Source organism: Epinephelus lanceolatus, chromosome 16, assembly GCF_041903045.1.
Source record: "Epinephelus lanceolatus isolate andai-2023 chromosome 16, ASM4190304v1, whole genome shotgun sequence".
NCBI classification, from domain to species: Eukaryota; Metazoa; Chordata; class Actinopteri; order Perciformes; family Serranidae; genus Epinephelus; species Epinephelus lanceolatus.
Genome location: NC_135749.1, coordinates 24,493,507 through 24,737,299, shown reverse-complemented (window position 1 = coordinate 24,737,299; position 243,793 = coordinate 24,493,507). Strand labels below are relative to the sequence as shown.

Genomic DNA, 243,793 nt, shown 5'->3' with positions numbered 1-243,793 from the left:
CCCCTGACAGTGCCAGATGGAAACATTAGCTGTAACGTGTGCTGGCTCAGTGGAGCTAGGTGAGCTTGCAGTAGATGCATGCTTCCTTGTAGAGATGCTCGGATACCACTTTTTCCTTCCCGATACCAATTCCAATACCTGAACTTGCGTGCTAGTTGATACCACTGTGTAAAAAATAAAACAAAAAACAGCTGTATACTACAGTTTGTCTGTTCTTCTTTGCTTTGGGGAACTTGTCTTAATGCATCTTCATCTTCAGCAAAATTTGCTATGCAGACAACTGTTTAAGGCTGAATCCAAATGACTTTGCGGGCGCGTTCCCTCTGTGAGTCTGTCACTGCTGAAGACTGTCCAAATCCACATCTCATCCAGTCCACAAGGGGCCTCAACATCATGACTGTGTAAAACTATTACTGTATTATAACATAACACGAAACAAATAGGCCAAAAATAATATTAAACCACAATTTGACACAGAAATATGTAGAAGTCTAGGCTATAAAGGTAATCAAAATGCATTTCATTACTGCAGCCTCCCCTGTAAAAGCTGTGCAGTGTTATGCCAGAAACAAGTCTGAAACAGACTTGAGGCCCGTCTGTCAGTGGCGCACAGTCTCTGCCCTCGCAGCCTTTACGTGATGACAGTGAACACATCACAGTACATTCCACTGAAGTCCGTGGGGGCTCAGTCTGCAAGTCCAGAGGGTGGACATTTGGATTCAGCCTTACAACAGCAAAAAAGAAGTAGAGTTGCTCTGATACCTGATCAAGCTTTTTAGGAAGGATCGGAGTCATGTGTGATACTGGTATTGGAACAGAGCACCCTCTTCCTTCTGAGCGGTGACACAGCTGGCAGGTGTAGCTCAGTAGAAAGTAAATAGTTCCTACATACTTGTCACAACAAAGCCTATGGATTATCTTAAGTAACTAGGTCATGCTTTCTTCAATCAGACATTGCTGTTTAGTTTTTCAAATTCATTTTTTGTCGTTCTGAGCACCACAAGCTGAGTGCCATCTAGTTCCATTATATTGGAGAGAAGGCAGACGTCTGTACGGCTGATATCTCCAACACTCTGCAACTCACGTCATAACAATCTACAATGATAAACAGCAGCATAGGTAAGAGGATAAACATGTAGTTTTGATTTTGGGGTGAACTGTCCCTTTAATTTTACAGTGTGCTATGCAGTGTGGAATTAGGACACAGCTCTAATAAAGAACCATAAAGATGATCGTTAGTCCACCGTAGTCTCAGACAGCGATGGAGGTTTCGACCTTTCCTGACCTCAGTCGTCTCTTGTCTCAGTTTCAGTGCCTGTGTACTAACTTCCCCCCTTCACAGTTCACCCGTCTATTTCCAGACATCTCAAACATTTCCAGTTTCCAATGCCTCAGTCTGGTCGAAGCACCCAACCCGCTGTCGCATTGATACGTGATGAGCTGAAAGAAAAACGCTAACGGAGTAGACAGTCACAAATTTATCGAGGCGATGGTGACCAGCGATGAGGCACTAGGCTTTGCACGCTAAACTAGAGAGCTCCCTCTGCAGGAAGGGAGGCCTAATTTATTATCACTACTTTTTACACAGTCGCCCGCTCTCCGTCTTTAAAACCCTAGCAGCAGAAATGTACAATCTATGCAATTTATGAAAAAAAGGGGGAGGTGTGGAGGGGGGGGTGGCCATTGTAAAAATTCACATTCATTCTCCCAACAAAATCTCAAGCCCCTCTGTACAAGAATTATTGCATTCACTGTTCTATTTGCTGTCATACAAAAGAAAATTAACAAAACAATCACATAAAGAAATGAAAAGAAAAACTGACAACTGCATATTTAAAAATCACCACAATAATCCAATATATTATCATCCTTTTAGACTTATTCTTTACATATCATATTTACATATTAGGCCAATTTTTTTTTCTCTAAAGAATTTGTTGAAAAAGAAGGTCAGGGAGCCAGGCAGACATAAAGGAGAGGATGATGATAAAAAGGTTAATATTACAGATGGGCTGTGCCGAGACGGTGACGTTCCTCCATACCGCATACTGTCCTCTGTACACGTGTCAGGAACAAGTCCTCAAGCGTTCACTCCTGCGCGTCCTCTCCTCACTCTCAGTAATGAGTTCACATGTGCCATGGAGCAAGGTCGATGGGTCTTTGGTGCAAAATGTTCCTCTCGTTTCTCCCCCTTTCACCTCCTCACACCCCCGATCCCCGCACTGAGAAGCAGTTAATTAAACGTACCGCAAAAAATATTAAATCGACGCCGAAACAAGTAGAGCAGCCCTATGCCTCGCCGCACATTCAAGTACAAAAAACAAACAGGAAAAAAAAAAAAAAAACAGGAGAAAATAAGCAAGACAAAGGTCCTCAGGATAAAACGGACAACAGTTCTGGAGCTAGCCAGATATGAGACTTCTTCAACTTCCTCACCACACGGGGGCGCTCTTAATGAGACGCGCTTGAGACCAAGTGCCAGATAAACGGCCCCTGTGTTCTTCTTCATTGGTTGTTAGAGGTTTCTTCGCAGTTGTTTGTTTGCTTGTTTTCCTAGAAGAGTTCATCGTCACCATTTATTTTTTTTGTAGTTTCTTGCCTTTCCTCAGGGCAAGCTTGTTCTTGATGTGTCCTCGCTTCCTCTTGGCAGTCTGGACAGAGGGACAGACAAAAAAAAGATGAAGAAACCAACTATTCTCAAACTAAAAACATTTTCATCTCAAATTTACCGGATATAACTGAATGTAACCTCTTCCACTCCACAGGGTTTTAAATCCCACATGTCATACTAGACTGTCAGGGAGGGTGTTTAATAACGCTCTAAAGTTAAGCTAAACTTTGTTGAGTGAAAAACTGGCACGGCCATTTTCACAGGGGTTCCTCGACCTCTCACCTCAAGATACCTGAATGAAAATAGGTTCTACTGGTACCCATGAGTCTCTTCTTTACAGACATGCCCACTTTAAACTAGCCTCGTGCAGTTTTGGCCGTAAAAATGCACTTTTTCCCTCGTGTAGTACAAATGTGTTATTTTTGCCTGTTGTATTTGAATATTTCTGCATGCTGGAGTCCTTAAACAGTCTTGGAATAGCAGATATTGGATATGATTGGGAAGCTGAGACTCTTATAGACTCGATGAGCCCAGCTGTATTAATATGTGATGTTAGCCCCCACAGAAGCCATTTCATTGTAGTGAGACCATTTATCTGAAAAGGGACCTCACCGTATAAAATGAATTATTGTGACCTCTAGGATGATCAGCCACTAACTAGACACCTCAGGTATTCAGGGGACATATGGCTTTCATGGGTATACTGACAATGAGGGGATTTCGTGCTATCCAGTCACTAAAAAATGAAATATTTACAGAAATCACCAATTACCAGATCACAGCATGGATTTTTCTGTGGTGTTTATCAAGGTCTTGGTGTCTTAATGTGGTATTCTGGAGGGATTTTTGGATATTTTTATTTATTCTCAAGTGGAAAATGCTTTGAATTGGCACCAAATCTGTGTAACAAATGTAATCAAGCTACAAATTGCTGCAACAACTAATGAGACATAACTGAGCATGAGACTGGCCATCATATACCTCCATCATAAGGTTCTGAGCCCCTTTACGCTCTAAACATTAGAGGTTGGATAGGTGTCTGAACACAATGTTTCTTTCATATTTATGACTAATAAAACTTGACACACAGTGGAGGCCCCGGCCTGGGGGGTGGAACAGATTAAATGACTTATTTATCACTTTTGGCATCAAACAGAATCTACTGATATGATCTAACGACTGTGATGACTGAAAATAATGAATTTAGTGCCACAGAAATTGTTGACTCTGAGAGCTACTCTTCTTCAGTATTCTGTATATATAAACATGTATAAATTATGTACAATACTGATCTAACAAACTTATATTGGAGCATATATTCTGTTTCATTTGTAATATATTGAGCTGTTTATTACCATGCATTTTTATTTAAGTCTCCTCCTACCTTTTTAGAGGTGTACTTTTGTTTGGGCACTACACTGCGCAGCTTGTGGTCCAGCGGCTCCCTGTTGTCCAGGTTCTTGACCTTGTAGATCCGGACCAGCCAGTGCTCCGAGGTGAACGCCTCCTCCAGGTGCTTGAACTTGATGTCCTTGTTGCCGATCTCGGCATTGCGCGTTCGGTCGAAGCCAGGAGGCGTCCGGAAGTCCAGCTGGAGGATGGATAAAGTATTTGCTATCAGCTAACTGTGCATGTTGGGTAAAATGTCACTTAGAAAACGGCTTTTGGTTTAAGGAAATAGTTGGATTTGGGATATAAAGGAAAAATAAATAGAGTTAGATGAGAGGATGAATCCCACTTTCATGTCTGTATGTTGAATATGAAGCTACAGCCAGCAGCCATTAGCTTAGCTTAGCACAAAGACCGCAAACAAAGCGGTAAGAGCGAGCCTGGCTCTGTCTTAAACTGGCACATTTTTCATTTTTGCACAGTTTTAATACGAATTAATGAAACAAGATACAGAGAGACAAAGTTTCTCCCCTTTTGGTGGACCACCATGTGACCTTATTTTTAAAAAGTATGTGCAGTCATTACTGGCAAGAGACAAGTAATTTAGAATTACACATATGATGTCAATGTAAAGGATAATTTTGCAAGATAAGAAAGTCACAGTTTGTCACTTTCTTGACTTGACAGATCAGAGGATAGATCTTCCTTTCACTTCTCGGCTGATAAAAACACCAGGAGTCGCTGGATTAAACACATCAGGTAAGATAACGTTACATTTGTGCCTGGAACAAGTTAGATCAGTCTGTGATACCAATTTTTTACTTTGATTTTCAGTGTGAATTTGAATCCAGCCCTCAGCGGGTTGATGATTTTGGCTTCCACTGACTGTTGTTACGTCATTTTGTTTTTTAACATATTAAAGAAAGTACATCAGTAAAGATTTTCAACTTGAATAATTCGTTCATCAAGATCTGATGTGTGATTTAAGTGTTCCCTTCATGTTTCTGAGCAGTGTATTTGAGTGCTATCATTATATTTTCATCCCAGCCAACCGCAGTTTTATTAATTCAAAGAGATGCACACAAGGACAAACACAATTATAAAAGAAAACAAAAACATTTGATAGCCTTTTGATTACAGCACATCTGCCCTCTGTCAGCTTCCACAGTACACTTTGTATGAACCACTCACAACCTCTTGTTCCTATTATTCTACCCAAAGAGCTCTTACTGTGTCCTTCGCACATTTGCTTTGCCCTTGTCACCTCTATTCTCAAAGCTGCAGTCTCTACCTTTCCTCTGTTGTATTTTATCTCCTTTCTTTTCCATTCTCACTCTCCCTTTGTGTACTGTCTACAGAACAGCATCTCATTTATACCTTCGGGCTGCCTCAGAGGACACGGAGTGTGAAATATTAAATTATTATTAGTCACAATGGTTTATCTCTGGATTTGTATTTACTAGCACTGCTCAACCCGTCATTTAAATGTCAAGAGATAAATGAGTTTGTTTTTGGGGAGATATGAAGTCCACGGTACACACTTTCTATTCTGTACTGTATTATCCACTGTCAGTGTGATCCTTTAATCTCTACTCGCTGCTACAAACTGCATCCTCAACTATCTAGTTATCGTCTTTTTCCTGATGTCCTCTAAGCCTCTGCTTCCCCTTGTCACATCCTGTTTTTGTAAACCTAATCTACCCTCTCTACTCTATCTTTCTTTCTTCCCTCGCCGGGCTCACTCCCTCCTGTCCTCCATTTCCTTCTGTGCCATCTCTTTACCCTGAAACAGCGCTGTGAGCCACGCAGAGCTTTGGCCGTCTGTCTACGGATGGCGGCTGCACTGACTCTCCCATCTCCACTCAGTTGTTGGCCGAGCTGCATCTACAGCCGAGATGTAAGCACCTGGCATGAGGGATCCCTCTCATCTCTCCTCTGCTACCTGCCAGAAGTAGCGGTGGCACATTCGAAAGCCTCTGCCAATCCTTCATATTCCTCCTCCATCCTTTCCCCCCCAAACACCCCCCTCTCCGAACCTCAGGAGCTCCTCAAGGCGTCTCCTTGAATCCTCTCCTGCCTGTCTGTCAGCCAGCACCGCTTTTAAGATACAGTAGCAAGAAGTTTTACACCTTTGGTGGTGGCAGCTGCTTGTTATTCTCTCGTAAAGCTGCATAAAATATAGTACCCAGAGTTTTTAAATCTCTGGCAATGGCAGCTGCTTGTTACTTTCTGATCTTTGCACAAAGCTGGAACTCATTATTTATACCTACGAAGTGGATCATAACCCCCCGAAAATCTCTTTAAAATCAGAGTTTCTTGCTGGCCTGACCTGACCTGACCTGGAGATGAAAAAATGATGAAAGACCTGCAGAGCTGTTGAGATTTTTGGTGATGTTATTCTGCTAGACAGTGAAAGTGTCTCTCCTTGCCTGCATTTCACCAAATCGGTAATAGGACATCTTGTACATGAGGCAGTTGAGCAAAGTTGGTGAACCGGCCTTGTCCACTCTGAACTCTCCCTGAGGGGTGAAGTAGTCGCTCTCCTAAAGAAGACAAATATGAGAGGAAAGTCCAGAGAATGAGTTAGTGAAGTAACTAATTAGCACTCAATGACTAGAGGTGATGATAAAGGTAGATATGAATATGCTAACTGATGAGGCCCAAACTGGGCATGGTGGATGAAGATAAATGAATGTTATCACTAGTATCAATAAAAAAATACTGTGTCCACTTAAAAGAAGGCAGATTCGAAACAATACAACACAAGCTACAGTAAGAATTTGTTCCTTATTTTGCAGCACATTTATATCTGCTAGCTTAGAAGTGCCCTTTGCGTCTCCAGAGAAAGATAGTTGATTGCCGAGTCTCCCGGTTTGTCAAATCGCGACACCTTGAGTCGGTGGTTCGGACCAACTACCAACCCGAGGTGTCGGCATTTGACGACCTGGAGATGAGACTCAAAAATCAACTCTCTAGAGTGACATAGGGCAACTTTAATATCTGATATCAACCGAGTTCGTATCAGTTGTTGCCAGGTCTCGTGAGAGTGTAGCTGAGACAGAGACAGGTCTCGAACAAAGGTAATATTCTCCTGATTTGTCCGCCAGAAAAAATGCTATGTTCGTGTCAGAATGTTGGAACGAATTTACCCAGGATGTCGCCGCGTCCTGGGCTTAGTGCCGCCCAAGACGATTGTGATTGGTTTACAGAAATACAGACAATCCAGGTTATATTTTCCCTTAGTGCAGAATTATGATGGGTTCAGGCAGACCTCTCTCCAGTCCTGGTGCAGTGTGAGATTGGTCTGGCTATGTGAGGCTAGTTTAAAAATGACTTATTCATAACATAGAATGTGAAACAACAGCATGTGAATCTCTGATAAATACAAAAACAGAAACAAATGCAGTCTCAAAGGAATGGTTACACATTTTAAATACACTGTTTTCTGTTTTTGTATGTGTTAAAGGAGATGTACAATGTGTAATTTTTCATCTTTAGAAGAGCTTGCAGGTAGATTTTGAATTTTTTGAATTTGTACTAGTTGTTTCCAGTTTTTTTAGCCTCATATTTGCAGTCATGTCAAGTTTATTTATGATAACAAGCGTTATCTTGGGACATTATCATATAGAGCAGGTTTGGCATCATACTCTTTAATTTCCCCTATGAGCAAGCGCTTGCCGATGGCAGCTAAGAAAAACTTCCCTTTTGACAGGCAGAAACCTCGAACACAACCAGGCTCTTGGTGGGCGGCCATCTGCCGTGCAGATATGAGAGCGGTATCAAAATGTTCAGCTATTACTTTAAGTAACCAGGTTACAGGCGACTTGCTCCAGTAAGCTGATTTCTTAAACTTCATGTGATCACCAAACCTGGTTCTGTTATCCGAGTGGGGGATTAGAGACACATGGTTTCCTCAGATAGATTTCTCCTGGAGAAGACAGATTTCTTGGCCATGTGCACAGGTAGCAGGGTTTCTAACCTGCTTTTTACTTGTACTATCTCCCCACATGCACATACTTTCGTACTTTATACTTCATACTGTGAACTTCTGCACATCTCTGGTAAATATCTTGCACAAATTTTCTTATATTATTTCATATTTTCTACTGTAAACTCTATTTTATATTTTGTCTCTTGACTTTCTCACTGTATTTTGTTGTTAAAACTATTCATTTCAAGATAATGACTTCATACAAAAATACAGATGATATCAACAGGATTCACAGTCAAGAGAAAAAACACAAAAGGAAAAGAAAAGGCAGCCATAAGGAAGCACCCTGGCACCTCGATAAATCTTGGATATACACGTGCATACATATTCATATACAACACATATGCATATTCATATTCACATATAATACATTACAATACATACATACATACACATCCTGTCCCCTCGTACCCTTCCCCCCCTCGAGAATGTTGCACCTCTTATGTGAACCAGAAAAATTTGCCATATTTGGCTTGTTTAGCTTGGAACATTATTCACCCTGGCATCATATTTTCAAAGGCAGCAGTCTCTGTCATGAGTTTAAGCCACTCTGTAAACTCCGGCTTATGTGGGCTCTTCCAGTTGCGTAAAATAAGCCTGGCCGCGACAATAAAACCTGTTACTGTCTCATTACACCCTACTGCTGCTGTTGGCTATATTGTATGTCATTTTCAGTAAATATAAAATGTTACAAATAAAATTTCTGTTTAAAAATACAAACATAGGACGACAGCAAGTAGGGCTACTCACCAATCTTTTAAGTGGTTACATCTTAAGTTTAATGTCGAGTGCACAGCTGATAGGTCCCGCGGGTTGTTAACATGACGTAACAGAAGTGCATATTTAATGGATTCAGTGTGGACAGAGATGCACTTGCTTGCTTGCTGTTAGGACTCAGTGTTCTGCCTACATATTCTCAGAGAGACATATTTTTACCGGACTTAATGAGCGGAGAGATTTAAATATGTCAGACTTACACTGATTCTCCTGGTCAAATACCGGATAATGGAAACCCTGAGTGGAGCAGTGCTGATGATAAAGCTGCTTACTGTGTGTGTTTGAGAGAGACGGGGAGATGAAGAGAGTGGAGGAGAAGGTGGAAGATGGACTGTGGCTTAATGTTTCTGTAAGTTATTAATAACTTACTCAGAATGCTAGTTTGTCACTTAATTACCTACACACCCACAACACACCATATTTTCTAACAAGCTTACCCAAACTGCCCGCAGGAGCTTCGGGATGTGGTTTGACCCACACATCACAAAACAGTAGCCTATGAATGTCTACATTTCTACGCAGGTTTACAGTAACCAGGATGTAAATGTAAATGCATATTCTAGTGTCCCTGAATAATCTGGTTTTCTGAGTGCATGTGAACCTACTGAGTGTGTTTGTGTGGCTATACGCTGACTATTCAAGCCAGACAATAAAAGAATAAGTAAAATGGGGATGAATGTAAAAATCTGAATGTGACATTTTTCTGCATTGACAGTAGGTTACTATTCAGGCTGTGCCTCCAGTCCCGGATAACATGCCATGAACGCACCACAGTGGGCTAAACAGAGTCTGTCCTTGAGCATCATTATAAAGAGAGAGGGTGTGAGAGTGAAGAGGAAACATTGATTTCACTGCTGTGTGTAAGTGCTTGCTACAAGATTTCCTGGAGAACAGCTGCAGTGACGAGCAGGTCTCACACTCACCCTGATGTCCTTGGGGTGCTCTCCCTCCGCTATCCTCACCATCCACAGGAACTTGTTTATATCATCTCCTGAATAACCGATCACACCTCCGAATATGATCAGCACGTAGTCCACATCCAGTGACCTCATGATTTTGTACGCCGCGCTCTCGTTGGACGACATGGCTTTGCCCACCTAAAAACAACAGGGGAGAGTGACGAGCTGTGCTTTAATTAGAGTTTCCTGTTTCACAAGACGCCATGCTTCGACACAGCAGTGGGAAAAAACAGGAATTATTAAACAGACATCCATCTTGTACTCTCTGTAATTACATTTCCTGCGGACAGATGCTGAAGAGACAACAGGCAGCAGGTAGAAAGCAAGAGAGAAGAAAGCTAGAGGGCTTTATCAGACTTAACTAAAAGACAAAACATTCTTCTACATTTGGCAGCAGAGAGAGCAAAAAACATAAATCAAACCCACAGCATCTGACAGCAATTAACTGCAATCCCCCTACAGTGTAAATTCAATGGGAAAAGTTTAAGCAAATAAGATTATCTGGCTTGTTGGAAGGAGCGGTTTTATACTACTGTATGTGGCAATTACATAAGAAATTCACTGAAGACTGGAGGAAATCTTTTGTTTTCTGTATGAGCATGAATCAAAACAGGAAGAGATGCAGAAGAGAGACATGAGAGAAACAGACAGAAGGCTCACCAGCGCTATGTGACTGTTGTTCCATGTGTTATTATCTACTAGCGTGGTCCTGTTGGCCATGCCGGCTATCTGGTACCCGTAGTCCCACCACGACATGACACGTGCATGCTCGTCCGTGTTCTGCCTCAGCCAGTAGTAGGCCTCCCTGAAGTCATCCAGGATGTTACGCGTCCTAACGGGGAAAATAAGGTTGACAGGTAACAGCGTTGACAGGCATATGGCTGCGGAGGCTATTAATATTTCAGCTAAGACTTTGAATCAGAAGGGCAATGACAGCTGAAAATAGACCATCCATGCATAATAAACCGAGGGTTAAAAAACACCTCATACTTTGAACGCTCGTGTCCTAAATTTACCTCAAGGAGCAGCAGCAGACATAAAGCCAAGGAACCAATTAACTGTAGGTATGCTAATCATGTTATATCTGTGAGAGTGTGTGCATTTATGCGTGAGTGTGTGGGTGTATATATGCGAGAGAAAAAGGAGCAGAGTGACAGCCACGCTGCTCCCAGTAGCACAGCTAAAACCATTGTCTGAGAGCTGCTGTGGCTCCATTAATATATGTATGAGGACTTGCGTCTACCATTTAGTCTTAGCCTTCAATATTTCCTCCCTAATGCTTAAAGAGAATAATTATGCCTGTAAAGAATCTCAGAGAGAATAATATATCAGCTTTTTGTAAATTCTGAGATGGTTCGCAGATGTTTTCATTGACCTAGAAACACAAAGTTAAGCAATCATATTAAAGCTTATAGGTACACATATCAATATTTCCACAAACCTCTTATGAAATATACATGTGCTCCCTCCGTCCTGCCGCTCTGTGTGCTCCTCCATACTCACACACATGCGCTCATTTGCATGCAAGGTTGTGCAATCCATTCTCCTGCATTATGAACTATTACTTGAGACTTTGCCTGGCTCCTTGCGGTTATTTAACATCTATTAACCAGGGTTTCTACAGCACGAAGCATGCTGGATTTAAGACTTTTTAATACTTTTTTAAATGCCACTCGTAATGTAATTTAAAACCAATTTTACAATGATTGAAAGGAAAGGAAAAAAAGACATGAACCGACATCAATTACTTAGGGTGAGGGGCAATTTTGGCCAAATGTTTATTGTAATATAAAATGTGACCTTTTTTTGTCTCGAGTCAGGGACAAGTGTAGAGTAAAACCAGCAAATATGTGACTTTGCAGGCAAGTTTTCTTGGTGATTTTGCAGGCCATTTCCAAACCACCCCCTGCTTCCACTGTTTCCACATTAATGCAAAGGGTCCACCACATTGAGTGTCATCCCAAACCAACTTATGAGGAGGGGAAGTGTGTTATTAAATCCTCCAACAGCACAACTGCATCAATGCTGACCTCCTGACCATGTGCAAGGCCCTATTGTGTTCGCCATGGAAGATGCTCTGTACAAATTAAGTTCAATTTGACTGCCCTTACCAAGGTAAACTACTTAAAGTAAAGCCCTTTTTATACAGGAATTGTGTAAATTTGCAGGAAAGCCCAAACATTGTTTTTTCAGCATTGGCAGTATAAAAACAAATCGGGGAGTGTAGCAAAATGCCGCCTACCTACTTTTGTTCATACAGAATGTGCCTTTTTTGGGGCAATGGGGGGCGTGAGCAAGTAACAAAACGTGTAGCTCAGTGTGTGACGTAAACAGTGACGTGAGAGGGAAGCCGCGGCTGGTCAGTCCTTCGGCGATTCTCTCATAAGTTGGCCTGTCCTTCACTGTTCCCGTCACTTGACGGTTAATGGCCTCTTCATTTGCGAGGACAAGGAGGGCACACAATTCCTTGTCTTCTCAGCTGCTCATCTTTACAGTGTCTGTCAGGTTTGCGTTTCCCTCTTGCTACTAGCTGCTCGCTAATTCCTGCTATCAGCTGTTTCCTGTTTATCCACCACCAGTGGCTCGCACGTGTGATGTCATCAACAGCTCCTCCCACAAGTCATCAACAGCCCCTCCCATGGCGGAAGGGCATCTCGTTCTTTTTAAACCAAAAAGGTTCCGTCTATGAGGCGGAAAATTAGGCACCTCAGATCACCTCGCCAATCCGGCTCTGTGTGTCCAAACACTCGCAGCCTGCCGGCAAAACGGCCCAACATTCGCCGAAAATCTGGCAGTGTAAAAGAGGCTTAAGATATGCATTTAATATTGTCATACAGACATTAACAACTTTAAGGTTACACTGTATTTAGGATAAAACATACCCTTCTCTAGTCTCCTGAAAACAGTTGTATGCATTTGGTTTAAAGTGTTATGAAATCATTTTGTATATTCACAGGAACTATTCATTTATTCATTGTTATTTATTTATTCATCAAGTTATTTATTTCTTTTAATAACAAATGGATATAATGCAAAAATTCAGGTAAACAACAGCAGCACATACATATCAAGTAAAAGTACTACAAATACATAAGGAGAACGTAAAATGGGAATAAGCTTTCATTTTCTTCATGGTTATGAATTGGTATGACAGTTCCTCTTTCCGCCACAGAGAGAGACGTTTGTCCAAAAGCTCGCAGCTGTACTTAAACCCTACACCCCGATGAAGGGTGCTTCATTCAGCTGTGAAGGTGACTACAAATGGAGTTACACTCAGCGAAGGAGTGGGAGTGGATAGGGTCTGGTTTTGGAAAAGCCCTGTGTTTCTCACTCTGCATGTGGGATTCTGCTGCCTTGATTCCCATCATGCCGGGTTTGAAGGACTTTTTGCATAAAATACATCAAGCCTCGTATGATAAAATCCTACTTTTCCCATGTCTTAGCATTTTTTAAGACTTTTTAAAAGATACCACTTAAGGCCTTATTTTTAGATGAATGAATTCAGTGCTTGTAACACTTCAGCTGTAATGTTATTAACACCTTGCAGCCAAAGTGTGTGTGCACTTACCCATCATGGTTGTACGAGGCAAGCACCACGCTGGGACTGGAGTAGGCGTTGCTGGTGACCCAGGTGCAGTGCACGGCGAACATCATCAGCAGCATCAACATGAGCATGGTGACGATGGACTTGATGTTCGGACCCAGACCTTCCTCTGCCTTCTCCTGCTCTGACACATGTTTGCGCACCTTGCCGGCCTGCAGGGGGAGACAAATGCTATTATGATGGATGGCAGAGTCTGTGGCATTCCAGGGAGATGAATTATTTAGTGGAATAAATTATTGAATGGACTAATTGAGCAAAGTATCTTACAGCATCCTCAAGTTTTCTGTAGTGTGTGATGCATCACTGAGGACTGTGAGATGAACCCTGTGATGAGTTAATATCGCTTCACACTTGCAGCAGAGAATTGTTAAGGCTATAAAAACTCTGTAGAGGAGGAAATCTGCATAATGTGAATATTTTTCTTTACCAGCATCTCCAATTACTGGCTCTGACACCTCAAATGTGTCTGGAAGTGAGTGAGGATAGCTGTTTTAAAGCTGCGTACAATGCACCTTACTACTGGAATGAACTGCAAAACAAACTGTTACTGACTCCAATTTCACAGAGGGACTGCAAACCTGTACTCGCTGATATTGTTAATAATATCTGTGACTGTTTTAATTAGAGTGTATATTTGTGTGTGTGTGTGTGTGTGTGTGTACCATCTTGTTGTCATGTGATCTGTATATATACACTTTCTTTCAACGTCTGTCTTGTAAAGTCATCTTAATCTTGAAGAGACTTCCTGAGTAAGTAAAGGTTCACAAACTATAACTAACATAGGGGACAAAAATGGTTAGCAAACATCGCCTTTAACACTTAACTGCTCCATGAACATGATAGGCTGATGAGTTGCTGACAGTGGAAATGACTGTCTGTCTTACATGGACCCCTGTAGAATTTTGCCTGTAAATATCATATAATATAAGGCTGCCCCCTGAAAGTCAAACATCTGAATCATCAGTCGGAGACACCTCAGCTGACTCGACTTGAGATTCTTCTTTTAAATGTCAATCAGTGTGCCGTGTACCTCTGGGCATGTTTTGGTCCCCTGAATTAGCTGCAGAGTGAGCACTCCTCGCTTTCACTCAGCTCTATGGTACAGACAGCTGCAGACACAAACCCCGGGTGAGTCTGAGTGAGATAGCTTTGCCCCGGTCAGCCTTCAGGTCAGTTATGTTCTGCCTTTTCTTTAGAAGTGCTGAATTTACAGCTCACAACAACTGAATACAATACAGCTCTGGCTTTGTTTGATATATAATGTAGGCAAAAAATGTTGCACATTTCAATCTGCGTTAGCGTCGTTAAAACTTATTAGCTCAGAGGGCTAACTTGGCTCGTTTACTGTATTATGTGGATGTTACAGTGACCCTGAACTTCCCGTTGAACCCCTAATAATTAAGTATTCATAATGAACAGCCAAATCTGATCCACGGACATAATTCTGAGTCTGGTACGGCCTGGATATAATGTTGATATCTAATAATTATAAAAAATAAAAATAAATCCTATGTACGAAAACATGCAACAGTCTGCCAACACATATTAGAGACTGTGACACATATCATTCATTTAAAACTAACTTAAAATCATAGCTAAAAGATAATCAAGTGTGTGACGATACTCTGACTGACTGAAAACCTGTAGCGTGCTTTGTTTATATTCTTTATGTGTTGCTGTCCTTGTTTTAAAATATTTATGTGTTCTTGTGAAATATGCTCTATGGTTTTGCAGGTCCTGTTTTAATGTATTTATTATATATATATATAATATAATGTATATATTTATTATAACTGCCCTGCCTTTCACTCCCCCTCTAACTTTAAACTGTATAAACACATAAACCTTTGCAGGATCTTCTTTTTTCAAAACCTGCATTGTTAATATCTGCTTGCAGACTTCTACCCCTCTATTACTGGTACACTGCTACTCTTTACAACATGTTTTTACCGACACCTATCAACAGAAATGTGCGTCACAATTTTTATCAGATTGTGTGAGATGTTTATGCAGCCTGTGTTAATGGCGCAGCTTTTAAGCACAGTCAAAATGTCCATCTCTCCATTTTTTTTCCCCCACCAGTGCAGGGCAGCGAGTATATGTAATGAGACCTGTCACCATACACAGACTTTCAACGTCGCTGTCTTGATGTTCAAAAACTGAAATGAAATGTGTCATTTTTGAAGCATTTGTCAACTTCACAAAATTGTTACACCGGCTAAAATGTTACTTCTGCAAAAGTTTCAAACGGATGGCTATTTGTGGGTAGCATATTAAATACTGTGATTATTACAAGGTGGCCTGGAATAGACAAAGCCACAGTTGAGAGCAGTCAGATCAACAAAGTGAGACAGCTAAAATTATGGCAACAGCATCAAACAGTTGCAGCTGAATCACAGTTGAATCACAGTCAACCCAAACTGGCGAGCTGAACTTGTGGGGAAGCTGATGAATAATAAATCCAAACTGTAAAGGTGTGTTAAATCAACAAGGAACTATCTCTGTGACTTTTCTCGTTTGATGTGTGTTTCCACAATCATTCTGTCCTGGCGTGACCTTGTCATAAAGATTCCCAGAATTCCTCTTGTCGTCCTCGTCGCTGCTGTCTTCCGCAGGGGGTTTCTCCCTCTTTGTGTCATCTCCCATGTAATGCTCAAAGACGCTGGAGAAAGCCACGGCAGACAGCATGCACACCACCGGAGTCAGTGTCAGCATCAGACGCACCATCACGCCGGCGAAATAGACAGCACTGATGGCATACAGGGCCACTGGAAGGAAAGAGAAAAAGAAGGAGGTGGGTGGGAGGAGGAGGAGGAGGTGGGGAGAGAGGGAGAACAAAGCAGACAAAGGTCAGACAAGGAGAAAGACGGTGTGAATGTAAAGGACAGACAGGAAATGGGGCGGTGTGTGTGAGAAGGCGATAAAGACATGAAAAAGAGAAATTGAGTTGTAACGCAGCATAATCAGTCTACGTTGGCTCTGCAGAGCTCAAACTCTGAATTGGAGAGAGTGCTGGCTGCCTCCTGTCCTTGAAAAGTGCCGACCTGGCTCAACAGGTGCATGGCTAATCAATAGCTGTAATTGGCTGATTAAGTCTGAGGGAGAAACGGGCTGCTGAAGGACTGTTTGCAGCGCTCAAAGGTCCTCTGTCCTTGATCTTGGCTGTCTTACTCTGTAAACATAAAAGTTTTGTTTGAGCTGTTTTTCCGAGTCGCCCTCAATGTTTTTCTTTCAGGCAGACGGAGAGCTGAGAGTGCATCACAATACTGGAGACAGAGGAGATACTGTACTGACGAGGATGTTTCCTAAAGCAGGAGGCATTCGATCTGATCCTGGAATGAGACTCCTGATCACTGCGCTGCCTGTTTTCAGTTTTATTTGACTTATAATATACTATTTATAATTTATGCACTGTAACCACTGTTCATAGTTAAAGCTGGGAGAAAATCGAATATCGATATATTTAAATGCTTCAATGTCAATATTCTGACAGTTTTGCGGGGTTGACTATTGGTGCTTTAAGGGAAGTGATGAGGGAGGATCAGTGGGAGGCGGCGCTGAAATTCATACACACCTCTTCCCCCTGCGCTAGGCATAGCTTGATTCAGCTTAAAATCCGTCTAAGAGTACACTGGACCAGGGCCAAACTGGCCGAGACTTTTCCTGATATTGACCCCTCTTGTCCCTGTTGTAAAAGTCAACCAGCTGATCATATGCACATGTTCTGGTCCTGCCCACACCTTAGAACATTTTGGGCAGACATTTTTCGGGCTTACTCCACAATATGTGGTGTTAGCATCCCTCCAAACCCAATATGTGCCATTTTTGGCTTTACGGATGTAACTCGATCTCTTAAAGGCAAATCCCATATTATCATTGCTTTCACCTCTCTGCTTGCTAGACGTCAGATACTTCTCTTGTGGAAGGAACAAAGACCCCCCACATTCAACAGATGGATTAGAAACACCATGTCATTTCTGAAACTGGAAAAAATCAGATACACTCTGAAAGGTTTGAGAGAACCTGGACCCCCTTTCCTGATGTACTACAAGAGCATACAAAGCTCACTACAAGAAAAAGACTAGATGGCAACCCTCCCACCCTATGCAAGATTGTCAGTTATTGTTTGTAAGCATGCTCACCAGCAAAAGTGAACATAAAAGCCAACCCCAGATTCACTCTTGCTTGGCATTTCACCTTGCTATATTTGTGGGGTTTTTTTGGGGCGCTGTGGTCTGGCCCCTGGTCGCTATCGTTTTATAAAACCCTGACCTCACCTGAGTGATGTGAGGGTACATGCCCATAAACGTCCTGAACACAGAAAATAAGAGGGAAAAAAAAGAAAATACAGGCAGAGGGCAGAGAGAGGGATTACTACTGTATGAGTCTATACATTGTTTTTTTAAGAAAAATCCTGCATAGTATATCTTTAATAACAGAATAGAATAAATCATGATGATCAACTATAAATGTTGGTAAAACAAAAAGAGCTAAATAAAAAATAATAGTTATGATGATATTAGAATAAGTATAAATCTAAAATAAAACCACAGCTAAATTAAATAGATGGGTTTTTAGTTTCAAAGTTCAAATATCTTCAGCTCCTCTCAGATCCTCCTGAAGGCTGTTCCAGCAGCTTGGAGCGTGATGGCTGAAAGCAGCATCGCCAAATGTTTTTGTTCTGCTTTGTGGAACAGCTAAAAGAGAAGAACCGCAGGATCTGAGGGACCGTGCTGGTTCATAAACCAAAAGCATTTCTGAGAGGTATTCTGGTTAACGGCCATATGAGGCCGCATAAACTAATAAAAGAATTTCAAAATCAATACAGAACCTAACAGGTAATCAGTTGTGTGCTCTCCTTTTGGTATTAAGCTCTTGTGCAGCAGAATTTTGAATTAATTTTAGCTGATTTATTGTATTCCTCAGTAGATCAGAAAGGAGAATGTTATAATAGTCTAGTTTCCTTCTTATAAAAGCAGCGTCAGTCTGTCTGTGCTGCTGTATTAGCTGAGTAAGAAATGACACGTATTGTGCAGCTATTTCAGGAAGCACAGTGTCTGTGCTTTGAACTAAATGCTGAACATGAGCAGGCAACATGGCAACAATGATAACGCTATCATGCAGTTTTAATTAAAGGTTTAATGTCTATCATGTTCAACATCTAGGGTCAGCTAATCAGCCTCAAAGCGTCATCCCTACAAAATTTGGACAATGTGTAATTTTGACCTGATGATGGAGCTAGCGAAAAAGTCAGAGGATCACCAAAGTTGCTTCCTGAGGGTATCATGAATGTCAGTACTAAATTTAATGGCCATTTTATTCAATATATGTTGAGACATTTCAGTCTGGACACAAGTGGAAGGATGGACGACTGACACTGCCTTCCCTTAAACCAAAAAATGACTTCCTTGAAACAAAGCTGAACATAAACTTCTTGCGCTGGTACTTCATGAGGAGGGTCCTGTATTTATATGTTGAGTAACATTGACGATGTCATTAAAGCAACTTCTCCCCCTCTAGCTTTTCCAAGTGGTATTATTGTTGGTGCCACTGTTGCCAAGTCAACCAGATCACTTCCTATTTTCCTCAGAGGATAGAAACAACCAAAAACACAGGACACATAATAACTGCAAAGAACTTACATTAAAACTCTTTGGTAATTGGAGATAGCTGCCGATAGCTTCCAAGAAAAACCAAAGCGCTATCCTCTTCCTGTTTTGGTTGTGCAATAATAACGCACTTCCTTTGTGGCACAAATCGAGCCTTAATTTTGCTGGGAGATCTCACCCAGTGGCAGACAGAATTGCACAGTGAAAGCAAGGTTTATGGAGGATCTAATCTCACCTCTGTTGGGGTCATTATTCTGTAGCCACAAATTTGTGTCATCAACATTTATTTCATAATGATAAGTCAAAGCAAAAAAATTGTCTATTTCTACTTTCAAAGAAAAAAATGAGACAGAAATTCACAGTGGGGTAAAACACTTATGTATTTTGTCACTCCACTACAGCAGAAACAAAGGTTTCGGAGCATAATTTTAAAAACTGTCGAGCTGTGATTTAAATAAAATGCTCCTACCAAACACTCGTTCATCATTGATGTTCTTGATACAGAACCAGAGGCCTGCTGGGAACGTGCACACCAGGATGTGGAGGTCGAAGAAGAAGGAGACCCACGTCGTCGGCTGGTGCTCCGACACCGACGCTATGATGGGGATGTGAATCTTAGCGTAGCTGAGGATAGAGAGAGGGGGAGGGGGAGACAGACAGGATGTAATTCATGTTGGGTTGCGCGCGTTGGGAGCACTGAGACAAATTATACAATAGATCCTCCTGATTAACTCCAGAATTATGAGGAAAAAAAGATAAATTTACCTCCCCGGCATGCTCATGGTAAAATATGAACAAATTCAGCAGTGGAGATGAGTAATGCTCTTTTTTGGCTGTTAGTTTTTGTGATCTGTGTGCTCCCTCTTTATTCAATATTACAGCACTTTCTATACGATTTTAAATATTTCTCTCTAAAGTGTTTTGTGATTACAGCTGGGTAAGAGAAAACACACAGCACATTAAGGAATTAGTATCAGCCTCCAGAGGAAGGGAAAAAACTATCCCATACTGCTTCAGTCAGCAAACAGGAGGGTGGGGAGGAGGGGATTGATAGGGTGTGCTGGAATATCAAACACGTTGCAGTGCATTTGGAGAACACAGGGTGCCTGATGCTGTTTGGAAGTAAGACAATAGTTCAACATAGTGTCTGCGCTGTACTGTTTTTCCCTCTGGGATGGTGCACGGGGGTTTACAGCCGTCTCAGGAAACACACTCGATTGAACAAGTGTTGCATCGACAGTGAGAGTGTGAAGGTCAGCAGAGCTTACCCAGTGTCCCAGAGAGAGTAGAAACGACCACTCCATGGAGCAATGTATCCTGGGGAAAGAAAAGACAATCAATACAGAAATATAAAGCGTTTGTATTTTCATGTTTACCATGTGAGCCCTGGAATACAACAACCGCTGGTGGGCGTGGAGGAAGTTTGTTGAATTATGTTTATGTAAAGTGAGATAAGTTAGTTATTAAAACAACTTTTAAATACTTTCATTAGATTATCCTTTGTTAGAACCAAAAGATTAAAGTATTTAGTTATTATAAAATACTTGAGTACTATATTAAGGCTTCCATTAGCCTTCTTAACCATTAATACAAAGTTACCACAAGATAAATCGGCAAACTTTCTATTGCTGCTGTTACATAAGTTAGACGCAGCGATGAAGCACCATCTTTGCTCTCCTTCTGATCAGTTCAACATTTGCCTGGTTAACTCAGCTAACAGCAGCAGTGGCAGCTAATGCTAGCCGAGTGATGCCGACAGTCAGCCCTGTCACTGTGTATGAGTATGCGAGTGGACTCTCACCAACTGTTCCTGAAATGGAGCTCACACCCCTGCAACGATAGTTTCAGAGTGTCTCATGATACACAAAATGAGAGCAACGGTGGGGCAAGGAGGTATCGAGCAGCAGCTCTACAGAGGAATAAGATTTTACCCATTTTATGTAGTGAAAAAATTTCAAACTTTATGTTTAAATGTGGGATGTTTTGCCGCAATTACTATTTACATCGAATGAATACTAACATCCAAATCTAGCACTCAGGTCCTCGTCTACTCATGCCCATCTCTACATCACACTTGGCGGGTATATTCCTGAGGATCCAAGGATGCAAAGTGTTGAGTGCGAGCTCTTGTGATCAAGCTCCCAGGAACAGTTTTGGGCTTTGAGGCCAATTACAACTTCACGGTCCATCACATGACGCCATTGGGCCCAAAAAGCGATGTAACTTTCGGTATGAATGCTTTCTTTCTTGGAAATAACCAGGCTTTGTTTGTGTGTGTTGCGTATTGTGTTTTGTGTGAGATTTTGCACCCAAATGACACGTATACTCTAGCACTGCTAGGGGACGCAACTATGTCATTGGCAGGTGTATTGCTCAGGACCAAACGAAGCTCAGTGTTTAGTGTGAAGCTGTTTGGATAACCAGTTCTCACAATCACAATCAGTTTTATTGGCCAAGTATGTATGCACATACAAGGAATTTGACTCCGGTCATTTGTTGCTCTCAATATACATACAAAAAATAGACATCCAGCTAAAAACTTGAAAAAGCTGCCAGCAGCAATACCAGAGGCAAAGCAATCGGACTGTTCTGAACACTTCAAACTGGCACTGCACTGGTTATTTATAAAGCAAACTCAACTCAACTCTGCAGCTTTGAATAAATAAAACGGCAAACACTATCTGACCCAAGGGCCTAGAAAAAAAAAAAAAAATGTGCACAAGTAGCAAAGGTTGCCTGAGGGAAAAAAAAGGATGTCTACAGTATAGTTTTAATATTCATTGTGTGAAACAAAACTGAAATATATCATGTATCATGTGGAAAAGAGCATCAACTTATTTGAAGCCCTTGAAAACTTGGTTTCTGATCTTATGTATTTCTGTATCACAATAAATATTTATGACGAAATAAGCAACAATCAAAATAAAGTTCACAAAGAAAATCCTTGGGCCCTAATTAGATCGAGTACAACCAAGCAGCCAGGGGGGGCTCTTCGTAATCATTTTCAATGAGAGTGAAGTGTTTTGCTCGCTGCTTTGCATTTTTGAGCGGCTCATGTTTTTCCACTCACATGCAGGAGCACCCTGAACACCTCGAGCTGAAAAACCTTAACTCAGATTGGAAAAGCGCCCAGTGTCATTGGCCTTTTTTCTCTTTGTCCAATCGGATAAATTGAGAGGGGGGCCTTCTGTGCTGGTGGTGATGACAACAAGTGGTAGTGTACAGTGTTAAGCTGACGTTAGCTCACTTTGATAGCTTTAACTACTTTCTTACATTTAATAGCAGGTTGCCAAACTGTCCCCGACTCATACTAAAATAAACCTTGACCAGGTGAAGCTCCTGGACCAGCTAGTGGTACTCCCTGTGGTTTTTTCCTTTTTCGGAGGGTTTCATATACAGATGGAGCCACCTAGAATTTTCCCTCCCAATGGAAGGCCTTTCGACTCCCAGTCAGTTCCCAGTCTACTCCCAGCCACTGGTTTCCTGACAAAGCATGTCTAGATTCTACTGTAAACAGGCTCAATCTCATTCCAGTCAAGGACCTGGCAAGGTCCCAGCGGGGATCTGCTACGGATCCTCCAGGGTCCCATCACGAAGGTATGGGAAATTCTAGGTGACTACATCTGTACCTACACAGACCTCTGTTTCCCTGTGACCAAGGTACTATTTGGAAACTGCCTCTCATCCTCAACTGGAGCCAGAGAGCCCTCCGTCTATCTTATTTTTCTTTTGCACAGCAACATTAAAAAAAGATGCAGCAACTTGCAAAAGTCGCTCTGTCTGATTGGAGCTTTTCTTTTTATTGATGTAATAGTTTAAAGACACTGTGGACTTTCTGATCACCAGGAGGGAAGAGTAGTAATGTTTTGGTCTTCATGTTGTTTGTTTGTATGCACATGCAAGACAACGCACGTACTCATCATGCTGTTGGATTTGTGCTATTCTGATGTAAACGAAACGCAATGCATTGAGCTCGTTAGACCTCAAGGATACACTCAATGTGTTTTGATGAAAAACTGTATGTAAACATAACTTTTGTTTGTCTACCAGAAAATTCCACAGGGCACCTTTAACATTCAAAAACTCAGATATCTGATCCGTTTCATCAGGACTGTGTGGTTTTGACAATGCTGGCACCACAGGCTAACAACACTTTTTTGATTCAAATGCTGCTGAGCGCTGTTTGGGCCACCTACTTTAAACCAGTGAGTGAGCACAGAGAACAACAAAAACAAAACTGAACATCATACTTTAGTCAGATGTTCATTGAGAGAATATCAGGGCCTTAAATAACATTCATATGTATCCCAGCAACTTAACTGTGTAAAGCAGGATTTTCTGCCAACTGTGGTTCCAAACCAAAAAAAAAAAAAAAAAAAAAAAAAAAAAAAAAACACAACCCAGAAGAGAACGTGTCAATGCTGAAAATGTATTCTATTGATGGTACTTAATTACTGGAATTGACTTGTTTATAAATGTAACTGAAACCATTTAAGCTGCAAATTAGACCGCACAGGGCATTTTATGCGCGCATACAAATGTCTTATTTTGGTTAGGCTTTGATGTGGAATACATTTCAGCTCTGAACTGTTGCTTGGGGGCTCTCACAACCACTCACACACACTCACATATGTGCGCCGACAACACAAACAAAAGCTTTAGCCCCATATTTCAAATTCTGTGACATGTTTGCACCAACATGCGGCTGTACCCTGTCCTTTGATGGTCTTTAAAAAGATTGTGGATAATGCATTTAATAACCGCCATTATCAAAAAATAGGAGCACTTTTTAAATAAGATGCTGCAAGGCGCTGAACCATAGCAGGCAAGAAAAAGCAGTAAAAGAGAGATGAAGCAGATATTTTGAGAGCTGATCTAAAGGATGACACTGATTTAACCAATCAATACTTGGCTCCGTGTTCAAGATACTGAGAAAACCCACCCAGCTTATGAGATGAAAAAGTCTGACAGACCAGAGAACATGCGCAGTTTCCCTGCAAAACTGGCATATCACCAAACAGTCACTGACTCCCACTGCTCTATTCAGATGGCTGACACATCACAACGTTCACCAGACGTCCAGTTGAAGCCAGGGTCCTCAGGACACTTCTGCATCCACATGAGTGGCCAGTCAGTTCAAAAACAGGCAGGCAACCAATCCAAGGATGCCAATATCACTGTGGATGTGAGGTGCCACCACCTTTTTGCACTGGGCACAAGGCCTGGCTGCAGTGTTTTCTTTGTAAGACCTTAAAAATATTGAATTTTGTTCAAAAAGTATTGAATTTTGTTTACAAAGGCTTTAAATTGTTTTCTTGTCCTTTCGCAGGATTATATATATATTGTAACATCATTAATAACTGTCAAACGTATAAAATGTTTTGTGTGTAATGTTAGAATAATCTCTCTTTGGTGTTACTTATGGATGTATAAAGAGGTGTGACTCACATGACTTTAGGATTCACATTACATTGATTAATTTGTGGCAGCCTGCCATGATATTAGCATTTCCTGACATACTGATCTCCTATTTTTGGACATTAGGAACGCTATTGGATAATATACCGTTCAGTTATTCAGCGCACCACACTCTGAGCAGACTGTACTCTAAGTACAGACGGCAGCAGCAGAATGCCTAGTGCAGTGAAAGTGAAACTTAACCATTCATTATTTCATATAGATATAAAATGCTCTATTTCTTACAGCGCCCTTGTTTTAGTGTTGTTCATAGTTTTTCCACGCTACTTTAGAAGAAACTGCTGGGTCTAGTGGAAACCGTGGACCCCAAAGTCAAGCGCTAGCTTTAAAAGTTTACTTTCACTTCCATCTGCAGCAGCTGCTCCTCTAACCCAATTTATCAATCTGCTCAGTTCACCACCCCACGACTCAAACTCAACAAAGAGCTGCTGAGGAAAAAACATTTAAAGTCACATTTGCGTTGCATTAATGGATTAGCAAAAACCTCAGAATTAAGGGAGAGAACATGGAATGATCACAAAGGGACATACACACACAAAAGCGCGAGCTATGTCAGTGAGATGAGAAAACAAAACGTCTCACACTTTGCACTAACAAGCTAACGTTAGCTCGTTGCATCGTCTGTAGCGCAGGGTGTGAACCCGCAAGCTTTTTGTGGCTTTACGCCAACTCTTTGAGCAGAGGTGGTTTGGAAACTGGGGACTGCAGACCACCTTTTTTGGGGGAGTTTTTCCTTATCCACTGTGAGGGTCCAAAGGACAGAGGGATGTCGTATGCTGTAAAGCCCTCTGAGGCAAATTGTGATTTGTGATATTGGGCTTTATAAATAAAACTGAATGGAATATACTTGGAATGACAAAATTAGTGCAATATTCGAAACCATGAATCCCAACTCTGCGATCATGACTATTTCCTTACGTGGAAGCAACAAGTACATCACCAAATCTTGTCTGGCTCCATTCATCACCAAACAGCTGACTGACCAAGTCAGTGAGGTCATCAACTTTGTTGTTATGTTTGATGAAAGCCTCAACAAAAGAAACAATCACCAAATGGCTGAATATGAATGTGAGTGCCCTATTATAGTAAAAGGTTTTATTAAATTCAGATACTTAGCAGTGATGGAATGTAACTACGTACATTTACTCAAGTGGTGTACTTACGTACAATTTTAAGGCAGTTGTACTTTACGGGAGTACTTTCACAGTATGCTACTTTATACTTCTTCTCCACTACATTTTGGAGACAAATAGAGCACTTCACTAAATTTATTGGATGACTTTAGTTACTTTGGAGATTCAGATTACTAATACTACAATTAACTACTAGATAAATGATGATGCATTGTTACAGATTAAACTACTCAGATATAAACATAGTAATTAAAATGAGCTTCACTTGTATCAGCAGTGACATTTAAAGTGATTAACACATTAATGCAGGGGTGTCCAAACATTTTTTGAATGGGGCGGATTAGATAATATGAAAACAGCTGAGGGCCAGTTGCTTCTCGCATTACATGGGTTATTAAAAAAAAAAAGAGAAAATAATAAAAAACTCACATACAAATTAAACAAATGCAACTGTTTCATCTGTCACTGAAAAAATAGTCAACTTTCCACTTCTCCTGAAAGCAGCTGCCCTCGCAGACGACATCACGCTTTTTTGCTAAGACCATGTCTATTTTGAAAGACAAGCTGTGGGCGGTTTACGATTGGCCCCTGGGCTGGACTTTGGACATGCTTGCATTAATGTGTCATTAATTATAAATTGTTAATATAATATATATGAATCTCAAAGTGTTTTTTTTACTTGAGTACATTTTTCCATGCAGGACTTTTACTTGCAGCAGAGTATTTTTGTCACCCACCACTGGTTGGGGCCTACTTACTAAATAATTATTTTCTAAGGCTTAAAATCCATACTGATTTTCCATTCTATATCTTCCATAGCTTTTGCCAGTATGGCTTTGAAGTTGGCATTAAATTTCATTCAGTATTAAAAAGGCCTTAAAAAGTCTTAAATCTCACTTGGAGAACCCTGGGGGTACTTCATATAAAGGCTCATAACACACTGCAGAATAGGTGTGCATACACAACCTCAGGGGACAAGCGATCTCTCTTCTCACACAGTAAACTATACAAGCTTTATAAGACCAGTCTGAGGTAATGAAGCACTAGATAAGGAAAACAAAACCAGTGTCAAAAAGATGGTAGGCTATGTCATCCTAAATATGAACTCTTTATCAGGAGACAAATAAAATCAATAAATAGCAAGCAGGCAACATTTGAAAGGTCTGAAACCTTGTGGCCAAATCGCAGGCAGAGCTGAAAATAATGGAGAAAAACATTAACAAGGACAAAGTTCGACCAGCCAGCTGTGCATATCAGGGTTCAATCAGGCCAGTCAAAAACAACACTCATATAATCCCACAAAAAGGCCCTCGATAGAGCACAGTCCACCAACGCTCAACAGTTCTTCAACTTGCAAAGCTGCAGCGTCCATATCAGTTTATATTTGTTTATCATTTGCCTTCTGGGTTTAATTTTCTGACAAACCAAATGCTGATTAGCAGCCCACTGGGAGGCCTGGAGGTCAGACCACCAGGGGGGATAGTGTATGAGCATACTGTAACTTCTGGCTAAATAAAGAAAACAAAATCTGAAATGGCTGAAATCCCAGATCTGGATCACCATCAAAAATATCAAGCCAACTGATCTTTGCACAAAAGGCTATTTTCCCACCAAACCTCAGCCAAATTCAGGGTAATTTTTTTTATATATTGTGCTAATAAACAGACAAACAGATGGGGGTGAAAACATTACCACGTTCTATTATGTTACAAACTAGATGCAGTTTTTTGTTGGCAGTAGCACCAACACATCCTAATTGGAGGATGATCTGCCACAGTAACACTGGACCGCTCATTTTTACGAAGTTTACTACATAACAACGCCTCGTGTATGAGCCACTTTTGTTGTGTCAGACTTCCATGTGCGACTGGACAACATGAACAAAGTTTAATTTAACTTGTTGACATTCACAAGAATATTCTGACTGCATTATAGAGACTCAAATGTTATATTTCCTAGACTGGGCAGGCCTATTACTGTTGTTGATATATTGATATACCAGGTAGGCTTTCCTTTAAGAGCATACAGCCGGGTATAGTTCATTTTGTCAGCTATTTTTATTAAGTCCTACTGCTGTGTCAAATGTCCCTGTTATTTTTATCATATTTAGTCAACCTCATCCTGTTACTGTTTTAGTCAAGTAATTGTTTTAGTTTACCAAAAGTCTGGGTGTTTTAGTCTTATCTTAGAGCTTGGACCTACTTTGTGCATTGAACGTCTGTGGACAGCCCCTGTCACGTGGATGCCCACACAACTCTATTCAAAATACAACACAACTGAGGGTCCACGTCACCCCTAGCAGTTAACAGGAGGGCTAGAAGGCAGGCTTACCGTCCTACTGTGGCATCGGGTAAAAGTGAAACTAAGAAGATGCTGCTGGATCTGGAGTGAATGTCTGTCGAATATCTAACTTAAAACTAACTTCACAATGGTGCCGCCAATGCAGCTGGCTTGATTGCAGTATTTAGATGGGATGGGACTGGGACTGGCCTTTGGAACAAGAGATTGAAGACACGCGATCACAGACACTATGACTTGGTCCTTAGTCAAAGAAAAACAGAGCTTTTTTAGTTAAGTTCTAGTCAATGAAAACTGTTGACATCTAATTTAACATTTTAGTCAAAAATTACTTCACAGACTGTCTCTGGTCATTATCAAATTAAGAACACGGGTTGAATGATTAGCTATTTTGCAGAGAGTGTCTAGTGGTCTGATGAGATCTATTTAAAGAATTCATCCAGACATGAAACTACTGGTTTACATATTTATTTTATAGGGGAGTTATGTTTATAGAGACATTTTTGTGTCTAGCCTCTCCTGCACAACGTCTTAACATTTTAAACTCTGTCTTTTATGAACACATGTATGTTAAATAAACTAAATTTTGAACCAAGACGATTCAATAACTTGCCTGAGGCCCATATAAAACAATGACAGTTGTACAAACCCAAGCCCTGTTGTTGTCATTGTTAAATTTAACTTTAGTTTCTCCAGGACCTACTATGCTCATTGTGTGTTACCAGTCGAGTCCTGATGGAAAAAACAGACCAGACGCTGAAACTATTGCTGCAAATCGTGAGCCGGCTGCAGAGCTCAGTGCTGCACTGCATCCTGTCTAAACAGCCAGTGAACATGGGCTCCGAAAGGATGCAGGCAGTGTTTCCCGGTGCTTCATGGCAGTTTGCAATGGTGCCATCTCATCATCATCTAGTCTTAGTCATAGAAAAAGGTCATTGGCTGTCATAGTTTTCATTAATTAAATTAAGACTGCAGCCAGGTGAACTATGATGAGATCTGTAACAGCCTCTCAGCATTTATCAATTTGATCCTTGTTTGATTAGCCGTTTTGTTTATGTTTAGTAATATGTTTACTGATTAATAACAAGTCTGCTCATTTGCCGAGCCGTGTTGGTTGTAACTGATGATAATTGCTTATAAGGAGGCCTACAAGTAATTATCTGTTTTATAAATAAATGTATTGATTTCTGTTAAATTAATTTAGACATAATTTCCCAGAGCCCAAGGTGATGTTTTCAATTTGCTTGACTATCAGTCAAACTTTGAAGACATTCAATTCTAGAAAAGAAAAGTAGCAAATACTCAAAACTGTGAAGCTGAAACCTTAATTAATTGACTTCACTGACTATTATTCACGGACTAAAATTCTGTCAACTATCAGCTCTACTTACAAGAACAGTTAACACAATAAATGAGATGGTTTACGATTATTCGAAACCATGTGAGCAGACGTACAGACCTGTGTATGTGAGATAGATCACAGTGAGGAAGACCACGCCAGCAGCGAGAGAGACTCCAAGGAAGAAAAGTGTCTGGAACTCCTGTCTGGTCAGCCTGTCCTTCAGGTATTGCAGGAAGGCATAGGCTTGGAGAAGTGCAAACACACCTGAGAAAGAAGCCACAGACACAAACATAAGAACGAGCAAACATACAAAAGAAACTCGCACTGAGTGTTTGAGGAGGCCCTGATTCATGTTCCCTCCTGCAGGGTACAAAGCAGGTTTACGTGGTTACGAAGCGCCGTTGTCAGTTCGGCAGAATCCTCGACAAAGCAGTTTGCGATAGCCCCTTTGGCTGTTCATGCAGATGTAAAAGACAAATACTGCGGGACAACATATTTCAAATGCATGAGACAGATCTGTGTGAATAAGCCCTTCTCTTTCCCTCGCCTTGCCTTTCTTTTTTCGCAGCCCCTTCGGTCACACTTCTCTCCCCCGTTCCTTTGCTCTGTCACTTTCTCAGCGCCTGTTTCTCCAGTGCGTCTTCTTTGTTTATCTGGTGAATTCAATATAAAAAATGTAAAAGAGTCCTGGTTTCCCTCCCTTTCGTCACCTCCCATCCTTTGACAAATCTTGTGTGAAATCGCCTCTACTCCTGCGCTAGCACCACCACCGCCCACAGCAGGTCTCACCCATTTCCAAGGTTAAGCCTGTCTCCTGGAGAGCCGCCATGGTGCTAACACGCTTGTCAGTCTATGCCACCCCGCCTGCCTGCCTCAGGGGCTGACATCTCAACGGTACCGACAGGTCCGCGGCTCTGTCACTCTCTTCCTGTCTCCCACTGTGCTCCCTGAATGCTACCACCAGATGTTCTGAGCAGCTGCTACCCCAGCGACATAAAAACACACTCAGAGAGAGCGGGGAGCCAAAAACAGAGAGAGGCAGAGATGATTTTTGGTGGTGCATTTTTTTCAAAGCCTCTCATAATACTGTTTGTGTTGTTGACACACAGGAAAACAGGGACACTTCAACGTAAGCCTGCTGCAGTGTTAAGAGAATTCTCAAAAGAAAAAAGAAAAAAAAAAGGTGCTGCTCGGCTTCCTGAAGCTGCCAACGACAGTCCTCTCCCAATCTGGATGTAAATGAACACAAAAATCATGAACATACATAAGCACCCATCCGTGCTGTCAGGCAGCAGATGGGCCCACTCTTGAGTGGAGAAACTGAACAAGCTTTAATAAACTACCCACAAGCCAAAAATGAAAAGTACTTAAAGAGCTAAACCCATATGGGTGGCTCATGAAGTTGCTTACTTTTTTCTATTTTGTAAATATATTCTGAGAAGGTCACGTGTTCCTCTACACACAGAGCATGACTAACACTGTCAGCACGGGGAGGGGGGGATTCAATTCCCAATGCAGCCAAACTATCTTAAACTGTGTGCATCCTCGGTACTGTAAGGTGCTTTGGATAACAAGCAGGTGGCTTATGTAAAGTCACACCTTTAATACATGAACTGCAGCAGTCAACCTGAACCCTTCCCTTGTGTTGCAGCATACATTTGTTGGCAGGGTCAGGGCAGCTGCCGTTTATCAATGCGTCCTTGTATAGAACCCAGACCGTCTGTGCAATATAACTTTAAATAGGAAATAATTTCAGTGTAACTCGAGGTGTACATTATAACACGGATTTTAGCAAAGATAAATGTAGCATTAAAGGGACAGTTCACCCCTTATGAAAAATACACATTTTTATTCTTACTTGTAGTGATGTTTATCAGTCTAGATTGTTTTGGCGAGAGTTGCGGAGTGCATGAGATACTGGCCATAGAGATGTCTGCCTTCTCTCCAATATAATGGAACTAGATGGCACTCAGGTTGTGGTGCTCACAGAGCCAAAAAAATACATTTGAAAAACTCAACAGCAATGTGTCTTTCCAGAAACCATGTTTCATGTTGGAACGCTTTTCTTTCTACTCAACTACAACCACCAACCTTATCACCACGCGTAAGATAGTATACTGGTGGTTTCTACTGCTAGCTAACTTAGAACCACTGAGCTAGCTAACGTCACAGCTCATCCAAAGAGGACGCCATTAAGTGTACAACTCTTACAAGCCCGAGCCTGTAGTCCATGAGTAGATGCACACTTCCTTCTGTGCAGTGATACAATTGGTGGGTGCAGTTCGGTAAAAAGAAAATAGTTCCTACATGAAACTGCTCATAACAAAATCTGTGGATTATCTTGAATAACTGGGTCATGATTTTCTAAAAGAGACATTGCTTTTGAGTTTTTTAGATGTATTTTTGGGCCCTTTGAGCACCACAAGCTGAGTGTCATCTAGTTCCATTATATTAGAGAGAGGGCAGACATTGCTACGGCCGATCTCTCCAACACTCTGCAGCTCATCCCAAAACAATCTAGATTGATTAACAGCACTACAGGTAAGAGGTAAAATATGAATTACTGATTTGGGGTCGAATCGTCTCTTTAAACCTGTATTAAATTATTTTTTTGGCCATTGCACAGTTGTGTTTGTAGCCACCTGATGAGTATAATTCCAATATTCACACTTCAACTTCCACTTGCAGAATCAGGCAGATACATTCCCCAGGAAATGCTGACTTCATCACTGCACTCTAAATGGCAATTTTCTTGAAGGGAACACTAGAGGAATGCAGGATCAGCCACCCTGGAGGTAGAGAGGATGGGACTTACCGGCAGCAGCCATGTGCTCGCTGGTCCTGATCGGCTGGAAGCCAACAAAAGGGATCTGCATCGACAGTACCAGACCCACAATGTAGAAAGTGCTATAAGCTGTAATAGAGAAGAGACAAAACAGGAGACAGAGAGTGGATCAGATAAGAAATAAAAACATGAAAATAAACTATAGCACAACTAAAATCCCCTCTATTCGGATCCACTACTGCAGTTTGGGCCCTACTATAGGAAATCAACCTCAATAGAGGTATTTAAAGTCTATTGATTTTCACTGTCGCACCTCAGAGGGAGTAAATACAAAATACCTAATCTAATGTCATTTACTGAGAAAATGGGAGCTGGCTCGGTGCAGTGTGGCGGGGAGGCCTGAAGTGAGACGATGGTGCTGAGAACAGTGCAACTCCCACCTTTGTAGCTGGGGGGAACCGATTCGCAGGCGCACCAGCTTAATTAAGATTTCATACTCTTCCTGAAGAGTGTGCCTCGTTTTTGAAGTAGTTGTGACTGCCCTCAGCTATCTCTTTCTCACACATCTGCTATTGACTCAAGACAGAGAGAGATGAATTGTGAGGGAACATAGACTGCGAGGCATTTTATTAAACCGGGAGTTTCTTTCTTTTTTTCTTTTTGTATGTTCCTGTGTAGTGGCTGAGAGACACCTGGCTCTGGAAAGAGGAGCTGTAAGATGTTAAGAGGAGGGAAGGTGAGAACTACAGGACGTGCCTGAAGTCCTAATGTCTCTTCTGTCAACAGAATATGCCTACTAGGGCTGACACCCTCTGGTCAGTTGGTCGATATGTCCTTGTCCGACCATATTCTCATTGGTTGGACAATCACTGGTGTTATTTTCATAAGGCTGTGTTTCCACCAAGATGTTTTTTCCCCAACCTAAAACAATAGTTGTTGTTCAGCACTTGTACATGTATGTGCGGGCTGGTCATTGTCCCGCCCCTTGTCCAGCGAGACTGGACAACTGGGTAAAGAGTTACAGTGATAAGCGCAGCGTTTTGCCTAGAAGTTGAAAGTTTTTTAACTTTAATTTTTCAAACATGGAAAAAAAAATTTATTTTACGAAGTCTCTGAAAAGATACCACAGTTTAAGGTTGGATTACAAAACTTCTGAACAGGAAACGCTTGCAACCAAGCCCTTGTTGGAATGGCACAAGGGCTGACATTAGCCTCTAGGCAAAAAAAAGGTAGGTTTCTCTATATGACATTGTTGACCACAGAGTCAACTTCTACGGCGTCCAGTATAGCCTTGTTTCCACCAGGCAGTCTGGCTCAGTTTAGTTCAGTTCAGTTCATCCCACATTGGAATGGTTATCTTTGTGTTTCCATTGTGAGAAGTTGTGGATGGTACCGATAGAACCACTCTGTACCATCCCCTTTTTTTGTCACCCCTATGTTGAGGTAGCGAGTCTTGTGACCCAATACTAAAAACACTTTAGTCTAATGATTGGTCAATACAAAATCAGTATAGGTTGGAGCTGGGAGTAGCTTCACACCCGACTTGATTGCGTTCCAGTACAAGTCAGAAAACAAAGATGTTGTTGGCAATACCAGCAACTGCAGAAATGTAGCTGCTTGTAAACTGCATGAAAATGCTGGCGCCAATGGAAAAGTTGCGTAAAACAGTTGTGCAAGCTGTGGAGATATTGATGGACTCAGACTCTGACACTTCCTGTTGTGATCAACATTCTGAATGACATTTGGATGAGGAAGCAAACGAGTTTGGTGGGACGAAACAGGATCTCCGTGACGGTGACAGTGACACACGGACAAGACGATCACAGTGGAGAGGCAGACACTGTAGTATTTGCAGTACTGACACTGAGCGTGCCGACGTGTTCAACTATACCTCAAAGAGAATATCATTTTCATTATTAGTATTATTTTCACTTCTACAATTCAAACTGACGTTAACAAAAAAAAAAAAAAAATGTAAATGTGAAACTGATTTTTTACTTGAAAATGACATTCTTTGACAAAAATAAATTTTCCAAAGCTTTTTGTCCAAAATGAAAAAGAGAGTCTCTGTGAATAACGGAGCAGCCATATTGGATTCTGAGTTTGGGGTTGATGAGGTTCCTTTGACTTTCCACAGTTGGACATCTGACTCCAGGGGGCATTCCAGTTGAAGTTTTCAAATGGGAACTCGGAAATTCTGACTACCCAATACAAATGGAACACACTAAATAATAGAGGACGTTCTGCGTTGATGGCTCTGTCGGCTTGTCAGTGAGTATTCATTTCGAAAGATCAATGGCCAGTGAGAAAACACCCACATCATGAGTAACTTCATCACTCACTCACTTTATTTTTTATAGGGCTGGCCTTGCCTCTGCGGTCCAGCCAAAAAAGTGGCAGAACTTTGTTTCAGTGTGCTCTGGCAATACTACACCCTGGTGTCCAACAAGGACTCAATGCACTAATTTGCTTTTATTAAATATCCCATTGAGAGAAACTCCAGCCTGTTCTTTTTCTTCTGAAAATGTCGGCATGCAAATCCATTCCATGGACAATAAATGGGGTGCAGGCGTTCCTCTGCATCACCACTGAAGAGAAAACACAGTAAGAGCTGGACTGAGCAGTGAGTACTGTCTGCAGTGGAAAGGCTAACTAGATCTAGGGTTTAGGTACATGTTGGTTAACTTAATCTGGAGATACGATGCAGTTTTTCCCCCCTCATCACAGGTTCATCTGGTTAAAGAGAAAGTAAATTTCAGTCAACCATGAATCGCCTTGGTTTCTCATTTGCTACTAAAAGGTACATGAGGTTGCTGGGTGATACTCTGGCTGCAGACATCCTTGAGGGACAATGAAGGTGGAAAGGTATTTTCCACTTCATCTAACAGCTCTGCAACGTCAAGTAGAATTTCATTGTTGGAGAACCGTTTGGAGATAGAGCAGAGGTAGGTCAAAGCCCTCTCACTGTGAAGAGGCCATAATTTATTTTCAGAGCTCTCAAAGACTATGCTTTGCGGTTACAGTGAGTGCAACATATAATCATGTGTAAAGAATACTTGTCATGGTATCATTTTTCTTGACCACAATAGAAGTGCCTGCCGCTCAGCTCGAGCTGACGACAGATGTGTGGAGGGTCTGAGGGATTGAGCTCGAGTTCTCTGAGCCGACAGATAATGTGCTGAAGCTGACACGTGCTCTATGAAACTGGGATGCTCAGTGGAATAACAAGCCTATCCTCTTTACCGGCGCTCTGCCTCTGGTATTTACAATAAATAAATAAATAAATAAATAAATAAATAAATAAAGAGGATCAGGTAGCAGGTGGCTGCATTTACTGTTAAGTGGTGTGTGGGTGTGTGGATGTCTGCACTGCCGATGATGGAATGTGCACGGTTGTGAGAGATGAGCACAGGCATGACTGGGCATTTGAGCTTGTTTCAGGGTCAAATGCTTGGACGACAACATTCGGAGACGCATATGAGGAAGTGGCGGTTTGTCTGTTCATTGCATACATCTCTATTCTAATAAAAGATGATCTGATAAACACTGTCAGTTCCCTTTTCAGCGACTGTATGAGGGGGAGGTTTAAACATCAAGTCACATGCTAAAAGTTATTGTGTGGTGTGTGTGTGTGTGTGTGTGTGTGTGTGTGTGTTTGTGTAGCTTACCGATGTAGACTCTTCTGCTGTAGCGCTGCATCAGCATCAGCACAAAAACATGCAGAGGAATCAGGTTGATAATAAACACATAACCTCCCCATGCTGACACCTAGAACACACACATACACATAGACATGTCAGTCAGCTTGCTGGGACATAATCCTTTCTCTAAAACAGTCGTTTGGAAAGAACTGGCCCGTATGATCAATTATTCTTCTTTTTGTTTTTCTGTTTCAAACGAGGTAACCCTGCTGAGTGGAGACTTTTCTGTTAAAGTGCTACAAATCAGCTCTGCAGGAGAGATGTCAGGTTTCCCTCAGTGACGGGAGCTAATCGAAACCCAAAGTCCTGTTGAGGCACAAAGGGTTTCCCATACTGTCGTTGTATGCTACCTCTTAAAAGCAAGAAGGAATAAATAAAGACAACAAAAACCTTAAAGCATGAGAGTTTGCTGCCCGAACAAGTGACATATTGTAGCTGCTCTGAGATGACTACATCTCCAGCAGTTTTCAGTTTCGTGACGTGCATTTTCCCAATAATCCAACCGGTTTTTAAATGTTTCTGTAGCTTAAAACATCTATATGGAAATGTAAATCAATTTGCAGATTGGTCTGCCACAATGGTGCAATTATGTGTGACTGAAAGTTATTGTAGTTTTTAAATTCAGTGCTGTCTGTTGCCATTTGTTCCCACAGCATCTACCATCACAATCAATTTTTAACTTCCAGCAACATTGAAAATATTAACTGAATTCCAGCTGTTATAGTTTCCAATTTAACCACTTAACTTCAAATGCTGCCACCACCTCCAAAAAATAGAATTCATGCACAATAGGGTTGCAACTACCAATTATTTTCATTGTCAATTACTCTTTTGATTACTTTACAATTTCTCAGAGCCGAAGGTAATATCTTTAAATGTCTTGTCTGATCAACAGCCCAAAACCGAGAGATAACAGATGGTAACAATAAAATAAAACAGAAAGAAAAGCAGCATTTACTAATATCTGAGATGACTGAAGCATCAAATATCTGGCATACTTACTTTAAGAGCGACTATTATTATGTCGGATGTTCATATTAGACACGGCCAAAGGTTTTAAATAATTAGTTAAACAAATGTAAAAGTAATTCCCGTGAGTAAAAACCTCAGGCTTTAGATCGTTTCTAATTTCCAGACAAGATGACGTCAGTTTGTGACGGATGTCTTTATATAGTCATCTGCTACAGGCAGACTACTGCAAGAGTTCGCATTACTTAGCCTACACTGCTACATGTAGCTACATGCGATCTACAAGGAAACGTAATCTTGGTTGCTGATGTTGTTAATTTCTACTCCCGTTTTTTAATCACTTTTAGAAAGTTCTATTATTCTCTGTTACAGTCATGCCCTGGCTGCAACAACTGTGCAGTAACACCAAGAGCGTAGATCATGGATGTATAAAGAGAACTTGATACAGCATTCATTCCTATGAAAGTTGCTCAGTGGTGCATGAAGCAAAAAAAAAAAAATTTAATTTCCGTGTGTACAATTCCACAAATCTTCTGCTCTGTCTCTGTATCATTGGGCATATATAACGTACTAGAGACTTCCTGTAGTGGCGTGGCTAACTTCCTGTTCAGCCCTGCACCAACTTGAAAGGGGTTAATCGTGTGGCTCTTCCAAGATTTTCGAAATGTTACCGAATCAAAAGGAGCCAATCCAGATGATGAAACCAGCCATTTCGCAGGGGTTGTGATGTTAAAATAAAAATCTATCCACTGATTTGCAGACGTCTCTTTCAAAATGCAAGTCTTTGGCTTCAAAGTCTGGTGCAGTTCTTGGCAGCTTGGCGCAGGTACAGAAGACCTGGAAATGCTGACCAATCAGAGCAGACTGGGTTTTTTCAGGAGGGGAGCTTTAAGAGACAGGCGCTAAAACGGAGTGTCTTGGACAGAGCGTGAGCACAGGCGTTCCAGCACGGGCAGTATGAGGAAAATGAACTGTGAACATTGAAGCATGTGAACCAATAGAAACCCAAAACACAACTATGAACTTGAAAATGAGCTGAATAGATACCCTTAAAATAGAAATAAAGAGTATTTGTCAATCCACTAGTTAACTAATTGTTCCAGCTCCAATATACAAGTAAAAGCAAAAACTGAATATGTGCGGATTGATTTTTAACATTTCAAATAACATAAAAAGATAATCAATCCATATATACGAGCAGCCCTTCTTATATATATGCAGCTCTGCACAAAAGTCACCTCACAAATCTTGCACAGACTCAGTCACGAACGGATGTAAAACCATCCTACTCTTATCGCCTCTTCACTATTAGACACAAGCACACAGCTATAAAAACCTGACGTATATAGGATCTATAAAAACTAGGCAATCATACTTTACATGTTAGGTGTAAAATGTGAGCTGCACCAATAACTTTAAAAGCTTCACTAAAATTATACCTCACCTATTTTTGAGGTCCGCTAAATATCACAGCGCTGGATGTGGGGGCTATAAAACAACTACAAAAACATCACTGACAAGTTCTCAATTGCCTACACTTGACTACAGCAAAGGGCAGATGGAAACAGTGAGAGCACTAGACAGACGGAGAGAGCAGGGAGACGGAGTGTTGAGAGAGAGAAAGCGAGACAGAGGAAGCGAGAAAGAAGAGTAGTAAAGTGCTAGAAAGTGAAACAGAGAAAGAGGGAGAGTGAATTAAACAGGAAAAGGGAACGCATGTACGCAAATTGTTTGATCCTTTATTCGCAGCAGCTTGTCGGAAAGCAGCCCATTGCACCTGCTCAGTACGATGAAAAGAGCATTCATCACGCTTCTGCAATCACAGGAAAAACAAGCACATCATGTCTAATTGATAAAAGCATTAATATGCTACATTAAGGCGGAGAGGAAAAAAACTCCTAAATAAGTTCCTCGCTGAATGGTTAGGTGCAATTATCTTTTGGCAGTAGTTTGCATCTGTTCTCTCAGATGGTGACAGCCAATTAGTAGTATGTGAACCGTAACTTGAATGAATACCAGAAACGACTTCAATTTAAGACTCATTTTAAGTGTTGACACAGGGGCGGCTGATCGACTCACTGTTGCTGACTGGCTGAGATCTGACTAAAAATATAACACTCGAAACAGAGCGTGCAGTGCTGCTGGCTCCATGGCTGCAATACTGTAACATTTTTCAATGTCTAGTAACAGAAAGAGAAAATGGGCAATAATTCAAATCACCCTCTGCATGTGGCCAAAACTAAATGTAATCTACTGCAGGAACCAAACATGCTGTATCTGCAATAGGAGGATGTAAAATCCAGCTCAGTCTAAAAGATACTGTATGTTAGCAGACATGTCTACAAAGGCAAGTCACCCCGCCACTTGACTGTGAAGGTCTGTAAATCACTAAGTATATTTGTGAAATCATAGCGTGCTTTAATTCACAAAAACCATGCCAGCCACACCAGTGTTTTCCAGGGTAAACCTAATAAAAAAACCTTTTTAAAATATCGATCCCTCTGAGTTAGACTCCCTGGCATCACTGAGGTGCATTACTGACTCAGAGAGTCAAAGTCAACATTATTTTTTAGGTTTGTTTTCCCTTTGGGTACTTAACTGGGCAAAAGCGTAGGAGGCTGCATGCCACGTCAGAGAAAAGGGAAGATAGTGACTGAAAAAATTCCCATAGTCACTGTTTGTAAGCATTCAGGGTAACTCAGAATGGAGATGAGCAGCAGCTGGTGTGATTTACATATTAAATTAATAGTTAACTAACGCTGTGCTGCAGTTATATAATTTGCCATGTGGGTTTAAAAATAGAGTTCACTTATCAAAATGGCATTAAAGCCAGGTTTAGCAACACTAAGTGAATAATGTGCTTCAGCTGGCATGAGGCAGCCATGTTTGTTTGGCATGAATTGTCATTAAGCACAAAGCTGAATATTTTTATGAATCTGTAGCCATGCTCATTGCTCTCCGAGGCTGTAATTAGGCAGGGCTGTGCTACACTCTAATATCAACATGGTAACATTGTCTGGAATACCAATTTTTGGGCATCAAAGCTTCAGTGAGTAATATCTGTAATTAATCAAAGCCTTGAGGATGACAGATGAGGACATACGTCTGACTTTTATTGCACCTAAAACACCCTAACCCTAACAACATTAACCACTTAGTTGCAGGTCGCATTAACATTAGCCATAATAGCTGGGGAAAAAAAAAAACTTTGCAAGACAGCTAAGCCGTTACAGTTGTCAGGTGATTTGTCAAGCTTGTTGTAGATTAGTGCTATGCCAGCTTTCTTCAGCATATCTCACACTTGACTTTTTGAGGGTCTTCTTCACAAATTTTAAACGACTCCACATGCTTGACATTTTCAAGATCTTGCTAGCATATCTGTGAGCCTGTTACGTGTGGTCATGCTGTTCTAGTTTCAGTAGTGCTGGACTGCTGGTGGAGCGAGTTGGAGTCACAAAAATATCACCTAAGTTTAAATATCTTTGGCTGAGATTCGATTACTGATTTGGACGTCAATTACCATAGTAACGATCGAAGCTTTTAATGGCCAAAGCATTTAGGTCAGTAAATACAGTAGCTTCCATATGACATGATGATCTCAGCGTCTGTTATTCAGCAAACTCTACAGTGTAACCTGATTGCAGATTTACCTCTTGAATCAACTGAAGGAGAAAAGAACAGGAGAAACCAGCCAGCTGGTCACATTAGAGCACCATGCTAAGATGAATGACCAATACAAAAACCAAAGCTGTGTATGTGTATGTGTGTGTGTGTGTCTGTGTACGCACGAACAAGATCTATTTGAAATTATGGTTCTAACAGCCAGCCCTTTGCCCGAGCCACAGGCTAACAGCGGAGGGCAGGAATCCGAAAATGTTTGGAGCAAAGTCTTTTAGCTGTTATCGCTCTGTGCATTTCATACTGGGCTTATCTGGTGACCACAGGGCCACACTGAAGAGGATATAGAGAACACAGCATGCAACAGGGAGGAAGGTTTAACTGTGTGTGTGTCTGTGTGCATCTATATGTGTGCACAAGTGTTTGCAGCCTGCCTATGCACGCCTTTTTGGCGTTGTTCGGTTCATTTATGAAAATAAATATGATTTCTGTTCTCTTTGTGTGTCCATATTCACTGACTGCTCCCTCTCCTCTCTCCAAGCAGCAGTGATGGTTCATTAAGAAGACTTTAAAATGACATTAAAAACAAGGACTCTTAATGAGCGAGGGTCGACAGAAAGGTTTCAGTTGCAACACAGGCTGCTCTTTGAATTCACATTAGATTCCACTGTTAGGCAGCACCTCTGTATGTGTGTATGTCTGCATACGACTCAGACGGTGATCACTCCAAGGCAACAACGCCTTGGCATGGGCTGTTTATTAACCTAATCTTTGCCTGAACCCCGAGATTAAACTTACAGATGATGTCATTCCTAACTGCAACTTCAGAGATGTTTTTTTCATAAACTCAAAAAGCTGCACTTAGATTTTTTGCTCCTTATACTGCTGACACATTGCTACTGCCAGACTTTGACTCCAAATGACCTCACCTGCGCAAGACAGCAGCGGCCGTATCCGGGATTTTTTAGCCTTATTTATGTACAGTGGGAGGAGGCGGAGACATGTTGTACATCTTTATATAAAGTCGCTGGGCTGTACTTGTGTTTAATGCTAACATTAGCATGCTAACATGGTCACACTGACAATGCTATCGTGCTGATATTCAGCAGGTATAATATTTACCATGTCCAGCATCTAAGTTTATCAATGTTAGCATGCTAATATGTATTAATTAGCACAAAAAACAAAATACAGCTAAGGCTGATGGGAATGTCTTTGCAAGTATTTGGTTGCAAAGTCAAAACTTTGATTTATGGAAATTCATTGGAAATCTGCTGACATTTTACTTACAACCAAAAATGTCAATATGTTGCCGCGAGAGGTAAAGTCAGCTAATCGCCAAAGTCATTAGGCACATCTTTACTGAAACATGAATGTGCCAATCCATCAAGTAGACGTTGGCATTATGACAGGTGAACACTTTGACTAGCTGATGGCATTAGAAGGCCTCACACTCTGGGGAACATGAACGTCTGTACATACTTTCAGAGCAATCCATCCAGCTGTTGAGACATTTCAGTCTGGAGCAAAGCAGAGGACAGACCGACCATTGACATCCCTAGAGCCACACTGCTAGCATGGCTAAAATGTTAAACAAAGTGACATCTATTTAACAATCACCTGAGGAGCCTTGTGTTCAGGGCATTTAATCAATAGTTGATTAAGCAGAACAGCTTTTGGTGTGCCCTGACGTTACTGCTTGTGCTGATAGAGGGGATTCTGGAGGGTTTAGAGAGAAAAGTAAGCCAAAGCTTTGGGAATAAGAAGTGCTGTGCATCTGCTTTTGCTCTGTCCTCTGTTCTCCCCTCGCTGCACCCCTACCCACTCTACCCTCACCCCTGGAGGGATGAAAGGAGGATGTTGCGCAGCTACCCAGAATGGCTCCTGTGGCTCCTGTCCATCAGTAGGGTCCTGCTGCTCTGATCCTCTTCTTAATCTTGTCCTTCTCCGTCCTCTCCCTCCTGATTATGCCAATATCCAGGCAGGGGATCTGTCCCTCTCTGTCTCCATATCTGCTTTACGAGTGTCACATTCGATTAAGCCCCACAGGAAAATGTAGCCTCGGCTATATCCTGATTAAAGTGACAGCATAAGGTGATAAAAAAAAAAAAAGGTATGGGTGGGTCAACGAGTGGATACGGCACTTTGTGTGCTGGACCAGAAGGAGACAGGGGGGGCGTTTGAGAGGTTGGTGGTGCTGATGGAGACATACAAGCCTAGTTGGCTGCTCACTGCTGGAGGACTCATCTGCAACAGTGGGTGGGCTGCGGTTGCAGTACAGAGGAACATCACATCGCTGACGGGGGGGTGTAAAGGAGAGAAAGTGGTAATAAGGAGAACGAAGCATGGAGACTCTATGTTCCCGATCCTTCTGACGAGGACAGTGAGGAAGTTACACATCACAACATATTCTCTCGCCTGTCTTATCGTTCTGCATTTCTCTCCGTCTCTGTCCAGTCTATCCTGTTCTCCCCTTATCTTTCCACACCTCTCTCCCTTTGTCTCTGCCTGTCTCCATTCTCTGTTTGGTCTCCTATTCTATTCATCTTTCCATCAGTCCCCTATCTCCCCAATCCTCTCTACGCCCCCTCGGACGCTGTGGCCCAGTGTGATCGATGAAGCTGGATCTCGGTAATCTGTTTCATTTGATATCTGTCTCACTGCCAGCCACAGAGATTTAGCCAGGAATGAGCAAGAAGCTGGAGATTTTCATAGGCGCTCACGCTCCCTCACACACACATGCAAACAATCTGTCGCTGAGGCAGTGAGCCCGGATCGTCTTTTTATCTCATCTCTCTCATCAATCCCCTGATGGGCTTGTGCCTGACTTCATAAATAATGCAGACAACACTGGCGAGACTGCTCCTCCTTTTTTGCCATGCCTTGGCCATGTCCATGCTGGACACAGGACAATCGCTCCCATCACTACCATCTCAGGAGTTAATTACCAAGAAGCAGATATGTATTTGAAACCAGCTCCAAATACATATAAAGTGGGATTTGTTGAGAGAACTCCGAAAGGCAAAGTGTTTAAAAAATGGCAGACCAGAGCAAGAGCTACGTTACAAAAGACAGTTGCAAAACATGGCAATATCTTCATAGTTGAGAAGAAGTCTGACTAAAATGACAAAGCGTTTCCTGCAGCAGTGTATGAGAGCACAGCGTTTTTGATGTCCACTCTTGTCATCATAGTGCCGCAAAATCAGTTAGTGCCAGCGTGTTCAAATCGAGTAAGGACAAAGTACAAACCAGTGAAAGTTCTTTGTGAATGCCAAAATACAGAGTCTTTCTTCTTACATTTCAACTGAGAAGAATTACAAAATCCCTTGTTGCTTGTGTGGAATGATTGTTTGTGGCAGAGTTTTGCTTTGTATAAACAGTACTTTGGTGTCCTCTCTTACCCAAATAATAGGACAAGAAATGGTCAGAGAGAAACTGGAACCAGAATTGATCAACATCTACATTATACCCAACCGTAACTCTGTGGTCTGTTGTTTTCACAAAAGGGCAGTTGGTTGTAAAGCAGTGAAACAGAAACACAAACAATATATAAGTCAAATAAAAAATAAGAAGACCCTATAAAAGCAGAGTACAGTGTAGTTCAATTATACATGAAAAAATAAAGATGAGAATAACAAGTCATAATCTAATCTTGATTTATAATTCCCACTGAGCTAAAAAAAACAAAAAAAAAAACATGTGTTTGTGTCAGTGTTAGTGTGTGTGCTATTCTCACCATGTAGAAATAGGAGAGACAACAACCAATGGTCCAAAATACTGAGCCTGTCTTCACTGATTTCACCTGCAAGAGAGAGGGAGAGTCACAGCAGTGTGTTATAAATAAATATCCATATATGCATCAACATCAAATTAGACATGCAGACCCACAGTTTGTGTATTAGGGACAGTAGAAACTAAAGCACCCTGGGATGCATATTCTCTGTCAAAGATGACCTGATGGCATCTGGACTGAGTGCAGGCGGGTTCACTTTAGTAGTTGTTGAAACATCATAGTCTTATTGAAAGTTTTGTTCATACTGTGATTCACCACATTTAAGACTAAAGCGTGATTTATTGTTGTGCGTCACCTCAATGCAGAGCCTACGACGTGGCCTATGCACGTGGCCTTCACTGTTGTGAGCATTTATACTTGTGCGGAGCTGTGTCTGTGTCACTCTGCAGTTACACCTCTAAAACACAAACATGGCTTAATTGCAACAGTTTCAAACACAAGTCCACAAATCAGCTTCACTATAACTCGCAGCATTCACAGACAAAGCACTTGTCTTTTTCTGGGAACATTTTCCTCACAAATACAACATGCTAATGATTTTAGCACAAGCCTATGGCATTTTACATTGTATAAATTAGCCTAGCAACTAGCAAACTTTTCCTCCTCTCATATGAAGCCAGGGAAAACAGCAACATTTAACAAAGGTAACGGCACATAATTTGGCTCCATTACAACTCACAAGATTCACCGACAAAACACTGTCATATTAAACACATTTTCCAAACAAATATACGTACGGTACGGTGACGATTCGACGTAGAAGTATAAATTCATTTTTAAGACAAATGTAACATAAAAATGTGTATTATAAACTTGTAATAACGCATAAAAAAATCATATTTTGTGCATCGAGTCAGAAATCCTTCCCATTCATCACCTACGTCCCACTAGAAGTATGTGGTGGTGTACAAGAGACTGCCCTCTGCCTATATTTTCGTTTTCTTCTTAATTTCATATGCTCAGGACGTTCCTGGGCACAATGCGCAAGGAAAGTCCAGACTTTATTAAAGGTAGTGACCAGGTGGAAGACCGTAAGCCACACAAATCTCAGAGAAGGCTTTGAAAATCGAGGACACAGCACTGACAAATTCAAATACAGCAAGGCAGAATGCCAAGCAGACAAAGCTGGTGTTGGCTTTCACTTTCACTAGTAATACTGTTTACAAACAGTAGCCAACAATTCCTGCATAGCATGCCTTTAAAAAGCAGTTTAATGATCATAGCAGATGTAGAACAGACAGCTGTGGTGAGAGAGCGGATGAGGGGAGAGCAGTTCAGACTAGACCAATGAAAACATCTTGTAAACAAGCTCTCCTTCCCCTGCCACAGGCCGATAAAGCAGACAAGTGTACACATTAACATTCAAAAACACACTGAGATAATGACAAAGATGCAAGTAAACACACACACAGATGCACTTAACAGTGTGCTTTCAAAAGTGTCAAACTCAGGGAGAGTACCAGTGACAAAGGGGGGGAGAGGAGCTTGGTAAGAAGCTTGATCGCATCCAATAATGCCTGAGATTTGCTGATGAGGGAGAATCAATGATCGCTGGACCAAGGTGGTCCCGCCTCGCCTGAATACCCAGCAGAGCTTCACAGACAGACTCCTGGATTAATTAACTCACAGATAGACTCACAGACACCGCTTTATACTGTGAGTGCATGTAGAAACTCAAAAATAAACTGTCCTTAAGCAGTGCTTTCCCTCTGTGCTGAGGTGGGCCACAGTAAGTAGGTCTGTGGTGACCTGATTATCTGTCTCCTATAGGAAGGTGAAACTTTTGCTGTTCCAGAGCCTTGCTGCTCTGCATGGTTTAAGGTGTTGTTATGGATCCCATAACTTTTCTTGCCAGGTCCCTTCCTACTGTGCTGTGATTGACTAGCACTGGCCATAACCATGATCTCTTTGCCCTAACTCTACCTGCCTCTGACCTTGAAGTGTCGACATGACATGTACTAGCCAACACAACTAAGGTTGGATACCAAACCTTTAAGGTTAAGACTGAATTACATCAGCACTACCGAGTACTAATTCATGTTAAATCAATAGGTGTCAAATCTGACAGATCTATTTGTCATTTTAACCCAAATCACAATTTTTTCCTAACTTTAACCAAGACAGACAGTGAAGCTGGCAAAGGAGATCCACAGAGCTGCCGGGTTCAGACGGGAGGCGTAAACAATGTAACATGTCCCAAAACTGGTAAGCTCCACTGGCCAGCGACAGCTTCGCCAGCTTTGTAGTGAGCCGACACTATTGCTGTAGCGCTGATCTGCAGCGACAGTTTCAACACATACTTATTTCACATACACAAACACACTAGGGCTGGACGATATACCGACTATGTACGATATATCGATATATTTTCAAGCAAGATATAGATTGAGACAATACCATTTATATCAATATAGGGTCAAGCTGTGTTACATAAGCATACCAGTGTCCAGCTCTCCTCTGTCACACTCTCTGCACAGCTCCATCAACACTCAGAGACACATAGCTACTCCTGTGTTTAATCTGTCTGTTAGTTAGTATACAGTGCCACATCGGTCTACATGCTGAACAAGCTACGCTAAATCAGTCTGTGAGATGAATCAAATTATGGCAGCAGCACACGTGCAGTCCAGCGCTGCTACTTTGTGTGTGAGGTGGATCTTAGCACATCGCTGTTCTTCTTGGTAGTTGTAGTCTGTTTTGTGACATTGAGACAGTGCCTGGATGCAGGCGACAGAAGTGTTTTTAAAAAAATGCAGCGACAACACAGACATTTCATATACAACATACACAGACATATATAACAAAGACAAAGTGTCTCTCACTCCTTCCCTTCCTCGGTCTCTCTGTTGATGCTATGTGCCTAAATACAATTAGTAGCTTAAATAATTAAAAATATTGAAATAATTTTCCAGCACTAGATTTATTTGAAAGGCCATGGAAAATAACTTTTAAGTCCACCCACAAAGACTTTTTAATGGTTCTAAACCAAAATGGATTTAGGCCTACTTGATACCTTTATACTCATGTTATAGTTTTGTGTCCTGTGCTGCAAGCCTTTAAACCTCTGTAGCTCCAGTGTTGTGTGCAAACAGTTAACGTACAGCCCTGCTACTTATTCTATATCATTTTTACATTTTGTGCTGCATATATTCAAACAGGGGAAAAAACCTGTCTTTGCATGTTATTTTGATCACAGTCTGTCTTTATAAAAGTGCCTGTGACGTCTCAAATGTGGCTTTCACTTGTAAATGAACATGTCGCCCGTTTCGTAGTGTCGCCATTCAGCCTGAAAATACAGAGATATGAATTTCCATATCGCACAGCCCAACACACACACACACACACACACACACACACAAGCAGCACTACATGACATTAGAAAAGAGCAGAGAAACATAATTGCTAACCCTAACCCTAAGAAAAATACAGAGACAGAAGAAGAAGAAGAATACAGAGACAGAGCAAAACACTTCTGCAACAGAGGGAGTAAAGTACTGGAGAAGATACCGGTACTGAAGTCCAGGTAATTGTATCAGCTGAAATGCAAACAGCGCTCAAACCTAACCACAGCACAGACCCACTGCTTTTCCAAGAAACGCTGACCCAAGCCCCATTAGAAGAGATGCATTTCTCTGGGGGAGATGGGGTAATTTTAATATTACCTGCACTGGTCAATGACACTGATCCCATCCACAGCACATGTCTGATCTTTCACCCCATATCTCAGCAACAATTAAAGCCCCTATACTGTTTTTCAGCTATCTCGCTGGTACCTGTAAATTCAGTGTAAAGAGACAGTTTTTTTTAAAAAGTGTATCTAAGTTTTAACACATAGAGGTACGTATATTTATTGTTTCATGCAGTCTAGCACAAAAGTTCTGCAATAAATCATAGAGGAATGAAGATGGGATTTATTGCAGGGCTGCTGTATTAGACTACATTACTTTCAGCTAGGTGTGAACTGGCAGCGGAGCGTACATTGCCAAAGGCACAACTTCCAAAACACTTTCCCTATAAATGGCTCCATGTTGAGACTTTGCTTCTTTTGTTTAAGAGTGAAAACAAGCGTGATGACAGATTAGGATGACAACAGTCACTGTGCAAGCTGCTGTGTTCTCCACAGACAATATTCCCACTCAAGCCGAGCCAAAGCTAGCGTGCAGCCTTGCGTTGTCCATTCAGGGGCATGTGGCCACTGGTGCCTCAACCCCCACTCCCAACTGCCCTCCCAGCCTCCGATCTCTTTGTCGAGACACAGAAGTCACACAGTGTGATACCAGTCCAGCTAATTAAATGTGAGCCGAGAGAAAGAGTGGAATTACTGTTACAACAATGTAGGCATGGTGCACGGGGTTGGAGCAAGGGAGGGAGGCAGTGCAACTCTGTGTGTGTGTATTCATGTTACGGAGAGCTGTGGTGTTAAAAAGAGCAGCTCTCCTGGGTGTGAGAGGATTCAATTATAGATTATGGGAGTGTGTGTGTGTGTTGGGAAGGGTGGAAGGGGTAAACACAGAGATTAAGCGAGTGGAGTTGAATGGGTTATTAGCGGATAAAATGAAGGAGTCGGATAATGAAGATTGGGCTGAGACTTGAGAGAGCGTTTTTGCCACGTGGAGGAGATGACGGGGGTAAAGAGACACGGAGGAAAGGGACGAGCAATAATGAGATACAGGAAGGGAGAGCAAGGTGGGAAGATCAAGTAGGGAAGAATACAAAACACAGCTCGAGCAAAAACAATGGCAGAGACAAAAGAAGACAAAGACAATTAAAGGTAGAAGAGATAGAAGAAAGGCGGAGGGGAGGAAAAGAAAACGCAAAGACATATGTGGGTAAATGAGACTGATAATGGGAAGCAGTGGAGCATGGCCGGGATGATTGTTTTTCAGGGCCCCTGCCAAACAGAATGGAGGACGTGAGAGGTAGTAGGTGAGCGGAAAGGGATTTTTCGATGGCACTGCTTCGCTGATGACACATCACCTTAAGAGAAAGTGGCTGCTGCGAGGAACACCTGCCTCACTTGGAGATGTATTGTCCATACGCACAAGATGACAAGAGGCCATTATAATAGCGCAGAGACAAACAGATGTCCCTAACACACCCTAATACACATTTCCTGGTGTGAGACAAATGGTTATGGTGACAGGATTTTTTTTTGGGATGAGTCCTGAAAAGTTAAGTGGTGAATTTTGGAGACTCCTGCAGAGTTAAAAATGATTTCATATGGACATAGGAGGAACACACCTCGGATGTATTGGGAGAAAAAAACGCAGTTGATGGGAAAGGATGAAGGCTCTGTTGTTAATGTTTAAAGGTGCCAAATGTTCCTTAAAAGGTTTTGTAATACCTGCTGTGAAAATAAGAAATGTACCTACTAGAGATCAGTTAACTTTACCTTCAGCTGCCCCACACCCATTAACCTTTGACTAACTGGTTCATTTTTAAAGAGACAAAAATGCAAAATGACATTAAATACAAGAGGCCTCTCCTTTTAGTCCTCCACTCCACTGACTTAGTGAGCTTTAGCACTCCATTCCAAAGTGCTAACCATACAGAGGTGGTAAACTTTAAATGTTTTATGATAAATATGAATAATTTATTGTCTTTTGTTTCATTTTCTGGTGTCTCTGCTGACTTTTTTAACATGAGGAAACCTAATGTCCACTGCCCACCCTCCAGTATAAGCTGGTTAGCTGACATTAACCTTGACCACTCTGCGTTGCACATCTCTGGGCTTGGGTGGGAGCTAGCTCGCACCACCACTTATTCACATTTAGAGCTAGTACTGCTACCAGGACAGAACTGCTTTAGAAACATGGTGGTGATGCATCCACACTGGTGCTATTTGGTCCGTTTTAAATGAACCCTGGTCCGCTTCCACGGATGGTTCGGTTCGTTTGAAGTGGTGTCAACGCTCATTCGAACTCTGGTGCGGACTAAACGAGCGAACCCTGGTCCGCTTGAAAACTGAGGGTCTCGGTTCACTTGCAAGTGAACCCTGGTGCGGTTCGCTTACAGTGGGAAATGCAAAACGGACGATCTAGCGAACCAAAGAGAGGAAGTGACATAGAGCGCAGTGCATTTTGGTGTTTTTGTGGTGACCAAGCTGGCCGAAGGTGATAGATTTCTGTTTTCAGTCCTGGTCAATCGATGAGCTGGGTTTTCTTCTTCCTCGTGCTTTTTTTCTTCCTAGTCAGTGGTCGTTTCGGGAAATGCCTCCCCCAAACGAGCAGCTGTTGTAACTGCGTGATGTTGTCCAGGCGGTTTGGTCAGCTTTAAAAAGTGCAGTGTGAAAGTGAACCAAACCAAATGAAGGTGTGAAGTTTTTCCCCACCCAATCAAACAGAGTCCCCGGGACTATCCTGGTGTGAATGCACCCTAAGAGCAATAACATAAGCCTAGTTGACGATGCTTAAGGGGATATGCGGCTCAAAACTGGGCCCCTTGCTCACCATTTCCACAGCAACACTGTTGGGTCGTGATGGCGTTACTAGCGGCGATTACTGAATGAGCACAACACTACCTCTCACAAGACCTTGCTGGTGCGCAGTGTAGTAAACAGAGGTAGCAAAATGAACCTATAGACCAACATGCATACACAGTCAAAAGGATTCACAGCCGTTAACCAATTATGTTTAAATGTTGACATCTCTAGTCTCGCTACCCATCTACACAAAGAGACTGATGTGACAAATTATGATTTGGGCGTCTGCCATGATTTACTCATTATTCTTATTAATATCATTTTAAACACCATTTGGGAGAGTCAACATCACGTGTGAGTAAGAGTAATCTTTATCTGAAAGAAAAAAAAGAGTAGAGAGTACTTCTTCAAAATGCAATTCAGTATTATTTCATAATGCCGTTCATCCGGATTTCAATGCAGAGACAGTTCACCTGCAGTTCACCCTTTGCACAGTTCACTTGTCTGCAGCTCTGCAGAGTTTGCAGTCCTCATTGCCCACCTGTCTTAATATGCCTCACATCAACTAAAATTCCTGACATCCTTTTGTTCCTTTGCTCTCTCAGCAAAAATTCCAATACACAGTAAATTAGCAAGGCAAAGTGTCCTGATGGGTGTCCGTATTTGTTTTGGTATAGTCACACATGAGTTTTCTATTGTCACCATCTGATCATAAATTAAATGTTCAATGTGTTCAATGTTGATGGATGTTGGTGGAAATGGTCACGTAGGTGGAGTCACGCCAGGTTTTTTACCTGCTACACAAACCTAATCTTTATAGCATGTGGCTGTGTGTCAAGTTTACTGTGCGCATATTGAGATTTGCCAAGTGATAATGCAGCTGCATATGCAAGGTTTGGAAGAGTAACTATATTTACTGGAACTGAATTAATTAACTGGATCATTTTAACTACAGGAGGCTTTGATGTGATTGATTTATTTTAATGTGAAATGTAAAAACATCGACAGGGTTGCTCTGCTGCGTTGCATTGCCTCTGGTTATCATTTTAATCATTGGAGGGCTGTGGAGCCACACCTAGAAATAAAGTGCCTGCATGGCATCTGTGGTCAGTGTAGCAGCTTCAGCTGATTATGATCAACACGCTCTGCTGCGGGCATGCTGCAGCAGATGTGTCACACCATATCCATGCCCTTTGTATTTCAGCCATTGGTCTTGTTGGCCTCAACAGTTTCAGTGTCTCTTCCTAGTAGGGGTGATGCGATATACTGGGATTGACATAATGATGACAACCACAATATTTAAAAAATGAAATATTACCATACACATATGACGATATCATGAAAATAATCCAGCGCCTCTTTCTTTCCATTCTTGCTTTGTCCCCCTCTCCTGTATCATGTGGTTGCCTTTTCACTATCCATTGAGTGCAATTGCTCTTTTTGTACATTCTTTTTACAGCTATGGTTAGAGACTCTCTCTCCACCTCCCCACACTTGTGTTTTGAGTGTAATTTATTTGCCAAAAAAGAGACAAAATGCACAACAAACAAAGTTAAGGATGAATCATCAGATGACAAAGTGCATCATGCAGCAATGATATCATGATAGTATTTTTTTTTTTTCATTATTACTATCATGAACACTTTTGGCCAAAATTGTGTACGGAAAATCTGACATCATGTCAGCACTAGTTTCTAGTTTAAATTACAGAGTAAACAGATGAAAAATGTTTTCTAAAACTCTCTGAACTGCCAGTGACTTCAAATTCTATGTGGTTTGTATTTTCTATAAATGCATTTACAATAAAAGCCTGTATACACGAGTACATAATATACATTTCCTCAGTGTGTTTGGCTGCCATATGTGCACTGTATGTGTAAGGATGTAAACTCCCCCATTGACACTATCAGCTGTTTGGTTTCACTCTGCTGAGCTGGCAAACAGACACAGAGCCAGGTGTGTTGTATTGGTACTTAAACTGTAGACACAACAGCCGCGCTCAGCCAGCCACCTGGACACCAAACTGTAGGTCACTGCCAGATCAGGGATAGTGAACGCGAGTACAAAAATGAACCATAGAGTTGCCCGCAAGCTCTAGCCTAGTGACTAATACTACCATGAAACCACATGTGGACATGCATCCATGCACGATTTGACAAAGTGACATAAGCGGGGATGGCTGAATCCTCGGACAGATAAAAGCTCCTTTCCAACCCCGCGGCGACTGTACGTCCAAGCTTGTTAGGCTGTGGCAAACAGCAGTGAGGCAGGGCATGACGAAACACCTGCATCACTGCTTTTACCTGGATGAAAGCTTCCACCATGCAGCGTGTTTTTATGCTCAAGCATAAAGAGAAATCGACACCTTGAAGGTAAAATGAAAATTGGACAAATAGCCTACGAGCTACTGTTATCGCTCGCTGCCTGTGGCAAGCATAATGCAACTCTTTCCTGTTCACTTACTGAAACTCCTCGGATGAGGACAGTTAGACTGTTAGTAACAGTTTTCCTGCTCACCAGCCTGTCTAACGTAAGTTGCTATTGCCTTTCAATAAATGTGTGTCTGTGAAGGTTTTTATCATTGAGAAGTGACATGACAGTTTAATTATATATCAACTGAACCTGGAGACAGAAAACTTTTCATTTTAGTGTTCAAATTAAAACAAATTCAAATTAAAAATGGAAACCAAAAGAACTAAGTGAAGATAAAAAGCACAAAATTTTGATGCTGCTTCTCACTTTTAACCGCCATTTTCATTTGTTAATTGGCGAGCAGTAGATCAAGAGTTTTGCAGCGTCCATGACAACAGCTATGCGTTTCATTTAAAGTCACTTATTAAGAGACATCTTTATGCACACACAGGCAATGTGAATAACATCAAGGGACAACCTCGATATCCGTGTTTACTAATTAAACATCCGTGGCGATCAGGAATACATGCCATTGCATTTGTTGTGTGGATGGTTAATGCTTAACTGTAGCCTGAATCTGTTCCTGTGTGCTGTGCAGTGACTCTCAGCTAAGACACAACGTTTATACTGAATGCTGATGAGCAACATCATATGGCCTCCGAATACATGTCTGCATAAATGTGGGACTCCTGCGGGTCTTGCTCTGTTTCTGGCTGTGAGGGTACTCTTTAACAGCTGCAGGCGGTCATGTTTGAACGCCGCGGGTATAATGAAAAAATTATCAATGTAGTTTTAATAAAACTGGGTCTTTATTTGCCCGTCTTATCTCGGTAACTCTGCTACACTTGATGTGCACGAGACATGAATGATGCATCTCCCTACAACTATGCAGCTACAGTTGGTCATCAGATTTCATTGGCTTATTTGCATGAGTCTCCTCTGGTTCCAAAAGGCTTGTGGCGTCCTATCATGTAATAATCTTTTCTAGTAAAACCCAAAGCTTCCACACTAAGAAAAAATAAAAGTCACGCTCCAATGTAAGCTGAGCAGCAGGAGCAATACAAAGAAGAAGACAGAAGGAGGTAGGGAGAGGAATAAAACAATTATAAAGAATAAAAAAAAATCTTGTAATTTCTGTTCTTAATATTTGTCTGATGTATCGTTTAAAGCCAAAGATAAAGATAGCTAATGACAGTGCTGACTACATAGCATCAAAACTGGAGGAGAGTCAAAAACTAATGTTTACAGCCAAGTATCAAGATCTCAGTTTTGGTTAATTTTGCTTTAGACAGTCCAACACCCACTAGCTGCTTAAAAACTGCTTGATTTTTAAGGGGGAAAAATGCAAAATGACATGAAACACAAGAAGCCTTTCCTTTAAGTCTGATGTTCCACTGACTCACTGAGCTTTAGCACTGCATTTTAAAGTGCTATCCATTTAGAGGTGGTGAACTTTGAATGTTACGTGTTGTTAATGTCTTGCCTTTTGTTTTATTTTCTGTTGGCAAGGCTGTGAATACATGGTAGCTACCCTTCGGTCTACCCCCAGGTAGTCCTGGTGAATAAACAGCTTCATTTTGCCCTCTTTAGTTAGTTATGTTAGCACCACTGGCTGTGCTGACACTGCTAACTGTGCTAACTGAGCTAACAATTAACCTGGGGGTAGATAGGATGGTGGGCACAATTTTTCCACAGCCACACTGTTGGGTTGGGATGCCGTAACGAGCAGAAATCACTGAATGGCCAGTGCTGCTAGCTACATTTAGCTTCCACCAGACCTGGGTGGTGTGCAATGCAGTAAACTGAAGGGAGGCAAAATTAGCCTATAGCTCAACATGCATAACTGGTCAAAAATATTCCAGACAGGCAACTGATCAACAGTAACCACTGACATCCCCCGTGCCAATTATATTATATATTAGAGTCATTCTTTCACTGCTGTCTGCATGTTTGGGAGAAGGCCTTAAGCTGAAGGCAGCTGGCTCCTTTCAGGTTCAGTTTTAAAAATAAGGCCTGTGCAAGTCGCTAATTGCAAAATCATTTCCTTTCAATCAATTCAGTCTTTTATTTGATTTCTTTGAAATCGCTAGAATTAACAATATTAAATTTGAACTCCCTTTAAATGTCCATATTCATTTGACACCTGCTCCTTCAGAGGTTAACTGTGCAGGTGTGAAATTCTTTCACAGTGATGACTGTAATTGTTTCCCTGTAACCTCTTACCCTTCGCTGCAGTCTACAGGAACATGAGGCAATTTTGTTAACAGAAATCATTTTATAGACTCCTTGAGATGACGGGGTATTGTATAAATAAGAAATATGCCCACAGCGCTGTAATGATAGGCAGTGATATTCACACATTTAGTGTATCTGCAGTTCTTCTCCCAGTATGTACAAATGTTAGAAATCCATGTCTGTGAAGTCCAGAACTGCCAGCATGGATGGTAAAATTGTCTCCTAATGGTCCAAAATGCAGCAGCCTGTCTGGCCTTTAACCAGCCAGAAACAGCTCGTGTCACTCAGCTTTTTCCCCAAAGTTACCAACCTTGGTTCAGAATCTCTCTCGATCTTCAAAAACTGCACTTAAGCTATTTAATGCACCGACGAGCCTTATGGCACTTGAGTCAGGTGAAATGTGGAACTGAGGCACTTTCTCTCAAAGGCTTCTCCTTGATCTACTGTATCTTAAATGCACATTGCTTTGCAATTCATATGAGTATTGCGCTTCTCTTAATCTGCTGATTTTGACCTCTTTAATGTCAGAAGAAACCTGGTTTAACAGAAGGAGCTGATTACTTCAATTTCAACTGGTAAGCTCGAAATATTCTCTATCACAAGTTTCCTTTTCACATTTTCATTATTTTTGGCCAGGTGGAAGCCTGGAATGTGTGTATGTCTGTCTGGCCGCAGCTGAATTCTAGTTTTCTCATGAATTCTGTTCTGGCATTATCGCTCTTATTCTGAGTTTTAAAGTAAAAAATGAAGCATGTATAACTGAATGGGTACAGCTCAATACAGAATGAAAAACTCCTCAATACTTGTCAAGGTCAACTCCAATAACAAGAAGGAAGAGGGATGATGAAAAAACTGTTGGCAAAGCCAAGCTCTTCAATTTCACACAAAGACAAGCAAGCACACTCACGCGCACACATACACACACACACACACACACACACACACACACACACACACACACACACACACACACAAGGTTTTCATAGTAAGATAGCTGTGGGGCTGTAAGGCAGCTGCTGATGCAACTGAAAGCAGTGGACACACTGAGGTACAGTGAAAAGTCTGTTTCATACATCCTGCAGCCTGAAAAGCTCTTTCCTTCCGCGGACTTTGGAAGACCATTGCAAAAAGTGCACTGTGGTCCCTGCAAACATCTCTCTCCTCGTCTGTGGAATGTATTGGTTCTGTTAAGGTCTTCCTGCATAACCTTGACAAATTATGTTTTAAATCACTGAAGGAAAAATACTTTTGTTATATACAAAATAAATCTGACCTTGCTGACAACCATGAGCAAATTCAACAAGGTCAGACGCTCTGTGGCTACCTGCTGTATTTACTTTGTGCATTTTTTTAAAAAAGGATGGTAAATTGGGAGGGGGTCCATTCACCCTTTAACCTGAGATCTTTTCAATTCTACCTTTAAAGGTCATCTTATTGTGAAGGTTTTACAGTGCAGCATGCTATTTCCTGGGCTCCACATGGTCCGCAAAGATGCCCAGTGTGCCTTTCAAGCCTCTGGATAAATAATTCAACGTTTGAGGCCAAGTAAGATTGAAAATAGGGCTACACAAAGCCTGTCCCCTAAAACTGAACAGACTGAGTGCTCACAATTGGGGTAAAAATACAGAGCGAGCACATGTTCAGATTTATTCTAATTCTTAACAAAGCAGAATTTCAAACTGACCATAAAACAAAATATCAGAGGTATATACCCACATCAAAATGAAATGTTTATCTAATATCACACTGTGCCGAGCGTGCATACCCAGAGGTAGTAGGTGAATTGCAAGGCAAAAATGGCAATGCCTTCATTGTCAAAAGAGCCTGCGACGGAGCGAGAGATATAGCCAGGGACGATGGCGATGAAGCAGGCCGCCAGCAGCCCTGCGCCCTGGTTCCACAGCTCCCGCGTCAGCAGGAAGGTGGAGATGGCCGTCAGACCACTGAACACCGGTGCCAGGAAGACGCACACGTCACGGATGTGGACGGTGATGTGGAGCAGGTTGAGCACGTAGTGGATGAGGCCAGCTGTCACCATTAACCCCGGGTATACCTGAGTGAGGGGGGAAAGAGAAGGAGAGGTTGAGCAAAATATAGCATGGGAGGGATGTCAAACGACAGAACATTAATCAGCAGTTATTTTGATCATCTTTAAAGGTCAAGTGTGTGGTTTCATTAGTTTATAAACACTTGAAAATAATCGTTGTGTTTTTGTTACCCTTTTCCTCATCTTACAGTTACTGTAAAAATGAATATCTTTAGGTTTTGGACTATTTGAGAAAATAAATTTGATGACCTTTATACATTTTTAATGTTTTCTTGTGTTTTGTGAACCAACCAACTAATCAAATCAAGAAATTAACTGGCAGATTAATAAAATATAATGTTTTGATGCATGCCTACAAATGGTGATGGTAAGAGTGAAAACAACGTGCAAGATGAGAGAAAAAAACATGAAAGGTGCCACAAGGGAGAAACTATTTTCGACGGACACAACAGTTCTGAGCATTACAAACAGAAGAAAGATAACAAGCTGCATTATTATCAGTACTATTGATTGAGACACAGACTTTTACCTTTACCAACACACTTCTTTAGAGCCAATAGCTTACATCTAAGAAAAACAAGACAAGACAAATGATCCACACCTCATCCAGTCATCAATGTATATGCTGAAATTCAGGTCAACTAGAGATCTGCAGCAAAGGGGAGCAGAACCTAAATCAAAAATCCCAATACGTTCAAATAGCCTGTCTGAAACTTGAGATGTCATCAAGTATAAAGTCTGGAGCTGCACTACTGACAATGAATGGGAGCACCCTGTCGTGGACCCACATAATGTTTTCTTTTTTTATACCCAAATGAGCTTTATTGTATTGTATTGTATTGTTTTTTATTTCTGAAACAGAAAATATGGTGTCATCGACAACCCCAATTCATTGTCTGTGGAGCAGCTTCGCACTTTATCCACAATGACATCACAAATTTGAGTTTTAGTGCTCCAGTTTGGGAGAGAGTTCTTCATGTTTACAAATACTTTTGGATTTTCTTAGCCCATAAGAGCAACATGTATGAATTTTAAAAAATGGGCGTAGTTCCCCTTTAAGACATATTTGTACAGCCAACTGATTTGTTTTTTCCATTTGGCTTGTTAAATGTCCAAAAATAAATAAAAATGCCCATCACAATTTCTCTGAGCCAAAGGTGGACTCTTTGAAATGCGTGTTTTGTCTGACCAGTGGTTCAACAATGGATGATACTGAGCTTACAATTATGTTTAACAGTGAAACACAGCAGCACCTTACATGTGAGAATCTGGAACCAGCAACTGTTTGACACTTTTTGCTTAATAAAAGACTTGTTCGCATGTAGAGTAGAGTGTTCCTCAATGAAAAGTTATTATTATTACCCTCCACTCAGCTAAAGCTGGGGCCTGAGCAGACGAGGCCTCGTGGCCCTGTCTTGTCTATACACGAGAGCAGATCCAATTAGGGCCCTGTGCAGTGCACTGGCTGACTGAAGTAAAAAACGAGGCTATGTTAAACGTGTGAGTGATGTCCCTGATGTGTGCTCACTGCAGCCGCAGTCCATGCTCTTTGCCTCGCCGCTAATAAACTCAGGTCTTCGCGTCTCTAATTAGCCGGTGCCTGGGAGACTTAAGCTTCATCAACCAATCTACTTCAATGAAAATCAACCATGTCCTGCCTCTCGGCTCCGAGGAGTGGACTCTGTCTAATGGAGCAGTATCCTGCCATTTACAAAACTACTCTTGTAATTATTAGCCATTTTGAACTCTGTGGTAGAGCCTAGGTCCCCAAAACATTACAGAGACAACTGAGATCAAAGCCTGCATTGAGTTTTGGCTTGATGGCGAAAAATGTTTATGCATAATTTATCAGCACTTTCCTCTAAATTGGCATTCAAGAATGCATTACATAGCTGTTCATTATGAAAATATCATTAACTAAAACTGTCAAAAGCTGTTAACAAAAAATGCACTTAAGTCACTGTCCTTATGGCAACAAAGACTGGTTTATTGTCTTGACAGCCCGCTGTTGTTATGGACTGTCACATTAGAGAAGCCTGCCTTCCTTATCTACAGCTCAGGAGAAAGAGCAACTGACACTCGTCCTCTGGGGATTCTGGGGAGGGTGGATGGGAGTGAAAGGGGGAATAAAAAGGGAGAGTGCAGCTGGACTGGTCTAAGCAGAAAGGCTCTAAACTGTCACATTAACCGATATGCGCTCGTCCGTCTTCCAAACGGTGTGACCCATCTGAGTGCTTAGAGACTTAACGCTATCATACACAATTAATGAGGACTGTCAGGATCATCTGTCTAATTTTGAATAAAAAAAAGAGAGGGGGACGGGGTAAGGATAAGGGTAGGATCAGAGAATGGAGGCATGGCGGAGCTGAGAAAAGACAGCCAGACATTAGAGAAATGCAGAGGCAGACAGCAGAGGAGCGATGATGAAAGATAAAGAGGCAGAGAGATTGGAGCGACTGAGGAGGAAAAGTGAACTATAGTGGATAAAAGGAGAGAAAGGGTATGTTAAACAGAGTGCAGGCGGGTAAAAGGTTCAATGCAACAGAACAGAGTCGCGGCATTGCTCTCGGGTGGAGCAAAGGTGGTTTTATGAATTTCACCTGGAGCCAGAAGGGTCACAGACCACCTCCCCGCATGAGAAAGGAGACTGACATTGTTGCAATGTCAAGACAAGCTCCTGAAAACGAGGAGGGACTGTAACTTTGTAATTCATCAAGTTTTTCAAACAAAAGCTGCTGATAGTGTCTGCATTATGGGCTATGAAACACACTGCACCAGTCTGAGGTGAACCCAGCCCTTGTCCACACCCCTGCATGGTCTAAAAGCATAGGCTTGATGCAAATAAGAGCTCTCACACATTCATTTTATCATACCGAATGCAGTGTGGGAGTAAACTAAATGCCCTTCTTCACTGAAGCCTGTCTATGTTCAGAAAATTATCTACCTCAGTCATGCAAACAAGTGGGATTTTGACAATTAGCCTACACAGTAAATGAGTAGCTTTCTGTTACTCCAGCAACTACCATCGCGGTGCCCTTGAACAAGGCACCAAATTATTCTGGCAACCAATCCCGCCTTAGCCTCTTATATAAAAAGATACAGCAGGTAAAGTCTGAAATGGACGTAAATCTATCACTGAGCCAGCTGGCTGAACCTCTGCGGCAGCTCTATCAGATCTCCTCAGTTCATCAGTTCTGAGATCTTGCTCCATTTTACATAGATTTGCATGTTGGAGGGAGACATTTGCATTTAGTATGGCCAACAGAATGACCCATCCACCTGCTTTTGAAATTCCTGTGAACCCTATGCGGCAGACTGTGACTGTGTGAATGTGACCGACTGACCATCTGGCACTAAACTTCTTCCAAGTCAAACGTGGGCTGTTAGTGGACCTAGCCAGTTAAATAGAGCAAGGCTGGGAAACTTCTATATTTTCAGATGCCATGAAAAGAGCAAAGCTAACACTGTATTAGTTTGTTCCTCAATACTTTCTTATTTCCCTCCTATGTTTGTGGTTCTCAGTCTCAAACCCAGTGTTCATACGGAGGGTGCAAATCTTAAAAAAAAAATAGATACCAAATATACAGAAAGCTGGGCACTGTAGTTTCTTGATACAGAGGTTGAACAGTAGACTAACTATACGGCTACAAAGACTAACTAAGACGGTTTTGGGGAGTTTTATTTTGTTTCTCTTGAATTTGAATGAAGTATGCTTTATGATGAGTTTAAACGCAGTTAAGCTAAAGTTAGTCTTTGTTAGGTGAAAGAGAGAAACTTGTATTGGTGTAAAAAATGTGTAAGAATACAGGCCAAAATGGTGTTCTCAAACTAGTGAGTGTGACACAGTTTGCAGCCCCAATGATGAATGTATTGTCACCATAATAACAATCACCATTTTCAACAGTAAACAGCAACATGTCCTTTTTACGCATTTTATTTCCATGCCGAAAACTCACTCGGAAATGTTTAGTGATGTAATAAATCAAGAGAGAAGTAGTATCAGTTTGTCATAGACTTGTATACTAGCCTGTAGGGGTGGGGGAAATTTCCGATTCTTAGATGCATCGCTATTCGGACGTGGACGAATCTGAATCGATTCACAAAAGTCCAAATTTCGATTATTTAAATCTGTTAATTAGAGTAATACAGAAGGTTCTAAATAATGCGGAACTAAGAAGCGTGGTACGCGTCATCTCTGGGACACTTTGGGATGCGTACCTGGAGCGAACACGCCGACACGCGCACAGAACTGGACAAGAGCCACGTTATATGTAAGCTGTGTCGTGCTAAAATAAAATACTTTGGCAACACAACAAACATGAGAAGCCATGTAACTCGATTCCACCCGACGGAGGAGTCAGGGAGACGGCAGGCTGTTGTTGCTGCGGCTACTAGTGGTGCTACCGACCAGAGAACAATTGAGGAAGCAATTAGAAAGCTGCCACCCTCATCGGAAAAGGCGAAGCGAATTACGGGGCATCGGGGCATTTATTGCCAAGGATTTGTGTCCTTATTCCATCGTGGAAAATCAGAGATTTCGAGCACTGCTGCATACATTGGAGTCCAGATACACCATCCCATCCTGACGCTATTTCACCGACACTCTACAACCAAACCAAAACAGAAGTCATAGCCTCGCTGTTGAAGGCAGGTAGGATCGCAGTTACATGTGATGCGTGGACGTCTGTCGCCACCAAATCATTTGTTACTCTAACTGCACATTTTATCTTGTGATTTAAGATACCTGTTGTTACCTTTGGTTCTGTACAACGAAGTTGTAACTTTCCAGTTTGCACACATTTCCATTTATATGTTTAATAAAATATAATGGAAATGAATTCAACTGTTTCTTATTACAAATGCACTGTTTTTAAAAATTGCAAGTGTTGAATGCTTATTCAATGAGACAAAAAGAAATGTGTGTTGTGAAAAAGTGCATCAATATACATGAAATAAAGATGCATCAATAATCATTTTATAATCGAATCGTAGCCCCTGAATCGTAATCATTATCGAATTGTGAGGTGCCCAAAGATTCCCACCCCTACTAGCCTAGAAATCCAGACTCAAATCTAGAAAGATTTTGAGTCTGGCCCTCACTGATACACCGTTCCTACCCAAACTGCAGTGAACTAACTGAGGCATATTAAATGCCGCTGCACGCAATTGGATAGCACGATAGCCAATCAGAGCAAAAAACAAGGTGACGTATTTATTGCAGTAAGCCCCATTGGTTTGCCAACCAGTGGGGCTTACTGATATATTATGCTTTTGTCTTATCCCATCGGCAAAACGGCAAAAACATCCTTCTTGGAAGCGAAGGCTTCTAGGGCAGTCTTCTGTTCCTCTCTCAAGGAAAAAGATACGTGTAGTTGGCTTAGCGTTTCTTTCAAAGCTAAACTGAATGGACACGGTCCTTCGGCAGCTGCCATCTTGGCTGTTTACTTTTCGACTCCTACGGCACAGCGCTGTCTTCATCATGTTATGCCCGAGCCCACCTCTGTCAGATAGACTGATCTGATTGGTCCGATGGCGATTCACCGGGCTCTGCTTGTCGGGGCCAGATTCCTGTACAGAGCAAATTCGAATTTGCTGCTCCTGCTGGCCGTTAGCAAGAATGCAGGTCAAGGCTTTTGGGCACTGGCTTCACTCTTCAGACCTGGGAAATATTCACAATTGGCGAATATGGGATCAACTCAAAATAAACTATAAAGCTCATGTTCATGGTAATGACAGAGTGTGTCACCCAGTGCAACACTGTGGTTCATTTTTTGGACAACAATGGTGCTCTATGGCACAGAGAAATAGTCTATAACAAGCGTTGGCTGCAAACCCAATGCTTACTTAGTCAGATCAGTTCATTGTTCATGTTGACATTAACAAAAACATAAATGTCACCAGACTTCAACATCATTTAGCAACATTTTCCTGCTCTGAAGCCACAACCACTCTGCTGTGGTGCATCTTTCTCCAGGACAGTCTAATTACTTTAATTAGGTTGGCAAAGTGACATGTAAAGCAACCCACTGGTTCCAGTACAGCACATTAGTTGATTCCAATATTAACGATATTGTCCCCCTTAGTGGCGCTGCTGTGGACGCAATCATCCGCTGACCCTGTCCAAGATAATGGTGCATGACGCAAGGACAACATGACTTAAATAATTGCTTGGTAAATGCAGTGCAAGTCATATCCTGGCCAGACAATCACTCCTCAAATTATACCCACTGAAATCGCTCTGCTAACACTTTTTGTAACTGCTCAGTTTAACACTTTCAAGAGAAGAAAACAAATATTGTATAAACTAGGTCTCATACCTACTTTTACTTTTAACCTGCTTTTGTTTTACAGGCATTTTAGTTATAGTTTTTGTTTTATGGTATTGAACTGTTTACTTATTTCTTGTGTTATACAGCCGAATAAAGCAAAATTTCAGTCTTGACTGAGTTTTATCTGAAATGAAAATGTAAGCCCTTCTGGCAGAAAATGGACGTTGAGGGGACAGAGTTAATATTCATAAAGAGAAACGATCTACAGATAGAGGCCAGTTCTGCTAGAGACGAAGTAATACATTACACTGATGTACTGCTCATCACAGCGCCTATTGTCCTCCCACCTCGTACAAAACCCAAGCTCTGATAAGGTGTAAGCTCTCGTATGTCCTCTATTTGCAGATTGATCTAGCTTGAGGGTAGTCTGCCGAGCAAATTAAAATATTTAAAGTAATGTTCAACCGGAAAATGAAATGACTTTAAAGTGAAACCAAATTTGAGCAGAGAAGAGATGAGCACAACTCGCTATAATCTTCTTCAAATGAACCATGTGTGAATTCCCCTGCAGTTTTCGGTTGGTTTTTTACTCATACATTCATGAAGTGCCAATACAAGTGTAGAGCGGAAAGATGTGAGCTTTGTTTGCTTTGTCGGCTTATTTGTATGCAGAAGACAATGCATTTTGCAGCCCAGGGATCTTGTAAATGTCATGAAAATTAACTTAAAACTATATGCCTTCCAATTCCGATTACCAGTCTAATCATGAGTTTCAGCCTCCACCCGATGGGTACAAGGCCTAAACCAAGTATCCATGTACTGTAACAGAACAGGCTCATCCATTATAACAAGCTAAGCCTGTCATATGCAATTACCAGTAGCTGATGGTAATTGCCTATGACAGATGAATGCTGATGGATAGGTTTTGGATTCCAGTTCCTTGCTTCTCTTGTGCAGTAGTGAATACTATATTCAAACATCAGCATGTAGCGTGGCTACTGCTTCTGCCATGCACCATCTGCTTGGTGCTGTAATGATAACGGCATCTGATAGCAATGCACAACATTAACATGCCTCTCTGTCTCAACTGTGCAGAGTAACTCTCCAATCAGCCGACAAAGAGACAATAAGAAACAAAGATTGAGAAAAGAAAAGAGTCACGCGACAGGCACCGAGGGCCAGGCTCTCTCCCAGCCTCTCAGCTGAACCCAATAATGGAAACACGTTTGGAGACATTTCCACATTTATTTGGCACTGAGGGGCTGGATTATGTAGTCCTGATGCATCATTAGCTAGTGCAATTACAGCTCAGAGTGCAAACCTGGCGGTTCATGAAGCTTGGTCAAAAGAACGAAGGCAGGTGGGGTTGTTAGAGAGGGAGATGGATAGGCCAAAGGTTTTTACTCACACAGGCCTCACAGTTCACAGGATGCAGGGCTGAGAAGATGAGGTCGGGAGAATAAATGCACAGAGGAATGGGGGGGCGGGGGAATGGGAGATAAATTATGAGGAATCGGCACGTTGTATTTTTCACTGAAAAGGGTCAATGTTTCACAACAATCGTTGCTGCTGGTAAACAGGGAGGCCATGGCAGCCGAGGGGAATCTGTCAAGTTAACAGCTCACTGTTGCTACTGGATTGTGACTTAAATCCATGCTGCCCGGTGGAGGCTTATAGGGCTCTATGGTATCCCTGCACTGCCTTGGCTAACCCCAGATAACCCCATGCTACAACCACCCAAACACACACACTCAGCAGTGAGGATACCCATGACAACAGACTGAAGAGCTGCTTCCCATTTATTTTGCATTAACCACTAATGACGGCATAAACACTGACAACATATCAATATCAATGAGTAATCCTGATGTGCTCATGAATATTAAGAGCGGTACATCCTCTTTATCCATCTGGTAAGAGATGTTGACTGTCTACATGTCCATATTTATTGTTAGTTTGTTTTCTGGGTCTGGTGAAGCATAGGTACCGCAATATGATTAAGTATGATTTAAAGCATAATTTGATGCCTGACTGTACCCACTGATGGTGGTGACTGCAGCCAGTTTGGTGCTGTGATTATCCTTTAATTTAAAAAGGATTGAGACTGCAGATTTCGCAAATTCCCTACAAATTCCTGCCATGGCTAATATAAAACTTCTTCCACCCATCCATCCTTTTTTTTGCCACTTAAGTAGGTCAAATTCACAATGGCAGTATGCTAAGCCAAGTAGCCCTGATTTCTTTTTTTCCCCAGTCAGCATCTCTTGGGGGATCCCAAAGCATTTCCAAGCCATGTGGGATGTGTAATCCCTCTAGCATGTTCTGGGTCTGCCTGGGATTTTTTTCCCAGGTGGACAATCCTGGACTATCTCCATAGGGAGGCGCATAGGACCCTTCCTGATCCAAACCGCCTCAAAAGGCTCTTTTTAAACATGAAAGAGTCACCCTATCCCAAAGAATGAGCCCAGAAACGTTCTGTGGAAAAACTAATTAAAGCAGCTTGAATCTGTGATCTCATACTCTCAGTCACTACCCAGAGCTCATGACCACAGGTCAGAGATCAACTAGTAAATCCAGAGCTTTGCCTTCAGGCTGAGCTCCCTCCATAGTTGAGTATAACACCCACATTATGGGAATTCTGTACAAATTTGCCTATCGATCTCCATCTGACCCTCACTCATTAACAAGACCCCACCTGAGCCAGCAACTTGGTCCCAAGCTGAAGGGGGCAATCTAGAAGAGCAGTACGGCCTCAGACTTTGAGTTGCCGACTCTCGTTCACACCGTTTTATAGCCTGATGCAATGCAAGTTAGTTCACACTAGAGGTCACAGTCTGTTTAAAGGGATATATCATCAATTTTCAACTAGCTTACCATCTTTCCAGCACCCAGATCTCCCTGCTCATCTCTGGTTCTAGAGCTACTGCTCAAACTACAAATTGAACTGGATTTTTTTTATGCCTGCCACCACTGACACAAAGAGTATAGAAGCAGATCAAGAGAGAAAGTCCCCCTTTATCTGAACTAAAATGTTTTATGAAACATATTTTAGCATTTTCTAAAACTGTAATTTGAGATCATTTGTTACCAGCCGGCTGCCATATTGTTTCCTGTGCCAAAACGGACAGGCATGCATTACATTACCTTCCAGGAACATCTATTGGTCAGGTGCTAGGTTAGGTTTTCTACCTCTTGAGCAAAAGCAAATGCCATGGCCCTATACTCCTCAATTTACTGGTTATGCAGCAAGTATTTGTGTCTTTCTACTGCATAGACGGCCCAGTTTATGAAAAGACCATCATCACTTACAATATTCTACTCATTATTTTCATTGACGGCCAAAGAGTACAAATCTACTGACAATAGGATGGGGTGAATGTCATGTTATTCCATTGTGCATGGACTCTGGGATCAGCGCTGTTATGTACACAGCAACACAGCCTCTATTATGACTGCACTGGGGCACTCGTTGGAAAGCTACCATGGTGACAAAGCAGAGGCAATTAAAACAAAGTTTCTAGAGTGTAGCGTTCTGGAGAGTTGCCAAAGTTTATTAATAAATTACGTGGTATAAGATCAGTGCATAGACAGCCTCTCGTGCATTTCAGGCAGTCCCGGAGGCATTTCCAACATTGGTATCGGTATCGCCTGGAAAACTCTCTGCCTCAGCTGTGCCTTTATATTCTACTTAGAAAATCATCAGGGCAAACCCTTGGCAATGTCATTGAAAACATCTTCGACTTGTTGCTGTAGATGCAAACACAGCTCTCATTTTGGAGACCAATGATTGCATCCCTGGCACCTTGTATTCGTGAAGTCCTCCCTTACAAGACACCCTGTGGGTCATACGCCATTTCCAAGTACACAAAAACACAAATCAGTGGAAAGCTCCTTGACTCCTCCAGCAGTTTTCCAAGATTAAAGAGATTAAAGAGGTTCTGCGACCAGGATGGAAGCTGCACTGCTCCTCCTCAATCTGAGGTTCATCAATCGCCTGGAGCTTCCTCTCCAGTACCCTTACATAAGACCTCCTGAAGAGGCTGAGCAGTGTGATACACCAAAGAGCAGCAGTACACCTTTCCCCTCTTTTTCAGAGGTGCAAGCTGCCCCACACTGTCTCATCTCATTTCAATCATTTATTTTCCTTAACTTCACAAGAAGATTGTCTGCAAGTAAATCTGTACTCCTCTAAAGACACCCTAGAATTGCTGAACGATGAAACAAGTGAGGAAATGTTTAAAAACATGGAGCTTGACTGCATCAATTTGAGGAGAAACTTACTGTGCCACCAACAATCCTGCCCAAGGGGTACCAGGCCCTTTCATCAAACCAGTTGAGGAATTCATAGAAGCCATTCGTGGTGAGATGGTGCGTTGATCTGTAATTGAACCTGAAGCAACAGAGGAAAAGAGAAGAGGGCTGGCTGAGTATGAGGCAAAATAACAACCACACACAGAGAACAGACATCCATTTCCATTTATAGACCATATTTTGCCAAAATGTTATTGCTACTGACAGACCAGAAAACACTTAACTCTAGTAAAGAAAAGGTTATTTCATTTCCAGATTTTCTGAAGGCGGGCTGAATGGGTAAGCTGCAGAGACTTCGTCTTGTTAGAATAAGGAAGATAAAGCCTCCATTCACTATGTGCATCTTTGTGCTGATGCCAACAACTCTCAGGTCAGCCCTCGGTTAAAAAATGGAAAGATGAAGGGCACTCGCACATACTGTGGCATTTTTCAGAACAAAACCTGCTTATTGCACAGATAACTCTGACTGCAACCACTGGCATGTGCTGAGGTGACAAAGGCGAAAAGTGGGTCTGGTGTTGGAACAGAGAAATAATGACAGAAAAAAAAACAAACAAAAAGAAAACCCTGAGAATAAATATGAGGAATATCACAGCAAACAGGCCTTGATTCACACTGTAGCTGTGGTAAGCCGAGGGGGTTGGAACACTGTCAAGCAGCAGAACTAAAGAGCTGACACTGTTGAGAAGATTGCTGCCAAGGAGAACGAGGCAAGTGTTCAGTAAATTTTCAGAGGCACCTTCTTTGCTGCACAGCTCATTAATGTGGGCTGCTTTATGGTATGTTCAGAAGCCCATAGACCTCATGTAACACATCATGCGTAGAGACCCTATAGCAAGGCAGAGCAGTTTGCTAAAGGACAATTACTTGTTATGGTGGTCTCTAATAGAGACATATACCTGAGAGGACAGGCTTTCATGTGCTCCTTTACACACTAGAGAGACTCTTTGATTCTGACTGCATCGAGTATAATAAAATCGTCAGCCTAAAATGCTACAAAATAATGCAAAGTCATGTTTATACGTGATTTAGTTTTTACAGCCTCATTTCTTTTGTTTATCTTCACTCCAGCTGCATGTGTGGCTCTAGTGCAGCAGTAAGAGAAAGTGGAGGAGCCTAAAAATGCTGTTTTTACCTTGCCTTTATACTTCTTCAAATCATGCATATGCCATCCCAAATCTGTAGGAGTGTATTAGCAAAGGCACTATTGAGAGGCTAATGCTGCCTCTAACATGGACACATCACATTTAAAGGGCCAGCTCACCCTTAAAATAGAATTACATATTTTTCCTCTTACCTGTAGTGCCATTTATTATTTTGAAATGTATTTATTTTTGATGCTGTGAGCACCACAAAGCCAAGTGCCATCTAGTTCTATTACATTCAAGAGAAGCCAGACATCTCTATGGTCATTATATCCAACGCTCAACTCACAGCAAAACAATCCAGATCGATAAATAGCACTACAGGTAAAAGGAAAAATATGATCTTTTTTAATGTGGGGGAGTTCAAGTTCGCTATTTCAATTACGCAAAATAGGTAGATATTTTTACATTGATCTAAACTGGAATGTGCATCAAAGTGCAGGATAAAACAAATAAACACGCAAGTACCAGATTTGTATCTATGAACGTGCAGTGGTAGTTAATGACAACTTTTAGGCCTTTGACCTAACAGTCATCTAATTTTCACTGAAATATCTTAGTTTGTTATGAGACATCCTACAACCAACACAGACACCAACAAATAAATGGGACCTTCTTGGTCAAGGTAACTTTGAACAAATACATTCAAGTGACACTGTAATAATTAAGGCTATGTTAACTGTGAACAGGTAAGAAATGTCAACACAAACACAAGCAAAAACAGTATGGCCTCATAAAAGCACGAGGAACAGAGATGCAGTTTAGATTCTGGAGGCACTTATACAGTTTATGATTGTGTGCGTGTGAAAGCAAGTGAGGAGGAGAGGCAGCAGCAGAGTTGTCACGAAGCTGTTGGAGTGTGTGCCGCTTAAACTCGTGATAAGGCCAGTGCGTTTAAAATTGCTGGCATGAGGTGCAGCTCATTAATCATCACAAGGTGCCTGGTTTTCTACCGCCTCCGCATCGCACCTGAAGCCGGAGCTCTCCTCCCTCATGCGGGGTCTCCCATCCTGGCTCTTGTTTCCGGAGAGCACATGGTGGCCAGACATTAGTCATTTCAAACCCAATGCTGAGAACTGGTCTCATTTCTAAAAGATCCAACTTTTCCAAAAACTGATTTCACTGAAAACAGTTCCCTCTTGTCCGTGTAAAGACAAGACAAATTTGTTTATGTAATATTTGTGTCTTCTATACTGATAATACAGCAGTCAAGTTCAACACATTTAACAAAGTGCACCAAAAAACAAAAACATTTCCATGTAGTGATTATCCGGTAACAGAAACAGGGGCGTAGCACCAAATTCTGGGGGGACTAAGTAGATAAAGAGAACAGCTAGAAAGGGTCTCATAAGGTCAGGAAATGACATAACTGTACTTTAATGCAGCCTTTAAAACCAGGAAGACACATCACTTAGAATATAATGATATCCAGCATCTAAGATGATGTCTAGTCTCATATCACGATTCTGATATTGATATATTGCCCAGCCCTAAATGGAAAGCAATCATCTATAATTGACTTTTCAAAGTCCCCATGCGACAACAGTTACCCATCACATTTATGACTCAATGGGAGCGAAGCGATCGGGAATTTGATATATTCTCTATCCCTTGGATGAAAACACCAAAAAAACAGAAAAGCATAACATAACAAGCATTGTGCCTCTTAAAGCGATCTTGAAAAGCTATTGAGGAGCTGACATGAGTGTTTATCCTTGTGGCTCCTTGGGCAATCATATCACTCAACAACCTGAGGCCGAGTGGCCTGAATCTGGGCACAGTACAGCCAATGACAAACAAACCATCCAGCTGGAACGAAAGAGTCACACAGAAATGAAAACACTTCTGTTGTACTTTCATCTCAGTTTTCTTTTTGGCTGGAAAAAAAAAATCACCTCAATTTTTACCATTGAAAAATCAGTCTTGCCAATCCTTCAAGCTCAATTTGCAATAACCAACCAAACTGCTCTTTAAAAAAATCTGATGGTGGTCCAGACAATAGCTTGTTCGCAACCATGTAACAATTGGGACGTATGAAATTTAGATGGGGGCAAGAAGTGATAATCAATTTACTGGGTGAACTGGATACAGAAGAATGTGACAACACTATAGGGTCTGATGAACCTACAGGTATCGTCAGAAAATAGAAACTCAGGTTGGATGTGATCCATACACAACAAAGAGAAGTACTTTTTCCCCACAACCATTACTACCTCGTCCTCTAGACCTCCAACGTTACTAACGTTACTCGCATGCCAATGAAAGTGTACAACAGTCTAGTGGATTATTACTATTTTGTGTGTGGTTGGGTCCACAACTCAAATGGCTGCTGTCTTGTTTTTGGCCAGGTAAATGTGCTTGAGGATAACTGTCTTTTATATTTCAACTGGTTACATGGATGCACAGCTGTCAGGCTAATGTTACTAGTTAACGTTAGCTAACTTTAACCACTATTTTCCAGCTACTATGTCAATTGAGATCTGGTGAAACGCCATTAAGAATCTGGGTTGTGGCAAAAAACATGAAGGAGTTGTTGCAGGACACATGAGTCATATCTGCTGGTGTTTCCAAGTGAGTTTTTGGCCCTTTTAACACAGAGATCGCACTATAGGGACGCTACGAAGTCCCTTATTTAAGCAGTCTTTGCATTTTCACACAGAATCAAACAATCATCATGCCACTCCAGTGTGTGATTTTAGACAGCATGCCAGCATCTCGGACGCAAAAGAGCCACGACTGGCGTGACATCTAACAAAACAGCATCAGCCTCTAGTGTGATATATAACATATGCATCGGCAGTGCTTTATACACAATATCAATGGCCTGAACATGGCTGTAACAATCATTTACCATCTCTGTTATGGAAGCTGATCTTATCCTCTGCTCAGAGAGTAAGGAGCTGCCAAATCTCATTGTTTTCCCAATTTGGAGAATTTTTTGGCCACTGTTCATCTTCTTTGAGTTAGCTGCTAATTGCTACCAGATTCTTTTTAAATCTCCCATGGTGGGTCGCACGTCAAACAACTCGGCAAAACATCACACCTGTGTCGCCCATGATGCCGGCTACCCTGTTTATACTAATGTCATTTCGGTGCTGTTATTGCTTCTTATGCCGGTTTAAAGGCGAGACAACTCTGTCCAACCATTCAGCAATTGTACTTTTTATACAGAACAGCGAGGCGACATAACGGCGTAAAATTCCTGCCTTTAAGAGGCAGTGTAAGAAGAGCTTTTGTTTTTACTTCTCCCTTTTATGTCCTCCTTTCAGGACTTACAGTAGCCCTTGTTTTTTTTCCCAATCTAATCGACTGAAACAGCCGTGAACAGCACAAATCACAGGCATTTGTGCAGTGTTGATAGTCTTTGCCTCCAGTTGCTCTCGATCTGGACAGCACACTGATGTATGACATCTTATGCAAAGGAGCTACACTTTTGTTCTTCCATTCTCTGAGTCTACTTCCTTAAACACTGAGGTGTGCAAAGAACCATAATGTTACAAAGTGCAAAGCCACTGAGGCAGCCAGGTGTGACAGAGTTCTACCACAGTGGGACTGTCATTGCAGGTGGAACCGTCCAGCCACTTTCGCCTTATTGTTCTGCAGCTGTCAAATCTGTGAGGCAGAAACAAAGCGAATTCAAAGAAAGCATTCTAAAAGACAACTCTGCACGCTGCCAAGCCATATCCACAAAACCCATTTTCCAATGATCTCATGGACAGCCGAGCGGAGTGCTTTATCCCTGCCCTTGTCACGTTGATGGGGCGGATAATGTAGCTCTGCCAGGCACATTAGCAATTTAATGCATAGCTGCCAATATGGTCTCAGGCCACAGAGCACATGATGACTAGTGATGCCACTGCAGCACCTCCAACCACCAGCAAGTGAGCAGCACACTGTTAATACCATAAAAAAAATGAATTGGACAGATTACTCGGAGGATGAAGGGAAAACGGCCCCTATATCAACCCCTCAGATAATATCTCAAAGCCAAAATGAAAATTAGGAGTGGCATATTGTGCACTTTAGATCACACGGGGCCCCCTGCAGGCATCATAATTCATTTTAATCAAGGTCCGTTTCACTGATTACCAGTTTCCTGTTGAGACAGATCCGTCATCATCATCAGCATGACTAAGTGGGCTCCATTGCTGTTTACAAGCCAGTAATGCCTCATTCAGTATCGACCACATAATCAGATGCATCACTGCCTTTTCCCTACTGGTCCGCGATATGGTGAATGTCTAAACAGACTTTTGGTTCCAGGGGTGTAATCGCCACCTTGACTAATTAGCCACCTCTGTCAAACTCTGAATGAATATCATGTAAATGAACCTGCTTGGGGACCCAGAAGGCAAGTGAGTGCATACAACAGAAGCCTCACAAAGCAAGACACCATTCAGATGGGCAGGTTTGAGCATTGCCAAGGTGTTGTTTTGTTATTGTTTTTTGTATGTGTCTTTTTTTAAAGGCAGCAGTACTGAAAGACTCAAATGAAAGGCACTGAACATATGACTAGTGTTTCACAGTGAATTGATACCAGAAAGGTATTGCAATACCATGTCGTTAATGACGATACAATATCCTGTCTTATTAGTATCTGTACTTTAAGAATGATAGTATATAATAAAACACCAAAAACCCATCTGTAAGAGATGTTTTAAACCTGCGCAGAGTAAGCAAAGCATCTCACTGGCAGACATGCCGACCTGTTCAACAGTTAGTGAATGTGATAGATAACATTAATGGTGCCTCAGATATAAGTCCAACAAGTGTGATTTACTTTGTGACGAGCGTACTTCATTCACAATCAGAGTCTGATGAGGCAATTAAGGGCAATACCAGGCTAATTCTTTGGCTAATCTGTGTTCACAACTATGCAGCTCAACAACACCAGCTATAAATGATCAATTTATACTCAATCAGCACTGGTGATAATGGCAGTAGAGTGCAGACCTCTGCCAAAGAAGGGTACTGAGTCTTACTTAATGCTGTTTAACAAGCGATATCTGATTGCAAATATAAAGTAAACTATCAAAGAAATCACATAAACTAAAGTATAGGAGGCATCAGATTAGTGCATACCATGTAAAAGCTTTAATAACACTATGACCTGAATCTGATTATTTACAATCATCCAATTACTCGTTGTCAAAAGCACACCTACATGTATGAAACACAAACTAACAAGGAAACACTTAACAGCACATAAACTACAATTTCAATGACCGTAAAAAAACAGGTTTTTGCTGTAATATTGTTTCAGTATCCGTATCAAGATATTAAGGCAAGTATTGTATCAAAGTCATAATTTTCTTGTTGTCACAACACTACAAGACACCTTATCAAAGGGTTTGCCATGAAAGACGGGGTCCCCATAGATAAAAACGGGGAAAATTGGTGGCCTGCCCTGCACCATAGCAGGCAATCACATGTCAAAGATATGGTCATTAATACCACAATATGAGGTAAAAGACAGTTAAGGTAAGACAGATGCAATGGTAAGTTAAAAGGCTAAAAACAAATTCAACAGAAAGACACAAAGAAACACAGTGAAAGGAACAGAGCTTCAACTGAGCCTTATTGCTGAGTACCTCAGTGCCACTGCCACCACCTCTGGTCGCTGTTTATAAGGCAGCGGAGATCCAGCCTATAGACACTTAGGCAGGACAGATCAGAGCAAATCCCCACTGGGATGGCGCATCACCAGCATGCTCCTGTTAAAGAACAGTCTTGGTCCTGATCAGACAGACTGCAAAACACAATTAGCACTGCACTGCCTTTTCGGTTAGAGCCTGCCCTGATCGAACGGAAGGTCTGCCTTTCAATTCATCTGACTGGACTGTGGGAAAAATTGCAAATGACGTTGGGGCACTCTCTGCTCTGAGTTAAAGTTTTTTCAACTCCAGGCGTTCAGAGCCAAAGCAAGTCGCATGGAGGAGGAAAATGCAAGGCACTCAGCAATGCAAAGCAGCAAACAAAACCCTTTACTCTGATTGAAAACAATTATTAAAAGCTGCCCCAGGCTGCTTAAACACGCTGTCTGTTTGGGGCCTTATGAACCACTACACGTACCTGCAACCCCCAGCTGTATTCGGTCCTCTCTGATTAGGCTCCTAGAGAAGCCCTTTACTTAGTGTTTTACAATAACTTGAATAGGATTACAACTCTGCAGCCTACAGAATTTAGCTTTTAACAGTCCCCCCAATAGGATTTTCTGGTTGGATTACCTGAGAAGTGCAAGATAGTTAGTTTTCAGTCACACTGCACACTTTCCCATCCTGCCCCAAAACTAATACCTCCATGCTAGTGGAAAAGGTCACACTAACCGGCTCACTGGACAGCTGCCAAATCGCTTTAATAGTGCTGAGTGTCCTGCATGCCTGCTATCATCTGACAAGATGAGGCATCCTGGCATATCATCTAGCGGCTGTATCACTTCAATCGAAGGGTGGTGGTGGTTTGTGTGTGTGTCTGTGTGAGTTCCTGCTGGTTCAATGACCCAGTAAGGTAATTGCATTCTGTGGATGTGTGATGGCAATATTGTACACATGGTACAAGACATCACTTAGTAAATCTGAAATTAAATATTGTCTGTAATTACTAGCCTGACAGCTTATCCAGGAGGTTCAATGAGGCACTGTCTCCGCTGATGTAGGGTTGTTTATAGAAACCGGAGCAGCAAAAACACATGAACAGTATCACTGGGAGATAAACACAAAACATGCAGTTAATTATTCCACCAGGTCGACCATCTCCAAAAATCCTAAACAGGCAAGATTATCATAAAATTATTCTGATTTCAATGTGTGAACACTTGCTGACACTGCAGGGAGCATTCTTCAAATTGAATCTTGAGAGCTCATCTTTTGAGATAAAGAGGTCCAGGAAGAGCCATTTAATCCTGATGCTATTGGAAATACCAACCAAAAGATTTTTCAATATTAAGCACTCTCCTGCCTGCTTGAAACATAGCTGTAAAAATATTCCAGCTATGTTCTTCAGTGGCTGTTTGTCTTCACGGTTAAATATTTCGGTAAGAGTAACCCCTGAGGCAACAAGTTTTTCATCGTCCAAGGAACCTTCCAAGGCCGACAAGTAGTGTTCACAGAGGCAAAGACTACACTGGACAAAAACAGGCAAAACTGACAATAAAAGGAGGCACTCTGTAGGACATGTTGAGAAACCTTGCGAGAAAATCCCACAAATCTATCAACACTGGAATTTTAATTAAAATACTGGACTGATTAAATATGTATTTGGATCAGTGCTTAGCGTTGGATTGATACAAAAAAAAAGTGCTCCTCTAATCTAAGCTTTTCTCAATGAACCAGCTGGCAATGGTAACACAAGCAGATGGTTTCTGTTTTTGTGCCTTGGTGGGGTGTAAGATCATCATGTCAATATGCAAAGAGCCAAACTGCTGCCTGTTGGAACTAATGAATGAAAATTGAAAAATGACATTGCACCTCGAGGTAAAGAGACGTAATGGCATAAATATTGACTTGCCGAGGGGAATAATTTCAGTACACATTACTGTGCTCCAGCTTTAACTCGGTATACCCAACAGACAAAGAGCAGCTATAAACCAGCATTGTTTATTTGCTCCGGCACCACATTTTGACAGTCGAGATAAAGATTCCCACATAAAACAGTTTGGGTTGTAAAAAAAAAAAAAAAAAGGCTGTTGGGAGCAGAGTTATTCAATTCTGAAATGGGGCACAGCCTGATAAAGACTTGTCTTTGCCTAGGTGCTATTCTGTGAACATGCCAATGCTGTGTCTCTTGCTCTAATAGCGAATGCATAAAGAAGCTTGTGGTTTCAAATCTGTTTGGTTTCAGAACGTGCTGCTTTATGAGTAAAATACTCAGGGGTTATTTGAAGGCAATTAGCCAATGAGCTCTACATTTTCCTGACATCAGATTTACAGAGAGCAGAGTCTCTGCTATTGACATCCTAATTATCTTTTCACAGACGCACAGGCTCTTATTCACACCTGTGTGAGAATAGCTTGGCAATACCCATCACAATGACACAGACTTATAATGCCTTGCAGGTCTAATAGAACAATCGATCTTGAATTAGGCTATTTTCTTAGCCAAGCCGGACAAGATGCTTACACAAGCTATAAGCAGACAAGGAGAGGCTCTGAATAATAAATTATCCAAACAAGGATGAGAATGCACAGTGATCATGCATGCAGTAGTAGTAGTAGCAGCTCCAAAACTCTGAGGCAAGAATGCAAAACATCTGAGGATGCTGAGCACACATGGCTGCACAAGACTGGTGGAGTTGCTAACATTGCTGATTAGGTCATTCGGTAGGTAAAATACAAAACATTTGTTTGCTTTAATTTGTTTTGCACCATTGCAAAATTAAATCTATGGTCCCTTTTGGCTGTTAACTTATGATAGACCTGAAGTGACAAGGTGTGGAGCAAACAAAATATAGTTGGAGCTCTTTAATAAGATGCAGCAACTAACATTTTGACATAAAGTTGGTCTTCAAAGTGAGAAACTTGTGTGGCCCCCCCGGCAGCTCACCAGGTAGAGTGAGTGCCATTAAAGCTGAGTCCTCAGCATAGCGGCCCTGGCTGAGTTTGCCCGGGGCTGCGTATCCCTGCATACCCCCTCTCTCTTTCCTGCCTTTCCTGTCTCTCTCACACCATCAAAAAAAGCAGAAATGCCAAAGATAATTAATAATAATCTAAGAAAAAAAAAAACGAGTAGAAATTGTAATAATCACCTGTCTGATTTTTGATAAATTGAAACAAAAATAACATGTTAATGAAAATCATTAGCTTGGGGTCTATTTAAAAAAACACTGGCAATGACATGACATGACAGCCAGCAATTAAGCCACCATTACAACATATTTAGGTGTCCGATTAGTACCATTTATTCATTACATAATTTTCTAAAAATAATGTATCACCTTGGATAATTCAAATTATTCATGCTATATAAATTTAATTGGTTGCGTGTACACAGAACACAGCTCCAATTTTTTATTTTTTTTTTAAACATTAAGGAAAGTTTAAATACTGACTAGACTAGAAAAAAACACCTTTCTTGGTGGTTGTACAGCAGCAAAACTTTAAAACAAATGTGTACAAAACTTTGAAGAGGAAGAAAAGTATGGTGAGTATTTAATCTTCTTGCATTGGGTGGAGGCCTGCTGCTGCCAGTGGAGGGCACAGGGCAGTGCAAGTCTATTACCAAACAGGTACAAGGTACACAGGATCGTTTTCACGCTCCACGGCTTCCTGCATCTTGAACTAAACAAACAGATTAGACCCCTTTACACCCTGCATTAAAATGTGTTGTGGGTGAACGGATTGCAATCGGATGGAAGTATAGGTGTAAATGCTCCCAAAATGCATTGAGGACGAACAGCCGAACCACCTCCGGAGATGTACAGGGATGCCCTGTGACCAAATTAGACACGTGTACATGCAATTGTGTTTTTTCAGTCCATGTACACCTACACCTACACCTACATGGGCGGAAATATGTAATCGCACATGACTGTTCCTAACTAGCGAGGCAGCACTGCTCTCCCTGACCGGTCACTGAAGCTGCAGGGCGCAAGATGGTATCTCTCTTATTGGAAGCTAACACTACTGCAATATCCACCCAGTCTGTAATGCATTCTACCTGTTGTTCGCTGTCTTTACAATCAGGTAGGCCTGTTTTATCCTCGTTGACCTCGCTGTTGCCGTCTGCCAGTATTGTCTCTGAAAATGCAGATAATCCCATGATGTGGGGGCAGGGCCTGTTTGAACTGTGTCCTGTTGTTTGAGCTGGACAGAGCGGTCGGATTTCAGTCTGATCTCAATGTGGACACTGTAGACGCATATTAATACTAGGTAAAAATGCAGGTTAAATCCTATCTAGATACAATCTGGATATTAAAAGGGGGTCTTATTGATCTAAACAAAGCAAGAGTTTGTGATCTAACTGCTCTCCATGATAGGATGGTGATGAAGAACATGCCTGGTTAACTGAGTCCAATGATGCCAGCTGAGATGGTCCTACAACGAGAGCATTTCTGCATCGTATATAGGAATGACATCCACGTAGGATTTGAGAAATAGCCTTGTTTTACTGTGCAGTGTGTACCCTTGCCTGGAGGTAACACACCGCACAGTCTCTACCCACTGCAGACACACCAAATTTATGATTAACGCCACAGTGAAGACACAAAAGTAATACACAACAGCAGAATGTAGGATGGATCAAATTTAGTGTTGTGTAGTGGGAGATGTGAATTCAGATAGGAAAGAAACAACCACAGCCTGTGGGACAAGACTAGCTTTTCTATGTATAAGTTTTCCCCCAGTGTACAATACAAAATGAAACTTTTTGAGGCCGAGGCTGTATTTCCTGTCCCTTGCTTATATGTAAATGGAGGTGGACAAAACATAATACATTATGCCATAAACTCACTGCTGAGAATTTGCCACCTCCTTTCTGTCTCTACAAAAATCCAACATGACAGCCACTGGAGTTTCACAAAGGTGATTTTCATTCGTTGTACAGGGAGGGAATCTTTTTTTTGGTTGTTCAGTATGTAAATGAGAATAGAGAGAGAACGTGTGGGTATTAGTTTTAAAAAGCACCCTAAAAATAGGCTGTAATAACAAAGGGAACAGACTGAGACTGGGAGGTCAGCCATAATAGGCGAGGGTCGAGATTATCAGCACTTGCAAAACTGTAGGCTGATGTGCAGGGAATCCATCAATGACAAAACCATTAGGCCACTGTGCTTTTTGTGTTCAATAACACTACTCAGAGGTGGCCATGTGGCAAACAATTAACCAACGGGAGCTAGGTTAGTATTGATTAGTAATTACAGAAGATAAATGAGAAATCTGAACCCAAACAAGTATTGGTTTAACACCACAGCGATTACAATGCAGAATGCATTCTCAGGTAACATGAGGCCATCAGAGCAACTAGTATTCCTTACACCCAGATAAAAGGAATACTTTGCTGATTTTCAACCAGCTTTGTATGATAATACTGTGGGTGTGAATGAACTACGGTAAACGTCCCTCCATCTTAACAGCGGCCAGATCTCCCTGCTCATCTGTCAATTCAAATTTTCCTGGCTCTAGGACCACTGTTTGAACTACAACTTGTACTTTCGGACACAAAGAACAAAGAAGCCGCCACTCACTTATTCTCTCTCTTGCAAACCTTTAAACCTCTACACAATTAATCTTTTTTGAGATGTTATATTTTTTTGTTAACTTTAAGTGAGTTGTCAGATAATGTGCAGGGTTTACATTTATACCGCATGGCGCAAAATTTATAATTTAGATGTTTTATTAACTTTAAAGTGAATTGCTATCATTCCTAATGGATAATCTGCAAGGTTCATTGTGCCCCACATTTCAGAGGCAATTTATTCATTTTAGATGTTATTTTAGTGGTTAACTTTTGAGTGAGTTGCCGTGTCTCGTACGCATTTAAAATCCGACATGTGATTAAAGGTTTTCCTTTTTAGACTAGTCTGAATTAAAATTTGCATTCAGTCGACGGGGAAATCAGTTGCCAGGAACATCCCTGACTTGCAAATGAACATGCAGTCCATTTCATGGAAAATACCAAGATATACATCATAAATCGCCAGTCAGCCTGAAAATATAGAGATGTAAATTTCTGTCCATATCGCCCAGCCCTTATTCATTTATATTAGGTGGCCCGCCACAATCAAAATATCTGCTGCCACAAATATATTTATTTTGGAGTTCAACCATTCGTTAGGAGCACTGCTGAAATATGTACAGTACAGGCCAAAAGTTTGGACACACCTTCTCATTCAATGCGTTTTCTTTATTTTCATGACTATTTACATTGTAGATTCTCACTGAAGGCATCAAAACTATGAATGAACACATGTGGAGTTATGTACTTAACAAAAAAAGGTGAAATAACTGAAAACATGTTTTATATTCTAGTTTCTTCAAAATAGCCACCCTTTGCTCTGATTACTGCTTTGCACACTCTTGGCATTCTCTCCATGAGCTTCAAGAGGTAGTCACCTGAAATGGTTTCCACTTCACAGGTGTGCCTTATCAGGGTTAATTAGTGGAATTTCTTGCTTTATCAATGGGACTGGGACCATCAGTTGTGTTGTGCAGAAGTCAGGTTAATACACAGCCGACAGCCCTATTAGACAACTGTTAAAATTCATATTATGGCAAGAACCAATCAGCTAACTAAAGAAAAACCAGTGGCCATCATTACTTTAAGAAATGAAGGTCAGTCAGTCCGGAAAATTGCAAAAACTTTAAATGTGTCCCCAAGTGGACATCAAGCGCTACAATGAAACTGGCACACATGAGGACCGACCCAGGAAAGGAAGACCAAGAGTCACCTCTGCTTCTGAGGATAAGTTCATCCGAGTCACCAGCCTCAGAAATCGCAAGTTAACAGCAGCTCAGATCAGAGACCAGATGAATGCCACACAGAGTTCTAGCAGCAGACCCATCTCTAGAACAACTGTTAAGAGGAGACTGCGCGATTCAGGCCTTCATGGTCAAATAGCTGCTAGGAAACCACTGCTAAGGAGAGGCAACAAGCAGAAGAGATTTGTTTGGGCCAAGAAACACAAGGAATGGACATTAGACCAGTGGAAATCTGTGCTTTGGTCTGATGAGTCCAAATTTGAGATCTTTGGTTCCAACCGCCGTGTCTTTGTGAGACGCAGAAAAGGTGAACGGATGGATTCCACATGCCTGGTTCCCACTGTGAAGCATGGAGGAGGAGGTGTGATGGTGTGGGGGTGTTTTGCTGGTGACACTGTTGGGGATTTATTCAAAATTGAAGGCACACTGAACCAGCATGGCTACCACAGCATCCTGCAGCAACATGCCATCCCATCCGGTTTGCGTTTAGTTGGACGATCATTTATTTTTCAACAGGACAATGACCCCAAACACACCTCCAGGCTGTGTAAGGGCTATTTGACCAAGAAGGAGAGTGATGGAGTGCTGCGGCAGATGACCTGGCCTCCACAGTCACTGGACCTGAACCCAATCGAGATGGTTTGGGGTGAGCTGGACCGCAGAGTGAAGGCAAAGGGGCCAACAAGTGCTAAACACCTCTGGGAACTCCTTCAAGACTGTTGGAAAACCATTTCAGGTGACTACCTCTTGAAGCTCATGGAGAGAATGCCAAGAGTGTGCAAAGCAGTAATCAGATCAAAGGGTGGCTATTTTGAAGAAACTAGAATATAAAACATGTTTTCAGTTATTTCACCTTTTTTTGTTAAGTACATAACTCCACATGTGTTCATTCATAGTTTTGATGCCTTCAGTGAGAATCTACAATGTAAATAGTCATGAAAATAAAGAAAACGCATTGAATGAGAAGGTGTGTCCAAACTTTTGGCCTGTACTGTATATACATTTGGTTATTTAAAGCACCACACTGTACAGTACAGAGTGCACTCTTGGCACAGGCGGAGCAGCAGAACGTCAGGCCCATTGAAAATGAATCAACAGTTCATTCTACTGGGTCTAAACTGGGTCTACCTCGCCTCTGCAGCAGCTGCTCCTCTCCATCGATCTAATGTGATCAGCTCTAAACGGATCAACAGGTGAATTATCAACCCCACGACTCACAGGGTGCTGCTGAGGGAAAAAAAAAAAACTGATGGAGAGCTCCGCCTGTGCTGCGTTCACAGCCCCACAGAAATGTTGGAATTAGAAGAGGGACACTCACGCATTAAAAAAAATAAAAAATTTTTACCAAATGCCACAATCCTTTTTGTTTTCTCTGATCATTCTCTGATCACAGACAGCCCAATTTTATGAAAAGACCATCTTCCAGCGGTGAAATACTTTTTTAAGTAGATAATGTGCAAAAAGTGAAGTACAACCTCACTTAACGAGAAGGTTTGACTCGTGTTACCTTGATCAGTCTTTAAGTAGCTCTTATCATACACTTAATATTCCACTGCACGATTGCAGAAATGCAGCTGAATTGGAGTTCAAAGTATACTGATCGTCTTTTTAAAAGATTAAGCTCGTCTTAGTGTGGGCTGTAATGCTATGAATTCCCCACAATGCTTAGCTTCCCATCTCCCAAAAATGTCCCTGACGGACTTAGATAGGACATGAAATTTGGACAAAGCATCGGGGACACATAACACAAACGAATCCCCTCAGTGGATGGTCAAGAATAAATTATAAAACTTACCTACAGCAATGAATTCTCCTGCTAATTTGCTAAACGTATTTGGGTCATCTTTGTATTCCCCTCAGTAAAAGGCAAGAATCAGCAGAAGGATGCTGTATTTGCAAAGAGCAACTGAAATATCACTCCAAGATAACTAATATTGTAACCCAACCTGCATAGAGACTGAGCTTTCAGCATGGAAACAAGCACACATTACAGCATTTCAGATCCAAAAAACAAAATGTCAGCTGTTTACTTAATGATATAACTGATGAGCTGTTGCATTTCATTTGCAGCCTATCAACATTTCACAGGGTCTAACATTTCTGGGGTGAATCCATGGTCTAGAGCCAAAATACTACAGTATCAACAACCGCAAGTGACTCCTCCAAAGGAAAGCTCTAAAAAATCCTGTCTGATGAATATATTGGGCTGACAACTGATGAGTGGATTTCAATTGCAACAGATGTTTCTGTGACAGTCTCTGCACACTACATGGACGCCAGATGGAAAATTAGAAACATGGTTCTTAGCACTGGAGATTAGGAACAAGCACAGAGATGAGTGTCACTAATTGCAATGTGGACACACTGGGTGGCTACAACATTATGAGATCAATGTAATATAGATTCCACCACAAAAAAATGGCAATGTAGAAAAAACACACCTGAGGGGTATGCACTGTAAATGCCATTAAACCCATATTTGCTTGGCCTGAGAAAGGACTGATGGTGTAAGGCAGTGAAACACTGTAACTCCACAGCAGTTCATTTTACTGAGTCAACAGTAGATGCCTACCACTGAGAGAGCAAACAGGAGCAGCTCAGTGTTAAACCTTAAAATTTCACATTGTTCCACACATGCGAGATTTTCATTAATACATTTTTACGTGCGCCTGAGCCCTTTCAAAGTTGGTACCTGATGGTTTTCACTGTTGAATTAGTTTATGGTTTAAGCCTGGGCTGTAACTGTTCCTGTATTTGTGTCGAACTGTCACGGTATGGGGATCACGGTCTGGTGCACACAGCTAATACACTGTTTGTAGATTGATGCACGTATGATGTGGCACCAAAGTTCACAAGTGCGTGGTCAATCTGGTAACTTCTAGGTGTACGCCAATAGCAACAGATTCTAAAGTCGGCACAACAAGCTGACTGGGGAGCAAGTAGCATACATACTATGACGAGCTCAAGTGAGACGCTGGAGCTGAAAGACCTGCCTCTACATTTCTAGCTAGCTACAACAGCACCAGAGAGTTACGTATGAGACTAGGACGGTGTGTTGGCATCGCTCCACCACTGCAGTGTGTGTGAATTAAAACACATCCAGCATATTAAACACATTCAACAGCATCACCCAGGTGTGCTGATCACTGGGACAATACAGTAAATGTTTGGGTGACTTGAATGTCACAATCATAGAAATAGAATAAGAGTAGAATGGGCATTGTTGTGTTTGCTGTGGATTGCTGATTTAAACTGTTGGCCATTACTGCAAAACCTCACCTCACAGTTTGCAATTTACCACAGGCCAGTTCGCTGATATGGAACTTTATATGGAAGTTAGCATGCTACAATGGTTTCAGTGGCAACAGTACAAATAACAATGACTTGCTCTGACCATCCTGCTACGTTGATTTGAAAGGGAATATTCATTCTCATTTTATTTCTTCTTAAATTTAACCAAGGTGAAACACTCCTCCTACTGCACAAGTTTTATCTTTCATCTTTCTATTTATCTTGTATTTTCAATTTCACAGCATAAGAAATGCTTTTCAGTGTTGTGACCTGTTGGAAGGTGTGACCTAGTGGGAAGGTGTTTGTTCAATGTTCATGCAGTGTAATACAAGTGTTTGAAATGTGCCTTACTCTTATAATATTTTGAATAATTTAATCGAAGATGCCAGAGGGCACGATGCTACCACAGTCCACAGCAAAGGGATTTTGTCTGTCTTTGACACTTGCTCTACTGTCTGTTCAAAATAAATGAAAGAAATATATCCTAATGCATTTGGGTTTTTTCCCCTGCTGTACCAAAATCATATCAAACCATGACTCCAAAACAATGAACGGAACAGTGCCTTGTGTGTAGTGTTACACTCCTAGTTTAAACTTATTATGAAAAATGAATACAATTAATTTCTGCAGGCATAAGCGTTATCCAGATCTCTCAAGATGGAAAACAACCATTAGCTGATACCCAACACTATCAAACATGCTCAACAGCATGCTTTGCTAAATTTAAACACCGAACACAGGCGACCCAAAGGCAATACAAGATATTAAGTCAACTATGATTGCTGCCGCTGAACTTGAAACGCTCGATCTGTATGTCAGGAAACCATGACACTCAAAGTGCCAATAATGATTTTATAACGATGTATCAAATGACAATGTGAAAGAAACAGGACACTGTAAAAGGGGTCACTGATCGTGATGAACCTACGCAGAATTATCATCCAATTGTACAGCTCCCTTTGGCTTTACAGAGCTTCATAACATGTTTCAGCTCATTGTTTGCTCTGTGTTATGTTCACAGCTTGTTTCCACTGCCAGAAGATATCACAAGTTAAAATACATCTAGCTATCTTACACGAGTGTTTGACAAAGGATTAGAAAGAGGCATGCAGAAAACATTTTGATGGGATTAGAGCAAATATGAATATTAGTGTTGGCTGTTTGATGATAACGGATATGTATTAGTGCATGAAAGACCAGCAGACATAGTACATTTTTATTTTGTTTAAGGGCATCCACTGTGTTAAGGGAACCTTTATTTATTTCATTCACCATATTTTCCAAGCCTGTCCTTCGGGTCACAAACTCTCCTTCCCAAACTCTGCTGCAGAGCCAATAAGCCAAGCTACACACAGGGCTGGATTTAGAATTGTGTTCAACGTCTTCGAAACAAGAGCAATTCAAAAGCAACTAAAGATTCGCACTTTGAGTCCATTAAAAAAGGTAAGAAGGGGGATAAGAAATGTGACGTTCCCCAAAAGCACAGAGTCACTGAATTTCAAACTGCGGCGTGCGAATCAAAGGAAATGGATGAAAGGCATGCCAATTCCACATTTAGCCAAGGAGTCCACTGGGGCAGAGGCTTCTCTTTTATCAAAACCCACTGTTACCATCGACCAAAAATAGGCAAGGCACTGGGAGAGCCAGGCAGAAACAGCAGGCAGCAGTGAATCCCAGAGATAGGGAGTAATTACTGGCACACAAAGAGCTTTGCTGTCATAACAGGCGGCTAATCAATTGGATATCACAAACACAAACACTGAGGACAAACAGCAGCAATAATTACAGGCCTAATCATCACAGGTTGAGCTCTCTATTGAAGGCATTCTCATAAGAACGCACTTCTGAATGCTTTATGGTTTGAAAAAATGAGCAGCACAGGTTTACTCTAAAGTCACTGGTCTAACTAGAGGTGTAATGAGGACAGCAGTTAATATACAACTCCTGATGATGTACTTGTATTACAAAATATCCTTGCTACGGATATGAAGGAACACAACTCAAAGACTGTAATGCTTAGAAAGACCAGTACATTTCTGAGCTACACACAAACATATACTAAATTCCCCCAATGTCAGGCTCTAGGCTGAAAATCCCGCAGTGAGGGTAAACTAAGGGCAGCTGCCCACTGCCATCTACAGCTTCAAAATGATCTTCTCTTCATCCAAACATCCGACTGCTGTGGGGAAGCTGGAAACAGGGAGAAAAAGCTCTATTAAGATGCCACAATGGCCAAAAATGAAACCGTAAAACTGGATGTTAAAAATGCAGCTGTGGACAATTATGCAGTCTACATACAACTGATTTCCTCAGACCAAAAAGTTGTTATTGCTCTGCCTTTGAGTATAATGGTTTTGCTGTGAGCTGTACAGTCACTAAGAGACAGTAGAGAAAGCCAGTAAGACATTTACGCCTCATTGGTTTAAACATCAGTGCAAGGCAGGTGCTCAATAACACTCCAGTCAAAAAGATACTGAGCACTTTACACCACCTCTCTCTGCAAACTCGACAATCATTAATACAGTGCGCCTACATCATAACACAAGTTATTGCTGCCCCAAAGCTGCCATATCTGCATGAATGGGCTTGCCACAGTGGTTCCCAAATCCTGAGGGGTCAAAATTTACTGCCAGGGCTGAGTAATTATACACTGTCTTCTGTACCACTGTGGTCCCTTCATCATTATTTCCTAACACATGGCTGCCTCTGCTGTTTCATATTCTATGGCTATGAGATAATGGAGGAGAACAGAAGGGAGTGCTTCTCTCCCGCTTCCCTTTCTCTCCCTTTCCCTACAGTGGTGACAAAGCAATGTTTCATTTTTCCACAGGGGAGTCTTTGAGGAGGTATAAACTCCCAAATGTTACAGCCTCTTCAGCGCACGGAGCACAGACACATGAAGTCTGGGCTTCCTGCTGTAGCTATCAAACTAACTAGCTAGCCTGGGGTATGAGCTCCCCTTTTACTTGCATGAGAATGAAGAGATAGTGTTAACAGCAGCAAGTGGCTGGTTAATTCAGATTTAACTTTCCAGGGAAAGGAAAAAAGGACTCTTGCTCTTTGAATAGCAAAAAGATGTCAGCCCTCTGAGACTTGAATGCACCTTACTGATGTGCAGGGCTCAGAGTTGTCCCGCTGTAGAATCAACAGGTTAGCTCTTTATGCACACAATGAAGCCTTTGATTATCTTGATTTTTGAATTAAATAACCTCCTTTTGTGACAGCATTTAGGTCTACTCTTGACGTTCAATGCCCTGTTTCTTCTTGTTACTCTGTGGCCACCAAATATTGTCTGTATGTGACCCTGTGTGCCACCTAGTTTTATCAGGTCTCTCGAGATACCTGTCTGAGTAAAGGTTAAAAAAAAAAAAATCCCCATACTATGAGTGCTGCCAATGCTACGTTACAGTTCCACAAACATCCTGATTCTTTTGTGTCACACTAATACAGCAAACAGTATTCATCACTGGTGTTTCCGTTTTAGGCATGACCGCTTTAACTGATGACTCTTAAGCCTAATTCACATTACACGATTTTCACCCTGATTATGTGTCGCGGAGACTATCATAATCTTTTGAGTGTTCATACCTGGCGACGTGTGTTTCTGTCATTGGGAGTCTCGCCAACTGCGTTATGACCTGTGTGTGCACACTGCAAGATTTCTCCACCGAGCCCTCGCCGACAGAGCCCCAGATAACGCGGTGACGTCACCAAAATACATTTTTTAACTTGGAGACGACACATAGTAAAGGCATGGATATTCTTCCCAGTGTTGAATCAGATCTGCCTCCAGGGCCTGGGTCCAACACAACGCGCTCCCCGTGATCCTGTGGATGCCGCTATTGTTGTTGTTGCTTGCCAGCTTGTCAGTGTTGCCAGATCTTGGGAGAGAAACAAGCAACCAGGGCTATGGAAACAAGCCCAAAAGAAGCGGCAGATATATGCAGAGAAAGGCAACGTTTAGAGAGCAAGCCCAAATAAGCAACTCCACTTTAGAAACAAGCCCCCCCCCCCCCCCCCCAAAAAAAAAAAAAACACGTAACCCGCGACTACCAATATTTGTAAGCGACTTTACAAAAAACAAGCCCAAAGTCGTGGCTAATAAGCGGACCTGGCAACCCTGCAGCTTGCACTCCTCACATTTCTTCGTCCTCCTGTGTGCTGACGTGGGACGTATCCCGCCTCTCATTGACTGATGCTTTTGTCAGTCGTGTCAGACTTCTCCAGTTTTCTAGCATGCCAGATATCCAGTCCGAGTCACAGATGAGGGGGCAACTTGCTCGTAGGCTTGTTCACACATGAGGACTCGTCGTGGCAGACTATCTGCCGACTCACCTCCAACCCAAGGTGGCTCTCAAGATCTTCTGCGACATCAACATCGCGGTGAAAATCGTGTAATGTGAACTAGGCTTTAGCGTAACGCGTCATGGTTGCTTTTAGTGATGGCAGCTGCCACAATATGTAGGTGTCTTCACACGTCTTCAATTTTAGTTTAATTAATGTATGTTTATTATCTATGCCAACCATTCATGTAAGTTACTGTGAGCAAACACAAATGCATCTGGCTGAAAGTCACCGCTTACACGGTCACTAATTAAACCGACACAGTGGCTACCTACCTATTAGTTGGGGCTAATAAAGTATGTTTTTTTTGCTGTTGGTTTTTTTCTAATAAGCCTACTCAAACAACTAATGCGATCATACCAAAACTATGGAGCCAGTGCTGTGACACCAGTGCTTAAAAATACAATCAGCAACAAAAAGGTAGAGCTAGCATTTCATCTACGCATACACCAATCAGCATGCTATTATTTTCCGTCTGTGTGTGGAGAGCCTCTGTTTACTGTATAGACGATCAAAACATTTTATAGTGAATGGCCTTTCCATAAAGTAATAACCGGAGATCCTTTTTCATCTGTGTGACAGTGACATTGACTGATAGCCAGACAGCCGCCCACCTCAAACACAGAGAGGCCATAGACTGTGTCTGAAAATATTAGCTTTCTAGCCATAATGTCTTGGTCTCTTACTGCCTTATAATAATGACCACATGTGTTGCACCTTGGCTCACTGAACAAGTTAGGAAACAAACAACCAAAGTAAAAAAAAAGACTCTCTACTCTTCGGTATCTTTGGGTAAGACAAACAGCTTAGTCATCTGTTGCACATTAAGCAGCTTCAAAACTTAACTGCAAATGTAGAGCTCTTATTTCAGACACTAAATGCATGGTCCATTTTTGTAATAGACCCTGCTAAGAAACACTGACCCCATGCATGTATGAATGCAGTGTTAAATTGTGTTTGGAGAACAGGAAGAGGTGTTGAGACAAAACCATTCTGTTAACAGACTGCACAAACGCTCGCTGCATACTAAGCCATTTGCCCAAATTAACTTCCATTTAAATTTTATTTAACCTGAGTAAACTAGTGTGACAGAGTCCATTCCTCACGCTTACCAAAGATGCCGCCAAAAGATCTTCGGTAATTCGGTGAGTGAGTCAGTGTAAACAGTGATTTCAGCAATTAAAAACTTTTTACTTGGCTGGACTGATAAACAGCTGTAGGCACTGTTCTGCATTTCAAGCATTAAAAACAAATCACATAAACAAATCACTTTCAGAAGCAATATTAATTGCTCATATACACCAATGTAGATGGAATAAATAAATAAATACAACGCTGCCTCAAAGATCCATCATCAGATCAGGTCTCCTTTGTTTTCTACAAAGGAGAAGAGAACAGACAACACAGGCAACATGAGCTCAGTGCATGCAACCCAAAGAGCGCCTGTTTGATGTAGCAGCCCTTAATGATCCACGCAATCTAATGAGCAGCCATGCCGAATACAGATATCACCATGGGGGTCTTCCCGACTTTGTAAAACACAGAAAAAGCTACTTCGTCATAACTGTGACTCTACATGCATAATTGCACTGGAGGAAGAGGACATTGATTTGTTTGGCGGGGGGCAAAATTGCTGCGGTAATTTCCAGTCGAGGAGAGACAATGAGCCTTTTGTTATTCCTCAAATTAAATGTCACCCCAGACATGGTGAAGCTTCCACGCTTTAGGGCTTCAGTGCCAAGGATGAACAATTGCTTGTGGCTAAATAGAGAATACTGTAGCTGTACGCACTGCTGCTCATCACTCAGGCCAAGGCATCACAAATGCATCTCAGCACGGGGATGAGTTTTGTTCAGTGTCTGTGACAGTGCAGCGAGAGCTTTTTAAGGTCCAAACTGAGGAACTGTAGCACGAGTTAACACAATTGTATACACCTCTCGACATGTGGCCTGCTAAAACAGCTGGGTGACCTATTTCAGTCTCACGGCATGAGAAAAACTGTGACTATGACAAACCAGTTCTAGATCCTCCTGCATGAATGACAAAGTAAAGAAAATCCCTTTGCAAGTTGCTGTAATATGTATACATGTTCATTTCTCAAACGTGTTCCCATCAGTAGTTTCGGTTACATGGAAAATATTTCTTCAATCCAACTGAAATCGTTCTGATTATAAATTTCAACTTGACTGTTTACATGGACGCTAAATAAAGTGATCCTACAGGGTGTGTGTTAACATTCAACAAAGCGTGTAATCGGAATATAATTTTTTTTGACTGCAAGGTGGTTCCACAGGCTGTGAAGAATCTCATCTACTCAACTTTATCTACAAAATTCATTCAAGTAGAAGGAAAAGAATTGCTTCCTGCTGCAAGTACAATTTAGTAATAAGTAACCTTAGTGTAACCCTGGTTATTTTCTGTACCTATAGATTACAGATGTCCCCTTAACACCTCACATGCCGACTACTGGCAGATGCTACAATTTACCAATTTTCCCTAAACGTCTCATATGCAGGCTACTGCTTCTGGTAATGATAGATAATTGTTATGTCCAATGCTTCTACAATTTAGCCTGTAGCAACAGTGTTACATAAGGCTACTGATTATCCATCCATCCATCCATCCATTTTCATCTGCTTATCTGTGGCCAGGTCGCAGGGGCATCAGGCTGAGCAAAGTACTCAAGCCAACACGCACCGCAGCAATGCTTTCCAGCTCCTCCTGGGGCATCCTGAGGCGTTCCCAGGCCAGATGAGATATATAATCTCTCCAGCATGTTCTGGGTCTACCCCAGGGCCTCCAACGAGTTGGACATACCCAGAAACTCTGATTGTAGAGGTGCCCAGAGGGGATCCTGAACTCTGCCCAGAAGGTGCCTAACATCCTCTTACTATCTCTAAGGTTGAGCCCAGCTACCCGATGAAAAACCCATTCTGGCCACTTGTATCTTTGATCTTATTCTTTTGGGCACTACCCAGAGCTCATGACCATAGGTGAGGGTTGGAACATAGATGGACCAGTAAATCAAAAGCTTTACCATCTAGCTCAACTCCTTCACCACAGCAGTTCCACACAGTGCCCACAAACTGCCTATCCACCCCTCATGAACAAAACAGATACTTGAATTCTTTCACTGGGGCAGTAACCCTCTCCCAACCCAGATAGGACAATTCACCATTTTTCGGCAGAGAACCATGGCCTTAGACTCGGAGGCGCTGACTCTCATCCCAACTGTGTCACCCTCAGCTGAAAACCGCCCCAGTGCATGTTGGAGGTCATGGTGTGATAAAGCCAAGAGAACCACATTATTTGCAAAAAGAAAAGATGCAATTCTGAGGTCCCCACACTGGACCCCTTTCTTCCCCCGGCTGCGCATCGAGATCCTGTCCATGAAAGAATACATTCATAAATCAGAGCGCTCACATAACAATGTGACACTAGCAGAGCACAAAATATTTTTTGAATTTATGAATGATTCTCTGTCAGATCTTGTAGAAACAGCTATTGTGGCATGTCGAGTGCAGCACATGCATCAACCACATCCACTAATGTTACTCCCACCTGGGGCAAACATGCGCAGAGAAAGAGGGAATGTATTATAACCACAGAGACATATTTAGATCCAAGTGTTTGCATGGTTATTAAGCAGCAATATTTTCCAATTAAACAGATTATCAAAAGTTTACACCACCCCTCTCCACCTGATTGAAGATTCCTTCTAATCAGACCAGTCTTTTCTGATTGAGGTGGTTACTTAAGGCATTTTTATTCAGACTGCCCCTTTCCCATTGTACAAAAACCCACTAACATCTGGGTTTTTAATGCAAAAGGAAAGGTTTTAATTTTCATCAGGTATTCATCGCCTCCGGCTCTGATCAGCATTGATGGGAACACAACATCCCCATAAACTCGCTAAATTTAACTTCTTACTGGCAAGATGTAATGATGCACCAACACAAAATACCTTCCATCTCTGCCCAAGCAGCCCTCAAACATTGATCCAAACTAGTCTGCACCAAGTTTCAAATAAAGACTTAATAAGTTAAAGATGCATAAATTAAAGTAACCAACGTAACATTTTCACTGGCCACTGTGCTCCTCTCGACTGTTTACTGACCTGGCCTATCCATGACATTGAACGTGACACACTACCAAAAAAAAAAAAAAACCCACACACACAGAAAGGCATACTCGTCTGCTACAGAGCTGTGTACACAGTGCTGATCCACTGGCAATGGGAAAGGAGTCTATTGCCTATTTTTAGCAGGTTTACCCATGTTTAAAAAAAAAAACTGCGTACATGCGCTTATTTCAGTGGAAAAAAGGGTATTATTCTCATTATTAGTGTTATAACAGTCTATGTAAATGCACCCTGTGTACCACTACAGTTCCCTTTCTGTTTCTGTCAAGCTGCCCTACTTTTATCACTAAAACAAACAAGTATGGTCAACAATAACACAACTTACTTGGGAAGCACATCAAAGCTACACTAAGCAAGCGGTCAGCACTGCTATGATATGAACATGGTGTCTCCAACCTCCAGAAAAAGAACTCTATCACTCACTCCACACTAAAAAACACACAGATGCCTTAATCCGACTTTGAAACTTCAGCAATGATAAAAATCAAGCTGCGCAAGCACTCACAGATAATGTATCTGTGTGAAATACACAGTGATAGCATCTTAGTAGAAAACGGGGCTCCGGGCAAAGAGAATACATAAAAGGCAACAATGAGCTCATCCTGGATAAAAACTCCACACTGGATAGATTCGGAGTGGTGAATGAGAGCAAAGGCTTCCTCTCGCTCGCTTGTCTGGGTAGCAAATCTCCAAATCCCAGCCAGAGGGGGAAACAGATCCAGCACCCTATTACAGGGAGCCTGAGAGATGGGACTGTGGTTCATTTGCAGCCAAATTCAGCTTTTGTCTAGCGGGCCCCATCAAATAAGGCCCAACCTTCACTGGGAGTGCCATAATGACATTATGCCAGCTCTAGCTGCAGCAACTGCAGGTAGCGTGTGTGTGTGTGTGTGTGTGTGTGTGTGTGTGTGTGTGTGTGTGTACGTTCGATGAAGAGAGGCTGATGGAGAAGGAGAAAGAGAAAGAGACAGATGACTCTCTCAGCCTGACTCCTGATTGAACTGCAGCCCAGAAATGCAGAGGGGGGAATCGTCCCTCTGATTTCTCTCTGCAAGTGAATGATGCTGATGCGAACAGCAAGACTAATGTCAAGCTGTAAAGCCAGCACCTCTAAAAAAGACATGCTTTGTGCCAGTTTAAAAGCACCCCCTATCAAGTCAAGGAGATAGACATCTTTGTTAAAAGATTAGAGCATTATCCATCTCTATTTTAGCTTGTTTTAACTTTCCACTCTCTTTGCATTGACTCTTAAATTGTATTTAAATGTTCCTTTATAATTGGCTTCTTTTGCACTTTATCTCCATTTCTTGAGGTGTTATTTAGGGCAATCTGAATTGGACTGCTGCTGCTAAGATTTGCTATGTAAATAAACTTGACCAATATTCCTAACATATGCACACATGGTAAAGAGGTAAAGTGGCAAAATCACAGTTACACACTGTACCTTCAGCAACAGCTCTGGAGATGAGGTTCATTTACTCTTATTCGGAATTAAATGAACTTATCAACACTCGTCTGGACTACAGAGATGCCTGACTTGCTCAAGCCTGAATGAAATGTTAATCGGGTTGAACCAACCATTCCAAAACATCCCCTCTGTGGAATTCACTCGCTGGCAGAACATCTGGCTAATGGCTAACTACTGGCCCCAAACTATGACCTCACCGTAATGCACCCTTGTGCACCAGTGCTAAATTCAGTTGTTTGTATTATATAGTCAAAAGGACTATACGCCTGAAAAAAAATCTGTTAAAAGCATTCAAATAATCAAAAAAATAAATACACACAGTTTCATGTACTTGAAATGAAGAAATGCTATTCTGCCCCTTCTTTGGATCTCATGTATTTTGCCTGCAACGGCTTACCATAAAAGGTTTAAAAAAATTGTAGGCCTGCAACTAGAGTTATTTTTGTTCTGTCTGAAAAATGTAAAACATGCCCATCACACTTTTCTAGAGTTCAAGGTGATGCTTGTATAATTGTCTGGCAAGCAGCCCAATTGTATTCTACTTCATTACAATGCATTGTATTATATGTATTCATTTTACTGTCACATTAAACAAAGAAAAGCAGCAAATCTTCACAACTGAAAGGCTGGAAAATGCAAAAATTTGTCATTTGTGCTTGAAAACAAACAATAAAGCAATTAGCAAATAGCTGACCTCTAATTTTCTGCCTTTCTATTAATCATGACAGCTCTAGATAAAGGTGAAAAATAGATTTTAAAAATAAAATAGAGCACTCACTAAAATAGCTCAAAACAAAATACATCATTTATCCTCAATACAAACTCAAAATGCCAAAGGTTTTTAAAAACACTCCTATTTGCTGTTTTCAAAGCTAAAAGTGTAAAACACCTAATAAAGAGGAAAATGGATGAGTTATGGCAGTCAAATCCCGCTGAAATTCACATAATTTGAAGTGCCAGATGGCAACAGTGAGAGCATTATCAAAAAATAATATTCCTTAACAACCTCACTGGCACACTGACTGACTGTGGGGGGTCAGCATACAATCAAAGACAGGAAGAAATACACTAAAACCTGAAGTGACTGCACTTGTTGAAATACACAAGAGGTTTAATACAGTTTCATTTATCACTGATGCAGGGGACCAGGTTTATGTGACTTTTCAAGCAACTGGGATGACAGGTGACAGAGCTGTCCAGAGCCTCTACAAGTTCATCTTGCTTTGAAATGAAACTCCAGGTAGCTGGGAGGACCAGATGGGAGTTAGATCACAGTTTGAGAACAAGACTTGCTTGCTAAATTACAAAGGCACGCTCATGGGAAGAGAACAGAGGACACATAAAAGAAACCGAGGAAACTAGCGAATAAGAAACTGACAACAACAGAGAGAAGAGTACCTCTGTCAGTTTGCCACTTGGACTGAAAAGTATGTTTCAAGGTCAAGATAAGCAGTCATGGTAAATGAAATCCTAATGACTGCGGTAATTGCCAAATTGCTGGAGCTATATTGAAAGGGAAATGTCAAAGTCTGAGGTCACTTATCTCTCCTGAGTGAAATCATATCAAGTGCCTAATGATCTCCTTCATATATACCAGTGGAGCTTTTGGAGGCATTTTTAATGGAGAGGTGCCATCATCAGAGCCGGATTCATTCCTTAAGTGTCGGAAACATCCTCCTTCATCTCACTAACTAGGGTTCATCTGCTCAAAAAGGAAACACGCTTTGAAGGTCACAGGTTGAGATGAAAAACTCTGGGAGAGAAGAAGACACCATCACAGGCCCACATCAACTTCACAGTCTTTGATTTTAGTGTCACATGCAAAGGACCAGGGAGGGGCAAGCAGGGAGGCAGTACTTAAAGAACACCAACAAGATGATAAAAGTAAAATACCACCTTAAATAATACACTTATTGAAGATCTAACTAAAACATTTACATGGACGTGAGAATTCTTTATATACCAAAGTAGTGAGTTAGTTAAAGGTCGAGACCAATCCTAGGGATGCACAATAACTTTTCTTTTAAACCGATAACTTTCAGCTCCTAAAGGCCGATACCGATACTGATAACTGATAACCGATAACACACACACATATACATTATATATATATACAGTACAGGCCAAAAGTTTGGACACACCTTCTCATTCAATGCGTTTTCTTTATTTTCATGACTATTTACATTGTAGATTCTCACTGAAGGCATCAAAACTATGAATGAACACATGTGGAGTTATGTACTTAACAAAAAAAGGTGAAATAACTGAAAACATGTTTTATATTCTAGTTTCTTCAAAATAGCCACCCTTTGCTCTGATTACTGCTTTGCACACTCTTGGCATTCTCTCGATGAGCTTCAAGAGGTAGTCACCTGAAATGGTTTTCCACTTCACAGGTGTGCCTTATCAGGGTTAATTAGTGGAATTTCTTGCTTTATCAATGGGGTTGGGACCATCAGTTGTGTTGTGCAGAAGTCAGGTTAATACACAGCCGACAGCCCTATTGGACAACTGTTAAAATTCATATTATGGCAAGAACCAATCAGCTAACTAAAGAAAAACCAGTGGCCATCATTACTTTAAGAAATGAAGGTCAGTCAGTCCGGAAAATTGCAAAAACTTTAAATGTGTCCCCAAGTGGAGTCGCAAAAACCATCAAGCGCTACAATGAAACTGGCACACATGAGGACCGACCCAGGAAAGGAAGACCAAGAGTCACCTCTGCTTCTGAGGATAAGTTCATCCGAGTCACCAGCCTCAGAAATCGCAAGTTAACAGCAGCTCAGATCAGAGACCAGATGAATGCCGCACAGAGTTCTAGCAGCAGACCCATCTCTAGAACAACTGTTAAGAGGAGACTGCGCCAATCAGGCCTTCATGGTCAAATAGCTGCTAGGAAACCACTGCTAAGGAGAGGCAACAAGCAGAAGAGATTTGTTTGGGCCAAGAAACACAAGGAATGGACATTAGACCAGTGGAAATCTGTGCTTTGGTCTGATGAGTCCAAATTTGAGATCTTTGGTTCCAACCGCCGTGTCTTTGTGAGACGCAGAAAAGGTGAACGGATGGATTCCACATGCCTGGTTCCCACTGTGAAGCATGGAGGAGGAGGTGTGATGGTGTGGGGGTGTTTTGCTGGTGACACTGTTGGGAATTTATTCAAAATTGAAGGCACACTGAACCAGCATGGCTACCACAGCATCCTGCAGCGACATGCCATCCCATCCGGTTTGCGTTTAGTTGGACCATCATTTATTTTTCAACAGGACAATGACCCCAAACACACCTCCAGGCTGTGTAAGGGCTATTTGACCAAGAAGGAGAGTGATGGAGTGCTGCGGCAGATGACCTGGCCTCCACAGTCACCGGACCTGAACCCAATCCAGATGGTTTGGGGTGAGCTGGACCGCAGAGTGAAGGCAAAGGGGCCAACAAGTGCTAAACACCTCTGGGAACTCCTTCAAGACTGTTGGAAAACCATTTCAGGTGACTACCTCTTGAAGCTCATCGAGAGAATGCCAAGAGTGTGCAAAGCAGTAATCAGAGCAAAGGGTGGCTATTTTGAAGAAACTAGAATATAAAACATGTTTTCAGTTATTTCACCTTTTTTTGTTAAGTACATAACTCCACATGTGTTCATTCATAGTTTTGATGCCTTCAGTGAGAATCTACAATGTAAATAGTCATGAAAATAAAGAAAACGCATTGAATGAGAAGGTGTGTCCAAACTTTTGGCCTGTACTGTATATATACACCTAAGATCATGACATCAATACTTTGAACAAAACCAAAACAGTTTTGACTCTTTAAATGATTGCACTGAACAAGTTAAACTTGTCTATGTAAACAAACTGAAAAAGTGCATTCCATAGTAACAAAAAAAATAAGTTTAAAGAATTTTGGCTTATGGTTCCATTCAAATGAATACCTTTTCACTAAGGTAAATGAGGTTCAGTTGTTCTTTTATCTCATATTAGGAGAGAGAGAGAGACAGAGACACAGAGTCTGTGTGTGTTTGAGATAGTGTTGTCACGGTACCAAAATTGGGACCCATGGTACGATACCAGTGACAGTATCACAGTTCTGAGTAGTATCACTATACCACAGCAAAAATGAGGCAGATGTGCCTTTTGTCATTTATAAAAAGATAAATCACTTTTCTATAATACATCAATGATATTTCAATGGAACAAATTACTTATTGACTTATTCATACTTCAAAAACAGCATCAATAAGTGATTAACATAGGGGGGATCAAAATAAAATAAATAAATGAAATAAAAATCAACCAGCCACCCTCCTCCCCTGACAAGTCCCTTCATAAGTAACGAACAGTCCCTAAAGTTTCTCCTCTGATACGCCACATGCCGCCATGGCTCAGCTGTTCAGGTACTTTTGGGCAGTCATGACAACAAGTTATTCACCTGGAGCCGGACTTCTCCGTTGCTGGTAAGCCATTATAATGCGCCGCCGTATTCGACAGGAATACGTATTCCTGTCCGTGTCTGTGACCCTCGTTCAACCCACAACCGGCGGGATTCGCCGTTACTGTTTATCGTCACACTGCCGACATTTTACTCTGTCCATCACCGCACGCTGTTTGATTGCGTTATCAAAACACGCCGCTATTATTCAGCCTTGCTTTTCACTTATTCCACCGAATACCGAATGTGTGTGCGTCACTTGAACGCAGCATTCACTGCAGGCCATTCAGGTCTCATAGTGGGAGCGGGGCACTGCCGTGCTGACAAAATTATATATGTTATCGGGGCTATTCGTCATGATATCGGACTTATCGGAATGACGAAATTCCTGTTATCGCCCGATAATTATCGGCCCGATAGTTATTGTGCACCCCTAACCAATCCAGATAATTACCTACAGCTATATTTTTAATGGACACAGGCATTTCCAAGAAGCCAGAAGATACTTTACAAGGTATGCATTTTCAGAGTACCCTCAAAAAAGCATCCACCATCTCATATTGTATGCTACAGGAGTCCTACAACAAAGTAGTAGCTATTGTTTTTTTACTGAGGTACAACCAAAGTAGAATCAGATAGCAGCAAGGAGACACTAAAATGCTGCACCCAACTCGACCAAAAAGCTTTTTGTGAATGTGATTCTTAGGAGGCAGAGCAGCCCTTAAGATTATTGATACATTCCGTCTGTGAAGAAGGCAGCGGCAGGGGTGGCTTAGCATCCGTGGTAGTTAACCAAGGCCAGGCGATTGTTTCTCTATCCTGATCCAGCTCACACATCAGCTCAATGCTGGGAAGAGACAGGCCTCTTTACCATTCCTGACGCAGCAGGAAAGTAACCCTCATCTTGATTCCTCTCACTGTTTCCGTGGACCTCTTGCATCTCACTGAACAAATCTTTCCAACAAGGGATGGAAACTTTTTCAACATGGACCCTATTTGCTCGTTTTTGCATCTATGTGACTAATGGAGACAACATTTTTTGAAAGAGGTCCAGAATTGTGAGAAAGCGCTACAGCTGTCAGTGGCGAAACAGGCTGCAATGTACCCACTCAGGGTATCTGACACTGTCAATTTACATCCACTGAAAGTGCTTGTTTTAGGCTCAGATTGTTTTTATAACTGTCTGATTTGGAAACTACCCTACGGAAAAATAAAATGTTTTTCTTAACCTTTGACTTGATACTGTCTGTTAATGTGTGTAACCAAGTCTTGCTCAAGGAGAAGTCTCGTTATGAAATCTCACAAGGTTGTTGTAGGCACATAATGGTGGAAATATTAGTGAGCGCTGGAAAGAGGACAGGAAGAGTGTGTTGTGTTGGAGAACAGAAAGCGTGGCTTTGTGTTACCTAAAAGATTTTCAATGTCATTACTGATTACGACTTATAAAAAGTCTGTATCATTTCAGAACGAGACTTAGTTACACACATTAACAAAAAGACCGGATAAAGTGAAAGGTAAGAAAGTGTTTTTATTTCTCTGTAGGGTTTTTACCCTAATGTTGTCAGACCCTCATAACAATATGAGCCTATCAGTGGCAAAAAAAGGACTTTTTAGCAGACATGAATTGATGGTGTGCTATTGCCCTAATGGAAATGGGGCTGGATTGGGCACACCTTGAGGAAACCTCCCTCCAACACGACCAGACAGTCCTTATCCTGGAACCCACATGGAAAAAGAAAGCCGGGAAGACCAAAGAACACCTGGAGAAGGTCTGTCGAGGCAGAACTCAAGGAATCAGAAGCAGAGAGGGTCGCCCAACACCGAACCAGCTGGAGAAAGTTCTTGAAAGACCTATGCTCCCCAAGGAGCAAAAGGGTTTAAGTCAAGTAAGTCATTGCCCTAATGGTTTCACTGCAGCCTGTTTTGCAGCTGCTGGGTGCAGTGCTCTCCCTCAATAATGAACCAATTTAAAATTGTTGTCTCCCTTAGTTACTTAACACCAAAAACAGGGCAAAATATGATCCAGGTTGAAAAATACTGAAGTTTTCCTTGAAGGTCAGTTTTAAGCAGGATGGACAGCATGAGCTTTTTACAACAGACTTCCATTTCTAGTTGGTCTCTTTAGAGGTCAGCCAAATTTGTGCTGACCAACGGTCATAAAAACAGTTGAAACTGACCACTAGGGAACGAGATCATAATCTCTGTTGTGCTCTCATGCAAAGTAATGTCCTTATTATACTTACTGCATCCGCATGATGTTATGTTGTCATTTTAAAAAACACGCATTTATGCTGACACCAAATACAGCCGAGCCAAACCATGTGCATGTCCGCTATCCATGTCCTTTATGGAGTATAAACAACCTACAAAGAGGCTGCATCCTAACCATGTTTTCTCCTGACAGAACAAGAGATGATGCGAGGGATATGTTGGCATCACCATGACATCCATATGGTGGCTGACTCAGAGGAAAGTATTGAATTGGACTGCCAAGATGCTGCTGTGACTCAATAACAACAGACTCGAAGAATGGTTTCCTTACATCTCCCCCACCGTGCAGAAACAGCTTGATAAAACTGTGAACAATAAAAAGGAGAGCTTCTAAGGATGAGAGCAACTTTCCAGGGTATTAGTGGTAGGCAAAAGACTAAGGCTCCGAATCAAGTGGGTCAGTCCATCCTGTGGTTGGGAGATGTAGAAGGACCACGGCTGACAAGAGGGAGTGTGGCACGCGGGGCAATGATTAGCATTTGGAAAGAAACGCTCTTCTATTCCTTTGGTGCTACATGTCTCAAGGACACATTAAATTGAAGAGTTGGCTGGAGGGGGGAGGGGATCATTTTATTTATTAATTTCAGCAAATCTGTTCTGAAGACTTGGCTGGATCAGGAGGAGGCATCATAAAAGGCAAAGTGAGTAGGCAGAGTTGTGTCTCTACAGACTGAATTGCTGCAAGATGAGACTGCAAGTGGAATGAGAAAACATTTTATACTGACCTCATCTTGTTGCATCTAAAAGATTTTCGACCCTGACTATGCAAAATACAGCTTGAGATGTTTAAATTTAGTCATTTTCACACTTAACAGAATACAGAAAGCTGGGTCGCATGGTGCAACAATACTGACACACAAGTGTTTCCTCTATTGTTAATTCAGTGTAAAAAGAGGCCAAAACACATTCAATAATTTATGTATGCATTTAGTTCACCCAAAAGTGCACACTTTTTCTCTTACATGTAGTGTTAATAATCAATCTTGATTGATTTGGCTTATGCAGAGACTGTATAAATAACGGACAAAGCTACCGTGACATGACCCATTGGTTTGCGGACTCCCGTTTTGAAGCCTCAAGTTCGGCATTTTATATAAATCAAGATTCTGTTACTGCATTGCCTACTTCTCGCCTCAAATGTTTTCAGAAACATTTCAGTGTACCGTATACATGTAAAAGAAAAAAAAAGAAAGAAAGGTTGTGACCCAGCCACCATGTCGGATACAGTTAAACAGTACCAAACACCGCCCACCAGCGGGACCACCTTTCTCATTTTACAGCTATCAGTACACTAAAATGTGTTTCTGAAAACATCTGAGGTGAGAATTAGACAACGCAGTTACATAATCTTGACATATATTTGATCAGCACTGTCTAGTTTGACCTTAGTCCTAAAAGCAGCTGACCTGACTGACAGCTGAGTTAGAGACCCCTCGGCTCTGATTGGCTGTTGCCAAGCCAAGTTATATACAATTCTTTTAGGAGCGGTAACCCCTTCAAATGGATTATGAAGCAAAAACGATAGGGTTAAGGGGTCAGGATGCTTCAAACAAAGTGCCTGACAATACAGCGTCTGAAGCCCCCTGCCCACGACACACTTTAGAAGCAGGACTTGGCAGGGCTGTATCTGAAATTTTTCTTCGCACAGTGACTGCTCAGGTTTGCGTACAGGAGAAAGTAGGCAGGATTTTATCTCCTCTGTCGAGCCGTCTTGGTTTATTCTTCACTCAACTACTACAATCACTGTCCATAAATACAAACAACTGGAAGACCATGAAAGCCTGCAAGAATGGATTGTTCAAAAGTGTGGGATGTTATCTGCTTCTGATCGATTATCTTGTTTCACCCTTCTCTATGATGGCAGGCTGTTCATTCTGCTTTCCAGTAAGACAGCCCGGAACGGCTACAAATTTTTTTGTTTAGACGTTTAGGGCGAAAAATTTGTTGTATAACTTACTTTAAGAGCTTTGACTATAACGCAGGTGTGGCCATTGATATAAGAGAAGGAAGAATTCTCAGACATCTGTTTGCAGCTCTGTAAACGATACCCTGACTCAGATTAAGAGGTCGCTTATGTCTTTTTTTTTATTTTACACAACCATTTATGAAAGAGCTGTTACATTATCTATCTGTCAAACAGGGTTATGGAAGCAATCTGTGATAAGCCTATAATCTTTCACTAGGATTTGAAAGAGCTGCTTTTTTCCCCCGAAGATGTCTTAAGGCCGAAACAAACTGTTTATCTAATGGCCTGCAAGTGCACTGATGCCTGCTGTGGGTTGCCTGGAGCCACAGTGAGTCATGCTATTCTCAAAGCACTCCTTAGACTTTTTATAGCAGCAGGTTAGCTGCATGCCAACAATGCCCGCCGTTTCCATGAGGGAAACCTGTTCTCAGCGAGCACTCACATTACATTGTGCCTTCTGTCACTCTGACTGGTATGGAGACGATAGTGGAAGGCAGGTGTTTAAATAATGACACTGACTGACCTGAAGAATTCAGCTGAAATAAAAGCAGCCCCCCTATCCCAGGGTTTTCTCTGTGGTCTTTCCTCATGAATAAATATATAAGCAAATCCATGTCAAAATATTCCACATTATTGGCTATGACACTGCAGTTCACAATAAAACTATGTCCAAAAATGTTTATTCTGCAAGATCTGGCTGAACTTCTACTACTACAGCAAACATCCCTACAGGTCGATCCTTGCAGGGGTTAAACCTCTCACATTGAATATTAAACACTTGTAATGGATTTTTAGGGGCTTTAAACTTTCTCGACTAATTTGTTGCAGATGATTAACTTTAATCTCGATTTTCCTCCCTCTTCCCCTTCAGCAGAAACTTCACCCTTGCCATGCAGACATCCAAGTGTCATCTGTTTTTTAGAGGTCGGCAGAAATGAGGCACACAACAGAGAGAGAAAAGCTTCATGTTAGCCGGGTCCAGAACCTCAATTCCGTGGCTGCTCTCCGGCTAAGTTGTTTTGATGATTCATTTGACTTCTGTGGACCTTTTATAAAAAATTTAGGCCCTAAGTCTCTACCAAAAATCCTGTGATGATTTTTTTTTTTTTTTTTTTTTTTGTTGCCAGGGGGCTAAATCCACCTCCCATACCTGCTGTTGTCATACGCTACCATCCATGGCAGCATGGCGTGCAGAGAGCTGACATACTCACATACTCATCCCAGTGGCAGATATGAACTGCGTGCACATTCTGCATGAATGCTTCATTATTCAACAACTCGAGTTACAGCTATTGTGCTTACTCTGAAGTAATATTACTTCTCTTGTCATACATTCATCAATTATTTTAGTCCAAGAATCTTACAGAGGTATTCTGTGGTCGACTTTAATGAATATGTGTCTTCACTCATGATTATAGGTGCTCCACTTCAAAAGTTAATTTTTCAAGTAGAGCTCCAACACATTTTATGGACCAAATTTCCAAACTTTGCAATACCTTTTCGTGATAACATTTCCATGACAACTCACAACATATATTAAGAACAGAACTTTATAGTATACTTAACTCAAAAATGTTAATTATATTATTATAGGTGGCTGACAGTTTGTTTGACCTTTTGGTTAATTAAAAAAAACAGAGAGAATACTCTGTACCTTCAAACTACCACGCTCTACTTTCAGAGCAGTTTAAACAAAACCAAAGTGCCATTGGAGCTCAAAGTAAAAACCCTAGGCTGCACAAAATATAGTACAATTATAAAGTAGCGGGGCTTGGGTATGGAAACTTTGGGATTCGTGATCCTTAAATCTCACTGTCACAATGTTATTTTTCTTGTCAAACTTGTCCAGCATTATTCAAACAATTCAGATTCAAACTCTATTCAAACATAATTACAGCTAGCTGGCCTACATGAAAGGAGAGATGGAACACGGAGAGAAAATAAAATGTACATGATGGCAAAGAAAACATCACGCATTGATGCAAACTGAAGCTAGTTAGGTCAACAGCTACAAAAAATACATTTGGCATTATGACTTTTCCAAAGCTTTCAAGGAGTTTACTACCTCAATGAATTTTCCAGGATTGGAAAACAACACTGTGGCCTATTTTTCTACATAAAAGGTCCATAGAAGTTAAATCAATCATCAAAATATCTCAACCAGAGAACAGTTACGGAATTGAGGTCCTGGACCCAACTATGTAGAGAGTTAATGTCTGTATACTTTGACAATGGAATGGAGAGTTTTGCCATATGCATGGGTAGTTCAGCTACAATAACTTTAACGTTCAAATGCTGTATTTGTATTTATGTATTTATCTGTAATAAAACAATGGATTTTAATTGGTACCTCCCCATTAGAGGCTACATGCCCTAAAAAGTAACTTAAGTCACCAAATAAAGTGGAAGAAGGAAGTCTAGATTACTGTCCACTGTGGTCTTGGTATCAGGACCATTTCATCCTTTCATTGGGTCAAACCTATACTCTTTGCTGCACCTTGTTTCATAGCTGCTCACTCAGACTACCTGCCAGCTGCTCCACTTGATAACCACTGTGATATGACAGCTGCCTGACAGGCCCGTCTTTCTCGGCCAGTCACAGATTGACAGCCTATTCCAGCTGTCATTCTGTCCTGCTTGACACCACTTCATTCGTCCAACTTTCATTGCTTTTCCTCTGCCCTAAGGCCTCTTCCGCCCACTCCTTCCTTTCCCCTGCAACACAAGACAGCAACCCTGGGCAGTTGTGTCCTTGCCTGGAACTCAGCCATTCTGGCAACCTAAAACAAAGCCGTGGCCTCAGACCATAATGCTCCATAATGTCACACCAGGTGGACTTGCCAGTGGCTAGGCTGCGACAATAAAGTCATCCCCTCTCAATGGACCGATGAGAATGAACATAAACACAACAGCTGAACAATGGCCACATCTGCACCAGAAAAACAAGAGACCGGGTGTTGCCAAAATGAGAGAGAGATGCCCTTTGGCAGACGTACAATGGGAAGAGTAAGGTTAAACTTAGGAATCATTTTCACAACAAAACCAAAAAAAAACTCATCAAATCAAGGGAATAATCCCGATTTGTTCCAACAATCACGTAGAAAACATAAAACTACAAAAATCTGGGCAAAAAATATTAACATATAAACACAAACATATTAGCAGCTCTTTCAAGTTTTCATTCCATTTTCATCTTCACTTTCTTTTATTGTAGGCAAATTAGTCTCTTCCACAAGAGAACTTAGTTCACTGTAAACTGCATTGAACACTGCCCTCTTGTTGCAGCTAGGCCTGTCACAATAATTACTTACTTGTCATACAACATATGGACATGACCTCGATCATTTTGCCAATCTCAAATATGCCCTTTGGTTTACATGCATTTATTTCCATAATGTCACCAACATTTTAGACAAAATAAACAGCGGGATTTTTCAACCATTACTTAGGGGGCAGCAATTCCTCCTTTTTTTCTCTCTACCCCTGCAAACTCTAAGTCCAAAGAAAAAGGTACTATAATGTGACGCATACTTATTTCTATATACTTGTTTTAAAATATGTTGAATGTTTTTTTTATATTCCAATCCCTGTGTTTGAATATTTCTAGAATTAAAAGTTCAGTGTTCTTTGAAAGGATGTAATGCTATTTTACCATTATAACAGTGGCATAAAAAGGTCTCAAAATGACAACAATATCGTTTATTGCAATCATGTCTTGGACAATATATCCTCCCACAAAAGCAGCATCGTGACAGGCTTAGTTGTTGACTGTTAAAATATTAGTTATGTGTGATTTCTTGTGAAAATGTGAATATTTGCTGTGTTTCTTAGTCTTATATAAGGGTAAACTGAATGTTTTTGGCTTTTAGACTGTTGGTCAGACAAAATTAAGCACCAACAACTCCACCTGGGTTCTAGGAAATTGTGACGCACATCTTTTACCATTGTCTGATATTTTATAGACCTACAATTAATAATAAATAACAGGCAGATTAATCAATAAAGGAAATGTTCATTTGGGCTAAAACTGGAGATACCTTGTGTCAAAAAAAACAGAAAAGAATTATTTTCAACGTACAACTCTAGACGCACGTTGGCGCTCCTGGATGCACCGCCCCACGCCACTTCACACCACTGTCCTATTTCCAGCCTCACCACCCCTGGGATTAAATGCATTTTTCCCCCACTCACTTCCTGCTTGTAGATAAAAGCTTCCATAGAAGCTCTTTTGCTCTGCTCCTATGGCAGGCCAACTCCTCTCCTCACCATTGATGTGTGAAGAGAACTCTGTAGCTGTTGCTGTCTCGTGACTCGTTGTTAAGGTTGAGAAATATCCCCAGCTAAATGACCCACAATCCCGTCATTACAAAGGCAATGGCCAAAAAGATATTGCCTGGCGAGTCACAGCTCTGAAGCTCAGCTCTTCAGGTACGAAATTAGGAGCTGTCCACACATGATTTTAAACTATGCATGGGTGGCAGAAGTACAGATCTTTCAGTAAAAGTAATAATGACTTTGCCTGGTCATCTGTTGACAAGCTGCAGCATGACGAATCCAGTGTGTGCTAGGGGACTTAGCGCGTGTCATGTGATGCGCCGCACCATGGCAGCACCATAGTGTTTTCAGCTTTGGTTGCAGCTCCAAATCATATCTACTCCTCTTCGGAAAGAGAGAGTCCCGGTTACAGGACCCCCATTACAAAATCAGCCTCTGCAACTGATACGTCCTAATTTTTTAAAAGCTTTGGGAAGCATTGGCCCTCAGGAAGCAGGCCAGTGCCTTTGTCAAGGGCAACATCAGGAGTATCTTTAATTTCCAACACTACTCTCTTGGTGTAGGAGGGAACCAAAGCACCCAGAACAAACACATGTAATCTCAGGGGACAGCATGTACACATAAAACTGAAGGGACGGCAGTTCCAGCAGAGCATATAAATATTCTAACACGGGAAGATACAGTATTGTGGAAGATTTACTGCAGCATCTACAAAACAGAGTGGTGGGAGAAGAGGCAGAAGCCACGTCATCCCTTCTAGGAAATGCAATAACATCATATCTGAGATTAGCTTTAGTTATGGGTTTAAAGTATTTGCATAGCGATAAAAGACTGAAACAGACTGTGCTGAATTGCAATAATTTCATACAACAATTTGTAAACTAAATAACTGATTCATGTGAATAAAATACAAAAATATATAAGAGGCTTACAGAAATCTTACCTTGAAAAAGGGAAAAGGAATAAAAGACTACCAATGGAGACAGCAGAATCTAAATGACAACAGAACACAAGGCATTTAAGAGGTGCCAAACTGATTGCTAGCCAATCATCTAACCAGGGAATCAGCCAGTTGGCATATCGACACACACAGAATTAAGCAGGCAAATCTCAATGTGAAACATGCAGTGGAAACTTCATATAACAGATAACCAGCTCACTGAGCCGAGAACCCAAACGACTAAATTGTTACACAATGCACCACAGCGGTGCTGCAACTACCTGACTTTCACAATAACCTCTGCTTTGGGATTTATTTGATTAAGCCAGCTCTTAGCAATCTACCTGGGTTTGCTGCTGATGCTAAACAGCAAATTCCTAGGGAGTTTCTGCAAAGTGTTGGAGGGATTAAATTGAAAGGAGAAAAATTACTCAAGAATAAGCTGAGTTGAGCTATTTTAACTATTCAGTAATGCTTTAGAGATGCTTTGAGCAGCTGATCTTATTAAATGGGCTCCGCTGTAAGTAGTCTGTCAGCTACAGAAGACATTCAATTTAACCTGAGGCCAAGGCACACAAAATAGCAAATCAACCCTATCCTCCCTGCATAAAAACATAAAGCACAAACATTACACATGAACACGCACACACAAACAAACTGATGAGGCAGTTTTTGGAACAATGAAATCTCTCTGGCTGCAACACCAAAACCTCCCTCAGATTGGATGCCTGGCAGGCATTAATTTCTTCTCTCCCTCTCCACCTCCTACCATCCTACCACTGTTTCTCTCACTCCTCCTTTTTTCTCCTCTCTGTATGCAGGTGTGCTCGCCCACAGAGCCGCATGCTGACTCCTGTCAGTAAGAGGACATGGATGTATGATAAGCACATATCCTCTCTGTTCCCTCTGCCCCACTTCCACCCCACACCATCCAGAGGACATCAAGGACCACTTCAAAGCCAACATGAAGGGGAAATGGAAAACAGCGAGGCTGAGCCAATATTCAAGAATTGTCTGACCAACAATGATCTTCAGTAACTGCAGACAAAGTCACAAGACTGTCATAACAAGCAGATTTTGGGGTTTCTTGGGTAAGTATAACTTTAGTTTCCCCTCAGGATAAGCCCTAGTTTGGGGTTGACTCCGCAGATGCATCATCTACACCTGTTGGTCTTTCATTGTTTAGTCCTTTACAGAGGTTCTCTGCAAAGTCTAACTTTGCAGGCCCTCTCCTAAAGTCTAACACTAAAGCCCCTTTTACGGCGCCTGCTCAAGCCAAAAAGTTGTCCTGTCATTTCATCTCGCTGTTTGGTATAAAAGGTATGTACACAGAATGTGGGGACATTATTGTTCAACATTACGGCTGGCAGCAAGGTTGTAACTGAATTGACGCCTGTGTAAGAAGTGTGAGCCAGCAGGACAGGACAGGTGTGACCTTTTGACATGTCATGTATGCTACCTACCACCCTTGCCTGGTTGGCGCTAACATTAGCTAGCTCATTTGGCAATTACCGCCTGTATAGCGATTCCGACCCAACAGCGTTACTATGGAAACACTGTGCCTACTCTGTGGTCTCCCCTCAGGTTGCTTTGGTCAGTAACCGCCTTAATTTCAAGCTGCAAACCCCTTTAGCATTGTTAACTACTGTTAGCTTTGTAAGTTCAATTAGCAGTGACATAATTAGTGCTAATGGGGTTTTGTGGATCAAGAGGCCGCTGGCTCATCAGGGCTACCTGGGGGGAGACCAGAGGGTGGCCACCAAGTTTCCATAGCAACTTTTTTTGGTGGTAATTGTCCAATGAGCAGCACTACTAGCTAGCCCCCACCTGACCTGGGTGGTGCACAGTGTAGAGTGAAGGCTAACTAAGAGTGGGCATTATGTTTTCGCACATTCACGCAGCTACCTGTCTGTCTGTCATGAAAGCCAACGGAAAATAAAATAAATGGCAAGAAATTTACATCACAAAACATTCAAATTTCACCTTCTCTAAATAGATAGCACTTTGAATCTCAGTGCTAATGTTCACTGAGTCAGTGGAGCGCTGGACTAAAATGGAGCTCTGTGTAGGAAGTGTTTAAGGCTGCACCCTGTAAAGTTATATGTCCAACATGTTTCAGTTCACTGAGATGGAAGAGTGAAGGGATGTCTGTTGTGGTGCTGGGGAAGCTTGAAGCATGAAGACTAACTGCTGACCAGTGGCACACTTCTACTGATGTACAGAACAATGCTATAGGAAAAGACACAGGAGAGCACATTCACAAAAGGCATCCAAAAGGAGTGCCGTCAATTACAGCTCTGCATTTGTTAAGCAGACACGTCGCTCCTTCTGTTTTCTCTAGTCGGATGGGCTCTGCAGGCTGGGTGGTCATGGTACAACAATCACATCAAAGCGCCCATGACAACACAGTACAAACAGCTTGACAAAAGCTGCATCAACCACGCATCTCCAGTCTGTGTGACACACGCTGATGTGTGAGTGTGTGCATGAAGTTTGTCCAGTGTCTCCTGTAGCGCTTTCTGTAGATGAGAACACAGGGGATAAATTTAGTTCTGCTACCCAGGTTTGTTTCTGGGCCCAATCCAAGATCAGTTCCAGTTGAGGAGCCAGTATTAGACACGATGCTCTTTGGACATTTATATCAAGACACATTAGGTCTTCACAGTACAAGGATAAGAGTACAGCAATACGGCCTGGCATATCACAATATCCATATCTACTTTCAAGAGCACACTTTGAGATCCAAAGTTAAAGCAACTATATCGACATAAAATAACTTCCATAATCTCTTTATTTCAGCAAGTCTTGTTTTTCCGCAACATCTTTCATCAGTATCATTCCAACCTTTGAAGTATCATCAAGGCTGACCACTAACACTTGCTGTGTGAACAACAATCCAGTGTCAATGCAGCAGTTTAGTTTTGTGCAAACAACAACGTTGTTAGGCCCCGATCAGACAGAGCAGGAGCCTGTTTTATTAAAGCCTGCCCCGATGAGACACGGCACCTTTTTTTTTGCTGCTAGGTAACTACCTGTCCTTAGCTTTAGCATCATTTTGTTGTGAAGTAAACTCATAGATCTGTGATGGAGGATTGGACAAAGAGAAGCTGAGATGCTTGTAGGAACATCAGACCATCAGGAAGAGAAGAAATCACAGGAAGTGCCACCAGCTGGATGATGACGATTGCCTGGATGATGGTCAGTTCAAGGCTTATTTTAGGATGAGTCATGGACAGTTTGGCAATGTGCTGTGAATTCTTTGCCCTAATTACAGTTGGTTAAATATTAGAAAGTAGTTGAGGCCACAACATATTCAGATATGTCTTGCAGCATGCCTAGGGCAACAATGTAAATGAGCTAACATTAGCTTAACATCAACCATGTATGCTACCACTTATTGTTGACGCCATCACAGAAGTCCTGCCTGCCAATTCATCCGATTGGACAATGGGAAAAGTGCCAATGACACTGAGCACGTTCCTGATCTGAGTTTAAGTTGTTTTCAACTCCAGGCGTTCAGGGTGCTCCCACAACAATGACAAACACAAGCCACTCAGCAACGCAAAAGCAGTGCACAAAACACTTCACTGTCATTGAAAACAACTGAAAAAGGGGGCACCTGTAAGCTCACCTGGTAGAGCGGGCACCTATCAAATAAAGGCAAAAAGCCCCAGAAAATATCTTTTAAAAAAGCCTCCTCAGGCCAAAACACGTTCTGTCAGCTGTGAGGAAAACTAGTCAAAGTGTTTCAATTACCAGAGCAAACTGTCCTTCAAACAAATACCAGAGCAGAATACATGGAGCTTAAAAAGTAATTGTAGGAAACCTGCTTTATCTCCTGTATCTTAAACATTGCCACACAGTAAATGTACCAGTCTGCTTCTTTTTTTTTTTTATCCTTACATTTTCATCCACATCAGTACACTTCTCAGTGTATTGGTCATCTGTTGGCAGATCATTTTAATTATTTGTGGATGGGTTGAACAGAAAGTCAAGCTACTGAAGCTCCAAATTGCTCTAACTGAGAAGGAATTTTTATTTTATTTATTTTTTCCACTGTGGGCACATTGTGCGAAATAAGGTAAATTAAACAGCAACTGAATTAAACTGTGAAGCCTTGCCTGTGAGGGAACGCACAGAATAGGAAACACTGCCATCTACATCCTAAATGCAGAGATGTGAGCACCAGGCTTGGGTGTAAGCAGTTGCTGGTGTTGCACTGCTGCCATGTTTCAAAGTTATAGGGAGTACAAGATCGCACTCTTTAGCCTTCAATAAAGAGCAAAGAGTTGGAACACAATGCTCGACGCTGTCAGAGGACAATGCTCTTAAAATCTCATTAGCAAGCAGCTGCCAAACTAGCAAAAAGCCTGTGGATGAGAAAGGTGGGGCAGAGGAGCAGCTCAAGGTAATTTGAAATGAATAACAGTCATGGCTACATTGTACTGCAGCTTATGCAAACAGCGAGTAATGCTGAACCTGTTCCACCCCCATGTAATTAAATGTAAAATTACACTTAACACTTTCACTGGCTCCAAACGCCCTGTGAAGCTTTTAATGTGCCGTTGAACACACAAACACAAATATTGCTCTGAATGCGCAGCAGAGGCAATTCATCACGCTAACAAATTGGGCTACCTCTCAGTGCCATTATCCTCCATCAAGGCATCTGTGACTCGTGTGGCCTCCGGGCTGCTGACAAGCACCTCTTGTTAGGTAGCAATCTTGCCAGCACTTTCACAATGGGCCCCAACCAAATTGGCTGACAGGCAAATTGGGGGATAAAAACTAGGGCATCAGCAACCTCAATTCAGTGGGAATGAGTCGACCAGTGCCTTTCACCTTTAAACTATATATTGCTCTTTGTAATTGTCCTGAACAGCATCCTAGAATAGCTTGCAGAAAGCTGAATGCACAAACCTCTGCACATTATTCACATCCGAGACAATAACCTCAATATAGAGGGTATGAAGAGAGGATGAGGAGATTCAACTAACCAGCCATTTGAATTCGCACACGTTAAGTACGATTAATAATCTGCCTATAGTCAAATTACATATTCACCTAGTCCCCTGTAGAACAAATAAACTACTCAGTCTCATATTGTTGGTAGGGCTGGGCATTATGGAGAAAATCAAATGATGTGACCAAATACCTCAATGTCAATATTGCTACGACAGTGTTTCCTCAAGGATTTTTCTCCAGCAGCAATGCTGAAGCGTGTTTTGTTTTGCACCCCTAGAAGATACTTAGCACGTCAGCTGCCACAAGAAGGACTTTAGACACACACTTGTAGACATCAAATTACATTTCATAAAAAGCTTCCCACACCTCATATGCTGTTACATCTGCTCCTGCACTTGGGGCAGATTTTAAACATGACAACTGATGTTTCAACCAATGCTGCGACTCTTACATCGCTTGTAAAAACAACTGTAGAACACACACACACAACACAAGTTACCTACATAAAAACTGTATCCAAATACTTAGAGCGGGTTTTTGCATGACATCAAAATTAAAAATTGTTGCAACTGCCCCCGGCTTCCCCTCATCATCCCTGCATTTTCAGTGACAGACAAAATTACTCAAACCCTGGAGCAATTCTGATGAGAAAGAGCTGGTATACATTAAGATGTCATGTTGGTTGTATGGGCACAATAAAGGCCCCAAAAAAGCTGAATGTAAGTGTGTATCCAAGCCTCTACAGACGCAGCGTTGCTAACCATTTACATCGGAAAACACTGGACTATTGTAAGGTTGACTATTGGTGCTCTCACAAAAGATTTACATAATGAGATCTTTGATAATCATCAGTAATTTGGAAACAATGACTAAGGGCAACGGCAAATAATAGAACAGCTACAACAGTCTGGTAACTAAAGAAACTAGCATCACTTTATTGTAAACATAATTTTCTGAAAAGACATATGTTGTCTTATATCACGATATCAATATAATATCAGTATATCGCCCAACCCTAGCTGTTTGTATGCCTTCCATTGTGCTAGCCGGAGGTGTCCCTGTGCCTGCTGCTCCCTTCCTTCCCATCTCAGCTCATCTAAACATGCCCCAGGTGCCCTGAAAAAGATCTGTCGCTCTCTGCCTTACACACACTGTGCAGCACACCTTGGATTCACACACTCCCCTGCTATGCCTGACACTAGTCCGCTGGGAGGCTCAGGCCTGGGAAATAGCACTTAATCATCAGGGGCTTGACATCAAGTCTCCTGACTGAGGAGAAAGCAGCAAATAAAAAAAAGTTCTGCAAGGCAGAGTTAAAAAAGAAAAAACTAAGTGTGCTAGCTTTCTGGTGTCCTGTAAGTGTTGTGATATGATATGCCTGCGAGGAGGCCTGGCCTGTGAGGCTGGAGTACTGACAAAAGAGCAGCAGCCAGAATAGTCATTACCTTTGGCACTGCTGTGAAATGGCTAATAAGTTGCCGTGGTAACTATTAAACTATTAAACAAAGAATAATGTAATCTTAGGAAACCAGACTGTAATAACCAAGGGTAGGCTCTCACTAAAAGTTTTTCCTGCTGCAGGTAACTGGACACCGTCTGAACGCTGAATATTTCATACGCTGTTGGACAGTCAGTTGGGGGTTTAGGCAGAGATCACAGCTCCAGCCAAGTGTCTGGTAGGAAGATCAATCACGACTTATTCTCCATTTTCCCACACTACTGCACTCGCTACGTGTTGCTGTGCCGGCAGCTGCTGCTGGTATGGCCTGATCTACTTTGAGGCGAACGTCATGTTTTTTTGTGTGTGAAAAAGACAGAAGCAGGGAGAAAAGGGGGGGGGGGGGAGCACACACAATAGCTGCTACTCCCACTAATTCTGCTGGCTTTTCAAAAACAGCTGAGGTGGTAACATCACATGTGGGGAGATTTCATTATCAGAGCACTTAACAACTTCCAGCTGCAAAGACTGTATTATAAAAAGGGGTCAGAAACACCGAAGCATCTTTTCTGAGGTGTTAACTGATATCAAAGTGTTGTTTGAGATAGTGGAGGATTGTACAAGGCATTCTGCGAGACTGCTGACATTTCAGGTGTTAAAATCACACATCTCTTGTTTTGGGATTGACAATCAAAAGCCGGCAAATATTACTGGATGTTTTCTTTGTGTCCTACATGAAGTTATGTCACTGCCTCCGAAAAAGGTCTGAGATTCTGTATCGTGTCCCATTTGTGGTGGTGTTAGAGCTGCCACTTTTGCAGGTTTCCCACCCAGATGATCAGGATATTCACAAAGCCAATGAAAGTGTTGTTTCAATTCGTAGATTTGTGTTTTCCTAGGAAAAATTCAGATTATGCTGCACCCAAATTTTGCAGAGTATAAGAGGAGAGGCAGGTGGGAGAGAGCATGCGGGCAAATGGTGGGATCAGCTGAAAGAAAGAGCAGGAATAAGGTAATGTGTTCTGATAGTTTTAGAGCACATTAGGCAGTTTTCCAATGGCTCTTGGGCTGAATCTTCTATTAACCTGGTGAAGCTGCTGGAGTGAGTGTGCACACTGCAGATGGCACACAAATGCTACAGGAGCAGATGGCACAAATACTACAATCCCAACTGTCTCTTACCTTAAACTGAACATAACCTTTTCAACTTACCTAAACAACTGCAAGACTATCTATTTTTAATCTTGCAACAAACCCAGGTTTCTAATTTGACAGTTGTGTCCATAAGAAATTTTGCACTGCAACCATTTAAGTGCTTTATTTTAGCCATCATATATAGCATTGTGGGTATCACATGTGAGGCAACCAATCCACATGATGACACTATCAGTTACATTCATTTCGTCATGTTGGGTCACCAACTTAGTAGTTAGAGGTCGACTGATTGTGTATTTTTGAAGGCCGATATAATAATGATAGTATGGATACAGATAAAGCCAATTAATCAGCCTGGGCTGGACCAGTTCATAGCAGAAGGGACCTGCTTTCTCCGGAGCTGTACACACTGATCAAGATCCTTTTTGCTCCATTTACCACAACCCACCCATCTTCCACTCTGGTCAGTGATGTGCATCCCCCATGACAGGTGGCGGTTGAGCCATTGGCCACACTTAGAGGCAATTTCCGCCAATAACGATAGTTTGTAAAATGTCCAATTGGCGCTAATTACTCAGCCAAACTGATAAATCGATTGACCTCTAGTTGATAGTGCTGCAGACAATCCCAGGCTTTACGTTACTTTACATTAAAGGGTTTATAAATGTGTTCATGCATTTAAGTATACAGACTTTACATTTGGAAAGCAACACTGGTATTTGATCAGAGCTTTCCACCAGAAGATGTCTAAAACAACTGTTTGTCAAACTGACTTATTGAGTCATTATTGAAGGACCACACATGCCCAAACACACACCGCTTTAGTGGACGTCGCTACTCAACGCCAACATCCTGTATGACACAATGTGAGCATCCATCAAGACCTTGAACAAAGCTCCAGTCATGCGAGGCAGCAGCAGTTCTGATGCCGACAGGTCGAAGAGAGAGTAGGGATGTAAGTGTATGTGTGTGTGTGTGAGAGAGTGTAGGTCTGTGCTGCTATACCCACGTATCCAGCTCATTATTTGCTTGACAGCGACGCTTCTTCTCCCCTCACTCTACTGTCAGAACGGACTCTATTGCCTGCCATAACCATGTGGAAAAAATTGACTGCTTCCAAGGAAAGCTGCCCCCCCCTTACACAGATGTATGTGCCTCTGTGTATAGCTTTCAGTCTAGTTACATTTTCCTTCCACTAACTCAATAAACTGGACAGAGAATTTGTATAAAAGTCAACTCAGGGGGGCAGGAACAAATCTTTCTCTTTCTGATTTCTTTCTGAGGTGCAACAGCAGCAGCTTGGCACATACAGGTAGTTAAAAAAAGGGATATATTTCTACCAGCAGGGTCAAGAAATTACAGCTCCACAAGGTAAAGTCTAGTAGTCACAACATATTCTCAGCAGAAACCATCTACAGACTCATTGCTTTAAGAAAAGAAGTAATTCGGAGTTGGTTAAAAAAGTGAAATGCATTTCTGAGTCAGGACACAACTTCAGGAATTAATTACTTTCATGAACATAGCAGACAAACAAAATCTTCCTTGAATGCCAACTAATGCCTGTCTGCTCTTAAAATCATCAACAAATATTAGGAAACCAAAATGAGCACAGACAGATAACGGGCAAGTCATATCAGGGACTCGCCTACAAAATTGTGTTTGCATATTGCAGAATAAGCTTGACATTTTGGTGCTTGTAAATCCAATCAAATTGCCGGCTTATTTAACATAATGGTTAGCTGCGGATAATTTGAAGCTGTGCGCGGAGGAAAATCAATATCAGCATCCAGACGGCCACTTCCAATCAGCATCCCCTCTCTGTGCCTGCAGTTGTAAAAATACATGTTTTCTTTTGACGGTGTCAAAAAGGGTGAAGACATTATAATACGCAATGCAACATCATCAGAAAAACCTGCCTTTTTCTTAGAGCAACACAGACTGATCTTGCCTCTGAGAGTCAACAGAAGATACCAGAATAAATCTTTGAATAATGTCCCAATTAGTATTCCTGGCAAAAACAGTACTCATTGGGGTCAGGTTTATGTGTTAATCTATACAAAAACTCTAGAGCTACAGCTGCCATGCACGTTGAAGAATTCCCGAGAGTGTTAATGATTGTAGAAATGTAGGGCAATGGTTCTCAGGAAGCTGATCAGGATTACACATGGGGTCAAAAGATGACTAGAGGGGGATGAATGTTGCAAAATTCATGAATAGTCAACTACAGCTATATTTCTGTTGTGAATCTCCATGTTGATAAACACACTTTCCATATAAATACACGATTATTTAGCGTTTCATCAAACATTTAAGTAAAGCATCCTAAAAATATATATTTAAAAAAGACATTACTTTGTGGCTGAAATCACCATTTTGCACATTTAAGCCCGCAACAGAAGGTTCCATCCAAGCATTGCTTTATTTTCAGGGTCCCAGAGAAATTCTTTTGAGAACAACAGATGTAGACTACTCATAGCTGCAAGGGCTTTTAAACTCTTGAATATCAAAGTGCGCCTTTGCTTTCTTTTCTGTGACATGTTTCCAAAGAACTGCGCAGACTCAACTGTAGGAACTGATGGCACTTCATAGCCCCAAACTGAGGCAAAGCAGCTCCTATTAAGTGCAGGAAAATAATACCATAGGTGATGTTGGTTAATCCGATTCATGACGGCTGTAAAAAAATAATTCAGTGCTACGATCGGTGCAAATTCCAGTCTCAAAGCAGGATCAAGCTCTTCTGAACCATGTGGACCCTCTGGTAGCCCTAAGCCTTGGTCCCATGGCTATAAAATGCAATCAAGTTGTCAACATAATTGAAGAGGCAAGTGTCACCCTGAACAAGATGGAGCACCTGTCCTTGAAAATTAATAAATGAATGCATCAGTCGTGCTGCCTGCTTGAATGCCACAGAGTATACCACCACCACCACAGCAGCAGCAGCAGTGAGGGGATGCTTCGCAGCCAGGCGGACACTTGTGAGCCCATGTGACACCGTTACAAAGCGGAATAATCCTGCATTGTGATGACAGACACACCACACCGGATCAGTTGGCTTCCGGGTTACAAAAGGTCTGCTGTCATGATGAGCACCGGCTGTAATTTTTGCGCGCAAATCTCATCAGTCCGGTGTGCATATCCTCTGCTCAGCAAGTTGTGTTAAACTCTCAGGGAGAATCTATCCCAGCAGTAAAATCAATCAATCACATCGACCACCGCTGGGGAGATAACCATTTCAACTTCGCACGCTCAACACTGAATTGCCAATGAATTAAAGCAGTGCAGAGAAATCACGCATGTCTCCCACAAAGTTGTACCTGCAGCTGCAGCCTCCTCGCGCGGCTCTCTGCAGCTGCTGTGTTCACGTTATTGTTGGGTGAATGCTAAACAACACGAGAGTGGTCAAACCGGACCAGCTAGCTGACTGTCACTGGGTTCATCCCGTTTAATGTCAAGGTCCTGTAGACGGGCTGCACATGAGGCCACTGACCTCATAGGCAAAGTGTGAAGTGAAAAACCCTGCTGCTGGTCATTACAGGAAAACAATCTTGAATGTGAGGAGCTAAAAGCAACACAGCATCTAAGTAGTTGAAACTCTCACTGTGCTGACTTGTAAAGAGTGAAATAACGCAGTGAAAATACCAGACGCTATGTTTAATTTTTAAAAATGACCCCCTGGAGCGTTACGGGCATCAATCTGCCTCTCATTGCCACTACAAGCAACTGTTACCCAGCTGACAAATGTTAGCTAGCTTACCATGGATCAAACTCGTGGATGATGCTTTCGAACCGGATCACGGCGAAAAGTCTGGAGCTGAATCCGGCCAGGCAGGCCAGGAAGAGAATGCTAAAGGAGAGTAAAGACTGCCACCCTGCCGGCTGTGTCAGTCCACCAGACAGGCCTCCTTTGCCCCCTCCTCCACCCGCGGCGCCGGGTCGGCTGTTCCCGTGCACCGAGCCCCCGGCATTGGTGGACGCTTTGTGCTTGCCGTCGCTGGCTGCGTGGTGCTCCGCCATTTCTGCGCGCGGTGTCGGTAGGATTTGCTCGAGCGTCCCTCCTGCCACGCTCCCGTGTCTCCCTCCACTCCGTGCGGTCGTAAACTCCCTTAGTTTGTGCCCGCTCTCCGTCGGTATTCTGGCTCCTGAGTCCCTCGGGTGTATATGTATTTTTAATTCAGTATCGCTACTCCGAGGGGCAGCCCTTACATCCCGAAACGCATACTCATGCGCCACATACCGAGCCTGCAACAGTCAATTCGCTTCACGATTGAACGCCGGTGGAAAGGGGTGGGAGGGATGCGGTGGGCGGGGCGCCAGGAAGCTCTCGCGGCCTCTCACAGCTCGACAGGTACCAGAGGGCGGGGCTTTACATCTCTAAGCCAATCAGAGAGCAGCACTGATATGATAGACAAATAAATCCACCAATGGAAGCACAGTAAATTATGGCTGCGTCTGATTGAAACAAGGATTATCCCCTGTTATAGATGAATATTGAGTCATTCTGGTGCTCGCTATAAATACAACGCTTATTACTCAGCTTAAAGTTGGCTTTATGGAGCTGAATTAGTCACTTTAACAGAGAATAACAAAGACAAGATAATGTGCACACAGTCCAAAATCTTGAAGGGAATTTGTCTCCTTGCAGCTAAAAGCTATAGGCAGGTGTGTGAAGATAAATGTTCTCTGTGAGTGCAATATTTCTGTTGCCCTTGGATGTTCTGGACTGGGTGGTGGAGAGGTAATAAAGATTGATGTGTCTCATCATTATTATGTCCCCCAGCAAAGACAAGAACACAGCATTCATCATTCTCTTAAACTCAGGATGTACTTTCACAACTTCCCCTGAAGCCTTGAGAGCCTATATTGGAATGAGACACCTTTTTTCTTTTTTTAACATTTCAAATAAATGCTCAAGTTTTTGATTGATAGTATACATTCATTTTGTGCTTGCACTGTTTCATATAACAATGAGACAGAGGCAGGAAGTGTTATTGATTTATCTGAGATGTGATTCAGTCCCAAAGGAAGCAAAACAATAGTCCAGCAGTCCTCTTCTGTGTAATATTATAGATAGAAACAACTTTGTTCTGGAGTCAGAGTGGACAAAAAAATCTTTTCTCATCTCCCCTAACATTTGTTGCATATAAAGCTGCTTTGTATGAGCCGATCCTGCTGCACAGTGTTTCATCTTATCCTGAGGTTACCCTTGGAGCATTGTATAATCAAAAAAAGCCTGTTTCTAAACAAGCAGCAATGTAATTTAATCACTGACCTCCAAAACATTATCCATTAATTCAAAGTGTGAATTTATTGTGTTTATGTATTGCACCTGATTTCAATAACCATTGCTTTGGGTAAGTTATGTTTGAATATTTAAACAGACGCTGCACACTGAGGCAATAACTACTTATCAGAGAGTCTGGGTTTTAAAGGGAATGCATGTTTTTCTGTTAACAATGTAAAATAAGTTGTTAATTATGTCCACTTTTAGTACCTTTGATTTGAGAATGGCCCATTTGCTGGTTTGAAAACTTTGCTAATTGCCCTAAATCCCCATCCTTACTTTGCATCAGCAGTGTTTACAGCTCTCCTGTCACCCATAAGATCATGATTTTAAAAAATGCAAATGAAATATTCATGTAGAAGAACTGGACTGAAGTTTGAGCCGGCTTAGCACAGCTGTGCATTGAGGCTATCTTCTGGAGAGACGGGGAGGAGATAAGAGGGAGATGAAAATACAGCGTCGGAGAGACGGGGAAGATGGAAGGCCGATAATAAAGGGGAGTAAAAGGACGATTATGGAAATTGATGGGGGTCATCATGGAGAGTAGATGGAGTGGCAGAAGTGGCGACGAGTTTTGAGTTCATGAAGAGCTCACATAGACCAAAGCCTGGTATCACAGACACTATTATAGGCATATGCTGCAGCTGAAAGCCAGTGCCAAGCAGAATTCACCCACACACAACATACACACAGGCAACCGAGTGTGTAAAGATACAATGCATGCAAACACATGTAATCCCACACACATATGAGCATGCATACCGATGAATACATCTTTATGTAGCGTGCACACACACATATGCACACAGCTCCTCGATCATTCATCAAGGCCTGCTTATGCCGTGATGAGCGCCCTACCCCTTCACCCTTTCCCCTCTACCTCCACATTCTGAATGAATGACCTTTGAGACAAATAGAAATGCAGGCTGTGAAGATTGCTTCAATCGCATCTATTGTCAAAAGGCCAGGCCTAGATGAAAGCCAGCCAAAATGAGTGCTGTTGCCAGGCAGGGCAGCTTTGCTTTCCTACGTCTCCAGAGGCAGACTTGAATGTTTGTGTTTGCTTTGTCTTTCTTCTCTGGGTTTTTTTTTCCTCCCTAGAACTTTACAGACTCGCCGAGTTTATGCTTGGCATTCTTAGGTGTCTACACTTCTTTACTTTGCCAAAGGCCAATCGTGCAAAAAAGCTTAAGATGCCTGGCATGAAACACTCTTTGCACCTCTGTCATCTCGCTCTGTTTTGACTGCATGTGTGAGAGAGCTAGAAAGCGCAAGGGAGAGAGAGAAAGAGGTGTCACAACTGGTCAAGAAGATTAGAATCACTGTGCCCATTTCTCACACTTTCTGCCGAAACTGATGTCATACAACATGGTGCAACCGGTGACTCCTGGAAGCTACAAACAGCCATCATCTAGGTGCAGTGTTGGCTGGCTTTAGTCATTTGTCTCAGTGTTTAATAATCTCAAATCTTTCAGTCACTTGTGTATGGTGTTATGTAAGCACAAGGGACAAAGCAAAGGATCCTCCTTGAATATGCTGCCTCTGATGTCTGATGAAAGCAGACTTGCTGTATACTTTTAAAGAGAGCCTCCCATATAATGCAGGTGGTACGTGCACAGCGGGACAAAATCTGATGTTGTAATTTGTTTATAAGGCACACACTGCAGTGTGAGGTATGTCTGAGGAGCGGGCACATCATGTTCCCGGATCCTGACATCCTTGCAACATACTGTACCTCAGTGGAGGGAGGAAAAAAAAACAAATTAGAATTGTAGATCTATGTTTTATCGATACCCACTTTTTCCTATTGAGGGTTATTAACGGGGGGTTGCATGATATGGGTGGAAGGCAGGAAAACACTGCATTGATTGCCAATCTATCCAGGGATAACACACAGATACAAACACATTCACACACTTACAAATGCAGCCACTTAGAATTTCCCATCCCAACAGAAGGCCTTTCTGCTGCCAGCCAGTTCCGAGTCAACTCCCAGCTACTGGTTTCCTGACAGGGCATGCCAAGGACCAGCCAAGGACCAGGCAAAGTCTCAGCAGGGATCTGCCACGGATCTGCTTGGGCCCCATGATGGAGGAACCGCAAATCTTTAGGTGGATGCATCTGTATGTAAAGTCTTAAATCCACCAGCTTCCTGTCTTCCAAACCAGTTTTCTTTTTCGATCTCAACTTCTTATTGTCTTTCACTTTAATTTCCATTGCTCCCCTCTAATTACCTTGTGCATCATTTACATGTGGAACCCAACAGAGGGGGGATCCATTCTGTATATTCAAAAAGCATGGATGCTCATTGTGAACACAGCAAGCTTTAAAGACTCCATAGAGTCCGCCTGTGTGATCCAGTTTAACAGAATGATTAGCCGGCGCCTGGGGATCGCCACTGCGCACACCGATCTGCACCACAATCATTAACAGAAATGAGAGCACTTAGATAAAACCGCTTAGCATCCCAATGAGGTGTGGTGTCCAACTGTTATGAACTATTTATTTACCTGTAGCCAACAGACAGTCTGCTGGAATAGCTGTACAGCATCATCATAATTATCAAGGTCAAGTTCCACGTGTCCTGAAAACAATTCCTTATTTAATTTAGAAAACTATGCATTAGAGGTTTCTATGACAACAGAGTGTAATGACATCTTGATGAGTCAGAGAATGAAATCAGAACATGAGGCATGACCTGAGTTAACTTCTAGTTGATGATGAGGGGTCTTTCACCGGGTGCACAGGGTTACCTGTGTGGTCTCATCAGTGACACACCATTTCACACTGAGCATGCCTCATTTCTCCAGCAGTCAATGGGGCACGGAGCGGCAGTTAATGTGAACATGACCCACTCAGACCCAGGCAACACATGTGGATGATACTCTGCAACTGCACAACATGTTAGTGTTGAATTTGATGGAAGGTGTGCTGGCATGGGATCAGCTGTGGGTTTCACCTTCTATGACAGGGCTGTTAATCTTGATAATGTCATGGGTGATCCACTGATTATCTATAGCCCTGCACTACTTAGCTATTCATATGCACCATGCACATTCAAGCTCAGACTGTGTCTTTAAAGAAAATTGCTTGTTGTGATAGACTATGAAGCAGCATGATAAGTTTCTATATTTTGAAAGAGAATATGGCGTGATCTATCATCCCGGAGATCAGAGAGCTTTTGCTCAATTTATAAGGCTGCATCTGCCTCAGGATTGCATTCATTGCATTCATCTGTCATTTTCCAAAGCACATGAAAAGTTATTTCTCCCTAAGAGACCGTGAGCTGCAGAGACAATGACAGTTTCGATTGAAAATTTCTTTTCATTTCTCATTTGATTACAAAAATACTTTCATCTTCCATGTCTCCGAGAAGGGAACAAAGCAATCAATGTGATAATGTTGTCAATGGAAGCTTTAACTTTTGCCAGTTTAAATAAGGAATGAATGAGAGTGTATCATTGTTTCTGAAAGAAAAAGTCAGATCCTTGCATCTTTACCTTCCCCTGAAATCATAATTTCAAGTAATAACACAGTCACAGAATCTATCGTTCAGATTTTTAATCAGGCTTTTAATCACAATAATTATGGCATGAAATTATACAATAATTATGCAATTATGGGATATAAAAAAAGAATCATCTTGCATCTGAGCGCATAAAGCCGGCCATAAATAAAGATAGAAAACTTTTGTCTGAAAACAACTCTCAAAAACATATCAGCATAGAAAATTGGCTGTAAACATCCACAGTTCACCACATTCATCAAGATTGATTCTGACCTGTCGACACAGCTGAAAGTGCCGGCAGTGATGCTTCAAATCCTATTGGCATGCTGCATAAAAAGTTTGTAAGAAAGTTTCAATTGATGGAGCGAGAGAGGTTGGGGGGGGGGGGGGCTGAAATAAGGAGGAGGGTGGTACTAACCTGAGCTCAACAGAGATATCAACTGTCTGCAGGCAGAATGTCAGATTCTGAAAAGTTGGCATGCATTTCTACCTCTTCAGAATAACAGCCGCCTTATCAACATTTCCCCGGCTTTGGTATGGTTCGAACAGCCTCTGCGTGATGTCTTTGGAGGGAGCTTGCCATTCAGATATGAGAAATGTAGTGCGTAGAAAACAGTTGAACTTGGTCTGACATTATCCCCGCAGGAGAGGCAAAATATGACTCACGTGTTGAAAATTGAAGTACGCCTCCCAATTTCCCAGCTGCCTCAGCTTGACAAATGACCCCTCTTTCACTTTTCTGAGTAGCCAACACGGGCTGTCTCAATTCAGAAGACAACAGATTTATGTGATATTGCTACAATGACAGCCTTGAAGCCTCTGAGGCAAAATTACGGCGGTAGCATCCAAAAAAAAAAAAAAAAAGAAAATCCTTGAAAGTTCATGCAGAGATCGTGCATTTATAAGGATGACTGTGTTGTTTCTCACAAATTGTGGATATTTGGACTGAATTCCAAAACAGCTTCCAACTGCACACGCCTCACTCTCATCTTGAATTCATCACCACAGACTTTAGGAATCTGTGAAGCTTTTGCTCCACATACAGACCAAATTGAGACTTGTCCTTTTTTGTTTGTTTTAATGCCCTTTTCTATAATGTGCAAACAAATACATTAAATTAAAGGCCAACTCTGGTTTATTTTCTAACCAGAGAGCACTCTGTAAAGGTGGTTCAATATCAAGTGGCCCCTTGGTCAGGACTATGCATCTCTGTGCTCAGCCCCGTGTCCAATCGATTCTCCTCCTGGTTGCCCTCGATCGGTCATCTGACAGAACACAATTCACGCCTCCAAAATAAAGTTAAACTTAGCAGGGATCGCCAATGAATATGGGGGAGATGGAATGAGGTGGAGGAGGGAGGGAGGGGAAGGATGCAAGATGGGAAAAAAGGGAGACAGGGAGGGAGGGACAGAGACTGCCAGCCCTGTGTCAGCTGCTTAGTGCTGGTGATGTCATCGATGATCGTGCCTCCGCCAGAAGGACACAGTGCACACATGTAAAAATCTTAAACACACCAACCTTTGCTTTTTCTTTTTTAATGATTGTATCATGAGACAATGTTGTTAGTCAACACATACAGGTTAGTGTGGTAAAGCAGAGGTTTGACTGGTATTTGTTGTACTGTATCTTGGTTGCACCTGCATCATGGGGCATGGTTGCACCTGCTACCGTGGCCCTGCTAAATGCCCACTGCCACTGTTATTTTTATTTGACATATTCTATTATTATTATTATATTTACTATTTACATACTACTATTACAGGCTGTTCTTTGCACTGTTCATACGCATATCTATGAAAAGTAATGCACTAGTATTTGTATATAACCAACATAATCATGAGCCAATAATTCGTGTAAATCCAACGTAATTGGGAAGACAGCAATTTCTCAACCAGTACTCTGAAGTATGTAAAGAAGGAAATGGTATAAAAAGCAAAAATCTTGTAACGAGGCAGGTTGGGGCGGTGGAGGGGTCAAACAACACAGGACTTTCCCCCAGGAGGCCGGTGTTCTGAACCATGTGAGACCCTGAAGATGCCATGTTCCTTCTTTTAACCCCGACCAAAGTAAGTTTACTTGCCTAAACCTAACCTACATAACTTTATGTTGAGTATGTAACATCATTCCTGGGGCACTAATTTGTTAGATATTTGATAAACCACTGTAGGGGGATTTGTTGGGTCTCTGTACATTCAATTAAAGGTATAGTGCCAGAGGCGGCACGGTGGTTAGCAGGGGTTAGCACGGTCACCTCACACGAAGAGATCTCCCCAGGTAGGGTGCTTTGACCTGCGCAGGAGCCCGCTGCTTAGGTCACTCTTAGCAAGAGAGTAAATTAGCATATTTCCCAAAATATTAATCTGTCCCTTTAAGGAACAAGATTCAAAGCTAGAAAATCACAGGTGTAAATCATAACAATAAGGATGGTTTTATCCCACTAAGTGTGCTGGGAAGGCTACTTTGAAAGCAAGCTACCAATTACATCACAGGTGAAGTTGAACTACAACAAAGCTACCCTATAAGGAGAAATCTAGCTTGGATAACTGAAGGTAATTAGAAAAAGAAGTTCAATGATCTCGTAAAAAAAAATAATCAAATTGACAGCATGTGGTATGATAATACAAATAAGTCACATGCCAACAGAAAATTTGTTTATTGCAACACGTGCCAACTTGTTCACAGGTCATACATTAACCAAAAAAATAAAATACACCTCTTTACATGGGAAAGTGCAGGAATGTCAGTTTCAGTTTTGGATACAAAGTCCATCCTGTATCGAACATTACAACGTGGCTAATTTAAACTTCTCTAAGCTGGCTAGCGCTCGCCTTTATGAGTTTTCAGATTTGTGATTGTGATCTTTGCAGGAGAGAGTGTATTTACTCTTGGCTTGCTTAGCTCACATGTTTTGTCAGTGGAAGTAGTCAGCGTCATGTATTTGCTTAAGTGAGCACACTGTGATTCTTTTTCAGGCTGCAGGCTGAGATTCGAGACGTTCATCCATGATGAAGCTGTGGCTATGTGAGCACTGAGCAACACCAGCCCTTCTGCAAATACACTGCACAAAGGTGAAAGATCAAGTGTGTGGTGGTGGCTGCCTGACGAATGCATTGCTTGGGCACGCCTGCAAGCTGTCAGGAGGGTGTGGGGCTGGAGAGGCAATGGCAATATGTAAATATAAAGTCAAGTCCTTTCCTTTTATGGTCAAAAATTATCTGTACTTGCAATAGTTAACTACACAAAAAAGCAGTTTAACTACTTGAATCAATATGCTGATATGAATGTAGATGAACTACACGCAAGCTACTGCAAAATGTAGTTCACTACAAGTCAGTGAAGCCATGCACATTACCAAAGCCCTGGATCTGGCTCATGTACATTATCATTGTCACTATTTTGTCATTTTCACATTATGATTAATCCCACATGTAACATTTGGTGCTGAAAATGGGTGAAATGCATTTTTATTGTACGTCTTACATCAACTTTGGTTGACCTTTGAGGAAAACATTCTGTACATTAGTTAATAATGAGCTGTCTATAAAGTCTAAAGAGGTTTTAGCGTAACAATGCTGCAGTAGTAAAGATTAACATCATCACATCAGGCTCGCCGCAGTCTCTCATGAACATTAACTGGAACAGGACAGCCATCAGTAAATTATTTTTAAATAGACAAATTAATATGGAACACAGATTAAAGGATATACTGCGCCAAATTAGTCCCAAATCATCATCACACCCTGCGTGCAACGAGGCGATGATTGATGTGGGGAATTAAGTGGAATGGCATTGCCCTTGTTGGCTCAAATGATCAAATCATTCCCGCTTGTTGTTGGAAGGGGGAAACCGTAATAAAACTGCCAAGCGCTGGTCTTGCTAAATGTAAGCAAACAACTCTCTGAATGTATCCTCCCAAGACAAACACCTTCACATCAAACATGCTGCCATTTGTGACACAGCTGTGTTTGTCCTTGATAGTTTTTTTTTGTAGTGGCTCACAAGCTGAGAATATAATGATACAATGGCTCACTCAGGCATAAGGAAAATAAAGTAATATCGGAACCATCGAGTCCACTGCAATCGGACAAAAATGTCTAAGAGGACAGCAGGGGTAATGGCTCCTAATTCACCAGCAGTCTCATCTCTCCGTCTCTAGGCCTGGGCTGCCTGCTGCTCTTATCTTAACAGGCGCATCATCCCCCGGACAATTGCTGCATGCAATTGTGGCTTGGGGCCTTAAAAGTTTCTTGGAGAACGTGACTCCTGCTGCTGAGACTATTGCTGCCAATAGCAAAGCTGCACACCCAGAGTGCTGCTTTGTAATATGTCAAATGGACATCCAAATCATACGAGTAGGGGAGGCTGGGGTTGACTATTCTTTTACGTATTTCTCTGGCATAATTTATGATAGAATATTCTAACCAGCAGCAAATTAAAACTTAAGGTCTCACATATAAATAAATGTCTTAATGTACACAAATGTTTTCTAAAATTAGATGATTCATGATGACAATAGCTTCTGCTACGTCACAAAGATGGCGACTGAGGGTGAGAAGTGTCCATCATTCCACACTTCACTTCTGGGCCATTTTAAGTGCGCCAGTAGTACACTGTATTTTCCATACAATGCACTCACTTAGCGCACTTGTGCACTCAAAATATTATGTTAAGTACAGAAGTATGCGATTTGAGACACACTGTATTACGCCCGCCAAGACTGACACAAACAGCGAATCGAGAGAGAGACTACGCCACCTCTCAAACTCAGTCCAAACTCGGATCAAATGGTAAAACTAGGCCGTGCTGATTAAATATAAACAAAGTTTCTGTTACGGTGTTGCCTATTTCTCACAGAAAATATCTTAAGAAGCATAATTTAGTGTACTGTTTAGCTGTAATATGAGAATTTATAATCAGGAAGTAGGTGCCATACTGTTTCCTGTATTGGAAAAACAAAAGCTGACAAAAAAGTGAGACCAAACAGTAAAACTAAGCAGCGCTGATCAAATATAAACCAAGATTCTGTTACTGTGTGCCTATTTCTCCCCTCAGATGTTTTCAGAAACATATATCATGCTACCGTTTAGCTGTAATTTGAGATTGTTTGTTACTAGCTGGCCGCCATATTGTTTCCTGGGCAGAAATCCAAGCTAGCATTACTTCACCCATAGACATATATATACATAGACGCCACATTGACTGCCGCTGCCTATTGAAGCTGACGTCCTCGCCAGCCGCCATCTTGGATGGGTCTCGTTTCGCCTCCACAGTGCATTCACTTCTATTGAGGAAGGAGCTGTATGCACAAGTAAAATAGAATAACTCACTGAATTTTCAATTGATTTTCACGCGGTTTGGTTTGTTACAAATGGCACACATGTAGTTATGATACAGGATGTTTTCGTACATTAAAAATACGGGATTTCATGCTTTAATACTGCAGATAGCAACAGCATGCTATTTAGGTCACAACACAGTTATTTTATTCACCTCAACCCCAGAGTGGGATGGATATATATATATATATATATATATATATATATATATATACATATGTATGTATGTATGTATGTATACATCCATCCATCCCACTCTGGGGTTGAGGTGAATAAAATAACTGTGTTGTGACCTAAATAACATGCTGTTGCTATCTGCAGAAAGTATTAAAGCATGAAATCCCACATTTTTAATGTACAAAAGCATACTGTATCATAACTACATGTGTGCCGTTTGTAACAAACCAAACCGCGTGAAAATCAGTTGAAAATTCAGTGAGTTATTCTATTTTACTTGTGCATACAGCTCCTTTCTCAGTAGAAGTGAATGCACTGTGGAGGTGAAGCGAGACCCATCCAAGATGGCGGCCGGCGAGGACGCGCTCAGGCAGTCGATGCGGTGTCTATGTATATATGTCTATGACTTCACCCACCAGCTGGGCCATTTACTGGTCAATTTCGGTGCAGTGCATTCTGGTAGTTGTAGGTTTTCTACCTCTTGAGCAAATGCCACAGCCCTATCCTCTGTTACCTCTGATCGTGAAGCACCAATTTCAAAAATATTTGTGCCCTGAAGCTGTGGCATGCAAAATTGACTTGAAAAGATGTAATTTACTCCACTTTTATAGCATCATTTCTCACTGTGGTCAGTGTTTACATGGCAACTCGGGCGAGACTAGCTCATGGCTAGTGGTGGTGCTAGTTCACGAGTCTCGCGCAAGTTGCCAGCTGTTATTCCGGCTAGCTGTTATCCTCCGATACTCCGAACAAGTTTTGTGGATTAAAAAACTACACTGGACTTCTTGTCGGCATGAAGGTCAGTAAGTACTGTCTGTATTTTCATTCTAAAGTGGCCATTTCCTTTAAGCGATTTATCAGTAGGCATGTCTAATTATTTTTGCCACTGACCATTCAAAAATATTATCAGCTAACAATATTAATGTTGTTTTTAAAATTTCAAAATAGTTTTAAGCTCTCAAGTTACAACTCCGGAGTTTACAATAGGTTGGACCATGTGCCAACCAACTCTGCTCACACTTGACCCAACTTTGTGATGAAATTATGTAAGCCAGCTGCCATCACTCATCACAGACTTTCAAAACTTATATCATAATGTAGCCAATTCCTTTGTCTATCACCTTTTCCAATATCCCTATATGAAACAGTATCGTAACACAGTCAGTCAACAGACAACTTTATAACTTTCGATACTATAGAGCTGAGATGTTACCCTCACTAAAAAAGTGTTGCTTATGTACTACTTTTTTTTTTATCTCTGTGATCTGTCTAAAGGACCACAAAATAGCTGTGTGCCACCCAACTCCAGTCTCTCCTGTTTGGAATACAACACACATCTGTAAGCGACTGGGACAGTGAGGGAAATGACCTCTGACACTGACCGGACGTGGAGCTGAGACAGGAGGTGATATCGGAGCGATTAGTCTTCCTTGTCATCTCCTTACTGGAAGCTCAGAAATATTGTTTATAGCTCTCTCCAACCAACGCACTCCTCAGCAACTTTGATTGATGTATGAGGTGTTGCCATGGCAACCGGCATGTGGGAATGATAAGTGAGTTTGGCAGGAGAGTATCTCCTTCTGGATTATTAAGACCACCTCAGGGTTGTGTGAGCGTTTGCCTCTTTGTATACGTGTAAGTAACGACGAGCTGTTCTTGGCCAAACACCCCTGCCTGGCTGTCGCCTCCCACTCAACGGGTTAATCGGGTTAAGAAGTATAATGATTGAGCTGCTGACAAGAACACATATGATGCCGTATGTATGGGGGGGGTTCAACCAGTGCTCATGGAGGACTGCACACTGGAGTCTTGAGCTTATACCCTGTGATGCATTGTGACAGGCGAGTGATGGAAAGTGCTGTGAGAAATGAAGAGAGAGGCAGACTCAACAGAGTGAGGCAATCACATGGAGAAAAATTTGTGAAGTTATGCCCGCCAACAGCACTGGTTTAAATGTAATTAGGTCCCACCAAGATACAAAATGACTCCAGTGTTTGGTGACTGGTTAGCGCCTCTGAGTATGACTCTTAGTAATGGAAAGACCTGTCACATCTTGAAGCTCAGCCTCTTCATTTTCACAGTGCACTGCTTCCATTTTTTGCCCTCAAAGCACAAACGTTAGCTCACCGGATCCTGCACTCCAGCACCCAGTTGGCTCTGGGAGGCACAAATGATGTCTTTGTATGCAGCATCCAGTAGAACCACTACGCCCTCTACTGGGTAAAAAACAAAATGCAGACACTCTCAGAGAAAACTCCGCTGTGGTGTTGCAGGCGATGGAGTAAATAAGTGTGCACAAGCTCCCATGATGCCTTAATTAAAACACAAACTGGGATGGTTTCACAGACAGGAGAGGATTTGCACCAACTGACTGAGGATATTAACTTTAAAAAAGCAAACATACAATGCAATTTATTTGTTCTCCTTATTATGACCTCAATTGCTCAATCTGAAATTGGGTGAATTCCTTTGCAAGGTACGGCAATAAAAAAAAAACGGCATAACAGGATTAAACATAACAGGATTATTGTTGACTGACTCTATGTGCTGCATGATTCCTGTTTAATTGCTTTACACTTGTCCCACACTGTTAACCAAACTGCACCTGACTGTGTAGACCTTTTCCAGGGGATGTGTGCTCTGTGGTTTCTGCAATGGAAAGGTAAACGCTCATTTAAAGGAGCACTAAGGAAGATTTAGGGGGATTTAGTGGCATCTAGTACTGAGTATTGCAGACTGCAACCAGGCAAAACTTCTCCTGGCGAGTATTCCTTTAGTGTTCAGGAGGTTTTGCCAGGAGCTGAATTATCCACACAGGTCTCTTGTTCTCCAAAACAAATGGACCACGTGATTAAAACCAGTAAAAACACTGAATAAAGCACTATTACGTTACAAATCAGTGTTTCTCCGATGCTGTTTGGCACGCCACAGATGGGCTGCTTGCCCTGCACCTGCAAATGTGTGCATACCTTTTTTCTCTGATAACTCCTTGCATGCTCACATTGCTTTTTCTAATCCAGATGTTGAGAAGGTTTTTACCTTGAGCGGAAATATCCGCAGAGGTCTCTTCCTCTCCAAAACAAAGCGACCAGGTGACTTAAACCTGAAAAACACCAAAGAAAGCAGTTTTATGTTACAAATCAGTGTTTCTCAGATGCTGTTCGGCATGTCAAAGACGGACTGCTATCTCAGCAAGTGCTAATGTGTGCTCACCTTTCTTCTCTGATATCTTAAGACCCAGTTGTTCGGGAGGTTTTTACTGGGAGATGATCATTTGCAGAGGTCTCTTCCACTCCAAAACAAACAGACCTGGTGATTTAAACCGGTTAAAAACACTGAATAAAGCAGTTTCGTGTTAAAAGTCCATGTTTTTACAACGTTGCCTTTCACGGAAGGGGTTTCTAACTATGGTGGCTGATGTGAAAATGTGAATGTCCCTATCTAGAGCCAGTGTTTGGTTTGTGTATTCTGGGCTACAACATGGCAGATAGATATAAACAGCTTATTCTAAACTAAAAAAACCTGACAATTCTTAATTTCAGGTGATTATACAGTATAGAAAACACGTATATTCAATCTCTGCCAATATGACACCCTAAAACCCTAAAAATTTGCCAATGAAAGAAGATATTCTTTTACCGACACTTACAAATGTTGTGTCAGTCATTTAGAGGCATTTGCTTTTTTTGAAAATATGTACAGTATCTGCCTTCTGAGAACCGCTGCAGGAAAACTGGCATCACATTATTTGATTGTGAAAAATGAAGAGAAATGTTACTTTTGTTACTTCTGACATCCCTGTGGTAATCCATTTATAATGTAAAATTATAAATCATTCATCGTCAGCATGTATATCCCGCGGCAGTGTCCAATTTATCCGTGGTGCAGCCCACACCAACAGTGCCTGTGGCATAGTTTATGTAAATAGAGCATGTAAACTGTAGGAAGGGCAGCGGAAATCCTCCCTATGAGACGACAACTCAGCCCACTGTAGCTGATAAATCACTGTCCTGCACTGTCCTGAACAGTTCATGCATTTTCAGTGGGGATGCTTTACAACTGCAGCTGGAGTTAGTTCACCCCAAAAACAGAAATACATATTTTTCCTCTTACCTGTAGTGCTCTTTAACAATCTAGATTATTTTGGTGTGAGTTGTTGATTGTTGGAGATATCTGCTGTACAGATGTCTGCCTTCTCTTGAGTATAATGAAACTGGATGGCACTCGGCTTGTGGAAAGTGCCCAAAATTTTTTTTTGAAAAACCCAACAGCAATGTCTCTTTGGAGAAATCATGACCCAGTTAAGTCTGACTTATGGTAGGGTGCTTGACACGTGTGATAAGTGTTGCCCGACAGAAATTAAACAGTCAAGCGTCATTTTCAATTTATTCTTCAGCGAAAGGTTTTAAATGGTCTCCATGGTAACCAGAAACCTCCTGCAGTTTCTTATTGTCCGATTCTATTTATGCCATATTCAGTGAAGCCTAATCTGCACAGACAGCTGTTTAAATCACACAAATATGCCACTGTATATATATTTTTAAATTATTAACCATATCTACATCTTCACCAGTTGCTTTGTGATGGCAGATTCCCCTCACTAACTAAAAATACTGTTAATTTCTTCCTGTGGCGCTGACATAAAGAATATTTTGGTTCAGTAAATGTCTGCTGTCAGTCAGCCTGGCGACGGCAGTTTGACTGGCTGCTGTCTTCTCAGCTCTGCAGGAGTTGCTGCTGACAGACGGCTGCTTCTGTGGACAGAATGCAGGAGTTGTTGTGGACTGAAAACTACTTTCTCTGTGGCAATGATTGTAACACTACCAATGACATCGTGGGACAAAATATAACACGACAAAATTCTCCAGTTGCATAACAAATACAACAGTGCATTTACGGTACGTAGATGCTCTCTTACATCTGCATGATGATACGACTAGTGGGTGTAGTTTTGGAGAAAGAAAATAGTTCCTACATGAAACTGCTCTCAGTAAGGTCTGTGGATTATCTTGAATAACCAGGTCGCGATTTCTAAAAAGAGACATTGCTGTTTGAGTTTTTCAAATGTATATTTTTGCGCTTTGAGCACCACAAGCCGAGCGCCATCTAGTTCCATTATATTCAAGAGAAGGCAGACATCTGTACAGCAGATATCTCCAACACTTGACAACTCACACCAAAACAATATAGACTGATAAATAGCACTACAGGTAAGAGGAAACATGTGTATTTTTGGTTTGGGGTCGGACTGCCCCTTTAATGTGCTTTGAATGACAGAAAGGCAGTTTTGATCTAACAGAATGACTGTCGGAGGGAGACATTATCACATAGCACATGGCTGGACAGATGAGAGCTAATCGCATGGAACAGACATGCTGACATGACCACATACACATACATACAAGCCAATACTCTTCCCAATATAAGCACTGATTTATAGCTAAGTTCCAAAAGTCAGTTTTTGCCCGGTGGGGCCTTTTTCAACATCATTGGAAAACAGCTTCTGGGAGCCAGTGGCTGAATTAAAAGCAGCTGCCTGCAAGACACAGACAGACGGGCAGAGGCAAAGGCAAATAGAGGCACAGACAGGTAGGCAGAGAGCCACAGTCAGACGCATATTCCAGTCTGAGTCAGCTGTGGGCTCAGGATGAAAGGTCTGCCGGCATCATACACTGCAGACAACTCTCCATGCCAAAACACTGAGTGGACCTGCTGAACCTCTCACCTGAAGCTCATCCAGCACAAACACACACACTCTCTCAAAGTACAAACACGAAGCACTGTCTGTCAATCAACAGCAAGATGTGTGAGATATTTGTCATAAATGAATAACGACCTAAATCTGAAGCATGTGACGCAGGATTTAAAGCAGGATAAAAATAGTTTTCAGTACATGAATGTATGAATGTGAGTCAACATAAGCATGCAAAACATATTGTGTGTATAGCATGCATGATGGAATGTGCAGGTTAACAAGCCAGGATGATGCATATGGGCATGACTCGCACTGATATGATTTAAGTTTGTGTCACAGTGTGCCAGGACTGGAACATAAACTCCCTGTTCCAGCCTGAGAGCAACTGATGGGCTATCACCATCATGATTTTAGTGAGCTTGTCATCCTGCAGGAGCTGAGCTCTCCTGTGATAAATTAGATTATATCGCTCCATACTAAAAGCATATTCTCAGTGTATATGCTGTATTAAAATGTGTACTTTTGTACCTTATCACATTGTGCTTGCAAAAGAAATTCTCCATCAGAGAGGACAAAAATCAAGCCAAATAATCACTGGTGTTTTAGCTTAGAATACTGGACTTTTACTTACACGTTTACAATGTCGTATTAGTACTTTTATTAAAGTATATGAAAGATATGAAACTTTTCTTCCACTGTCATCTAAGAATGTGTGATGAAAAAAGAAAGAAAAAAAAGAAATTTGGCACAGTGGTAGAGGGTCATGGGAGGATGCGAATGAAGCAATATTACATCAATTGGCCAAAGGGGGGCGCTATAGCAACTGATTGAAATTGCAAACTTTGAATGGGCATATCTCATGCCCCGTATGTCGTAGAGACATGAAACTATGCACAGAGACGCCTCTCCACATGAGGAACAAATTTGCCTCAAGAACCCATAACTTCCGGTGATACAGATTTTCCGCCATTTTGAATTTTTTGAAAACACTTAAAATCTATATCTTCCTAGGAAGTTTGACCGATCTGCATGAAACTCGGTGAACATAATCTAGGGACCAATATCTAAAGTTCCCTCTTGGCAAAAGTCGGAAAACTTACTAAAACTGAGCTTCTATAAGGCAATGAATATTGCGGAGGGTGTGGCTCATCACATAAAGGTGTAGAACATCTCAAGGGTTTCACTGATCACCACGCAACTTTGTAGGCATATGACCTCACATAATCTGAGGGGACCCCTCCATTATTGACCCCATCAAACAAAATGGGGGCGCTTTTTTTGCCTATATTTGACAGGACAGGGAAGCATGACAGGAAGGATGGGAGAGAGAGAGCAAGGAAGACATGCAGCAAAGAACGAAGGCTGAATTCCAACTCCCACCGCTGCAACAAGGGCAGATGTGCATTGGGCTGGTCACAATATGAGGTCTGTTTGGTCAGTTTGATCAAACAACACAATGCCACAGATGTTGTTGTGAGCTGTGAGTTTTTGGCTCCCCTTTCCGTATCATAAGCTTTCTTGGCAGTTCGTCATCTTGACCAACTTGAGTGGGCAACTGCTCTTCCTCAGTAGTGTCACAGATGAATTCTAGTTTACACTGTACTGGGCAGGTAACAGATGGTGTGTATGGTGTTGTGTGGGCGAGAGGGTGGTGGCGGGGTTATGGTATGGGCTGACGTAAGCTACGAACAAGGAACACAAGCGCATTTTATTGATGGCAGTATGAATGCACACAGATACTGTGATGACATCCAATATACCGCCATTTATTCACTGCCATGACCTCAGCATAATAATGGTCAGCCTCCATAGTGTAAGGATCTGTACACAGTTCCTGGAAGCTGAAAACATCCTAGTTCTTCAAGGTCTGCATACTTGCCAGACATGTCACCCATTGAGCATGTTTGCGATGCTTTGGATTGGCGTGTCAGACTAATTCCTGCTGATATTGAGCATTTTCACACAGCCATTGAGGAGTGGGCCAACGTTCCAGAGGTCACAATCAACAACCTGGTGCAACTGATTCTTTGGGGTGTCTGTGACCAAGGATGCGTATCTGTAGTGCTAATCCTGGGAAACCCTAAATAACAAACAAATGTCTTTATCAAGATAAAACTGCACATTTTACAGTGACTGATTATTCAGCATCTTGATATGCCACACCTGCCAGGTGGATAGATTATTTTAGAACATGGATTTTAATACATTTGTGCCAATCATTTGAGAGAAATAAGTCTTCTGTGTGCAGAAAAAAAGTCTTAGATCCTTAACTTTAACCTGGGAAAATGGAAACAAAAACATGTGTTCAGTAGACATATGGGGGGGATCTGTGAGAGCTGGAGGCACTTAACCACGAGGTCTGGTGAATCAAAACTATGAGCTAAAAGCTGCAAAGACCTGTTGATTCTCAGTAGAATCAAGAGGATTTGCGACATCTGATTCAATGTTAGAAGTACCAAATATTACATAATGTCGCTTCAGGTATAGGAGGATACTGAATAGTATTGTGCCTCTTTTTGTTCTAACTGTTAGGCTAAGTGGTCAGGGTGGAGCTGAAAAAGGTTTATATGAAAGTGGTCCACAATATGAAATCAACAGTAACTGCCAATCAGCTCACATGACATCCTTAGAGGAACAATAAGTGGCACCCAAGGTCAAAGAATGAAGCAATGTGATAGCGATAAAAACACCAGAATCGAAACACTGAGACCTGTAACACTTTTAATTATGGCTTTACACTTTTATACAAAAACAACTTTGATATAGATCTTCTCTGAGTGCTGGATCAGAATTCCCTTTGCTGTGATAAAATGTGTACAAAGAAGAAGTTCAGCTTTTATAGCATATGCATACTGTAGGCAGCGGGCTGGAACTTCCTGTTTAGAGTCCTTTATACATATCTCTATTCCGTTATTCTCTAGAGTCCTCTGAGGAATACATGCATACAAACACACACACACACATACACACACACTTGCACACACACAGTATATATCTGTTCCCTTTTTCCCTTTCAGGCTGAATTTGCTGTCTTTATTTTACAATTCATAGTCTCTGAGATATGATATCAGCTTCCCCTGCAGATTACCGCCTTGGATGGCTTTTCTATTTCCCGGCTGTAGGTGATTTCCATTTCACGCCATGAGAAATTATGCTTGCACTTTGAATCCAGTCGCACAGACATATATATATATACATATATATATATATATATATATATATATATATATATATATATATATATATATCCAAGGCCACCTAGGAAAATGTTTGCAGTCGAATAACTGTAAAGGGAATATTAGTGTCATTAACTGTCTTAATATATTACACTGCTCCCTTAACCCTCTTCTCTAAATACGTTCTGTCCCTTTATTTCCTATACCTGATGTATTGTCAGAACAAAAAGACACTGAATATATATCACTTGGTGTGCATAGATACTGATAAAGTGCAAATAGTATTTGGTTAAAAAAGCTTTATAATGTAATTTTGCTGTTTGTTTATGACTTGATCCGCTTTCTGAAGCACGTAGAAGCACAAAAATCAAGTCTTTCAGCTGGTCCTGATTTATCAAAGTCCATCTCTGGTATCAGTTCTGTTTCATCTACACGCTTTTCCAGTTTCCTCCTCTGTTACACATTTCTGACGAACCCAAAGCAAACAACTCGTCCACTGGAATTCCTCTCTCTCCCAGCTGCTTGGTTGTAATTCCTCTGCCAGCCTGATGGGGGCAGTGTTTCTGTTGAGCTCTACTTCTCATCCACCATTAAGATTTCCTCAGGGATCTTCTCCTCTGAGTCAGAGCGATCTGACAGCTTGTCCAGGTACTCGATGTCGTCGAAGCGCTCAGCGACACACTGGGCTGTCAGACGGGCCTCCGGGTCGTGGTCCCAGCACTCGTCTATGGAGGCGCACACCATCTGGATACCCTGCACGGGGAGCAGTGGAGCACAGATATAATCAGTCAGTAATACAGACTTGGGGCGAGTCTGACTGAGACAGAATATCATCACCTCAAGCTCAAACTACGAATGTTCATGTGTGTTTCCATCTGTGTGTTTGTCAATCTGTGCCTGTGTACCAGCAGTTTGTCAAACTAATGTCGACAAACGCAACAATCCTGCAATAAATCCTCCGTGCATGAAAGTTAAAATGCTTCTTTTATATTACATCTGTTTAAATGGAAATAATTAGAAGACAATACAAAACTGAAATAGTATGTGAGTAAGCTTAAAGGTGCCCTGTGGAGTTTTCCCGAAAACAAACAAAAGTTATGTTTACATTTAGTGTAAACACCAAAATAGATTGTGAGTCCTTGAGGTCTAACAAATGTGTTGAGTGCAATTTCTGCCTCATAAAACATTTACAAAGCCAGTTCTTTAAAGGTCCAGTGTGTAGGATTAAGTGGGATCTATTGGCAGAAATGGAATATAATGCAATAAGTATGTTTTCTTCAGTGTATAATCACCTGGAAATAACTATCAAGGGAGCTGGTCCTCATCTACAGGGATCGCCATGTTGCACCGTCATGTTACAGTAAACCAAACACTGGTCCTAGATAGGGCTGTTTGCGTTTGCGCAATGGCCACTGTAGTCAGAAGCCCCTCCATGACAGGAGCGTTTTTTTACTAATTTAAATAACTGGGTCTGTTTGTTCTATGTATGTGCATCCTCGTGTTTGTGCCTACGACAGACAAAACAGGGACATAAAAACCTACTCAATAGTGCCACTAAAGGTCAAAAGCTCCACAGGGTGCTGTTGCTATAACAGAAAACAGGTGCTGCTCTAACAAAGTTGTCGAGACACATAGTGTATCTTAACTTAAGATTGCAATGATAACCACTTATCTGTTATGATCCCCAGTCGCTAATATTCCCGCTGATCACATTAACTATTTATAATGAAATTAATATTTGCAGGCAGAAGCTGCAGGCGCAGGTGTATAGGCATTTGGACCGAACAATTCTGGTGACTCCCCGAGAGGAACTGCCCAACTGGGAATCTCCCAGAGAACTACAAACCGTCAAGGGCTTGTTTATTCTGTTTGCCTTCACACCACCAATAGGAATGCTGAAGTGACATACTTTAAGCCAGCCAGCGGTTGGTATAGCAACACCACTTTAGCTTTGATGAGTCAAAATGCTGTTGTATTTCCACCGGCACATATATGCTCAGTAAAGCCTGGATTCACTGTCTGCCTATTTGTCTGTGTTATCTCACACTGAGGTGACTCACGGTGCCTCTTGTGCTAGGAGACTACCTACTCTTGAATAGGAGCTAAAAAAGTCCCTCGAAATGCTCCTAGTTCTTGTGGTGCGGTTCTTAGAAACATGAAAAAGTTCCTCCAGTCCAAAAACACCTTATTTAAGTACTCATCTTGCCATGACCTAAAGGAACAGGGAAATGTCTAAAAGCATTGCTGACAGGTTGAACACAGACATGGCAGCTGCTTCAGCTTGTGTACAGCTTCATTAAAATAAATAAATAAATAATAAGGAAGTGCTGAATGACACTATTTTAATATTTGGACAAGGACTAGAATATGTCCTGCTGTGTCAGAAAGAACAAGGTCTGTACCCGACTCCAAGTTGACTTATTTGTTCCTTGTTTCCACATAGAGTTTAAGAGTTTGAACAGGGCTCAATGGGACTTCTATGTGACAGTGACAGTAATGTAGTAAACAAGCTAACCGTGCTATCAATGGATCGGAAATGTGCAACATTTTTTGCCGACACCAGATATCAAACAAAAACCAAAGATTGTATCGTATCACCACTTCCTAGCAGAAGGCAGATAACAACAGGATGACTCTGTGTTGTTGAAAAAATTGTGCCAGTTGTGTCTCATTTGTCAACAATCTAATTTGCCTAATTACTGCCAGAAAATGCAAATGTGAATGCACAGTGGGGACTTTTAGTTCCCAGTTTTGTTCTTGAGTTTAGTTCCTCTGGTTCTTTAATCCTGAATCTGTTGGGTCAAAAAGTGTTACATGATGCATGCTGTAGTTTGTCCAACAGGACTGGATTATTTATTGTTTGTATGTTTATTTATAGGAGATAGTACACAAAATACAGATACTTAACAACAGCTAATTCACATCTGCAGTAAACTAAACTACAGCAAAGTTGCAAAAACACATAATTGGAATTAAGTCACAACAATCTGTCCTAAAATCCTAAACCAACAATACCATACAGGTATAAAGTGTAAAACACTATACACAAATAAGAGTCTTTGAAAATATCAGATCATTAATGTGGACATATCCGAGTAGATTTTAACTTGAATCTTAAACATCAAGCATCAGAACTTGAAACATTTCAAAGGGCTTTGAGATCATGAGTGAGTATAGAGTCACCTCAGCCCACATGAGATCATGAAGTTAGAATGGAAAGTCTGCAGCTATTCAGCAGCAGTTTGCCACAGACAGCATGGATGTGTGTGTGTGTGTGTGTGTGTGTGTGTGTGTGTGTGTGTGCGGTGCCTCTTACTGGGTGGTTGATCCAGCTGTTGGGGATCTCAGGTCTTCCTCTGTCTCGGAGAACACTGTCCTTCATGCTCTCTACACACGGATGTTCCCTCAGATTCCCAAAGGGTGGCTCGTACTCTTTCACCTCTGTGTACACACACACACACACACACACACACACACACACACACACACACACAAACAGGAAAAATTAGCCAGTGCCCTTATCAAACAGGTGAGCTTTGGTTATTTATACAAGCAATACATTTTGAAACAGAGCCACATCTAGTGAAAGCTACAGCTCTGTTGAACAGAGAGGCGAGATCAGATGGCAGTGCCCCACAGCGCTCACATCAACAACACCTCTCAAAGGATTCACTGTGCGCTCTAAATTAAAACTGCAGGTTGCAAACTTTAAATAGCACTGAAGCAGCACAAACAACTAAAGAATCCTGTGCTGCTGATAGGAGGGCAGAGGGGGGAGACTTGCTGAAGAGACACACTCATTATTATCACAATTTCACCCTCAGCGTCGATGGGCTTAAAGTATCTCACCAACGCAGCTCTGGCTTTGTGTCAGCTCCCATGCACAACAAAATCCAGAGTGCTTGTCAAAGCCAATTTACCAGTTGAGTTTAGTCAGGGCGAGATTTCAAAGCACTGGTGTGGAGGATACAGCCTGCAGACTGTGGGTCAAGAGTTTCCAAAGACAGTTTATTTTTACATGAATTAATGTATCCTTGAAGTAAAACAACAAATCAAATTCCAATTTGCTTTGAAGCGTGGAGGGTTTGCTTACACAAAAAAACAAAGTTAGAGAGAATCCATGGAGATAAGAAAAGCCTAATGAGCCACATGACTGTGTGAAGAATGTCGAAGTGAATAATTTGAGTGGATTTTAAAGTCAAAAATGTGGATTTATCTTATGTATATGTCCTTAAAATGTCTGACTTTGATTATTCTGACTGTTTCTTATTCCTCTACTGAAGGGGGATATGTCTGCGCATGTCCTTAAAATCTGAGATTCAAACCTCTGCTGTCCAAGATAGATTAGGTACGTCACTAATACCAAAGCCAATCGCTGTTTAATACGGGGAACACATATCAGCGGGGGAGCAGACCTCGACATTAAGGGACAAAGAAACCTGAAACCTCCAGCGCAGAGTGAACTTGTTGGTACAGAGAGCAGAGTTACCATTGGTAGAGTAAAAGTTTGCATAGTGTACAACACACTCCTCATCTGAGGCTCAAACATGTCTGGCTGAATCTCTTCAATGTTTCCTCTGATGCTAATGTTAGCATTAGACTAACTGCTCTGTACTGGTCACTTGTTTTTAAATGAATATGTGGGAAAACCATAGTAAACAAAACACTAATATTAAATACACATGTCTGAAAAGGGACTTTAAATATCTAAAGGGTGACCAGACGATGACATGGCAATCACATGCCTCGACAGACACAGACAGGAAGCCTTCAAACAGCAAACAGACACAGATAACAATATGTTGTCTCACTCTTCTTTTTTTAGGCAGCTTTGAAAGCTGTAAATGGACTGTCACTGTTGATTATTGTTAAACACAATAATCCCTCTCATATGCTGAAACAACAACATCAGAATGGATAGCCTTCATGATCTCACCTATAGAGACAGATATGTAGTTCTAGAGAACACACAAGTACAAGCTTAAACCTGCCTGAGTGGCATGAGTCAAAACACACAGTTCGTTACTGGGAAATAATGTTGAATAACATTTACTCAAGAAATCGGGTATGTATCATCACTAACGACTAACGATGATAGGAATGAGAAACAGTGACACTTCTTAAAGTGATAGTGTCTCTGCTGTAGTGTCATTAAGCTACAAAATATACAATATAGGCACATAGCAAAGTAAGTGCTTGTAATTAGTCGACTGCAACTTAAAGTATTTGTCTTTATTTGGACGTTGCATTTACATTTTATTATAGTAGCAACTGTTTCTGTTGTTTCTTTGGTTATTGTTTCTGGTTGTAGGCACTGACTGCACATCAGCTGCTGCTATAACACAGTATGTCTGTCTCTAACTACACACAGGTTGCAAACGTATATAGAATGAGAGGCAAAGTGCAGATTTCCTCCATATCTTATGGATATTTCACATAGTATTAAATGCTTAACAATAACAGTACAGAACAACTGATAAACTGCACATTAGCACAAACTGTGAACGCAATAACCGCAGGAAGTTTGTGTAAAATAAACAATTTGGATGGATTTTAAACAGATTATTTCCTGTGAGTATTACATAATGGATACGTTTTTGTATATGATTTTCCAGCTGAATAAGGAAATCTCTCAGGGTAAAGGCACGGTGAAGACCTGAACATGAGCTATATTCACAGAGCCTTCACTCTCTGCTAAAGAAGCACCATCCTGCACTAGAAAAACACACAGTTAAAACAACCCAAGAGCTAACAGAACAATGGCAAAGCAGCAGGGAGAAGAAAACACTGAATTTGGCTTGAAAAGAAGCCTATTAAGTATGTATGACTGTTAAAAATAGAAATGTATAATACATAATACACACAGAGAAACGTTTCTTAAATATCAGGAATAATAATTTCTCATTCTACACAAACTTCTTGCAGGTATTGCGTTTATTGTTCAGTTTATCTGTTGCTCCATACTGCATTCAATATAGAAAATATCCATAAAGTATGTCACTTAGTCAGGGGTCATCAGTTTACTCACTGTCCTTAATGACAAAGGTTAGGAGCCACTGTGCTAACATGTCTAAACTACAGGAACAGACCATCCACTTAGTTTAGTTTGTAGAAAGAACCAGATGACTGTTTCATGTCGCTCTTTCAAAACACGTTAAAAAGAAGCTCACAGGAAGTTATGATGCCACAGACAGGAACTGGAGGCTTCTGGGACACACAAGTTGGGCAGAGGACTCTTTTCAAAAGGTGAAACTTCCTTTTTTTTCTCTCTTTGGTTTGGTATTAACGCTCAAATGTGGCTCCACCTAACTGTCAGTCAATATTGAAGGAAAAAGTGAGACAGATGTTTCTTCTTGTTTTGACAGGGTTATATAACTGTGTCCTGGACTGTAAATCCACTTTGTAAACTGTTAGGCAAACATGTTTTTGTGTTTTTCTCCAAACAATGGGTCCAAAACATATGAATCACATTCCTGAGCACTTTGCAGCAGTGTAAATAAAAGTGTGTATTCCAGGATGGAAAGATTGGCCAGCCCTGCCCTAAAAGGGAAGATGGTTTTTCCAGGCAAACCTTAAATTAAACTCTGAACTCGCAAAAGCTATTGAAAAACACAACACAGGGCGAGTGAGGAATGCTGTGGTTTGCAAAAGTCACACACTGCATATTGACAAGATTTCTGCGAAGCAATGTAACAAGTTCAGCGCGGCAACAATGAGGAACTTACACTGCGTCTCCGACAACAGCTGACATGTAGTGATGGGAATTTTGCACTGCAAGCACATATTTCATCCCTAATGTCTACTTTCCTAACCAGTTGTCAGCCATGTCTGTAGAAACTGTCTGTGAATCTGCAGCCAAGAGAAATTCTGTTAAATTTAGCTACAATGGCAGACTGGGGAAACTACTCAGTGAGTGTCATCCCTCAGGAGCGTTGTGACATACATCCCTGACAGTACAGCCGTGTTTCCAAAGCTAATGACTATATGGCCTCTTAAGTGTCGTTCAGGGAATGACCACGTGCTGATTCTCCTTTGATTAAAGCCCCAGCAGCGGAAGTGGGACCAGGTCATTGTTTTGGAAGTCACAAGTAAGTCTCAAGTCTTTCCGCTCAAGTCCTGAGTCCTACACTTTCAGTTTTGAGTCTTAAACAAATCATAATGTGCTCTTCACCGAAATGCCTTTGTAAATTCACAAAAAGCATACATGCATTATAAAATTTGTTTTTATTTGTTAAAACAGGTGCGACTGAACTTAATCATAAAAAAGTAGTGCTGACTAGGTTTGGGCGGATTGAATATTTTCATACATTTATACCTTTCTGAAATTTCCCCAGGGTATATGGTACATGATGGTATTTGTGTGTGGCGCTGGAACTCACTCACCCCAGACTTTACTACATTCTGCAAGCTTTTTAGTTTTTCAGTTTGATAACTAAACAATAAACTCACAATAATATCAAGAAGTTTAATATCCTTACAACTATGTCATTATTGAACAGAGAAATACATCCATACACCTTCTGAATTCAAGTTTCTCTCTTTTATAGAACCAAGACTAGCCTAATATGCACTTCAATCTAACTCAACAGTAACAAAATAAAACACAAAATCATCTTGATTAATCTTATAAGCTGTTAGTTAGTCCAGTGTTCCAATAATCACCTGCTCTGGTTCGGTAAAAATAAATCCTTAAATCTGTCTCTCTCTGCTGTTGCGGGCCGGCTGTTTACAGTCCTGTAACGTTATCCCCACCACCTGCAGTCAGCTCAGCTGCCTGTTGCACCAGACAGATCTCTGGTGGTGCGTGATGTGCACTACACACAAAAAAATCCTCATTGCAGTTTCTCCAGTATGGAGAGAATTAAACGATGAGTGTCTGTATTTTTGATGGTGTTGAAAGTCAGTGTTGGAATTTTAAATGCAATAGTTTATTGTAATACCATGACACTACCAAAGCCAAGTGCTGACCCTTGCACATAGCATATAGCACTATTAACTAACTAGTTCTGCAATTAGCCAAAAGCAACCCCATTAAATTGCTAACTATGTTAATATTAGCCCCACTGTCATACCCTGTTCTTTGTGCAGTTTCACAGTTTAATTTTTGACTCGCAAGTTTTGCATACTGCAATTTAGTTTTTGTTGACATCCGGGTAACTTGACAATAGTTAACAATAGTTGACTGACCCATGAAATTACGTAATATTAATTGATTCTTGGTGCACTTTATAAATAACATACATTTTAATCTTTGGGCTTAGAGTATAGTAAAGTATTTTCAAGTCAAAAGGCTCAAGTCCAAGTAAGGTCACGAGTCATTGGTGTTAAAGTCCAAGTTGAGTTGCAAGTCTTTTTTGATTTTGTCAAGTTGAGTCTAAAGGCCTTGACATGCCAAGTCCACAGTCAGCCATTGGTTGATGTCGGGGTTTTGGTTAATGTCTGTTGCCCTAGTTTTTGCGGTGTGCCCTGCCCTTGCCAGCTATTTTTCGCCTGATTCAGCACATTGAATCAGCGTCAGAGATGATGGAGCCCATCAGAAATCACTCTGACTGGCAGCTCAGTGGACAAGAAAAGAAATGGAGGTGAAGAAAGCAAACAAACAGGTAAAGTCAGGAGGGCCTGAGATTTTTGCCGAGCTCTTTTGCAGAAAAGGTTTGTCATTTTTTGTGTTATTGTTCACTTGTGCATGATAAATGTTCTTTGTTATGTGATGTGCTACTGCTAACTGGCTAAGAAGCATTTTGAATGTGTCCTGCCTGACTTCCTTTTTGAATGATGAACACAGACTACTGCCGCATGCTGGTATGGAAAGTTATTTCCTCTCACACAGGTGCAGAACACGTGTGAGTTGGCTGTTGGCTGAAGTCTCTGCAGTGTGTTCACTGTTCATTGCATTTTTTTTGGAGACACAGGTGTTAAGGAGATTTTAAGAGATGCAACTGTTGGCCTTTGTTGCCACTAGTTCTTAGATATCAGCCTGGTGCGTCAGGGCCTTAAAGTCATTAAATCTGTGACTCAAGTCTGACTCAAGTCATGTTACTTGAGTCTTCAGTTAGCAGCACATAGATGTGTATGTTTAGATATCAATGGTCGAACTGCACTGGCATGCCAAACACAGCCAAAACAAAGAGAAAGAGAGAAACACAAACCACCTCAATGATTACAGCAAAGTTGAGAGCAAGCATAACTCAGACCAGCATCTGATATTTTGTTTGATATTCTTGTTCCACTGCACTTCCAAGTTAACATTTTTGTCTAATTACTCAATAAACCATAAATACACCCCCCCTCCAAAAGACTTGGAATCCTGTCACCAAAACACACGAATAAAGCAGAAAAAACAGATCAACAGAGTTCCAACATGTGCTTGGAAATAAATTAGTAATGTGATCACAATAACACTGTCTGTTTCCCAAAGTCTGCAACAGCAGCTTGACTAATCCACTCCCAGCCGCCTCTGCTGGCTTTCATTAGGCTGCGGTGGCTGTGACACTTGTTTTGTGTTCCTCACAGGTTGTTAAAGTCATTTAGTACAGATGTGTACATATGCATTACACGCTAGCAGAGCTCGCTTTTGTACATATGGCACTGACTTAACCTGGAGGCTCACCCTACCATTAACTATAGCTGGTACATGCCCTAACCTTCACCTAACCCCATTAAAGAGGAAAACTATTTTAGCTCATGCTGGATGCAACTTCAGTGAAACCAAATTGGGCGCACACATTTTGTCCCTAATTCATCCACAATCAAGTGGTTTTAAATCCAATTTTTTTCCCCAAATGTGGATGATGGCAGACCCCACACACACACACACATACACACACAGGACCATCAGACCCGCCAGTCCTGGAGGAGTTGATGTTCTGACATCTGGAGAGCAGCTGCCCTAACCTCTCCTCCTCTCCAGTCTAGCCCAACCTCTCCCTCTAGGGACTTAAGGCATTTCTCCGTCTGCAGCTCCACATCCAACATCACTCCACTATTATCCCCCAACGAAGCCCCACCCGCCTGAGGAACGCCCTCATAGTCTTTCCAAGCCCTAAATCTGGACCAGCTAAATTATACAGGAGAGACATTTTAGGGAACAGAGGCAGAGATAAAAAAAAAAATAAAAAAATAAAAAAAAAAGGCCTGCGCCTCGAATCCAACTTCTCCTTCTCTCTGAGGTGTGTTGATCTCTCTGTTTCCCTCTCACTCTAACTCTTCTTGTGTCTTTATAGTCTTGGAAGATAAAGAAAGCAAAGTGATGGCTCATGGCTGGCTGACTGGCGCTGCAGACAGACGGCTGTGTTCTTCTCGCCTGGCAGATCTCAGATCAGACCACGGCCCCAGGAACTGTGACAGAGCCGGCTATGTGGCTGCCAGCCACCAAGACGCAGAGCGCTGATCAGACATCTGTCTTCCACAGACACACACAGGCAGGTGGCATCAGAGACGAGAGGAAACCAGGGCTTCACCTCAGCCATTATAATGATGCCCTGGGATGTGTCACTCTGATTTTGTGTGTGTGTGTGCATGTGTTCATATTTTGTCTCAAAGGAGGTGAGTTCTCAGCGTGTCATCAGTGACTCACTGACCTCCAGGGACGACTTGACAACTTCAGGAAAAACAAGGCCAACGGTGTGAAAGTATGAAACTCTTTAAGTACACTCTGTAAACACATCAGTTTTTTACTCTCGGGACACTCTGATTCCAGAATCAATACCAGATCTCTGCCAGCGTACAATCCACAAGGAGAGTTTTTAGCTGCCAGTGGAGCAAAACCAAATTACTGCATCTCATTTACGCAGTTTATTCCTTCCACCTTCCTCAGGGTCTATCAAGGTACGAGACTGGCTCTGTTTGCGCAACATCTTAACCTCTCAGCATGAGAATGTCTCCTTGGGCTTTGGCCTTAATGAACTGCAGATTTCACCCCTCTGCCTGTCTCGGAGAGATGTCAAGTCTGGAGAAAAGCGGATAGAGATATGCAGGAACACACATGAGGTATTCCAGCTGCTTCTATCTTTCGTCTCAATTCTGGTCCAGGGGTGGGATGGAAACCCCTCTGCTTCGCCTCCCTCAAGTAAATCTACGCTAGCCTGTCCTCCCTGTCTGTCTTCGCCGGCGTGAGCAAAGCTGGATGGCTGTCTGCAATGTTTCGGTGCAGTGGGAGAGTAATTAACTGCTGCCTCACCTGCCTCAGGGTAGAAAGAAAGAGACAGAAAACTGTTGGGAAACTGAGATAAAAGTTTAGAAGTTTCTGTGCTAGTGATGGGCGGACTGAGTCTTTTTACAGTAGCGGCTCTTTCGAGTTGATGTATGTAAATGTGCCGATTCGTTCGAGTTTTGATACTTTTTGCAAAATATTGTGTAATTTTCTTTGTGGCAGTCTGATACCGTACATGAATGTTTGACAGCTCCATGGGATGTTACAGAAATGTCACTGACCAGCGATGTGTCATTCTTTGCAAGTAGCAGACGTCCCAGTTACATCCACAGCCTTGTGCTACATTCATGTGGTGTCAGAATAATCTGAAAAATGAGTTCCTGATCATGTTTCATGGCTCACCTGATCTGTTCCCTTTGCTCTTCATTATCAACATTTTGTTTAAATGATATGAGCAGTAACATACAACACATCTACTTTGTAGCGTCTTTGTTGTTTTTTTAACATTTAAACTTAAAGCTCATGAGCACACCAAAGTTGGAAGAGAAGCCATCTGAGAAGCACATGAATGCACCATTGGCCTTGCCTGGTGCGGGTCTAGACTTGAGTTTGATGTAATCGGTCCTTGCTCGTTCATTCAGTGCTGCGCTACCTCACAGCATGTTACATAAGCACTAGGCTTGTTTGACAGGTTGACCTGGTACATTAAACGAGTTGTTAAAAAAGATTTGTTCATTCTTTTCTGCCCATCTCTCATCTATGCAATGCTGTTCAGAAAAATGTATTTATCTAGGACTAGAATAATGTATGCTCCCCTGAACCGTGTCTCAGTAGAGATTTAAATAAATGTAAAGTAGGGGAATAAGAGAAAGAGAAATGAATGAAATGGATGGAGGAGGATGAGTGGGATGAATAAAGCTGTTGTCCTTCAAATCCCTCAAGAGGAAACTGAGCAAAGCCACACAAACTTAGCCTGGATTCGTTTAGTCCATCTCTACCAACATGCATCCTGTCTGGTCCACTCTCAAGAGACATGAGCCGCAAAACATCCTCATATAAAGGAGACATCCATACTTTGGTCTAAGAACAGCGTGTCTTGGGGACTGTGTTCTTTGCAAAACAGGAAATGGTCTATTTTCTTTTCAAAGGTGTACCGACAGAGAACATATATTCTTGCTGTTGGGAAAGAAAAGCATGTGGGATTGTGGGTCACTCTGCCATGTTTTTTCTTCAGAGGACTCTTGGACTCAGCGTAACTGCAATACACTTCAAGGAGGGCCCCCAGGGGTGATCGTGGGGGCAAAACAGGAAAACGCCAAAGTAGAAGCATTTGTGCCCAAAACCCCTGCTTTCAATCACTGCTCTGACACAATGGAGACAGGAGCAGTCGCAGAAACAAACTGGACCACAGAGACACTAAAGGGAAGTGAAAACAAATGGCCGAGTGTCGACGTGAAATGCTGCCCTGTGGTTTGCCTTCAGATAATCACCCATTTCTATTATTTGCACATATCCTGGCCTTGTTTTTGCAACAGAATGACAAACACAAGTAACGCTACATTAGTAAAGTGAAGGCTGATCCTTGAGACTTCTACAAGATGGATTGTGTGTTTGACACTTTTAGATTTTGTTCCCACAGTGATTAATGGCCCACGGACGACACACACATAAGTCCTGTCGCACTGTGTCACACATCTAGTAAGCGAGCTCAAGGTGGAGGTGGTCACTGCGCTCCTAATTGGTCAAGTCGTCAATGAGCTTGAATTCCTCAGAGGTCAAGTGAGCCGTGGAGGCAATTTGTCCTTTTACAGTATTTCTAAGGATATCTACACAGGCCCCAAAGAGAATTTCATCAATCAGTGCTTCTATTGATTTCCTTTACTCCCAACAGCTCATGCTAATCTCTAATTTACCAACGAAAATGTGGTTATGTCTCTTATTAACTAAAGGTCACATGTGATGTTTACTGTGTATACACTGGGCAATGTGCTGCTGTGTCATGTTTAAAGAAAGCCTTCAGCCACAATATTATCATTTGTCTATCAGTTACTCCTGTTATGTTGAATTACGTTCATTTTTGAACCAGAAACAACACCAATACCACCGGTACCTGTGCCCACGGTAATTCTGCTTCTCTGCTCTTTTAAAATCCCACACAGAGCTAATATGTTGTGTCTGTCTGTCTGCTTGTGTGTATGTATGTGTGTGTATCTGTAGTAGTGATAGTAGGCTATAAAATAATGTGGAAAACAAAATGAACTGGACACCGAAGCTACCATGACACATCGGTGCTGCAGCGATAATTTTGTCTCGCTGGGAAGCCAACGGAGCAGCTGCTGAGCTCCCTGGCCGTTTTCTTGGCTTTGGGCCGCTTCCGCCTCCTGTCTGAAGTGGAAACCAACGGCTCTGTGGAGCTCCACTGCTGGCTTCCAGGCTTCAGGGCGTTTGGCAACACTTCCATGTCTTGTGTAAAACTCATGTTCTCACCCAGATGTGCTGTTAGGTACCAACATTTGTCGCTGCTGGATTTAATGTGAATTGAGACTCAGTAGTACCAACATAATTCAGTCAGTACCCTTAAAAGAGTTCGACATCCAACCCTACCAAGGGGACACACTAAAAAAACAAAAACAAAGGGATGATGTACTGTATTCCTTTACAGCAGGTGTCCCCAAAACACTGTTGCATCAGAAACACACTTGTAAACACACAAAAACACACTTAGAGGTCAGCAACGGAGTGAAATAAAATTAAAGGAGTAGTTCCACATCTTTAGAAATAACCATATTTGCCTCCTTGTTGAGAATTAAAGAAGAAAATACCAGCACAACTTACCTCCAATTGCGTTACACCTGGAGATCATCTCCCACAGTACAAGCGCCATAGAGTAAACATCAGCCTGTTTGAAAGACTCAATGTTTTCTAAGTTGATTCTGGACTCCAAGACCTCTGGGGCCATGTACCTGGCTGTACCCACCTGGGAAAAAACAGAGTGACGAAGATTTCATTAAAGTCCATGATACCACACAGGAGTTGTTTACCTGAAAAGGCTAAAGCTAAGAAGTCCATCTTAGCGGTAAGAGTTATTTACCTGCATTAATCAAGTGACAGGTGGTAATTTTGTGCTGTTGTAAGCTGTCGCATCACGTTTATCTGAATCAAAACATGTTTGAAGTATAAAATAATTGGAAAAACGAAGGTAGCTCTGAGCTCAACAACACGTTGCTTGTCTTCACATAATTACCACCTTGGAAAATGTGTTCACTCACACTTCCTTACAATGCATTAGGGGCATTACAATGCATTAGGTGTGCTGCACAGCAGAGGGTGAGGCCTTTTTATAATGAGTCATTTTTATAACAGTCTTCTATGACTCTGGCCTGTTACATCAGCGTAATGAGTCCATTAAGAATCAATCAAGCCTGTTTTTCTTGTGACTGTAATAAAACGACCACCTCAGACTACTTACAGCACCATTTCTATCAGCATTATGGGCCAAGATATAGAGGCTGCCAAATATTTAGAAATGGTGTCCCTGCGTGATGGGGATCAGAAATGAAAAGTTTGATTGATGGCGCAGCTCTGTTCAAGGTCTGATAAATATCTTCAAAGAAATATATGGCAGGGCGGGGAATGGCCTGTGTCTGGGGCGCCAGCTCAAACTATATCAGGAGAGGACTTTTTTTTTTTTTTTTTTATCTCACAGGGGATTAAAAGTAAAAAAAAATACCAAATAAAAACAAAATTTAGGACTAGAAGGCTTTACCTGCCCACTGTTGGCCAGCTCATCCACCGACAGAGTGTTGTCCAGGCGGAGGGCGAGGCCAAAGTCACACAGGCAGCAGGTCAAGTCGCTTTTCACCAGTATGTTGGAGCTCTTAATGTCCCTGTGTGCAATTGGCACCTTGTAGCGACCGCATGGGGTGTGGTCACTGTGAAGGTGAGCCACTCCGCTTGCTAGCGAACCCCCCAGCAGCCACAGGTCGTGCCAGCTGATGACGTGGTGAATCAAGAACTCTTGGAGGTTCCCTCTGGGCTGGTAGGCTGTGATCAGCCAGCACTGTCTCTGCGCCTTCCTGTCCTCTGCTGTGAGGAAGTGAAGCACATTGTCATGTCTCAAGTCTGCGTCTGAGAATATCTCTTTCTCATTCTTCCAGGAGGCGTACTCTTCATACTGGAAGATCTTAACGGCCACCGTTTCAAAGCCCTGCTCCTCGCTGACCGAGGAGCCCTGCTTAAGCTTGGCTTTGTAAACTTCTGCAAAGCGTCCTTTTCCAACCTGAACGTCCAGTTCTATGGGCAGCAGCTCTGTGTTGTGGTTGAGGTTGTTGGCATGCGTGGAGCTACTGTCTGAGCCTTCGTCGTCTATCATTATGGCGTGAGCGTCACTGAAGTCCAGCGGAGCACCCTTCTTGCGCTTGGAGTTGGCTTGCCGCTGGCGGTAGACCCGGTAACAGTAGAAGGAAGTGATGACAACAACAGCCATAACCAGCAGAGGCACCAGGCTTACTAAGATGACTGCCACCACCTGGGAATCCATGTCTGAGGGGACAAAAGCCAAAGGGTTAGGATTATAAAGATGCAACCATTTATATAATTAAATTTAAATGAATACTTCAACCTCAAAATAATCATTTGTGTATCAATTACTCATCCAGTGGCATGCTGAAGTCTGTGTTCCTCCAATGTGAAAAAAAATTATAATAATTAAAAAAATTATTGATGAATTTATTAAGTGGAGGCTGCATTTAACATCAGCAAATCATATGAGTAGGAAGCGACAGGCTCAGGTGAGTGACAGCAGAACTCCTGAACACACACTTGCCCAGACACGTTACTCATCCATGCACGAGACTGTTTATGTGGAAGTGTTTTAAATGGTAGGCTTTTAGCAGAAATGCATGTGTTTGGGAAGCACTGAGCATACGACTGGATGAGTGAGACTTGGATTATACTGCAGGAGTTGTGTGAGAGTTTGTTAACGAATGCTTTGATGCAGTTTTGCAGTTGTTAGACAGGATTCTTCATTCGTCGGGGAAGCATACGAGAAAAACACAGCTTTCTTTGTGAATTCAAGGTAACGTTGGGTGAGTCATTGATATATAAATGATCATTTAACGGGTGAAGCATTCCTTTAAACCTGCACTGATATTTCTATTTGGAAAGTGACCAAATAAACCACACTGTGTAATGTGAAGATGTCACTTGCACTGACAAACTTGTGCACTTTAAACTTTGCAAAGTGATAATACAGTGTGTCAGTGTGTCAAGTGCCCTAAAACAAATGACGTAGGTTTTAAAAGTTCATCTTGGACCTCAAACAGCAGTTTACAAAAGTTCTGTTTAGTAGCCCATCTGGATCTTTTGATCATACCACATAATCTTCATATATGACACAAATTCTTAAAAGAAGATTGTGTAATATGATCAAAAACTACATGAAGACTTTGCCAACGATATTTGTATAGTTCAACACAGTTTTATAAAATTGGTCTTCTATTGTTCTCTTTTCTCTGTGTGAACACCATGTAAGTATTTCGAAAACACTTTGTCTTCCAAAATGCAAGAGAAATGAAACTCGAATTCCGTCTCGGCAGATTGTATGTTTTTGTCTATCTTAAGAGTAAAGTAATATTCTCAGAGCAGCAGAGGAACCTGACCCGTCTCTCTCTGTGGAATGTCTATAAGCATCAGAAAGCTAAAGTTAGCGTCTGGGCCACAAATGCAAACCGCTCCAAACCCTGACCCAGTCAACCACATATTGTGTCTCTTTATAGTATTCTTATAATTTAGGTGGTGGTGTGTCTGGAGCTGCTATGGTTTGGGCGAACAGTGAAAGTTTATGCTTGTGCTGCGTTTATGGTCCAGTGTTTGAAGCTGCAGCCATAAACGGACCTATAAAAACTATATCACCAGACACAACATACTGAAAAAGAAAAGCCAGACCGGTCTACAGTTTGATGGGTTCTAAATTTAATCATTTATACGACCTCTTGTCTAGTTGCTAAGATGCAATACAACTCTCCTGAAGGTTTTAAAATTAGCAGCTATTAAAGGCATCTTTTTTTAAATGTAGTTGATTTGGGTTGCAAAACGTGAGAAAGGAGCAGATTTAAAAGGAGAAATATGCTCACAATTTTTCCATTTTGCCTAAAAGACTGATAAGAAATTCATTTGAGAGGCAGGTGTGGATGTGAGGAGCAGAGTCAGGTTGAAATAAGGGAGGAAGACGAATGGGGAAGGCATCCAGTCAAGCCCTCTGGTTCTCTCTAATTTCTTTTTTTTCTAAACAGGAAACCACATGTCTGAAATCCTCAACATGGCCCCAGACAGTTTGTTTTTATTTTCGTAGGGTGAGAGGCTATTTCTCACAACAAACCTGTCACTGTGCCTCTGGGAGTCTCTCAGCCTCGGCCAAAAACCCTCACTTAAAGGATGAAATATTGAATGTTCAGGGGAGAAACTTCTGTTTGGCAAAAATTGTGACTCACAGTGTGTTTTGTTGTTTCTCAGTTTGAAAGTTTTTGCTCTGAGGTCTTGTTTGTAAACTCAAATCATTCTTTAAATGAAATTTGTTTGTTTGCTTACTTACAATACTTAATTAGCTAAGCATAAAGACAGGTAATACAAGGAAACACCGAGCTGAACGTCTTGTCATCATTGTGAGGCTACCAGGCAACCAGCAGAGACTCCAAATCATTGCTCCCGGCAAAGAAATTGTCTGGCACATAGCCTCCAGCAAAATGTTAGCAGCTTGTTTACAATCGTGTGACTATTATGGCACGTGAAATTCAGATGGAGGGCAAAAATTGATAAATCCCTATTCAATTCAATTCAATAGAATTTTATTTATCCTGAAGGAAATTCTTGTGCCAGAGAATGCTTCAAATTAATATACTGCATGAATTCAAAACAGAGGAACGTGACTTCAAAAGAGAGGAACGTGACTACATAAAAGGGTTGGATGACCCTGGAGACAGCAGGTATCGTCAGAAAAACTCATATTAGATGTGATCCAAACAAAACAATAGTAGTTTTTCCCACAATGTGAACAATGTTCCTGGTGTGGACACGATCGTCGTTACAAATTACCTCGTCCTCCAGACATCCTGATGTTACTAGCATTACACAGTGAGCCGATGAAAGTGTACAAGAGTCTGGTGGACTGTAACCATATTGTCTGCGGTTGGGTTCAAGTCTGAAACGACCACCATCTTGTTTTTTTTTTTGCTGGGATAGTAAATGTGCTTGAATAACTGTCTCAACTCTGTAAATGGATGCGGCGCTGTCAGGCTAACGTTACTAACTAAGCTTAGCTAATATTAGCTACTATTTCTACCTATGTGGTCTGTTCCCAAAGGCCTGGTTTAACACAGTTAAAAATCTGGGTCTTGGCTAAAAACACACAGAAGTTGTCACAGCACATTGAAATTGCATCCAACTCAAGGCATTTTCAACCCAAAGCTTTAACGTTAACTTCTTGACATTTGTTGACTCTGTCCTCCTGACTGAAGACGGAGGTTTTTGTGACTTTTTCTTTACTTCCCTCCTTTCAGGACTTAAAGTGGCCTTGTTTTCTCTAATTTGATCGACTGGAACAGCCATAAAGAGCACAAATCATAAGCATTTGTGCAGTTTGCCTCCAGTAAGCATAATTTAAGCTTGATTAAACTTTAAAATCAGGTGTACTGGTAGATTAACTCATTAACCTTTATGTTTGTTTATCATAAACTTGTTATTCTGAAATTAGGTATTTTTCTAACACCATTAGCCCACTTGTCACCACAGTGGTCCAGTTCCGTGGAAACAGGGTTCTCCGTTACTGTGGCAACTATGAGGTATTTCAGCTGGTATGCGATAAACAACTTAGTATTTCCTGTAACTTGGCTTTGAGATGTTTCTTGTAGTGTCCCAATTCATCCTTCAGTTGTGTGGAAAATATGCCATACGTGAGAGTTTAATCAGAATCAAATGTTTTGGACAATGAGTCACTGGTCACTACCTCGAGGAGAAGAGGTAGATTCACCCAAATTTACTGGAATTGTTGCCTTGAGCTCCTTCATTACAACACTGCCTCGTGTTAGTCACTGAGAAGTTACAGACAGTGCACAGACATTCTCAACAGCAAGCAAATATATTTCCATTACGTGGTTCGCACTGTGCAGATGCTTTCAATTTGGCTCTCTGTGCACAGCCAGGTCTCAGAAATGTACCTCTGTGTTATTATTGCCTGGATGCTGTAGTCAAAATACATCTGATTCCAGGACCAGTGCTGTAACTGGAGTCTACAAGCTAATGTCTAAAGCTACAAGACCTGTTTGCAATCATGTATCTGGAGAGCATTATGGTGCACACATGTAAGCATTCATGCATGACGCCTTACATGACAAGCTGATAGAAACTGGCATAATAATATTAGGCCGACCGGGGCTATGACGTTACCATGTTATGTTGCGCAGATGTAAGAACCAAAGAGTCCCAGTTTTACATACATAACACAGTTGTTACTGCACTATTGCTCCACTGTGAAAGCATGCAAGAGAGAAGCACTAATAAGGAACTTATGTAACTTCGTACGACTTAAAGGAACAGGTCAGAAATGTGGGAAATAAAACTTATGTGCTCCTTCTGTGTGTTGACTGTTAGATGAGAAGACTGATACTACTCTCATGTCTGCCTGTTCAATGTAAGACCAGCCAGCGGCCATTTGTCTTAGCCTAAAGACAGAGGGAAACACCTAGCCTGGCTCTGTAACATCTCATCCAACTCTCTGCAGTAAAAACTGTCTAACTATTCCTTTAATTTCAGGAAGACAAGAGTTTATCATCATTGCATTTCTGAAACTTCTGAATAATCAACCCATGAAATGATCATTTGTATATCAATAACTCGCCACGTTACCTTAGATTCGTGAAGATCAGTTTACAAACTCGACTCACACGACTCTTGCAGTACAATCCAAGTCTCCTTTATCCAGTCATATGCTCAGTATGGTAAATGGACCTGCACTTGTATAACTCCTTTCTAGTCTCCCATCCACTCAAAGCACTTTGATTGAGATTTAAAACATGTCAGCACAAACAGTCTCATGCACGGCTGAGTAGCATGCCTTGTGCATTTGAACTCTGCTCATTGCACGCTCAGGGAACGCTACTCGTAGGCGGAAGTGTTTTATATTGTAATGTATTAGTGAAAATGCACGTGTTTGTGAGGTACGGAGCATACGACTGGATAAATGAGACCTGGGGTATACTGCATGACCGCAATGAGAGTTTGGAAACAGACGTTTTGATATAGTTTTGCTGTTGTTAAGTGTGGCCCATGTTTCACTTCAATTCGTCAAGAATGTTGTGCTTTTTTGGATCCTCCACTCACCGTGGAGATGTGAGAAATACACAAATTCAATGTAGCACGCCGTGAATAACTGATATACAAATGGTCATTTTGTGGGTGAAGTATCATTTTAATATGGTATTTCCAGTGCAGTTGATGCATCTTACCAGATCACTATGGAAATACAGTGGAAACTGCTTATAGTTATACCTGTCACAGTGATCAGTGGCCTCTATGGATCAAAAAGCTTGGGACAGAATCATTTCTATACAAAGGCTGTTGAAGTAATCAAGTAGTCCACTTACAGTAATCATTTGGGTCTTTTCATACATGGAGGATATATGAAAAACAATTAAAAACTATGGAATTTCATGATACTTTGCCTGATGATAACCAGTCTGCTTCCATCTGGCTACCTGAGGCTGCTGCTGCATGCACATTGAAAAAACGACTGGAAAATGAATTCATTTTCTCTCAATGAAAAACGGAGTCAGTCTCCTCGAATCTTTCATCAAACTGTCAAAACAAGCCGATAACATACTGCAGCGAAACTTGGTGTTCCTCAGGCAACCTCGTGTAGTCTACTCAGACAACGAGTACCAGTCATAGCTGCCTGTGATGGAGACAGAAAAGAATGCGCGCACAGAAAGCACCTGTGGTTGAAGACGCCCACGTCATGTAAATGCACATGGCTGTATTTTGAAACTTGAAGCTGTCTGTTTCATTACTTTATAGTCAGGTAATAAATATACAAATATCAATTACGAGTTTAATCTGCATGAGAAATAAAGAAAAAGAAAAATATTTGATTAGAATAATCATCTGCTTATGGTGATCAATCTGACATGCAGAGACGTGATCACTATGAGAGGTTTCCACTGCAATTTCAAAGTCACAATCCTCAAAAAATAAACTGGCTGAAGAAACTCACTAAGCTCAAGAGTGGGTGAAAATAAAGGATTAGTAGGCGAAATAATTGTGTCTTAACTTACTGGAGTTAAAGAAGATTTGCTCATTGCACTCATCCTCCGAGCAGGAGCAGATAAAGAACTGTGAGCCCATGCCCTTTCTTTCTTTCATCTCACACTTGCTGTTGTTGTAATCCTCCAGGGCCAGGCCGTACAGTTTCTGAGATCGGTTGTGGCAGACTGTATCAAAGGTGAAATTGTCATCTTTCGCCCTCCTTGGAAAGAGAAAACACACACAGAAAATACTGCCATTTACTGGATTAAGTTTGATTTGTAGCCTCGGCTCACTCTTTTGGCAGTGAAGTCCCCTTTTCAGAGATCTGTATTATCATGTAAGAAGGCAATGATGGCAGGTCTGCAGTTGTGCAAATAATGCAATTTTTTAAGCCGTACAGTGATAAAGTGGTAACTGTAAACGGCGTATTTGTCTCCTTCAGCAGTCCACAGTCTCAGCATTATGTAAATGACTGCAATACAGAGGTCACATTCACAAACAGCCAGATTTTGAAACACCATAACAAACAGGAAACAAGGAAAACCCTGAACCTGCACAAACATACATATTTAAATGTGGCTTCCTGCTGGGCAGCATCGGCCGCAGAGTTGTGAGGAACATTTTAAAGAGGTCCTGCTGTCCATGTGTCATTAGCTTTCTGCTGACGTCAGCTCAGAACATGCCTGCAACATCGCTAATATAATGAGAAACAGCAACACGGCCTTAAGCTTTTAACACCGATACAAATCTGCCTCCTGCTGCTTCTCACATTCTGAGTCAGATTCAGTGCTGATGAGTGTTGCTGTCATAATGCAGCGAACAGTCTTCACCAGGATGCTGACTGACAAAGTGTTCAAAGGAAAAGGTCACTTCAAGGAAGACATCTCAGGGCCTCTGGGAGGAAATTATGCCTCATCTTATTAATAAGAGTATCCACAGTGCCCTCGTTTCCTCATTTCTTTCTTTGTACGTGTAGTATCAGAAATGTTCATTCCACTTTAAAGGGAAAGTTCAGCACAAAATCAAAACTACATATTTTTCCTCTTACCTGTAGTGCTATTTATCAGTCTAGATCATTTTGGTGTGAGTTGAGAGTTGGACATATTGACTGTAGAGATGTCTGCCCTCTCTTGAATATAATGGAACTAGATGGCACTTGTCTTGTGGTGCTCAAAGTGCCACAAAAAATGCATTTGAAAAACTCAACAGCGATGTCTCCTTTCAGGAATCATGACCTGATTACTCATGATGATTCACAGACCTTGTGTTAGCAGTTTCATGTAGAAACTATTTTCTTTCTACCAAGCTATTGTTGCTAAACGGATCATCAGGCACCACTGAGCTAGCTAATGTTACAGCTCAGCCGAGGAGACGCCACCAACGTTTACATCCCCTGCTCTCACAGGCATGAGCCTCTCCCCCATGAGTAGATGCACACTTCCTTCGGCACAGTGATACAGTTGGAGGGTGTAGTTCAGTAGAAAGAAAATAGTTCCTACATGAAACTGCTCACAAGGTCTGTGGATTATCTTGAGTAAACGGGTCATGATTTCTAGAAAAAGAAATTGCTGTTGAGTTTTTTCAGATGTATTTTTTTATAGCACCTCAAGCCGAGTGTCATCTAGTTCCATTACAGGGTGTAGTTGTTCAGCAGATGAAAATATCAACGGCCAAAATATCTGGTGAGAAATATGCATATTAAATTAATAAATAACATATTAAATACCCTACTATTGTGTGACCTATGTTGCCAAGAAGACAACTTAAAAATGAACGTATATTACGCAGACCAGATTTTGGGATATTAATTAAACGTAGATCTATTTATCCACCAAAGCAGTACAGAGTGCATCCCTGCATCCATCCCTCGCCTGAAGATACACCACATCCAGGGCGGTCACGGTCTTCTTCTTAAGTCCAAAACACACCGGCGGCATCACATGATGGCGGCGTCATTGACGCGAGTCAAGTGCCGCTCCCAACACGCACAGAAAGCGTCGCGCTGCGGGGCATCAACCGGAATTCGACTGTACACTCCACTCTGCTAGGTGGCAGTTATGTGACTAGCTGGTTGCCAACCGCCAATTAGAACAAAAGACGAGGAAGAAGATGCAGGAAGAGAAAGAAAACACACAACGCAGGACGACCACGACAACCAGACAACGACGATACCAATGTGAGTTGCTTAGGATACATGGCGCCAAAGTTCTACAAGTACAAAAAGAAGTACAGAATAGGCTTTTCTCTGAAAAGAAGTGCTTTTTCAAGGGCGGCAACGCTGGAAAATAGGAAAATAGTGAGAAGTGCTGCGGCGTGTCACGTCAATGCATGTCGACACGCCGCCGGTGTAGGTTTGTATATAGAGAATAATGGGGGCGTCTGTTTTGACACGCGTCGTACAGCACCAGTGTGTTTTGGCCTTTAGTGTGCTCTGTGTAGTTAGGTGATAGCATCACAAATCAAGTTCAAGGAGGATCTTTACCACACTGCAGGTCTCCTCACAGAACAGACTGGGCTTCACACAGCCATGGTGAAGCAGACGGTGGATAGTGGGCTTGGTGATTTACGGTAATGCTTGGAGCAACAAGTCCTTTTCCTCTCCCACTAAACCTGTGATTACTCACTGTTTAATTAGCTTATTTTAAAGTTATCTAGTGTTTTAACGATGTTTGATGTTTAACTGTAGGCTGCTATATCTTAAACATATGTCTGGTAGTTGTTCAATAGGGCTAGAATTCTGTAATATTAACAACCATATTGGCCATAAAAAAATAAATCTAAAATCTAGTGTAAACCCTGTTTCATTGTATTTGAGCAGACATCTCGACGGCTGGTAACTCCAACACTCGGCAACTCACACCAACACAATCTAGATTGGTAAATAGCACTACAGGTAAGGGGATAAATATGTGTTTTTGATTTTTGGGTGTCTCTTTATATAACTAACTAAAACCATTTTGCATCATAACCCTGGCCTTTACTCTTATAAAAATGTGGTTTGGGAATGTAGACATTGTGTTTACACAAGCTTACACTTACCAGATACTGACACACACATCGTCGTCACCAGGGCAGATTGCTGTGATTTCACACTCCACCTTGCAGGTCCCTTTACCTGTGCAGCTGGTGGGCCGCACGTCACAGAACTTGCACAGTCTTCTTAACTTCATTATGGAGGCCTCTGGAAAAGGAGAAGTGAGAGAGAGAAAACCGGTGAGCTGGGGATACAGAAAAACATTCAGTCTACTCTGTAAAAACATGTAACAGACCATTTTCTTAAATACACTTGGGCTTGACTAAGCAGCACTGAACATTAAAATAACAAACATATGACTCAGAAATGACTCCCATGATGATCAATAGCATGAGTATACACGATAGGTATCAGCATGAAAAGCAAGAAAAACTTAAAATCTAATTAAAGGCTGGGAGTCTTCTTGCCGATAAGTAGTAGCAGATATTTAACACAACCACATGGAAGTATTTCTTCCTAGAGGGCTGGACAGATTTTGTCCCTGTGAAGTCTGAACAATAAGAGCAGCACGCAGTGGCATCTACCTCCTCTGGTCTTGCTCAGACTTGACTTTGCCGGCAGGCAGACCCATATCAGTGAGACAGACAGGATTGTGTGATGAGTGCCTGTGGGTTTGATAATCATCTAAGGAGACAACTGCCAGACAGGCAAGAACAACAAACAAAGGAAACACGGATGCATCTCCTCGCTGAGGAGTCTCTAATTTGTCAAGCCGATGAGTCGGCTCCCCACCTAGAGAGGTGTTATGCCAACTCTGTTTGTGAATATAAAAAAAAACAGGGAGGACGACATTATGTATGAGTGTCTATGAATGTTTGGGGAGAGAAATTTGTGTGCGTGTTTGTGAGTGTTTGTATTCGAACAGATATTCTGCAGTCTGTCCTTGCATGAGACTATTAATGATAAAAATCAGCCAGGCAGCGTGCCTCTGTTTGGCACAGGAAGGAGAGATGGAGCAACAAGGAAGGTGAACAATCTCCCCTGTCTTCTCGGATTTTCCTTTTTTTGTAAAAGGAAGTACTCTCCACCACATAAAAGCACGAGTGGAAAGTGGATTTTGTGGCTTTAAGAGTTGGAAATGTTCCGAACAGAGGATATTCCAAATTTCCCATGAACAGTCTAGCACCAGCGGTTAAAGCATCAGGAAAAAATGTGTCTTACGGACAATCCCACACGGTTTTGTTAGTGCATGTTGAGTTTGCACAAGTGTACACAATGTCGAGTCAAGTGAAGAGAAAGTTAGGCCATTCGCTGTGAGTCTACTGAGTAAACACGGAGGGAGAGGGAGAAGGAGAAATGCTGAAGACTGCTGCTCCTTCCAGGTCTGAGAGTTTATGTAGCAAAACAACACAAACAGAAAGATAAACTGAATTCAAAATGGCCAGATCACAAAAGCAGAGGAAGAGAAAAGACGTGACAGTGCTACAGTAAAACCACATAACCATGCTCTGACTGTATGCTGACTCCACGTGCACAGGAAGTTGAAGTTTTTATCAGAATATGCAGCTTGGGACCCAACCCAGAGAGAACATGGGTTCATTTCTACCTAAATACTGTGGTTTAACAAGCATTCAACAAAAGTCTGATGTATCTAAAGCAGTAGCCACTTGTTTTGAGATGGCACTGATGAAACTTTAATCACATGACCACAGCGTAAGATGTTTTCAACTGGGAAGTGTAAGTGAAAGCAGATTTCTCAGCAGGATACAGTGAAGAAATCTGTTCAGTATCTGTTCGCCTCTAACTTCACACTGACTTGAGGAAAGGTGCTGTGTGAGCGTGCGCTCTGAACCCTGCACAAAAAGCCTACTGTGTCATTTCACCCAATCTGCAGGGCGGGGTTAAAACCTGCAGCTCGCAGTGGCAGAAATACTGTACAACCTGCAGTGTGAAAGAGCAGCAAATCTAGAGCAGTATACGTTGAAGGCATCCTGTTCCTGTGCCAGAGTGAGATACTTTGACAGGAAGCTAGCAGGATATTGCAGATGGGTATTGCTTTCTGGCCTTAACTGAGAGACTCCCACACAAATAAAAACATCAAAATATTACACTTGAACTCTAGACTAAACTACTTGACAGAGCAATTTAAAAACTCTGCCTGGCGGGTTGGTGAGGTGTTTTGAAGTAAATCAGCACTGAGGGGATAGTCCATGCCTGAGTGCGAGTGGTGGGAAGGTGGTTGAGCCGGAGTAATTATATCATTAGAGCAACTCCTCTGAAAGAGCATGTCATTTAAACCCAGGAGGCGGGCTATGGAAGGGATGAATGGTAGTAATTGTCACCCAGGGCTACATATAATTGCAGAGAGGGGGAAAGAGGATTAGGAGCAGCCAAAGCCACTTGGTGCCGCTGGGACTGAGTCTGAGACAGATGAAGGTAAAACACTGTCTTCCTCAGGGGGGCTGCTAGACCTGTTAGCAATGTGGCTTCACATCAAAGATGGAGATAACCCATCTGATGGGGGCTTTAAAGGCTGTGACTTACAAGATGGGATCGGTGGCACCCACAGAAATTTTTCATAAGGGGTGGCCAGATGGAGCCAGTGAAAATCTTGGGGTGGCACACCAAAACAGAAAGCCATAACTGAATCTCTGGGGTTTGATTATCCTTTTGAAGTATGCAGGCTAGTTGAAAACTACGCCAATATTAGAGTTGAGGAACTGCATATGTATTTACTTTCATTTCTTATTTTACAGTTAATATACTAACTACCTGATGTGCAAAGACCGTTGCAAGTACAGTGATCATTGAGTTCCACAACAATCCTGTTTAAATGTGTTTTGTATCTAAAAATGTTAGACAATTTATTTTTCATCAAATAGGCTGGTTGTAATTTTCCTTAAAAAGATAAATATAGAGCTTAAATTTAAAGCAGTACATCTATTGTAAGGAACAAAATTCATTCATTCATTCATCTTCTAACCGCTTCATCCTCTTGAGGGTCGCGGGGGGGCTGGAGCCTATCCCAGCTGACATCGGGCGAGAGGCAGGGTACACCCTGGACAGGTCACCAGACTATCACAGGGCTGACATATAGAGACAGACAACCATTCACGCTCACATTCACACCTACGGACAATTTAGAGTTATCAATTAACCTAGTCCCCAATCTGCATGTGTTTGGACTGTGAGAGGAAGCCGGAGTGCCCGGAGAGAACCCACGCTGACACGGGGAGAACATGCAAACTCCGCGAGAGTGCTAACCACCACACCACCGTGCCGCCCTTAAGGAACAAAATATTTTTGGGAAACTTAAGTTTAGCAGAGACTCTTTGGTACCCATAGAACCCATTTTAATTCAGATATCTTGGGGTGAGAGCTCAAGGGACCCTTTGGAAAACGGCCATGCCAGTTGTTCCCTCGCCAAAATGTAGCCTAACTTCAGAGCATTTTTCAGCCCCCTTTTCAACAAGCTTGTCAAGCTCAACAAGGTTGTCCAGTTTCACAAGATACTACGACCTTCGCAGTAGTGTTGACATATCCATCGAATCACCATGATGTCACACTAACAACAACAATCACTTCCGGTAGACAACTGTTATTTCAGTTGCGGACGTATGTGAAATTGGTAAACTTGTTTATTTCTGTTGTCATTTTCAGCTGTAACCGTAATGTTCAAAGATATACAGTTAAACACTGTGGTGCTACCTGTCTGATGTTTTTGCTGTGCTTATTTTATGCACTGTGTTGCTTTGCTGTCATCTCTGATAAACCAAATCTACTGACACGGAAGCTGAGCAAGCAGTAAAACAAATTTTAGCCTCCTAAAAAAGGTCAATATCACTGTAAATGTACGCAATATTTGACTTTTTTCCCCGCCTTACTGCACACACTGACCAATGGAGACCAGCAACTACAGTGTTCTGCTAAGTAAAATTACTCTTTTTGTCAGTGGAGTTTGATGGCTTTGAATATAATAGCCTCAGTTCCCCGTCGCAAAAGGCTGTCTGACGGCATGGAAAAGCGGTGAAAATATTCTGTTACACGCACACTTACACTGGTATTGACTTTTTTTTTCAAGTGGGTAAAAATGAATCAATTGAGGCAGCGTTTGCTCAACACTGTCTGTTTTAAGTTATGCAACGGATTTCTACCCAGAAGTTAGTGTAAATAAGCATTGTGATTTGGTCTTTACATTTTTTTTTTACAGGAAAGAATATATTCAAATTCAACCCCTTTGTAATCACCAGCATTTTGACTCTAACTCAATTACATTTTTTCTTCTCAGTAAATGTAATGGATTAAAATTATATAGTGTTTCCTATAGAGTTAAAGTCTATGAGTGGGGTAGTGGAAGGATAATTGGTCTGTTGATCCGTTCAGAGCTGATCAGATCAATGAAGAGGAGCAGCTGCTGCAGAGGCAAGTTGATCCCAATTGGAATGACACAAAACAATAAAATATTTAAAAAGCAAACCAACCAAAACAGAACAAACTAACAAAAAACCCATAGAATTAAAAAGAAAGCAAATAAATAATTAAAACAGAATAAAAATGAATATGAGAGATAAAAGAAGGTAAAAAAAACAATGTTTAAAACTTAAAAATCAAGACTGTAATATTACTCCACATTGAAAGCCAGATTAAAAAGATAGGTCTTTAATGTACATTTAAAAATAACACGAGAGCTCGCCATTCTGATATCCAGAGGTAATATGGACCTCTGGATATGTAACTACTTACTCCTGAACCTTGCTATGCACTAGCTTAAAAAATGAGTGTGCCACAGGCTCTTAAAGATAGTAATACTGGCATCTAATAGGGATGCGCACGACTAAACGTCTAAACGATTAAACGTCTGCTAGTTGGCATCAGAAATATTAGTCAGTTAAACCTGTTAGTGTTTTATTCATGTAAAAGGCTGCTTAATATAACTGTCATGCAGCTGCCCACCACTAGTGGGGGTTACAGATCTGTCAGACAGCAGTCCCCCTCCTGGTGGTAATGCTCAAGTAGACTGGAGCTTTAAAACAGCAAGGTGGGAAATTGGAGAGATGCGTTTTGGCAGTACTTTGATCTAGAAAATGAATTCAGCAGCAATTAATCTTTTTTGAGATGTTATATTATCTGTTATTTAAAGTGAGCTGTCAGATAATGTGCAGGGTTTACATTCATACTGTGCGGCACAAAATGCCTCTCATTTAAGGCAAAATTTAATTATAATTTAGATGTTTTATTAACTTTAAAGTGAATTGCGATGATTTTTGTGCAATAATGTATAAGGTTTATTGTGCCCCACATTTCAGAGGCAATTTATTTATTTAAGATGTTATTTTAGTGGTTAATTTTTGACCAAGTTGTCGTCATGTTCACATTCATAAAGCGCAAAGTGTCGCGTACTCAGCAGCATTCAAAATCCGACATGGTTGTTGAAGATGTGATTAAAGACTTCAAAGGGCTCTTGATGCACGACAGACATCTTCACCGACATCTTGATGCACACAATATTTATTGGGACATTTCAAATACTTGACAAAAAAAATTTGTGCTAAATTTTGACTGTTTTCTGAGTGTTTTCACTTTTTTAGACTAGTCAACTAGTCTTAAAATTTCTGTTTAGTCAACAGGGAAATTAGTTGCCAGTATGTTTCCATCCAAAAGTGATTCGAATCATTGGGAAATGTGCATTAAAAGAAATACGAATCCTGTGTGTTTCCATTAAATGTACAGACGTTGATAAAAAATACGAACTCACTTCTTCTTCTACGTTTTCTGGCGGTTGGCAACCAGCTTGTAAATGCATTACTGCCTTCCCGACCCTGAGTGTGAATATCACCATGGAGAGAGGTGCGCTACGTTAGACTTAATTCAAACATAACTGTTTCCATCCCCCGTTTTGTGAAACAACATTTTTTCGAATCAACCAAAACCCGACTAAAGCGAGCGTATTTCAGTTTGTGTGAATCAGGGGATTTTAATTCGAATTTTGGCGTTTCATAATTGTCATAATCATAAATTTCCGATGTGATACTTCTAGATGCGCATCTAAACAGGCTCATGGCTAGTCACATCCGTGGCCTCCAATTTTTTCGCCAGGTGTGAATTGTATGGGGGGCCCCCATTACCCCCCTTAAGGGCGCCCCTGCATTTGATGTCCACCCAAAAGCTAATGTAGCATTCATAATGAGCAGCTACACTACAGGTTGTAAATAGACATTAAGTAACATTTCAGGAAGTCACAGTGAGAGTAACAGTGCTAGCAAGAAAGACAAGCTTGAGGCATTAACAGTAACCCGCGCGCGTGGGGAGTTTTGCTGTTTTTATTAAATTAATTAGACTTTTTTATAATGAAACAGGATGTAATAGTGTCCAACAGGCCCGCGTAAAGCACCTGTGTAAACAAAGTTGATAATACTGTCCTAAAGGATGTAGTTTAAAAGTTTGTATCGCTCACTATGGCTCCATAGATGCTCCTGAACTCACCTCGCAGCTGCGATAAAACGCAGCCGCCGCTTTGGCAACTTTAGTCGGAGTAGAAAGTTGAACTCACCCGCCTCCTCGAGCTGAATACTACCAAAGAGTATCGCTCCACACCAAAAAGCGGAAAACCGAAGTAGCTCCATTCAGAAACGGACCAAACACTCCCCTCTTTCTCATTAATTAGCCGACGCCGTGACACCGGGTTTTAATATCCAGACTGTCCGCGGACTTTTCTTCTGTCTGCCTGTTGCTTCCCCTAAAACGCCTCCACAGCTCCGGGTAGCAGAGGCAGAGTAAACACACCAGGCAGGACTTGCCCTATATGACTCACACAGTATGTGCACTTTTCATGAAACAGGAAATCTTCAGAGGGGTTGGACACTTTTTTTCTCTCTTCTTCTCAGTCATGCTCATGTGGCTCACAAAGTCTCGAACCATGTCATTAAGAGGCTGAAACGCAGCAGAGACTTGAAATGACATGCTCTAAAATAGCTCAACCAGACGCTTCACCTATAGGCTACAAGCATATATGCAAACACCCTGATTCACTTCAAAGCACTCACACCTTTCTGATGTTATTTAAGAGCTGTCAGCCCTTAAAAGAAAACTGCTGCTCATATTTAATTTTAATCTCTAAACTCATTTAGGCGTCCGTTCCAAGTCACTAAATTACATTCCTGCTGTTTCTCTGGAGAGGTTCCAGGATTGCAGTTAATCAAAGATGACATCAGAAGTGGCGAGTCACTCCATATCTCTCACATTGGTTTTTATTGAAGACACACAGAGATAAAGTCCGTTGTAACACCCATAAATTACGCCACTATTGCCAGGGCTGTGCAGACATGTGTTTTTGCTCTGCATACTGGAGCTGTGATGTCAGGTTTCAGTCCTGACCCTGTGACCCTGGAGCTTATAACTCTCTCCACTCAGGACGCCTACTCATTCTTACACCAATGGCTCACTGAGCTTTATTAACAGCTCTTGTATTGCTTAAGGTGGGCCTGTTTTAGTGTCGGCAGAGGGTGGAAAAAGACCCTCCTTATAACTCCGGAACTTGCCTGAGAATCAAAATGTTTTTAAGTTGTCTTCTTTACTATCAAAGCAATCCATTCATAGCATCCATGGGTACATTTTAAACTGGACCTGATGCTTTTAATGATGCCAGTTTGCCTAAATGTAAACAAATATAGGCTAAAAAAACTTAAAATCCCTACATGTTTGGGAGAGATTTTGCTCAATCCATTTCACTGACTCTTTTACTTTTAGCTCTGGGCGGGTGTGCGTTTGTTTGCTCAAGCCTGCATGCCAAGCAGCCTTTCAGTACTGCAAGATGGGGTCCAAGCCACAAGGTGGAGATCCGACAGCGCTGTGAGCCCAAAACAGCCATTCCCAACTGACCTCAGCACATGTGGGTGCCCAGAGGGTCACAACATCCTGCTCACTGACCACAACACCCAAACAAACTCTTTTATAACTTGACTATCTGCTTCAATCCAACAGGAAACGCACTACTGTGTGCCCAAGCTTATTTCGACATGATCTTTTTTAGCGTGCTTCTGTTACTGTTACTTTTAGCACCCCCCCACCCCCACCCCCGCACAAGTTTCTCAGTGTTCCTTTGCCTTTGAACGATTTTCTCCCCCCCCACCTCATTGCACAAACACAGATAAACAAGCAGCAGGCAAACATCCTGAGTGGTATTATGCTCAATAGCAGGTGCTTGGCGTTCCTGTAAACTACTTGGGTCGAGTGGAAAGGTAAACACAGCGACCTGATGACAAATCTCTGGACGCATGCCTCGAGATAACACCGATGGCAAACAAGTGCTGTGTGCAGCACATTACAAAGGGGATGTCAGTCTCTTTGCACCTTTCTCCGTTTCTGTGTAGGAAGGAAAGTGGTAACACAACTGCAGCATCTCTCCCACACACAGGGTTATATGCATACATTGTACGCATATTTCTTATAAGATCTCTCCCCCGCACTGAGTGCCAACTGGAGGTATGCCACAAAAGGAGAGGGCACACAGGAATATTGAATCATCAGTCGGTACTAAGCTGAGGCACAGCAAGTGTTGCAAAGTTCCTGTAAGGGTGATATTTGACAGTAATGTGAAAGTTCAACTCTGGTTTTGAATTCCTTTTCTCAGGACAATAAGTTGACCAGGTTTGATTTTAAACTTTTGAGAGTGTTCCTGTACATTTTAAATGTTGTAATTTATAAAGAAGATTACTGTTTTAGTTTGAAGTTACTTGTTTCTACAGTTTTCCCACTGTATCACACTTAGTTTCTTTGAAGAACAGTGTGTAAGTTTTAGGGGGATTTAGTGGCATCTAGTGGTGAGGGTGTAGATTGCAACCAGCTGAAACTTCTCCAGGTTAGAATTCCTTCAGTGTTCCTTGTTCAGGAGGGTTTACAGAGAGCAGAATTATCCCAGGTTCGACTCCAGCCTGTGGTCCTTTGCTGCATGTCATTCCCTCTCTCTCTCCCCCCCCCTTTCACGCTTGTCTGTCCTATCAATTAAAGGCTAAAATGCCCCAAAAAATATCTTTAAAAAAAAAACCCTGAATAAAGAGATTGGCTGCCGGCACAGCACCCGCTAATGTGTGCTCACCTTAGCATGAGCCGCATTATCCACAGAAGTCTCTTCCTCTCCAAAACAAACAAATCCAGTGAGTTAAACTGGTAGAAAAAAAAAACACTGAATGAAGCAGTGTTACATAACAAATCTGTGTTTCTTCTACGCTGTCGGCATGATATCGTAAGATCCAGATGTTCAGGAGGTTTTTAGTGGGAGCTGAATTATCTGCAGAGGCCTCTTCCTCAGAGGTTTTACAACACTCTCACCACGGAGGGGCTGCTAATTATAGTGGCTAACACAACAAACAAGAACAGCCCTATCGAAAGCTGAGACCTGAAGGGTCATGAATTGAACACCATATTCTTGGCATCTAAAATTATACACAGCAGTACATTAAACAAGAGATGCCTCTTTTGCCTTTTTTACAGGCAACTGTAAAATTCAGGTTTTGAGCCTGTGATTTCAGCACGACAAAAACAAACTCTATAGCAGCTTTCTTAATGTTGTTTATATTATTGCAGGCTGTATTTTTAGATGTCTTTTCAAAATATGTTGCAACAGGAAAACAAAGATTTCACAAAATATGAGAGCGATATCATTTTCTTTTTCCTCCAGGGACACTATTGATCAGTTTGGCAGGTCAGTGTGTCTCCATATTTTCTTAGTACAGATCAATATGCTGTTATTAATCCAGAGTTTGTTTGTTTTTTTTAAGTAAAAGGTGGATTTCAGCCACTGTCTTTAGCTGAAGAAATGTGCCACTTCAGGTCACAGTGAGTGCATCTGATTTAAATATACCTTGAACCATTTAAGATGTTTTCAGCAGCTGTCTGAACAAATCCGCTCTCAACCCAGGACAGAAGGGTTAATCACTGATTTGCTGATGACTGGTCTACTGGCTGTAAAAACAAGCAAGCTGCTGGATCCCTGCACCCACTGCCAGCCAGCCACTTCACTCCGTCTGTCTTTGTAAACCACTTTCAATCAAGACTCTGTTGCAGGGTAAAATGCACAAGTACAGCTTGTGCCAAAGGAAAAACATCCTTAAACACCGCTCTTAAGTCCCTTGAGCTCAGGCATGTGTATTTGCACAGCAGAGAGAATGAAATACGACTTGCAAATTGCTTGTGAGAATAGTGGCACAAAACAATCAGGTGATTTTAAATCTGTGCCCTCTTCAGTTACTTTGCACATGATTAAGATGGCTGCCTACGCAACAGGAATGTGAAGTTATTTCAAAGTGTGGAGGTCCCCCCACCCCCACCCCTCACTTACAGTGCTTCTTTTGGATGTCAATCTGTCAGGTGAATGTGCCTCAGGATGTGCCTCTTCAATCCTTTGGATTTCACTTTTGCCCGCGAGAGTTCATATCATCTCTGACAGCATTACAGTAACGCTGCACAAGATACAGTGGTGCAGCTTTTAAGTGTCTTCTAAGGTTTTAAGATGAATGCACAACCATCATATAAGGATGGAGTGTGCCATGCAGAAAGTGAAAGGTGAAATCAAGATAGAAAGAGAAAGTAAAGAGAGAACGGTGCACCTGTCTGTCTGGTTATCTACAGTATCTATAATTTCTGTATTTAGACACAGCAGTGAGCTGACCTTGAGCTAAACGTGTGCATGCCATTGTGCTCACGACAAAAATGCTAACACCTCGTTTCCACATAGCTCTGTGAAGGTATTTGAGTCAACTGAGAGTCCTTTCATTCCTTTCAGAACTTCTGTGATCTCTTTTTTTTTTTTTTTTGGTCTGGAACAAGTGGCAACCTGCGGGGCTGAAAATGAAACTACTACTAACTGCAGTTCCTTGAATGGCCACTTGGCTCCAGAAGCGAGTCAATCTCCATTAACCGCCGTGTTAAAATGCCTAACATTACAGCAAAAATAAAAATAAACAAAAAATGGTTTGGTCTCTATAGCTAATTACAACATCCATGGCAACTGTAGTGGGATGAAGTTTTATATTACTCACCTGTTCAAATTTTATTAAGGCTTAATGTTACACATATTAAAAGGGGAGCCGCTTGAGTGACAGGCTATCAGTCTATGAGTCAGATCCACCTCTTGTTTATCCACAGCTCCCTCTCGTCCACATATGGTCAGTTCTGGTTCCAAAAAACTAAGATGGTGACAGCCAAAATGCCGAACTCAAAGCTTTAAAATGGCAATCCACAACCAATGGATGACATTGTGGTAGCTACATCTATTATTTTATACAGTCTGTGGTCTGGAATTTGCCTCGAGTACACTGACAAGGACTGTACGCACTGTGCCACAGCAAGTTAGAATAAAAATGAATTAGCTGACAGTTTGATGAATGTAATACAGCTCTATTTATACATTTTTTTCTAAGTGAAAAGTTTGACAGTATGTTTAGCTAGCTAACACTAGTAGCATGCTAGCCGTGTGACATATAGAGTGCATTCATAATGGATCATACGTCTTTTAACAAAATATTTCACATAACTTGCTACACACCTGACAGGTCAACCTCTTTACTCATTTGGCGGCAGGAATAATTAATCATATTCCAAAAGCCTGGATAGCAAAGTATCATAGCCTGCAGCACAGTGTTGCAGTGGTTAGCATTGTCGCATGTGGGAGCTCTTCTCTGTAGAGTTTGCATGTTGTCCCCATGTCAGTATGGCTTTTCTCTGGGTACTCCCACTTCCTCCCACAACCCAAAGACATGCAGGTTAGGGTTAACTGGTGACTCTTGTGGTGACTCTAAAGAGACTGTAAGTGTGAATGGTTGTCTGCGGTGCCCTGCGATAGTCTGGCAACCTGTCCGGGGTGTACCCTGCATCTCATCTAATGTCAGCTGAGACATTGGGTGAGATCCAATTTTTTTTTTCTGTACCAGGCTGTTAACATGATTATTTCTTCTGTAAAGTTGGGCATTTTAACATGGTGGTTTATGGAGAATGACCCGCTTCTGGAGCCAGCCTCAAGTGGCCATTTGAAGAACTGCAGTTTTTGGTACTTCCATGTTGGCTTAATATCTCAGCGCTCAGAGTGTACCACTTGCAAAAAACACTCAAAATGATCTTTGGTGTTCAGGTCCGAAAGAGTTATATTTCCTTGTGTTGGACACAAGGGGTGTGCTCCGTATACAATATGGACACAAAACGAAACTCTGTGGAAACGAGGCGTAACAATGCTGATGTTAATGATGTTTACCATTTTAGTGAAGCCTATTAACATGCTAAAATGTGCTAATTAGCACTAAACACACAAAGTACAGCTGAGGCTGATGGGAAACACTTGGTCATCAAGCAAAGTATTGGTTAAATTGAATTTCTGACCACACAATTGTGCTGGATAAAAAGTCAGGGGATCATCAAAGTCATTAAGATTTATTCTGTGGGCACCATGAATGTCTAAATAAAATTTAACTCATCCAGATGGGTAACTGCTGAAACATTTCAGTCTGGACCAAAGTGATGGAACAACTGACACTGCCATTCCTAGAACGATACTGTCGGCATGGCTGAAATTCGTTTTTAATTATCACGAGTATTCATCTCACAATAGCAACTCATAAAAAGAATATGACTAATATAGCATGCATACAAGCCCACAGACACGTGCAAGAACCCAGTCCATGTACGGGAAAGATAGTACTATTAAACACAGCCTCTTGCTTTCAAGTTTGATGCACGCACTTTGCCACAAATTCTGTGAAACAGCAAAGACCTCAGGAAATCCGATTCAACAAGGCTTACATGTGGGTTTGTATGCACACTCATACATAGTCATACACAATAACACACACGCTCCCACACAATGAATTGGCACAGTTTTCTTGGTGCCATTGGTAAACCTAAGGAAGTCGCAATGGCCCATTCTGACAACAACAGCCTCTCTCTGTCTTCTCCCACCGCTGTGAACAGGCTTTGTCTCCCAGCATTAGTCAGACGCTGTGAAGGAAGGGAAAGTTTATCTTAAAAGCTCCAAAGGTTACAACCTCTGGTATCACAACACTTTTAGGACTATTGTTCACTGGCAAAACATCAATAGGTGTCCAAAACTGTGCCAAAACTGGTGTTACAAAGGGAACACATTGCAGTGGGGAAGCAAGCATGTGAGCGAACGCTGCGGCGTGTGACTCTATGTGTGACAGGCAACATCCTGTTTCTTGTTGTGGTTAATGTGCGGAGATGAAGTGACAGACATAAGGTCAGATGAGGTACCTTGTACTGTGTACACATGATGTGTTTACATGCTTGGCTTGTATAGGCCTCATAATGTTGTCAAAAGTATTAATTTATCAATACATATAGATTCTGAGTATTTTAAACATTTCAATACTCATTTTCTACAGTATCTCCAGTATTAGTTGTGTTTTCTCACTCTGTCTTATTGGTATACTTTACTACGGTCATTCCTCTGTTCTTTACTACAAACCAAAAAAAGGAAAGTTATCATCATGTTGTTATATGTATATATCTTTTAATCCTCTTTTTTAATTTCATGCCTGCAATGTTAATTTTATCCTTTGGTAATCGAAAATTATATCAAATATACATATTTTTCAAGGTATTGTCTCGTAGTAAGACATTTTATTATAGTGACTGAATCTTGTTAAAACATTTAAAATGCCAACAGAGGTATTCATGATCATGACAGCACTAAAGCCCTGCACATTGACTGGGAATGTCAACGGTTAGGCCCTACTGCTAATCGGCGAACCGTGGAAAATATTTTTGACCACTAATGCATTTTAATCTAAAGGTTAATTGTGTTGTTCTTCTGTTTACAGCACTACATACTGGCTTGATCTGGTGGAAGCTTGCTAGCAGCAGCACTCAGTCAGTGATTAGCACGAGTAACGTTGTCCTGACCCTAAAGTGTTGCTGTGGAAACACAGTGTCCACTCTTTGAAGTCCCCGCCAGGTAGCCTTAGTTTTGAGCTGCTCAACCCCTTTAGCATTGTCAGCAAACATTATCACTGTTAGCTCTGTTAGCACTGTTGACAGTGTCAGTAGGGCTAGTGGTGCTAACACAGTTAACAATGTTTAAAGGGTTTCGCGGCTTAAAATGAAGCTGCTTACTCATCGGGCTATATGGTGGAGACCGGAGGGCTGGCTACCATGTTTCCGCAGCAACCAGTGGTAATCCCTGAATGAAGGTTGCCACTAGCTAGCTCTCACCCAATCCAGGAGGTGCGCAGTGCAGAACGGTAAAGGGTAATATTAGCTAATGTCAGTGGAGACTGAAAGCTGGGCAGTGGGAACTACAGTCTGTTTCTGTATGTAAACGCAGCTAGCCACCTGTCTGTTGAAAAAGCCAACACAAAATAAAAGACATTTACATCATATGGATATTGAGCTGTCGAAAGCAAAACTAACTGAAACTGACATCCCTAATATTAACCATACTGTAGAGGACATAAAATGCTGTCTCACAAAAAACAACCTCTTGCTAAAAACATCTTATTTAGGCAGAAAAGAAATCTTACCATCTGTAAAACATTTAAGGCAGTGCCATTAATTGGCAAACATTGTGTGCTAAATTTAAGCCCACAAAGCAACAAAAAGAGGAAACAAACAAGCAAGCAAGCAAGCAAGCAAAACAGCTTTCTTCCTTTCCCAATAATGTTCGAGAACCATTTCTTTCAGCACAATGCCACACATCAACCATTACAGTGGCTTTTACAATAAATACATCCAAAGTATGTAATTGCTACAAGCGGGATCCTGCTGTGATCTGTGGATGGTTAAACAAGCCTGAAGCCTGTGTTCTGCCATCAGTCCCCAGCCTGTAACAACTATGGTGGTGAGAGCAAAGGGAGGATGATGAAGATGATGGTCATGCCATTCACCAAACCTTGATTACAGGGAACTGACTACTTCAGCAAAGAGGGGGAAGATTTAGTTGCCCTTTCCCAGATTAAATGTTTCAGTATGAAGTCCCTAACGTGGCTGAAGATACAGTTACACACAAACGCAATCAAAGCATCTTCTGTTGAGAGGGAGCGAATGCAGTATATCAAAGGATTTCATGCATACTAAAAAGGAAACATATGCACTGCATGCAATCCCTGCATTAATGAAAGCCATGTGAGCTGTAATAGTGTATGTTAGCAGACCTGGTCAGCATAGCAACATACTACATCATATCACAGCATTTTGACACAGTCATACAGTAATGACCAGTGATGGACAGTTACTAAACACAAAGTAAATACTGTACTTAAAGGGCCAGTGTATAAAATGGGTTGAAAACAGTGACATCAGTGTATTTATTTGAGCACTCCAGAAACTCCGGTAACACTCCAGGGGATAAAAGACTCCGTCCCAAACTCTGACTCTTCTAGCGTAACAGACACACTTCATAACTTTACACACATACTCGTTTACCATTCCGAGTGGGGACCCCCCTCCCCTCTCTGCTCCGCCAACCTCCAGCCCGCACACTGACTGACAGCGTAGCCGGTAAACAGAGCTCAGCTGTTTATTTAGCCTAGCAATATCTCTGGACTATAGTAGCTGCAATGGACGACTTTGAACGCGATTTTGAAGAGTTTCTTGTAGCGGACACAGACCCAGAGCCATACCTGTTTGAGCCGGAGCATACAGATGAGGAACTCCATGTGTTTGATGCTGAGCGGGTGAGAAGAGAGGCTGAATGCACAGAATGGGATTCGGTGCTACTGCTACCATCGTTGGGGAGATATATCATCAGGAGGAAAAGCGCCGCAGAGAGTGCATCACAAGGAGTGAAGTTGTGTCTTCTTTTCCTCACAGATGACGGTTCGGGTTCATTCTCTCCTGTTGCCTGGTAAGTGTGGTCCATTCGCAAACTTTATAACTAAAAAAACTTTTCACTACTCTCTATCGACGAACTACTAACACTCTGCTGTTTCTTCCTCCTCCTTCCTTCCTTCCGCTGTCTTCGTTGGTTCATTTATACACGCGAAACGCGTTCTCTGGCTGGCTGGATTGTCCACTCGGTCTGCCGTACATACATGGCGGTGCAAGATGGCGACCTCTCTAAAGCAAGGCCCTTGCTATATATATATATATATAAAAGCATAATTATAAGGCTACGAAAACCAAACAAATTTTATTTTATAGCGATCATACACTTGTATAAACATATTAATGGGTAGAATATTCAGATTCAGATTCAGATTCAGATTGACAATAAACCATGCCAAATATTACACACTGGCCCTTTAAGAGGCATTTCAGTTTGATGCCTTCTTATATTTCTACCTCACTACATTTGGGGAAGAACATTATACTTTGAACATTTATTTTGACAGCTATAGTTACAAGTAAGTTTTAGTTTTTTTCCCCAGAAATCATACAACAACAAAAAAACCCTATCTGCGTAAATGTTTCTGCATTATTAATAATCATTATATAATACTATGGCATGAAGGTCTGTCAGGCTCTCAGAACAAGGGAAAATTCCAGCGTGGTGTACATATGGAAACCTCTGAGTCCAACAGCAGATATCCTCTAAGTTTAGAGAGTAGTGTCGTAATTTCGAGTATGGATTAAACAGTGTGGAAAACCTCACTCACAGCTGAATCCATCAAACATCAACAAAAAAAAACGTCCTTTGTTTGCGCCAAGATAAAGGCCTTTGCCCACATTTTTCCCATAGGTGACACCAGATTATCTTCATTGCTTCTTAGTCAAAGGTTTTGATGGATGCAAAAAAACACAGAAAATCAAACCTGTTCCATAAAGTTTAATGACAGATGAAAGTGTCTGAGTTAACACGTAAACGTGATTGACACAACTTGAAGTTTTATTATCTTTAAATGTGCGACAATATCGGACAAAAAATACAGACTTAGGCCTTAACACGCTAACTAACATTAGCTTGTTTAGCATGTAAGCAACCAAAGTCGGTTGAATATTGATTAAGTTACTTGTGTTTAACTTTAAGTTAGGTAGTTGTATACCTTTTGAGGCTGTTTGCACATTATAGCATTCTGTTTGTATATGAATTAATAAACAGTCAAGCTAAGTTTAGTATGTTCATTGTGCACCTCTCTACTGCTACGTCTCTACAGAGAGCCCAGAGGACGCTCTGCTGCTCAGAGAGTGGTGCTCTGAATAACAGAACTGTAAATTCCCAAATTTCCGAACAGTCCAGTCTATATGTTTGCCCTTCACAGCAAGACATGGGGTGCTTAACACTTGCATTGGGACTGGTGAGCTTTTCCCTCGATTTAACTGTTCTCTTTGTTTACAATACTCTGCTGACAAATTATGGTGTGAATGTGGCTCTCAAATGCATACTGTCGTCATTTCTGTTTCCTGTCTTCCAAAAAATTGCTATTATTTCCATCATAAGAAAAATTAAAAAAATACATAAAATAAAATAAAATAAAATAAAATTAAATTAAATTAAATAGATCATTGAAAAAAGGCCATATAGTTTGAACTGGTGTACCTGATTAGACTGGAGAAACTTAAGAGGAAATAAATAAATACATATCTGTTAAGAATACTATTGGTAGCCTGTAAGAAATCCCTAACCAAGAAATGGCTGAAAAAGAAATACCTAGTTTTGGAATTATGGATTGACTTGGTACACAATATTTATATAATGGAGCAAATGACTTTTATTATTAGTATTAGTAGTAGTAGTAGGGGCGTAGCTTAGTTAAGGGTCAACTGTCATTCGACTCTGCAGTTCCACTTAGGTACATGGTGTTTTGTGGTTTCTGTTTTATGGCCCACATTTTTACTGTGATTTCCTGTTTGTGTCACAGGTGTTTCCAGCTGCAGCAGGCAGCTGTTTTCACCAAAAAACCTCAAAACCTTAGCTGAACTGCCAGCACGCTACCTACTCAGCACACTATAGCAGAAAGACAAAATTAGCCACTACTAGCTTATGAGCATAGTGGAGTCTTTAGCTGGCAGAGAACCTGGTATTTTCCTCAGAAATTCATGGAGATCTGAACAGAGCTGAATATTTTTGAATACTTCCTCCATCACTCTAATAGGCCTTTCATACAGAAGTCACTTTGACATATCACAGTAGGAGAAGCAAAGGTGTACATAACAAAATGATGGCTGTATTCTTTCAACTTCCTCAGTTTTAGAGTCCTGGTATTGTTCATGTTGGCTTACGCTCCCTCTGTCATGACTTACTGGGACACTTGAATAGAACTGAGACATTGTTAATGTAGCGATAGTGTTTTTCCTGCCATGACAAGTCAAAACACCTTTTCCCAAATTGCCTACAAGAGTGGTTTAGGTTGTTATAAGATGACATGTTTTGTGCATGGACCTGCAAAATCAATACATTTGAATTGCTTTTAACTGTCTAATACGATTACGCTCCTATAGCTACTACTGCCCTCTGCTTGGTGAATATCAAGCTCTCTGAAAATGTCAGTGGCTCCCTGAAGGTTGTAATACACAAACAGCATCCACTGATTCACAGTGGGCTCATTGTGGGATGCAGCTCGGAGATGTAGGGGATGGGCGTATGCAAAGAAAACCCGATTCTCAATGACATGCAACAGGCCACACTCCAAATACATTCAGCGAGCGAGCCCAGTGATCATGGTCTCCCAAGAAACCCACTTGCAATAAACATTCAACATCAGAGTGTTTGAAGGGCAAGTCCTCCCTGGTCTCCGCTGCCGCATGCGTATTTACAAACATCTGCAAATTCCCCTGATGAGACCAAAGATTCCTCTGTGTACTTCCCATGGGAAAGGCTGCGCCGACATGGAGATGAAACAGCATTTCAGCCAAACAAGGTTTCCGCAATAAAAATGGCAGCACACAATATATTAATGTCAGATCTCTACCCAGAGGGGTCCTTTTGGAGTCACGGGGTCTCTTGAGAGACTGGTACACAAAGATGAAAGCACTTAATTGGAGGATATTAAAACATCATTTAAAAAGATCATTGGTTAGACTAATGGATTTGTTTTCTGAAATTTGTTTTTTCATTTGAAATCAAATAATGTCCAGTCAAATTTCTGCCGCTGAAAGCCTGGCCATGATGTGCTTTGATTACATATTTATCACATAACTTATGTATGCACTGGTTATCTGAAGGGCCTTAAAATTAGTTTAGATCTGAATGGATACTACAATTTTATTGATTATTTTTGTCATATTTGTAATCTTAATCTAGTGATTACAGCTTTATGTAAAGTTTCCAGTAGTCTAACATCTCAAATGCTGTTTGAGTAGATTTCTTTTACCCTAGCAGTGATAAAATGGAATTCTTAAGAGATATTTGCATGATTAAATATCAAAAGTAATCCCTGACTCTTTCAAAAATACCCACAACTCATCTTGTAATGACTGAGGCAGCCTCGCTAAGTTTAAGTGTCATTTTCCAACACTGCTATGGGTCGAGTCCACCTCAGGGCTCACACCACTCCCACCTTTTTCTGTCACACTATTGCATATTGTCCAGTTCACCTTTAAAGTAACCCATTAACCCAGTAAAGATAAAATTAATTACACATTAACTGCTCTCAGCTAACCACTGGTCAGCTTTACACAGCTATCTTTGATGTTCAGCAAACACATGTACAGTGTGAGTTATTAGCTGAAACCATGCACCGTATATTGGGGGCAACTTTACAAGCACCCCGATAACACTTCCTCTGACTGCGGTGCAGAGCGGTTGGGGCCAGTGGGTACATGTTGGGTGTGCCAGCGCAGGAAGCAGCACTCATCCTGTGCCACCTTCTGCTCTTGTTGCAGGCAGGAAATACCACCATGACCCGACACTGATAAGAACAAGGAGCTGAACCACAGCCACGTGGTAAACAGTGCCAGACAATAGAGGAACCATATACTCCGTGTTTATATGTGTGTGGGAGAGAGAATGAGAAAGGGAATTTGATAGTGATGGGGACGTATAAAATAGTTTTTTTTTTGAGTGCAAACTTACAGTATGCATATTATGTGGAAATCCTGGTAATCCTTTACAGTACTTTTACTCAGCCATATGTGAACAAATATCAAACAGATAACATATTATAATGTTGTAAGCTGTTATGTGTAATGTTTTAGGGAAACGTGCTTTTTTTGTTTTCTTGAGGAGAGTTAGATAAATAGATAAATACCACTCTCAGATCTGTACCTGAAATATGGAGCTACAGCCAGCAGGCGATTAGCTTAGCTTAGCATAAAGACTAGAACAGGGGGATTAGTTATCCTTGCCCTGTCCAAAGTAAAAGAATAAAACCAAAAACTGACCTATCAAGGTTGAGTGTTGTTGGGATTAGGTCAAAGAGGTCATTTTAGATATTCTCTGAGATTTAGGTGGTAAATTTACAGGACAAAAACTCACAATTTACCACCAGAAATCAGGTGACATGGTATAAAGAGCAACAAGCACAGGACTTTTACACAGGTGACTGGGGTTTGAGTCCTGTGTGAGTCAATGCTGATTTAACTGACTTATTATTTTTAGTATTTAGAATGTATAAATCTGCTGAATGAACACTGTGTACATAACTTTAGCAGAATAGCTTCCTAGACCTGTTTTTATTAACGTCATATTTCAACGTTGCCAGAAAGCCCAGTAATATACACCCGAGTGTAAATAGCTATATCGGCTAGTTACAACCTGATTGTAAATAGCATTGTTGGCAACAGACACCTGGATGCTTGCTTCTGCCACGATGCCATATAACACCTGGGTGTAAATAGCCATATTGGCCAGTTCACCACAGGTGCAAGTAGCATTGTTGGCTATGGAACCCTAGGGTGCTAATAGCGTCTCAAAAACATAGTTCGCCGTTGTGTTGTTTTTAATTGTGGCTATGCTTAACATAACATATGCAAATCAATCACAAGCAGGTTTAAAATGGTTCATAAATGTGTTAAAACTCCAAAAACACATGCTGAGTTTTAAGGTAGGCGGCACGGTAGTGTGGTGGTTAGCACTGTTGCCTCACAGCAAGAGGGTTGCCGGTTCGATCCCGTGTGCGGAGTTTGCATGTTCTCCCCGTGTCAGCGTGGGTTCTCTCCGGGCACTCCGGCTTCCTCCCACAGTCCACAGACATGCAGATTGGGGACTAGGTTAATTGATAACTCTAAATTGTCCGTAGGTGTGAGCGTGAATGGTTGTTTGTCTCTATGTGTCAGCCCTGCAATAGTCTGGCGACCTGTCCAGGGTGTACCCTGCCTCTCGCCCGATGTCAGCTGGGATAGGCTCCAGCCCCCCCCCCCCGCGACCCTCAAGAGGATGAAGCGGTTAGAAGAATGAATGAATGAGTTTTAAGGTTTATTGTAAATAGTATTTAAATAAATGAATAAATCCATTAAGTAGATGTCTTTCAGAACACATACTGTGGTTTTCATCAGCTGATATAATTTGCTCAGTTGTTATAGAGTGACTTGTAAATAGAGAAAAATACTTCATTGATAAATATATTAAGAGCTTAATATGTTCATTACAGCCGTGTTATATTATACAGTGACTACTGAAAGGAGTCAATATACACCATACTATGTCCTGTTTACAACAACGCTACAGTGTGTAAAGTATCTATTATTTTGTATGTAGCAGGAGTTAGAGTGAAGTGTTGCTTAAAGCCTTTATATTATAATACACAATTTATGTGAATGTGCTCCAAAGATGTTAAATATCACGAACAAAATCTAAGCACTCAGCCAAAATGTTCACTCCCTCGGCCCAGCGAGAAATATGTCAAACATTTTAAGATGCAGGTGAAATGCATTGCTGTGACGTCAATAGTCCAAATGGATTTAATTTAACGCCTCATTCCATAAGCTTTTCCTCGGCCCGAGCAGTCATTTTCCTTCGCCGGTTTGTAAATTTACCATGACTGTGAACATGCATTTATTCTCAGCCACTCCGTGGAAATTGAGGCGAAGCTCGGCTCTTGTGGATGACTTTGATCATGGAAAACCTGCTTGCAATTTCTTCCTTTTAAACAAACTGTGCATGACATAAAGCGAGATTGAATCTCTGTATGTTCCCTCGTAGCCCGCGCATGAACACAGCATGCAAAATGACAGGAAAATTACATCCCTCCTCTAATAGAGTCATTGTAGGCTTTATTCAGAACATCTACTGTATTGCAGTTCCATACAGTGCAGCTAATGAGGCTCAAAACAAGCTGCTGGTGGAATATCATAAAATATTCTCCACTGAATACAAGCTGCACATATTCACAGATGTCAGGGCTAAATACTGATGTCTGTGTTCAATACACTGCTCCCAGATAAAATGATTTTTCCATTTGGACAAAGGCGTCAAATCCACATTTACTCATCAGATCTAATGAAGTTCACTCTCGCTTTAGGAGCCAACCACCTCTTTTCCCATCGCCAGATCCCAGTGTGCTTATCCAAACAGAGTGACTGCCAGCTTTCTCGCTGCGAGGAATTTCCTTGCAGAGCACTCCCACCCACCACCTCTCCTGACACTGGGATGATTTAGATATTTCAGGAAATTAGACTAAAGTGCCCAAATCTGCTCCGGTTCAGACACTGGAGTTTTTATGTATTCATTGCTCTCTCTTTCTCTCCCTCTCTCTCTCTCGCTATTTAGCTGGAATTTCATCATGAGGTCTGATCTGAGATATGATGTTTCTCAGAGGACATTTGGCCAAGTGATTAAGTTGTTCTGACCAAAACGTCATCCTCCCCTCAAAAAAAAAACACATCAAGTAATAGTTTCTTGGTATCAAGTGTTATGTTGCTCCTGCGTTTTAAAGAAACTGTGCAGGATTTAAGTGGATTTACTGGCATCTAGCGGTGAGTATTGCAGTTTGCAGCCAGCTAAAGCTTCGCCTGATTATATATCCCTCAGTGTTCACTGTTCAGGAGGTGTTTACTAGGAGCTGAGTTATCCTGAGTAGTCTTTTCATCTCCAAAACAAACATACCAGGTGGTTAAAACTGGCAAAAACTGAATGAAGCAGTTTCACGTTTCAAGTGTTTCCACTATCCTGTTCAGCTCGTCACAGACAGGCCGCTAGCCCAGCACCTGCTCATACGTGCTCACCCATTTTCTTCTTAATGGGTGCGGTTACATGATAGCTTCTCATTCGGAATGAAATAAATATGAATAAAATCATTCGTAATTAATGTTTCTCCAGGTAGTTTACATGGGAAATATTCATTCCGAATGAGGGTTTACACGGGAGATCAGTTTAATCGCCTTTATTTGGGTCCATGCAAGGTTTGGGGCAGGGAAAGTTTCTGATTGGATAGGGGGCGGGGCGGATGTTACGTGTTTACCGGAAGAAAACACTGTAGTTATCATTCCGGATAACAAGATGCTTGACGACGCCTTTCTTAGTGCCTTTATCGGGCTTGTTATGCTTATATTCTTGAAGCAGCAGTACGACAACAACCTTGTTCTGCTAATGCTTCGTCTGTTGAGGAGGAGAAGGGAGGTAGAAGGTCGAAGAAGGGAGATAGAAGACCGCTCGGGACCATCTCTTGTTTTTAGAAGCTGCCATGTTGTCGTGCACGCAGAAGGGCAAGGGTAACGAGCATGCGCAGAAAGACTGGAATGAACTTAAAGAGTGTATAGAAGTGCGAGAAATTATTTCATTCAGAATTAGAAACGGAATATTCCAGCCCCTTACATCAGAAGGAATTTTCAATCGCACTGGCCATTTTCATTCCGAATTAGGTGTTTACAAGAACACTTTTAATAGGACTTTAAGCACTTTAATCATTCCAAATGAAAAGGGAATTAAACTGTCCATGTAAACGCACTCAATGTCCTCCAGGATTTCATGATGTTGCAATTGCAGCAGTTAATGCAAATTCAGCCAATCCCCATGAGTTCTGCACGACCTTGCAATTTTATCCAGTTATCGCAACTTTACCTCAAATTTGACTATTTAAATGGTGTAAAATCTCATTTTACTTTGGAGCTGCATGCAGCGTATTAATTTGCTCAGCTCCTCTCTCTCTGTCTGTGTACAGGAGATTGCTGCAGGGGCAGTGGAGCTCTGTGCCTGGGACAGAGTCACACAACGTTACAAGGTTAAGTGTTAGCATCACATTGCTAACGTTACCCAACGGTTATTGACAGGTTGAACTATGAAGTCAAGCTGTTTAGGTGTGCGATTAATGGCTTAACAGAGCTTCTGCCCGAACAGTAAAATATGATGAGTAGGCATGGGATCATGTTGTGCTGTGTTAGATCGTGCTTGCCCGGGAAAAAGGGCAGGAGGAGAGCGGTTCTCTGAGATGGTCCTTCAGCACTGCATCAAACGGCAGTGCTGTTTGATGCAGTGCTGAACACCACCACACTGAATGCTCAAGATAATATCGTCAGAATCCGTGACAGCATCACAAATATTTTTGCAATTTTACTTGGCCTTTTGCAATTTCATTGAAAAAAACAAACAACAAAACCCAACTATAAATATTCTAAGTGCTTCGTCATAGGCAACTGGACTTACTTACATTTCTTGAAGATGTTTCGCTTCTCATCCAAGAAGCTTCTTCAGTTCAGAACAACAGAACTGAAGAAGCGTCTTGGATGAGAAGCGAAACATCTTCAAGAAACGCAAGCAAATCCAGTTGCCTATGACATAGCACTTATGATTACCATGACCTGGATGACTGAGAATCTTCACCGACAAGCTATAAATATCGCAACATGCATCACAATTTTTTAAAATGGCCATGAAATCAGGCATTTCAGACTGCAACAATCTCCAAAGCAGCCCCCAACATCCAGGAGGGACTGCCTCATTTCTCATTCAGACATTTAGTAGAGCTGAATTAAGCACAGAGGTCTACTCCTCTCCACAACAAATGGACTCAATGATTTAAACCAGTAAAAATAGTAAAAAGCAGTTTCAGGTTACAAATATGTGTTTCTCAGGTGCTGTTCGCTAGCCAAGCACATGCTAATGTGTGCTCACTTTCTTTCTCTGATAACTTAAGATCCAGATGTTCAGGAGGTTTTTAGCGAGAGCTGAATCATCCACAGAGGTCTCTTCCTCTCCAAAACAAATGTACCTAGTGATTTAAACTGGTAAAAACACTGAATAAAGCAGTTCAATATTAAAACAAACAAACAATGTTTTTCTCACGCTAACATCGTAGAGGGCTGCTAACTATGGTGGCCAACACAAAAACAAAACGGCCCTATCTAGAGCCAGTGTTTAGTTTGTGTTGGGCTACATGGCGGTGCAGGACTCCATGGACGAGGACATGCTCCCTATGAAGATATAAACAGCTCATTCTAAAGTAACAAAAACTCATTTCTTATTTTCAGGGGATTATGTAACAATGAAAACAATATTACATTACAATTTTACCATTACATCCCTCTAAATCCTCCACACTGGACATTTAAAAAGATCAGAAACCACTCAAAACCAAAGCAGGGATGCAGAGTTTGACAGAATGTATTTATACAGCAAATACACAAAATAAATAGCAGTCTGAACCAGACTTACCCAGTCCTCAGTCTTTATCTTTTAAGACTCATCTTTCCGGTTTGGTTTTGCATCTGGTGGCATCAGTGAATGAGGGATACAGAGGAACGAAAGAGAGTGTTTACCACATTGTTAAAAAAAGTGTCTTACAACATAATCAGCTGCTGCATGCACAATGCCCACACTGTCAGTGATGTGTTGGCCTTTGTTGACACGGATAACAGAGCTATTTCTTTTCTTTGTAAAAATCTGCTCTCTCAAGCTGTTCTCTGTCAAATGCCTTTAAAGACCAGAACTTGAAGTGCTTTAAATGTTTCAGACGGGTGTTGAAATTTTGCTTGTTGAACAAGAAAGCCCTTTTCTTCTAAACGCAAGATTAAGAAATCCATGGTTGGAATTCAAAGCTACCAATATCTTACATTGAATATTGCAACATTTATGTGTCTCTTTCAGGCGGCAGAGCAGACCAGCCCTCAGCCATAATAGATTAGCAGAGGAAGGTTTCCTTAAATGTGCTTTCAGTGTGTGCTAAGATTAAATTCTGAGTGGGAGTAGGCAGAACAGTCCACAGCGATCCATTCAGGACTATATATTCTGGCATAATGTCTTCTACATAAAAGCCCATTTCCTCCACCAGCAGCCCATTTTCATGCACGTTGGCCCTGTCCTAAAAATCTGCAGAGGAAATGGACCACACTGCGTCTATTTCCAGGACGGCCTCCGCGGTCCAGCCTCATTAAAATGCATTACCGCTATGGCTCAACTTATACCTCAAGTTGCTGCCTAAGCTCTTTTGTTTTAAGTGCAGCTGCTAAGGTGAATTTTTCCTTCGCTGCGGTATGGTGATAACCTCAACACATGGAGACATTGTTAGAGGCACATGAGGTGGTTTCCAATCTGATAAGAGAGACAGAAAAAGAGTGTGTATATGTGTGTTGGTCAATCTGGCTTCGTCGTGTGGATTTTCCAACTGACACGACCACGTCTGCATTATCTGACCAGTGGCCAGACCATGAGAACAATGATAGTAGCGGCTGTGTGTTGCAGGATTGTTGTATTGTACTTACAGGAAAACTGCCGCTGCTACTGCAGGCTGTTTCTGTCCAGAGGAAAGAGTGTGGTCACCTGAAATCAGACACAAAATTACAGCTCACTTCCAAGGCTCTGATTTTTCAAGTGGGCCTATTGTGTCTGGGACAATTTGTGGTGTGCTGGAAAAAGAAAGCGCAGCAACAAAGTATGCAAAATATGTAGAAAGAATAGCTTGCATGACTATAAATTATATTCTCCTAATTTGGAGCCAATTAGTTGCACATAGAGGGACATGGTCCTGACTGCCCGCTGCGGTTACGAGACGACACACGGACAAACTACAGAGACTGTTTTTATTTGTTTTTATAGGTCATAAAGTCAGGACGAGCACTTCCACATAAAATGTCAACGGATAAATATCGTTAGATGATAAACTCGCTTCAGAAAATCTTTTGATGGGCCAAAGTCTCACCTTTTAAGCCACTTTCTGAGTTTCACTTCTCGAACAGTGGAGGTTCTTTGGTTTTGTAGGTGAGCTATGGTGACATTTAGAAATATGATACAGAGCTTTACATTATGTCAGGCAGTAAACTGTAAGTGTTGAGCATGTTTACTGTTAAAGCATCAGTATGCTTCAAAATAAGCATGTGTCAGATAGTCTGAAACCTCCTCCACACACTTGAGTGTTACTACAGTGACTGGAAATCTACTCTTTATGTTGTGTCTAGGCTGTGGTCACTCGTCTGTGTTTTAAAGAAAATACTAATGACTAAATCCTGGCTGGCAGACAGTGAGTAAGCTGTTTGGGGCTTACCTGGAGTTGACATTAACAGCTGGCTCAAGCAGTCAGCCCAAAAATGTCCATCAAAAAAGTTCTTGAAAAACAGAGGTATCAGAGGTAGTCGACTTAACAGCTCTCAGGAAAAGCAAGAAACAGTTGTAGGCTCTCGTTCAGTCCAGCTCAGCAAAGCTCAGCATATGCTGCTAACATGCAAGTAACACACCTGGAGCTGAGTTACTTGATAAGCCCCGCCCACCAGGGGAACATTAAGGCTCATTTAAGGCTCATTTGTACACCCTTTACAGACGAAAACAGATACATCCATTTCAAATGTTGTAAACGTCATTGCCCTCGTACTTACATGCGTCCCTTATGTTGACATTGATACATCCAGTAGATGGCACTAGAGGGCAGAGTCCAAAGTTTCCCACAACAACAAACGAGGCGCTGGTGGAGGAGGTCAAAATATTGCACCTCTAAATGGAGGCAGCTGTGGTCACTGAATGAATTGCAACACGTCGATGGAGGATTCTTTTCCCTAGATTACTGATTTGTTACGTTCCGCCATTATTTAAATTTCTTTGTCGTCTCCTACTGTCATATCTCGCTTGAACTAAGCTACACTGCCTCCGCAATCTCTGGTGGTACTGCTCCGTTTCATCCGTATTCGTAGGCTTTCAGAAAACATGCTCAAATATGCATGAAAAGGAACAGAGTACAGACAGAAGGCTCCATCTTTCTCCATCTCCTTATCTAACACTGAGCGTAAATGAGTGTTTATGCCTTGTTGACACTTATGTATGTGACTGGTGTCTGTAGGTCTGTAAATATACAAATGATGCCTCTAGTGTCCAACTCAAGGAAGTGCGTTTCTTTACAGATGGATAGAAACCTGATAAAAACTACCTATAGCCACTGGAGAGAGGCTAATTTTTCACCATCCAGTAGTTAAAAATATGTGCTTGGAACATCACCAGGACAAAAACAGGACCTGCCAGGTACGTGGCATGTTTTGTGAAATATTAAATTAAAAAGACATATAAATGTCTGAACAAGTCATAATGACACTGTGACTGTATGTATGCCCATATTTTAACAGAATGACATTACTCAGATTTACAGTGTGTTAAAACGAGACCAACTCAATTGACGATCAACACAGGCAACTGAATGGAAGGAAATAGCCTGTTAGCTAGTTAGCAGCCTGTTAGCTAAGCTAGCACATTGTCTTAGGGTCTCTCCAAAATCCACCAGAAAAGTTAATTTTTTTTTTACATATTCTTGGCTAAATCTGGACAGAAATATTATGGAGGGGAGGAGTTTCGCAGGCACATCGGATTTCACATAGGAATGAATGGATTTCCATGTGACTCGTCTCCGTACACATACGTAAGTGGAAACAAGGCCTTAATATTACTTTAGGCTCTGGAGCTTAAGACTATTTGGAGGCCCTTCCCTACCTTGACAATACAGACTGCCATGGCTTCATTTAGGTTCCTTTCATCACGAATCACCTAATTTTAGAAAACTTTTGTGTACATTAAAGTGTATTTATTCATAGTTGTGAAACTACCCTTGATTTGCTGAAGGTTAGAATATTCTTACATAAATTATGCCAGAGTAATACGGGAGAGAGTGAAAAGTGTGACAACCGACCCTGGTTGGTTAATTCAAGATCCCCCGTCAATGGACAACAGCAAAGAGTCAATGAAACGCCCTCCATCAATAAACAGAGTATGAAACTCATCAATATAAGACATGAAGTCAATAATAAATCAAGACAAAGCCAAGTTATCAGCAAAGCAGTCCTCTGTGCACAGCTCACCCACCAGCAGCCAGCCAAAACAAAGGAGGAACTGGTAACGCGAGTCTATGATCAAACCTGACTGGAGCCTACAGCTGATGATTTTTGAAGGTGGGACTGTAGGCAGAATTTGACAGAAGCATTCACTTGAGAAAAAAATACATTTTTAGTTTAAGAAAAAAGCTGTGTATTTTCTGCATTAACAACATTATATATCTCAGAATTCTGAGAAAAGTTTTCATGAAAAAAAATCTGCTTTTGTTTGTGTGAATTAACAAGATAATAATCGCATTAGTTCAGGGAAACACATCCATTTTTTTTTCTCACGTGAATGCATTGTGCATAGGCTTTGAACCTCTCTCTCAAGCTCTCTTCAATCTTTGCTGAACTACTTGTGTCATTTTTCGTGTGTACAATCAAGTGCAGCACCATGATTGCCTTTGAGGAGAGACAGCCTAAAGCTCTCATATCTGTATGAGTAAATATTAAACCAAGAAATAATCTGACTCATAACTCCCTTGAAACCACACATTGATGTTTTCACAGTAGGGTACATTTTTTTAATGGATTAAAAGAACAAGAGTGTATTAAACAATGAGCTTTAGAGGTACTTAGAGGTGGATTTTACCTTTGGACAGAGCCAAGTTACCTGTTTTCCCCTAGCTTCCAGTCTTTATGCTTGTGGTAGGACGGCACAGCCCGTCTCCACCCATGTTGTTGTGTGCGTATTGGATCAGTGGGAATGGTGGTGTGAGAGGCCGTTTACACGTCGCCGGCTATTTTCATAAACGGACATTTCACCGTCTCCGTTTTCAAAAAGATCTTCGTTTACACTTACCCGTGTATATATACACAAGAGCATGCCAAACCTGTAGGTGGCAGTGTAACGAGAAGCTCAAGCCTTCCATGTATCCATTGTCACCATAGCAACATAGGTCGCACTTTTTACACAGGCGCAAGTTCCGGCGTATACTGTGACGTGGGCTGCCTATAACTCCGTTTATCTGCGTTTATCTCAGTTTACATGCAAACGCGCAACCGGAGTTTTCCAAAATCTCCACTCTGGCCGGAGTTTTTAGAAAGACTCGTTTTCAGAGGAGAAATCTCCGTTTGCGTGTAAACGAAGGGCACAAACGAAGGAAGATGTCTCCTTTTATCAAAATCACCGTGTACGTGTAAACGGCCTCTAAACTCGCTCCTTTGCGCCCCGCCCATTGAATACTGATGGGTTGGCAGCAATTATCCTATTGCACCTTGCGTACTGGGCGGTGCTGTGCCAAGTTATATCTGGGGGAGGGCTGCGCGTCTCGGATGTGCGTCCTCCTACCTCTTCCTGAAGCCTGGGCTGCGTGTCGGCAGCGTGGTTTGGCGTGGCTGTGTCGGCTCCACGTGGCTGTCTTGAGACGCTGGTTATTGAGCTTCCTCCGTTCACTTTTGTCAGGTATGTTCCGCCGCTATCGCTGCATCTCTTGGTTATATTAGTGGTGTGTCTGATGCGCTCTGTGCTTTCTAGCAGAGTTGGCTTGTATTCCGGCCGGAGGTTTGGGAGTTGGGCGTGTGCGGCCTCGGAGCTGTGCGTAATAATCCACGCTCTGCGTTGGATCCCTGAGGTAGGCTGGCTCATTTCTGCTTGGCGTTTTTGCGCTTTTGTCGAGCTGCACACAAAATGTGACTTTGGTCTCTGATTGTTGTTGGCAGTTATTAGGCTGCATCCCTTCGCGGCTACCTCCCCTGTGGCCTGGGAAGCTGCGCCTTTACTGACGGGTATGTATGTGTGCATTTACATGGTTTAATCTATCGAAATGTAATTCGGCGTAGTAATTTTAACCTATTGTATATCACCGCAGGTGGCTCCACCTCTGAAGCGGGCCGCTGCGCTACTGCTGCTCTGTCTGTGGGTTCGCTGCGGCAGGCTCACTGCTCGTCTCCCGTTTTTTTATTACTATCGTTTCGTTTGTTTTTTTTTTTTTTTTCTTTATTTACTAATCCGGGTGTGAGCGCGGGCTTGCTGCCTTGCACGCCTAGAGTAAATTTATTTGGATAAAAGTGAGTGTTGGTTGCACCGCATGTGGCGCTGTCTCTGTAGAGGAAATTAATGCAGTGTAGGATTTAAAGCTGCACCCGGTGCACTGATCCTCGTCAATTAACCTATCAATCTTTGGTTAATTATTGTTTTTTTGTTTTCTTTTCGTATTGTAATCAGTTATTCATTGTTATTGCTTACAGATTTTATGATCATTTATTGTTATTTTTCTGAACATTCTGTGTTTAATTATTGAGTTGTTCTTCTTAGTAGCTTTTGTTTTTTTCTTTTTGCTATTGGTTTATGGTGAGCGCGGGCTTGCTGCCTTGCACGCCTGGAGTAAATTCATTTGGACGAAATCGAGTGTTGGTGGCACCGCATGTGGTACGGTCTCTGTAGAGGAAATTAATGTGGTGTAGGATTTTAAAGCTGCACTCACACTGCTCCTCAACAGCTAACCTATTAATTTTGGGTTAATTATTGTTTTGTTTTGTTTTTGTATTACGATTAGTTATTTATTGTTATTGTTTACAGATTTTGTGGTTATTCATTGTTATTTTCTGTAGATTTTGTTTAGTTATATAGTTACCTTTGTTGGTAGATTTTGTTCTTTTCTTTCTTTCTTTTGCTTTACTGGGTTAACTGGGAGTGTGTGTGGGTGTGTGTGTGTGCGAGTGGCAATTAACAGCACAATCAACCTTGGTGGTGACATTTTGGGCCTAGCATAGTGTGGTGTCAGGGCAGTTGTTTTATATGTGTTGCCCTTTGCCCTGACTAATAGTTTGCTTCTTTTCTTTGGACAGGAGCTGTTGGGCCGGTGCGGTGAGTGGCTGACTGATCCCTGCGGTGGTGGTCCCTTCACTCCCTGTATAGTCGCGCACTTGGGTGTCATTCAACGTTTTTTTTTTCTCACGTGTGGTGTGTAGTATCAGGACCCTTCCCCTTCCCCTCAGTTGGTCATCTCTGCCTGGTAAGCCCTCAGCCCTGTGCCTAGTGTTTGCACTTTTATAGCAAACCTAACCAACCCATTAAGTAGGCCCCAAGGATTGTGCCATATCTGGCCACTTGTCTTATCTCTTACCTCATCACCCAGAGACTTTATTCAAATTTTGAGATTTTAAATTGTTATTAATAAACTTTATTTTTATAATTTTCTTGGAATCACCTCTGTCTCTCGTGTCATTCGTACCTGTGTGACCTTTTTGTCAGCGTTAGAGTGGTGGTCCCCTCTACCAGATTTCCTGGGGGTGGAATCCCCCTAGGTGGCGTTGTCGGACACTTGTTAACTAGCAAAATTAAATCTAACCCTCGTAGACCTTGCCACATGCTCAACTAAGCTAAGCTAAGCTAAGCTAACCGGCTGCTGGCTGTAGCTTAATATTTAATGGACAGACCTGAGAGTGGTCACACCAAGAAAGCAAATTAGGTCAAACATTTTTTTAAGACGTCACAATGTAAAAAGTTTGTTTTGGACGGAGTCAGGCTTCCTCTTTCCCTGTTTCCAGTCTTTATGCTAAACTAAGCTAACTGGATGCTGGTTGAAGCTTAATATTTAACAGACAGACATGAGGTTTCGATCTCTTTCCTAACTCACACCAAGAAATCAAAGAAGAGTGTTTCGCAACATATCAAACTTTTTTTATTACGGCATTGTAAAAAGTTTGTTTTCAAGCATACCCCAGCTTTTACTCAGCACAGCCAGTGTGTGGGTTACGTAACAGATTAATAGGAACCTGCTCATCCCAGGTTCTGTCTTCCTATCAGCAGTGACACACAAAACCTCCAGAGAGACTGTATGTTTTTTTTAACTTTGCAGAGACACTCAAACTCATCCAGCACTCATCTTTCATCTAATGAGGCCCCCTTACTCCAGATGTCCTCACGAAAGCAGCTGCCAGTTGTATCAGGCACATACTGTATATAACATCCACTCTTTCCATGCTTTTCCCATCTCTCTCTCTTCTCTCTTTCTATCTGTTGCTTTCAATTCCTCTTGAAATCCCTCTGTAGTTTGTGGAAAAGCGGCAAGGAATGCCCTGGCACTGTAATACAGCATCATTAGCCACAGCAGAGTCCTTTGGCTTCTCGCTGCCAACTCCAGCCTGCACGTCTTAATCTTCACCACTGTGTACACTTGTTGTCCAGCTGGTACTATGGCAACGGGGCTGCTTTCTGCTAGACCTTTGCTATGATATCTGGAGTTAGAGAGAGCGAGAGACACTCACACACACACAAGGACACACATGTGGGCAGGAAGACAGACCAACAGGAGGAAAAGCAATAAAGAGTGAGCTTTAAAATGCCAGCTCAGCTCCCAAAGTGGAGCAGTGAAATACTGACGGAGGGAAGGTGAGGCACTTCTGCTTTGCTCTGTTGGTGTTGGCCTGCGCTCTTCTTGCTGTGATGGCTTCAGTTCTCATCATTAGCCACTTTACCAGTGTATCCTGGGGATGTACTGCATGTCAGAAAATAGGCCCAGACTTAAATAATTAAATACATTATATGCAAACCTCATTGGTTATGGCAACAGGCACGGGCAGACGTCCAAACACATGGAATATGACAACTACACATCATGTTTTTGAACAAGAAACTCCCCATTAGAGCTGATTTTTAGAGACCAACAGATGTTTTAGGCTCGGTTCCTATAATGATGGTATGGGCAGTGACAGATTAGTGAGATGAGGTTTACGTGGCTTAACCTTCACATCTATGCAGCTCATTCATTATTTATCAGGGCTAGCGGCATCGCACACATGACAGGCCCTCAGAAACATGCAGATTCTGAGCCCTCCTGCTTTAAATGAATGGAGCGTCCTTGGTAAAGCTCCATTTATTATTAAAAGCAGAGGCAGGAGTTTGTACCTAGAATGTGTTCCTTCACTCAGTGAAAGCATGTACTGTGCTGTATTATTCCATAGTGCAAGGACACATGAAATTAAAAAGCTCTGTATTTTACAAGTCATACTGAATCACAGCCAGAGTAAAGTTAGTGGTGTCTAGGACACTTGCTATCTAGTACTGACCTGAGTAATGCAGTGCCAAGAAATATTGAAACTTCTCCAGTCAAACGACACCTGCATTTAATAAGTATCCAGCTTTAAAAAAAAATTGTATGGTTTTACTCACAGCCAGTCACTGCAAGTATTCTTTGATTTTATGTCCCACTACCATAGCAGCTAAAACCCATACAGTCTACGGTGTGGTAAAGTTGAGGAAGTTGTACTTGACGGAGTTGGCAGCTCAGCGTGCCAAGATACCACCAAAACATTTGAAAGTATGGCTATACTACACGACTGTGGTGTGTGGTGGCATTTTACGAAACCAAATACTTCCATTTATGGGTATCAAAGGAAGTAGAAAGAAAAAGGTATCAATTGAAATGCTCTATTGGTAGTGGTATCACTTTAAGGGTATTGGTATCTTAGTTTGTTTAAATCATATCCAGCCCTAGTGATGTCAGCCCTGTGTCCAGCAACTGGCATTTTCAGTAGGCAGAAAGAAGTTAAGCGTAAACCAAGCAGCAACCTCCAGAGCTGAAAAATGAAGCCAACATGAAATGCCAAAGACTGCAGTTTCTTGAATGACCACTAGAGGCTGGCTTCAGAGGAGCGTGAATCCCCATAGACCCCAGCGTTAAAATGCCCTGAACTCTGCAGCAGAAAAAAAAAATGTTTCAGCCTGGTACAAAAACAGTTTAGGCTTACGCATATTTAAGGGAAAGGTTGCCTGAGTGACAGGCTGTCGATGTTAAGAGTTCGTAAGTCAGATCCAGCACCCACTCATCCACAGCTCCACCCTCTTGTCCAGATATAGTCACTTCTGGCCTTCAATATCCAAAGTTGTGCGGGTTCAAAATGGCACACCACGAACCACTGGGTGACATTACGGAAGCCACGTCCATTATTTTATACAGTTTACGACATAAACACAGCTCTTGGAATTTGGGTCTTTTTTTTTTTAGTTTCGGTCATCATCATTTCAGCTAGACATAAAGAAATAGCAGTGGACAACCACACAGAAAACTGAAAAGGTCACCAGTTGAATAATATTGTCCAAATTGGCTTGTTAGAAAGTGAAAATGCCAAACATTAAAGTTATTTTACCCAGACTTCTATTAGATCCCCCAGCAACAATAAGCCATTGCAGGTGTGTTCAATTTTAGTGTACATCCAAGTAATAAGTTTATATAGTGGTTACTCAGCTTTAAAGCTGTAGCCACATCCCTATGGAGTTAGTTATGTTTCTTTAATATGCAATCAAACAGATAAGGGTTGAGAGCACAGCTTTACACACTGCAATCGATACATTTTGTATTGCAAGTAAAATAATGTGTTTAGAAATGTATAGTGTCAATTAAGTTTTTGCTTGCTGTTGAGCGTTTATTTATTTAACCTTTATTTAACCAGAGAAACCTCTTGAGATTAAAACTCTTTTTCAAGAGTGTCCTGGCCAAGACAGGCAGCAATATAAGTTACAGACAGACAACACAGAACAAAAGTACAGAATAAAAATGTACAGCTGTAAAACAAGCAATATAAAACACAAAATAAGATTACTACAAAGAAAAGCCAAAAAGTATGTTAATGTATACTAGAAGTGAACCATAAAACACAATACGGGCAAATATACATGATCACAAAGACAAGCTAAAATACACCATTATATTGGCATATACTGTAGAAGACTGTGAATCAAAACCCTGCAACAGTGCTTTGAAGCGGCCGAGAGGAACCAAAGAGTGCAACAAGTCCTTCTGCAGAAGATTCCACATATAAGGAGCTACATACATAAATGCTCGCTTGACAAGCTGTGTACATTCCCTCGGTTCAGACAATAAAAACATGTTCTGTTTTGTCCTGGGAACTATACTAAAAGATGTAAGACAAGTCTATCTTGATCGGGGCGACAGCTTGGCGCCATCCACTTAAGTAAACAAGAAACAGTTTCCATGGAGTCCATGAAAGCGTGGGAGTGGAGATAAAAAAAAAAAAAATGACTGTATGTTTACGCATGACTTCCATCTTGGTATTAGCAAGGATGTTATGTTTGAACTGGTGCATGTAGATTGATTTTATTCAGTGATTTGTGATTTCATTTTGTCAGTCTGTAGCTTAGCTCAGTTAGCTAGCCATTTGCTCCTTATTGGCACGTTACATTTCCAGGCTGCCTTTCAGCCTGCATGAAGTTGTGCATGTAGAAGCTGTAGTCAACAGACTATAGTGTTCAATGATCAAACATGATTCATTTTTCCGTAATTGCTTATCCTGTTGGGGGTCGCAGGGGGAGCCTATCCCAGCTCGCATCGGGCAAGAGGCGGGGTACACCCTGGACAGCTCGCCAGAGACAGACAACCATTCACACTCACATTCACACCTGCAGCCAATATAGAGTCACCAATCAACCTAACTTGCATGTCTTTGGATTGTGGGGGGAAGCCGGAGTATCCGGTGAAAGCCTACGCTGACAACCCACCCTGGGTTTGAACCAGTAACCCTACAATGCTAACCCCTGCACTGCCGTGCCGCCTTTTGGGTACGCAAAAAAAGTAATAAATAAACAACTTGGGACAAGACAAACAAGAGTATTTAATTGACACCAATACATTTTTCACAGATCACAGATTTATTTTACTTGCAATAAGACATTTTTTGATTCGCATGCTTTTAGTTTTGCTCTCAAATCTAATTTCTTGATTGCAAAATGGAAAGTTGTGCTTTCCCAACTGTTCTAAGGAATTACAGATAAGTAAAAAGTTATTGGAACTGGTATGAATCATGACTGAGGCTACAAAAACAGCATTTTTGGGGGGGGGGGGTGCTTAGCCAAGAGTTGCCTTTAGCTCTGTTTGGTCTTCGATAACTCCTGAGGGAAATATCTGGCAGAGCTAAACGTTTTATGTTCCCCTCCCAGTCATTAGCTCTGTGCTATGAGAGCAGTGAGAGTGAACCAAAACAGTTAAGTGGAGAGCTGGGAAATCAAAACAGTGAGCTAAAAGAAAGTAAAAACCTCGGTAGACCCAAGGAAAACCCCGTTCACATTAATTGTAATCATGTGATCATTCTTAACATGATAATATTGATTACAGACGCTTCAAACAATCGTGAACGCATTTGGGGATCAGCCCTGTGACACTGTGCCAATCTACTGCTCTCATGTTGGGAGCTTTGATTCACACGTTTGACTCGGAAAAAAAGTCTGAGGGAAACCAGTCCAGACAGTTCTGAGGCCAAGATTTTGAGACGGTTAATCTCTTCTGATGGTCCTCAGGCAGTCACGCACTCATACAGACACATACACAGACAAATACTAATGCATGAGTGATGTCATGCATGCATACATCTATGTGGGCTGACTGAATTCCTACAAATTAATTGGACAATAAAATGCAGACACGCAGAATGAACAAATGTTGGCACATGCACAAATACAGAGTTCAGTATAGCTCATGTGGGAGTACTTAACACAGTTTGGGCCCCCTTCTGACTTCAGGCTCACCTATGTCGAGTCTCTTTGTAGTTTAGCGGAGGGTTAGTCTGCCGCAGCCATAACATGTGTAATGTACCATAACTCTGGAAAGATTAGAAAACATTCTGCTGGACTCACAGGAAACACAGTATTGAGTCTGGAGAGCAGTGTGTATGTGAGCTAGAGTGAAAAAACTTTTGCTGTATATAACCTTAAGCTGTGTGAGGTGTGGGTGCACGGTGTGTGTGTGTGTGCAGGATATGGGCCACTGACCCAGAATAATCAGCACCCATTTCTTTCCTCGGCTTACAGTCTACACCCCTTTGCAGCGTCTTAAATCCAGAACCGCCACAGTCAGTCAACACCGACCTTTCACAGACTCAGACACAGCACTTCTAACGTATTTATAGCATGGTATTTCCCCTGCTTGTTGCCCTTAAGCAAGTCCACCTTCCATTGTTATTCCTTCTAGAGAGGACATGACATTTGTGGTATACGCACCATTCTTTCACTACGCTCTCATAACACGCAGCCCGACGAGGGCAAAGGGTTATCCAGTTGACAGATGATATGAACACCCAGTGGTTTGAGAAAACAGGAGAAACAATGACATCGGCAGCATTACATTAAATTAGAAATGTGAAATTATTACACATAATGTTAAAGCTTGTGTTGTTACTTGTGCTAGAAATATTGTGTTGTCAATTCATTTCACAGGCTAATCAGTAACACAAACTGCACTGGAAAAGTCCCAATTTAAGACAGTAATAATTTGTTTGTTTAGGATGGACAAAATCCTAAATCTTAGAGGTATACTATGAAGGAATTGTTGGCCCCTGTTTGTTAACAGTATCACTAGCAAGTACTTTGTCCCCTTGGATACATGCTGCTTACGCCACCAGGTCAATAACTCTTTATAAAGTCCTGACCTCACCTGCACGCTTTGACCAGGAACGTCCCAAACACAGCCAAATAAAAAGAAAAATACATATTATATTAAACATGTACTTGAGCAATTTGTTAATTGCACCTTGATAAAATTGTGGGACTCACAAGAGACAGATCAAAACCACCCATACTAGGGACTTTTTGTCCCTGGTAGTTTTAGGGACTTAGTTGCCTGATCTTAGACAGAATTGTCAACTTGTTACACTCTGTCTCCATCTTCAGTCTGATATTGCAACCACTCAAACTGATTTCATGGTGATTCGGACACTAGAGACCAACTTATCCACCTGAGCCTAACATAATCGAGTCCACACTGATGCGTAGTCGTGCCAACGTTCTTGTTTTGCCGAGGTTTTTAGGGTGGAGTGGAGCAAAGTAAAGCAAACTACAGTGATAGGCGATATTGAGAAGACATGTTGATTTATAATAGCTTCGACATCAGTGTCTATCTTGTCTATAGTGCTGGCCATCTTACTATATCTTACTTCTTACTATATAATGACAAAAAGTCTGTCTGTCTGTGGGTGTGTGTGTGGGTGTGTCTGTTCAACGTATGCCCCGTATGTTGTAGAGACATGAAACTTTGCACAGAGATGCCTCTCCTCATGAGGAACAAATTTGCCTCAAGAACCCATAACTTCCAGTTACATAGATTTTCCACCATTTTGAATTTTTTGAAAAACACTTAAAATCGATCTCTTCCTAGGAAGTTTGACCAATCTGCATGAAACTCGGTGAACATAATCTAGGGACCAATATCTAAAGTTCCCTCTTGGCAAAAGTTGGAAAACTTACTAAAACTGAGCTTCTATAAGGCAATGACTTTAACTGTCTGCCTTTCAACGTGCTACCTCAACTACTAATGTACAGTTTTAGCTCACTAACTATCCCACTATTGGCAATGGTACTACTGTACTTTCAATAAAGCAATCGTACTATCAAATTCACAAAAACTCTGTCTGAATACATTGCTTTTCTTAATGGGTTCAGTTGACTTTTTAATCTGCAATTTCCTATGACCTGTATCCCAAACACACACCATGTGAAACTGTACGTGGGCAACTGTGCACTCAATGGGTATGGACTAGTTGTTATTACTGTTTTTTGGTTGTAGCACTTACCTTGTACTGTGTGTGGTGCTGATTAGCTGATCATTTGCCCCCGCCCCAACCCACAATGTCCTAATGCCAAACCAATGAGTCAACTTGGCGGAGGGGGCGGATAAGCTTAAGGACTTTTAGTACTTGGTACGGGTCTAACTCCCCACCCACTTCTTCATACCAGACACCCTGATCATCAGAGTTATTTTAACAAACTCAGACATTACACTGTATAACTGTTTTGTTTTGTTTTGTTTTTTTTTTTTGTTTTTTTTACAAATTAAGTAGTACCCCTTGTGACAGGTAGCCTAACTTTGTTTACTACTTGTGTAAAGTTGGTGGAGTGCACCTTTATGTTGAAATTAATGTAAGCACTGTTTTCATTTGATTATTAAACTCGTCTGAAAGTTTACTGGTCTTGAATTTTCTTAGGAAAGTACTAACTACACCAGATGTCTCTCAGTAAGCAACATTCATATCTTATTGACACCTAAATTAAGCTACATGACAATACACTGTAGTTTCAAGCACCTTTACATTAAAAAGTTTAGTGTTCATTCATTTTTAGGAAATAAACGTACAGCTTTCTTTGCCATGGCTAGTTGTTTCTCTCCGTTTCCAGTTTTTACGCTAAACTAAGCTAAGCTAAGCTAAGCTAAGACAATCAACTCTTGGATTCAGCTCCATATTTGGTTCTCATTTAAATCTCAGCCATAAAGCAAATAAGTGAGTTCCCCAAAATGTCAAACTATTATAAGTGTTTTGTTGTCTGGGTTACACCTTCATTGAAAGAACTTCACTCAAGGTCCACTTATTAGCCTTCCCTGGAGCTTTCAGCTACATCTTATGACACTCCTTTGCATATTCACAGGATCCATATTTCATGTTATGAGATGATGTGATAACTCAGACTGCTGAGAAAGACTGTGAGATGTGGTTGAAAGCTCTATAAAAGTAGTTAGTGGGCTTTGAGTTTAAATTATTATAATTACTTTGGTCAAACTGGTTTTCAAGGTTAAGAATTAATCTCTATCATGTTTTTTAAAGGGGTTGTTTTGCAGCGTATTCTTAAAATAAACCTCATGTTCCTTCCGATCGTACATTTCCAACACATCAGGGTCACATCTGGAGGGACTGAGGTGTTCTGGAGGCCTTTTGAGCTGGAGCTGTGTTTTATGGCCCCACATGTCAGTAGCTTACACATGTTCCCATTACAGTCCCACAAATCTGCGGCGCCGAGGCTCCGGGTCGGCCCCTGAAGCATGTGTGGTCCTCCTCCTGTTTATCCACCTGCACACTGTTGCTGTAGATCACATCACTTGGCCTGGAGGTGATAGTGAGCCATTAGGACTTCATCCTGCAGCGTGAGAGGTCCAATGTGCTGCAGGGGGAAGAGAGGAGGTGCAAGATGAATCATCTTCTCTTTTCCTTTTTTTCTTCTTATATCTTCCTTCTCTTGCCATTTGTCTCTTTCTCACACTGTTTCTCGCCTCTACTGCTTTTCCTTTTTTTTTTGCTACTCTGTCATTTCTTAACTCACCTCTTCCGTGCGTGTTTATGCTCCCATTGCTCTCCCTGCTTAACCCCTCATTTCTACATTTCAACCCTTTTCTTCACCTTTCTATTCTTACTTCCCTTTTACACAAACGTACCTCTTTGTATCCATATTCTCTTTATCATTTCCAAACACCATTTTTCAGCCCTGACCTTCCCCTCTTTATCTCAGTCGTCCTCTTCACTCAAATGCACACTAGACACACTCAAAACTGCACATTCTTCCATTACGATTAACAATTCTCTCAAGGTAAATTTCATGAGTTGAAATGCCTGTTTCAGTAGTTTATTTCATTCAGCGGCTGGTTACAGAGAAAGATGCTATACACGAGTGGAGATGTATTTGAAAACCTCACAATGGGTCCTAGAGGATCTTTGTGATACCTCAGAATAGGGGGAACTCCCGATTTTGCGCTTTGCCTTGACAGCTAATTCAAACCGGAAAGTGTTTGATGTTGACTCTCTATAAGTTAGAAACCTGCAACGTCGGTTAAGTTTCAGTCTGACTGTGCTTGTCTGGAAAATGCTGATGTAAAACAGGAGGCTGCAGGTCATAAAATTGCTCATGTTACTTACTTGACTTAAGCCCTTTGCTCCTCTAGGGAGCATAGGCCATTGACGAATGTCCTCCATTTCACTTGGTTCGCTTGGCGGTTCACTCTAGATCTCCCCAGTTGAGCCCACTCTTAGTCCTTTCTGTCTGGCACCTCTTCTCCAGCTGTTCTTGGGGCAACCTCTTTTCCTAGGTCCTTGGGGGTTACATTTCAGAGCTTGTTGGGTGAAGTTTGAGGCAGGTTTTCTAAGAGTGTGTCCAATCCGACTCCACTTTTGCCTTCGAATTTGTGAGCCAGTGGGATCCTGGTTTGTTCTGTTCCACAGGTATACATTGCTTACTTTGTCTCCACAAAATGTTTAGTATTCTCCTAAGGCAGGTTTTGTTGTTCTCCACTTCTCTGATCCATACAGCAACACCTGCTTCACACTGGAATTAAAAATGCGTTGATTGATAGGTATTTTGAGCTCCAGATTTTCTTGAGCATGTTAAACACCACCCTAGCCTTATCGATCCTGCTCTTTATGTTGGCTTCTGTCCCTCTGCTGGTGTCCACACCACAAGTAGGTGAACTTTTCCACCTCCTAGTCAAGGGCCTTGATGTGTCGGATGATTGGGTTGCTGGTTTTGGAGTGGATCTTTATGACCTGTGTCTTTGCTGTACTGGGTGTCAGACCAAGTATCAGCTTGTGAGAGTGTACCTGTGTGTGTGAAAGGGGAGCTATGCCGTCCACAAAGTCAAGGTCATCCAGTTGTTCCACCATTGCCCACTGGATCCTATTTCTCTTCCCCACAGTTGTGTCCCTGAAGATCAAGTCTATTGCCAGGAGGAACAGTAATGGTGACAGTAGACATCCCTGCCTGCCACCTGTCCTGACATCAAAGCTAAAAAATGCTCATATAGTCAATGTATATTCAGGCAACAATCATGCAAGTGTTAAAGACTTCCCAATATTACTTCTAAAAATAACTTTGCTTTGCTTTGCTCTTCCCCCTTTTTAAGGTAATGTAAACAATGTACTCTAGAGTCAATACAGATCTAACTATATTCACATCTCATCTAAGGGAGGAGTCCATGTTTATATCTTAGAAACATCTGGAACAAGTCGTGTTATTCTTAGCATATATACAGTTACAATAAATGACTGACTGTAGTTGCTTGTGTACTCCTCAGCCCCTCCTCCCTCTGTCTGTGTCCGTCTCACACACAGACACAAAGTCAAAACTATTGTCACTGTTTTCTGAGAGATTCAGTTTCAGAGGGAAAAGGGTAAAGGTCATCCCTTGTGTCCGGCCTGCTGGGAAGCTCAAGTCCAAACATATTCACTGTTCAATCTCTTATTATTTCTGTAACTAAAATTAAAACTGATATCTATTTTGTTTGTTTTCATTGTACAAAGTGCTGCAACTCTATTGGCTGGGTATTCTGGTCTGAGCTCTCCCAGTCAGATAATGGCCTGAGTGCCAGAGGATACTGGCATAACTCCTCTGACTGGCTCAAACCGGATGCAGATCATACTGATGGGACCTGCAGAGCAGCTTATAGCCTTTCAACAGTTAAGTGTGCTCAGTTGGTAAATGCAAATGTTGAAATCATGGAGCTCTAAAAAGAGTGAGTGCAGTTAAATGCAGATTTTGGGGAAAACCAAATGACTTGACCTCTATTTTACTCTTTCAATGAGCAGCATATAAAAATAAATCCTTTCATTTATTCTAAAATAACCTTGTGAAAAAATACCAAATTTGTAACCTGAACATGAAATTCAATTATGGGAATTAAAAATCATTCACTTCTTGTCCTCGGCATCTCTGCTGTGTCAGGAAACACCTGTTTTCCTTAAAGTTTCCCTTTGACCGTGAGTTACCTCAAGGGATAATTTTGGGTTATTACCTCATGGGTTTTCTTTCTTTTCCTTATCGTAATAAGTCGGATAGTCAGATAGATTATAACTGGGTCCCAGTGTATCCTTAAAAAGTCTTACATTTAGTATGGATGAGCATCTATTTTCTGTTCACTTTTTTATGTTTTATTTTACTGGTATTTTACATCCCACAACAAGGAACATTTCCAAACTGTGTAGTGGGTGGTGGCATTTTAACCTAGAAGAAGAGTGTGTTTTTCCAGTTTCCAATTTGAAGGCTGTGACGGGGAAAAAGGGAAAATACAAGAACATGATCTGCGATCAAGCAAAGCAGGCTCAGTCATGGGTAAAGCTAATTCAATAAGAATTCAGTGAGTTGGAACCATCCAGTTATATGTATGAGGCCAACACATTCTGACTCCGACCTCGTCACATATTGACGTTTGGTCATGGACTTTCCACGTCCACATACGATGTGCAAGGTACCCTGGGTGCGTTGGTTCATCATGTCAAGTTCTGCCTGTTACAGGCATTGTCTTGTTTCAAGACACAATTCCGTTTTCACAGGAAATTTAACCTTTACATACCTTTTCAAAATAAACGCACTACGTTGGTACAACACTGCAGACAAACATGCGTGGTTAGGTTTAGGACAAAAGAAAAGGGTCTGACTTGAGAATCTTAGGGGACACGAGCACCGCTCTTTTGAGTGAAAGCTGGTGTTTGTTGGACCCATCCACCACCCCTCCTGCCCCCCAGTTGGACTCTTGCTGCCTTAACTTTTGTCCTTCCCCCTTATGCTGCCAGGCGCTGTTAAACTATGCGACATTAAAGGACACCTTTTTTATGTTGGTTTCTGATGCTGCAAGTCACTGCTCAAGCGCCGGATTTCGATGACTTCGGAGTGAGACTGGGCTCATGAGGCGCACTGTGACCTTTAACAACTGCTATGCTAGCAATCGATAAAGAACTATGTCCATTTAGTTAGTTGCAGTAAACTCAGGGATGAAAAGCTACTTTTATGTGTTGAGAAGAATCTTATATTTCTCAAGCAAAATAAATGATTAAAAGTCTAGATTCATTGTTTTAGTATTGGAATTAATTTTTCCTTTTAGAGGTATTAAAAATGTCTTAAAAGTCATTAAATTTGTACTAAAAAAAATGTGAAGATACTCTGTATAAACAAGCCAACTTTAGCTAGACTTTCTCGATCTGGCTAAACGTGAGGACAAACAGTTAATGTATCTTACCCTCTATGTATGACAACTTCACCCGGCTGCTAAAATTTTAAACAGCAGTCAAACTGGTTATGAAAGGGTTGGTGACAGGACGTGGTGCATTAATGTAAAAGTTATGAGGCACTGGCTTTTTCCTCACATCCTCAATTAACACTTATTGTCATCAGTGTGTTGAGAACAGAGGTTGGCCCTTGGCAGAGACCCGCTGCTGTGCCACCTGGGGAACAATGCCTTCTGTGCAGCCCCCAGGATCTCCTGGGATACAATTGTTCCACTAATGTCATTGTAAACTTCAATAGGCTTTGGCTGGGCTCCCAATTCCTGCTACACAATGATAGTAATTCATCATGGGGATATTGAAATGGAGCTGCTGTCTGAGTGAGTGTGTTGCCACAGGGCCTCTATTGTCAATGTAGGACAAGACATCCGTGTTTTTTATTTGTTCTCCTGTCAGCCGGTGCAGCGCATCTGGCAAAGTCGTTCACACCTTGTTTATCAATTGGAGGGGGTAACTTTGATAAGCTTTTTATGCAGGTCGAACAATAACTGGACAGATGCTGACTTCTTCCGTTACTTTTGTCAGAATTACTACATCTGCTAGAGGGCTTTGCACGTCGTTTTGGCTCTCCACCTTACACGTTTGACCAGTTACTCATATCAAGATGATTGCTTAGTGCAGCTTCAAAGGGAAACTTCAGTATCCTTCAGTTAGGACTGTATTTCCCCTTGTTTTTGTGTCTTGTGTCCGAGTGTCAACTGGAAATGTCAGTTTGTGAAACTGGTCCAGTAGAGAGCGCGCTGCAGCTGGCAGCCGAGAAACAGGCTGCAATGTAACCACCTCGTCAATTTCAGTCCATTGAAAGTGCTTGTTTTTGCCACTGACAGGCTCAGAATGTTATTATACGTGTCTGACAACATAATGAAAATGATCCCTACAGAGAAACAGAACGTTTTTCTTTACCTTACGCTGCATCCGTCCATTGAAACCAAGTCTGTTCAAGGAGAAGTCTTGTTCCAAAATCTCGTGAGAAGCGACTTGTTGCAGGAAGACAACAGTGGAAACGACAGTGAAAGTTGGACAGTGTTGTGTTAGAGTACAGAGAGTGTACCTTTTGATGTGTTCACATGGGATCAAGCAGACAGAATGGCAGTTGTATGAAACAAACATGACAACATGTTACGATAGTGATGTCAAAGTGTTTACAAAGAATGCAGTAACATATTACATACAATTATTTTGTGTGTATTATTTTATGTAATCATTCTAGTTATGTCTATGAACTGTCCAGATCGCCTGTGTTTTTGCCTTTTGTGAAGAAGCTACATTCTGTTATCAATTTCGTTAGAGGACTGGAAAAAGTTAAAATATTTAAACTTTAAAAGGCAATGCCATCTACTGCTACCAATGCCGGTATTCTCTGCCGGCCAAAGCTAACTTTTTTTCCCCCAAGATTATTTTTTTGGTGATTCTTGCCTTCACTGATAGGAGAGCTAAGATAGACAGGAAAGATGGGAGAAAGAGCAGGGCTCACATGCAGCAAAGGGCCATAGGCCAGAATTGAATGCAGAGGACCCAGCCCACATGGGGCACACACTCCACCAGGTGAGCCAGAGGTTGCCCCGCCACAACTAACTTTACCGTCCTGCTGTCGTCCAATAAAATGACATCCAGTTTGCCAACTACTGCCTGCCTGATTCCATGTGACTGCAGCATAATTGTGATCTAAAACAATTTTTGTGACATGGCCCAATATTTAGCTGATTTTAACAATGTGGAAAAGTCTGCCAGATTTCAGAACGAGACTTCTCCTTGAGCGAGACTTAGTTACACAGGATGACAAACGGACCAGCTCAAGTCAAAGGTAAAGATTTTTTTTTTTAACTTATGATATTCTGAGCCTGTCAGTGGCAAAGAAGCACTGGTAGTAGACGTACATTGACGGTGCACAGTTGCCCTGAGTGTTAACACTGCAGCTTGTTTCGTGGCTGCCAGCTGCAGCTCTCTGTCAATACTGGACCAACTTCAAAAATTGTCTCCATGAGTCAGTTAGACACAAAAACATGGGAAAATAGAGTCCAGGTTGAAATATGCAAAAGATTCCCCTTAAACGTCAGCCCTAAATCATTTAAAGGATATCTTTTTTGTCTTATATTTATGGTTTTGGCCATCATTTTTTATCAGTTGTGATGTCACTGTACTCACCAAAGCAGTTGCTGAGGTCAGTTAGGTTGTACACAATTAAAGATTTTAGTTAGATGATTTTATTCACTTTACTTGGAGGTAAAGCCAAGCCTGAGTGCCCCTAAAATGTCTGTCATAATCACTAATTGCACAGGAAAATTGCAAGCGCTCACTCTGGCAGATACAGTGGGTCAATGGTTAACCTGGAGGTCAGCCTATAAACCATGATGGATGTTTGCAAGAAACAGTTGGATAATATTTTGCTGCTTGCGTTCATTTTCCCGTCTGAGTGAGCGTGGCTAACACTGAGGCTTGTTAAACCCAAAAGGATCATCTGACTTCCTGTGTTTCTTTCCCCATTTGACCATTTTTTTTTTAGTATTTTTTAGACTTCAAGTGTAATGAGCTACAATCATGCACAGACATCTCAGATTTGTGCCGAGATTATAGACATGTTACTTATGCAATATTTCCTCCTGAATCTAATAGACCTAGATAGTGTATAAATATGAATCATGCATTCCCACACTAATGAGATATCCACATTTAGCATCTTGTAATGAGGTTTGCTGGCCTAATGTTGCATTCACATATTCCTAGATTAAGCGAATAATGAATTCCCCCTCAAAACACACCAAATCCCTCTTGGGCATTATTTAGATTTGAGCTCAGCATTGCAGATCCCCCCCCCTTGGTTAATTATGCCTCTCTTAGTGGGGTATAAGCTAATAAGGGAGCACCAGGTGTGTTAGTGGTTGCTGACGATCACAGAATCTTGATTGGATGCAAAAGTGCTCGGACTGCACCTGGAAGCTCAGGGTCGTTAAAGGTCCCAGACCCAATCAACCCGATTCCCCTGTTTGGATTGGTCTGGAATAAAATCAATTGTGTTCAACTAGCTGGAACCTGAAATCTCGTCACCCTCGAGGTCTGTACAGATCATTTGCTGTAGGCAAATAGATCTCCTTCAGAACGCTTACAACTAATTTACCGGTGCTTGTTTCGTACCATGTGGGTCATGTTATTACAATCAGGACATTAGAGAGTGCTGGGGCTGCTATGGTGACACACTGATGAAGACAAACATGCATGGAAAAAGCTCATGAGCACTTTTCAATGTTTTCCACTAGCTGTGTTGCTTTGACACAAAACCTGACATCCAAATAATTTGCTGTAGGGCTGCAACTAACAATTATTTTCATTTCACTATTAAATGATTAGTTGTTCAGTCTATAAAGTGTCAGGAAAATGGTAAAAAATGTCAATCAGTGTTTCCCGAAGCCCAAATTAACATTCTTAAATGTCTTGCTGCGGCATATTCACACGGGATAAGCAAAGTCTGTATTTTACTTAAATTTTCTGACATCATTATCATTTGTAACTCAACTCTACATAAGGCAGAAACACTACACAGCACTACAAGGGGTGACGTACAGTGTTAACCTCCTTTTTTCTCTTGCATGTAGGTTAAACAAACAGAGCTGATTCTGCCTTTTACTGCACATAGGTCTCCATGCTGCACCCAAAATGCTGTCAAGACTTTCTGTTATGATTGCCAATGCAGCCTCCATAATTCTCGACTGGGAAAGAGGCAGACAAGAGGCGCGGAAAAAACAGAAAACCCAAATACTGTACGACCCCAAATCACTTGCTGATTCGTATGGGTCAAATACTGTAGCATGACCTCTGTGTTTGGTGAAAAATAGTAGGTAATTTGTGGAGGAATTTTCACTTGACAAATTACAGACATGGCAGATTTGCACAGGATTAAGATCACAGATGACCTCTGAAATGATGACAAATTACCAGAGGTCCCCTGGGTAAAGCTAGTACAGAAACCAGAAAATATTCCCATTTTAGAAGCTGGAGTCAGAGAATTTTTACATTTTTCTTCTTAGAAAATTACTCAAACTGATAAATCTATCATAATTACTAACTGATTATTTGTTGAAGCTCTACTTTGCTGCTGTGATTTTTATTGTAATGGGAAAAAAAAGCCAAGCCATTTAAGGAAATTCCAAATTTACTCCCTCTTTAATTCATGCACCTTTAAATGGACTTAAGATTTATCTGTTTCTTTAGAACTCACAGTAAAGCTCCTGCCAGGATTCACCATCAGCTCCCTTATCAACACCAAAATTCTGCATCCAGACCCTCAAGGACCATGTTTATCCTATATACTAAATACACATCAATCAGACAATTTGTACTGCAACTAGGACATCTATATTTTAATGCACATCCAGGCTTTTTCCATCTTAATCTTCATATATATTCAGCAGATGGCAAACGCTCCATGGGAAAGCTGGTTGTGTTGTCGTGTTTCACCCAGTGGAGATGCCCTTGATCTGTATCCAGTAGTGGTGGTGTGTGTGTGTGTGTGTGTGTGTGTGTGTGTGTGTGTGTGTGTGTGTGTGTGTGTGTGTGTGTGTGTGTGTGTGTGTGTGCGCGCGCGCGCGCGCGGAGGGCTTCTCACTCCGCTGTGAAATAAACACAGCAGATAACATCTGTGTTGGTATGCTGCACCCTTGTGGTGCTCAGCTGCTACATCTCTATAAGTCCAGATAAGGAGGCTGCCTGGCTCCAAGGGAGTGAGATTGAATCTGTGGCATTTCACTCGATAAAGGATCCCACTGCATTTTCCCCCAGATTTAACAGCCTCCAGTGTGTAGTGGAGAAAACCATGGCACCATGGAGAAGTCTCTCTGAGCAGTAAAATGTTTTAAATTGCTGTAAATGTGCCACACCAACACTTATCTCTGTCAAGCACTGAGATACTTCCATGTATTCACAGATCAGCAGATGCAAAAAAAAAAGGAAGCCGCGAGTCCTGGCGGCCCAATCATGCACATTTGAGTGCACGGCGCACACACTCAGTCCGATCCCACCAGTCGATTGTTCTCTATTAAGATGTCCTTTGTCTTGGAGTGCCGGCCTTGTTGCCTTGATCTTGCAGAGACGTCTCACGCAGTGGAAACTTGGCTACTGTGCAGCCGTGGTATTGACAGTGCAGGCGTCCCTAGGAGGTGACAAGGACAGCAATTGATTGGGACTAAATGAGAGTGAAGAGGAAGATTGATTGCCATCGATCCACTTCCTCCTCCAGCAGGCTCCTCCATCTTTGATTATGACCACTTTACGCCCAATCAAGTGTGTGTGAGCTGTGATGGGGGAAATCCCATTGAGAGGTATTAGCTCCATTTGCGAAGGCTGTAATTATGAGAGGATGTGAGGGCCCAAGGTCAACGCGCAGCAGGTGCTATCAGGCTGCATGATAATAATAGGGCTTCCTCTTGCTTCCCACTGCAATTTAGTCATATAGATAATAGGCTACGGGTAAGATGGTGTGTTCTGTGTGTGTGTGCCCGTGTTCCTCAGAGGACGCTTGCTGCATAATAAATGTTTCCATAATAACGGCTCGAGGACAGGAAAACAGCTAGCTGCGGTGTAGCTCGATCATTTGCGATGCAGATTAAAAGATAACAGCGCTCCTTGTTGCTTTTTTTCCACAATGTTTTTTTATTGAAAGCTTCATCAGAGAGAGAAAAAAAACAACTCATAAAACCCAAGTCAAATCCTAACATCCACAGATGTACAGATAGTTTCTCAAAGATCACACACACTGAGCAGCGTGTGCGAGGCGTGACCATGTCCTCCTCGGCGCTGAAACCAAGAAAAGTGAAAAACTAACGAAAACAACAAAAAGAGAGAGAGAGAAAAAAAAAATAAAATAAAAATTAAAAACCGCTCTGCTGTCCTAATAAATAGTTCCTCTTTTAATCTGGTAAACGATTCCCACGCCCAACGCACTTTCTGTGCAGGCTATCTCTAAACAATTTGGTCGGCCATTTCCTAGAGATTGTTGGATTTTGTATTTCTCAGGGAGCTGTTTGAACTCCACGAGGGGCTGTGCTGGCTGGCTGGCTGCGCTCCTGGGGTTGTGTGGCCAATCAATAGCTCTCATCAAAGGTGGACCGAAGCATCAATTAAAAAGCACAGGGCCTCGCTCTTGTGGGGGGGCAGTTTGAGCAATTTTCCCACTGCATTATGTGTGCGGAGAGTGTGTGAGTGTGTATGTGCTGGTCTGTGATGAGTTATTGAGCCACGGTTCTCTTTTACACTCAGTGGGAGACGGGCTGTGAGAGTAACTCTGAACTACTGTTTTCCTAACACACGAGAATCAATGTGGAATGGCTACAACTCGGTTCACGGGAAACCTCGCGACAAGTGGGTATGAGATGTGATAGATCTAATGAGTTGACCCCTGTGACAGTGCGGAAGCCACGCTGCATACATTACTTTGGGGATCATGTCAGATTTAAGTATGGTGGCAGTGATAGTGAGAAACAGTGAGTTAGGGACGGATTGAGGAGACTGTTTTTTAAAAAATAAACACAGTGAAGAAAGCACCTCACCTTGAAAAACTGACACCAGATAAGACCAGGATGAGGGTAAAGTCTCAAGATTTGTGTTTATCAGGTATTTCAGAGAAGGTATAAGCTCACAGGAGATCAGATTTACTTTGTAGAGAGTGTGGGAGTTATCCACAGAAGACTGACGGGAACGGAAGGTTGCATTTCCCCGCATTGCTCTTAATGTACAGAATTCTTCCTTTTCCTGTATCGAACAAAAGTTGGAAAACAATTCTGAGCATCTGCTTTCACTTCCTCAGGGCACCAGATGAGTGAGATTTACTGCATTGTGACACTTAAAATGTGTAATATGTGATTGCATAAACTTTGCTTTCACAGTTTGGCACTATGGCAGCAAACAGTAACATCCTGACACTTAAGTAGTCAAACAGAGCACCAGTAGGGCCCAGGTTTACTCAGCAAAGTGAATGACATCCCAACAAGGACACCTCCAACCTGCTGTCCCTGCTAACAGAAACTAATGAATGTGATGGTGGCAACTTGGCCTATAATTCATGAGCCTGTTTCACAGTAGTCATTCTGGAGCAGCACCTGGACATGGATTGCAACTGGTGTCAGCGCCACGTTTCACAAATTCTTAGTAAAATGTGTCAGAATTAATAAAGGACATGATGTCATGATTCAAATCGCAGCTTTCATGATGCATTTGGTGAAACAAGCCCTTGGATCTCTGGCCAATCTTCGCGAATACCCCTTTTCCACCAAATTCGCTCTGGTTCTTGAACTGGTTTCGAATCTAGCAAACCAGCCCACTTTTTTGAGTGGCACCATTCTAATCAAGAATGTCATCAAAGGACTTGTGACAACTGAGTATGACATGTGATACATCTAATGAGTTCACTCCTGTGACAGTGACAAAGGTGAGTTATGGACGGATTGAGAACGCAGTGAAGTAAGCACCTTGCCTTAAAGAACTGACACCTGAGGAGACCAGGATGTTGCAAATTTGGTGATATGGGCCGCTGGATCTCGGGCCAATCTTCACTAATACCCCTTTCCCACCAAATTAGCTCTGGTTCTTGAACTGGTCCCGTTCAGGATTCTTGGAACGTTGGTGCTATCTACCAACTAGCGTGCTTTTCCACCAGTTTGGAGCGGAATCTTTGTCACCAAGGATGTGTCATCAACAGAGGGCATTGCACACTGCACATCTGTTATTACAGATATTTGTTTTTAGCAAAAAAAAAAAAAAACAAGCATGAACCAATGGTTAATGAGACCACTGCATGCTCTCTATTCCCCAACAATTTCGCACTTGACTTCTCCATTGTTGCCCTTTCTTTCTTTCCAATCTATAGAATATGACACGCCCATTGATGTTGTCACCGTTTGCACTTCAAGAAAAACCTGTCATTCTCTGGTTCCAGCTGAGAACCAACATTTTGGGCTCCAAACCAATTTATTTTTGGTCGACATGTTCAGACTGATTCAAAGTTAGGTGCGGGAACCGGATCGGAACCTGTTCCATGTTGGTGGAAAAGGGGCATGAGAGTACTTGAGATCCTAATACCTCAAGAGAGCAGCAGATTGGAGTCTGAAGGGTATGCTGATGTGGACTTGAAGAGGGGGAAGGAGGGAATGCAGCTAATGCAGATGGATGGATGGAAAGTGGTGGTAAGGTATGGCAGAGGTGGAAAATGAAGATCAACTGGGTAGAAAAGGAGTGAAAGCGTATGTCTATGTGTGATAGGAGAGAAAGAGTGTTGCTAATTAGTGATGGGTCAGGCAAGGTCACCTCCTGGAGTCCTGTACAAAGGACATACTGCTGCATGAAGATGGAGAAACTCTAGGCTATGACCACTTCTGCCCGGCAACAGGAGCTAATGATCCCTCTCTCTTTCTTTCCCACACACACACACACACACACACGCACACACACTCTTTCTCTCCTGGTATAGCTGGCTCCTGGTTTGTGCTGACACATGGGCTGACTGGGAGCAGAGCGTTTCTGCTACAGCCTCCTTAAAATTGCAGACATGCCTTCTGTACACTTCCGCAAAGGTACTGGTATTCTAAAAAGATACATTATGCCATTGTGCTATTAAGAAAAAGCCATTTTCTGTTTGTTCAGTCGGTTCTTTCAGATCTCTGTGTAATATTGGTAGCGCACACCAAATGCAAACACCTGCCTTAACATCTCTTTTTTCTGTCTTGAATCTCCATTAGCAAAACAGAGCTGATATTCTTTGTTGTGCATTTTTTCCCATAATCTCTTGGCTATTTGTAATCCTATTTCCCATAATGCCATTACTATTGAATCTCAGGCCATTTGTGGGACGCTCTGCTTTCCGATGTGCAACTCCTGCATTATGAGTCCTATTAAGCTTCAAAAATGTCTCCTCTACTCTATAAAACAGCAGCTGTAAAAGTCTAGAGAACTCGGCTATAGCTACGCTGGATTCACAACCTCGCTAGAAGTTGTACTGTCGAGTAGAAGAACTCTTCATGCACGCACACTGACACACACATACTAGCTTAAAACTGGTAAAGTTGTAGTTTAGCAGCTCTGTTCACACTTAAAATGACTCAGGGATGGAACCTAGCGAGTTGATGTGACAATGACGAACAGATAAGCGTCATGGGGGAAGTCCAGGGAGCTCTAAAACTCAACGTTTGTCAGTTGTTAGCCGTTAAAGACCGTAATGCGGCTTGTTTATGGGAAGATAAGAGCAGATCACAGCCTGGAGGAGAGTACAAGCAGATGTTGAGTGGCAGATGAGATGAAAGGAGAAGGGCAGGTGCTGATTTGATTGTACAATAAACAGCTGAACGGTCATTGAGAGACGGTTAGAACGACACATTTGGCTTTTGACCTCCGTTGGTAGATGGAAGATAAGAATAAACAGCAGGTATTAATACACACTGAGGAAAAAGAAAATGTACGTATGGCTTTTAAAGGTGCAGTTCACCTCAGGAACCTGTGTGCCTGTTTCTTTTGAGTGTCGTCAAGCGGACAGGTGGCCTGTTAGGAGAGAGCTGATGGCCAAATGATCAACAGTGGCCGGCTTGTCACAGAGATCAGTGAACACAATGAAGGCACAAGCCTGAGAACGCTTCCTCTTTAGCACCATAGAGTAGCTTTGATATTGTGTAGCATTTCTTTAGCACAACTGAATCAAGCAAGCTCTTCCATGTGCTTTTTTTTGGAATCATTTGGAAGCTTCGTAAAAAGGCACTCGATGTACAATTTGATTAATAGTTACATACACTGCCACGCACGATGACGTAGCTTGCCTGTAATGTGCACAACATGCCATCATGGCCCCAAAGCGCACTGCTGGACTTAGATTTGAATGAGTCACATGAACTGCAAGAGCTCAATTGCAATTGTCACCAAACAAAAAGCTCCCTCTCTGTCTGGAAGAAAGGGGTCTTTTGAGGGACACTGGAGTGGATCCTATTGCCCCGGAGGGAGACAAATTGGGCCCGTCAAGCCTCATTGCGAGAGTGACTGAAATTGGTTTGTGGTTCTGCTTGTGCACCATCCAATAAAGAGAAGAAACCTCAGAGAGAGCGCGAGAGAGGAGGGGGAGAAAAGAGGGAGTGAATGAGGGAAAATGAGAGCAAAAGGAGCCTGGCTTGGCCATGGCACATTAATGGTGCCAGTGAAGCAGGGAAAAAAACGGGGTCTTTTTAGCGTCGTAGCCCCACAGTGGGGCAGAGCGGGCAAGCATGGGCGAACAGAGCAGACACACAGCGCTCCTGACACACAGAGTCTGCTGTAATGGGGGCAGAAATGGCTGCTGTCCCACAGGCAATTTCTTCTGGGGACAATCCTCTGAGATGAAATCATTGAAAACCCGACACAGCTCTGGGATGGAAAGACCGGATAAGATGTGACAGGGTTGTTTGTGCAACAAACTGGGACAACCAGGGGTGTAGCTGACACTCAGAGGTGGGGCAGGGGAAGGAACTGCCATCAACATCTTGTTATGGCTGGTGAGGAGCCTAGTTAGTTCCCGCAGGTGTGCTGACCTCCACCGCTTGTGTCGGGCAAATGATCAAGGGAACATTCAAGACAGACTGTCCTTTAAGCACACTTCTTCCTGGCCTTGTTAGTGTCACAGACTGATGGTAGTCTTACAATGCAAACAAGTCTTGTCTCTGTTCAGATGTGTATTAAAGGAATTGTGCCACATTACTTCACAGTAATTCCTTGCTGGTTCAATATTAGGGCCCTGACACACCAAGCAGACGGTCAGCCATCGGTCTGTGGCGGGTTGTGGGTGAGCATCTGTTGCCCTACTTTTGGTGATGGTGTGTCATGCTCCGTTGGCACTAGTCTGCCCTTGTAGGCTTTATTTCGGCAAATTCAGCATGTTGATTGGCAGTTCAGCTCATTGCACGAAAAGAGAAACAGAAGTTAGTAAAGCAAATAGGTAACTAAGGTAAAAAGGGAATGAGGTTGAAACAAACTTGTTTATGAGGTAAGATTAAGTGTTTTAGCCATTACTATATGCTCTTTAGCAGAAACAGTTTGTAAATGTTTGTTATTAAACAAACAAATGAAACAAAGGTAAATATGCTTTGTTCTTTAAACATTGGGTTGTGTTGTTAAGGTGCTAACTGGCTAACTAGCATCTTGAATCTGTCAGGCTGGTTACCCTTTTTAAATGACGAATACAGACTACCTCTGCCTGCATATATGGAAAGTTATTTCCTCACATGCAGGCACAGAACATACATGCTAGTGGGCTGTTGGCTGTTGTCTTTGTGTTGTGTTCAAGTGCAACTTTTTGGCTGAACATGAGCTAATGCAAAAGTCGGCTTTCGTCAGTACTAGTTCTTTGATTGCGGTTTGGTGTGTCGAGGTCTTTACGCTCACGATGACGACAAGACACCAGTAAATTACTGCCTTTGGCCAAGAAACAATCCGGCATGTGAACCCCTGTAACACCACAAGGTGGCGTTTTTATTCTCAGTTTTTTGTATAGATTAAAAAACAAGATATGACATATTAATCATGTCCTTCTAGAACTCTCTCCCCCTCTTTTAGATCAGATGAGTCCATAAACTGCTTTGAATACTTCGAAAAACCCATCTCTAGCAATCTGCCCCTGTAATTTATTTGCGTCCTCTGTATTTGTTTATGCGTCCTTTCTGTGTAAAGCTGTAAAATAAATCTAAATATTTTGTATGCCAATATCCCTACAGTTCATCAAATAATTCACAGACAGGAAGCTCATCTGTACAAGTTCGAAGGAGTGAAAAACCCCTTTGTGGCAGAATTTACGTTTTAGACCACAAAATGAAATACATAAACAGAGCATGTTGGGAGAGGGTAATATGAATAACAAATACCTGACAAAATTTATTTTACAGAACCTGAGATGGAACATGGAGGGGAAAAGATATGAGATGCCCCAGAACTTTATGAGAAAGTAAATGAACACAATTAATATATAACTAAGTAAATAAAAAGGTAAATGGAAGCAACCAACAATGGAGCGCACATCCACAGAGGTTCATAGAATTAATATTGAGACTGGCCTCAAATATAAAAACCCATCTCTAGCAATCTGCCCCTGTAATTTATTTGCATCCTCTGTATTTGTTTATGCGTCCTTTCTGTGTAAGGCTGTATGCTTCTTATTTTTCTGCATCCGTGTCCTGTGAAGGACTTTGTAACCTTGTTTTAGTTAGTGAGCTTTAGACATGCTGGTAGGTGGATTTAATTACCTTCGGACAGAGCCAGGCTAGCTGTTTCCCCCTGTTTCCGATGTTTGTGCTAAGCTAAGTAACCAGCTGCCGTTAACTTCATATTTCCCATACAGAAGAGAGAGTGAAGTCAATCCTCTGATCTAACTCTCAGGAGGAAAGTGAACAAGCATATATCCCAAAAAAGTTCAATCATTCTTTTAAGCATTTCAATAACTTCTTCAAGGTTGTTTTATTATGCTTTGGCTGCCAAATGCGATAAGTCAGTAAGTGCCATAAAGTTTATGCAATCATTGCTAAAAGCTTTGATTTGTACACTTCTTGGGCCTAACAACTCACCTGATGTACAAAATGCAGCAAACACCACTCAACTGGTATTCAGGGTGGGTAAATACTCAAAAAAGTGACCTATGTTTGGTGATACATGACAGAGGGTAACAGGAGGTCAAACAGCAGCAGCAGCAGCAGCAGCAGTGAGGTTCCCAGTTCAACACTGAAGCTCAGTATGTTGAGAAATGTTTGAGTTAGTTATGGTTGACTTGAAGAGATAAAGAGACAGAAATCACTAAGGGGACAAAGCTGGAAGCAGTGTATCGACAACCACGGAGCGTAGCAAGCAACATTCCCCAATCTGTTTCCTAAAGTTTTCCCTGCAGGATCTGAGAGATAGAGAGAGGTGGAATGCACCCACGGTGTGTGAAAGCATCGTAATGAGACATATATAATGAAACCAAAAGACAAGAAGAAGAGGAGGTGAAGATAAAGGACTTTTGGTAGGACTGCCACTGGTTGCATCACACTTTAAATACTGTTTGATGTGTGTGTGTGTGTGAGAGTTTGTACAGTAAGTGTATGCATGTTGAGATATGTATCTGTGTGTGTGTGTTTGTGTGTGGTGTGTGTGTGTGTGTGTGTGTGTGTGTGTGTGTGACAGCTTGGACAACCGTGGAAAACTAGCTTAAACCCGGTGAAAAAGATGCTAAGAAGGATAGTAAGGACTGGTCCGGCCATCAAGGTCAAATAAAAAAAACAACGACAACAGCAACATCAACAACAACAATATCAACATTAACATCATCAACAACAACAACATCAACAACAACAAAATCAAACTGAAAAATGAAAAGGAAAAGAAAACAAAAAAAAAAAAAACAAAAAACAAAAACAAAACTCTGGTTCAGAGTGTCTCTTCATCTTTGGTATAAAAATGGCCATCCATGGGCTGCATTTGATCCACAACTAGGAAAGAACTACAGAAATTGTCAACAATTTCTTCTATTGCTTTTGCACTGATTGGTTTAAACCGTTAAGCTCCTACTGAATCTACTGTTTTTATTTCACTGCCAGAATTTTTTCCATAATTTTTTTTGTTCATTTTATCATTTTTTTTCTTTCTTCTTTTTTTTTTCTTTTCGCAGTGTGACAAGCAAAGCGGGCTAAAAACATCTTAAAGCTCATAAAAAAGGTAAAATGTGGCAGATAAAAAGCACTAATGTCATTGACAGCAACTTTGCCATGTAAAATAATAATTATGATAATAAAAAACAAGTTCAGCATTTGCAACAGACTGCATCCACAATGCAGCATGTTTTCTTAATGTTTTCTTTTTTTTTTTCCTCATTGTGAAAAATCTCTTCAAAGCTTCTTCTCCCCACCCACAAGTCTTTTACCCCAACAGACATTTTGTTTTCTTCTGACACTTAGTTACCTCTGACATAATAATTATCAAAGTTTTCTTCTAATGAAGAAAAGAAAAAAAGCTCTTCTCTATTAAATCTGTACAGCTTATGTGATAGATTCTTTTTTCCTCTTTAGAACAACTCAGCCAGTGTCTTGTACCCTCCGTGTGGTCCAAGAGACTGATTTCGTTTGTTATTTTTTTTTCCTAACCTGACGTCAGACTTTAACTCTGTAAAAAGTTTCTGCCGCCCTTCAAATTAAGGCCATGAAGATTCAAGAAAGAAAAAACACTTTGTTTTTGAATATATCTAGAAAACTAAAATTTAACACTAGAACATAAAAAAGAGTGAAAAGAAATTGTAGCTTAATATCTGAGGAAGACAATCTCTGTGTGTATCTCAAACTTGACTCCCCTTTTCTAATTACAAAATAAACTTCATCACCTACCTGCGCATTCAACCTTTTTTTTTGTCGTTTTCTATTTGTTTGTTTTTTTCTTTTTTTTTTTTTTTTTTTAATTGGTTGAGAATTTTCTTTGAGAAACTTTTCAAGCTTCAGCCCAGCCCTTCAGGCAGGTTCCCAGACTAAACAATTTCACTTCTTTGCACTGTGCCCAGCAATTTTCTCATCCCCTTCCTCAGCACTCTTTGCCTCCTTCTTGCATTGTTGTTTTTTTTCTTTTTCTTTTTTTCTCGTAGGCCAGGTAGGAAATGAAAAAAGTGTCTCTTTTTTGGTGCCTGGGCAATCTGGAAGCAATCTCTTTCTTTTCTCTTTTCCTCACATTCACAGTGCAGCCACCTTCTGTCTCAAGGCAACGCTGTCACAGGAACATTCGCTCAGGCCGTTGCTATCTGATGAAAGAGGAGAAAACAGAGAGAGAGAGAAAGAGAAAGAGGGGGGGTGCCATTGTAATCAAAGCACAATATTACAAACAGAAAAGCAATAGAGCTGACAGCTGACAGCCCGGTCACAAGACTGAGGCAAAATGAAGAATGTTAAACATTTCTGATGAGGTCAGGAAAACAAAAAGTGCTGCCAAAATGACGAGCAACTGACATCAGCAGCCAGGAATGATTTGAGTCATTCATAATTCCACTGTTGAGTCTCATTTTATTTAGATTCACATTTCGTATTGTGCTCCTTCACTTGTCAAAGACAAATAACTTGCACAAATTTGACCGCTTAAATCCAAAACATCCTAAAATAAATCTAAATATTTTGTAGGCCAATATCCCTACAGTTCATCAAATAATTCACAGACAGGAAGCTCATCTGTACAAGTTCGAAGGAGTGAAAAACCCCTTTGTGGCAAAATTTACGTTTTAGACCACAAAATGAAATACATAAACAGAGCATGTTGGGAGAGGGTAATATGAATAACAAATACCTGACAAAATTTATTTTACAGAACCTGAGATGGAACATGGAGGGGAAAAGATATGAGATGCCCCAGAACTTTATGAGAAAGTTTTCTGGGTTGAAATAAATAAGTAAATGAACACAATTAATATATAAATAAGTAAATAAAAAGGTAAATGGAAGCAACCAACAATGGAGCGCACATCCACAGAGGTTCATAGAATTAATATTGAGACTGGCCTCAAATATAAAGACATTAACTTGCTTTAGCTTGGCAGTAGGCGCGCTTTCAATGAACTAGCGTACTCCATGGTCTCTCCGCCTCATGCCCTGCCACTGGGAGACCACTTTGCTTGGAGGAGAATGAATGGCAGCTCGGTTAGTGGCTGTAGCAACATGAATCAGCCCTGGGGTCAGTGCAGGTCGGTTGCACATATAAAGTTTGCTGATCCCCGAAGGCCCCGACTGCCTATCGGATCAGCAAACTTTCTGTTGCTGCTGTTACACAGGTTAGAGCCCTGCTGTTACCCTGGCGCTGGGGTTTACGCTGACTGAATTCAAGTTGCTACAGCCACTGAGTACTCTTAGTAGTCTTCTAGCAGGGGTTTGTAGTCTGCTAAACAATAAGTTAAATAAAATCTGTGCCCTACATTGCTATTTTCCAAGCTACTGTAGCTATCATATTTCGCGGGACTGTCATGACTGTGGTTTCCATGGGAAAGCAGCCATCAAGGTTTTTGTTACATGGAAGTGGGCGTGGTTTCATCTGACGCAGGTTGGACAAACAGTAGTGCAGCCAGGTCAGATTACGCTTTGGGATGATAGTGTCCCTTTGCTCTTTATATTGTGTGAAAACTGTGCTTACTGCCAAACACTGATTTACTGTCTTTATATGTGGGGCCAATGTCAGAATAAAATCCTATGAACCTCGCCCACAGGTTTGTGCAGTCCACTGTTATGGCTGTTTCCATGGTGTGGAAATGACCCAAACTGACCTGAAAAATTATTGCGAGATCTCGCAAAAGCTCATCTTTTTTTATTTTTCAACCTTTGATTGTTTTTTCCCTCCACGTCCTTCCCAGGCTTTAATATGACCTTAAAGCTGACCTGCTCATTGATTTGTAACATGACCTAATACACACAGAGATATTAAAGGTAAAATCTCTGATGACAAATTTATATTTCATCACAAACTTTCATATTGCCCACAACCCATGCTTACACAAGAGTTTAAAAAATACGTGACAATAAAAATAATGTGAAAAATAACAAAAAAAACAAGCTTAATAATAAAAAGTATCCTGAAGAGAGAGAAAGCCATGTTTAAATGATTGACAGCAACTGTCCTGCTTCACCGTTTGACCTACTTGGACTGGTATGAGTAAGCAGGAACGTGGTCGGCAGCACTCTCCACCTGGATCTGTTGCTGCTGGCCAGCCACCTCCTGTGACGAGGGAGCCACTGTCTGGGGGGAGGCGTCCGTCACCACTCCCTGGGGACACAGAGGGGAGGAAATGTGTCAGCTCTGAACTTTAACAAGCTTCTCTCTGCAACGCTTGGCACTTACTGCTGAAAAGTATGTGACTGAATCAAGTAAAACCTCGGCTTCTACTACTTCTGTCTGCTCTGTACATACAGTACGTGTCCTCTGTCCTACTGTCCTGGGAGAGGGGAGTGTCCTCTGTTGTTAAAGGAGCTTTTTCTTACCCGAATCAAGTGTCTAACTGTACAGATTCAGACAAACTTATAATTTGGGGCTTTGAAAATAATATACAATAATACATAACATAATAAATAAAACTGTTTTGACATGACATAAAAGAAAATCAATAAAGTTGTGATTATTAACTTCTCAGACTGACAGGTCCATCAAGCATAGACAAGCAACTCACACACAGAACTTCATTTCAAATATAAACCTTTCCAACCAAGGATGCCAACATACCATCTGTCAGAAATGCATATAAAATAATGGCGGGGGCGCCAAGAATTTTTACATTTATGGACAGTAAAGGTGCGGCCGTGATATTTAACTCAAGTGTGCTACAGAAAAATACAAAGAATATTTGTCATCTATACAAATATTAAAGATCCAATAGGATTTAGAGGAATACAGTATTGGCAGAGATGAAATATACAATATTCATGATTATGTTTGTATTAGTTTATAATTACCTGTAGCTAAGAACTGTGTATTTGTACCTTTGAGTCAGCTGTTTATAGCTATATATGGAGCCAGTCGTCTTCCACACAAGCCCCACAGGAAGTATGCCAGGCTTTAAAACCAATTTTTGTAGTGGGCAAACAGTGGATTAACAATTTCAGAGTCCCTTACGTGATGCCATTAGGCCCAGACTTTTTCCCATAGACTTACATTGTGAAAGAGACGTCTGTTTATCAGTGGATACATTTTTCTGGGCGTCACAAGCCACGCAAAATTCATTTCACCATCAGAATTTGATCCATTTGGTCTGATAGCATTTTGAAAGTCTAAAAGAGCTGCACAGTTGAATCATTTTATGCCCATTCAAGTTAGCCGAGGGCTAAACTGGACGTAGCCATCTTGGCCACGGAAGTTACTAGTGCACCTGCTCTATGGGACCAGTGATGCGGAAGCAGTGCTGGTCATCCAGATAATTTCATACACAGCAATCTAACGTTTTTGGCTTCATGCCCCACTGAGCACCTTTCACATGGTAGGGGTCCCGCCTCCAATGCTGTATCCAGTTATCTTAATACATCCATGCTTCCACAGAGTCTGCCATGTTGTTTCTACATTAGCCCAGAACGGACAAATCAAACACACCTCTGCAGCTTCTACATGCCTGGCACATTGGAGACGTTTAAATTGGTTGCAATTTGCAACCTCACCACTAGGTGCCACTAAATCCTACACACTAGACCTTTAAACTGCTTAAGCAGAAAGCTTATTATGTTGAATACTGAATATGAATATTGGGATTTAGGGATTAGTGTTTTAGAGTCAATAAAAAGATCTTTAGTACAAAATGTGCTTAAGTGCTTGCAGACTTTTACATTTACATTTGAGGTAAAGAAAAGTCTTTAAAGATGACCATGTGCACTGAATTCATCACAACAGCCTCTTAGCCTTTTTATGTGTCTAGCAATACAGATCGCCCCCATCATTGAGTCATCTCCATCACCTTTAACAAGCTCTCAAGGATACTGCGTCCTGTCCATACATCAGCCCTCCAGACACTGGCTGATGCAGTGATATACACCCCGCTGCTGACGCTGGCATTGAGAGGACGATGGTGGGGATGAAATAGGTAAGAGGCGCCATGGGCTACAATACAACTACATTTCTCTCCTCTGTCCCACTCCTTCACGAGGAACTTTCAGAGGAGGGGGAGCTTTGAAGGGGGGGTATAAAAGAGGGGGAGGGGCGACTAATGGGTCTGTCAGGGGAAACTGTCATTGTCCGTGGCTGGTGGGCTAACCAGAGCTCCGTGGCTGACGGATGTGTGTGTTCCAGCTACCTACCAGCCCGGACCGGCTGTGGAGAGAGAGAGAGAGAGAGAGAGAGAGAGACAGCACCGCCGGCACTGTGTCTCACTTCAGCTCCTGTCATCTGATACACGACTGATAGTCCATCTGAATACGACCGCACTGTCAGCCGCCAGACAGCCGCCCCGCTCTCCTCGCCGGGCCTGCCTGCCCGCCTGCTCCCCATGTTCATCATTTCTCAGGCTGGACTGCCCGAACCTGCCAGGAGCTCAGACAGCCGCCGAAAAAGTGACAAAGTCTGTGCTGCACTTCAAATGTCTTTCCCAAATACTATAAAACTTCTGACTCATCTTGCTTTGCTTGCAGTTTTCACCCTTGTTATTTGCTGCTGGTGCGAGGCCATTTGTTCAGAGAGAATACGAGCAATTTACAGCGTGCTTCAAATGTAATCTGTCTATTTAATGACTGTTTTGGTCTGCTGATGTGGTGAGCAGGTTTAGAAATGGCAAAGAGAGGGATGGTAGGTGAAAGTGAGCGGGCTGTCAGGAGTAATGATGCCCTTCGTCTGGAAAAAACATCAGCAGATATTTGATTATTTCTAGGGATGCACCAATTTATTGGTAGAACATCGGTATCGGCCGATTTTCACCTTGTTGACTGCCATCACAAATAAAATGACATTCACTAACGGCAGTGGCTGATGTTCTTTCGTTGTGTCACATCAATTTTGCGCAGGCTAAAAAGCAGGGCTCCAAACTAATGCCATCCCATCATCAATAGGAAATATGTTTGGGATGAACAGAAATCTTATCGTCAGGACACAAGGAAGCAGTACACTGACTATCGATGTGTCAGAGGAAACACCCTATTTCCTTGATTAGGCTACATTGTGAACAACAGATCCAGACGAGAGCGATTTAACGTTAACTGTTAGCAGCCGGTGGCTAACCAGGTTACATAGACTTACATTATGGTGCGTTCAAACTCTGTTCAGTAAGAAATTTGTATTTTGCGAAGGTAAATTATAACGTTGTCATGATGTGTTCAAGTGTTATATTGTAAAATGTAGTTTTTGGGGAGAAACTTGACGGGGAAATTTATTGATGTTTCCATAGCAATATAAAATAGATATTAAAATGGAAATGATCACAAGGCTTAATTACATATAGTAATTAAGCCTTTATAGCAGTAATTATTTATGTGCAAGGTTAGATGTTTCATAAATGTGTATGATTTCATTTTTGCTTGTTCAAAGATAGTGTGATGAAGGACTTCAAAACAGTTAACAGTAATTTTCCTATAATAAAGATTTCTTCATTTCCCTGGCCCCCAAAAAATGGGAATTAATAATACTAAAAACAAAATAAACAACAACAAATCATGGGTATCGGCCCAGAATTTCACAATCAGTGCATCCCTAATTATTACTAAAAACCGTGTGCATGCGTGCGAGTCTTACTTCGACAGGGACGGCTGTTGGAGGCACAGGAGTGTACTGGGGAATGTAGGTCCCTTGCATAGGCGCCGCGGCAGCTGCAGCAGTCATGTACTGAAACACAAACGAAAGACAAAAGCATATCAAAACTCCTGCTAAACACATGACAATACACAGATGTTACATGCACCACACATTTGTGACATAACAAATCCCAGTCAAAAATGGGACAAAACACTGATATCACAATTCCCTGACAGGCTCATTCATTGCAATTATCACCCAAATCCAATGGGAATGTGAGCGTGCTGTGCCCTCAGCATCCTTTGGAGGGCGCTAAAAGAATATGTGTGCACTCTCAACAGAGCAGAGCAGAAGAGTGTGTGAGGTAGACAGACGAGAAGGAGGAGGAAGAGATGTCCAGTTGTTCAACCAAGACTTCACAGGCGAGCAAATGCACCGGGCCACAGCTGAGGAGAAGATAAAAAATAAAAAAGATAAAGAAAAAAAAAGTAAAGTTGGAAGAAATGAAGGAAGAGTGAGAGAGAGAGAGAGAGAGAGAGGGGGGGTGGGGTGGGGGAGAAAACAGGAGGTCTGTTGCCTGTGGCCTATATTCCTTTAGACATGCCTGCCCTGGCTTTTAACCGAGTGCTAGCTCACTCCTTGATGGCCATTTTACAGACGTGACACAAGTTCAGTTACATGACAGCCACAGGGCTTTTACATGCAATATGAATGAAGACACGGCACTTTGTGTAAGGCTTTTTTTGCAATGCATGTTGTGTGTGTGTGTGTGTGTGTGTGTGGTGGTGCTGGTGGTGATGAACACACGTCAGTGTCAGCCAGATTTGCCAGTGTGTGTGCTTCTTTTTAATTAGCACATGCCTGTGCATAAAAGATGACTTATCACTGTTTGTGTGTCCAACTGTGCATGTGGGTGTATGAGTTTGTTGTGTGCAGCTGTGTGTTGGGAACATACATGCATGTGTGTGTGTGTGTGTGTGTGTGTGTGTGTGTGTGTGTGACAGAGAGAGACAGACAAAGACAAAGAGGCTTGGAACGATAATGCTGCAGTACAGCGCCAACGGATGTGATCCCAGATAAAAGCCACCAGGCTGTCTCTCCGCCTCTCCTCGTCTTCCTGCTGCTTTTCCGGACCAAGAGAAAGAAAAAAAAGGGAAGTACAATCCCTTTCTTTCTGTCTTATTTTTTTCCTTCGCCTCTCAGTCCCCCTGCCAGTGCTAAAAAGCGTGGCGGCAGTATGCAGTAGGAGGCAGTAATGGAGGGGCTGTGCCGGGCTGCGGAGCCTTTCTTGGCCGCAGGCCCGGCGGTGCTGGTGAAGTGTCATTACCGGCAGCGTTGCTAATGGATCGGGTACGGCTCCACCGCTCACCGCTAATGAGAGCAGCTAAAGGCCATGGACATGGGTGATTAACTCCCCCACCGTCACTACACATGGCCAGGAGGATGCCCTGGGATGGATGTTAGTGTGCGTTCGTATGTGAGCGCGACTGTGTGGGCATGTGCGTGTGAATTTAAGGTTATCACACCTTCAGGGCTGTCACACTCAGGACCGGGCGAGGCGGCACATCCAGACTTCCTGACACATTACCACATTACCTCTCTGTGTCATCCCTTCTTCCCTCTCACCTTCCTGTCACTCGCTCTCTCCCCCCTCTCGCTCTCTCCCTCTCTCCCAACCTGCTATTGTCTAAAAGGCCCTATCAGGTTGTTGAAGTGACCTTCTCCCCGGTGAATCGAAACCATGCATACCAATTTTCTTCAGGACTTTTGCTCCTCGCTTCTCCTTCCCATTAACTTATTCAGTCAACTCACCTGTGAGGGCTGCTTGAAAGCAAATGAAGGGAAGCAGGAGATAATTAGCAATATCAAAATCTCCCTGTCAAAGGGAGGATGTCCATTTGAAATGTTATATTTCTCTGCAGGACGGCAAAAGGAATTTAAATGAGATTTAACAAGAAAATTTAATAAGATAAGATTTTTTCCTCCTACCATAACCATTAGTTAACCTATTTAATGTGGCAGATTGAGCGGGGCATATTTCTGCAGTCGTTGCTGTGGCAAGTCAGGGGGATGTCAAGCACGGCTACTGTGAATTGGGTTGCTATGGCGATAAAGATGATTTTTGTCCAATTTCAACTCTTTTAATACTTCCCTGTCCATAGTCAGGGGACAGGTTTGGGCAATATAAAACATCCCTAATTGGCAATAAATGGTGTTTCACTCTCACAGCCACACACACACAGGCACACATATCTATGCACACGCACACACACACACACACCTGCGACGGGAGCAGATGGCGTGTGCGTATGTTTGATGAACGGAAGGCCTGAATAGTTCCTTAACGAGGTTGGTGTGAGTAGACTCCTTAAGTCTCTTCTCCACCATCATTCTCCATGACATACAACTATAACTACAGTATAAAGTCAGACCGCAATGCAGCAATGCCGGGACGAAAAAAAATAGACGTGCCATATCATAGATGGTACCACTCTGGTACCACTGCATCCAATAAGACAGTGCAATTTATGTTTGATGGGTACAATGATGAAAGGGCAGTTTACTTTCTACTTTCAGTTTTCCACATCCACAAGAATTTCTCCAGAAATTGTCCTTCTGGCACTGGTGGAATGTAGCACAGCACGTTAGCATGTGTAAACGCTCACATAAATCATCCACCTCTGTGTCTGTCACTCAGCCTCCACATCTATCTACTCCCTCTGTGTTGACATGCTGTTCTGTCGCATCGTCTGCAAGGTGGAGGATAACAGTTGGTCAAGGCAAGAGCATCCAGCCACTCAGTGTAGGTTATTAATGGCAGAGCTGCGTGGGGATGGGCTCTGATGACTATTGATCTTAGCTGTGGGGCTCCAACACAATGGGAACTATTGGAGCTGCACATCGGCGGCTGTGAATCACAGTGCTGTACCACTTCACAGTGAAAAGCCCTCCATCTTGGCCCCCAGACTTTGCTAACACCCGCCTGCAGGGATAATTTTATATGGGCAAAATCAGTGTCGTCCTTTTAATCACTTCCTTAAACACATGATTATCAGCAGGCTTTTACACTATATAATTCTAAGGTTCTAGGTGGAGTTTTTGACCCCTAGTGGCACTATAGAGCAAAGAGTGGGTCCCTATTTTGCTTGTCTCACGCACATGTGGGTGACATTACACAGTCCTGATGATAGTTTTAAATTATTCCACTGATCTCCAGGTTCATAATTCATTGGCATTTTATACAACACAGAGATGCTCAACAAAGTGCAAGCTGTGGTGCCTTTATACTACACAAGAACTACAATTACCACCTTGTGGTTGTGTGCTTTTGCCAACCAGGCGAGCTGCAGTTACAGTTCACATCCATGTCCATCCAGACTTAAATAATTTATGTAGTAAAGACTTTGAAGGAATTTAATAAAAAGGTAAAACCTGGATGCTTCACACACAGAAGGTCTAACCGATTCACCAATTCCGTATCTGACCAAATGCCTCCCCTTCTGTTCCTCAGTTATGGCGTTGAGTATTGGCCTGAAAAGTGTTTTTGCAGAATGTTATGATGTCACAGTGAAGCTGACCTTTGCCCTTTTGGATATGAATCACTTCATCATTATATCCTATTAGACATTTGTGTGTATTTTTGTCATAATCTGTGCATGAATTCTTGAATTACATCCCAAAACATGTTTTGTGAGGTCACAGTGACCTTGACCTTTGATGAAGTTCAGTCTTGAGTTCAACTAGACATTAAAGCTATAGTTGGTAATCCTGTTCAGAAACACTTCTTGTTATACTGGGTGAAATGGTCCTTCCATCCTGAGAGTAGTCAATACATAATGTGTTCAGAAAGAGGAATGAAAAAAATCTGACCTCAGTGGCAGCTGCAGGCCTGTAAAAACTCTGACCAATCCCTGCCATTCGGTGCGAATGGAAAGAACCAATCAGATGCCTTCATGTCTCATCCTGTCCGAGCCCCCCTCCGTCCCTCCCTCCCTCCTCCCTGCGTGCACTCATCATGTGTCACCGTTGCCGGAAATATTCAGCACATTCCTCAGCAGAAATACCGAGTTAGCAGGAGTTTGCTGAACAACGGCTCGCCCCGCTAAACAGGCTGAGAAAAGAAAGTCGGAGGCAGAAAAGGCTGCGACGAAAAAGGCTTTGGATAAAGTGAGAGGACAAACCAGACATCAACATCGGTGCAGCTTTTGAATGGTGGAGACAACTGAGGGAGCTGAAGGGCCTGAAAAGTGATGCAGAGGTTGTTGTCTTTCTGTTAGACAGGTAATTATTTGTTTGCTTTGGGGGGATTTGTTATTTTACTCGGCTCTCCTCTGCCCTGCTGACTCCTACTGCAGGATGCGTGTTCAAGTTTGTGTGGGGCCGTGGCTTTGGACAGAGCACTGATGGGAGGGGGAGGAGGGGGTGGAGCTTAGAGGAGGTGCCGCTTTCAAATCTTGCTAGCTCTCCAACATTACCAACTATGGCTTTAATACCAAATTTGAGGACATTTCCTCCAGCGTTCATGAGAATAGGATGGACAGTGACCTTGACCTGTGACCACCAAAATTCAGTCAGGTCATTCTTGAGTCTAAGTGGACATTTGTGCAAAATTTAAACTCTTGAAATGTTTCCTATGTTCCTATATAAATATGGCTGGATGAGCCCAAAACATAATGCCTCTGGCCATGGCTGTTGCTCCTATAGAGGCATAACCCCTCTATAATAAACCAAAGAAAACAAAACAAGTCTTACAGCCTGAGGAAAGAAGCTGCTCTACAGTCTGCTGGTACTGCAGAAAATACACTACTTCTGTGTTGCTTGCCAGACGGCAGCAAGGTGAGCAGGCTTGGGTGGGTGTTGTCTAAGGTATTGTCTTTCAGTATCCTTTAGGCTCTGTGCAGGCGCCTCACCTTACAGTTATCACCGATGCTCAGTAGATGGGTAACAGTCCTGTAATTTAATCACTGCTGTGGAGCCCTTCTCTCCACGCGCATCAAATGCTAATTTTTAGGATGCTTTCTATTGCTCCTCTATTAAAGTTTACAAGAACTTGGCAGAGAAGTTTTGCTTTCTTAAGTTTCCTTCATAAATAGAGACATTTCTTTAGCTTTTCTGACCAGGGTGGAGATGTGAGATGACCTTGAGAGGCTCTCTGTTGTCCTTTTTACACAGAGATCTCACTATAGGGCCGCTACAAAGTCCCTTCTTTATGCCTCCTTTGCATTTTTACACAGAACCAAATGACAGTGGCATCATTCTGTTCCAGTGATTATGCACTGCATCACGGGTTTACAGAATCAAAAGGGGCATGACAAGTAAAACAACAGTGATGGCCTCTAGTGTGACATGAAACATATGCGTCAGCAGCGCTTTCTGAACAACAGTGGCATCCATTATCATCCCTACCTGTCAATAACAATCAGTTATCATCCCTGTTGTAAGGTTGCTAATCTCATCCTCTGCTCAGAGGTTAAGGAGCTTCCAAATGTCATTGTTTCCCCAATTTGCGGACATTTACAGCCACTGTTCTTCTTCTTCTTTGAGTTAGCTGCTAACTGCTATGAGCTATTTTTTTTTTTTAAATCTCCCCGGTGGGTTGCCAACATAACACATCTGCAAAACGTCCCACCCCATGATTGGCCATGATCCTGTCTTGCATGCTGTCCTGTTCATACAGACACCATTTTGGTGCTGTTACTACCTCCCGTGGTGTCTTAAAGGCAAGACCGCTCTCCCCCCTTCCCGCAGTTGTACTTTATATATAAAACAGCGGGTTGGCATAATGGCGCCAAATTCCCACCTTGATCAGGCACTGTAAATGGGGCTTGTGATTCTGATTCCCAGAAACCTATAACTGTTCACTTGCTTCACCTCAGCTCCCTCGATATAGACAGGAGTGTGTGTCTTCTCCTCCATCTACAGGTTTTGTTTTATTTATTATTAATTTAAAAATATTAAATGTGAAGCTTTAAGTTAAAATACCAGAGGGATTTGCCTTTACAGACCCATATTATAGTGTAAACAATAAACTCTGTATCATAGAATTACGACTGTTTTCTGTAATCAAGATCCTGAGTGCCAGGCAAAGATTCAACTGCACTGCAGAGTCTGGTGCTCGCTGTAAGCTGATGCATTTAATGCACATACAAATTAAGAACATATTCAAATTCAGAAGTTCATATTTAGTGCACAATTTAGATTCAGAATACATCATTTAAATTCATAAAAAAAAAAAAGCACGAACGCCAAATTCCAAACATTAAAATTCATTCGAGTGGCTCAACTCTTGCACCATAGTTCTTGGCTACGAGCCCTTAAACACTCAAAATGAAGGGCAAAATTTAAGAAATGCCATGAAATGTTGCTCCCCTCTGAACAAATACTTTCAAGGTCCTGCAAGAACCTGACTGCTCAGTGATACTGGGAATCAGCCAGGTGTCAACATGTGTTACGCTTTGAATGTGAAGCTACAAGACACGAGAGTGCTTGCTCAGGCAACTTCCCCCGGGTGAGTAAAGGTTAAATATAGCCATGCACAGTTATGGAAATGCAGAATAACATACTGTACTTAGACATTCCCATAGAAAACCAAGGGAAACAGCCCAGATAATAGAGGGAAACGCTTCACACAAATCTGTCTTCCAGGGACAGAGAAGCTGTCAATCACCACTGTCACCATGCCAACAGAGACCTGGGTTCTACATGGCATGACAGGAATAGGATGGAGAACACAGAGAGAAGGTCACCTCTTGTCATGTCAAACACTGTGTCGCTCATGCACAACTGCAGACACTGACATGCGTGCAAGCACACACACAAATACCAAAATGATAGAGTAGAATGTGTACATCCACATGTGCGCAGCAACTAACAGGCATGAGCAAACACAAAGCATGACAGATAGAGTCCTGTTAAGTGGTGAGAGCCTGGAGATAGTAAATAAATCAGTAACAGAGCAATATGCACCAAACATGGTAAAATAAATCAGCAAGGAGCACGGATGGCATGTTTATGTGTGCCATCCATAAACAGTGAGCCTGAGGTTCTTTAGCATTCTGTAATCAAGTCGTTCAAGATAGACAGACACCAAAGTGACTAAAGAAGTCGTTTAAAAAACAGAACATTTTCTGGTAAAGCAGCTAAATTCCAAAGCAGTGACCATCAGAGGGCACTGATCCATGCTTCCTCATTAGGAGGCGAGGTTTTCCTCGCCACTCCTTTTTAACAGGCCAAACCCTCCGCGCCGATCCTCGTTACAAAATAACACGACGTTCTCGGAAAGCTACGGTCACCACACCAGTGTCACAGCTTGGGCGGACCGGGAACATTTGGTTCTTTTCTTGGAGAGAAGAAGAAAGCCACAGCCATACACAAAAACAGCCGCAGAGAGTCCTGGAACAGCCAAGAGTATTCTGAGGTGTGGCTTCTCCGTCAGCGGCCAGAGGCAGTCGCGATAAGTTGTTGACTTTGGAGACGCTGCTCGTTGCAGGTGCTCTTTGGTGGTGAACGTTAAATCACGTGACCAGCGGGGGCGATCAAAACAACCTCACCACATTCTCGTACACGTGAGGAATGTGCGGCATCAAGTCCAGTTTACTACACGGGTAGTTACAGACCCTGGTTCCTAACCCACTTTTAACAGGCTTTCTCAATCAGGCATTATGAAAGGCCCTTCACATCTGGCTTGAGAATAGGCTTTATAGGAAACATGTCTCAGTTCCCATAGATGATCAAGTGTGGCATGCCGTGTGTGCAGCTCAGCCATAGAGAAGTTATGCTACACAGCACATTGCCTCAGGAAAGCTAGGCAGGCAGAAAGGGGAGAGGCAGAGAGAGTAAACCAGAAATGAAAAAAAAAAAAAGGAGAGAGAGAGAGAGAGCCTTAACCCACTTTCTCCTCTAATACAACCCATCAAACATCAGAAGCCATCATCATAGATTAGCCTGTCTCTAATCCTGGCTGTTAGCACAGCTGGGGCAGATTAGGGAGGGGGCATTCCTGACAGAGCCAACATGGCGTCACAGTTGCTGACAGCTCACCTGGAAACACATGGGTAAGTGTACAATACAGCACTGTTTCAATCATACACACACACACACAAACTCACACACACACAGATCAAACGTAGTGGCGGAGCAAAGCTGCCTGCTTGCTTGCCCCCGGGCAGCGGGGTTAGGGCAGGAAGTCAGGCTTCAGAAACTGTGCGACACCTCTAAGTCGACTTGATCCTAAAACAGGGGGGAGTTCCTGGTTTTAGGGGGCGGCGACTGTAACCGTGTGTGCGTGTGTGTCTGTGTGGAATAAAGATGGAGTGATAGATTTGATGTGCGATTTAGAGAGCGAGGGAGACAGAAAGTGTGAGAAAAACAGAAATTAGAGGGTGAAAGTGAGGAAGGTGGAGAACAGAGAGGCCTGTCACACTGTTCGACTTCACAGGAAATCTGTTTAATGTGGAAGATCAGGGAGGAAACATGCTCTCTCAATATCTGGCGGTGAATGCATGCAGTGTAAAACAAATGGTACGGCAGCTCTGTGGCAGAGCACATGTGGCGACAGCCTAAGAAGGCTTGGCTTTCTTGAAAGGAAATGTAAAATCCATCTCTTACTCGATGTGTACTTTGTGTTCGAACCAAATGAACAATGTTCCCCAAAGATAAAAGGCCTCCACATGGTCCTCCTGACCCAAACCTGCTGTGTAATGGACACCTGCTGTTTTCTCTCTAAGTGTTTAACTTTCTGTCTCAAAGAGCAGATGCAGGCCGTCAGATGTTTTGCAATGCTGGACACAACGCACTTGAAGCGCACCTTTTTATAAAGGGATTTGTAAAGTTTGAGCATTCATTGCTCCTAAGGGAATGTAATTTAACCATGGGTTTACTGACCCCTAGAAAACTGAAACTCATGCTACTTCCTGCATTTATATGCCTTTATCAGTCTAGTAAGGCTGTGCCAAATAGTTCAAAGCTTCAAATCTTAAAATTTGAATTCTAAGGGCTTATTTATATATGCGAAGATGGATCAATTCATTTAAAATTTTGTCACTACCTACATACTTTCATGCATCCTTTATGTTGGCATAGATGGAGTGAAAAGTTTCATCGCATCCTATGGTCGTGTCTAACTTGAAATACACTACACTGCCCCCATGAGTTCTGGGGGGGTACTGCTCTGTTTCATCCGTATCTGTAAGCTTTTAGAAAATGTGCACAAATAAGGACAGAGGTTTCATCCATGTCTGTATACATACCTATGGGATTGCTCCAATTGCTCCCGAGCATTGTAAAGTTCAGAAGTAAAAAGGTATTTATTAAAAGATCAATGTAATAATTTCCAAAATTTAATACATGTTTTTATCTAATTTAATTTTCTGTGTCAGTATATATTCGTTGGATTTCAAAAACAACTTTTTCACTACACTCAAAAACTGTTTGCTCTCCCACTTGCCGCACATGAGGAGAGATACGCACTTGTATTAACAGGACAGTCTAGCAGCAATCTACCAGAACCAAAGTTGATTTAATAAAAATGACCAATTTGTCTAATCCAATCAATCACTTTATTCAAACTGAGGGTATTGGTCGAAGATTTGTTTATGTCTTCCTTTTAATGGTGATGATATCACTAATCATATTCATCATTTTCTGTATTATTAATTTATTAAACCAACATAATTTCACTGACAGTGACATGGCACAATATTAGATAACATTTTATTTGCATCGGTCCTTCACTGCCATGTCTTTGACTATTTGTACTGCAGCCTTTTCCTGCCCTCACTGTGCGAGCACTGTAGGTGGACAGCTACAGTATGTAGCGAGTTCAACACACTACCAACAAAGGATGAAGACAGCAGTTGGCCTTTGAGTGTTTTACCAAAAGCAATTGTGAAACTGTGAAAAAGCACTGGACAACAAAAAGAAGCCATCAACAAGAGTTAGACCAAAGGCACTGGATTCATAAAGACATCAAATCAGTAGCATGCCAGCACTGGCTTGTACCAGCTATGCTGAAGTTCTAACGGGAACTGCCCATTGTTTCGACAGCCCATTGGTTCCGAAGTCCGTTCCGAAATCATCATGACGCCCTGTGGTTAAGGTCTGGTTAGGTTTAGGCACAAAAACCACTTGGCTCGGGTCAGGAAAAGATCATGGTGTGGGTTAAAATGAAAAATAAAGTGACAAACACATAAGCCGTGAGCCTGCTCCGCCTCAAACCTTTCCCAGCTGACCCAGAGCCGGTCGCGGTGCACAGTCGGACTAATGGGATGTTGAACCAATGGGCTGTCGGACCAATGACATGGACCCGTTCAAACGTAGCCAAGTGTGAATGCAATTCCTAATTTCAGTTAGAGTTTACGCGCTACTAACACTTAAAGGATTGCATCAGCTCAAACAGTTCCAACTTAGGCATAAATTACAACTTACATCTTACACCTTGCCCTCAGTAGGTGTAAAGTCCTCCATAAAATAGAGGTTGTCATGGTGCATAGTTTTGAAAGGTGGGATAACTTGGCAGGGTGAGGAGGAGCAAATTATACCAGCTGTTTTGCCCTGGCAATGTGTTCTCTGTGATAGATCCAACCCACAGGCAAACTCATGCCATTTATACTTAAAATAGAAATGCTTCAAACTGAACGAGGATGCCTTTAGACATGCAAAATGATGTGCAGACCAGGGGCGATTGCTCTGAGACAACAAGGGAGGCTGAACTTCCCCTAAAATTTCATAGAAGAAATGGTCAAACATGCACTATTGAGTTTACATTAAAATAAGAATTTACACTGCATTAAACGTGCACTAGGATGCATTTCACTGTAAATACAGTAAAGCACATATCAGTCAGCCAAACAGTAAATTTGAAGGCTGTGCTAGCAACAAATCAGCTTCAGAAAGCTAAGCTAGTGTAATGGCTACCCTTGTTAGCATTAAACTGATAACAGTAAACTGCACTGACAAATCAATAATAATCAATAAGCGTCAGTCCAAGTACTCGATGCTCTGATGGCACAGTAAGTTTGTCGACTTGGAGGTTCCCTCGTGTGGATTGTGGCAGCTAGACAGGTTTGGTGTTTGGGCGTGTGTGTTTTGGTATGTGCATGCCTCTCTGTAGCACAGTGAGGAGTACTCACACTTCCTGTAGTGCCCAGGGACAGATGGTTCATCTGCTGGGTGAGAGGGCCCATCATGCTGGCAGGCTGCATGGACATAGTGTGGTCCATGGCTGGCGTGATCACTGCACCCTGGCGGAACGAGAGCGGAGACATGATGAAGACTGTGCATATTGTTTTACTGCTTATTCTGATTCTTATTTGCTTCCACAAAGTGCTTGATAGTCCCACAGAGTCAAACCAAAACCAGACACCACCAGCAATAAAAAATGAAAAAGCGAACTGATTTCTGTGGTCAGGGTGTCACAGGGTGTCTAATAAAGAGGACAGGGTGTGGTGGGTTGTGTAGGTAAGGGTTAAAGGAAGGAAGAGAGAGAAGAAGAGAAAGTCAACAAGAGGACAGGAAGGAGAGGAGTCAGAGAAGAGGTGGAATGTCAGAAACATGAAAGCAATATAAACAGAGGAAGAGAGAAGGGTGGGGCGCAGGCAGGGGTGACACGAGGACAAAGCAGCCAGAGAAGAAGAAGCGAAGAGGGACAGTGTCGATATACAGCAACAGAACACAGGGACATTTTCAAAGATCAATACACACTATTGTCTTTGGTCCATCAAAATAGTCAATATCTGCTGCTGATGTATCAACAATATGGGTTTGTGCGGTTCATTGATTTCTGAGAGAGGATGCTTTCTCTCTGTCTCTCGCTCACTTGCTCACTCACTCCGGAGCCTCCCCTCTTGGTATAATGCGTGGCATGTTTTCCCTAACGGGCGGATGAGAACGCTAGAAGCTTCTTTTTCACGGTGCAGTGGAACATGAGGGAAAGTGATGAAACCATTGTTGCTCTTTCATCCCTTGTCATGATAGCTCCATTTCCCCAGCACTGAAGCCTCGGGAGGAACGCGTTCAAAACCAAGCCCTTTTCCTCTGCTCGGCTCGCCTCTCTTCTCGCTTTGTGTGTGTCTGTGTGTGTTTGTAGGTAAGCTTGCAACACACTGTGTGTAAAAGCATTAGTGCACAAGTGTCAAAGAGACTGACAGTGTCTATGTGTGTGAGTGTATGGGCGTGCAACTCCGATAGTGCGTGCGAGTGTGTGCGTGCATGTGCGCACCCCACTGGTGACTCTGTGTGGGCCTATTGGAGAACAAACTGTGCAGACACAGCCTGTCAGAATCGCTCTGCTTGTCTACTCCCTGCATTCACAACACAGTCAGCTAACTCTCCCTCTCTCTATCCTCCATCCTCCCCCTCCTCCCTCCCTCTCCCACTCGATATGCAAGCTTCATGTGATCCTACCCGGAGTTTCACCTCAGCACAAAAAAAAATAAAGAAACTGGGTGGAATGCTGAGATCAGTGATGGAGGAAGTATCACAACTACACCAGCTCTTTGTAAGTCTCATTATAACATAGTAAGTGTTTAATAAGTGGAGATTTACACATCACTAAATGAAAACAGGATGCACCACACAAATGCAAAGGGTGTAATTTCCACTGGGGATAGGTGGAGGTATTTTATCACCCTGGTGTTTGCCTCTCAGGCTGGATACAACTACTTTATATCACCAGTGAACTAGGCAACTGTATGAAACCTAAAAAAAAACCCTCGAGAACTCCTTTTTTGGTTACTATTTTAATAATAATAATAATGATTCTAATAATAATAATAATAATAATGATGATAAAAATAATCTATGAAAACATAAAGATTAGCTGTCACCAACTATAATATAATATAATATAATATAATATAATATAATATAATATAATATAATATAAATACAGTAAATTGTCAACACTTGTGTGTGCTTGCTAAAATAAGAACAATATCTGGGAGAAATTTGTTACATCTGATTAGTTACATGACGGCACAGTGTTGCAGCGGTTAGCATTGTCTCCTCACAGCAAGAGGGTCTCTGGTTCGAACCCAGGGCCACCTCGGGGTGGGGGAGCCCTTCTGTGCAGAGTTTGCATGTTATCCTAATGTCTGCGTGGGTTTTCTCCGGGCACTCCGGCTTCCTCCCACAGTCCAAAGACATGCAGGTTAATTGGTGACTCTAAATTGCCCATAGGTGTGAATGTGAGTGTGAATGGTTGTCTGTCTCTATGTGTCAGCCCTGTGATAGTCTGGTGACCTGTCCAGGGTGTACCCTGCCTCTCGCCCAATGTCAGCTGGGATAGGCCAGCCCTCTGTGACCCCTAAGAGGTTAAGCGGTTATGGAAAATGAATTAATGAATGAATAATTACTTACACGTAACTGAATTACAAAACAAATGTTATTGTGATTAGTCACAGTTATTGGAAAAAAAAAGTAATTTAATTACAGTTTCTAATGAATGAAAAAGGGGTTACATCTGTATATTCTTTTAGTTAAAAAGTTTATATGTACGGAATAGAGTACATGAAGGATTTTGCCCAGTTTAAAACATTTGTTAGAAAAGAAATCAAAAAGAATTCAAACGTAATATTTGACATTACTTTTATGTAGTAATTAAATTAGTTACATTACTTATTACATTCATAACAAGATAACTAGCAATCTGTAACCTGTTACATTTAAAAAGTGACCTATCTAACAATGGATATGAAACATGGTTGATTTAACTGACCAGACATTTGATGAAAAATTCTGTTTAATGATAGAGCTGTTTATACATAGATTTAACTCAATAGACCTTAAATCACAAAACGTTATTGTAATAATATCAACAAAATAGTGTCATTTAAATTAGCAAAGTAAGATGTCACTCTCATTCTAAACTCGAGTATCCTGTATGCATATTATGCAAACAAACAAACATTTCAGCTCATGATGTTACTCTGTTTATGTAGTTGGTGTCTTGCCATTGTACTGGACACACTGTTGATCTTCACTAGCAGCTGATTTAGACCTCACTAAAATCTTTACTACTTTACCGAAATACATTTCTTATGTTTTAATGGTGCATCCTCATTTAGCAAATGACTACTTTGAAACTACCTATTTATTAATAACTTATAACACACATCTGCATTTATAACACTTATCTCTGTGAATTAGTTAATGTGTACCTTTAATGTAAATTTAATTTACACAATTAACATTTATTTTTTTTAAAGTTGTACTTGCATGAGTCTTTATATGCTGCCGTTACTGCCTTTTTACTGCTTGTATTTATTTGTTTTATTTTTATTCTATTTCAACTACTGAGAGAAGTGTTGTGAAATGTCATTGTACCGGAATATAATGATAATAAAGATCATGTATTAGTTAATAAAATCTTAGGAGAGACTTCAGATCAAAACTTTAGCTTTAAGAAGAGATGATGCAACCCAATGCAGATCCTTTACCTCAGCAAACCAACAATGTAAAACCGACTGCAAGAAGTATATAAACTGATCACATGACTAATCTGTTTTGTGTGTAGAATCTTAACCTGCAAAGGTGGCAGCTCAATATTTTCTTCAAAAAAGTCAAACATCTAGTATTTAGCTCCGTTTCACCGCTGGCTGTGATAGACGAAAAAGGAAAAGGAGAGGGGAAACGAGGAGATAGAAAAAAAAGACTGTGTGGGGACAGGAGAAAGATGATTAAGGAGAGAGCTGATGGAGGTCATGAGGAAGACGGGAGCGAGGAGAGACGAACAGGGGAGAGGGAGGAGAGAGAATTAGAGAGGAAGGCTGAGGGACACACAGCGAGAGAAGACAAAGGAAGAGAAAGACAGAGAGAGGAGGCGAGGAGGAGAGAAGGGAAGAGACAGAGAGGAGCGAGAGGGAAGCAGCAGGAACTGTGGGCTACCTGTTACTGATTCAGCCTCTGACAATGCCTTTATAATGGGAAAGGGAGAGCAACGGAAAGGCTTAATTCACAGACGTGTCAGGGAGAGTTAAGCCGATTTGTGATTTCGATTTTCTGTGTTTGTGAGACTGAGTGTCTGTGAGAGAGGGGGTTTTAGTGTGCGTGTGTGTCGTGTTGTGTGTCTGTCCAGGGACAGACTAGGGAGGAAAGAAAATGAGGAGGAGACTGACACAAATAGACAATATATGTTTTTGATTCGTCCTCTGTGTGCGAGAGA

At 41.7% G+C, this 243,793-nt stretch overlaps 3 protein-coding genes and 1 long non-coding RNA gene across 12 annotated transcripts in view; 1 reads left to right on the top strand and 3 right to left on the bottom strand.

The window, feature by feature from the left end:
* Positions 1–1,948: 1,948 nt before the first annotated feature.
* Positions 1,949–120,143, bottom strand: LOC117263646 (dolichyl-diphosphooligosaccharide--protein glycosyltransferase subunit STT3B). The gene is made up of 16 exons (XM_033637232.2): positions 119,744–120,143; positions 67,723–67,831; positions 56,891–57,178; positions 44,001–44,066; positions 35,645–35,744; positions 32,007–32,105; positions 29,309–29,455; positions 20,209–20,257; positions 19,410–19,564; positions 15,888–16,099; positions 13,296–13,483; positions 10,388–10,559; positions 9,692–9,865; positions 6,430–6,543; positions 3,996–4,202; positions 1,949–2,651 (listed from the first exon to the last, which is right to left on the bottom strand). The coding sequence occupies exons 1-16, from the start codon at positions 120,001–120,003 to the stop codon at positions 2,577–2,579; spliced, it is 2,415 nt and encodes an 804-aa protein (XP_033493123.1). The 5' UTR covers positions 120,004–120,143; the 3' UTR covers positions 1,949–2,576.
* An 18,550-nt stretch (positions 120,144–138,693) lies between these two features.
* On the bottom strand, positions 138,694–170,401 carry tgfbr2a (transforming growth factor beta receptor 2a). The gene is made up of 7 exons (XM_033638043.2): positions 170,135–170,401; positions 163,650–163,791; positions 160,640–160,830; positions 154,081–154,856; positions 153,150–153,291; positions 142,479–142,603; positions 138,694–139,915 (listed from the first exon to the last, which is right to left on the bottom strand). Exons 1-7 carry the CDS (start codon positions 170,205–170,207, stop codon positions 139,736–139,738), a joined length of 1,629 nt encoding a protein of 542 aa, XP_033493934.1. The 5' UTR covers positions 170,208–170,401; the 3' UTR covers positions 138,694–139,735.
* A 23,450-nt stretch (positions 170,402–193,851) lies between these two features.
* On the top strand, positions 193,852–194,762 carry LOC117264041 (uncharacterized). The gene is made up of 4 exons (XR_004502234.2): positions 193,852–194,089; positions 194,165–194,258; positions 194,347–194,412; positions 194,496–194,762. It is a non-coding gene; the product is annotated as an uncharacterized LOC117264041 (long non-coding RNA).
* A 28,074-nt stretch (positions 194,763–222,836) lies between these two features.
* LOC117263777 (RNA-binding motif, single-stranded-interacting protein 3) overlaps positions 222,837–243,793 on the bottom strand; it is a 385,852-nt gene continuing 364,895 nt past the window's right edge. For 8 of the 9 annotated variants that reach the window (XM_078175662.1, XM_078175657.1, XM_078175660.1 and 5 more), the window contains 4 exons: positions 239,763–239,873; positions 228,634–228,723; positions 225,074–225,198; positions 222,837–223,198 (listed from right to left, as the gene is read on the bottom strand). In XM_078175662.1, coding sequence (XP_078031788.1) covers positions 223,195–223,198; positions 225,074–225,198; positions 228,634–228,723; positions 239,763–239,873 — 330 coding nt within the window. In that variant the 3' untranslated portion in view covers positions 222,837–223,194. The remainder of the gene's footprint in view (positions 223,199–225,073; positions 225,199–228,633; positions 228,724–239,762; positions 239,874–243,793) is intronic. The other variant, XM_078175663.1, reaches the window with a different exon arrangement.

What these genes read in the sequence shown, in the direction of transcription:
- LOC117263646 (XM_033637232.2), bottom strand. Translation starts at nt 120,003, where the DNA reads ATGGCGGAGCACCACGCAGCCAGCGACGGCAAGCACAAAGCGTCCACC. An exon ending in CGAGCACATGGCTGCTGCCG is followed by an intron (nt 29,456 to 32,006) that starts GTAAGTCCCATC and finishes CTTCTTTCTCAG; the next exon opens with GTGTGTTTGCACTTCTCCAA. An exon ending in CTGGGAATCTTTATGACAAG is followed by an intron (nt 13,484 to 15,887) that starts GTCACGCCAGGA and finishes CTCCCCCTGCAG; the next exon opens with GCCGGCAAGGTGCGCAAACA.
- tgfbr2a (XM_033638043.2), bottom strand. Translation starts at nt 170,207, where the DNA reads ATGGAGCTACTTCGGTTTTCCGCTTTTTGGTGTGGAGCGATACTCTTT. An exon ending in TATTCAGCTCGAGGAGGCGG is followed by an intron (nt 163,792 to 170,134) that starts GTGAGTTCAACT and finishes CTCCTTTTCCAG; the next exon opens with AGGCCTCCATAATGAAGTTA. An exon ending in GCAAATCTTCTTTAACTCCA is followed by an intron (nt 154,857 to 160,639) that starts GTAAGTTAAGAC and finishes TTGTCCCCTCAG; the next exon opens with ACATGGATTCCCAGGTGGTG.